We start from the raw sequence: 288,358 nt of genomic DNA on the forward strand, positions 1-288,358 counted from the left end.
AGGAAATACTGTGCTGCAAGAGGCCCTTTTAACTAAGAGAATTTCCAGCACAGAAACAGACTCTTCAGCCCCTTATGTCCACACTGATTATCAAACATCCATCTTTTCTGTAGCACTTGGCCCATACGCCTTCTGGATATTTTCGAATCAACCTGTTCAGACATGTTATGACACTCCTGTGGAGCAGGTGGGTCTTGAGACCCAGGGCAGGAGAAGGGACACTATCACTGTGCCACAAGAGCAGGTTGAGCGACTGATATGTGTCGGCAGACGGCAATGTGGCCTGTGCCTTTAAGGCAGGAAGGGGCGTGGCTTAGCGGCAGCGGCGGCGGCGGCGGGGTAACCAGGGAGACGGCGGGAGCGCTGGGCCCAGGCGCTAACGGCACGGGCTCGAGCCCAGCAGGCAGGATGAGCACCTCCCCGGTACGGTGACCCGCGCGCTCCCCCGCCCCCCCACCCACATTCATCCTTTATATCGCCCGTTGGGGCCTCGGGCAAACCCTGGCGTTTGGGTTGGAAGGTTAGCAGGAAGGGATTTGGGGATAAGAGAGAACGGGGAGGGAGGAAAGAACTGAGAACAGGGATAGGGTTGGAGGAGAGGGGTGAGAGGGCGATGGGGTGGAGGGATAAGGGATGGAGGGAAGAGATGGGGCAGTGGAAGAGATGAGGGATGGAGGGAAGAGGGCTAGAGGTGACGGATAGGTGTGGAGGGAAGAGGGAAAGGGGGTCTGGGTGGGTATATGAATAGAAAGGGTTTGGAGGGATATGGGCCAAGTGCTGGCAGGTGGGATATCTGGTCGGGCATGGACAGGTTGGACTGAAGGGTCTGTTTCCATGCTGTACATCTCTGTGACTAAGACTCTGTGATCGGGGTGTGGAGGGGTGGGGGTGTGTGTGTGGATGGTAGCAGGTAATGGGGGGGGAGGTGTGGATGGTAGGGGTAATAGGGCGGCTGTGGAGGGTAGGCAGTGTAATGGGGTGCGTGGAGGGTAGTGGATGTAATGGGGAGGCGTGGAGGTAATGGGGGGTGTGGAGGGTGGGGATGTATGGGGTGCGTGGAGGGTGGGGTGGGGTTGTGGGGTGCGTGGATGGTAGGGGAGGAACGGGGTGCGTGGAGGGTAGGGGAGGAACAGGGTGCGTGGAGGGTGGGGGGAGAACGGGGTGCGTGCAGGGTGGGGTGGGGGTATGGGGTGCGTGGAGGATGGGGTGCGTGGAGGGTGGGGTAGGGGTATGGGGTGCGTGTGGGGTGGGGTTGTGGGGTGCGTGAAGGGTGGGGTGGGGTTGTGGGGTGCGTGGAGGGTAGGGGAGGAATGGAGTGCGTGGAGGGTGGGGGGAGGAACGGGGTGCGTGGAGGGTGGGGGGAGGAACGGGGTGCGTGGAGGGTGGGATGGGGGTAGGGGGTGCGTGGAGGATGGGGTGGGGGTATGGGGTGCGTGGAGGGTGGGGTGGGGGTATGGGGTGCGTGGAGGGTGGGGTAGGGGTATGGGGTGCGTGTGGGGTGGGGTTGTGGGGGGCGTGGAGGTTGGGGTGGGGTTGTGGGGTGCGTGGAGGGTAGGGGAGGAAAGGGGTGCGTGCAGGGTGGGGGGGGAACGGGGTGCGTGCAGGGTGGGGGGGGAACGGGGTGCGTGGAGGGTGGGGGGGTATGGGGTGCGTGGAGGGTGGGGTGGGGTTGTGGGGTGCGTGGAGGGTGGGGTGGGGTGGGGGGTAATGGGGTGCGTGGAGGGTGGGGGGTAATGGGGTGCGTGGAGGGTGGGGGGTAATGGGGTGCGTAGGGGATAATGGGGTGCGTAGGGGGTAATGGGGTGCGTGGAGGTTAGGGGTAATGGGGTGCGTGGAGGGTAGGGGTAATGGGGAGGCGTGGAGGGTAGTGGATGTAATGGGGAAGTGTGGAGGTAATGGAGGGGTGTGGAGGGTAGGGGGTGAATGGTGTGCGTGGAGGGTAGGGGGGGTAATGGGGTGTGTGGAGGGTGGGGGGTAATGGGGTGCGTGGAGGGTGGGGATTAATGGGGTGCGTAGGGGGTAATGGGGTGCGTAGGGGGTAATGGGGTGCGTAGGGGGTAATGGGGTGCGTGGAGGGTAGGGGTAATGGGGAGGCGTGGAGGGTAGTGGATGTAATGGGGAAGTGTGGAGGTAATGGAGGGGTGTGGAGGGTAGGGGGTGAATGGAGTGCGTGGAGGGTAGGGGGGGTAATGGGGTGCGTGGAGGGTGGGGGGTAATGGGGTGCGTGGAGGGTGGGGGGTAATGGGGTGGGTGGGGGGTAATGGGGTGCGTAGGGGGTAACGGGGTGCGTGGAGGTTAGGGGTAATGGGGTGCGTGGAGGGTGGGGGGTAATGGGGAGGCGTGGAGGGTAGTGGATGTAATGGGGAAGTGTGGAGGTAATGGAGGGGTGTGGAGGGTAGGGGGGGTAATGGGGTGCGTGGAGGGTAGGGGGTGAATGGGGTGCGTGGAGGGTAGGGGGGTAATGGGGTGCGTGGAGGGTAGGGGGGGTAATGGGGTGCGTGGAGGGTAGGGGGGGTAATGGGGTGCGTGGAGGGTAGGGGGGTAATGGGGTGCGTGGAGGGTAGGGGGGTAATGGGGTGCGTGGAGGGTGGGGGGGTAATGGGGAGGGTGGGGGGGTAATGGGGTGCGTGGAGGGTAGGGGGGGTAATGGGGTGCATGGAGGGTGGGGGGGTAATGGGGTGCGTGGAGGGTGGGGGGGGTAATGGGGTGCGTGGAGGGTGGGGGTAATGGGGAGGCGTGGAGGGTAGGGGGGTAATGGGGAAGTGTGGAGGTAATGGAGGGGTGTGGAGGGTGGGGGGGTAATGGGGTGCGTGGAGGTTAGGGGTAATGGGGAGGCGTGGAGGGTAGTGGATGTAATGGGGAAGTGTGGAGGTAATGGAGGGGTGTGGAGGGTAGGGGGGGTAATGGGGTGCGTGGAGGGTAGGGGGGTAATGGGGTGCGTGGAGGGTAGGGGGGTAATGGGGTGCGTGGAGGGTGGGGGGGTAATGGGGAGGGTGGGGGGGTAATGGGGTGCGTGGAGGGTAGGGGGGGTAATGGGGTGCATGGAGGGTGGGGGGGTAATGGGGTGCGTGGAGGGTGGGGGGGGTAATGGGGTGCGTGGAGGGTGGGGGGTAATGGGGAGGCGTGGAGGGTAGGGGGGTAATGGGGAAGTGTGGAGGTAATGGAGGGGTGTGGAGGGTGGGGGGGTAATGGGGTGCGTGGAGGTTAGGGGTAATGGGGAGGCGTGGAGGGTAGTGGATGTAATGGGGAAGTGTGGAGGTAATGGAGGGGTGTGGAGGGTAGGGGGGGTAATGGGGTGCGTGGAGGGTAGGGGGGTAATGGGGTGCGTGGAGGGTAGGGGGGTAATGGGGTGCGTGGAGGGTAGGGGGGTAATGGGGTGCGTGGAGGGTGGGGGGTAATGGGGTGCGTGGAGGGTGGGGGGTAATGGGGTGCGTGGAGGGTGGGGGGTAATGGGGTGCGTGGAGGGTGGGGGGTAATGGGGTGCGTAGGGGGTAATGGGGTGCGTAGGGGGTAATGGGGTGCGTGGAGGGTAGGGGTAATGGGGAGGCGTGGAGGGTAGTGGATGTAATGGGGAAGTGTGGAGGTAATGGAGGGGTGTGGAGGGTAGGGGGTGAATGGGGTGCGTGGAGGGTAGGGGGGTAATGGGGTGCGTGGAGGGTAGGGGGGGTAATGGGGTGCGTGGAGGGTAGGGGGGTAATGGGGTGCGTGGAAGGTAGGGGGTAATGGGGTGAGTGGAGGGTAAGCGGGTAATGGGGTGCGTGGAGGGTAGGGGGTAATGGGGTGCGTGGAGGGTGGGGGGTAATGGGATGCGTAGGGGTAATGGGGTGCGTGGAGGTTAGGGGTAATGGGGTGCGTGGAGGGTAGGGGTAATGGGGAGGCGTGGAGGGTAGTGGATGTAATGGGGAAGTGTGGAGGTAATGGAGGGGTGTGGAGGGTAGGGGGTGAATGGGGTGCGTGGAGGGTAGGGGGTAATGGGGTGCGTGGAGGGTAGGGGGGGTAATGGGGTGCGTGGAAGGTAGGGGGTAATGGGGTGCGTGGAGGGTCAGGGGGTAATGGGGTGAGTGGAGGGTAGGGGGTAATGGGGTGGGTGGAGGGTATGGGGGTAATGGGGTGAGTGGAGGGTAGGGGGGGTAATGGGGTGCGTGGAGGGTAAGCGGGTAATGGGGTGAGTGGAGGGTAGGGGGTAATGGGGTGAGTGGAGGGTAGGGGGGGTAATGGGGTGAGTGGAGGGTAGGGGGGGTAATGGGGTGCGTGGAGGGTAGGGGGGTAATGGGGTGCGTGGAGGGTAGGGGGTAATGGGGTGCGTGGAGGGTGGGGGGGTAATGGGGTGCGTGGAGGGTAGGGGTAATGGGGAGGCGTGGAGGGTAGTGGATGTAATGGGGAAGTGTGGAGGTAATGGAGGGGTGTGGAGGGTAGGGGGTGAATGGGGTGCGTGGAGGGTTGGGGGTAATGGGGTGCGTGGAGGGTAGGGGGGTAATGGGGTGCGTGGAGGGTAGGGGGGTAATGGGGTGCGTGGAGGGTGGGGGGTAATGGGGTGCGTGGAGGGTGGGGGGTAATGGGGTGCGTGGAGGGTGGGGGGTAATGGGGTGCGTAGGGGGTAATGGGGTGCGTAGGGGGTAATGGGGTGCGTGGAGGGTAGGGGTAATGGGGAGGCGTGGAGGGTAGTGGATGTAATGGGGAAGTGTGGAGGTAATGGAGGGGTGTGGAGGGTAGGGGGTGAATGGGGTGCGTGGAGGGTAGGGGGGTAATGGGGTGCGTGGAGGGTAGGGGGGTAATGGGGTGCGTGGAGGGTAGGGGGGGTAATGGGGTGCGTGGAGGGTAGGGGGGGTAATGGGGTGCGTGGAGGGTAGGGGGGGTAATGGGGTGCGTGGAAGGTAGGGGGTAATGGGGTGAGTGGAGGGTAAGCGGGTAATGGGGTGCGTGGAGGGTAGGGGGTAATGGGGTGCGTGGAGGGTGGGGGGTAATGGGATGCGTAGGGGGTAATGGGGTGCGTGGAGGGTAGGGGGGTAATGGGGTGCGTGGAGGGTAGGGGGGGTAATGGGGTGCGTGGAGGGTAGGGGGGGTAATGGGGTGCGTGGAGGGTAGGGGGGGTAATGGGGTGCGTGGAAGGTAGGGGGTAATGGGGTGCGTGGAGGGTGGGGGGTAATGGGATGCGTAGGGGGTAATGGGGTGCGTGGAGGTTAGGGGTAATGGGGTGCGTGGAGGGTAGGGGTAATGGGGAGGCGTGGAGGGTAGTGGATGTAATGGGGAAGTGTGGAGGTAATGGAGGGGTGTGGAGGGTAGGGGGTGAATGGGGTGCGTGGAGGGTAGGGGGGTAATGGGGTGCGTGGAGGGTAGGGGTGGTAATGGGGTGCGTGGAAGGTAGGGGGTAATGGGGTGCGTGGAGGGTCAGGGGGTAATGGGGTGGGTGGAGGGTATGGGGGTAATGGGGTGAGTGGAGGGTAGGGGGGGTAATGGGGTGCGTGGAGGGTAAGCGGGTAATGGGGTGAGTGGAGGGTAGGGGGTAATGGGGTGAGTGGAGGGTAGGGGGGGTAATGGGGTGAGTGGAGGGTAGGGGGGGTAATGGGGTGCGTGGAGGGTAGGGGGGTAATGGGGTGCGTGGAGGGTAGGGGGTAATGGGGTGCGTGGAGGGTGGGGGGTAATGGGATGCGTAGGGGGTAATGGGGTGCGTGGAGGGTAGGGGTAATGGGGAGGCGTGGAGGGTAGTGGATGTAATGGGGAAGTGTGGAGGTAATGGAGGGGTGTGGAGGGTAGGGGGTGAATGGGGTGCGTGGAGGGTTGGGGGGTAATGGGGTGCATGGAGGGTAGGGGGGTAATGGGGTGCGTGGAGGGTAGGGGGGTAATGGGGTGCGTGGAGGGTAGGGGGGTAATGGGGTGCGTGGAAGGTAGGGGGTAATGGGGTGCGTGGAGGGTAGGGGGGTAATGGGGTGGGTGGAGGGTATGGGGGGTAATGGGGTGAGTGGAGGGTAGGGGGGTAATGGGGTGAGTGGAGGGTAGGGGGGTAATGGGGTGAGTGGAAGGTAGGGGGGTATTGGGGTGAGTGGAAGGTGAGGGGGGTATTGGGGTGAGTGGAAGGTGAGGGGGGTAATGGGGTGAGTGGAAGGTGGGGGGTAATGGGGTGAGTGGAAGGTGGGGGGTAATGGGGTGAGTGGAGGGGGGTAATGGGGTGAGTGGAGGGTAGGGGGTAATGGGGTGAGTGGAGGGTAGGGGGGTAATGGGGTACTTTGGGGGTAATGGGGTGCGTGGAGGGTAGGGGTAATGGGGTGCGTGGAGGGTAGGGGTAATGGGGAGGCGTGGAGGGTAGTGGATGTAATGGGGAAGCGTGGAGGTAATGGAGGGGTGTGGAGGGTAGGGGTGAATGGGGTGCGTGGAGGGTAGGGGGGTAATGGGGTGCGTGGAGGGTAGGGGGGTAATGGGGTGCGTGGAGGGTGGGGGGTAATGGGGTGCGTGGAGGGTGGGGGTAATGGGGTGAGTGGAAGGTGGGGGGTAATGGGGTGAGTGGAAGGTGGGGGGTAATGGGGTGAGTGGAAGGTGGGGGGTAATGGGGTGAGTGGAGGGGGGTAATGGGGTGAGTGGAGGGTAGGGGGTAATGGGGTACTTTGGGGGTAATGGGGTGCGTGGAGGGTAGGGGTAATGGGGTGCGTGGAGGGTAGGGGTAATGGGGAGGCGTGGAGGGTAGTGGATGTAATGGGGAAGCGTGGAGGTAATGGAGGGGTGTGGAGGGTAGGGGGTGAATGGGGTGCGTGGAGGGTAGGGGGGTAATGGGGTGAGTGGAAGGTAGGGGGGTAATGGGGTGAGTGGAAGGTGAGGGGGGTAATGGGGTGAGTGGAAGGTGAGGGGGGTAATGGGGTGAGTGGAAGGTGGGGGGTAATGGGGTGCGTGGAGGGTGGGGGGTAATGGGGAGGCGTGGAGGGTAGTGGATGTAATGGGGAAGTGTGGACGTAATGGAGGGGTGTGGAGGGTGGGGGGGTAATGGGGTGCGTGGAGGGTAGGGGGGTAATGGGGTGCGTGGAGGGTAGGGGGGTAATGGGGTGCGTGGAGGGTAGGGGGGTAATGGGGTGCGTGGAGGGTAGGGGGTAATGGGGTGCGTGGAGGGTGGGGGGTAATGGGGTGCGTGGAGGGTGGGGGGTAATGGGGTGCGTGGAGGGTGGGGGTAATGGTGTGCATGGAGGGTGGGGGGTAATGGGGTGCGTAGGGGGTAATGGGGTGCGTGGAGGGTAATGGGGTGCGTAGGGGGTAATGGGGTGCGTGGAGGGTAGGGGTAATGGGGAGGCGTGGAGGGTAGTGGATGTAATGGGGAAGTGTGGAGGTAATGGAGGGGTGTGGAGGGTAGGGGGTGAATGTGGTGCGTGGAGGGTAGGGGGGTAATGGGGTGCGTGGAGGGTAGGGGGGTAATGGGGTGCGTGGAGGGTAGGGGGGTAATGGGGTGCGTGGAAGGTAGGGGGTAATGGGGTGCGTGGAGGGTAAGCGGGTAATGGGGTGAGTGGAGGGTAGGGGGTAATGGGGTGAGTGGAGGGTAGGGGGGGTAATGGGGTGAGTGGAGGGTAGGGGGGGTAATGGGGTGAGTGGAGGGTAGGGGGGGTAATGGGGTGAGTGGAGGGTAGGGGGGGTAATGGGGTGCGTGGAGGGTAGGGGGTAATGGGGTGCGTGGAGGGTAGGGGGTAATGGGGTGCGTGGAGGGTGGGGGGTAATGGGATGCGTAGGGGGTAATGGGGTGCGTGGAGGTTAGAGGTAATGGGGAGGCGTGGAGGGTACGGGGTAATGCGGTGCGTGGAGGGTAGGGGGTAATGGGGTGCGTGGAGGGTGGGGGGTAATGGGATGCGTAGGGGGTAATGGGGTGCGTGGAGGGTAGGGGTAATGGGGAGGCGTGGAGGGTAGTGGATGTAATGGGGAAGTGTGGAGGTAATGGAGGGGTGTGGAGGGTAGGGGGTGAATGGGGTGCGTGGAGGGTAGGGGGTAATGGGGTGAGTGGAGGGTAGGGGGTAATGGGGTGGGTGGAGGGTATGGGGGGTAATGGGGTGAGTGGAGGGTAGGGGGGGTAATGGGGTGAGTGGTGGGTAGGGGGGGTAATGGGGTGAGTGGAGGGTAGGGGGGGTAATGGGGTGAGTGGAGGGTAGGGGGGGAATGGGGTGAGTGGAGGGTAGGGGGGGAATGGGGTGAGTGGAAGGTGAGGGGGGTAATGGGGTGAGTGGAAGGTGACGGGTAATGGGGTGAGTGGAAGGTGACGGGTAATGGGGTGAGTGGAAGGTGACGGGTAATGGGGTGAGTGGAGGGTAGGGGGGTAATGGGGTACTTTGGGGGTAATGGGGTGCGTGGAGGGTAGGGGTAATGGGTTGCGTGGAGGGTAGGGGTAATGGGGAGGCGTGGAGGGTAGTGGATGTAATGGGGAAGCGTGGAGGTAATGGAGGGGTGTGGAGGGTAGGGGGTGAATGGGGTGCGTGGAGGGTAGGGGGGTAATGGGGTGCGTGGAAGGTAGGGGGGTATTGGGGTGAGTGGAAGGTGAGGGGGGTATTGGGGTGAGTGGAAGGTGAGGGGGTATTGGGGTGAGTGGAAGGTGAGGGGGGTAATGGGGTGAGTGGAAGGTGGGGGGTAATGGGGTGAGTGGAGGGGGGTAATGGGGTGAGTGGAGGGTAGGGGGTAATGGGGTGAGTGGAGGGTAGGGGGTAATGGGGTGAGTGGAGGGTAGGGGGTAATGGGGTACTTTGGGGGTAATGGGGTGCGTGGAGGGTAGGGGTAATGGGGTGCGTGGAGGGTAGGGGTAATGGGGAGGCGTGGAGGGTAGTGGATGTAATGGGGAAGCGTGGAGGTAATGGAGGGGTGTGGAGGGTAGGGGTGAATGGGGTGCGTGGAGGGTAGGGGGGTAATGGGGTGAGTGGAGGGTAGGGGGGTAATGGGGTGAGTGGAAGGTGACGGGGTAATGGGGTGAGTGGAAGGTGACGGGGTAATGGGGTGAGTGGAAGGTGACGGGTAATGGGGTGAGTGGAAGGTGGGGGGTAATGGGGTGAGTGGAGGGTAGGGGGGTAATGGGGTACTTTGGGGGTGAATGGGGTGCGTGGAGGGTAGGGGGGTAATGGGGTGCGTGGAAGGTAGGGGGTATTGGGGTGAGTGGAAGGTGAGGGGGGTATTGGGGTGAGTGGAAGGTGAGGGGGGTAATGGGGTGAGTGGAAGGTGGGGGGTAATGGGGTGAGTGGAGGGGGGTAATGGGGTGAGTGGAGGGTAGGGGGTAATGGAGTGAGTGGAGGGTAGGGGGGTAATGGGGTACTTTGGGGGTAATGGGGTGCGTGGAGGGTAGGGGTAATGGGGAGGCGTGGAGGTAGGGGGGTATTGGGGTGAGTGGAAGGTGAGGGGGGTAATGGGGTGAGTGGAAGGTGAGGGGGGTAATGGGGTGAGTGGAAGGTGAGGGGGGTAATGGGGTGAGTGGAAGGTGAGGGGGGTAATGGGGTGAGTGGAAGGTGGGGGGTAATGGGGTGAGTGGAGGGGGGTAATGGGGTGAGTGGAAGGTGGGGGGTAATGGGGTGAGTGGAGGGGGGTAATGGGGTGGAGGGTAGGGGTAATGGGGTGAGTGGAGGGTAGGGGGGTAATGGGGTACTTTGGGGGTAATGGGGTGCGTGGAGGGTAGGGGTAATGGGGTGCGTGGAGGGTAGGGGTAATGGGGTGCGTGGAGGGTTGGGGTAATGGGGAGGTGTGGAGGGTAGTGGATGTAATGGGGAAGCGTGGAGGTAATGGAGCGGTGTGGAGGGTAGGGGGTGAATGGGGTGCGTGGAGGGTAGGGGGGTAATGGGGTGCGTGGAGGGTAGGGGGGGTAATGGGGTGCGTGGAGGGTGGTGGGGTAATGGGGTGCGTGGAGGGTGGGGGGTAATGGGGTGCGTGGAGGGTGGGGGGTAATGGGGTGCGTGGAGGGTGGGGGGTAATGGGGTGCATGGAGGGTAGGGGGGTAATGGGGTGAGTGGAGTGTAGGGGGGTAATGGGGTGAGTGGAGGGTGGGGGGGTAATGGGGTGCGTGGCGGGTGGGGGGGTAATGGGGTGGGTGGGTGGGGTTAATGGGGTGCGTAGGGGGTAATGAGGTGCGTAGGGGGTAATGGGGTGCGTGGAGGGTAGGGGTAATGGGGTGCGTGGAGGGTGGGGGGTAATGGGGTGCGTGGAGGGTAGGGGGGGTAATGGGGTGCATGGAGGGTAGGGGGGTAATGGGGTGCATGGAGGGTAGGGGGGTAATGGGGTGAGTGGAGGGTGGGGGGGGTAATGGGGTGCGTGGCGGGTGGGGGGGGTTAATGGGGTGCGTAGGGGGTAATGAGGTGCGTGGGGGTAATGGGGTGCGTGGAGGGTAGGGGTAATGGGGTGCGTGGAGGGTAGGGGTAATGGGGAGGCGTGGAGGGTAGTGGATGTAATGGGGAAGCGTGGAGGTAATGGAGGGGTGTGGAGGGTAGGGGGTGAATGGGGTGCGTGGAGGGTAGGGGGTAATGGGGTGAGTGGAGGGTAGGGGGGTAATGGGGTGCGTGGAGGGTAGGGGGGGTAATGGGGTGCGTGGAAGGTGGGGGGGTAATGGGGTGAGTGGAGGGTAGGGGGGGTAATGGGGTGCGTGGAGTGTGGGGGGTAATGGGGTGCGTAGGGGGTAATGGGGTGCGTGGAGGGTAGGGGTAATGGGGTACGTGGAGGGTAGGGGTATTGGGGTACGTGGAGGGTAGGGGTAATGGGGTGCGTGGAGGGTAGGGGTAATGGGGTGCGTGGAGGGTAGGCGTAATGGGGACCGTGGAGGGTAGGGGGTGAATGGGGTGCGTGGAGGGTAGGGGGGGTAATGGGGTGCGTGGAGGGTAGGGGGGTAATGGGGTGCGTGGAGGGTAGGGGGGGGTAATGGGCTGAGTGGAGGGTAGGGGGGTAATGGGGTGAGTGGAGGGTAGGGGGGGTAATGGGGTGAGTGGAGGGTAGGGGGGGTAATGGGGTGCGTGGAGTGTGGGGGGTAATGGGGTGCGTAGGGGTAATGGGGTGCGTGGAGGGTAGGGGTAATGGGGTGCGTGGAGGGTAGGTGTAATGGGGACCGTGGAGGGTAGGCGTAATGGGGAGGTGTGGAGTGTAGTGGATGTAATGGGGAAGCGTGGAGGTAATGGAGGGGTGTGGAGGGTAGGGGGGTAATGGGGTGCGTGGAGGGTAGGGGGGTGAATGGGGTGCGTGGAGGGTAGGGGGGGTAATGGGGTGCGTGGAGGGTAGGGGGGTAATGGGGTGCGTGGAGGGTGGGGGGGTAATGGGGTGCGTGGAGGGTAGGGGGGTAATGGGGTGCGTGGAGCGTACGGGGGTAATGGGGTACGTAGTGGGTAGGGGGTAATGGGAGGATGTGGAGGGTAGGCAGTGTAATGGGTGCGTGGAGGGTGGGGGGGGTAATGGGGTGCGTAGGGGGTAATGGGGTGCGTAGGGGGTAAAGGGGTGCGTGGAGGGTAGTGGATGTAATGGGGAAGCGTGGAGGTAATGGAGGGGTGTGGCGGGTAGGGGGTGAATGGGGTGCGTGGAGGGTAGGGGGGGAATGGGGTGCGTGGAGGGTAGGCAGTGTAATGGGTATGTGGAGGGTGGGGGGGGTAATGGGGTGTCTGGAGGGTAGGGGTAATGGGGAGCGTGGAGGGTAGTGGATGTAATGGGAGATGGAGGAATGGGGGTGCATGGAAGGTAGGGGGTAATGGGGTGCATGGAAGGTAGGGGGTAATGGGGTGCATGGAGGGTAGGGGGTAATGGGGTGCGTGGAGGGTAGGGGGGTAATGGGGTGCGTGGAGGGTAGGGGGGTAATGGGGTGCGTGGAGGGTAGGGGGGTAATGGGGTGCGTGGAGGGTAGGGGGGTAATGGGGTGCGTGGAGGGTAAGGGGGTAATGGGGTGCGTGGAGGGTATGGGGTAATGGGGTGCATAGGGGGTAATGGGGTGCGTAGAGGTTAGGGGTAATGGGGAGGCGTGAAGGGTAGTGGATGTAATGGGGAAGCGTGGAGGTAATGGGGGTGTGGAGGGTAGTGGGGGAATGGGGTGTGTGGAGGGTAGGGGAGTAATGGGGTGCGTGGAGGGTAGGAGGGTAGGGGTAATGGGGTGAGTGGAGGGTAGGGGGGGTAATGGGGTGCATGGAAGGTAGGGGGTAATGGGGTGCATGGAGGGTAGGGGGTAATGGGGTGCGTGGAGGGTAGGGGGGTAATGGGGTGCGTGGAGGGTAGGGGGGTAATGGGGTGCGTGGAGGGTAGGGGGGTAATGGGGTGCGTGGAGGGTAGGGGGGTAATGGGGTGCGTGGAGGGTAGGGGGGTAATGGGGTGCGTGGAGGGTAAGGGGGTAATGGGGTGCGTGGAGGGTATGGGGTAATGGGGTGCATAGGGGGTAATGGGGTGCGTAGAGGTTAGGGGTAATGGGGAGGCGTGAAGGGTAGTGGATGTAATGGGGAAGCGTGGAGGTAATGGGGGTGTGGAGGGTAGTGGGGGAATGGGGTGTGTGGAGGGTAGGGGAGTAATGGGGTGCGTGGAGGGTAGGAGGGTAGGGGTAATGGGGTGCGTGGAGGGTATGGGGTAATGGGGTGCGTAGAGGTTGGGGTAATGGGGAGGCGTGAAGGGTAGTGGATGTAATGGGGAAGCGTGGAGGTAATGGGGGGTGTGGAGGGTAGTGGGGAATGGGGTGCGTGGAGGGTAGGGGGTAATGGGGTGCATGGAGGGTAGGGGGTAATGGGGTGCGTGGAGGGTAGGGAGGTAATGGGGTGCGTGGAGGGTAGGGGGGGTAATGGGGTGCGTGGAGGGTAGGGGGGTAATGGGGTGCGTGGAGGGAAGGGGGTAATGGGGTGCGTGGAGGGTAGGGGGTAATGGGGTGCGTGGAGGGTAGGGGGGTAATGGGGTGCGTGGAGGGTAGGGGGGGTAATGGGGTGCGTGGAGGGTAGGGGGGTAATGGGGTGCGTGGAGGGTAGGAGGGTAGGGGGGTAATGGGGTGCGTGGAGGGTAGGGGGTAATGGGGTGCGTGGAGGGTAGGGGGTAATGGGGTGCATAGGGGGTAATGGGGTGCGTAGAGGTTAGGGGTAATGGGGAGGCTTGAAGGGTAGTGGATGTAATGGGGAAGCGTGCAGGTAATGGGGGGTGTGGAGGGTAGTGGGGGAATGGGGTGCGTGGAGGGTCGGGAGGTAATGGGGTGCGTGGAGGGTAGGGGGGTAATGGGGTGCGTGGAGGGTAGGGGGGTAACGGGGTGCGTGGAGGGTAGGGGGGGTAATGGGGTGCGTGGAGGGTAGGGGTGTAACGGGGTGCGTGGAGGGTAGGGGGGGTAATGGGGTGCGTGGAGGGTAGGGGGGTAATGGGGTGCGTGGAGGGTAGGGGGGTAATGGGGTGCGTGGAGGGTATGGGGTAATGGGGTGCGTAGAGGTTAGGGGTAATGGGGAGGCGTGAAGGGTAGTGGATGTAATGGGGGGTGTGGAGGGTAGTGGGGGAATGGGGTGCGTGGAGGGTAGGGGGGTAATGGGGTGCGTGGAGGGTGGGGGGGGTAATGGGGTGCGTGGAGGGTAGGGGGGGTAATGGGGTGCGTGGAGGGTAGGGGTGTAACGGGGTGCGTGGAGGGTATGGGTGTAACGGGGTGCGTGGAGGGTGGGGGGGGTATCGGGGTGCGTGGAGGGTAGGGGGGGTAACGGCGTGCGTGGAGGGTAGGAGGGTAGGGGGGTAATGGGGTGCGTGGAGGGTAGGGGGGTAATGGGGTGCGTGGAGGGTAGGGGGGTAATGGGGTGCATAGGGGGTAATGGGTTGCGTAGAGGTTAGGGGTAATGGGGAGGTGTGACGGGTAGTGGATGTAATGGGGAAGCGTGGAGGTAATGGGGGGTGTGGAGGGTAGTGGGGGAATGGGGTGCGTGGAGGGTAGGGGGTAATGGGGTGAGTGGAGGGTAGGGGGGTAATGGGGTGAGTGGTGGGTAGGGGGGTAATGGGGTGAGTGGTGGGTAGGGGGGTAATGGAGTGAGTGGAGGGTAGGGGGGGTAATGGGGTGAGTGGAGGGTAGGGGGGTAATGGGGTGCGTGGAGGGTAGTGGGGCAATGGGGTGCGTGGAGGGTAGTGGGGCAATGGGGTGCGTGGAGGGTAGTGGGGCAATGGGGTGCGTGGAGGGTAGTGGGGCAATGGGGTGCGTGGAGGGTAGTGGGGGAATGGGGTGCGTGGAGGGTAGGGGATAATGGGCGCATGTGGAGGGTAGTGGGGGAATGGGGTGCGTGGAGGGTAGTGGGGGAATGGGGTGCGTGGTGGGTAGTGGGGGAATGGGGTGCGTGGAGGGTAGGGGGTAATGGGGTGCGTGGAGGGTAGGGGGTAATGGGTGGATGTGGAAGGTAGGCAGTGTAATGGGTGCGTGGAGGCTGGGGGGGTAATTGGGTGCGTGGAGGGGAGGTGGGTAATGGTGTGTCTGGAGGGTAGGTGTAATGGGGAGCGTGGAGGGTAGTGGATGTAATGGGGAGGGGTGGAGGAATGGGGTGCGTGGAGGTTAGGGGGTAATGGGGTGCGTGGAGGGTAGGGGGTAATGGGGTGCGTGGAGGGTAGGGGGGTAATGGGGTGCGTGGAGGGTAGGGGGGTAATGGGGTGCGTGGAGGGTAGGGGGTAATGGGGTGCGTGGAGGGTAGGGGGATAATGGGGTGCGTGGAGGGTAGGGGGATAATGGGGTGCGTGGAGGGTAGGGGGATAATGGGCGGATGTGGAGGGTAGGCAGTGTAATGGGTGCCTGGAGGGTGGGGGGGTAATTGGGTGCGTGGAGGGTAGGTGGGTAATGGGGTGTCTGGAGGGTAGGGGTAATGGGGAGCGTGGAGGGTAGTGGATGTAATGGGGAGGGGTGGAGGAATGGGGTGCGTGGAGGGTATGGGGTAATGGGGTGCATAGGGGGTAATGGGGTGCGTAGAGGTTAGGGGTAATGGGGAGGCGTGAAGGGTAGTGGATGTAATGGGGAAGCGTGGAGGTAATGGGGGGTGTGGAGGGTAGTGGGGGTATGGGGTGCGTGGAGGGTAGGGGGTAATGGGGTGCGTGGAGGGTAGGGGGGTAATGGGGTGCGTGGAGGGTAGGGGGTAATGGGGTGCGTGGAGGGTAGGGGGTAATGGGGTGCATAGGGGGTAATGGGGTGCGTGGAGGGTAGGGGGTAATGGGGTGCGTGGAGGGTAGGGGGTACTGGGGTGCGTGGAGGGTAGGGGGATAATGGGGTGCGTGGAGGGTAGGGGGATAATGGGGTGCGTGGAGGGTAGGGGGATAATGGGCGGATGTGGAGGGTAGGCAGTGTAATGGGTGCCTGGAGGGTGGGGGGGTAATTGGGTGCGTGGAGGGTAGGTGGGTAATGGGGTGTCTGGAGGGTAGGGGTAATGGGGAGCGTGGAGGGTAGTGGATGTAATGGGGAGGGGTGGAGGAATGGGGTGCGTGGAGGGTAGGGGGTAATGGGGTGCGTGGAGGGTATGGGGTAATGGGGTGCATAGGGGGTAATGGGGTGCGTAGAGGTTAGGGGTAATGGGGAGGCGTGAAGGGTAGTGGATGTAATGGGGAAGCGTGGAGGTAATGGGGGGTGTGGAGGGTAGTGGGGGTATGGGGTGCGTGGAGGGTAGGGGAGTAATGGGGTGCGTGGAGGGTAGGGGGGTAATGGGGTGCGTGGAGGGTAGGGGGGTAATGGGGTGCGTGGAGGGTAGGGGGTAATGGGGTGCGTGGAGGGTAGGGGGTAATGGGGTGCATAGGGGGTAATGGGGTGCGTGGAGGGTAGGGGGTAATGGGGTGCGTGGAGGGTAGGGGGTAATGGGGTGCGTGGAGGGTAGGGGGTAATGGGGTGCGTGGAGGGTAGGGGGGTAATGGGGTGCGTGGAGGGTAGGGGGGTAATGGGGTGCGTGGAGGGTAGGGGGGGTAATGGGGTGCGTGGAGGTTAGGGGTAATGGGGAGGCGTGAAGGGTAGTGGATGTAATGGGGAAGCGTGGAGGTAATGGGGGTGTGGAGGGTAGTGGGGGAATGGGGTGCGTGGAGGGTAGGGGGTAATGGGGTGCGTGGAGGGTAGTGGGGGAATGGGGTGCGTGGAGGGTAGTGGGGGAATGGGGTGCGTGGAGAGTAGTGGGGGAATGGGGTGCGTGGTGGGTAGTGGGGGAATGGGGTGCGTGGTGGGTAGTGGGGGAATGGGGTGCGTGGTGGGTAGTGGGGGAATGGGGTGCGTGGAGGGTAGTGGGGGAATGGGGTGCGTGGAGGGTAGTGGGGGAATGGGGTGCGTGGAGGGTAGTGGGGGAATGGGGTGCGTGGAGGGTAGGGGGTAATGGGCGCATGTGGAGGGTAGTGGGGGAATGGGGTGCGTGGAGGGTAGTGGGGGAATGGGGTGGGTAGTGGGGGAATGGGGTGCGTGGAGGGTAGGGGGTAATGGGGTATCTGGAGGGTAGAGGTAATGGGGAGCGTGGAGGGTAGTGGATGTAATGTGGAGGGGTGAAGGAATGGGGGGTATGGAGGGTAGGGGGTAATGGGGTGCGTGGAGGGTAGGGGGGTAATGGGGTGCGTGGAGGGTAGGGGGTAATGGGTGGATGTGGAGGGTAGGCAGTGTAATGGGTGCGTGGAGGCTGGGGGGGTAATTGGGTGCGTGGAGGGGAGGTGGGTAATGGGGTGTCTGGAGGGTAGGTGTAATGGGAAGCGTGGAGGGTAGTGGATGTAATGGGGAGGGGTGGAGGAATGGGGGTGCATGGAGGGTAGGGGGATAATGGGGTGCGTGGAGGGTAGGGGGTAATGGGGTGCGTGGAGGGTAGGGGGTAATGGGGTGCGTGGAGGGTAGGGGGTAATGGGATGCGTGGAGGGTAGGGGGATAATGGGGTGCGTGGAGGGTAGGGGGTAATGGGGTGCATAGGGGGTAATGGGGTGCGTGGAGGTTAGGGGTAATGGGGAGGTGTGAAGGGTAGTGGATGTAATGGGGAAGCGTGGAGGTAATGTGGGGTGTGGAGGGTAATGGGGGAATGGGGTGCGTGGAGGGTAGTGGGGGAATGGGGTGCGTGGAGGGTAGTGGGGGAATGGGGTGCGTGGAGGGTAGTGGGGGAATGGGGTGCGTGGTGGGTAGTGGGGGAATGGGGTGCGTGGTGGGTAGTGGGGGAATGGGGTGCGTGGAGGGTAGGGGGTAATGGGCGGATGTTGAGGGTAGGCAGTGTAATGGGTGCGTGGAGGGTGGGGGGGTAATTGGGTGAGTGGAGGGGAGGTGGGTAATGGGGTGTCTGGAGGGTAGGGGTAATGGGGAGCGTGGAGGGTAGTGGATGTAATGGGGAGGGGTGAAGGAATGGGGGGGTATGGAGGGTAGTGGGGGAATGGGGTGCGTGGAGGGTAGTGGGGGAATGGGGTGCGTGGAGGGTAGTGGGGGAATGGGGTGCGTGGTGGGTAGTGGGGGAATGGGGTGCGTGGTGGGTAGGGGGTAATGGGCGGATGTGGAGGGTAGGCAGTGTAATGGGTGCGTGGAGGGTGGGGGGTAATTGGGTGCGTGGAGGGGAGGTGGGTAATGGGGTGTCTGGAGGGTAGGGGTAATGGGGAGCGTGGAGGGTAGTGGATGTAATGGGGAGGGGTGAAGGAATGGGGGGTATGGAGGGTAGGGGGTAATGGGGTGCGTGGAGGGTAGGGGGTAATGGGGTGCGTGGCGGGTAGGGGGTAATGGGGTGCGTGGCGGGTAGTGGGGGAACGGGGTGCGTGGAGGGTAGTGGGGGAACGGGGTGCGTGGAGGGTAGTGGGGGAACGGGGTGCGTGGAGGGTAGTGGGGGAACGGGGTGCGTGGAGGGTAGTGGGGGAATGGGGTGCGTGGAGGGTAGGGGGTAATGGGCGGATGTGGAGAGTAGGCAGTGTAATGAGTGCGTGGAGGGTGGGGGGGTAATGGGGTGTCTGGAGGGTAGGGGTAATGGGGAGCGTGGAGGGTAGTGAATGTAATGGGGAGGGGTGGAGGAATGGGGTGCATGGAGGGTAGGGGGTAATGGGGTGCATGGAGGGTAGGGGGTAATGGGGTGCGTGGAGGGTAGGGGGTAATGGGCGGATGTGGAGGGTAGGCAGTGTAATGGGTGCGTGGAGGGTAGGGGAGGTAATTGGGTGCGTGGAGGGTAGGTGGGTAATGGGCTGTCTGGAGGGTAGGGGTAATGGGGAGCGTGGAGGGAAGGGGGGGTAATGGGGTGCGTGGAGGGTAGGGGGTAATGGGCGGATGTGGAGGGTAGGCAGTGTAATGGGTGCGTGGAGGGTGGGGGGGGTAATTGGGTGCGTGGAGGGTGGGGGTGTAATGGGGTGCGTAGTGGGTAATGGGGTGCGTGGAGGGTAGGGGTAATGGGGTGCGTGGATGGTAGGGGTAATGGGGAGGCGTGGAGTGTAGTGGATGTAATGGGGAAGCGTGGATGTAATGGAGGGGTGTGGAGGGTAGGGGGTGAATGGGGTGCGTGGAGGGTGGGGGGTAATGGGGTGCGTGGAGGGTAGTGGGGGAATGGGGTGCGTGGAGGGTAGTGGGGGAATGGGGTGCGTGGAGGGTAGGCAATGTAATGGGTGCGTGGAGGGTGGGGTGGGTAATGGGGTGTCTGGAGGGTAGGGGTAATGGGGAGCGTGGATGGTAGTGGATGTAATGGGGAGGGGTGGAGGAATTGGGGTATGGAGGGTAGGGGGTAATGGGGTGCGTGGAGGGTAGGGGGTAATGGGGTGCGTGGAGGGTAGGGGGTAATGGGGTGCGTGGAGGGTAGGGGGTAATGGGGTGCGTGGAGGGTAGGGGTGGTAATGGGGTGCGTGGAGGGTAGGGGGTAATGGGGTGCGTGGAGGGTAGGGGGTATTGGGGTGCTAAGGGGGTAATGGGGTGCGTAGAGGTAATGGGGTGCGTGGAGGTTAGGGGTAATGGGGAGGCGTGAAGGGTAGTGGATGTAATGGGGAAGCATGGAGGTAATGTGGGGAGTGGAGGGTAATGGGGGAATGGGGTGCGTGGAGGGTAGTGGGGGAATGGGGTGCGTGGAGGGTAGGGGGTAATGGGCGAATGTGGAGGGTAGTGGGGGAATGGGGTGCGTGGTGGGTAGTGGGGGAATGGGGTGCGTGGTGGGTAGTGGGGGAATGGGGTGCGTGGTGGGTAGTGGGGGAATGGGGTGCGTGGTGGGTAGTGGGGGAATGGGGTGCGTGGTGGGTAGTGGGGGAATGGGGTGCGTGGTGGGTAGTGGGGGAATGGGGTGCGTGGAGGGTAGGGGGTAATGGGCGGATGTGGAGGGTAGGCAGTGTAATGGGTGCGTGGAGGGTGGGGGGGGTAATTGGGTGCGTGGAGGGGAGGTGGGTAATGGGGTGTCTGGAGGGTAGGGGTAATGGGGAGCCTGGAGGGTAGTGGATGTAATGGGGAGGGGTGAAGGAATGGGGGGTATGGAGGGTAGGGGGTAATGAGGTGCGTGGAGGGTAGGGGGTAATGGGGTGCGTGGAGGGTAGGGGGTAATGGGGTGCATGGAGGGTAGTGGGGTAATGGGGTGCATGGAGGGTAGGGGTGTAATGGGGTGCGTGGAGGGTAGGGGTGTAATGGGGTGCGTGGAGGGTAGGGGTGTAATGGGGTGCGTGGAGGGTAGTGGGGCAATGGGGTGCGTGGACGGTAGTGGGGGAATGGGGTGCGTGGAGGGTAGGGGGTAATGGGCGGATGTGGAGGGTAGGCAGTGTAATGGGTGCATGGAGGGTGGGGGGGTAATGGGGTGCGTGGAGGCTGGGGGGGTAATGGGGTGCGTAGGGGGTAATGGGGTGCGTGGAGGGTAGGGGTAATGGGGTGCGTGGATGGTAGGGGTAATGGGGAGGCTTGGAGTGTAGTGGATGTAATGGGGAAGCGTGGAGGTAATGGAGGGGTGTGGAGGGTAGGGGGTGAATGGGGTGCGTGGAGGGTGGGGGGGTAATGGGGTGCGTGGAGCGTAGTGGGGGAATGTGGTGCGTGGAGGGTAGTGGGGGAATGGGGTGCGTGGAGGGTAGGCAATGTAATGGGTGCGTGGAGGGTGGGGGGGGTAATGGGGTGTCTGGAGGGTAGGGGTAATGGGGAGCGTGGATGGTAGTGGATGTAATGGGGAGGGGTGGAGGAATGGGGTGCGTGGAGGGTAGGGGGTAATGGGGTGCATGGAGGGTAGGGGGTAATGGGGTGCGTGGAGGGTAGGGGGGTAATGGGGTGCGTGGAGGGTAGGGGTAATGGGGTGCGTGGAGGGTAGGGGGTAATGGGGTGCGTGGAGGGTAGGGGGTAATGGGGTGCGTGGAGGGTAGGGGGTAATGGGGTGCGTGGAGGGTAGGGGGGTAATGGGGTGCGTGGAGGGTAGTGGGGTAATTGGGTGCGTGGAGGGTGGGGGGGTAATTGGGTGCGTGGAGGGTAGGTGGGTAATGGGCTGTCTGGAGGGTAGGGGTAATGGGGAGCATGGAGGGTAGGGGTAATGGGGAGCATGGAGGGTAGTGGATGTAATGGGGAGGGGTGGAGGAATGGGGGGGTATGGAGTGTAGGGGGTAATGGGGTGCGTGGAGGGTAGGGGGTAATGGGGTGCGTGGAGGGTAGGGGGTAATGGGGTGCGTGGAGGGTAGGGGGTAATGGGGTGCGTGGAGGGTAGGGGGTAATGGGGTGCGTGGAGGGTAGGGGGTAATGGGGTGCGTGGAGGCTCGGGGGGGTAATGGGGTGCGTGGAGGGTAGGCAGTGTAATGGGTGCGTGGAGGCTCGGGGGGGTAATTGGGTGCGTGGAGGGTAGGTGGGTAATGGGCTGTCTGGAGGGTAGGGGTAATGGGGAGCGTGGAGGGTAGTGGATGTAATGGGGAGGGGTGGAGGAATGGGGGGGTATGGAGGGTAGGGGGTAATGGGGTGCGTGGAGGGTAGGGGGTTAATGGGGTGCGTGGAGGGTAGGGGGTAATGGGCGGATGTGGAGGGTAGGCAGTGTAATGGGTGCGTGGAGGGTAGGGGAGGTAATTGGGTGCGTGGAGGGTAGGTGGGTAATGGGCTGTCTGGAGGGTAGGGGTAATGGGGAGCGTGGATGGTAGTGGATGTAATGGGGAGGGGTGGAGGAATGGGGTGCGTGGAGGGTAGGGGGTAATGGGGTGCATGGAGGGTAGGGGGTAATGGGGTGCGTGGAGGGTAGGGGGTAATGGGGTGCGTGGAGGGTAGGGGGGTAATGGGGTGCGTGGAGGGTAGGGGGTAATGGGGTGCGTGGAGGGTAGGGGGTAATGGGGTGCGTGGAGGGTAGGGGGTAATGGGGTGCGTGGAGGGTAGGGGGTAATGGGGTGCGTGGAGGGTAGGGGGGGTAATGGGGTGCGTGGAGGGTAGGGGGTATTGGGGTGCGTGGAGGGTGGGGGGGTAATGGGGTGCGTGGAGGGTAGGGGGTAATGGGGTGCGTGGAGGGTAGGGGTAATGGGGTGCGTGGAGGGTAGGGGGGGTAATGGGGTGCGTGGAGGGTGGGGGGGTAATGGGGTGCGTGGAGGGTGGGGGGGGTAATGGGGTGCGTGGAGGGTAGTGGGGGAATGGGGTGCGTGGAGGGTAGTGGGGGAATGGGGTGCGTGGAGGGTAGGCAATGTAATGGGTGCGTGGAGGGTGGGGGGGGTAATGGGGTGTCTGGAGGGTAGGGGTAATGGGGAGCGTGGATGGTAGTGGATGTAATGGGGAGGGGTGGAGGAATGGGGTGCGTGGAGGGTAGGGGGTAATGGGGTGCGTGGAGGGTAGGGGTAATGGGGTGCGTGGAGGGTAGGGGGTAATGGGGTGCGTGGAGGGTAGGGGGTAATGGGGTGCGTGGAGGGTAGGGGGTAATGGGGTGCGTGGAGGGTAGGGGGGTAATGGGGTGCGTGGAGGGTAGGGGGTAATGGGGTGCGTGGAGGGTAGGGGGTAATGGGGTGCGTGGAGGGTAGGGGGTAATGGGGTGCGTGGAGGGTAGGGGGGTAATGGGGTGCGTGGAGGGTAGTGGGGTAATTGGGTGCGTGGAGGGTGGGGGGGTAATTGGGTGCGTGGAGGGTAGGTGGGTAATGGGCTGTCTGGAGGGTAGGGGTAATGGGGAGCATGGAGGGTAGGGGTAATGGGGAGCATGGAGGGTAGTGGATGTAATGGGGAGGGGTGGAGGAATGGGGGGGTATGGAGTGTAGGGGGTAATGGGGTGCGTGGAGGGTAGGGGGTAATGGGGTGCGTGGAGGGTAGGGGGTAATGGGGTGCGTGGAGGGTAGGGGTAATGGGGTGCGTGGAGAGTAGGGGGTAATGGGGTGCGTGGAGGCTCGGGGGGGTAATGGGGTGCGTGGAGGGTAGGCAGTGTAATGGGTGCGTGGAGGCTCGGGGGGGTAATTGGGTGCGTGGAGGGTAGGTGGGTAATGGGCTGTCTGGAGGGTAGGGGTAATGGGGAGCGTGGAGGGTAGTGGATGTAATGGGGAGGGGTGGAGGAATGGGGGGGTATGGAGGGTAGGGGGTAATGGGGTGCGTGGAGGGTAGGGGGTTAATGGGGTGCGTGGAGGGTAGGGGGGTGATGGGTTGCGTGGAGGGTAGGGGGGTGATGGGGTGCGTGGAGGGTAGGGGGGGTAATGGGGTGCGTGGAGGGTAGGGGGTTAATGGGGTGCGTGGAGGGTAGGGGGGTGATGGGTTGCGTGGAGGGTAGGGGGGGTAATGGGGTGCGTGGAGGGTAGGGGGGTGATGGGGTGCGTGGAGGGTAGGGGGTGTAATGGGGTGCGTGGAGGGTAGGGGGTGATGGGGTGCGTGGAGGGTAGTGGGGGAATGGGGTGCATGGTGTTTAGGGGGTAATGGGGTGCTTAGGGGTAATGGGGTGCGTGGAGGGTAGGGGGGTAATGGGGCGGCGTGGAGGTAATGGGGTGCGTGTAGGGTAGGGGGGTAATGGGGAAGCGTGGAGGGTAGTGGGTAATGGGGTGCGTGGAGGGTAGTGGGTAATGGGGTGCGTGGAGGGTAGTGGGTAATGGGGTGCGTGGAGGGTAGGGGGGTTAATGGGGTGCGTGGAGGGTAGGGGGGTAATGGGGTGCGTGGAGGGTAGGGGGGGTAATGGGGTGCGTGGAGGGTAGGGGGGGTAATGGGGTGCGTGGAGGGTAGGGGGGTAATGGGGTGCGTGGAGGGTAGGGGGGGTAATGGGGTGCGTGGAGGGTGGGGGGTAATGGGGTGCGTGGAGGGTAGGGGGTAATGGGGTGCGTGGAGGGTAGGGGGGGTAATGGGGTGCGTGGAGGGTGGGGGGGGTAATGGGGTGCGTGGAGTGTGGGGGGGTAATGGGGTGCGTGGTGGGTAGCGGGGGTAATGGGGTGCGTGGTGGGTAGCGGGGGTAATGGGGTGCGTGGAGGGTAGGGGGGGTAATGGGGTGCGTGGAGGGTAGGGAGGGTAATGGGGTGCGTGGAGAGTTGTGGGGGAATGGGGTGCTTAGGGGTAATGGGGTGCGTGGAGTGTAGGGGTAATGGGGAGGCGTGGAGGGTAGTGGATGTAATGGGGAGGCGTGGAGGGTGGGGGTAATGGGGTGCATGGAGGGTAGTGGGGGAATGGGGTGCGTGGAGGGTAGTGGGGGAATGGGGTGCGTGGAGGGTAGTGGGGGAATGGGGTGCGTGGGGTGAGTGGAGGGTAGTGGGGGAATGGGGTGAGTGGAGGGGAGGGGGAATGGGGTGCGTGGAGGGTAGTGGGGGAATGGGGTGCGTGGAGGGTAGTGGGGGAATGGGGTGAGTGGAGGGTAGTGGGGGAATGGGGTGCGTGAAGGGTAGGGGGTAATGGGGTGTGTAGGTTGTAATGGGGTGCATAGGGGTAATGGGGATGCGTGGAGGGTAGTGGATGTAATGGGGAGGCGTGGAGGTAATGGGGGTGTGGAGGGTAGGGGGGAATGGGGTGCGTGGAGGGTAGTGGGGGAATGGGGTGCGTGGAGGGTAGGGGGGAAATGGGGTGCTTGGAGGGTAGTGGGGGAATGGGGTGCGTGGAGGGTAGTGGGGGAATGGGGTGCGTGGAGGGTAGTGGGGGAATGGGGTGCGTGGAGGGTAGGGGGGGAAATGGGGTGCTTGGAGGGTAGTGGATGTAATGGGGAGGGGTGGAGGAATGGGGGTATGGAGAGTAGGGGGGAATAGGGTGCATGGAGGGTAGCGGTTAATGGGGGGGCGTGGAGGGAAGTGGGGTGGGGGTAATGGGGGGGTGTGGAGGGAAGTGGGGTGGGGGTAATGGGGGGGTGTGGAGGGAAGTGGAGTGGGGGTAATGGGGCACATGTGGTGAGGAAAGAGGGGTAATTTGGGGGGGAAGTGGGGGTGTGGAGAGGAAAGAGGGATGGGAGGCATGGAGAGGAAAGAGAGGTGGGGGGGTTGGTGGGTGGTATGGAGAGAAAGAGGGGTGGGGGGGTGGGGGTTGTGTGGAGAGGAAAGAGGGGTGGGGGGGTTGGGGGCAAGTGTGGAGAGGAAAGAGGGTTGGGGGGAGGTGTGGAGAGGAAAGAGGGTTTGGGGGTTGTGGAGAGGTGTGGAGAGGAAAGCGGGTTGGGGGGGTGTGGAGAGGAAAGCGGGTTGGGGGGGTGTGGAGAGGAAAGCGGGGTGGGGGTGTGTGGAGAGGAAAGAGGGTTAGTGGGGTTGGGGAATTGTGGAGAGAAAACAGGGGTGGGGTGTTGGGGGTGTGTGGAGAGGAAAGAGGGCTGGGGGGTTGTGGAGAGGAAAGGGGGGTGGAAGGTGGCGTGGAGAGGGAAGAGGGGTTTGTGGTGGGTTGGCTTGGAGAGCAGCAGTGTATGTCAGTGGGGAGCAGGTTGCTGGTTGGATTGACTTCTTTACTGTGCTTGCTATTCTGATGTTTACATTCTTGGTTTTAACTCTTTACGTGGACCTCTGCTAAAACAGTGGAGAGTTGCCAGGAGTACAAAATCTTTTGGTTTGCTTCTGCTCACCTTCACATTGTAATTTAGTGAAGTATTCTCCAAGGACTTATGCAAGTAAATAGATTCTAATCATAAGTAAATGATTAAGAACTATAAGTATAAATTCACTCTACTAGTTAGAATTCTAACCATCTTCTAAAACCCACTGTACACACATACAGGCATGCAATAAAACAAACACTGGTGTTGTATGAATAGTAGAGAAAAAAATATCTGGGAAAACAGTTCAATGTTTGTAGTCCACAGGTTTTGTTGAGATTGTTTTGCTGACAAAGACTATTTGTTTCTTGAAGTTTCTCCCCCTCACAGAAAGCACAGGCAAATATTCAAAGAACCTATCAAATTTCTTTGTTGCTGGTTAAAGTTCACAGCAGCTGGTGAGGGAAATAAACTTTTGTTACAATGTAGAGGTGCCAGTGTTGGACTGGGGTGGACAAAGTTAAAATCACACAGCACCAGGTTATAGTCCACCAATTTTATTTGGAAGTACAAGCTTTTGGACCGCTCCTCCTCCATCAGGTAGCTAGCGAGGCAGGATTATATGACACTGAATTTATAGTAAAAGATCAAAGTGTCATACAACTGATTCAATACATTGAACAAACCTAGATTGCTGTTAAATCTTTAATCACTTTGAATGGGTTGCAGATTTCGATTCATCAATATGTAAATCCCAGAACTTCTTTCAAGTCACATTCCTGAGATAATTTAAGGTTTTATATTTTAAAAAAAGTGACATCTCGGCTCAGACCAATGGTTGAAATACAAAAAGACTCTCACCTCACATCTTTCATGCATTGTCTGAGCTGAGATGCCACTTTTTTTTAATATGTTACCTCAGGAATTTGACTTGAAAGAAATTCTGGGATTTATATATTGATGAATCAAAACCTGCAACCTATTCAAAGTGTTTAAAGACTTATTAGCAATCTAGGTTTGTTCAATGCATTGCATAAATTATATGATGCTTTGATCTTTTACTATAAATTCTGTCTTATGATCCTGTCCCCCACTACCTATCTGAAGAAGGAGCAACGCACCGAAAGCTTGTACTTCCAAATACACCTGTTGGACTATAACCTGGTGTTGTGCGATTTTTAACTTTTTTTTAATCAAGAGAAAGGCATGCCATTTACCTTTTGCAGGAGTCTGTTCAGCTACCTAGGAAGCATTTAGATAATTTTTGTTCGCCTTTGGTTGTAACTGGTTAAGACTCCACAAATGAATCAGCAACCTGATTGGATCTTACATCCTTGGAACCACCTTGTGTACAATGAATTCCCTCATTGATTGAGTATAACAGCAGTGTAAAGATGACAGACAATATGTTTCAGTAGCTTGCTTTTTCAGTAGCAACAATTCCTTCCACTGTCCTTGGTTTTAAACAGTCCTTTTTGCATTTCACTTCACATTCACCAATAAAGTATAATAAAATGATACTGTTTTTACAATGTAAATGCTTTAATCAAAGTAACAAGTGATGCATTCTTCTCTTCCCTATTGCAGCCTTTGACTCAGCTGATCAAGTCACCTTTGACAAGGCATCTTCTCCATTGTCCGGGTCCAAAAGGCTGTTAAGCATAATCAGTTGTCATCCTGCTGAAACTTTATTCAATGGTTTTGTCTGAAACTTCTGAAGGCTCTATCTTTGAGCCGCTTCTGTTTTTCATCTACATGATGTCCTTCGGTGATATAATTCAAAGTCGTGACACCAGTTCTCACAAGTACACTGATGATACTCAGCACTACTTCATCATGACTTCCTTTATCTCTGCTATCAGACCACACATCTGACATCCACTTTTGGATGAACCACAATTTTCTGCAGTTTGAGGTGGCAAGATCAAAGCATTTTCTTCTGTCCTGCTACAAATTCTTTGCATCATTAGACCATAAGATATAGGAGTGGAAAGGAAGGCCAATCGGCCCATCAAGTCCACTCTGCCGTTTAATCATGGCTGATGGGCATTTCAACACCACTTAGTCATAATCTCCCCATAGCCCTTAAATTCTTGATCTCGCAAGGAATTATCAATCTCTGCCTTGAAGGCATTTAATGTCCCAGCCTCCACTGCACTCTGTGGCAATGAATTCCACAGGCCCACCACTCTCTGGCTGAAGGAATGTCACCTCATTATCATTCTAAATTGATCCCCTCTAATTCTAAGGCTGTGCCCATGGGTCTTAGTCTCTCTGCTTAACGGAAACAAATTCCCAGTGTTCACCCTTTCTAAGCCATGCATTATCTTGTAAGTTTCTATTAGATCTCCTCTCAACCTTCTAAACTCTAATGAATACATTCCCAGGTTTCTCAACTGTTCATCGTATGTTAGGCCTACCATTCCAGGGATCCTCCATGTGAATCTCTGCTGGACACGCTTCAGTGCCTGTATGTCCTTCTTAAGTTGTGGGGCCAAATATTGGACACAGTATTCTAAATGGAGCGAATTAGAGCTTTATAAAGTCTCAGAAACACATTGCTGCTTTTATATTCCAACCCACTTGAGATAAATGACAACATTACATTCGCTTTCTTAATCACGGACTCAAGCTGCAAGTTAACTTTTAGAGAATCCTGGACGAGCACTCCTAGATCCCTTTGTACTTTGGCTTTATGGATTTTCTCACCATTTAGAAAATAGTCCATGCCTGTATTCTTTTTCCCATAGTGCAAGACCTTGTATTTGCTCACATCGAATTTCATCAGCCATTTCCTAGACCACTCTCCTAAACTGTCTAAATCTTTCTGCAAGTAAAAAGTGAGGTCTGCAGAAGCTGGAGATCAGAGCTGAAAATGTGTTGCTGGTTAAAGCGCAGCAGGTCAGGCAGCATCTAAGGAACAGGAAATTCGACGTTTCGGGCAAAAGCCAAGGCTTTTTCTCGAAACGTCGAATTTCCCGTTCCTTGGATGCTGCCTGACCTGCTGCACTTTAACCAGCAACACATTTTCAGCTGTAAATCTTTCTGCACCCTCCCCACCTCCTGTCTGCCCACTTAACTTCTTATCATCGGCAAACTTTGCCAGAATGCCGCCAGTCCCTTCATCCAGGTCATTAATATACAAAGTGAACAGCTGTGGTCCCAAAACTGAACTCTGCGGAATACCACTTGTCACAGGTTGCCATTCTGAAAAGTAACCTTTTTTCCCAACTCTCTGCCTTTTGTCAGTCAGCTAATCCTCAGTATGTGCAAGTAGCTGACCTTGAATACCATGGGCCCTCACCTTACTCAGCAGCCTCCTGTGAGGCACCTTATCAAAGGCATCAATGTTCTGTTCCCTGGTTATTGTCTCAGGCTGATACAGTATTAGCATCATTCATGGACCTTGAGTTCTGCTTCACAGTCATATCTCCTCTGGCAAACCAAATGGTAATATTTCTATTCTATGGTCTTAGCTTCTTTGCTCATGTAACTTTTCGTTCGTGTCTTGTTGTTTTGGGACTGAACTGTTTCTTTTCGCTGCTCTCAATTAATGCTTATGTGTGTTTTCCTACCCTTGGTGATTATTTATTTAGGACAATCACAGAAGCAAGGTTTATGAGAGTTTTAAAACAGTTATTCATTCTCATACAAGTACCCAAATGTTTAAAATCTAAAGTCTTATTTATATATCACACATGCTTTTACAAACAAAGGTAAACAATGCAATAGCAATTTAGGATTATCTCAGCCTCTTTCATGGCTGGCCAGGAGTTTCTTAGATGAGCTAATAGTTCAGTACTTAAACTTTTATCTCAGGTGACTCAATTTTCAAGCCTTAGACATTGAGAGACTTTGACAGGTTGTGGGGAAACAAGAATTGTTGAGTATGGCAGGGATGTAAGACCTGAGTTGGGGGGATCTTTTGAGTTGTTGACTGAAGGGTCAGTTGGGCCTTCAGTTGTAGCAGCGGGAGGAAATGGGTTTAGCATGTCACCCATCTGCAGTGCCCTTTACACATTCCCACCCCAATTTCCAACTTCCTTCACATACATTCCACCCCATCCCATCTCCCTTCCCACGCACATCCCCCACTATCTCCACCACCTCCCTTCCCACGCACATCCCCCACTATCTCCACCACCTCCCTTCCCACGCACATCCCCCACTATCTCCACCACCTCCCTTCCCACGCACATCCCCCACTATCTCCACCACCTCCCTTCCCACGCACATCCCCCACTATCTCCACCACCTCCCTTCCCACGCACATCCCCCACTATCTCCACCACCTCCCTTCCCACGCACATCCCCCACTATCTCCACCACCTCCCTTCCCACGCACATCCCCCACTATCTCCACCACCTCCCTTCCCACGCACATCCCCCACTATCCCCACCACCTCACTTCCCACGCACATCCCCCCACTATCTCCACCACCTCCCTTCCCACATCTCAACCTCCTTCATACACATCCCCACCACCTCCCTTCCCACATCTCAACCTTCTTCATACACATCCCCACCCATCTCAACCTCCATACACATCCCCACCCTCTCCCATCTCAACCTCCTTCATACACATCCCCCCTCCATATCCACCTCCTTTAGAGTTATCCTGCTCCCCATCTCCAGCTCTCTTCACACATCCCCTCCCATTGCCATCTCCCTTCGCAAGCGCATGCCCTCCATCTTCACCTCCCTTCACATACCCCCGTCCTAACATTTCCCTTCTGTGTCATTTGATAAAATGAGAGGTGAAATGGAGACCTGCATTTTCAAAGGCTCTGTCACTGCTGGTCAGCAATCGTTTAGGTTGCAACTATCAGTTGAAATAAAGCAAGCTTTTTAAAGGGGCCACAGACCGGTCAGGAATCAGTTTAAGTTCGACAACTGCTCTTTGGAGTTCACAACCTCCCCATTTGGGATCCACAATTTGATAAGCCCGATTTAGCTGGGAAACAAAGTTTTTTTTGTTTCAATTGGCTGAATGGCTTCTTCTGGACAAATTTCCAGGAAGTTGGTTCTTAGATAAACTCAAAGTTGGAAAGATTGAGGAGAGTCCTCCTCCACCTTTTGATGTGTTATTGTATATTACTTTGGATGTTTCGGTATTTGCAACTAATTTGATGGCTTTCTGAAGGAACATTATTGCAGAATTACTTCTTTTGCTTTTGGTTTAGAAGCAGACAACAAAATAGCTTCTTCATCATGTGACTTGTACAAGTTCAAAGTCCTTTTTCCAAGCATCATCTATTGTACGCCCCCAGTTGTGGCTTTACTTGAGATTTTAACCAGCTGAGTTTGGATGAGTGAAGCCATCATAGCACAGTTAATGATCAGTCAGAGTCATTATTAACATATGTGTAACACATGTTGAGTTTTGATGTTTCTTTTCTCAGTGGTGAAATTGGCAAAGATGCCGGCTGGAAAGGTATCTTTTTTTACTGTTGTTCCATCCTTAATTAAAATGGGTACGCATTGCTCGAGACTTGCACAGTTCTGGAGCCTTTTTTTTGTTCCTAAAATTGAAAAGTATTGACTGGAAGTTCAGAGCTTACTGCAGAGTGATATAGTTCTCCTGATTGGCCTTCCACCTACACGAAACTGGCTGAAAGGTAAGACTTGAGGAAGTAGGGGAATTTATTTGTGTATGATTCTTTTGTGTGAAACTACTTTCTTTTTTACAGATTTAATTCATAATCATTTCAAAAACTATAATAGCAAGAATTAATGACTCATGCAATTGAGGTTTGTGGCACAGTGTATGCAAACATTTAATGTTTCACTTTTTTAAATTTTGTAGGAAGATCCCACATTAGAACGGCACTTTAAAGGTCATCGTGATACTGTCACAAGTATTGACTTCAATACTAACATGAAGCAGTTAGGTAGGTTGCATTTCTTGAATAAATATCAATTTATAATCTTTTGGCAGATCCATAAAGTCAGGGGACCAAACGGGTGACACTGTCTCTCCATGGAGAAGGCATTGAGTAGTTTGAGAGCTCATGCTGCCTTGAAGAAAAGATTGACATTCTGTAGTACCTTTCATCACCTTAGGCTGTCCAAAGTGTTTCTTGGCTGGTGAAATTCTTTTGAAGTGTCAGATTGCACTGTAGGAAAAGTACTTCAGCATCCGATAACATAATACTTTTTACCAGGTCTGAGTTCAAACAAAATCTTCACTATTGAGTACAAAAACGTCCCAGAATAGTTGTAAATAGGAACTGAGATGATGGGAAAGAAGTCAAGAAAATAATTACATTCACCTGACAAGTTTCACTGAGTCCACTGTGAATACATTCTGTGCCTTTGCTGCCCTCAGTACTTCTGTTTAATACAGAGGAGATGGTTCATTCTTACCTGCCTGTTGAAATGGCCTAGCAATCGCTTGTAACAGTTGTTAGATAGTCTTAAAAAAAATTAAACTGCACAGGCCACCCGGCATTGAGCTACACATCAGAAGCAAAACACAGATTTATTATCTCTGCAAAGTCCTCTGTACTGACATCTGGGGTTTAGTACCAAATTGAGAGAGCTGCCTCACAGATTAGTCAAGTGATATTCTGTTGGAGTCATACACGTGGAATTATACAGGCTGACGATGTCCAGGACGTTGTCAAGCATTTTCAGTCTCACCAGCAGGACAGGCCCAGCAGAAATGGTGGCTCAGTGGTATACATTGGGAAGGAGTTGCTGTAGAAGTCCTGACATTAACTGCAGATCCCATGAAGTCTCAAGGCATCAGATCAAACAAAGGAAAGGAAATATTCTGTAGATTACCACAACATTTGCTTCGGGTCTTGCTCCACCCTAATCCAATCTGTTCCAGTGCAGCAATGTGGAAAATTGCCCACGCATATCCTGTACACAAAGAAAAGGGACAACTTAAAACTAGCCAATCATTGCTCTTCAGCCTATGCTTGTTCTTCAGGAGGGTGTCATTAGCAGTATCATTCAGCAACACTTACTTAGCAATAACCTGTTCACTGATGCCTGGTATGGTTTCCACCAGACCCACTCAGCTCCTGATCTAATTATAGTCTTGGTTCAATAAAAGAGCTGAATTCATGAACTTAGATGAGTGACTGTCCTTGAGTTCAAGGCCACATTTTTCTGAATGTGGTATCAAGGAGCCCTAGTATTAAGTCAGTGGGAATTGTGAAAACATTTGACTGTTTGGAGTCAAAGCTGACAGAAAGGAAGACGGTTGTGGTGTTGGACATTGTTCATCTCAGTTGCAGGACACCTATGCAGAGTTTTTTAAGGTCGAATTGTAAACTGAACAATCTTCAGCTGCTTTATCAATGATGTACTATCCAACATAAGGTCAAAGATGGGGATGTTCACTGATGACTCCACAGTTCAATGCTGTTCACGACGCCTCATACCGAAGCAGTGTATGTCCAAATACATCAAAACCTGGACAATATTCAGGCGTAGGTTGACAAGTAGTAACTGTCATTCCATCACACAAGTTCTAGTCAATGATGAGCTCCAACAAGGGAGGATCTAACTATTGTTTCTTCATGTTGAATAACCTTACCATGACTGAATTCCCCTCTACACTGGAGATACAGGATGCCAACTTGCGGATCATCTCAGAGAATATCTCTGGAACATCCACACCAACCAACTCCACTGCCCCATGGCTTAACCTTAAACTTCCCCTTCCACTCTGCCAAGGATATTCAGGTCTTAGGCCTCCTCCATCACCAAACCATTACCACCTGAGACCTGGAAGAAGAACACCTCATATTCCATCTTGAGACCCTGCAACCACACGGGATCAATTTGGATTTCACCAGTTTCCTCATTTTCCCCTCCCACACATTATCCTAGTCCCAAGTGTCCAACTGCCCTCCTGACCTGTCCATCACCTTTCCCATCTATCCATTCCAACCTCCTCTCCAACTTCATCTACTTATTGCATTCTCAGCTACCTTCCTCCCAAACCCACTCCCATCCCATTTATCTCTCAGCCCCCTGGTCCACAAGCCTCATTTCTGATGAAGGACTTATGCCCGAAATGTCAATGCTCCTGCTCAACGGATGCTGTCTGCATGCTGTGCTTTTCCAGCATCATACTCTCAACTCTGATCTCTGGTATCTGCAGTCCTCACTTTCTCCTAGTTGAATTCTCCACTGTCAATATTCTGGGGGTTTCTATTGACCAGAAACTGAACTGGACTAGCCATACAAGTACAGTGGCCACAAGAACATATACAGGGATGGTGATGGAGGCCATTGGCTATAATGTATGCTTTGGTGAGGAAAATAAGTCAAGCTGTTTCTTGGCTAATCTGTGGGGACAGCTTTTACAATTTGGCACAGGTCCCCAGATGTTTGAGAGGAGGACATGGTAACATTGAATGAGAGAATATGCTGCTGTTGTTTCTACTTCCTGTACTGACATGGTGGCATAACCTTCCTGTGTAAAGGCGCATTCAAAATACAGAGGAACCTTGATTAACTGAATGAGATCTATTTCGTTATGGTAATTGATTATTCGGTTAATTGATTTAATGCCTGTCTTCTGTGGCTTGGAGTTTTCGGAAGTTTCCTTTTTCCTCACTCCCTCTCTCTGTCTCAGGGTTTGTTTCTGAGCAGACACATTCTAGTGTATAAGGGATCTGCAGGATTGCTCAAGCCTCCACCCCCCCCCCATCACCACCATCAGCTCAATGGGATTGACAGTGGCTAAAGTCTGCTCCCTGTTCAGAAGACTGGGTAACAGCACACTGCGTGCTCGAACCTCCAACCCTGCCTCCCGTCTTGCCCCCCCCCCCGCTCAAACTCTGCCCTCCCCTCCGCAGGCGGCAGCCAGACTGGATACCAACAGTAAGACAGCCGATGCCTTTGAGGGGGGTGTGGGTCTCCAAATAGTGTGTGCACGCGCGCACGTGAAATGTTTTACCGTAACATTTTGTTAAGTTCCACCTTATCCCAGTACAGGACAGTTTTGGAGAGATTATCTCGGGAAGCAGGGTTTAGGGTATACCCTTGTGTTGAACTCCAGGAAAAGTATGGGGAGAGAGAGGGAGGTCGGGAAGTCAGCCATTTGGAGTCGGTGCCTGGGCTCCCATCGATGTCCAAGACTGTTCTCGACAGCATTTCAGTAAGCCGAGTTTGTTTTAATCATTGTAAGCAAAAGACACGATCAAGGTTGGAAACACTTCTTTGATGTAATGTTTCAATCGGGACCTCGAGATCGCCTTTGGATAATCCGATATTTGGATAATCGAGGTTCCTCTGTTATCCTTCAGTCTTTGCAACGTGCCATTCTGCCTCCAAGATGAATTTCGATTTGCTTCAGAATTGTTTCCGTCCTCCCTTTCATCAACATTTTTTAAAAGCATTCACAAAAGCTGCGGTTATCCCTTTTACGTTGCTTGCTATGTTTTCATTCTTCACTCTATTTTCTCCTCTCATTTCCTGTCTCAATTCTCCTCTGCAATTTCTGCATTCTGACTGATTTCCTACTGTATTTTGAACTTGACATTTATCAATGACTGACCCTGCCAACCCCTGCCTCAGTTTCTGTGCTCATGTCACCTACTCTAACCCGTCCCCTTCTGAACTTGCTGCACTTCACTCTCTCAGGTCCAACCCTAACTTTGTTACTTAACCTGCTGACAAAGGTGTTGCTGTTGTATCCTGGTGCATTTTTTTTTACCTTACAGAGGATCAATGCCAATTCTTGGACACTTTATCCTATCTTCCCCTGGGCCGTGACCACTTCTGAATATCAAGCCGTTGTTGCTAGGACTGTCACTAACTTCATTACCTCTGGAGATCTTCCACTCACTGCCTCCCAACCTGGGACAGTCCGCTTCTACATCCTATCCAAAATCCACAAACCAGACTGCCCCAGTAGGCACATTGTGTCAGCCTGTTCCTGCCTCACTGACCTCATTACCTCCTACCTTGACTCCATCCTGTCTCCACTTGTCCACACCTTGCCCCCTACATCCACGATTCTTCTTCGCCTTATTGACAATTTCCAATTCCTTGTCCCTAACTTCCCCCTGGTCACCATGGATGTCCAATCCTTCTATCCCTCTGTTCACCAACAGGACGGTTTGCGAGCTCTCAGCTTCTTCCTCAACCAGAAGCCTGAACACTCCCCACCCATCGCTAATCTCCTCTGCCTGGCTGAAACTGTTCTCTCATGGGTCTCAGTTACGCCTGTTTCCTTTGGAGATATGTGGAACAATCCTTATTCCAGTCCTACACTGGTCTCCTCCCACAACTTTCTTATCAGTATATCAACGACTGCTGCTGCGGTGTCGCTTCATGCTTCTGTCAGGACCTTGAAAAAATTTGTTTATTTTGACTCCGCTAAAAAGCCACAGATTCCCATAGCTACCTTCACTACCCCATGTTCCATCCTGCAATTATTCCATTCCAATTCCTTTGCCTCTGTCGCCTCTGATCAGACGATGCCACCTTCCAAAACAGTGCTGCTGACCTGGCTTGCTTCTTCCATAAATGTGGTTTTGCATTCACTGTGGTTGACAGGGATCTCAACTGCATCCGACTTCTGCCCTTGCCCTCCCCATCACTCAAAAGGGTGACTGGGTTCCCCTTGTCCTCATTGTTCATCCCACCAGCCTCTGCATTCAAAGGATTATTCTCAGCCATTTCTGACAACTGCAGAATAATGCCACCTCAAAACATATCTTCTCTTCAAATCCCCTGTAGCAGGGACTGTTGCCTCAAGGACATCCTAGTCCATTCATCAATCACTAACACCATCTCCCCCCCCCCCCCCCCCCCCCCCCCCCCCCCCCGCCCCCCGCCGCCCCCCCCACCCCGCCGCCCCCCACCCCACACACACACACACACACTGGCACCTTCCCACGTAACCATAGAAGGTGTGATACCTGCCCCTTTACCTCCTGCTTGTTCACCGTCAAAGTGCCTAAACAATCTTTCCAGGTGAAGCAGCATTTCAGCCGTACATCCTCCATTATTGTGTATTGTATTCATTGCACACTCAATGCCGAACACCTCCATGACCCTGTCCTTCCCGTAGCTGGTTATTTTAACACAATGTCCTGCTTGCATGCCAACTTGTCTGTCTTCAAAATGTTGCAGTGCTCCAGTGAATTTCAGTGCAAACTGGAGGAACAACATCTCCTCTTCAGACTAGGCACTTTATAGCTTCCTAGACACAATATTGAGTCCAACACCTTCAAATTGTGAATCAACTCCCATTCCTCCCTTTTCTTTTAGCTTTACTTGTTACATTCTCAGTCACCATGTCCTGTCTCCTGCACCCCTGCCCCTTTCCCAAGTCTGACGTTTAGACACACCATTGTTCTGCCAGTCTTACATTCCATTCTGAATTTAATCTGAACTATTAACACCTTTTCTCCCTCCGCACTCAACGTCCTACCACCTGGTGGTGTCATCTTTTGTTGTTTGGCAGTTTTTGACATTGACCATTTTGATGAATACTTGCACCTTTAAATACAAAACCGTTGAAAAGAGTTGTTTCTATACAGATCCTTCAAGTTTGCATAGCACAAAGGTTGACCATCAAGGAACCAATATGATTTTGTCTGATTTTTTAAAAACTTTAATGGATTGCAATTTATAAATAATTATTTGCAAAATAGAACGAAACCTTGCTCATCTATTTGTCAGTGCCATTTATTTGTGTCTTGAAGGTTTCAACACCTTTTATAAAATCATAGGATGGTCCTACTTTGAATGTGTTATTTCATGCTAATAATGCAAAAGCAAGAGTGGCGTTTATATAGCAAAAGTTCCAAAGCGCTGCGGATACTGGAAATCAGAAACTTAGATTTGGCAGCATCTATGGAGAGAAATAATTAACATTTTGGGCCCAGTGACCCTTCTGCAGAATGCTGCCTTCAGAATTCTGAAGAAAGGTCACTGGACCTGAAACATTAATTCTGCTTTCTGTCCATAGATGCTGCCAGGATCTGCTGGTTTTTTTTATAGCAATTGCAGTTTGTGTTTATATAGTGTCTTTGAACACCATGTGTGCCAAAATGTTTTACAGCCATTGAAGTATTTTTTTTGTTGAGAATTCGCTATAATGTAAATAGCACTACAACCAAACTTTGCAGAGCAAATCCCACAAACAGCAATGTCCAGATATTCTGGTTTTGTGATGTTCTACGAGGGGTGACATTGACTGATAGTTTTGGAGAAATATTAGAAATTTCTCCTCTGCTTTTCTTCTGAAATTGTACTATGGGAGACAGACTGGGTCTTAGTTTGACCCCTCAGCCAAGGTCAAACAATTACCTGTTATTCTCATTGGCTTATCTATTAGTTTATAGCTGATCTATTGACTAGATTGAACATCATAATGCAGGAAAGCTAAAGTGGTCTCCAATCTCAGTCAGGATTATGATGAAGGCGCAATTGGTCTCTGCCTCCACCATTAAATAGAACAAAATCAGCAAGAAATCCTGCTCCAGTCTGTGTCCAGTGATTCCCTTGGTTCTTGTTGGGTCACTGTTTGTGAATTGGGTTTGGCTGTGATACTTACACAAATAAACAGTTTGCTAACAGTGTTTGATAAGGTTTATACATTTGTAATGTTCGAAGTATCTCAAATGAATCAATGATCTAAAATTATGAAAGCTCAGGAGGTAAGAAAGTTGGAGAGTGACAAGTTCTGTCAACTATGGGGCTTTTGGGCAGTCCTATTACTAAACAGAGTGAAGATATCCTGACCCAAAATCTGGGTATAAGACCAACTCCTGTTACACTGTTGTTTCTTTCACTGATCAAAATTGACAGATTTGAGACTGATAAGGCAAAGTTTTCCAGCGTAATAGAAATTAAATCTACAGAGGATTATGGAATTTGGTAGTTACATACACAGTTTCTAAATATGGGAGTTGAGTGAAACAGCTTTTTAATCCCTAATGTAAATAAGGCAAAGTGGAAATTATAGGTTGCATCCCAATTTGAAACAAACATTAAAATGTCGTTTTGTTCTAACAGCAACTGGATCAATGGATTGCTGCGTTATGATCTGGAATTTGAAACCACAGATGCGAGCATATCGATTTGTAGGTCACAAAGATGCAGTCCTGTCAGTTCAGTTCTCTCCTTCTGGTCACTTACTGGCTTCTGCATCTCGAGACAAAACAGTCCGCCTCTGGGTTCCCAGTGTGTAAGAACTTTTATTTTGTACTTGTGATGTAAGATGGGTCATGACTATGTTGATATCTATTACTGCAGTAGAACCGTGGATTTTAATTTGTCTTAGTCTCCCTTTCTTATTGTATCTGTCAGTTTTTATATTCTTGGAAGTAAGCAGGAAAGATTCTGACAGCATCTCCCTTTGTTTTTCTTAAGTGGAAATATTTTAGTTTGTCAAAGCGCCTCATAATTTTGAACATCTCTATCTTTTGATTCTTAGTCATAGAGTCACAAAGATGTAGAGCACTCTACAGAAACAGAAACGTTGGTCCAACTCGTCCATGCTGACCAGATATCCCAACCTAATCTAGTCCCATTTGCCAGCAGTTGGCCCATTTCCCTTAAAACCCTTCCTAGTCGTATACCCATCCAGATTCTTTTAAGTATTACAATTGCATCAGCCTCCACCACTTCCTCTGGCAGTTCATTCCATACATTCACCACTGTCTGCATGAAAAAGTTGCCTCTATGGTCCCTTTTATATCTTACCCCTCTCACCCTAAACCTATGCCCTTTAGTTCTGGACTCCCCCACTCCAGGGAAAAGTCTATTTACTCTACCCATGCCTCCCATGATTTTATAAGCCTCTATAGGTCACCCCTCAGCCTCTGAAACAGCCCTAGCCTCTCACTATAGCTCAAATCCTCCAACCAGGGCAACATCCTTGTAAATCTTTTCTGAACCCTTTCAAGTTTCACAACATCCTTCCGATAGGAAGGAGACCAGAATTGCATGAAATGTTCCAAATTGGCCTATCCAACATCCTGTATAGCTGCAACATGCCCTTCCAACTCCTAAACTCAGTAAAGGAAAGCATACCAAATGCTGCCACCTTTGTTCTAATAGTACCATTTTCTTGAAAGTTTCCTTTTGACTTGAACTTTACATTCTTGGTAAAATTTCACTGAACCTTCGCTACATTCTCTTCACACCCTTGACCTTGACATCTTAAGGTCAGTCAAAAAAGTCATTTACTTTAATTTTGGCCAAATGAGCTAACTACAAGATAACCTTCATTAACTGCTCCCTTTTGAACAGGACAGGACACAAAGCATACTGTAACTCTCACTTTATTTCAGCCTGCCTCCTTAAACTTTTTATAAAGCCATTCACACTGCATCAGTGGCCTTTCAAGGTGCAAATACAAAGAAGCAGAGTGTACTCTATTTCTGTAATCAGTTACTCAAAAGGTTTGTTGAGGAAATGATTTTTGAGAAGACCTTTTTAAGGTTTTGGAGTCAGAGGGATTTAGAAGAGGGAATCCCGTGCACTACAACCTGTGCAGTTGTTTACTTTGCTGCCAGAACTAGAATGGAGGAGGAAGTAAATGGACATCAATGAGACCAGAATGAAAGATCAAAGCACAAAATAATGAAGAAAAATTCTGATCCATAAGTCAGATCTCTGTCAGCTCTAGCATGCCAATTCATTCATACACCTTATGGTTGTGAATGTTGATGATCCTGCTTATAAAAGAGAGAACATTTTATGTTGAAATCATGCATGAAGTGGTGATATATGGCTAGCTGATGAGGTTCAGGAGGGAAATGGTTAAAAAGGGATGACAGGAACCAAAGGAAGAATTTCATTCTCCTAATCTCCTTCAGCACTCTCTCCAATGCCTTTACATCCTCCTCTAAAGTGTGCCATCCAGTAGTGGATGCAATTACCCCAGTTGAGCTTAAACTGATGTCTTCTACAAAAATAGAATTACAGTTTGATTTATTGTCATGTACCCTTGGGAGTAAAATTGGTTTAGCCACCACAATGTTTGGATTAGACCACAAAGCACTTACAAAATTGCTTGACCTCTTCAATGTCCAGTAGCAGCAAACACATATTGAAGCTACTGAAACAATATCTAATCCAACCCAGAGTTACATAAATACAGGTTGTTCTGCACGTATTTTGTTAACGCGAATTTGCTGTAATGTGCTTGACAAATTGGGGACACTGTTTCTAAAATGTGAACTTTTAAAACGTGTGTTGGCTGTAATGTGATTACATTACCAACACTTTAAGTGCTGTTTCTAAAATGTAATTTTTCCATAATGCGGGATTGCACAAGAATACAACTACCATGTTATAGAACAACCACCTGTATATTCAGTATTGCTGCTTCAGTTATCACTCCATCTGTCTACTTTTGATTATCAGTAAAATGATGTAAGCAGTCATCAATAGTGCTATTACACAGTTAACAACAAATGTTTGATAGTACTTAGTTGGGTTCTGCCAGTGCCTCTATGATCCTGATGCGATTACAGAATCGGTGCAAGCATGGACAAAAAAAGCTGAATTCCAGAGGTGAGATGAGTGCAATTGCCTTTGACATCAAAGCTGCCTTTGAGTGTGGCATCAAGGAGCCCTTGCAAAACTGATTCCATGAGAATCAGGAGGAAAACTCTTCATTTGTAGACCCATTCTTGTAAACCATAAGCTTCTACACTCTATCCAATGCATTCTCATTTTTTTCTATAATGTAGCACACACTATATATTCACTATATATTGTAGCTGAGGTCTAGTGAGTGTCTTGTACAAATTCAACATCTTCTCTATCCTCTTACACTCTTTGCCACAATTAATAAAGCTGAGGACAGTGGAGGCTTTAACTGCTCTCTCTGGCTGTCCTGTCATCATCAATGATCTGTGCAGATGTGCAGCCCTTTAGGATTGTTCCCCCTATTGTCTGTTATCTTTCAATGTTTTGCTGCCATAGTGCATCATCTCATATTTTTCTGCATTAAATGTCATCTGCTGCTTACCCAAACACTCCATCGAAAGTGTTCCTTTTGAGTTCCAAACTATCAATTCTTACAATTCTTCCAAGTTTGATGTTATGTGCAAACTTAGAAATTGTCCCCTGTGCACAAAGATTGAGATCATTAAATTTCACTGCAAACCTTTCTCTAACCTGAAAAATATCTACTGACCATTACTGTCTGTTTCCTATCACTCAGGTAACATTGTATCAACATTGCTACTATCCCTTTAATACCATGACCAAGAATTTCATCAAGTCTGTTGCTATTAATAAAACTGCTTCCTTCTTTGGCCTATATAAAGTTGGGCAGTCATTATCCAGTTTCACGTAATCATGGGACCACAGCAGAAAACTGGAAAAATATAATATGTACCGTGAGAAGCTCACTTAACCCATAGGTTAGTTGGAGTGGGAAGTTTAAAAATGCCACCTTGGTGTCTATGGTGGCGGTCCTCTAAGATGCACGATTGGAGCAAAGTATTGGGGGCTACAGTCTTCCTTCAATTGGTCTGCATCTAACAAAGGGCATGATTCTATCACTGATTATTGAAATGGCAAGTTCTTAATAACAATTCAGTGCTTTGCCTTGAACAGATGAACACATTTGATTAGCCAAAAATTACTAAGATATTAATTTTGGCTGTTTAATGTCAAATAACTCAAAATTGATATTGAACTCCATTTTAATTCTAATATTGTTAGAATATTTCAGAAGAGTAATCTCTAGTATGCTTGGATGTGTGGCAATTCATTTATCAAAGCTGCAATATGGTTATCTATTTAAAGTTAATTTAGTGGAAAGCACTCTTAAAATGTGAGCACAACAGAATGCATTGGTGATGGTGTGTGTATATAGCTTTTTTGTTAGTTGGATAGGTTTATGGGTAACTTGTTCTTTAAGTAACAATTTAAATTTCTTTTTACCTGAACATTTATAGATTTTATTGCACTATTTGAAGATGTCCAAGGACTTCTCCATAATTCTTCCCTCAACCAAAATTTATCTAATTTAACTAGTTAAAGCACATTAACTAATTATGAATTTAATTGATATTTAAAAACAGTCACTACATCTTAGAATAGTTTCCTAGATGTTAAGCAGGATAGGACACTACTGAAAATGTGATTGCTTGATTGTATAAAAGGAAGCTTTTTTTGTTCTGACATATTTCTAAATGGTCACTAGGTGGTGCTATTGATATTGTTCTTTGAAAACCGAAGATACTTTTCAGATACAATTTTGCTGAGGCTGTGAAAGTTCCTGTAGTTCTGTAGCACTCAGGAGGATACTCATCAGATAATACACAATGTAATATATTAAAATGATAACCGAAGAGGCACTTACTCTGTATATCTTCTTTGTGTAAAACATTTCATCTCAATCCCTTTGAGTGTATGATGAAAGTATTTCAACAAGCTGAAAGAGCTTCATTAAGTCATTTTGACATTCATTTCTTATCTGGTTTGCATCTAACAACTGTTAGGATGTAATAACATAAACATGTATTGTACTCAGTAGAAGTTGTTTGTGTCTTTAGTGAATATCTTTTTCCCATGATATTGAGGTGCTAGTGTTGGACTTGGGTGGACAAAGTCAGAAGTCACATGACACCAGGTTATAGTCCAACAGGTTTATTTGAAATCACAAGCTTTCAGAGTGCTGCTCCTTCATCAGGTGAAGTCAATTTCACCTCAGCTGAAGAAGGAGCAGCTCCAAAAGCTTGTGATTTCAAATAAACCTGTTGGATTACTGCCTGGTATCATGTGGCTTCTGACTTAATCTGTTTCCCAGCCAAGGCAACTACAAGCCCTAATTTATAATTAGAAGGGAAGTACAACTTAGTGGAATCTTCCCTTTTGAAGTTAAAGTATTGTAACAAGTATGTCAGGTGTCGTCATATCTACCAGTGCCTAGGGTAGATTATCTCATGTGACATGTGTTTCTCAACTTGTAATCTATGCAAACAAGATATTGCGCGCAAGTTTGTTGATGAATTGTGTGGTGAGTGAGCTAGAAGTTCTCACCACTGGCAGATCCTTCCAGTTTGAAAGGGTCTGGTGCCAAATATAAGCCAGATAGCTCCCCCCGCCGCCTCCATTCTGCAAACATAAATAGTGCCATCTTCTCTCAGCTACCTTTCCACTTGAACAAACAGCAAGCCCGTCTCCCAGTGCCTCATAGCCTGCAAATTTTAGTATCACATGTATCTTTTCCTGTCAAGGACTTGCACTACCTCTGAAACGACCAACCCTTTCTGCACCCGGAATGTCCTATTCGCTTACTGGGGACAGTTCACCATCTCAAACATTATGCATGCTTGCAAGCTGCTACTGCAACCATTCCCATTGCATTGATTTTTATCTCCTTGCAAGAAAAGCCATTTCATAACTGAGTCAAGAGCCAAGGCTGGTGGATGTCAAGTTCCTCACCCCATTTGAGGAAAAACTGGTTGGCAAAGCCCTGGTTCTTGGGATGACAGTGAGATACTAATGGACCAACATTGCACTTTGCTCTTCTCACATCAGCATTTGTGCAAACACATGAATTACATGAGCTTCTCGACATCTTCAGCAAATAACCCTCTCTTCTCTCCCACTAGCACAAGCAGTAATCTGCAATCTCTATAAGTAAGAGTCCACAGCCTGAGCACTGCTGTGTTGGCCCCACCTCTGAAGATAAAGATTGAGAAACGTTGGAGGATGCATTGATGAGCAGTTCATTTGGACCTTCCACTAGCAAAGATATTGTCACCTCACTTGGTCCCTTAGGTAGAAGAACTACAGTGCTGTTAGAAAGGGAGATCCAGGATTTTGACCCAGTGACATTAAAAGAATGGTCATATACTTCTAAGTCAGAGTAGTTTGTGGTTTGGAGAGGAGCTTGCAGGCGATGGTGTTCCCATTCATCAGCTGCCCATTTGGTAGAGGTTGTGCATTTGGAAGGAGGAGCCTAAGTGAATTGCAACCATACATCGTGGAAATAGTACACACTGCTGTCACTGTGCATCATTGATGAAGGGAAAGACTGTTGATTGGGGTGCAAATCAAGAGGACTGTGTTGTCATGGACAGAGTTAAGCTTCGTGAATGTTATTTCAGCTGAACGTAACCAGGCAAGTGGAGAATATTCCATCAGACTTCTGACTTGTGTCTTGTAGATAGATAGTAGACAGGTACTGAGATGCTACTTCTTCATCCACTGAAGTAGTGCCCTGCCCCTTCACCTCAACCCTAGCCTGTGACTCTAACATCATCCTCACCTTGAGCTGTTGGAGATGAACCTACATCTGTGCAGGAAAATTTCAGCAGGTTTGAGATACATACCCAAGTTTTCAAAGTCAGAGCAGGTTCCCCCCACCTGGACTACGGAGGTCAGCCCTGTGCCCAGACATAGTGGGAGGGAGAAAAATGAAAAATCATTTTGTCAGCACATCAGTATAGGTTCTCAACAATGATTGCACTTTGTACTTTTCTAAATATATATTCAGATGCTTTCTTATAGCATCTGCTGTAGATGTAGTGTGCCAATATTAGTGGGCAAAGTGAAATAATGTGAAAGATGTGAAGCAACTTTAAACAAAAACATTTTGCTGCATTGCAATTGCCATACCTTAGTATTATCTCATAATCGATAAAGTGAATGAATGCAGATAGCCTAACCCAACGTGAAGCATTTACGCCTTTACATTAGAGATTATAGCCAAGATACTACAAATGGGGACACTGAGATTAATAATAAGGTCGTGGGAAGAATCCAGGCCTGGGTTGTGCGCTCATTATTGGGAGAGATGGTGATGTCTGTCATGGCTTCACATTGCAGAAGACCGAGGCTTTCTCCTGCCTGGGGTTCTTCCAATATTTGTGCAGGCAACACAGAAAGCTAGCACACAGGTGCAGCAAGTAATCAGGAAGGCTAATGCAATGTTGGCCCTTATTTCAAGGGTGTTGGAGTGTAAGAGTAGGGAAGCCCTATGTGATGATACAATGGTTTAAGAGCTGTATTTTGTCCTGTTTTTCTTTGAAGAAAGATTTTCAGCCAGAGGTGCAGAGTTATACCTTCTAAGCCAATAAATCAAACTGCTTGTGAGGCCCTAAACTTTTTTAAAAATTAGATGAATAGAAGCAGCATGAATGGGTGGAGACAGGCTCCTATAGAACCAGGATTTTAGTTTAGCTTTCAGTAGTTCTTGGGGTTTTGAAATGAATGTTAGAAGCTTTCATACATCTCTCTTGGCCACACAAAAAGATGGAATTCCCTCTCTGCTAGAATTTTCTCTTGGTGTTGTTTTCTCCTGGACTGGAGGAACATTGCATGTGAGAATTTATTTTGCTGAATTTGCCTTTACCAAGAATTGTTTGTGAGATGTTACGAGATTTTGACATTTGCTGCTTAGTAGTTAATTAATATATTAATCTTGTAAGTTTTACAATAGAGCTAAAATTAGACCAATTATTCTTCATTTTATTCGTATTTTAACTGCAGTCTAAGAATTAAGTGCGTTTTGCTAGTAGTATGACCAACTGCTTCACATCTGGAGTGCATCAGCTTACACTTGACTGTACAGAAGAGAAAAGTTAGGGTATTGGCTAACTCCTTGAAATATTTTGAGGGGTTTTGGTCTGGTCCATAACAAATTTGCATGATGCAAGACCACATCTAGACTACTATGAGCAGTTTCAGTCCCCTTGTTTAAGAAAAGATATCATTCCATTGGAGACAATTCAGAGAAGGTTCACTAGAAAGGTCCCTGGTATGAAGGGATTGTGTTATGAGCAAAAGCTAAACAGATTAGAATGGTACTTGCTGGAGTTTAGAAGAATGGAGATGATCTGATTGAAATATATAGGGTTCTTATGGGGATGAACAGGGTCAATGCTGAGAGGATGTTTCTCCTCATGGGAGAATCTTGGACCATAGGCATTGTCGCAGAATTAAGAGATACAATTTAAAGCTGAGATGAACAGGAATTTCTTCTCTGTTGTCTCTTTGGAACTCCTAGCTACAGAAAACTATGGAGGCTTTGTGTATTTAAGGCTGACATAGATTCTTCTTTATTAGGGGAATCGAGGGTTAAAGGAAAAGGGTACGAAAAGGTGCATGAATGTTGGTGAACCCATGATTCCACTGAAAGGTCGAGCAAGCTTGAAGAGCCAAATGGCCAACTCCTGTTGCTCTTTCTTATTCTGCAATGTCTAAGCCAATGGGCAACTTGCATGTTCAGTTTCTATTATAGCACAGCACTATAGAGGAAGCAATTGCAGTAAATTGAGCCCATTGTAGTGGAAATGTTGTTATTGCAGGTGCTCAGGCATTACCCAGGTACGGGAAATCCTCTTGCACTGTGGAACACTAGCATTCGTGATGGGTAGACACTTGAGGCATATTCTCAGGATGAGGGACAACAGTCTACTTTATTAGGGAATGGACTCCCTGATGTCGCTGGAGCAAGGACCATTTTAGCACTTTTATCCAAGAAAGATAGGTATTGGGAATGCTCACAGCAGCTTTCGCACTAGGATTGCTCTCATGGAAGCTTTGAGCAGGCATTTTAACTTTTGCCAAGTTGAGGATATCAGTGGCATAATTGAAACCAAAATTGAACACCTTATTGTATTCATCAATCAAATAGTGAAGCAAGTTCCTTGCTGAAGAATGAGTACAGCAGCAGCAGAGAGAAGGCTTTCCCCAAGCTGGACAGATACATCATTATTATTTGCAATTTGAAAGTGCTAGTTCAGCTCAGTTATCCTGGAAGTGGGTAACTATTTGTTTGTCTCTGGCCTCATGTGTTTGGCAGACCATTACTTTGTCTTCCTCTCTCTGATACTTTGGCCCATCTTGAATTCCTCACCTTTGTCTTCCTCCTCAGAGGTTTCCTTTTGTTTCTGCATCTCTTTCTCAGCCAACACATTAATCCCTTTGGCAATTGACATTACACAGGCTGCAACACACTGCTATGATGTGGAACAGTCTATCCTGAGTTTACTGCAAGACACCATCTATCCTGTCCAGGCATTGTCTTCAGGAGTTGTATGGTCTGTTGAACAATGGACCTGGTTGAATTGTGGGTCCTGTTGCATATCTCTGAAGGTCTGAGGATTTCTTCGAGGTGTCATGAGCCAGATGTAGAGGGGCTACCCCTTGTCACCCAAGGCCTTTAAAAGATGCTCATATTTGTGAGTGTCCAATATGTGAGACTCGTGGCAGATCCCTGGATGTCTAGCACAGACCTGCAATATCTGACTGCCATGAAAATAAGCCATTTGAACTTTAAGGGAGTGGCATTCTTTTCTGCTGTTTGAGACTGTTTGTGATTAGGGTACTCTCTGAGCTATATGGGTGCAAATGATTCCGTCTTGCACTATAGGAAGCTGGTGGTGGTGGAGAATAAGTCTAGCTGCTTGAGCAGCCATATCAAGAAGATTGATATGAATAGGTGTTGTCAATGAAGCAAGCATCAGTAACTTCCTGTATGTGCTTATAATTCAAGGATTATAAAATGCACCAGAGGTCCCAATTCCTTAGTTAAGTGACTAATTTCCAAATTCATTAAGAGCAGTCGTAACATTTAGGAGTAACAGGATGTGATTTGCCACCCAATCCTTGTGACTGCAAATCCTTATCTGGCAGCTGGCATTGGTGTTACATGATATGGGGCATTCTGTTATCTTCTGCACTGGTCTCAGATATTTGCACACAGCTGCAACTTTGTCTGCAGGTTTGGCTCTGCACCTTAATTCTCTTCCTTCATGATGGATCTTGTCCTGTTGCTTCATCCTCTGGAATCTGCACAACAGCTAGCAACAGTTTCTCACCTTGTTGGGTTTGTAGAACCTTTTGTCTTATCCAGTTTCTTTGCAATCACAACACAACACTGAAGTATTTTCGGTCAAAGCTCTATCTGCTTTTCTTTGTGTTTCTTTTTTCTCAGCTCTTTATTTTTCTTTTTTTCTCTTTTATTTTACTTACCACTTGTTGAAGAGCCTGGTTGCAGTGATGGCATCGATTGCTGCCAGTGGTGGATTCAGAGGTGAGTCTGGGTTCCTCGTGGCTTCTGCATTGAGGTGGTCCTAGCGATGACTTGTGGCTGTTGCAGCCAATTTCTGGTGCCGTCTTGTGTCCAGCACAGATTCATGGAGGCAGTGGTGGAGGCAAGTTTGAGCCCAGCATGTGACCTGGCACCACTGGCAGCAGCTGTGTTGGTAAGGTGGGCCTGCAGCGGAATCATGGCGATGGGGTCAAGTTTGGATTGGTGCAGTATCCAGTGGCATCTGCATTGGCAAAGTCCAGTTAGGACTCAATGGTGAGGTCATCGGTGGAGGTGACATAGCACCAAAGAGTGGTGACTTTCATTCTGTTGGTGGCATGGTGGTAACAAGAAGACTGTAAAATTAAGTTTTTCTTTATTTTGGTTTGGTTTGTTTTTCTATGTTTTAAGATGGCGCCAAATAGTGGTGACACTATACAATATCCTTCACTGCTTTTTGTAACAAGATATATGAGACCATAATAAATCAAATTAAAGAACTGCTGTATTGTCCTTTCCTTTGCGCTTTCAGTTTTAGATTAGATTAGATTCGCTACAGTGTGGAAACAGGCCCTTCGGTCCAACAAGTCCACACCGACCCTCCAAAGAGTAACCCACCCAGACCCATTTCCCTCTGGGTGCACCAAACACAATGGGCAATTTAGCATGGCCAATTCACCTGACCTGCCCATCTTTGGACCGTGGGAGGAAACTGGAGCACCTGGAGGAAACCCACGCGAGCATGGAAAGAACATGCAAACTCCACACAGAGAGTTGCCAGAGGTTGGAATCGAACTTGGGACCTTGGTGCTGTGAGGCAGCAGTGCTAACCACTGAGCCATCGTTGCAGCAGATCTGTGAGAGCATTAAGAAAAATTACACCGTCTTGATAAAGGATGCTTCAGCCCTGGTGTGCTTCCTCATGAAACCTCAAGGTTGCATCTCACCTGTGCAGGAACCCAATAGAATGTGTTGTTACCAAGTGAGCACTGCTGCTTACATATAGAGGAGAACTTCTTGTCTTGAACCTCCAAAAGCTTGGATGCATTTATGACTTCCAAGTTTCCTAATCTCTGACAACAACATTTCCTTGCTCTTCAATCATCTCTAATTCATATAAGAGAGTCCAGTGAAGTATCTGTATTTCCTTAGCATGAAATAACTGCCAGAAAGACCCTTCTGTAGCCGAATTTCAGTAGCCCTGTCCAAGTAGGCTTTGTTCTGAAGAAGGGCCACTGGACCCAAATGTCAGCATTGATTTCTCTCCACAGATACTGAGATTTTCCATCAATTGTTGCAGTTCATTCGGCTGTTTTGTCAAGTAGATTTTGTCTTGTGTGTGAGTACAATGTTATATTATGTTGGCTTGCACTTTTTGAGGCTGTGTGCCTTGGCTAGAGGGGTAGACAAAGTATTGAATGCATAAGCTCTGGTCCAGTTGAGTCTTGTTAACCTCTGACATCACAAGATTGCAATTAAGGCGCAATGTACTTTTAATGATTCTTTCATGATGGCAGGTCAGAATTGGATACAGTGAAGAATGTTGAGATTCTACTTAGTAGCAGTGTAACAAAACTGGACTCCTGTTGACTGTAGTAGCCCCTTAGAAGGCCTCACGTTCCAGTGCTGAATGCTGAACCCTTTAAAAAAAAATTACTTAGTTCTCTCACTGGATGCTGTATTATCAACATTGAAGCCTTACTATGGAATTGATTTTTGAATCAATATGATGAGGGTTCAGGTTTGCATTTGTGTCAGTGACTTGCAGGCTTTGCATAGCAGCCACAATTTGCTTCTCATTTTTCATTCTGCAGTTCCTATGATCCTAATGATCCTTCACATTTCCCTGTTCTGGTTGAGTCCCCTCACGTGACTGCTAATGTGCCAGCGTTACCCTGAGTCACTGACTCGAGGTCTCTATGCCCATTCTTGCTCTGCATTCTCTCCATACAAAGGAACCTCGATTATCTGAAGGACTCAGGCAGGCAGTATTTCATTCAGTTAATCGAATGCTGGAGAACATAGTTTAGTTGAGCATCGGGACCTTGCGATCTTGCTGGATAATTGAATGTCAGATAATTGAGTAAAAAATGAGGTCTGCAGATGCTGGAGATCACAGCTGCAAATGTGTTGCTGGTCAAAGCACAGCAGGTTAGGCAGCATCTCAGGAATAGAGAATTCGACGTTTCGAGCATAAGCCTCGAAACGTCGAATTCTCTATTCCTGAGATGCTGCCTAACCTGCTGTGCTTTGACCAGCAACACATTTGCAGCTGTCAGATAATTGAGGTCAGAGTAACTACACCTTGCCTTGACCTCTACCTCCACCCTTCATGACTGTACAGCCCCCCCCCCCAATAAATAACGCTGTCCCATCCTGGTGTCTACAATTGCTCTTCTACAACTGCAACTATTCCCTTCACCACTCAATACAATGAGGCCAAAACTCAGATGTGAACTGCCTGCATTCTTGACACTGACATGGAATGACTATAAAAACCACCCAGCCACCCCATCTACCCAAGTTTCTTTGGATTATGTGGAAACCATCTCCCAGCCCTCGTTTTTCTCCACTTCCCCCTTCTCAACTGGCCTTGGCCTATCTCTAGGTGTATTGGCAGGACAGCCTAGTCCCTGAACTGATTTTGCAAACCACCCCATTGAATGACCAGCAAAGCTCATTGGTTTGAATTGACTGACCGTGGCCCAATACAGCATGTGGATTGCAGCAGTTTAAGAAGGCAACCTCACCACTGCCTTCTCAAGAGCAATTAAGGAGGAACAATAAATGCAGGCCAGCCAATGACACCTGTCTCCCACAAGTGAATTTAAAATAAAATCCCTTAACTGCCTTAGAGCAGATCTCCTGACTTTGATGAAATCAGTTGCCTGACTGACTGCCTGCCCCCAGCCCAGAATAGGCAAAGGTTGCTTAAAGACTGTGGTCCCTCTGACTGACTGGTGTCACCTCTCACCCCTTGTAAACAAAAACACCTCCCTTTTGCCATTCTCTTCAAGATGAAATGTTAATCGTGTAAGCTGCATGCACAATGTTTGTGAAGTTGAGGCAGCGCTATGTGGAAGTACCACCATGCCTCCTTCTCCCCTCATCCCTCACCTCCATCTCTACAATTATTCTTTATTGCTTGCTAAACATACGTTGCTTGCTTTTCCTTTTATACTAAAAGGGAACCTTTCTCTCAAGCTGGTCTACTTTACCTTCTGCGATAAAGCTTTCAGCTGCCTGTACCTGCTTATCTGCTATCTCTGAAGGAAAAACTGCTACCAAAACCCGCCTACAAATGTGCAAGCTGATACTATGATGCTTGGTGCATTTACATTGTAAAGTTCGAAGTTTGGAGGGTCCAGAGTGACATTGTGCGGAATGATAACAGAGGGAGTTGTTGCAGTTTCATCCAAAGCGAAGAGAAGGAAGATGGCCGGTGCAACTGGTACTTGCCCAGACTGAAGGCGGAGGACCCACCTCAACATGGATGCGCTTAGTTTTTATTGTGGTTTGAAGTATTAAGTCTCCTGATTGGGAAGAAATTAATTGGGAATGGGAAGTCCATCCAGCAAGTTGAGTAATTAATGAGATACAAATGCATGTATATAGGTTTAAGTCATCACAGTTGCCATTATTCTCACCATTTCAGATAGGAGGAAATTGTGTCCTGTGTATTGAGAAGAGCATTTTGTGATGGAATTGTTTAGGGGCATTACATTTTCTGGGACTTTAGGTGTTTTGAATCTGTTTTTTTCCATTGAAGCTACAATATACTGTGCCTATTGCAATAGGTAATGAAATGAGAGAAACCATTTTATGCAGTTTAAATCATGAAAGTTTGCCATGGCAATGCAAGCCAGTGTGACATTTGTGCTGATCACATTTCAAATAAGGCACCAAAAATAGATTTAAAACATTGCCAATGATAGTTTATTTCTCCAGGCACCACCTGAGAGCAATTCTTAGCGCAGTGAGTATAGAACAGAGAGTTGATTTGGATTTTGAGCATTCATCACTAGATATATTACCTTAGGTTATCTTGGTCTCAAAAACTTCACCAATATTAGGAGCTTTGCAATTAGCTTGGTATGTGACATTTCTGCACAGCAGGCTTGCACTCTTTACGACAAAAAGCTATTTGTACCTGTACGTTTTTTTAAAATGTTTCCTCATGTAATGTGGGTGTCACTGGTAAGACCAATGTTAACTGCTTTTCACGAGGTACTTTTGGAAAAGTGTTGCTGAACCGTAGTCTTGAACTATAAACCAGAAACTTTGTACAAAATAATGGTGAAGAATTGAACAGTTGAAATTGTGATATTCAACTTTAATTGGATTGCTTTCTAATTTGAAACATGAACACACTTTCAAACTTGCTCAGGCAGACTGTTTGAAAAATATCTTTGAGCGCAGGCTATATTTTGAGAAGCCATCTGCCTTTGTAATTGTTTGATTGGCAGAAATGATTGTGAATGTAGTTTGTGAAAAAGTATAGCAATATTTAGATTCAAAACAATATTTGTTGATAGTTTTGACCCTTGAGTGCAAACGAAAAGATGATGTTTGTTTGCTGCGCACTCACTCAGCTTAGAGGGTTTAATTGTTCTTAAGATCTATTTTGTTTATATTGATATATTGTGCCGGTGCTGAAGGTAGTACAATGGTGTTGGTGTGTTGTATCCTGGTGAAGGCACCTTAATCCATATATAGAATAATTCAAGACCGTGAGAGCTGATGAATAAAAGGTCTGAAAGTACTTCTAGATTGTTGCTGGGCAACATAAGAGTAATCAAATTGATGTTTCAAAAATAAACTTAACATTAATGGCCTGTGATAAAGAGATGTAGTCACTATTTTTAGCAGAGTAGACTTAACAGCAGTTTGTTTTCACATGCATGTCTTGAGGTAATGCTCCTTGATTAAAATGTGGGTTTGGATTTATTATTCAAGAGTGTGTCCTGATTTAAAATATGTCATTGTATTCTGAGTTCTTAGTTGAATATAAAAATGGAACAAAAGCATTAAAGGTCTGTTAGGGTTCTATGCAATTTCAGTAAATAGACAGTTGTGTTCTTGAATAATTTGTCTAATTCTTCAACTATAAATAGAGCTTTGGAGTTCTGATAAAAAGACATTTTGTGGAAGCTTTCATTATGCACTCAGTGCAATTTTCAAGAAATACTAATGTAAAGGAAAGGCATCATTTATACTTTTGAGCAGAGAGTGCCGATTAGGTGATAGTCACTAACAAGGTGCAGCCATCAAGCCAAAAAGACTGTTTGCCTTTCTAGCAATTAGGTAATTTAGATGTTTTTTATCAGTGCTGAAATGATGCTAGGTATGTCGGCTGCACACTCAAAAGATTGGTAGAATGTATCTCTTTGGCTGTTCACAACAAGCAAGGTATTGACCATCTCAAACCAACCTGTGCTTCCAAAACACACTACACTCCACGCCATTGGACGTCATTCTGCAATTGGACAACATTTGCCAAATGATCCTGAGTGTGTGAAGAATTACACTAACTAGCAATGTTGATCACATAAAATAACAATGCCTTTGTAATCCGGATCAGGGCTCTCCTCTTATCTCATAAATATTGTTTTCCCTTTATTGGTATTTGTACGTTATCCTGATAGTGTGAGATAAGCAACTTTTGACAAAATTCAGAGTTTCAGTGGTACTCCAGATCTTTCTTACTAAATGTATATTAATCTGAAATCTATTGAAAACTAGATTTGTTGTGGTATTGCTCATTGGTTGTAAGTTGTGCCATTTTATTGCAGAATTGTTGTATCTTGTAACCCAGAATTTGTTTTTAATAACATATGATTAAAGATGGCTTGTGTCATTGATCTTGGATCAAAATATCAACCTTGTTTTCTGTGATGCAATATGTACAATGACAATTAATTTGCAGAGCTGAGACAAGGTTTGCACTGTTTATCAGAGCCATTGAGCTGAGGCATTTCCTGTGGCTTAGGTGAATGGTAAAATTCCTATGGCATTACTTGAAAGTAAACTCACCACACTCATGGTCAGACTTCTCTCGAAACTAGTATCATCAAAAAGTCTTCAAGTTACAAGTCAATGTAGAAATCTAACCGTAAAATTAAACGTAAGTTATGGAATAATTGTTGAGCATGAATCTTATTCAAGGATCAGTACAAATAACTGTAAATCTTAGCCCTTTACAGAAAATTAAAACACATTTCTGATCTCTTAGCAATAGTCTTCATTATATTTCTAAGAGAGGACTTTATTCATTAATCCTGTGTAATTTTGAATAGCAGGGCTGTTGAGCATAGCTTTGAGCGAATGCAGAGGGGATTTTCCAGAGTGGTGCCAGGCATGAGGGACTTCAGTTATGTATAGAGACTAGAAAAATTAGCAAAATCAATACACCTGTGGGTGTTGGATATCTGAAATAAAAAGTGAAAATGCTGGGAAGTATAAAGCTTTCAGATTTGTGATCTTTTATTAGAGCTGGAGGGATTGGGATTGTTCTGATTAAAACAAAGTATTAAGAAAAAATGTAATCATTTCAAAATCACAAAGCATTCTGATGATATAAATGAGGAGAAATTGTCTCCAGTTGTACAGTAGTCAGTAATCAGAGGACACAGATTTAAGAGTGAGTAAAAATATCCAGAGAGCATATTTTAAAAGAAAAATGCATTGAGTTCTTACAGCATACAAACACTGACAGAAAAGATCCAACAGGAAGAGTATTGCTTTTTAGTCTGATGATGGGATCATATCAAGGTCATCTGGCTGCACTGTTAAGGTGCAGAATGTCCCTGTTGAACTTGCTATCCAGAACCCATTTAACAACTGGCTGCAGACACTGGGTCCATTGAAATGTATGCTGAAGTTGGGAAGCTACCGAGGAATGGCTGCAGTTCAAGGATCAGAACGAGGTACTATTTCCAACCAAAAGGAGGAGGTGGCCGCAAGTACTTTGGCTCAGTTACAGAAGAGATTCAGTGAACTGGTGCAACTTGAGATTGGCAATTCAATAAATGTAGGAATTTGGCTCATGAATGGTGTATGACCAGGCTTCCGGATTTTGTGCACCCAAACCCCATGGTGAGTCTAAGGTGACCAGTGTTTTAAGATGGTGATTGCCAGATTGCCACTGTTGTCCCAGTCTTAATTTGCTGCATGTTAACAGCATCTCAGGGAGTAGCATACTTGAGATTCAGGCTGTGACACTATATATGTGCAAGTTTGCAGCAGAGGTGTGCTATCAATGATAGGGAGCCTAACTGGATGGCGGTTTGAGTGCAGTTCATTGCTGTGGTGACACAATTGCAGGAGGCAGTCTGCTGCTCAGGTTGAATAGAAATGGAGTACTGACTCCTGTTAAAAAAAAAAATTCTCCTGGGCTGTAGGATTTCCTAGAGATTTCCTCTAAACAAGTGTTTTAAAACCAGTTGACCAATGATGGGAAATGTCTCTGCAAAAATACTGATCGGTTGATAGTGAGGAAAACTAAAGTGTTCACAAACTGACAGAAATCATTTTCAATATGTCTGCCTTCATACCACTTCATCCATCGCCATAGGATTGAAAGTATTGCCTTCAAGTATATAAATAGCATGTGCATATATTGCATTACTGTTTAAAGGTTGGATCAGTGGGTTACGGGATTTAATTTGCATTTTTAGTTGTATAATGAGTCTTTTTATCATGTTGAATCATAGTATGTAGGTTGTTATCTATAGAAATATTTCATGTTCTGAAAAAATACTTTGCAATTGCATCACACTTGTTAAAATTCCACAAAGGTGTTTGGTGACCATGTCCTGAATCACTGCTGAAATCTACGGCACGTAACAAAAATAATTCAACAAGAGGAATTTTAAAGAACTATAAAACTAAGTGGTAAAGTATCTCTTTTGACTGAGTGACTGATTCATTCTGATTTTCTGGCTACAGGCATTTAATTATTCTTCAGTGTGTCAACTTGTATGAAACACTTGGAATATGAAGCATAAACCATTATTTCAGTGACCAATAATGTGAAATTGGTGTTTCTGAATTGAAATTTGATCCCTTAGACTCGATTCAAGGAGTAAACTTAAGCCAATTAACCCTTCATTGGAGAAGGTGCTTAGGTCCTAAATTATTGAAATCGATATGGAGTCCAGAAGATTGCAGGTTCCCAAGTGGAAAATGAGGTGCTGTTCTTCCAACTTGCACTGGATTTCCCTGGAGCACAGTAGCAAGCCTGAGGCTGAGATGTTGACCAGGGAACAGAGTGGTGTGTTGAACTGGAAGTCAACCAGAAGCTCAGGGTCATTTTTGGGGACAGAACTTAGGTGTTCTGCTAAGGGGTCACCCAGTCTATCCTGTGTCCTCCCAGTTGGAGGATGCCACATTGTGAGCAATGAATACAGTAGACTAGCTTGAGTGAAGTGCAAGTAAATCTCTGTATCACCTGGCAGATATGTCTGGGGCCTTGGATCGTGACCATGGACGATGTAAACAAACAGGAAAGGTGTCACATGTACAAAAAAGAACAAAAAACAAAGAAAATTTACAGCCCAGGAACAGGCCCTTCAGCCCTCCAAGCCTGAGCCGATCCAAGTCTACTGTCTAAACCTGTCGCCCAATTCCTAAGCATCTGTATCCCTCTGCTCCCCACCTAATCATGCATCTGTCCAGATGCATCTTAAATGAATCTACCTGCCTGCCTCTACCACCTCTGCTGGCAACGCGTTCCAGACACCCACCAACCTCTGTATAAAGTACTTGCCGCGTGTATCCCCCTTAAACCTTTCCTCTCTCACTTTAAAGCGTGACCTCTCGTTATTGAATCCTTCACCCCGGGAAAAAGCTTATCTCTATCTACCCTGTCTATACCCTTCATGATTTTGTAAACCTCAATCAAGTCCCTCCTTAATCTTTTTTTCTAATAAAAACAAACCTAACCTACTCAACCTCTCTTAATAGCTAGCACCTTCTATACCAGGCAACATCCTTGTAAGGAGTGTGCAGTGGCAGAGGAGATGACCTGAGGTGTGCAGTGGCAGAGGAGATGACCTGGGGTGTGCAGTAAGCCTTCTCGTAAGCCTTCTCTGCACCCTCTCCAAACCTTCCATGTCCTTTTGGTAATGTTGGAGCCAGAACTGTGCACAGTATTCTAGGTGCGGCCGAACCAATGTCCTGTACAATTTTAACATGATGTGCCAGCTCTTTTACTCAATACTCTGTCCAATGAAGACAAGCATACCATATGCCTTCTTGGCCACTCAATCCACCTGTGCAGCAACCTTCAGGGTACTTGCTCATCAACTTTTCCCAATGCTCTTCCGTTCATTGTATAATTCACATTAGAATTAGATTTACCTAAATGCATTACCTCACATTTGTCTGGATTGAACTCCATCTGCCACTTTTCCACCCAACTCCCCAATCTATCTATATTCTCCTTTATTCTTTGACAGTCCCTTATGCTTTCTGCTACTCTACCAATCTTCATGTCATCAGCAAACTTGCTGATCATACCAAAAATGCCCCCTTCCAGATCATTTATGTATATTACAAACAACACTTGCCCTAACACCGATCCCTGTGGAACACCACTGGTCACCTTTCTCCATTTTGAGAAACACCCTTCAACTACTACTCTGTCTCCTGTTGCTCAACCAGTTCTTTATCCACCTAGCTAGAACATCCTGCACACCATGCGACTTCATTTTCTCTATTAGTTTACCATAGGGAACCTTGTCAGACGCCGTACTAAAATCCATGTATATGACATCAACAGCCCTTCCTTCATCTATCAACTTCGTCACTTCCTCAAAGAACTCTCTTAAGTTGGTAAGGCACGATCTCCCCTGCGCAAAGCCATGTTGCCTATTACTGATGAGCCCGTTATTTTCTTAACATAAATAGATCCTATCCATCAGTACCTTCTCCAGCAACTTTCCCACCACTGATGTCAGGCTCACTGGTCTGCAGTTATCCAGAATATCCCTACTACCCTTCTTGTATAGGGGGACAACATGAGCAACCTTGCAGTCATAGAGATGTACAGCATGGAAACAGACCCTTTGGTCCAACTCATCCATGCCGACTAGATATCCCAACCCAATCTAGTCCCACCTGCCAGCACCCGGCCCATATCCTTCCAAACCCTTCCTATTCATATACCCATCCAAATGCCTCTTAAATGTTGCAATTGTACCAGCCTCCACCACATCCTCTTGCAGCTCATTCCATACACATACCACCCTCTGCGTGAAAAAGTTGCCCCTTAGGTCTCTTTTATAGCTTTCCTCTCTCACCTTAAACCTATGCCCTCTAGTTCTGGACTCCCCATATCCAGGGAAAAAACTTTGCCTATTTATCCTATCCATGCCCCTCGTAATTTTGTAAACCTCTATAAGGTCACCCCTCAGCCTCCGACACTCCAGGAAAAACAGCCCCAGCCTGTTCAGCTTCTCACTGTAGCTCAGATACTCCAACCCTGGCAACATCCATGTAAATCTTATCTGAACCCTTTCAAGTTTCACAACGTCATCTTTCCGATAGGAAGGAGACCAGAATTGCACACAATATTCCAACAGTGGCCTAACCAATGTCCTGTACAGCCACATCATGACCTCCCAACTCCTGTACTCAATACTCTGACCAATAAAGGAAAGCATACCAAACACCGCCTTCGCTATCCTATCTACCTGCGACTCCACTTTCAAGGAGCTATGAACCTGCACTCCAAGGTCTCTTTGTTCAGCAACACTGCCTAGGACCTTACCATTAAGTGCATAAGTTCTAAGATTTGCTTTCCCAAAATGCAGCATCTCGCATTTATCTAAATTAAACTCCATCTGCCACTTCTCAGCCCATTAGCCCATCTGGTCCAGATCCTGTTGTAATCTGAGGTAACCCTATTTGCTGTCCACTACACCTCCAATTTTGGTGTAATCTGCAAACTTACTAACTGTTCCTCTTATGCTCACATCCAAATCATTTATGTAAATGACAAAAAGTAGAGGGCCCAGCACCGATCCTTGTGGCACTCCACTGGTCACAGGCCTCCAATCTGAAAAACAACCCTCCACCACCACCCTCTGTCTTCTACCTTTGAGCCAGTTCTGTATCCAAATGGCTAGTTCTCCTTGTATTCCATGAGATCTAACTTTGCTAATCAATCTCCCATGGGGAACCTTGTCGAACGCCCTACTGAAGTCCATATAGATCACATCTACTGCTCTGCCCTCATCAATCTTCTTTTTTTACTTCATCAAAAAACTCAATCAAGTTTGTGAGACATGATTTCCCACACACAAAGCCATGTTGACTATCCTGACCTGTGTTTTAAGGATGCCACAAAGATATCTGTCAGGGCCCCAGCTATTTCCTTTCTCGCCTCCCTCAGCAACCTGGGATAGATTCCATCTGGTCCTGAGGATGTGTCCACCTTAATAACCTCTAGCATACCCAACACTTCTTCCCTACTTAGATCAACATGATCCAGACTAATCAAACTTCTATCCCTAATCTCAACATTCTTCATGTTCCTCTCCTCAGTGAGCACTGATGCTAAGTAATCATTCAGAATCTCACTCATTCTCTCAGGTTTGACACACAGCCTTCCTTCATTATTGTTTAGAGGACCAATCCTTTCTCTAGTTAACCACTTGCTTCTTATATAAGAACAAAATGCTTTGGGATTCTCCTTAATTCTGCTCGCTAAAACTGTTTCATGACCCCTTTTGGCACACTTCATTCCTTGTTTAAGACTGCTCCTGCTCTTCCGCTATTCACCCAGGGCCCATTCTGTTCTTAGCTGCCTGGACCTTATGTACACTTCCCTTTTCCTCTTAGCTAGTCGTACGATTTCTCCTGTCATCCACGTTCATGAATCTTGTTTTTTCTGTCCTTTGCCTTCAATGGGACATGCCTATCCTGCACTATCTTTAACCTATCTTTGAAAGCCTCCTGCGTACCAAATGTGGACTTCCTTCAAATAGCTGTGTCCAATCCACATTTCCCAGCTCCTGCCTAATTTTGATATAATTTGCCTTGGCCCAGTTTAGTACTCTTCCTTTAAGACCACTCATCTTTGTCTACGAGTATTCTAAAACTTACAGAATTGTAGTCACTGTTCCCAAAGGAATCCCCCACCGCAACTTGTACCACCTGTCCTGGTACATTCCCCAATACGGCCCCTTCTGTTGTTGGACTATTGACATACTGCTCTGGAAAACTTTCCTGGACGCTTCTTACAAATTCTACCCCATCCAGACCTCTGATGCTATGTGTATCCTAGTCAATGTTGGGAAAATTAAAATCTCCCATCACCACTACTCTATTGCCTCTACTTCTTTCCATAATCTGTTTACCTATTTGTTCTTCTACCTCACGCTCACTGTTGGGAGGCCTGTAATACAGCCCCGACAATGTAACTGCACCCTTCTTATTTCTCAGCTCCACCCATAATGTCTCATTACCCAAGCCTTCCATATTGTCCTCCTTTAACACAGCTGTCATATCATCCCTGACCAGCAATGCAACTCCCTTTTGCTTCCCTCCCCTCCCTGTCCATATGTGTGTGGGAAGATGTGAGGAGTAGATGACGAATGGACCAAGGTATACTGGAGTGAATGGTCTCTGTGGAAGACTGAAAAGGGAGTAGAGGGGACTGTGTCACTGGTGGTGGCATCCCACTGGAGGTAGTGGAAATGGCAGCAAATAATCCTTGGAATATGGATGCTATTGGGTTAATAGGTGAGATCAAGGGGGACCCTGTCTGTGTTGTGGGAAGGAAAAGGGGGTGAGGGCTGAAGAGGAAGTTAGAGTCATCACTGATTGATGTTGGAAGGAAAGCTGCCTTTAAAGAGATGGATAAAATCAATGGCTGAACAACTAATCGGTGAAGCATTTGGTTTTTAATGCATAATGTTGGTTTTCATGGGCTCACTGGATTTTTTTCTCCTATTTATCCACAGAAAGGGTGAATCAACAGTGTTAAAGGCTCATACAGGAACCATTCGAAGTGTTCAGTTCTCCAGAGATGGACAGTCATTGGTTACAGCTTCGGATGACAAAACCATCAAAGTTTGGACAGTTCATCGGCAGAAGTTTCTTTTTTCTCTCACCCAGCATATAAATTGGGTTCGCTGTGCAAAGTAAATTGCTAAACAGTGGTTGTTATATTTTATAGAGGAAACAGAAAATGATTAATTTCATATTCCGCTATATGGTTCCGTGTTATAATCCCAGCTGATGATATTAGTCAAATCAGACATCAGTATGAAACTAAGCTTGATAGATATAAGTTTTAGTTTTGCAGTTTATTTAACATGGTCAGTTCCTTCACATAACCACAAGAAGAACATCAAAAGAAAGACAGAGGCATAAACTATGTTAGAAATATTTAAAATGGTCCAATTATAAATATCACAAAGATTCAATTTTTTTCACCTCGATCACAACCTTAACAAATACTCAAACCTTGGTGAAGTGTCACCCTGTATGCACTTTAAAGTTCCTTGTCAGTGGGCAGGGCTTTAATTGTTCCCCATTTATGCAGTTCTGTTTCTTTAGCTCATGTCTCTTCCAGAGATACTCAAACAAAATGCTGACAGAACTCACTTTATTTCATGAAAAGGAGGTTTTAACCATTTAATCCCTTTTTCGGATGAAATCAGACCAGTTTCTCTGTTTAAACTTTTATTCATGTATGCATGGAAGGTGGACCCATCAAATATGGCACACAGCTTAAACTTTGCTACTAAAACAATGGTTTTACACTGTTTATGCTGATGACAAGTTTCCAATCAAAAGGTTACACATTCACTCACCCATATCTCCAAACAACAGTGTTCCCACAGTTTACATTCCAGAGGAGTACACATGACTGTAATATCTAATCACACCATAACATGTTCATGTTTTCTTGCTGTAAATACGTACTTATGACTGTCAGAAAACATTTTTTCCCCCTTTCATTTCTTGACATGGGTTCATTAAATTCATTTTTCACAGCTTTCTGTTTCTGTAGCTTTTCTGTTATTGACATTAAACTATTCAGGATGACTTATATTCTGCATAACTGTTCTAGAGACTGCTAACCTGCACTGCTGGTACGAGCCATTTCTGAGTGATCTGCTTCACTCTCTCAAACAGATCTGCACACTGAAACAGACCTGCGCACCCCTTGCCCCTAAACTCTGTCTAAAAGGATTGTTTCTGTCTGTGTCTCCCAGTATCCTAGCACACCATGTAGGAGACATCAGCCCAATTTTCTTCTCTCTCTGCCGTGGGCACTGGATTGTTTTTCTCTAAAGTTTTAAAACTTTAAGTGCACGTAAATACTTTTCCAGATATGTTCATACTCTTATTAACATTTAGACATACTTTATGAAACATTATTGTTTAAAGTGGGTTTGTGTAGATTCTATTTAGTGATTGGTCCGTTAGAAAGATCCCACCCTTTGAGCTACTTGCTGTTTCAATACACAGTCTTGCTCTCCTGATAACATTTCTGTCCAGGGCCACCAGCAAAACTCAATATAAGCTAGAAAAATAGCACCTCCTTATCTATTTTAGCACTTTACAGCTTCAGGGCTCTTAATAGATTTCAGCAACTTCAGAGCATGAATAGTGTCCTGCTTTGGATTACATCCAGCTCCGCAAGTGGATGTTATACATGGGTTTCCTCTCTTCAAAGCTGATCTATTTTCTACTATATACCCCTAATATTATGACTTATTTTGCATCTGTAAGTTTCCTATACTACCATCAACGCTCCTTTGTCTGGGCACCTTCATCTTCCACTCACTTTCCCTTCTCCTTTTGATAGCAGTATCACTTATCCAGCCCCTTTCAATTCTGACGAAGAATCAACTTTAACTTTCTTTCTTTTTCTGTCAATGCTGCCAGACCTGTTGAGTTTTTTTTTACAGCACATTGCTTTTATTTTAGCTCTCCAGCATCTGCAGTACTTTTATTTAAATTTTCAGGCATCTGGCATCTCTTGCAACTCAAGTGAGACTAAATCTTTGTCTTCCCCTCTTATCATACAAAAGAAAAATACAAATTAAACTTAAAGCTATAAATACATAAAAAGATTCGTAAAACTCACTTTAGAACCCAAGCTTCCTAATAACAGTGAAATATCACGAACCTTCCCAGTAGGATAGATTTTGATGCATTAGTTGGCCTTTTTTGTGACTAAAAAGAATATAAGAAACTATAATGTTAAACTTATGTTTGAAGCATTTTGATTAAAATGACAGCTTTTGTCTGCTGCTACTGAGGATTGATATGAATTTTCTCATTTAAATTAGGAATATACTATTGTTAGTATTGTATGCTAGCTTATATATAACTTGCTCGTATTATGTACTGGTACATTTGTAATTAGTTCTGGTTGCCATTCCTTACTTGGGAATTTAAATTTTCATTGACTGTCTGAGGAGTTGATAGCTAGTAACCGTAAACTAAATATGGGGCAAGATGAAAGCTTTTAGAATATGCCAAACGAAAGCAGTTATTTTCCAGTTCCATATGGTTACTTTTGTGTAATATTGGATGAGTCCTGTACCTGTTTTATTTATGCACATACTTAAGTTTCCTGAAAACTAGAAAGTGCAATCAGAAATAACTTTTAAAATCAGTTGAGAATTTCTGTTTTTCTATGACTGGTAGAATTGTTTATTTTCTTTCTTTCTGGGTTGTTCTTTTTAAAGTTGGCGTTGTTTGTGTTCTTAATAGATTAGACTAAATCCTGCAAATGGCTATTTTTGTGGGATCTCCAAGTCAGTGGACAAAGTATAATTGAACTTCTGCAAATATTGTACAAGATATATTTTTGTACAGTGTAAATTGGATTACAAATCTGATCATGTTGATAAAAGAACTTACAGAAGAATTGAAAGTTAATTCAAAAGTCATTTACTACCTTTTTCACATCACATAAATCTTGCACATTTAATTAGTTTTTTTAGTTACCAGAGAAGAAACATTGCTATGACTCCATAATCCTTAGACTTACCACCAGAATTTCTATTGGCATTTGCATTACAAGTTGCATTGATAAAAAAAATCTAAAATAATGTGTATAGTTCAAAATTTTATCCTCATTTTATCAGTTCTCTGTAATTTTTGTTTTTAAATTCTAGATTTTCACCAGATGGGCGACTCATTGTTTCTGCCAGTGATGATAAAACAATTAAAATTTGGGATAAAGCTACTAGAGAATGTATTCATTCATTTTATGAACATGGAGGGTAAGGTGTTTAATTGTGTGTGTTTGTATATAAATTTTTAGTGTATTGATAATTTGATAGTGCATTGGTGCAAGCAATGCAGATAACAACTATGTGCTGGAGTAATAGCAGAGGATTGCAATGATGATTTTCCTGTGTGCCAAATTCTTGATGTCATTTGCAGATTTTTTTTGATTGGAATAACCTGGATGAAGGTACTTTCTGTACATTTTAGCAAATTTCTGGAGTTAACAAGATTTACATGAACTAGTCTAGAGATTGAGGGTTTCGGTACACCACCGCTAGGGGTAAATGAACAGGTGTGACATTTTAGATTTTGTGTGCTGATAATGTTCATTACAAAAGCATTTGGATAGATATCATTTAAAATTTACTATGTAATTAGCAGATGGTCTGTTAAAATTAATTATACAATTGGATGATAAGTGAATTTAGGTCTGAATTTTATTAATGGTGTACTGCCATTTGTATTTAACTTTTGATTTCCTTTGGCTGACCACAGGTTAGACAAGAGATTATATTTATTTTCTTTATTTTGCACAGATAATGTTTTTACTCAACCACAGTTATGTTTTTGCCTTTATATTAATGATTCCAAGATGGACACCTCAGCTGGAGTTCATGCGCTCTGTCTTTTTCTTTTTTTTCTCTTTTCGTTCTTTTTCTCCTCCTCTCTTCTTACCTCCTATCCTTGAGCCTCGAATGAAGTCATCATGGACTTATGGCTACAGTGTGGGCTCCTAGCAGAGTGGACTCTCAGCTTAGGGAGCCTCAAGGTGAAGCTAGGTGTGGGCATGGACTGTGTGGGAAGGACTGTTATTCTGAACTTTTTATTTCTTTATTTTTCTAATTTGTTCCAATGATTTTGTACTTTCGTACTTAAGATGGCACAAGGTCAGTAATGCTGGACCTCTTATTTCTTTATTTTTCTTGAGAATTTAAACTTAAGAATCTGTACCGAGGTACATTTGTACCTAAATGGCGCTATAAGTGGTGACTTGTAAAGTTTTTATTGTACTCGTGTACTATATGTGACAATAAAGCTAATTCTAATGATACTACTAACCTTGTTAATGAATTTGCCTAATTTGTAATTTACAATACTACTGTCCCAAATAAAACTGAAGGAGAATGATTTATGCTATATTTGGTAAACTAACATTAGACGTAGATTTTCTTTGTGAAATGGAGGAACAGGAATAGGCCATTCAGTGCATCAAACTTGCACTGCTATTAACAATTGATCAATAATAGTTGATCAAACACTGCAAAGCGTTTTACCCAAGCTTTCCCCTTAATTCTTTATGCTATTGACAATTAAAAATTGATTAGCCTCTACTTTAAATATACTGAAAGACTGAACTTCCCTAGCCTGTTGGAGTAGAGTATTCAAATATTCGCCAACTTATATGTAAGAAAAGTTCTCATCTCAGACCTAAATGGCATCCCTGTGTTTTTTAAAATTCTGGCCTCCTCAACCAGGGAAACATCTTACCTGCATCTACCTTGTCTTTTCCTTTAAGTATTTTGTAAGTTTCAATCAGATTACCCCTCATTCTTCAAGACTCTAGAGAATACAGGCCCCATTTGTTCAGTCACTCTTCATAGGATAGATAAAGAGTAAAGCTGTGATGCCATATATTTGGATTTTCGAAATGTGTTTGATAAGTTATAAGCTAAAAGTTGAGCTGAGGAAGATGCAAAGATGTTGGAGTGTGATTTGGGCAGGTTGAGTGGGCAATGCATTGCAGTTGCAAAACAGTGTGGGTAAATGTGAGGTTGTCCACTTTAGTAGCAAATGTAGGAGGGGAGATTATTATTTGGTTAGCTGTAAATTGAGAGAGGGGAATGTTCAACAAGACCTGAATGTCATCGTGCACCAGTTGCTGAAAATAGACTTGTAGGTACAGCAGACAATAAAAAGGCAAATTGTGTATTGACATTCATAGTGAGAGGATTTGAGTACAGGAATGAGAATGCCCTGCTGAATTTATACAGGGCATTTGGTGAGGCCACACTTGGGATATTGTGCACCGTTTTGGTCTCCTTATCTAAGAGAAGGATGTTCAGGTTGTAAATTTGCTTGCTGAGCTGGAAGATTTGTTCTCAGACGTTTGTCACCATGCTAGGCAACATCATCATTGAGCCTTTGTTGAAGTGCTGATATTCCTGCTTTCTATTTATGTGCCTTAATTTGTTGTAATGGGTGATACCACTTCTGGTTCTTTTACTGAGAAGTGGGTAAATGGGGTCCAAATCAATGTTGTTGATGGAGTTTCGGTTTGAATGCCAGGCCTCTAGGGATTCCCGTATGTGTCTTTGTTTAGCCTGTCTAGGATGTATGTATTGTCCCAGTCAAAGGATGTTCTTATTATATAGACAGAGTGCAGCAGAGATTCCTAGGATGATGGGCTGTCTTGCAGGGAGAAATTGATTTGGTTAGGATTATATTCACTGGAGTTTATAAGAATGAGAGAGGATCTCGAAGAATCTTGTAAAATTCTAACAGGACTAGACAAATTGGTCATTCAAGTAGATAGAATGGCATCAAAAGCATATGGCATACTTGCCTTTATTAGTCGGGGAATTGAGTACAGGAGTCAGGACATGTTGCAACTTTATAAGCCTTTGGTTAGGCCACATTTAGAGTATTACGTTCAATTCTGGTTGTCACGTTACAGGAATGATGTAGAAGCTCTGGAGAGGGTGCAGAAGATGTTTATCAGGATGCTGTCTAGATTAGGGAGTATGAGTTATACGGAGGGGATAGAAAATCTTGGGTTGTTTTCTCTGGAGCTGTGGAGGCTGAAGGGGGTGACTTGATCAAAGTCTCTAAAATTGAGATGGCAGGGTTGACTGTCAGAATCTTTTTCCCAGAGTTGAAATATCTAATAATAAGGCATATGCATTTCAGGTGAGGGGGTTGGGGGGGGGAGTTCAAAGGAAACATGAGGGGCAAGTGTTTTTAACACAGAGTGAGTGATTGGAGTCTGGAATGCACTGCCAGGGGTGGTACTGGAGGCAAGTATGATAGGATCATTTAATGGACTTTTATATAAACACATGAATATGGATCAAGGGCAGGCAGAACAGATCAGTTTAATTTGGCATCATGTTTGGTACAGCGTTATGGGCTGAAGAGTCCATTCCTGTGCTGCACTGTTTTATGTTCAAAGTTGTAGATGCAGGAAGGATGCTCCCCTAATGTGGGATCCCAGAACAAGCGGTCACTGTTTAAGGATAAAAGATAGACCTTTCAGGACTGAGGAGAATTTTTTTCACCCAGACAGTGGTGAGCTTATGAAATTCACTACCATTGGTCTGCAATATGGGCATGGAGTGGAATGTGGTCCTACAGTCAGAATTTGGGAACTTTGGTAGAAAGTTAACAAGTCAGGCCTCAAAGTAGTATTCTCTGGATTATTTCTTGTGTCACTTGCAACTGAGTACAAAAATAGTGGTTGGAAAGAATGCAAGAGGGAAGATTTTCAATTCCTGAGACATTAGGATTGGTTTTGGAGGGGATAATGTTTGTACAAACAGGACCGATTGCATCCAAATAGAACTCAAAGTGAATGCCTTTGGGGCACTTGGCTAGTGCTGTTCAAGAAGCTTTAAATTAAACTAACAGGGGTGTGGAAACCAGGACAGAATATCAGGGTGTGCAAAATACTTGGAGACAGCTGAATTAATTTTGTGTTGTGACAAAAGCACTTCCTGGAGGTGCGGTGGAGTTGGATTCAGTTGAGGCATTTCAAGAGGGCAGTTGTTGATTTTGTTTTATTTAATGTGCAGTGTTATGGGGAAAAGGGAGGGGAATGACACTAATCTCCAATGTTCATTTGGAGAGATGGTATGGACCAAAAGACCACCTCATATACTGCAATGCTTCTGTGACTGTGATTTTGCAAATGTATTTAAGATACAACACATTCATATTCCCAAGGACAAAAGTTAACCTACTCTTAAGCTTACCCCATGCTTACAATACAAATCCAGAAACTCCACACCTTTCAATGCATTTGACAGAGGAGATGATAACCATTTTCTTACAGAGGAGGGACAGGGCACCTTGAGACAGTGGATTTTTGGATCTGGATTTTTGTGTTTAATTGTACTGTGGTACTCTTCTGTAACTGCTGCCTTGTTTGCATATTTTTTTTAAAAAGTGACCATCGTTAGCCTTATCATTATGTTCACACTAAATTTTGTCCCATTATTTGCTCTACTTATGCGATTCTTTTAATTTTATCCAGCAACCATCCTCATTGCCTTTGTGTGTAATTACCAGTGTGTGATGACATTCAACATTTTGTTCTATAAACTTTTATTGACATGTTGATAGAGGTAACTTAAATTTGTTTCATTTGGAAAACATTGGAAAGAGGAAATATCATCTCATTATTAGGTGTTAAATGTAAAAGGGTATTGTGCAGGATTTTCTCACTAGGTTTGGGGTGATAACTTTGGTACTAAATGAGTCTACACCGCTGAAGAGAGGTTAGCACAGCGATTTGTGGTGGCAGTTTCCAAATTGACATCTTTAGGATGGCAGGCAAGCATCTGGCGCTGCACACCCAATTAGAGGTCTGGGTGCTGCTGAGCGAGATAAATAGACGCATTCTCAAAGTGATAAAATTAAATACACAGTGGGCAAAGTTGTTCGGCCTCTTAGAGGAGAAATAACCTTCACCTGGCTTAATGGTGAGGTCGTGGAGTCATTTTTTTTTCTGCAACAAAAAAGCCACCCTGCAGTAGGGAGGCCCCTGAACGTGAGGAAGGCCTGTCTCCCACAAACATTAGTTATTTCAATTAGCTACCCACTTCCATTGCTTGGAAACCATACAGAAACACTGATTTAACTCTAATTCCTCAAATTCCTGCCAACTGTCATGAGTGTTTTTACAGTTTGGCTCAATTGTTAAGTTACCCACTGTACACTTAAAATAAAATTTGCTATCGGCCTGTCACTTTCCTTTTGAGTACGATGTGAGAAGTCAATAGACTAAACACGTTTTCTTTCTTTCCGAAAAGATTTGTGAATTATGTAGATTTTCATCCCAATGGAACATGTATTGCAGCAGCAGGAGCAGATAGCACTGTTAAGCTTTGGGACATACGTACAAACAAGCTTCTTCAGCATTATCGAGGTAAGTAGATAACATTCTCTGTGTTATGCATGACAAATGGAATGAAATAATGAGTACCTTAATTAGGTTTATGATATTTAACTGAACCATGAGACAAGGCATCTTTAAATTATTTTTCAATACCTGTTCTTGTGTATTTTAATTATTCTAAGGAATTGTGAGTTGAAAGTTAGTTTACAGTTGTATTGTGTACATGCACATTATCTTTTATGAATATCTAGCAGAGGTTTTTCCATAGACGTTACTCTGTATACCTTCTTCACACTAAGGAGAGAAAGTCCAAAATCAAACATTGAACTGTGACAAATGATTCTTGGAAAAAATGGTACAACTGAGTGGCAAATCAAAATGAACAAGTTTACTGAAGACCGTCATATGAAGAGAATACAGACAAGATTCTATACTTTGTAGCTTTATACACTAATTGGAACAAATGCAAATGACACATTTTAATAAGCAAATGATACTTCAAAAAAAAGGTAAATTGCACTTTAGATGATCAATGTAATTCTGATATCACAAGCATTCATGCCACTCATTACTCAGCATTATGTAGCTACAGATATCCACAAAATGCTGTTTTTTACTTGATATGTTAAGTCAGAAGGCCTATGTGATTACTTTCAACTTTGGGTTTCATGGCTATACTTATCATTGCACTCCTACATGTCATATCAGTTTTGACAGTGTCTTTTCAGATTTCCTTCACAAATGACAAACAGTAACAGCCCATTCATGGTTTGTTCAATATTTTGAAAATATCCAGCTCTTTAGCATATCTGAGCTATTTGCAAAGCTTTCTAGGTTTTAGGCTTTTTTTTGCGAGTTCACACTGTATTCCCAAGAATGCATGTGTCTTTTTCTGTTAAACAAGGAAATGGATAACTTCTTGAGAGTGATTTGCATGTTTTCATGAGAATTCTAAGCTCCTCTTCCTACTTTCTATTTGTGTTTGCAATTTTGTGCTATTGCCTTCTCCCTCCAGCTTCTCAGTTTATAACTATCCTTTGTATCTGTATTTCTTGTTTGTGTTTGCTAGCTCATTGCTTATTCAACTTACCCCAAGGTGGTATTGCTTCCAGGTTAAGAGTTGCTGGATCACAGGGCTGGTATGTCTTCTTACCCTTGAACATGAAAGTCAAAAAATTTCCAATTGATGCAACTAAAACTAACATTCACAAATTCATAAAAACAGTTACAAATTGCATAGATCTTTTAAAGAAATGACATTTTTGTTTCCTGTGTTGCTTCTGGTCAAAGGTTTTCATACACATTGCATTGGGTCTTTGGTGCATACCCAGTTTGTTTGTTTGGGTGTGTGCACATGCGCGCAGAAAAGAGAGCTGCTGTATAAAGAAATTTTTATGCCAAGTGTTGATCAAAGTGGCTGATGCAGTTATTTTAAAATGCATTTTAAATATAATTGTAATTAATTGCCATTAAAATTATTGTCTGTTACTTGAAAATAGGTTATGTGGGTTATTTTTGTTTTGAAGTGCCATTTTAATGTGAAATGTGAACATTCTGAAAATGAAAAGCTTTTGTTAAGCTATAATGTCAGTGGGCATCTCCCATGCTGGCCATTTTGTTGTTGCACAAGAGAGAGATGGCATGCTATGCCCATACAGTGCCAATTAGTTTATATGTGAACTTGTCCATGATTGTTAATATTTCCCTTTTAACCTTTTCAACTGTGCAATTTAGTTTTAATCTGCCTTAGGAAAGTAGCTTCCATGCTACTAATAGAAATGGTTGTCCATTTTTAGGAAAGGTGTGGTTTTGAAAAAAATGAGGTAGAATTATGGAGACAATAAATTAGAATGGATGAGAATGATATTTTTCCTGCACTGGATTTCACTTGTAGTTCTGGTAACTTACAATTCAAAGGAATAATGTCATTGATTGTTAGTATAAAGTAAAATTTGTGGAAGTGATGTTGTGCATTCTAAGTAGATAGCTCTTAGTTGTCCAGAAACTTTGGGTTTAGTGAAGATCTTAGAACTAATTTAAGACATGTTTACAATGCAGTACGTTGCACTGAAGTAACTTGCATATCTTTGTGATGTGTTATTATTACTACAAAGGTGTTATCTATTTTGAAAGTTTCCCTATCCACCAGACCTTATGCTCTTCACAGCTCATTCTGTTTTTGCTCCTCTGTTAGTATTTGTGATTGTGAAGGATGGCAACTGAACAAGTGAAGATTATCCATCTTGTAGAATTGTTCCATTAATTTAGATGTAAGCATTAATCACATATTAAGCTCACATCTGTAATCCCATAATTTATTTGAGGTTATTTTAAATTATATATTGACATTTGCTTTATTTTTGTAGGGTTGTGCCAAATTCTAAATTTCAAGGGGGAGAAAGCCCTCCTTTACTCTAGGGGAGGAATTGGGGAATTTGGTGTCATTTGAGGTTATTATTTTAAAATGCTTTTCTATTTGGACAACATGTTGGTTTGTGGGGTACTTAATTTAAAGAATGAAGAGCATTATTAAGGAATTTTTTGTTTTCTTGCAGTGCACAGTGCTGTGGTAAACAGCCTCTCTTTCCATCCAAATGGAAACTATCTCATCACTGCCTCTAATGATTCAACACTGAAGATACTTGATTTACTGGAAGGGAAATTACTTTATACACTCCATGGCCATCAGGTGAGCTGATTAAATGAGATTTTTTATTTTGGTAGGAATCTTTTTATTTTGACCATGAGGGCTTTTTATGTTTTGCATTGTGTAACTGTCGATACAACATATATTTAGACTTTTTGTCACTATGATTCAGTTATAAATTGGGCTGCTTTTCATATCCTGTGAAAAGTATGCATTTTATAATGAGGGCTTTTAAGACTTGAGGTGAACAATTCATTTATTAAAAATTTCACTGGTTTGTTTTGATTATTAAAGAATCTTAGCTGGAATGCAGGAAAGAGCACTTTGTTGTGCATGGCTACTAATCTTAAGGTATCTTTGAAAATTACATCTGTGCAGCAAGTCACTTCAGAGCAGTGCGCCTTTTTACAAACAGAAAAATTAATCTCCAAGCCTTGGATCCAGTCTTCTTTCTTCTGTTAGGACTAGATAGGAAATTTGGTTTTCCATTGTTAGCATCCGGGCCCTTCATCAACAATATTGGTAATTAAAACTGCAAAACGTAAGAGCAGAGTTCGGCCATTTGGTTCATCAAGTCTGCTCTGCCATTCACATGAGATTATGGCTGCTTTGATAATCCTGGCTGATGTGTGAATCTGCTGTACATGTGACTGAAGACCTATGAGTTGTTCACCCTGACAGCATTCAGACAAATAAACTCATTGTATAAGAGTTCTGAAGTAGTCATACCAGATTCAAACTATTAACTCTCTCTTTCTTCACAGATGCTAACAAACCTGCTGAGCTTCTCCAGCGTTCTGTGTTGTTTCATCTGTCCAGCATCAGCTGTACTTTTATTGAAAAACACCTCTGTAGTTATGTGTTAGGTGGTAATGTGGATTTGAGGCCACAATCAGGTTTGTGGGCGGCACGGTGGCACAGTGGTTAGCACTGCTGCCTCACAGCGCCAGAGACCCGGGTTCAGTTCCCGCCTCAGGTGACTGACTGACTGTGTGGAGTTTGCATGTCCTCCCCGTGTCTGCGTGGGTTTCCTCCGGTTTCTTCCCACAAGAAGAAATTGGCCATGGTGAATTGTCCGTAGTGTTAGGGAAGGGGCAAATGTAGGGGAATGGGTCTGGGTGGGTGTGCTTTGGCAGGTCGGTGTGGACTTGTTGGGCCGAAGGGCCTGTTTCCACACTGTAAGTAATCTAATCTAATCATAACTGTAAGTAATCTAATCTATTAAATTGCAGATCAGGTTAGATGGGCTAACTGGCCTACTCTTGCTCATAAATCACAAGGATCCCGTATTGTTGAAAGGGTTCAATTTACAGACTTGCAGTTTTCCCCAGCTATAACGTTGTTATTGTCTGTATGGAGACTAAGTAACTTATTTGTTATGAAGTGTGATTCCAAGCACCATTCCAAATACAGTATTTAAATCTTAACACTGATGGTAACTTGCAGTTCATAATATTGATCATCATTTACGTTTCCAAATTTTGGCTCCTAGTTTTGTTTCTTTTTGGAACCAGAGTCAAGCTTACTGTCACTATTATTGGTGAGCATATATATTTAAGCTGTTGTCTAAATTTTCTAGCTATATCAAGAAAACCTGATTGTGGTAATTAGCATTGAATGTTATCTTAAATTACAATCAACTACTCCAGAAAGATCTTTTTAAACCTGCACCTAAATTTTTGGTAATGTGGAATCTATCAATTATAGAAAAATCCTGATTTTCTGTTGTTTTTCATTGCATTTTGTCTTAAATAACCAGCTGTCCTTTTTTGTAGTTTACGCATAACTTCATAAAGGGTAAGGAGCTTTTCTATTACTGCAAAATCTCTTGTAACAAGTAGCTTGTGTTGTCTTTACTATAACTATGTTAAAGTTGAGCAAGAGGCTGAACAAAAGCAAAATACTGTAGATGTTGAAAATCTGAAATTTAGAAAAAACAAAATGCTGGAAATTCTGAATGCCATTTTTGGAAGGAGAAACCGAGTTAATAGGCTCAAATTTATATTCAGGTATGTTGAGCTAGGGTTTTAGATCAAATCAGTGAGTAAAAAATGAGGTCTGCAGATGCTGGAGATCACAGCTGCAAATGTGTTGCTGGTCAAAGCACAGCAGGCCAGGCAGCATCTCAGGAATAGAGAATTCGACGTTTCGAGCATAAGCCCTTCATCAGGAATAAGAGAGAGAGAGCCAAGCAGGCTAAGATAAAAGGTAGGGAGGAGGGACTAGGGGGAGGGGCGATGGAGGTGGGATAGGTGGAAGGAGGTCAAGGTGAGCGTGATAGGCCGGAGTGGGGTGGGGGCGGAGAGGTCAGGAAGAGGATTGCAGGTTAGGAGGGCGGTGCTGAGTTGAGGGAACCGACTGAGACAAGGTGGGGGGAGGGGAAATGAGGAAGCTGGAGAAATCTGAATTCATACCTTGTGGTTGGAGGGTTCCCAGGCGGAAGATGAGGCGCTCCTCCTCCAGCCGTCGTGTAGTTGTGTTCTGCCGGTGGAGGAGTCCAAGGACCTGCATGTCCTCGGTGGAGTGGGAGGGGGAGTTAAAGTGTTGAGCCACGGGGTGATTGTCTGCCTATTCTTAAGCAATTCAGCTGGAATCTGTCAATAAGAATCTGTTTGCCTTTGATGCTACAATGTGACAGTTCAATTGTCATGCAGAAGGACAATCTTCAATCTGTGGAGTACAGTTATGTCTGTCCTCCAAAGGTGACTGTCCACAGCTTAATTTGCTTTCTCCTCACTGCTGATGTGCAGCTTACCTTGTGCTCCCCGTTCTAAGCTAGATTTTTGCCCCTCCAAGGTGACTTTGTCTGCACTTGTGGATGGTGTGGAGGTATGATATGACTTTGCAGGTTTTGTGGAATTTGGCAACGTTTGTGCTGTTCCACTTTATCAGCTGCCATTCTCATAGGGTACAGAAGAAGAAGATATTGTTGAGAATTGGTAACTCGGGGGTGGGGGGTCCATCGCAATCAACTTTATAAATGACAATGGTCAACATGGTCCATATTAACAAATCACTGAGTACATTTGGCAGGACTCTGCTGAATGACATTCATGTGAAAATAGAGCAGTCACCTGAGCCTGTTCTCCTGGCTGATTAGTCTTGCCATGGCAGATGTTAAAACAACCTCCTTGCTTGTTTAGAGTAGGTGCAAACTTGGCACCCCACTTCTGATGCATGACATCTCCCAAAAATTGTCAGATAGATCCTGCAGAATGCAGAGTGAATAAATCATACGTAGGCTGCCCTCTCTCAGTTCTCAAAGCATGACATCATCCTCAAAGTTGTTGTCCTCCTTAATGGTACCCCTTTATTATTTCCAACCTAAATATGATACTGACTAATGCCTCAAAGTTATTAGTCTTTAAAATTCTGCACCCCAGAGACAAATGGGAGCTGCGTTATTTGATACATTCAAGGTTGAGTTTGTTGGATTTTAATCTACAGGACAGTTGTGGCTTAGGGGAGGTAGCCAGAAAATTGTCCCTGACGCCCCAATCAGATCAGCTGTGATCTTATTGAATGGCAAAGCAACCTCAAGAAGCAAAATGGCCATTCGTAGAGTCATAGAGATGTACAGCATGGAAACAGACCCTTCAGTCCAACCTGTCCATGCCGACCAGATATCTAAACCCAATCTAGTCCCACTTGCCAGCACCCAGCCCATATCCCTCCAAACCCTTCCTATTCATATACCCATCCAAATGCCGCTTAAATGTTGCAATTGTACCAGCCTCCTCCACATCCTCTGGCGGCTCATTCCATACACTTACCACCCTCTGCATGAAAAAATTGCCCCTTAGGTCTCTTTTATATCTTTCCCCTCTCACCCTAAACCTATTCCGTCTAGTTCTGGACTCCCCGCCCCCAGGGAAAAAACTTTGCCTATTTATCCTATCCATGCCCCTCATAATTTTGTAAACCTCTATAAGGTCACCCCTCAGCCTCCGACGCTCCAGGGAAAACAGTCCCATAGCTCAAATCCTCCAACCCTGGCAACATCCTTGTAAATCTTTTCTGAACCCTTTCAAGTTTCACAACATCTTTCCGAAGGAGACCAGAATTGCACGCAATATTCCAACAGTGGCCTAACCAATGTCTTGTACAGCTGCACCATGATCTCCCAACTCCTGTACTCAATACTCTGACTGATAAAGGAAAGCCTTTTTCACTATCCTATCTACCTGCAACTCTACTTTCAAGGAGCTATGAACCTGCAGTCTAAGGTCTCTTTGTTTAGCAACACTCCCCAGGACCTTACCATTAAGTGTATAAGTCCTGCTAAGATTTGCTTTCTCAAAATTTATCTGAATTAAACTCCATCTGCCACTTCTTAGCCCATTGGCCCATCTGGAGATCCTGTTGTAATCTGACCCTCCTATTTTTTCTTGTCTTGTGTTCAGTGATGCAATGGGTACATGTCTGACAACATAAGAGATTTCTAAGAGCACACGGCCTTCCGAGCTTTTGTGTACTGTACATTACTGTATACAGTTAGAGGCCTTACAATGCTACTGATTGGACATGAAACTCAATCCAGAGCCTACTACAAACACTGAAAGCCCTGGAGAAACTCTGGCAGCATTGGTGGAGAGAAAACAGATTTCAGTCGAGTCCAGTGACCCTTCTTCAGAAATCCTTTTCCTTGCTACTAGTGACAGTAAACAACAATCTGTCTTGGACCTTGCGCATAAATGCAACTGTTACAAAAGCACATCAACAACTTAGGAGGCTGAGGCAATTTGACATATCCATAAGGACCCTCACCAACTTTTATAGAATGCCATCTATGTTGCATCTACCTGGGTGCATAAAAGCTTGGTACGGCAACGGCTGTGCCTCGGACCAGAAGAAACTACAAAAGGTTGTGTACGCAGCCCAGACCATCACAAAAACCGACCATGGACTCCATCTACACTTCTCATTGTAGCGGGAAGGCTGCCAACATCATCAAAGACCCCACTCACCCCATTAGTAATCTCTTCAGTCAGGCAGAAAATACAGAAGCTTGAGCACTCATGCCAACAGGTGTAAAAGGACAGCTTCTTCCCTGCTGTTATTAGGCTGCTGAATGGGCCTCCTAATTTCAAATGTAATAGTGACCTTGCTTTAGTGCACCTTCCTGTGCAGCCATAACTCTGTATGCCTTGCTTTGTCTTAATCACCCACTGTCTGTCCCTGTACGTTCTGATCTGCCTGTACTGTTCGCAAAACAAAGCTTTTCACTGTACTCCGGTATATGTGACAACAACAATTCAATTCAAATATCAGTTTTCAAGAAGGATTATTGGACCCTTCACAGAATGTTTTCTATTGACAGATGCTGCCAGATCTGCTGAGTTTCTCCAGCACTTTTTTGTGATTGCAGATGCCAGAAATCAGAAACAATTTTCTGTTTTATTTCTATTGGCTCATTTACATTTGAAAATTGTGTTGGGGTCCATGTAGAGTCAGATCTCAGAACTGCAGCAACAGGCAGTTTCCTGATTCAGAATTCTAGCCTAAGACTTTGACCTCAATGAATAAAAGTAGTGAACCTTCAGAAGACTATCACAATACTAGCAAATGGATTTGTTTTAATATCTTGTTCCAGACTTGTGTAATTTCTATGTTTGTTATGAAACATTTCTACCTATATTTTTTGATGAAGGAAGAATATTAGCAGAAAATAATTTTTAAAAATAAATTTTGTTTTTATAGTTATTAATTCCAGATTCCTAGGTTTAAGGATAGAAATTCCATTCTTCTGTTAATGGTCTAATGGCTAAGGTTTTCGTTTCTCATTTTAGATTCCTTCATGCTTGTGTATCAACTGAATATTTAAAGTAATCCGTATAATCATTTAAGGTGTACTTCTATACATGCTCGGTTTACTATCTGATTTTCAACTTGTGGTTTTTATGTTAGCATTTGTAAAGATAAAGCATTATCAATATTTTATTTAGTTGTCAACCAGCCTGGCATGTAGGTTTCCTGCCATCAGTCTGGAAGGCTGTTTAAAGTATTTGCAGTCAGCAGACTTTGCCCACGGTTTCCAGCTGGCAATAGTATTTAACATTTTAATTGGTCATTAATCTGCTGCTTCCCCACAGGAAATCGTGTTTAATCCTGGCCTCCCAGGTTTCCGACCATCAGCTGGGAATAGCATTTAATCACTTTCTTTGGTGATCATCTGCCTTTGACATTTTTGTGCTAATACAATCTGAGTTAATCTTGGACCTAGTGTTTATAGCTTTTAATCGCATACAGGGAGTTTCGTATGAGCTAAAATTATAAAAGTTCACAGCACAGGAAGTTCACAGCACAGAAAGAGGCTATTTGAATCCTTATGTCTGTGCTGTCTGCTTGCTAGAGCAATCCAAAATTACCTTGACCTCCACATAAAATATTTTATCATTCACCATCACAATTCCCTTCAAGGATGCCTCAGATACAATACATAAGGAAATTTCTCTCGAACCTTGTCCTTACATTGTTAATAATAACCAGAAATTGGCAATCTTTACTTATTAAATCTTCAGCCAAAGTAGTATTTTCTAATTCACTATTAAAACGCTTGAGAATTATAAATATTTCTATTGATATTTTGACCTTTTTGGCTAGAAATAGCACAGCATCCAAATCTCTCCTCAAAGATTTAGTTTCTAATTTTTCTATAGTATCCAGAAGAATATAAGCTTTTCATATATTTTACGTTCTTTCTTTTTTTTGAGTCTTTAAGTCCCTTCAGCATCCTTTGAAATATCACCTGATGAACTTACTCTTCTTTTCTAAAAATTAAAACAGTGATAACAAATCGTTAAAACTGATGTTTATCAGCATGGAAGATGACAAAGGTTAACTAAGGAGCCCATGGGGAAAAAAGAAAATTTGGGCACATTACAGTTTTAAACCTAATTTTAATGTCCAAAATAATAGTTTATTTTCTTTAAAAAGGTGGCTGTTCATAATCATACTGCGTCTACATCCTTTTTTAAAATTATATATCTAATGATGTAACAAACGTTAGTAAAAAACATATCGGATAGAACAATGATCAGCAACAAAAGTGGGAAACGTGAACTGTTTCAGAGTAGTTTTCTGTGTACTTACAGAACAGCTTGTTCTGAGAAATCTTCCAGCTGTATTTATTTGTGTGGGTGAATGTGCCTGTTCCAGATTTGACATATGTTTTTGTCTGGCAACTCGCTAGCATTCTGGGAGGGAACTGAGGAAGTGATAGATTAGTAGGGGAAGTGATGGTGATCCAGAAATATGCTTTGACGTAATAAGACCTCTGTTTCAGGCGCCTGGTATGTAAGATACCAGCTGATCATTGCTAGCTTACCCAAGGAACAGGGCCAAGTTTACATTCCTATACATAATTATATCTTAGTTTGCCCTTCCTTTCCAAGCTTGGTGTTAAGTGAGACCTTTTCAATTTCTCACTGGTGACATTTTACAGCTGCTTTTCCATATATGTACTTTTTGAATGAAGATTGTATGGGTTAATTCAGTGAGAGAAACTTGAAGGTTTTATCTGTATTTAACACTTAATCTTTTTATTTTTTCTTCAAGCTATTGGTTCATAGTTTGTTTCATTTCAGTAACTATTTGGTGACATGCATTAACATTATTATTAATCTAACATATAAGTTGGATGCTCCTATTACTAATCTATAAAGGATCTGACAGAAGTATGAATTTGTTTAGAGATTTGTTTTTACATATGAAAGTGGAACAGAAGTAGGCTATTCGGCCCGTCTCCCCCATTCAGTATGATCCTGGCTGATCAGTTTGTGTTTCAAATTCCACATCCTTTTCCACCCAATAACATTTGACTCCCTTGCCTAACAATAATCTATCTAATTCTGCCTTAAATGTGTTCAATGACATATGTTCAATGATCCAAAGTCACTCACCCTCAGAGAGAAAAAAAAATGAATGAAACAATTCTTACTATTTCGTCGTTAATGTGATAGACTGTTTATTCACTTGGTTTTTCTTGATGGTGGGACATTGTTTCCTTGTATTCGTTTTCTGTCCTTAAAAACACTAGTATGAAGTTTTTGATTATAAATCAGACACACTTTTGATCTACAATTTAACCTTATTAGTTTCTATTACTTAGTTTTTTTTTCATTTAACTGTCCAGATGGATCTCCTTAACATAGTATAGTTATTACATAGTTGCAAGGCAAATGCTATAATTGTTTGATACATCTGTCACATGCTACTGTCAAGTAATTCTGAAACATTTTATATAGCGCACTTGGAGCAAATAAACTGCTATTTGTCACATCAGACGTATTTTGAAACTGTTCTAAAGCTTAATGGATGCCAAAACAAGCGAGTGAAAGGTTTAACTGATCAAGACATTTGACAATGAATTCAAGTTTTATTGTACAGTTACTATGATTTATAATATTGATGCAGTTCTCAATTTTGCCAGTAACCTGTGAACTGCCTTGCTTGTACAGATGCTAACAATGTAATCCTACTTTACCTGGTCTGTTCAGAGTATTGTGATGTAAGGTCATGCTGTTTTTTCGACTGAAAAGTTTCAGAGGTGTACATAAAGTTTAAGGCTTACTTATAGGGTTGTCTTCCAGCTTCACATGCATGAAAATTGCAGGAAAACCAAATGTATGGAAGTGATTTTATAGCCATTAATTTTAATGGATGAAGTAGGTCTGGGAGCACATCTCCTGTTGAGCAATGTTAGTAACATAAATTCAAAAACTAACCTCATGGCCATTTTAATAAGACTTAGGAGTTTTTTCACTCATACCTCACACTACAAGAGCAATATATGCTGTGTGACAGGAAAATTGAGGTTACAGCTTTCAGTTTCTCCTGACTGGCTTGTCTATGCATTGGCATAGTTAAATTGAATGACAGTTGGCAGAGAATAGATGTCACAACTTACTCTAGAGCACAGCAATTTTTTTATATTCCTGCACTGATCCAGATTCTCTTGGGAGGCTGAATGGCACTGACCTGTAACCTTGGTCCAGATGCCTTGAAATCCGAACCTCTCCCAAGCAAAAATGATGACCACTTTACATGAAGGCAACATGTCTTGCTAATGTGTTTGTCTTTTACTTGCTCTTGCTAGGATGACGCAGGAGTACTAGTTCCTTAATTGACTATCTAGAGGAGAGATCAACTAGGAGAAAGTGATGACTGCAGATGCTGGAGACCAGAGTTGAAAAATGTGGTGCTGGAAAAACACAGCAGGCCAGACAGCATCCGAGGAGCAGGAGAATTGACGTTTCGGGCATAAGCCCTTCTTCAGGAATCTAGGGGGGAGTTATTAGACTGGCAATGTTGTGGTATTGGGCGTTCTTGGTGGACAGGGAAGTTGAGAATGAATGTGAAGTCATTGGAGGAGGACACAAGTTTACTATTTTTCCAATGCATGTTTGCTCAAAGTAGTTGCATGGGCGGATGAAGAGAAATGTTGCTTTGTTTTTGACTCAGAAGAGGGCCAGATGGATTTGTCCAAAAGTAGTCAAGAACTTGTAGTTATTTATCATTTATCTCCCATAAGCCAGATTTCAAAGAGTTGGGTAAATTGGTAAAGTGCTGAATTTAAACTCCATCTCTATGTAAAAGATAAGTGCAAAGCCACTTCTTATTCTAAACATTAATATCATCCTTTCCCTTAAGATAGCACCAAAACAGCAGATTGCAAAGCATTAGCACCCAATATTTACAGAGCTAGTTTATCTCAAAACCGCACCTGTGCAACTGGAAACTGTGTACAAAATTTTCTGTCGATGAATTTTACACTCGCATTACAACACCCTGTTTGCCTGTAGTTGAATTTGGGCACCTAAATTATACATTTGAGTGACAGTCGTGTTTCTAATTCTGTTTAGGAGCAAGGTTGGGCATTATGTAAGCTATTTCAGTGTTAAGTGTTTACCAAATAAACACTTTGGTCAAATATATTTTCTGTAATGCAGTATGGATTTAAAAAAAACACTCATGTTTAGTTTCTTGCCTTCTGTTTATAGGGTCCAGCTTCATGTGTAGTTTTCTCTGGTGCTGGAGACTTCTTTGCTTCGGGTGGCTCAGATGAACAGGTGGGTATCCTTTACATTTCTTTGTAATTTGTGTACAGAGAGCTCTTGTGGTATAGTGGTAGTGTTCCTATTGTGCTATGTGCCAGTAGTAATCAGAGATTTGTCAGTCTCTACCTTGAATATGCTCAAAGACTAAGCTTCTACAGCCCTTAAAAAAGGCTCACAACCTTGAATAAAAGAAAATTCTCCTCAGCTTAGACCTCTGTGTCATCCTCATTGTTAACCATCTTACTTACATCTGCCCTGTCTATCTCTTTGAGTATTTTGTAAGTTTCAATGAGGTTATGTCTCATTCTTCAAAACTCTAGAGAATACTGCACCAGTTCATGGAATCTCTTTTTAACTCTTTGGACAGTTGCAACATCCCACAGCATTGTACTTTTTCTTGGCCGTAATATTTTTCCTGAGATAAGGAGAATGGAACTGAACACAGTCCAGATGCGGTCTAACCAAATTCCTAGGCAAGTTAAGCAAGGCTTCACTATTCCTGTTCTTTTTTACAATAATGGCAAACATTTCGTCAGCCTTTTGATACTTTGCTGCATCTGCATGTTAACCTTCATTAACTTATTGACCTAGCTCCCTTTGTACATCTACCTCTTACCATGTTTTAAAAAATACTCTGCACTTTTGTTTCTCATACCAAAATGGATAATTTCACGTTTTCTATTTTTCCATTCCAACTGCCATATCTACGAGTAAAAAATGAGGTCTGCAGATGCTGGAGATCACAGCTGCAAATGTGTTGCTGGTCAAAGCACAGCAGGTTAGGCAGCATCTCAGGAATAGAGAATTCGACGTTTCGAGCATAAGCCCTTCATCAGGATCTAGCCCATTCACTAAGCCTGTTCAGATCCTTCTGAAGCTGCTTTACATATTTCTGTCAATATACATTCCCACATAGCTTTGCATCATCCACAAATTTGGTAACCTTACATTTCATCACAAATTCCAAATCATTGATAAATATTGTGAACAGCTGGGTCCAAGGACTGACCTTTGTGGTGTCCCTCTAGTCACCGTTTACCAACAAAAGAATGGTACAATTATTCCTACTCTCTTTTCTGTCTGTAAGCTAATCATTGATCCATGCCAGCACATTACCTCCTAACCCATGTACTTAAACTTTTCTAACCAGGCTCGTGGGGGACTTTATCAAAAGTCTACTTAAAATCAGTTTATCTCCTTTATCAACTTTGCCAGTAACATCTTAAAAAAAACTCCAAGGTTCGTCAAGCACTATTTCCAGTTTATTATTGGCCATTCGTTATCAACAAAGTGTCTTATTTGTCCCATCTTTAATAACATACTCTATTGTTTTCCCAACAATTGATGCAACACTAATTGGTCTGTAGCTGCTTGTTTTCTCTTTCACTCCGTGCTAAAATAATGTGTGATTTTTGCTTCCACCTTCCAATCCATTCTGTATTCTCTGTTTCAAATTGTCTTTATTCTGCATGTAATGGATCCCATTTGTTTTAACCAAACATTTCCTCTATGTACCTTTAGAAGCTTTTCCTAGATTGTGTTCATATTCTATTCTTCTGTATCAATTGTTTTCTCCTCCTTTACTGTATTCTATAAACCTCTCAATCCTCAGAATTATTGCTGTTTCTAGCAACTTTAAAGGCCTTTACTTTTAATCTAAAACAATCTCGATCTTCATTTGTTAGCCACATTTGATTACCCTTTTTTTCAGTTTTTGTATAATGAAGGAATGTTGTGAAGGATATAAGTCATACAACAGTTCTCACAAAACCATCAATTGCCTTTGTACCATAATAAATTGTTGAATACATTGTCCCAATCACTTCAGCCAAATTACGTGTCATGCCTTCATAGTTTCCATTATTTAAATTTAAAATCCTTGCTTCAAAATGAACTACCACCCTTTCAAGCATAATGTAAAATTTTATTGTGTTGCAGTCATTCCTCCCTGAAGGGTTTTTTTAACAAAAAGATTGTTAATTTGCCTTTTTTGTTGTCTCATGCTAGATCTAACATTGAGATGCCTTGTTGGGACCTCAACATAAAAAGCCATCCCAAGCACATTCAATAAACTCAACTTTCATGCCTTCAGTGCTCAATTGGTTTATCTATTCCAAATGCAGATTGAATCATCTTTGGTAACTGTTGCTTGCATTAGATGCATCTCTGATCTCTTAATAAATACCACGTCCTTCACTGCCACAGATCTTTGTGGTCTATAAATGACTGCAATCAATGTTTGCTGCCACCTTACTGTTTCTTAGTTTTGCCCCAACAGATTCCACACAATGTTCTTCTAATCTGAGATCTTCTTTTACTGATGTTCTGATCATATCACTTATTATCAGGACAACTTCACCTTCTTTTATGTCCTTCCTAAACATCAAATATCCTTGAATATTCAGTTCCCAATCCTGTTCACCATGCAACCATCTTTCTGTAAAGATGCTTAAATCATGCTCCTGTACCTTATGTCTTTAAATGATTTGTATGTCTTGTTGTGAATGCGACACCTCTCCAATGCCTTTTGATTCTTCCTGAAGTGTAATGCCCAGGATTTTACTCCCATTGAGGTAGAACTAATATTTTATAATGCTTCACCTAATTTGTACTCTACTTATAAAGCTCAGGTTCCTATACTGCTTTATAAAGTATTTTCCCAACTACTGTGCTCATTTCATTGATCGATTGTTCATCTAAGCTCCCAAGTTCCTCCTCATCTGCACAGTTTTTAGGATTGATTTTTCTTGATTTTCTGTTGCCTTTCTTTGTTCTAGCTGTTAAAATATGTAATGCCTCATTTCTCTACATTATATTCCATCTGTCACATACACATTCCATCAGCTACTCCATGTTTCCTTGAAGTCTGTCACTGTCCACCTCTCAGTTTCCGATGCTTCCAAGTTTTGAGCCATGTGCAGATTTTGAAATTGTGCCCTGCATATTCAAGTCTAGATCATGAATATAGATTTAGAAAAGTAATGATCTTAATAGCAACTCTTGAGGAACTCTGCAATGTGCCTTCATCCAGTTTCAAAACTGTTCACCACTACTGTTTACTTCACTCAGCCAACTTTTTAGATGTTTTCAAATCAACCTGTTCAGGATGTCATTCCACCCCTCTAGAGCAGGTGGGACTGAGCAAGCCTCCTAGGTCAGTGGTTAGGGCACTACAACTGTACTGTAGGAACCCCCTCAGCCAACTTTAGAGTCATGGTCCCACAGACCTCAACTATACTGACAAGCCTATTATGTGACTCTTCAAACATCTCTGGTGGTCCAGGTGCACCAACTGCATGACCTTTAATTACTGTCCAGATGCTTCATTAAGAAGCTTAATCAATTTAATATAAAAAAAAATTAAAAAACAAAGATGCTGGACATCTGAAGCAGAAACAGAATGTGCTGGGGAAACAAGGCAGGTCTGACACCACCTATAGAGAGAAAAACAGTGAACATTTCAGGTCCAGTGACCCCCCTTCACAACTGGGAATTCCAAACTTGTTTCCCTTTATTAATCTATGTTTGTCCGACTGACTGTTAGTTTTGTATTGGTGCATTATTTCTAAAAACATTTCCATTAGGGAGAACAGAGAAACAGAGCAGCTTATACTTATTGGTTTACACTTATATCTTCCTGATAAGTGTTGCAATTCTCTATACTCTGGATGTAGGGAAAGTTGGAAGATTATGATCAGTGGCTTTGCACTTTCAACTCTTCGTCAGTACCCTTGAATGCATTTGACCCTGTACTGGTAACTTAGCAATTTTAACTACAGCCAAAATTTCTAATACATTCTTTTCGTCAACTTTTAGCCAATTCAGAGACTCAGCTACCTGGTGCTTCACTATAACTTGATCTATAACGTATTCTTTGGTAAAGACAGATGCAAAACATTGCTTTAGTTCCTTAACGTGACCTTTGTTTTCTATGCATAAATTCCCATTTTGGTCCATAATAAGCCTTTTGCGTTGGTTGCCAACACCTTCTCTCCTATCGTTGCTGCTCTTATTTTATTGTTTTACTTCCAATCTGGGCTTTCTGTATTCAGTCTGATTTTCATTCGTTTTATCAATCTTGTCATCTCTCGTGTAACCTTTAAATGCATCACCTTATGATCACATTCATCATCTCGGGAGCTCTGGCCTTGATGTCTTACCTCGCTCCCTCATGGAAATGTAAATTTTAAAGTTAGGACAGTTTTGTCTGCCATTCTTGAATTCCATTTTACCTGTGCTAGTTCCACCATGTTACAGAAAACTGGAGCAGGTAGACATATTTGGCTGGTTGAGCCTACCGCACTTTTCAGTAAGAACTCTGACTGACCTGATTGTGGTCTTTGCTTTCCTCCCCTTGCTAGCTTTGACTCTCTGTGGACCAAAAATCTGTCTAACTAGAACTCGGACCTTTTTAAAGCCTCCTTGTTGGACTGGAAACACTGTTGTAGAATATTGTCTCGAACCCACTCTCAGAATTCTGCTCACTTTGTTAAGTGTTGAAAAATGTGATACTGGAAAAGCACAACAGGTCAGGCAGCATCTGACGAGCAAGAGAATCGACATTTCATCAGGAATACTCATTTGTTATCCTGTTCCTTTTCTCGTCAATGGTAGGATTATTAAGTCACCCATTTTAACTATTCTGTAACTTTCTCCATGAACTTATTTCTTTCCCACTAGTTGGTGACCTGTTAGCATACACCCAGAATTGTCATGCTAACTTTATTGTTTTCTTTCTTTCCAATTGTCTATATCACCAGGTAGGTGCCAGTGTTGCAGCTGTATTGGAACAGTTTGACTAGGGGTGTGGCAAGTTTGGCTGAGGTACTAAATTAGTAGTTTGCATCCCTCTTTACCAAAGATGTGCGATGTTTACCATTCTGACAGAGAAATTAACTGTCACTCGAGGCATTGAAAATTTATTAAGTAAGTGTTGCTTAGACTGTTAAATTTAAATACTGACAAGATGTTAGGACTGGCTGAGATGTATCCAAAAATGTTGAAAAACTGGTAGTGCAAATTGCAGGGGCACTGATCATAAACTTTCAGTCTTCGGAGGAGGTGCCAAAGTACTGAGGAATTGTAAGAATTATGACGTTGTTCAGTTAGGGTTATAAGGATAAGCTTAGCCATTACAGATTAATCAGTTTAACTCCGAGGTAGGGAAGCTTCGAGAAATATTTCTGTGGGGTAGAATTAGTAGTCAGGTGAAAAACGCCAGTTTTCGAGGAGCCTATATGACTTTTGAAAGGGGACGTGGTGTTTACTGTCTTGCTGGAAATCCTTTGAAGAGGTAACTGAAATTGTTGATCAAGATGATGATGTTAATGTGGTTAACCTGGACTTTCAAAAGTCTTTGATTCGATGCCACACAACAAACTTGAGAAAAGTTATAGGTAATAGAATAGAAAAGACAGTGACAACAGGGGTACAAAATTGACTGAGTAATAAGAAACCGATTAAAGGTTAATGTGTGTTTTCCAGGCTGGTGGAAAGTTTTTAATGGCGTTCCCTAGGGTTTGGTTTTGGGAGCCAGGTTTTTCCTGATATATATGAAGGCTACATATACTTCAAATATCACCACCATGTGGTACAAAGAACATGTACATGCAAAGAGGTACTCTGTCATTCTTAAACAACCAAAAGCATCAACTAGTTGCAAAGTGATGGTGTTATAAATTCTGAATAAAAAGTGTTTTGACCAAAGGTTGCGTGTTGTCCAAGACATGGAAACACTAAGCAATCATCCTGGTATTTATACTGTATCACACCAGGAGTTAAAATTGCCAGAATATACATTCCAACACATTGCTGTTCTCCTACCTTACGTGTCCTGATATGAATATTAATATGGAACACGTGGTACTGACAGTTTGGTGCTCCACCAAGAACCTAGCCCTTCCTCACCTCTCGAGAAGAAAACTGGGAGGCAATTTTCCCTGGGCCTCCTTGATGCTTCCTCATCCAGGCTCCAAGTTCAGAGCAGCACCCCTCTCAGAATCAGGAGGAAATTTCAAAGTTGCAAATGATACAAAACTTGAAAGTATTGTAAACTGTGAGGAAGACAATGTAGGACTCCAAAAGAAGATAGACAAATGTTAGAGTGCCAAAAAGATATTAGATGAAGTTTAAGATGATAGCCTAGTGGTATTATCACTGGATTGTTAATCCAGACACCCAGGAAATATTCTGGAGACCCAGGTTTGAATCCTACTATGGCACATGGTGAAATTTGAATTCAGTAAAAAGATCTAGAATTAAGGATCCAATGATGACTATGAAATAGTTGTCATCTAAATGCTCTTTCGGGAACAAAACTGCCATCCTTACTTGGTCTGGTCTACTTGTGACTCCAGATCCACAGCAATGTGGTTGACTCCTAATTGCTCTATGGGTAATTAAAGATGCACCCACACCCAGTAAATGAATTTTAAAAAATGAAGTGATGCATTATGATAGGAAGAACACGGAGAACCAATAGAAAATTAAGTTCTTAAATGGGAGTAGGAGGAACGGGACCTGAGTGCATATGTGCATTGGTCATTGAAGATGACAGGACCAGTTTAGAAAGCAGTTAATAAATCATAGTGTCTGAAGCTTTATTAACAGGGACATAAAGTCTGAGAGCAAACAGGTTGTACTGAACAAGATACATATTAGACGTCAGCTGAATTATTGTGTGCAGTTCTCAGTGTCACACTATAAGAAAGATGCGAATGTATTGGAGATAGTGCCAAAGAGGTTTACAGGAATGGGCCAGGCATGAGGACTATTTCCACTTAAAAAAAACAATTGAGGTGTAAGAGAGCACAGATTTGAAGTGATTTGCAAATGCAGAAGCAATGATGTGATGGTTTTTCCTACAACAAATTCCACTCCCTGGAAGTGTACTGGAGGCATTTAAGAAGGTATTGGATGATTGATCCTATTCAAATAATATTCAAGGTAACAAGGAAAAGATTGTAACACCAGAAAAAAAATACGAACAGGAATAATCATTCAAGCCTGCTCTGCCATTCAATAGGATAATGGCTAATCCGACATTCCTTACGTCTACTTTCTATGCCTTTTCTGCTTAACCCTTGAATCTCTTACTGACAGGAGAATAGCAGTAAGTCCTCATGCTCATTTGGAGAGCTAGTGTAGATGTGATGTACTAAATGGTCTCCTCCTACTCTGTAACATTTGTGATATTCACATACATGCATAATAAATCTAATTTTATTTCCATATAACCTAGCTATTCAACCCAGGAGTTTTTGGTCTATGGAGCTCAATCTCCAATAATATTATATGTAGATCCACTGAACTATCACAAGCCTAGTTTTGAATTTTGTAGCAAAACTCATGTTGAATATTCTTCTCTTTGAAATGCATAAACAATTCTATAACACCTCATATTCTAACCTATAAAGACTGATGTTTTCACAAATCATACATTTTCTCTTTCATTGGAGTTTTACCAGTGTGGAAAAGATGCAAAGTTAGTAACTTTAGGAAAGATTAGAATAACATTGCACTCAAAATAGATTAAGGTTTTTTTTCTGGAAAAGTGAGCTGGAATATTTGACATTAACAACCAATTTGATTCTGGACCAAAAACCATCTGTTGCTAAAACGAGTTATTTATCATGTTCTTTCAGCCATAATTCCAACATTCTTTGGAAATTACTCAGCTGTTTTTACTGCATGTATACTAGCCCAATATGAATAAGCAGCAGTATTCCAGTAAATAAGTTTGCTTCGGCTCAAAAAGCCCACCCTGAAAGAATTTTGAGTGTAGCAGTTGAACGTAACATTCTGTGTCACACTTAAAAATTGTGTTGTTATTAATAAATGTAAATTCCTTCATTTAAAGAGTTTTGTAATGTGGAATTCTATCCTTTTAAGATTGTGACTCATTCACAATTCCAAGACTTTGGCAAAATTATTTGGTGAAAGGTCTGTCTTCCATGGCGAGGTGAGACAAAACAAAGTGCAGTCTTCAACTTAAGTTGATTTTGAAATGGTGAATAATTTGATCAGTATTCAGCAGTCTAGAGTATGGTGCTGGAAAAGCACAGCAAGTCAGGCAGCATCCGAGGAGCAGGCCTGACCTGTACCTTTCCAACACCATACTCTCGACTCTGATCTCCAGCATCTTATTTCTGTGGGAGCTTGTCGCCACTGCCACTTCCACCAACCCATCCACCCCCCCCACCCCCCAACCAAACAAAGTTCAGACAACTTCTATTGTTCCAACGTTTTATATTAAAAAAACACCAATTACTCACAAACTGTTTATTCTAGGGGCTATCAATAGACAGCTTGGGACCTCTCTTCAAAAAAAACACTAGGACAAAATACATCTCTTAATGCTATAGTACTGTTGCATTGGGGTGAAGAAGGTTAAGGCCTTATTTTAACATCTTGCTTAACAGCTGAATGTAAAGTTCTCTTAGGATGGGTGAGATTATCTACCTCAGTCCCTGGTGGACATCTTGTATCAAAGATGTTCCGATTTAGAGGAAAGAGTGTTCCTATTGAGAGAGGCTACCTTAAGGGCAAGATGATCTGATTGAGGGGATATCATAAAGGTCAAAATAGAATGGCAGCAAGGATGAATTCTTAAAGGACACCAGGGATAATATTGTAGCACTCCTTGACTAAGGAGTGTTATTCTTGCCAATAGTTAGAAACTATTGCAGACTCTCTGGCTATAATTAGATGGATAATAATAGAATCAGGTGAGTCCCGTCTCACCCAGCTGGGTTAGAGTAGTGTGGCTTTGGAAGAAGATGATGGTAGGTTAATCATGTCAAAGGCTATAAACAAAATGAAAATGACAGGGCAGGACAATTTACCTCTTGTCACAGTAATGTGAGATGAAATTTATGACCTTTATAAAAGCTATTTCAGTACTGTGACATGGCAGAAACCTGATTGGGGGAATCAAGCTCCATAATAGTTGGGCATGGATTGGGCAAAGTCAGGATGTTTGTTTTAGTTTCCACCTTCGTAGTGTGTTTAATTCTTTGTTATTGCTCTGCTATACTATCCTTAATGATTGCTACTTTTCAAGAGTAATTCCCTGGCAATCATGTTCAAGGCCCCACCTGACCACAGTTGAGGCGCTGGAGAACTGCTAACATGTTCCCCTTATTTTTAAAAAATGGAGCAACGATGGACCAAGAAAGTGTGGGTTAGTAAGTCTAACCTTAGTGGTGGGGAAGTTATTAAAAATTATTTGAGGAATAGATGTATCTGCACTTGGAGATATGGAGTAATTAGTGACAGCTTTGATTTGTTAAAGGAAAATCATTGTTTGTGAAATGTGATCAAATGTTTGGGCAAGTAACCAGGTGTGTTGATGAAGATAATGCATTTCATGTAGTTTACATTGGCTTTAGCATGGCTTTTGATAAGGTCTATAATGACAGACAGGTGAAGAAGGTAGGAGCCTGTGGGGTCCAAGGCAAGGCTACACATAGGATTCAAAATTGGCTAAAAGGTAGAAAGCAGAGAGTTATGGTAAGGGAGTGTTCTTGTGACTAGAAATCAAGTCAGCAAGATTCTGCAGTGCTCGTTGTGTTATGGACCAGAGCAGACCACCTCAAAATATTTTCAGAAGGTAGCAGAGACCCTAATACTTTCTTATTGTAAAGGTATACATGAAGTGCTGTATTCCAGATGTGATGCAGCTGATCAAACTATTCAAAGTTAAGCCAACCGCAATTTATTTAAACGCTATAGTTAAAATGTAAACAAAAATAACTGCTGAAAAACAAAACCAAATAATAGATACAGTAACTATTATTAATTAACTCTTCCAATGTAGTAATATCCCATAAATACACCCCTTGGCAAAATGGCAAGTTCAGACACAAGTTCTCACATGCGCTTCTCCAATCCAGGAGGAACAAACATTGAGAAGACTCAGAGTGTAGCAGCTAGAAGACATTCAGTAAAGCTTCAAATTCTTTTGAGACCCCAGTAGCTTCTGCTTTAAACTAAACCTAAAATCTAAATCAAAACTAAAAAGCCTGGCCTGAGAGAGGTGGCCCACACCCAGACTGCTTCCATTGTTCCAACTTAAAGAAAACCAAGGCCTCACAAATTGTTTACTTTCTTAGAGACAGTTCAGAACCTCTGCCTTACAACATCTCTTTTAAAAAAAAAGGACAAAATAACCTCTTAAAGTGACAACATCATCACAGCTGCTCGGACCTTCGCTGTTTGTGATGTCCATTAATGATTTGGACTTAAATGTAAGAGGCATGACCAAAACGTACACAGCATGAAAATTGGTATGGTGGTAAATACTGAGGAACATGGTTGTAAACTGCAGGAGGATATTAGCAAACAATCAGCTGGATGGTGCAGTAGCAAATGGAATTCAACTTGGAAAAATGAGAGAATGCATTGGGGAGGGCTAAAAAGACAAAGAATTACATGATGACTGGTTGGATCCTGACAAGTACTGAAGATCAGAGGGATCTCTAGTGTGCACATTTACAGGTCCCTGAAAATAGAAAGGCAACTAGATAATGTGGTTAGAAGGCATAGGGAACATTTGCCTTTATTAGTTGAGGCATAGAACAAAAGAGCAAGATGACTGTGCTGGAACTGTATAACATATTGGTTAAGTCACCACTGGAGTTCTGAATGCAGTGTGGTCACCATATTGTGGGAAGGATGTGATTTCTCAAGAGATGGTACAGAGGAAATTTATCAGAATGCTGCCTGGGTGGAGGGTGTGAATTATGAGAAAGGATTGGATAGGTTAGTGTTTTCCTTGGAGCAGTGAAGGTTGAGAGTGGATGTGATCAAAGTATATACGATTATGAGGGACATGAGATGGATCGGACGGCACATTTTCCATTAGTAAAGAGACCAATACCAGGGGCCAGAGGTTGAAGTTGAAAAGTAGACTGTTAAGAGGAGAGTGAGGAGAAATGTTTTCACTGAGAGATGGGAATCTGGAGCTCTCATAACATTTCAGCAATATTAAGATGTTTTCGTGAGTTGTTATAGCCTCCAGGGATGTGGACAAAAACTGAAAAACGGGATTCTTGTAGTCAGATTATTTTTGACTGATGTGGGCATGGTGAGTCAAATGCCCTCCTGCAGTTTGATGTGAATAAGTCTGAACCTAAGAGTGTCTTTGCTTTAGACTGGAAAGCAGATTGAAATTTCCTGATACAATGAAAATTTAATATAAATACAAGCTCCTTTCTTTCTCATTCAGTTTTGAATCCTATTGGCTCACTGGAAAAGTAAATATACTTGCTTTAAATCGAACTGCTTCGTTTATGAACTTATGCATTAATGTTTTTCGTAATAACTAAATATGTAGAATTATGTCCTTGATTTTTATGTACATGACAACATACTACTCAACTTCTTCAATATGTGTTTCAGGTTATGGTATGGAAGACTAATTTTGATGCTGCAGATTATGGGGAAATGTTGAAAAATCAATCCCAACCAATGACTGTTAATTGTAGGCTGAAGACTAGTGATGGTCCTTCTTGGTTACCAGATGATACTACAAAATCACTTGCTGTAGAGGTAGATACTGTTTTTATGGTACTTCATATCTTCCTAACAAAACACCATGTAAAAATTTGACTATTGAAAAGCTTGCTTTTCTATTCTTTTGAGCTAAACAGGTATTCATTTTAGACACAAACATTGACTTGAAAATATACTGACATGAAACATTGAAACATAGAAAATAGGAGCAGGAGTCATTTATTCAGCCCCTTGAACCTGCTCCATCAATAAGTATGATCATGATGGATCACCCAACACAGTACCCTGTTCCTGGTTTCTCTCCAGGTCCATTGGATCCCTTTAGTTTTAAGAACCATGTCTAACTTGTTGGCTTTAATGAGGTACAGGGACCACTTACTACCACCATCTTGTAATCTGGCAGCAATTCTAAAGCAAGTTTGCAAAATGTGCTAAAGCGAGGCATTAAGAAACTTGGTGAAAATCAAATAAATTCACTTTGGGGTTGCCCTGGCTGTATGGTAGGAATTTGCAAGGTTAGTACTTCACTGCAACACAACATGGAAGCTCCTGAAAGTCCCAGTGTGGCATCTTGCATTATTGCATCACCATTATTCATGTCAAGGAGAAGAAAAGAAAGAAAAGTCCTTCTGTGGCTGGAGTGACATGTGATTTTGGATGTCAGAGACCAACAATTCCAGCTTAGAACATTACTGCAGGAATTCCCAGCAATGCTCTTGTGATCTTCAATAACCATTTCTCCATTTTAAAATGAGGTATTTGACAATTTAGCCACAGTTTTAAGATGTTTTTCTCCATGGGTACTACCTGATTCCCTGAGTATTTCTAGAGTGGAAAAGGATATGGAATGTAGGGAAATAGATGGTGACATCTTGAAAAATGTCCATATCACAGAGAAGGAAGTGCTGGATTTCTTGAAATGCATAAAAGTGGACAAATCCCCATGACCTGATCAGGTGTACCCTGGAACTCTTTGGGAAGCTAGGGAAGTGATTGGTGGGCCTTTTGCTGAGATATTTGTATCATGGGTGGTCACGGATGAGGTGGCAGAAGACTGGAGGTTGGCTAACGTGGTGCCACTCTTTAAGAAAGGTGAGAAGGAAACTATAGACCAGTGAGCCTGACGTCGGTGGTAGGCAAGTTGTTGGAGGGAATCCTGAGGGACCGGATGTACATGTATTTGGAAAGGCAAGGACTGATTAGAGATAGTCAGCGTGGCTTTGTGCGTGAGAAATCATGCCTCACAAACTTTAAGTTTTTTGAAGAAGTACTGAAGAAGATTGATGAGGGCAGAGAGATAGATGTGATCTTCAGTAAGGCATTTGACAAAATTCCCTATGGTAGACTGATTAGCAAGGTTAGATCTAATGAAATACAGGGAGAACTAGCCATTTGGTTACAGAACTGGCTCAAAAGGTAGAAGACAGAGGGTGGTGGTGGAGGAGGAGTGTTTCTCAGACTGGAGGCCTGTGACCAGTGGAGTGCCACAAGGATTGGTGCTGGGTCCAGTACTTTTTATCATTTATAAATGATTTGGATGTGAACATAAGAAATATAGTTAGTAAGTTTGCAAATGACACCAAAATTGGAGGTGTAGTGAACAGTGAAGAAGGTTACCTCAGATTACAACAGGATTTGAACCAGATGGACCAATGGGCTGAAGAGTGGCATATGGAGTTTAATTTGGATAAACGCGAGGTGCTGCATTTTGGGAAAGCAAATCTTAGCAGGACTTATACACGTAAGGTCCTAGGCAGTGTTGCTGAACAAAGAGACCTTGGAGTGCAGGTTCATAACTCCTTGAAAGTGGAGTCACAGGTAGATAGGATAGTGAAGAAGGGGTTTGGTATGTTTTCCTTTATTGGTCAGAGTATTGAGAACAGGAGTTGGGAGGTCATGTTGCATAGGTCATTGCTTAGGCCACTTCTGGAATATGCCGTGCATTCCTGGTCTATCAGAAAGATGTTGTGAAACTTGAAAGGGTTCAGAAAAGATTTATAAGGATGTTGCCAGGGATGGAGAATCTGAGCTATAGGGAGAGGCTGAACAGGCTGGGGCTGTTTTCCCTGGAGTTTCTGAGGCTGAGATGTGACCTTGTAGAGATTTATAAAATTATGAGGGGCATGGATCGGGTAAATAGCCAAGGTCTTTTCCCTGGGGTTGGGGAGTCCAGAACTAGGAGACATAGGTTTAGCATGAGAGGGAAAAGATATAAAAGAGACCTCAGGGACAACTGTTACACTCAGAGGGTGGTGTTTGTGTGGAATGGGCTGCCAGAGGAAGTGTTGGAGGCTAGTACAATTGCAACATTTAAAAGGCATTTGGATGGGTATATGAATAGGAAGGGTTTGAAGGGATATGGACAGGGCGCTGGTTGGGGGGACTCTATTGGGTTTGGATATCTAGGTGGCATGGACAGGTTGGACCAAAGGATCTGTGTCTATGCTCTACATCTCTATGATTCTATTATTCTAATTAGAATATCCTTTATTATCACACAGTCAGGCACAGGAGTACTGTGAAAAGTTTTACGGTGTCGCCTCTTAAAGCACCATTTTAGATGCAAAGTACTACGTACGAATTTTAGATACAAAAAGAGGAATAGAAAAGTAGCTATATTACTTTCGAGCATTTTGTTTGAATTTTGGGTTACCAGCATGTGAAGTTTTTTTTTGTGTTCATGTCACATTTCTTTGTTTTATTGGAACTGGTTTAAATGCTTTCATCTGTACATCATTACTGTTCAATGCTTTAATGCTTTCAGTACTTATCATTCAGTTAGAGTATGGAGTTTTACTTAGTGTGTCTTATTCATTACAAATTGTATATAGTTTGTCGTCTTTACGGGTGCCCATTCATTCACTTTCAAGTTTGGACAAGCAAACAACATCAGGTCAGCTTTTTTAAGACACAACTTCTTCATCTGCAATCTTTTGGGAAACCTGGTATGACTTCTGGGTTTACTGAATCTATGAGATTGAGGGGACTATTTTATCATGTGTAAGAGGTTGGGTAGTTAAATGAGTTTAAATTCCTCTTGTGTTGAGACACCAGTGGTGGCCCACTAACTTATTGGGTTTTAGTGAGGTGAGACAAGTGACAGGCAGCCAACCTGCTCCCAGAAGGCTAATTGGCATTTTAAATATTATAATTTTTGAAGACTTGGATTAACCCTATTTCTCAGGTTTAACTGTTGACAGCTGGGTTTCCCAGCCTTCAGAGCTTTAAGCCAGGCTTCAAGTGCTTGCATGACCCCTACCTTACTTCAGGATGGTCTCACCATCTAGGGTTAATGCTTCTTGATTATGCAGTCTCCTTGCCTACCGCTCAGCCTGACTCCAGACAAAAAGCATGCCAGCTTCCAGGCAAATAGCATGCTTTCTGGAGGTGAGCTCCACCGGAACTACTCAGGACAGTAGATGTTCATTTTGAGAGTGTTGAATGTAAGAAATTGAATTCAGCACGTAGTAGCAAATAATAACATGGCCCAGAAATTTCTCACTTTATGATTGCATCTTATGTTGCTTTGAAGCCCTTCATTTTGTTCAACAAAGTTTTGTGCATTGTCATCACTGTTAAACATCGCCTAGCAAGGTTCAGGGGTCCCACTCAGACCAGTTATCTCTCCTGCAAATGAAGGCATTGAGCTGATAGGATACAAGATTTGCTGACCTCTGATTTTTTTTTTCCATCCCCTGGCTTTCTTTGCATCCAATGAGCTTTTCATTTTTGCTTGCCTCTTCCAGTGACTATTCAAACATTCGGTTTCCCGAGGTCACAACCATCAGTGACTGTTGCCCGGGTTGAACTTGAACCTGGACTTCCTTGTCTGGAGAAAGGGGCATTACCACTGCATGACAAGACCCAAACCTCCTTTCTATACTTTGTGTAAGATCCTGCCTGATTATCAGTAGTCGAGAATAGACCATTAGAAATCTAAGACACTTGTCTTACATAACAAGGTATAATTCATTGTGTGATGTCTATAGCTGCAATTAATATTTACTACTTAGGCATTATTACAATTTTCAGGAACCAAGAACATTGCATCTGTCTCCATCGAGATGCCACACAAAACTAACTTTTTCTCCCAAATACCATAGACATCATTAGGTTGGGTTAAGCTAATTTTAACTGTTTTCAAATCATTATCTTGTACAAGAAATGTCAGTGCTAGAACAGAAACCTCTTTAACCCCACTGCAAATTTCATAGGGATGCCTTGTTACCATGTAATAGCTAATCTTACGTTTTGTGTGAGAAAAGAGATCAGCCTGAGCAACTTGATGGGTTGCCAGTTATCTTCTTCAACTTCAATAAACTGGCACTTTGCATATTGTTGAATACCTTGCTGAAGTTACTGAAGACACAAGATAGTAATTTTCCATGTTCATGGCGTTTCTTGTGCAATGTCACAATGTTGAGGTCATGACTATTGTCCAACACCCAGTTCTCAAACCACTTTGGGATTTGTAATAGGTGTGTTCAGCTAAGGTTTGCTGTCTGACAAGGGGAACAGGGTTAAGTATATTTTTGAACAAGTTCAGCAGGAAGATTCTTCAATATTTGTTAGAATCAGTGTATGTGCATTTGTTCACTTCTACAGGATCGCATTCTTTGCATCACAAACATTTTTAGGCATTGCCCTCTCTCTGCAGCAGAGTCAGAGCTTTGTGTGGATGCAGCAGGTGTGCCTGTTTGCCATTGTTCAATAAATTTAGATAGTATAACACCATCAACTAGAAATTTGTTGTTGGCAAACAAGTCAGACGCTTTGTTAAGCTTGAACACCATGGCTTTGACATCCTACTTTTCCATGATGGTCCCTGTGATCATGTTCTCCCTGGAATACAACTAAAGTTAGTGTTTCATCCATCGTTCCAACTGTTTATTGCAGTCAATGACCCACTCCTCTGTCTTTGTTTTCATTTGTGTTGTTTTCTTTGTTGTTGTCTTTTTTGATTTCATCATATGTACTTCAAGTGTTCCGTATATAGAAAAACATCTGGATATTCTGGCAAAGTCAAAGCCAGTAGTCATTGGCGATATGCCTGTTGGACTTTACTTTGAGCAACTCTTCATGCACTCAGTGTCTTCTTGTCCAGAACTCCACTGTAGTTAATGAGGACAGATCACTTGACTTCAATGACAAGTTCTAATATAGTAGTGGTCATGTATTGCAGTCAGTGTTTTTCCAGTTTTGGTTCCCATGAGAGTGCAGTGTTGTAAATGGTATCTCAAAATTTTTTTCTTCTGCACTCGAGAATACTGGAGAGAATCAGTTTAATTTAGTTGAATTGAGGAGCTGTTGATTCTCACCCAGATAGGTGGTATGACTAGGAAGACATTTTTGTTTTGAATGAAAAAAAATTTAAAGTTTGCATCCTACCAATGATGCACATCAGGGAATAGTCTGAAATACAGTCAGTGCTATGGTACTTGTGTGTGCTGAGAGTGCTATTGGGGAGTCACATCTGGTGATGATTAGGCTCAGCTGTTACCAATATTGTGATCTTGAATGTCTTTGGGGCAGGGGGCTCTGGCAGCTCAGTAGTAGTGACCCTACCTCTGGACTAAGAGTACCAGGGTTAAGACCCACCTGGTCTAGAGGCAGATAATAATATTACTGAACAGGTTAGCTTACGGCATGATTTGTTCTAAAACAGTATTATGTACACATGGTTTATGGTAGCAGCAACGCTCAGTAACCTATCTAGTATTTTCATTCATTTTCCCATGATTCATGAGGCAGCATTGCTCTGAATTATGGTCTGCAATCTCTTGCATTGAGATTCCCCTGTAGGTAAACATGTTGTGTCTTAGGAACTCTTAATTAAATACCTTGTAGAAACGATCTTTTCTCTCTGTCGTCGAGCACACTTTTCTCTCTGTCGTCGAGCACAGCATTGGAGCATACATATGTTTTTGTGAGGTTAACCAGCATTACTAGTGAGAGCTGAATAGAGAGAAAGCAATTTTAACCATTTGTATTGGGGAGGGAGGTGGGGTAGTGATGTGGGTATTCTATCATCAAGAGCAGCAAGTTCCTGGTAGTGTGCTTGCCATGCATGTCCTGTTAACTCCTCTTCTGCCAAGTGATTGAATAATGTTCTCCCTTCAATGATCCTCTCTTGGCAGGCCTGTCTCTTTTTCAGCATTGTCAACAATATCAATCACAACTGTCTTGTGCATGTTCCTGACCAACTACAATTTATTTGCCAGTCTAATGCACATGGTTCTGGCATTCCAGGTTACCTGTTGAAGAGTTAACATCTTTTTCTGTTGTTTGCCTGGTGCAATTATTTGGTCCACTTGTTGAGGAGAGATTCTCAGCTCCAAGCATCCATCAAAGCAGCTGGACCATGGTAGGTCAGCATCTTGTACTCGACTGTCCAATTTAAGGTTGACGAGAGCTGATCAGTGGGATGCAATGATCCCTCCCACTATGGACTATTCATAGTACATATTACTTATGACAATCAAGTTGGGCTTACCAGTTGTGACTCCTGTCTCCTACAATGTATTAACAGTCTTCGTCGAAACTAGAGTGCCTTCTCTAGGGCACAAGCCTCGAGACTTCGGGCTGCCCAAACATCAGGCTGTTGCTTGACTTCCCTGGGTGGGTGTTCAAAGGATATATGGAGCACTACGTTTGGCACCAGCTTGAAGGAGTTACTGGTAAGTTGACATATTTAGTTATCAAACTGCCTTTGGACTCCACTCCAGAGTTTTTTGCCATCCTCAACCGATAACTCTTCTACAAGGCAATGGAGTTAGTCACCCACAGCTGGGACTCTGTTTCATGAGTGCTGGGTATATTCATACACTGCTGGGTCTGCACGTTTGAGAACCAAACCTCCTTCAATTTCTTGACAAGCCTTAGCCTGGAGCCATGAGAGATCCAATTTTCATGTAAATTCATGTGGAGGTGCTGCAGGCAACTTGCTGTTGGAGAGTTTATATATTAACAGGAGAGGCTTGAGCAGTTAGCTAGCTAGAAACAACACAAAAAGGAGAGCGATGTTGGTTGAAAATGAGAATTTGATTAATACAAAACTGGAACCATGTTAACTCTCATCACTTACATTAGACCTATTATACTGGTCTGTTTAGACAAATATTGTACCAACAGTTACCCTAAAACTGCACATCATTCACCCCTTAAACTGACTGTGCTGGTATTTGAAGAGGCTTGGCAAGGGGACACTTCATCTCTGTGTGTCCTATGGATGCAAGTACAATTTGGGGTTCGCCCAAGCACTTTTCTTACCCAACTAATTGCTCTAATTTGTTGCTATGCAGCATTTTAAAATTTCAGTTCAAGCATGGCACTGCTAAGGGAGCCCTTCATTTCTCATTACGGATGCCACATACTTGGTACTGTCTCTGCCGTTATCATACATATTACTTAATTTAATTTCATTCCTGTTTGGGAAATCCATGCCCTTTGTCATCAGATAACAGGAATTGGAAACCCTCAGTATTTTTTTTTCTCGGACCTTTTTTGTGCAGAAGAGTGTTTGCATTGAAGAGAGTGCTAAAGCAATTTGCAAGAATGGATCCAGGGATGAAGAACTTCAGCTAAGAGAATAGATTGAAGAAGTTGGAACTGTTCTCCTTGGAGAGAGGAAGGGTGAGAGGAGATCTGAAAGTCATTTTGCAAATCATAATTGTGCTGGATAGAGAAGATAGAATAGAAATTGTCCCCATTCTTAAAAGGAACAAGAGGGCATAGATTTTAAATGTTATGCACAGGAGGCATGGATGAAGTGAGAAGAAAAACCTTTTCACGGAGTGAATAGTTAGTGTATGGAATGCACTGCTTAATAGTGTGATAGAGACAGGTTCAGTTGAGACATTCAAGAAGAGATGATTATTTGAATAAAATAATATGGAACAGTATGGGAAGCAATAGAATGTTGGCACTAGATTAAATGCTTGTTTAGTGGGCTGGTGGGGGAACAATTGGCGAAATAGCTAACTTCTGCACATAAGTTCTGTGATTCTATTGCTAAGATTGGTGGAACCTCTGGAATTTCAGAACAACAGTCTCTTGATAGCAATCCTTAAGAATAAACTGTAAGATATCAGTTGTAATCTGAAAGCCACTTTTGAGATGTTTAGAGAAGAATTATGACAAATTCGACTAATTTGCCATTGTACGCCCTCACGTTCCAATAAAAATCTCTCAACCTCTGGTGCAGCACAAGGGCATTTTTAGGAATTCCACACTTCTGAACCAGCAGTGTGAGCACAACATCAACTTTTTCCTCTCATATTTGCTTATTTTAATTTAGACCTCAATATATGAAGAGTCACTATCCGTGAACAGTATCATATCATTTAAATAACCTATACCTTTAGCATCTTATTTCTGATCTTTTAAAGGAAGAAATCTTTTGCAGTATTTAAAAACAAAAAGAACATGGATGTGAATTGTCCATATTTCCTGTGCTCATGCCTAACTTTGGTTGCTTAAAGTCTTAACTGGGTCTTCCTGTAATCAGTCTTTGGCTTCCTACGAAAGTATACGTAGTAGACTAGTGTCTGCACATCTGCAAAAACTTTTCCGGCAATACAATTGAGTAACCATAGCGAAACGGAATGATGTAACATTTGTATTGACTGCTAATAAAAGAGGATTACTGGTGGCTTAAACAGTTTACTTAATTTTGACAGAAATTAATGTTTACAGATAAAGTTAGTGAATGTGGATCTTCTAATTACGCAATTACATGATGTGGTGGTTCATTGATTTGTAACTAGGGTAGAATTCAACTAACATTATGTGACTATAATGTTTGCAATCCTATCTTCCTATTCCAACACCATCATTAGTTGCCAGTACAGTAAGTTAAAACTGACAGTGTCTTGTAAGTGAACATTAGCAGGCTTTATTAAACATTACTAAATGCAAAGGATTTTAATGGAGGAGATCTTTTGGGACCTGACAGACTCAGGCACCAATTCCATTCAGGGATAAGATACTGTCAACCAAATCACTGTGAATATAGTTAAACTCTTTTGGTCACTATTTTGAAGTTGAATTTAAAAATAGCATAATGGAAGTATGTTTTGTGAACTGAGTGCTCAAACTTGCGCTGATAAAGTAATTCTGCATTTTAATTGTGTACAGGTATATTTTCTATCGCGGAAATGGATGTGTTGTGGGGTGGGTATGTCCTTTGAGTAATGTAGAACATTTATTTGTGTTTTCCTAGAGTTATCATTTCACTAGCTGCAGACACAGCAACAAAGTAGAACTCGATGCTTTTAAGGGTGGAATTTGGGGTTTGGACCATAACAGCCACCTCTCTGTTCTTAAGCCCTCTGATGTCCTGCAAGGTGGAGAGCCCCAGGTAGGGGAGAGGGCGAAGGAGAAGGAAGGCTTGAATTTTTTTTTTAAAAATGAATAACTGGGGTGAGAGGGTGGGTAAAATGAGTGACTGAGTAGGACATTGAGGGGTTGAATGAACAGTAAATCCTTTATTTCACGCATCCCCTAAATCAATATTATGGGTACCCCTTTAAATCATATAACCATGAATATTTAACTCCAAACTTTGACCACTCTGTTCTCCCTCCCTCCCCCTCCCGCCCCTCCCAACAAGCCTGTTTCACTTGAGCCATGAATCTCCAGTAGAATTCTCAGCTCTCTTGGATGATATGTGTGCTATGTTATCTTCTAGGAAGGTGAGTGCAGATATATAGTGGGATGGCAGCTTGACTGCAAACAAGAACAGTTCCAAAGCTCCATTAGAAAGTACAATTGCATTATTGTTGACAAGAAAATTGACTTCTGGATCAAAATCCAAAAGAAGATTTTCTGTCGTGCTGTAGGCTGGTTGGCAAATTAGTTTACTTTGTCATGTCGTTCTAACCTTGCTCTTGGAAAGATCATCCTCCTTCTACTGCTGATCTCCATCATTTAAAAGGCCTGCTTCTCCATGATTCTCTTTTGTAAGTTTAAAAATAGCTCTTTTTTTCTTTCTCCCTTTTTGGAGTTTCTTATGTACACAAAAGATCATCACTCATTAATTGTAGCAGTATCATTTTCTCAACAAAGTGTTTCCAGTGATCTTGAAGCTCTGGATATTTTCATAAAAAAGAAACGTTTTTCTCCACTGATTTATCACTTTTGAATGACGATGTTAGCTATCTCTGGAAAGGAATTTCAGAAGTCATTTGTAATTGTTCATTTTCAGTTTTCTAGTCTTTAAGTTGTTTGAGTGGCATAGCTAAGGGTTTAGATCAGTCTCTATGATATTGCTAGACTGATTGAAATTTTTTTCTTTGAACTGTTTGAGTTCCTTTTGACATTGATAGAATCATACAGTACAGAAAATGCCCTTTGGTCTATTAAGTTTGTACTACTGTCTAGTTCCACTTTCCTGCACTAGGACCATATCTTTGAATGTTACGACACTTCAGTGTTCATTTGAGTACTTTTAAAAAGTTGCAAGGTTTCCCAACTACCCTCCAAGAGAGTGCATTCCAGACCCCAACCACCCTCAGGCTCAGTGGTTAGCACTGTTGCCTCACAGCGCCAAGAACCCAGGTTTGATTCCTGCGTTGGGCACTTGTCTGTGTAGAGTTTGCATATTTTCTCTGTGTCTGAGTGAGTTTCCTCCGGGTGCTCCAGTTTCCTCCCACAATCAAAGATATGCAGTGTAGGTGAATTGGCCATGTTAAATTGCCCATAGTGTTCAGGGATCTGAAGCGTAGGTGCATTAATCTGGGGTAAATGTAGAGTAGTAGCGGAATGGGTCTAGGTGATGTAAATTTCGGAGGGTCGGTGTGGACTTGTTGGGCTGAAAGGTCTGTTTCCACACTGTAGGGTTACTATGATTCTATGAATCAAATTCTGTTTAACCGTAAAGAAAAACTGAAAGAACTATGTATGGTGGAAGTCAGGAACAAAAACAAACTGGTGGAAAAGTTCAGTGGGTCTGGCAGCACCTGTGGAGAAAAATCAGAGTTAACCTTTCAGATCAAGGACCCTTCCTCAGAGTTGTCCATCAGTTTGTTTTTCTCCCCTTTAAACCTCCTGACTTTCACTTTTTATCCCCTCTTGCTACTGACCCTTCAATTCAACTAATTTTTATTTACCCTGGCAGAACCTTTTACAAATCGATCAGGTCCTTCTTTCCTCCAAAAAAAATTCCAAACTTATTCAGCTTCACAGCTGAAATACCCGTGCTAGGAAACATCCGGGGAAGCAGTTTGGTATCCGAGAAAATGAAAGAACAATGTACCATCAAACTACAGAAACCAGAGAACCTAATTGAAACCTACTTCCAGGATGAGTGAGCTGGGTTTTACTTCCTTCGATTGTATAATCTTGTCAGTTATGTGGCAGGCAGCCTCTGGTTAGTGCAAGGTACCTGTGATCCTTGTTATTTTTGCACTCTTTGAACTATTTGGTGACTGATTTGATAGATGCCATTCATCATGCTACAAGTTAGCTGAGTCTATGTTTCCTCAGCCAAATGTTAGTATTTTTGGCAACTTCAAGTGATCCCACTTTCAAATAATACCCTTTCTCAGGTCCTACTTACTTGTAGGTCGAAAGTAGCAGTCAGATCAGTCAGAGCATTGACATTGCACACTGGTGTTAAATAGTTTTTAATGCTTCAGTTAGCATGTGACATCCAAATGTTGTGTTTTGAAATCTCTTGTGATAGGCAGCACATTAGGAGGAATCCTGAGACACCTTTTTCTCACTTTTCCCTCATCAGTTAGCTTTGTGTTTCAGAGTTCACATAGACTGTTACATTGCCCTAAAATGCTTGACCATCTTGTGGGACAGCATTTAACCTGAGTGGGCTAATGCTTTGTGCAGCTTCTCTTGGCAGACTATTGTGTTATGAGTGAGAGTGAGTAATTAATCTGCCCATTGGATACCTTCCAACCTTGAATGCCAGTGCATCCCATTGAGCAGATGATGGATAGAATGATTCTTTGCCTCTATTGATCACTGATTCTGTGCACTCATACTCATCCCCTCCCCACGTTGTGATTAATTGTAGATAATGTGTGCAAGCCAGGCCTGACCTCAGTCCAGAACATTGCATATGACCTCAGTGCTTTTTGCATTAAAGTGCATTAATCAGCATCACTCTTCAAGAATTGATATCATTTACTGTCAAAGAGTCAGTTGATTTTGAGAAGTGAGCAATACTTGGCCATTATAACTTCTTTCATCCTTCAAATGTCTGAAGCAGCTGTTCATATCTCAAGTGGGTGTGACATTACGAGATCCAACAAAGACATTAGAGCAGATGTTTTGAGAATGCAAGTGTGTATATAGTTGTAAAGTAGAAGAAATTTTACTATGACAAATCACCCATGCTACCTGACAGCCCGCAGTAAGTTTTTTTTCTTCCTTTCCTGCCTTTCATTTAAATAGAGTCCTAATATCTTCAGCAGGAGTGGATGAAACTTGCTTTGTAGTTACTATTGGCCTGGAAGATTTACTGTTTCTATGGCCATTTGGACCTAAAAGGCCCATGTCTCCAGAGAGAATCATGGAATCCATAGACTTCCTACATTGTGGAAACAGACCATTCAGCCCATTGAGTCCACACCGACCCTCTGAAAAGCATCTCATATGCCACAACAGGATTCAAATCCAGGGCACCAGAACATTACCTGTTCATTGGATTAACAGTCTATCGATAATACCACTAGACTATCACTTTTCCTTAAGAGGGTCATCCTCAGATGAAGGCTGTTTGACTTGGACTTGGACTTGGACAGACTCTGACATCATAGGCAGAGGGCAGGTGAAAGGTCCAGGCATATCTGGGGTATCCTGTGAAGAAACTTCTGAGTGTTCTACTCTCTATGGGTAAATGCTGAAACTACTGAGAGAAGGGAGCACACATGTGGTGTCAAGGTCCCTCATACCCTTCATCTCACATTATAATTGATGTTCATCATGTATAGCCACAGAGATAGTTTGTCAATCCATATAACTAAATAGCAGGTTAATGACTATGCTGGATATATAGGTCTCCATGAAGGAAGCTAGATGAATACAGACCAAAGCCAGCAAAGTACAGTTAATGTTGGTAAGCTACCTCTGACAAACCTGCCTGCTGTTCCTGTGTCTGCCTGTGTACTTTGACAGAACCATTAATGGCGAAGACCAAAGGATCATCTGCTGACTTGGACTGAGCAGGTGCCTGATCTCTGCCAGTCCTCTGAGTGTCATAGATCTGAGGCATTTGTTCCTTGGCCAGCTGTGGAGACATGCCAGTAATGTGTTCACCAGATTGTATTCCCAAATTTAGTCTAGAAAGTGCGTCTACTCAGGTGAAAGTTATTAAGGTGGTGTAAGGTGCAGCAGAAAGCCTTGCTGGTGCACCTCTGAAGGTTGAGTTGTTTCTTTTGTGGAGGTGAAGCCAAGGATCTCTGATACCAACGTTTGGGTGAAGGTTTACTGGGTGCCACTTGTCCCTGCATAAAAGAACAGAGCAAATTAGCTATGTAAGAGGGATAAAAACTTATCCAGGTTAACAATAAGTTAGCGTTGGTCATAATGAGAGACCAGCGCAGCGCAGCACAGCACAATGAAGGTTACTAGATTAGTTGCCCATGGGGTTCTTCATTTCCTCACATGAGCAGTTGCATTCATCTCTGGCCAAATCCAAAGCCTTCTCCTGGCAAAAGGAGCTTTATGTCCACCAACTCTTGCTGGACTCTGCTCTCTTAGCTGGGTTGAGTCATTTTCTCCTGCAGTGGGGCAAAAGGAGTGATTGAATATGATGGAAGTAAATGGGAGAGCTAGGAGTGATGATGCAGGAGCAATGTGGTGAGGTTTCCTCATAGAATGAGTCGGAAGCATAAGAGGCAAGCAGGATTAGTAGTTTGGAAGGATGGGGTGGGTGAAGCTAGTTGAATGGATGATATGGTGCCGGCAATAATGAGTTTGTAGTCCATGAGACTTAGTGAGATGTGTACCATAGCAGTGCTAGTGTGAGTGATGACCCTGTGAGTGCAAGGTCGCACAAAGGTGATGATGATCATCACCCTTGTGGAGTACAGAACTTCATTAACCTCCTTCCTGTTCTGCTGTGCATTGCTTTTCACCTGGGATTTTGCACTGAGCCAGACTGCTGTAAGTTAGGTGATGTGGTCTTTTTGTTCCAGTTAGCAGAAAAGGGCACTGTCCTTCTTTACACCACCCTGTCCTCTGACAACTCGAGGCCCCAGCTGGCAGACCAGTGATCTAACCTGCTTTTCTGGGTCATTTCCTTTGAGATAACATTGCCATATCACTGTTTGAAGTGCATTTCCTGACTTATAGCATCTGAGTTGATGCACAGCTGGGAATTAAGCATGGTGACATCAGTATGAACATCACCAAGTCCCGACAGTGGCAAGCACTTCCACTCCTTCTGTCATGTAATTCCATGAGATGGGTGCTGAATGAGATTAAAAGTGGAAAATTGCTTGAGAAAAGTCACCATGGGCCATGGCAGTCTGGGTGCCTCAAGAAATTATTGCTAAAACTAGGAAAATTCAGCTTGTACCATTTGCAGGTTTGGCTTTGTAATGGTGTACATTCTTGGATTTTAACTCTGAACAACTTCTGTAAAATAATGTTGAAGCTTCCTGTGCTGAATTTGTGATCATATACATTAGGAGGTTTTATGTTTGTTTTGAATTGATGTGGGAAATTTAGCTTTCAGGAAGTACAGTTTCTGTACTTTATGCAAAATCAAGTAATCTGAAACTAATTGGATTTTAAGTAGGAATAGGAAAAGGGAGAAGTTTATCAATAGAATTTGACTTCACAATCACAAAGCCTATTCAAGCCTGAGATAAGCTATCTCCCTCCCACAGTCTTTTTGTTGAAGACAATCTCCTATAGTAAAAGTAGGTTGCTTTATTACATTCGATTTGTGACAGGAACACACTCTGCAAGTGCTTGAACCATCTGTTATGTTTCAAATGGAAGGATTAGCTCTTCAATGTGCTTGTTTGGTTAAGAATGAATATCCGGTTGTGAGTAATTTAGTGTTACTGATAATGCTTTCCCAGAATTAATTTTTGACAGTGTCATAATGAAAACTTCTTCATGACTGACAATATCCTGTTTTCATTTTAGTATCCCCAGATACAAATCTGAAACAACAAATAGCACATGACAACAAAAGATTTTTTTAAAAACTGTCCTGTTGTTTTTTTAATAACATGATTAAACTCTTTAGATTGCAATGGAACCACCTTCATGCCAATTTGGCAAAGGCAAATTTTTATTATAATTTTAGCCTTGTGGAATCAATTTTGCTTTTGCTGTAATAAAGTATTCATTTGATGTTGCCTATTATTGTATTGCATCACCATGCCATACCAGATTAGTTCATTATGTTTCGTACTAAGTTATTTTCCTTCAAAAAGTCCTCTTTAGATAAAGTTTTAAAAGATTTGAAAGTTGTAACCTGCAAAAGCTGGGCATTTAAATCACAGTTAATGGGGCACAAAAGTTATCTGATATATTAGTACTTGATCTTAAACTATATTATATATACATATTTTATGCTCTGTTCTTTGTTTTATTTCATTTGTAGTGCTATGTCCTTAATTATTGCATCTAGAAAGTTTTATTTGGAGCATTATATCCTGAAATAGATGAATTAGTGTTCCTGTTTCTACTTTTGTCTTCATTACCTCTATTCAGGCACAAATTGCACAGTAGTTGTGTTTCTTTGTAAACCTGTTGAATCTTCCCAGTGCCAGGCTGCTGTTTCTTTGCTGTGTCCATTCTGTGCCATATGTTGCCGTCTTCATACTTGGTTTTCCAAGAGGGATTTATGTTGTACACTGAAGTACTGGCAGGGTTGGTTGTCAGCAACCACTGACCAAAAATGTCTTTGCTCTTACTACATGCCATGGGTATTTTGGAAGGATAGCAGATCAATTACCAACCTCTTTGGCCACTTTATGAACGTGTGTTCCATGCATGAAGACATGGGGAAGGACTTGAGCCCAAAGTTTCTGCCTTCAAGCTTCACACCGACCCAGGAAAGCTTTAAGTTTTGCTTTCAGTTGGTTGGGAAAGTTTTTGCTGGCTTCTGGAGCCAGCTTGAGTTCTCTGCTGCTAGAGTGAAGTCTTACACAGCAGTGCTTCCTCTAAGATCAAAAGAGGCAACTTTATTCTTCTGGAGTGGAGAGAGGCATCACTTGAGAATACTAACTTATAACTGTGTTGCTGAATTGCCTTTGTTGAAAAGTGTGGTGCTGGAAAAGCACAGCAGGTCAGGCAGCATCTGAGGAGCAGGAGAGTCAATATTTTGGGCATAAATCCTTCATCAGGAATGTGGGGGGGGAAGGGGGCTGAGATAAATTGGGGGTGGAGGTGGGACTGTGGGGAAGGTAGCTTGGAAAGCGATAGTTAGGGGGTGATTGTGATAGGTCGATGGGTAGGGTGGAGTGGATAGGTGATCAGGAAGATCGACAAGTAGAACAGATCAAGAGGGCAGTGCCAAGTTGGGGGGTTGAATCTGGAATGAGGTGGGGGGAGGATTGATTTGGAAACTAGTGAAGTCGATTTTGATGTTGTGTGGTTGAAGGGTGCCAAGGTGGAAGATGAGGCATTCTTCCTCCAGTTGTCGGGTGGCTTGGATTTGGCAGTGGAGGCGGCCCAGGACTTGCAGGAGTGGGAGTTGACGTTGTCGGCCACAGGGCAGTGGGGTTGTTTGGTGTGTCAGCCACAGGGTGGTGGGGTAGTTGCTGAATTGCTTTTGCCAAGGGTGTATTTATGGGTTGCCTCCTATATCGACGCAGTTGATGATTAGGAGTTAAATAGTTCATTATCTTGTTAAGTATTTTCAAGGAGTAACTTTATGCCAATTCTTCCTCTTGTTGTATTTTAACTGTTCAAAGAATAATTGTTTTGATTAAAACTTAGTGGTGGACCAATCAAATCATATTTGGAACACAGTGCCTTACCTTACACTTCTCTTTACAAAATAAGAAAGTTAGGGTCTAGGCTATCTTTAAAATATAGTTTGGGGTGGGGGGTGGGGGCATGGAGGGATCTGATCTGGTCTATAACACTTGCTAAATTATATCAACTAGAAGATACATAGTAGGTTTGCTGAATTGTCCTAGATTCTAGAGTCCCTGTGAATTGCTGAACTTGTTGTGAACAGAAAAGCTACAAACATATCAACAATTTTGCTTATGGAAGTCATTTCGCAACTTCACATGGACATCAGAGAAAAAGTATATGTTTTTCAGTTTTTGTTTTAAAAAGCTATTCATTTCATTTCAAGTAAATGCTGGAGATAAGATGAACATAATGCTGCTTGGCATTGAGGCAGCCTTTGAGTGACTGTCATCAAGGAGCCCAAGCAAAACTAGTGTCAAGGAAAATAAAGTTTGTGGTTGAAATTGCTTCCCTCAGGAAAGTTGATATAGCTGTTGGAGACCAATAACTGCACCCCCAGGTTATCTTACAAGATCTCTTAAGGGAAGCATGACAAAAGTTTGACAAAACCATTTTCAAATATTTCACTATAATGCTCAGGATTGGGAATTTATCTGATGATTTTGAAGTCTGCCCCTTCACTCATAATAACTTGTATGTTTGTCATGCCTTTAATTAATGAAATCACCAAGGCATTGCACATGAGTATTTTAACACAAAATTGGCATGGAGAGCTAAATGTAGAGATCTTAGGATAGATGACCAAAAGGCTTTATCAATAAGCTAAGTATTTAGGAGTTTCTTGAAAGAGAGCTAGACAAATAAGTTGATGGAAGGAGTTCCAGATCTTAGCACCCACACAGCTGAAGTACAACTAGCAGTGTTGGAGTGATTTGGGATTAAACTGGGGGATGCTGAAAAGGCCAAAATAATACAAACACCTCAAAGATTGTTGGTTTGAAATAATTTACAACAATAGACTGATTAAAGCCACGATAAATTTGAAAACAAAGATGAGAATTTTTAAAATCAGTGTGATGTTTGACCAAGTTCTGCAATAATGATGCAGCATTTATACTGCCAAGTGATACATAACATTCATATGATATACTGTTGGCAAGTGCCAGCAAATAATTTTATGCAGATATAGTTTGACATGTGTTAAAGTATTGTTGTAAGTAATTCATGGTGTTTATAATTGAATTGCTGGATAGATGGTTCCATTCTAATGAGTTAAATCCTACAAAACTTAACTCCCAAGGCAGAGGATCCAATCACATGTTTGGAATCCTGTTCATGCAATTAGCACAATACCTTGCAATATGTCCTAATTCTCAGATCACTTCATTTTCTATAGTGAACTACATATCATATATGCAATTCACATTTTCAGTTCCTATGAAATATTCCTTGGTAATCTGTGAAGATAAAGATTGTGGCTTCAAGCCCCAATCTACAATTTAAGCACATAAGTCAGACTGATACCCCAATGATGGAGTGATGGATTTTATGGTCTTTGGTTGGCAAGAATGGTAACAGGGTCAGGATGACTCTCCATCTTTGTCCCAATGAAGAGGTATTGCAGTGGTAAGTAGAAGTCAGGCTGCTAATTTGCAAAATTAAGACCCAATTTGGAGCCATTTGAGTTGCTGGCATTTTGCCAATGGCAGAATGGTCCCTATTCCTTGGGGAGGCCATCAGCTTCCTGCTGCAGTCTGGGGCAATCTAAGCCAGAGACCCTTTGGCCCAATAAGGGGACACAGGCAGGAAAGGCTGTCTGGAGGAGCTTCCTCTCTGTCCTGTGGAGCTATTGCCCTTGATCCCTGAAATGTTATTTGTTATGTTGTCTAAAGGTGCCTCTACTTTAAGGTCTAACCAAAATTCTATACAGGTTCAATGTAACTTCTTGCTTTTCAGTTTTATGCCTCGAGAAATGAACTGCTGTATTCTGTGTTTTTAAGGACTTTGTTAACCTGTCTTGTTACTTGGTCTATTTGTAACCCTAGATCATTCTGTTCTTGTACAAAAGAAAATTACTGCAGATGCTAGAGATCTGAAATAAAAATGCAATATGCTGGAGAAACTCAGCATTTATAAAGAGCAAAATAGAGTTAACACTTCAAGTCCAATATGACTCAGAATCCCCTCTGCTCTTCATCCTCATTTTGACATAAGACCATAAGAAGTAGGAACAGAAGTTGACTGTCCCAGCACCTCCAGACGGCTCTGCCCTTCCAAACTTCTCTACCACTCAGTAGGATTGTGACTAATCTGACATTCCTCATGTCCACTTTTCTGCTCTTTCCTAGAACACTTGATTTCCCTGCTGATCAAGGTTCTATCTATCTCAGCACAAAATATGCACAAAGACTCAATAACAATATCTCTGTCAACTGTTTGTTTATCTTCCACAATGTGCCTTTCCACTATTATTATCATTTGCAAATTTGGCTACGTTTGCTTCCTTCCTCCAGGTCATTAATATATATTGTAAAAGATTGCATTGCCAGTACTTGTCCCTGTGGAACCCCATTGGTCACAGATTGCTAAACTGAAAAAAAAACTTTATTTCCACTCGCTGTTTCCTGCCCATTAGCCACTTCTCTATCCATGCTAATATTCTATGTCTAGCACTGTGTGCTCTTACCTTACCTTACAATTTAACCTTTTGTGTGGTACTTTGAAGAACCCCTTCTGGAAGACTTCAGTGGCGAAATCTTCTTCAACTGTGCAAGGTGCTGGTGAGACAACATCTGGAGTACTGAGAGCAATTTTGGTTCTGCTTTATCCCATCTGGTTGAGACTTCCTCAAAAAACTCTAATAAATTAATCAGACATGATTTCCCTTTCCAGAAGCCATGCTGACTCTGCTTGATTAGATTATGATTTTCCAAATGTTCTGCTATTACTTCCTTAATTGATTCCAGTACATTTTCAACAATGAATGTTAGGCCAATTCGCTATAATTGCCCACTTTTTGCTCCCCTACCTTTTTGGATAGAGGAGTCACATTGGTAGTTTTCCAATCTTTTGGTACTTATCCAGAATACAAGATTTTGGAAAAGTACAAACATTACATCCCTATCTCTAAAGCTATCTTTTTTAAGATCCTGGGATGAAAGCCATCAGTGCCTGAAGATGTATCTGCCTTCAGCCCATTAATTTTTCTAATACTATTTCTCTAATGATGCTGATGATACTTAATTCCTCCCCCATTTTTCTTTAGTATTAATTGAATGTTCACAGCATTTTCTATTGTAAAGATTGATGTAAAATATCTGTTTTAAGTCCTCTGCCTTTTCCTTGTTCCCCTTTGCTGTCTCCCCAGATTCATTTTCTAAGGACCTGGTGTTCACTTTGACCTCTCTTCTTTTTTATGTATTTGAAGAAGCGCTTGTCCATTTTTATATTCCTTGTGAGTTTGCCCTCATAGTTTATTTTTTCTCTCTTTATTAACTTTCTTGTCCTCCTTTGCTGGATTCTGAATTTATCCCAGTCTTTGGGGCTGGTACAGAGATGTACAGCTGTTACTGATTTTTGTCTCCTTATAACCCCTATCTTTCAACTTCATACTCTCCTTAACTTCCTTAGTTAGTCATGTTTGGTTAATCTCTCTCAGAAGTTTTCCTTCTCACTGGGATTTTTGCTGAGAGTCATGAATTACCTCCTTAAATGTATGCTCTCATATCAGCTTGGAGGTAGAGAGAATTCAGGTGTTCTGTGGTCTGGAAACCCCAGAAACATCAACGTCCCTCGGGTCCTACCGAATTTGACAGGAGAAACTGATCACAAGTATTCGTCCTCATTTTCTAACCGTAGCCAACCAGAGTAGTGATTGGAATCGTTGGGGAGATGTGGCAGGGATGAAAGCCATGGGGCTGTGGAGATCATAAACTTTGAAGGAAGGAGAGCAAAGTTAGAAAATTAATGTAATCACTAAGGAGTTAAACTGCATCTTGGAATTGGGGTGGTAGTGCTGGAGAGGTCAACCAGAGAATTGGTTCTGACAAGCAAGTGGAAATGAGCCAGCTAAATACAGCAGTCCTTGCCTTCTGTTAACTGTCTTTCTGTTAGGAAGGTAAATTCTCCATTTAAAAACTTACCAATGTGCAGAGGCTTTTGGGACTTCTTTCCCTGACAGGTATATAAGTTGAGTGTTTGCTACAGCCCAGACCCTACACCTGTAGGACCTCCTCTAACCTTACATTATGAGAGGGAAAACAGGTAAGCTTATTTTTTTCTCTTTCGTTTCTTTGTAAAGGATGTTAGCAGGGATGGCAGTGCAATGTTCCTCCTGTGGGATGTTTGAGATAAGGAACACCATTCGTGTCCCAGCTGAGAACACCTACAGGAATTGCACCCAATAGGGAACTGGAGCTGGAACTGGATGAACTCAGGATCATTCGGGAGGCCGAGACAATTATAGATAAAAGTTACAGGGAGGTAGTTACTCCTAGAAATTAAGATACTTGGGTGACTGTTAGAAGGGATAAGAAGCAGTCAGTGCAAGGATCCCCTGTGGCCATTCCCTTGTACAACAAGTATACCATTTTGGATACTGTTTGTGGGGGGTACGACACACCAAGGGTTAAGCCTTGCATACAGATCTGTGGCACAGAGTCTGTCCCTGATGCTCAGAAGGGAAGGGGGGAGAGGAGTAGAGCATTTGTCATAGGGAACTCCATAGTTATGGGGACAGATAGGAGATTCTTGTGGGAACGAGAGAGACTCACGATTGGTGTGTTACCTCCCAGGTGCCAGGCTCTGTGATGTCTCGGATTGTGTTTTTGGGATTCTTAAGGCTGGGGGGAGGGGGGAGCGGTGGAGCAACCCCAAGTCGTGGTCCACATAGACACCATTGACATAAGTAGGTAAAGCAATGGGGATGTAAGGCAGAAATTCAGGGAGCTAGGGTGGAAGCTTAGAGCTTGAACAAAGAGTTGTTATCTCTGGTTTGTTACCTGTGCCAATGCTCTTCGGGAGGGTTTAAACTAATTCAGCAGGGCGATGGGAACATGAATTGTAGCTCCAGTATACAGGAGGTTGAGAGTAGTGAGGTCATGAATAAAGTTTTAAGGTTGCAGGAGTGTACCAGAAGGCAGACAGGTGGTTTGAAGTGTGTCTACTTCAGCGCCAGGAGCATCCAGAATAAGGTGGGTGAACTTGCAGCATGGGTTGGACTTTGATGTTCTGGCCACTTTGGAGACATTGATAGAGCAAGGTCAGGACTGATGCTGTAGGTTCCGGGGTTTAGATTTTTCAGTGTAAGATCAAGAAAGGTGGTAGAAGAGGCAGAGGTGTGGCATCATTAGTCAAGGACAGTATTATGGTGTCAGAAAGGACGTTTGATGAGGACTCATCTACTGAAGTAGTAAGGGCTGAAGTCAGAAACAGGAAAGGAGAAGTCACCTTGTTGGGAGTTTGCTTTAGGCTTCCGAAAAATTTCAGAGATGTAGAGGAAAGGACTGCAAAGACGATTCTGGATGGAATTGACTGGAAATGCTATAGTTGGTGTACTTTACATGGGTCAATTTTTGTCCAATATGAGCAGGAGGATTTTCTGACACAGCATGTAGACAGGCCAACAAGAGGCGAAGCCACATTGGATTTGACACTGGGTAATGAACCAGGCCAGGTGTTAGATTTGGGGGTAGGTGAGCACTTTGGTGATAGTGACCACAGTTTGGTTACATTTACTTTAACAATGGAATGGGATAGGTTTATACCACAGGGCAGGAGTTATAGCTGGGAGAAAAGCAATTATGATGTGATTAGGTGAGATTTCGGATACATAGGATGGGGAAGGAAACTGCAGGGGATGGGGACAATTGAAATGTGGAGCTTGTTCAAGGAATAGCTACTGTGTATCCTTGATAAGTATGTACCTGTCAGGCAGGGAGGAAGTGGTCGAGCGAGGGAACCGCGGTTTACTAAAAAAGCTGGATCTCTTGTCAAGAGGAAGAAGAAGGCTTGTGTAAAGATGAGACTTGAAGGGTTTAGTTAGGGCGCTTGAGAGTTACAAGTTAGCCAGGAAGGACCTTAAGAGAGCTAAGAAGAGCCAGGAAGGGACATGAGAAGCCTTTAGCAGGTAGGAACAAGGAAAACTGTAAAACTTTCTACAGGTATGTCAAGAATAAAAGAATGGTGAGGGGAAAATCAGGCCAGTCGAAGACAGTAGTGGGAAGCTGTGCGTGGAGTCCGAGGAGATAGGAGAGGTGCCAAATGAATATTTTTCGTCACTGTCTTTTTCCTGTGTAAATAATGTTGTCAAGGAGAATACTGAGATACAGGCTATTAGATTAGATGGGATTGAGGTTCATATGGAGGATGTGTTAGCCGTTCTGTAAAGTGTGAAAATAGATATGAGAAATAAAAACTGAATAGACTTTAGTTACTAGTGGTGTACCGCAGACATCTGTTTTGGGGCCACTGCTGTTTGTCATTTTTATAAATGACATGGATGAGGGTGTAGAATTTGTGGATGACACGAAAGTCGGTGGAGTTGTGGACAGTGCCGAAGGATGTTGCAGTTTACAGAAGGACGTAGATAAGCTGCAGAGCTGGGCTAAGAGGTAGCAAATAGAGTTTAATGTGGAAAAGTGTGAGGTGATTCACTTTGGAAGGAGTAACAGGAATGGAGAATACTGGGCTAATGGTAAAATTCCTGGTTGTGTAGGCGAACAAAGAGATCTGTGTCCATGTGCGTAGATCCCTGAAAGTTGCCACCCAGATTGATAGGGTTGTAAAGGAGATGTACGGTGTGTTAGCTTTTATTGGTAGAGTGTTGCAGCTGTACAAAACTCTCTGGTGTGGCTGCACTTGGAATATTGCATACAGTTCCGGTCACATTATAGGAAGGATATGGGAGCATTGGAAAGGGTGCAGAGGAGATTTACCAGGATGTTGCCTGGTATGGAGGGAAGGTCTTATGAGCAAAGTCTTAGGGACATGATGCTGTTTTCGTTAGCGAGAAGAAGGTTAAGAGGTGACTTTAATGAGACATACAAGATGATCAGAGGTTTTAGGTAGGGTGGACAGTGATAGCCTTTTTCCTCAGATGGTGATGGCTATCATAAGGGAACATAGCTTTAAATTGAGAGGTGATGGATATAGGGCAGCTGTCAGGGGTAGTTTCTTTATTTGGAGAGTAGCAAGGGCACGGAATGCCCTGCCTGCAACAGTAGTGGGCTTGCCAGCAGTAAGGGCATTTAAATGGTGATTGGATAAACATATGGATGATAATGGAATAATGTAGGTTAGGTCGGCTTTAGATTGGTTTTACAGGTCGGTGCAACATCGAAGCTGGAGGGCCTGTACTGTGGTTTAGTTTTCTGAAGCTTCAAAAGACCTGTTTGCAAGATTAACTCTAAAATGGAGATTAAATTTGAGGCATGCACCCTCATGATCATCTTTAAATCATCTACTCAGCTCCTGGGAGCAGGCTGGTTGTCTGTCTCTCTTGCTTCTTCCATTCCACCTCTGTTAAAACACATAGAGTGGGCAGATTTGGATAAGGTTTAAGATTTTTTAAAATGTTGACATTCCATTCAGCCTAGCTCACCTATTTTGGGGTTTGAACATCTCCCTCTATTTTTTAATATAATATGTGGTCTTGTTCTTTCTATCCCATTGTGTTACCCCACACGTATTGATATTAAAGATCGTTTTGCCACCTTATCCAGGATCCATGGACATGCACACTAAGGTGTCTCTGATCTTCTTTATTTCTTAGGGTCTAAACATTTAGCATATATTTCCCTGCCTTGTTTGTTCTCCCAAAATGCATTACCTCTCACTTTCAGGCTTAAATTCCATTTGCCACTGTTAAGGTTTGCTCTTTACTCCCCTAATTTCTTTTATAAGTAACTTCTTATACTTTCTGTACTCCTCAAGGACATCCACTATTTTGATTCTTCAGTGTGTGTCTTAAGTTCCTTTTTCTTACCTTATCCAATCTTGTACATCCATTGATGTCCAAGGTTCTCTGGATGTGTTTAACCTATCCTTTCACCTTCACTGGAACACATCAGCCTTGCACTCTCACTGCTCCCACTGCTTTGATGTGGATTTACTTGCAAGGACCTGCTCCCAGTTCACTTTGACTGCATTCTTATCAAAACAACCTTCCCTGAATTCAGAACTTATTATTTCCAGTCCATTTTTGACCTTATCCAAAATTGCCTGAAATCTTATTGAATTATTGTCACTACCACAAAAATGTTTTCCTACTGTCTTATCTACAAGTTGTCTGACTTTGTTCCCTGAACTTAGGTCCACCCTTGTTGAACTTCATATGTGCTGACTTAAAAGCTCTTCTGGACGCAGTTGAAGAATTCCATCCCCTCTAAGCCTTTTACAGTTTGTCTATCCCATTTAATATTTGGGTAATTGCGTAATCCAGAGATGAAAACTTTTAATCTTCTGCTTTTTAATTTGCCTCCTTCCCTAAATTCTTGTTGCTGTGGGACCTCATCCTTCTTTCTGCCGATGTCATTGGTCAAAATGTGAACCATTATCTCCCTCCTGAAGCTTGGGACTTAATCCCAAAATTGTTCCTTGGATAGAGCTACCACTGTGTCTCAATTTGGTGGACAGGCCCACCACTTGTGACATTAAATTCTGCCTCTTATAATCTATGTGCACAATATAAATTCCAGTTCAGCCTTAGAATTTGGACATCCTGCCAAATTTAAAAACTTCAAAAATAAGAGCTCTAGTTCTGCAGAGAGATATCTGTTACTCAGCCATGATGTGATGAATAATAACAAGGAAATATTGCATAGAATGTTATTGGGCAGTTTGCCTCCTAATCTTCATACCTACTAATACCTGGAATAGTGCCCTTGTGGCCTGATTAATTTTTGGGTTACTCAATCAGTCAACCTGGTGTTACGGATCAGACCAGAACTTCTCAAGGTATTGAAAGAAGGTAGCCTAGACCCTAAGTTTTTTTTTTATTTTAAAGGCAAATGTGTCTGTTCCCTATGCGATGCGACTGGTCAAACTGTTCGACATTAAGCAAAACATAATTTATTTAAACACTGGTTAAAATATAACTGAAGAAAGAGGAATTTAGAATAACTTAACTCTATTGGAAACTTAACAGAATAATAGATACAGTAACTATCATTAATTAACTGTTCCAATTTATTAACATCCCATAAAAAACACCCTTTGGCAAAAGGGAAAATTCAGACACAGATTTTCATATGTAGTTCTCCAATCCAAAAGGACAAAACATCAAGAGAAAATTCAGACCGAGTAGCAGCCTGGAGACATTCTCTGAAGCTTCCAACTCTTTTGAGACCCCACTAGCTTCTGCTTAAAGCTAAACCTGAAAACTGGGGGAAAAAAATTTTAAAGGCTGGTCTTTGAGAGCTGGCCACACCCAGGCTGCTTCTATTGTTCCAACCTTTTTATAAAAGAACAATGCAATGCCCTGTCAAGCTGGTTACTCAAATCGTCCTTAGCAGGTGGCTTGTCACCTCTGCCTTACCACCTTTCTTCAAAAATAAACTGGGACGAAATAACCTCTTGAAAGCTACAGTATCATCACACTGGTCTGGTTCCTGTATGTGATTTATTATTTACAGTAATCTCTTAACCTATGACATAATCAAGAATTTCACTGATGTCCTTTTTTATTTCAGGATACAAAGTACATAGTTTCAGAAATGGGTTAAAATATCACTATTTATGTGGTTAATAATATTTATCTGGGTTGGTTTGGAGCAAGAAATAAATGTGGAAATTACTTATTTAGGGAATTGTTTTTGCTTCCTGTAATTATATGTGAAACAACTTAATCTACGCCTTGAGACAAAATGCATTTTTATCTTTCTCACCTTGATGAAGCACTTAGCTACCGAACATAGTAGCTTTGCCTTTCCCTTATCAATTTGTGGACTAATTAAGATCCTGTCTTAAAGATGATATATAAATGCAAGCTATTGATGTATGAGTAGAGTGAAAAGCTTCACATTAATATGTTTAGAGATCTAAGGTTTAAATAAGACATATTGCAAAGTAGGAGGAACATGAGTTTGTATCTGCCAATATATACTAGGCGTTGGCTATCAAATTTGGAGATGCTGTTCCAGTCCACAACATGGTCATTCAACTTGATAAACGCACAATTTAAGAACAGTATTATTTTTTGAATGCCTTATTTTCATAGAATAGACATGTGTGTCGTACACATTGCATGTTGACTTTATTTATATAAAACAAAATTCAACACCGTTGATCTGATTATATATAATTAAGTTGTGACAAATGAATCACAGACTAATAAGTTGAAAAGCATCTTACAAAAACGTGATTTGTAAAACAATGTCTTCCAGAAAAACACTCTTATTGCGTTAATTAACTTCTCAAATTGTTTCATTGAAAATGCAGAAGCAACATATCAGATTTAATAAAAGAAGCATTGAATTTGGTCTGACGTAGAAGCTGGGCATATTTTCAGTCAGGGTGGACCCAGTGCTTTCCTACCCATTCTTGATTCAGACCTCCTACAATAGTACATGGGAGAGTATCAAAAGTGGAAATTCATCTGCCATTTTAAAAAGTAATCATGAGCAGTTGAAATTTTTTTAGCAAGCCAACAATATGCTGTTGCAAATAAAATACTAACCTGACTATTATATGGTTGACATGGGCAATCAAAACTCGCTAATCAGGCCGAAGTCTTTTTAATTACTTTGTAAAAAGTGAGGGGGAGGTGCTGTATGTTATGGCAAGATGGTACTACCCCCAAAATATTGGGCCATCTTCATTTGTTGTTGTCCACCTGGCCATAAAACCCTCCCACCAGGCTCCCCGATCCCTCCTCATCCAACATCTCAGAATTATCTTTGTCCAAGCCTGATGAATGTCTTCTTTTCAGCGGCTCTTTGTTGTGCTCACATTGTCCATTACTCAGTTACAGCTCTTTCTAGAGCTGCTACTTAACAAGAGGGCAGAACTTATTCCCATTAATGGGCACCAGTCCGATGCTTCCTCAGCGCTCTCCAGAGCCACCTTGTTGAACATTGGCTGGTGCAGCGCTGATGTTCCTAGGGTCTCTCTTTGTAAAATTCAGTCTGTAGTTTATAGTGTGTTGGGCTGTCAGCAGCAAAGAAATTAAAAGAAAATGAACTGTATTTGGTTTCTTAGTCCTTATTTCAGTTTACTTTAACAAATACAAATGTTATTTTTGTCGAACCAAGAACTGGCAGAATTTGCGAATGACACAATACATTAAAAAGGCATTCTGAGTTGATATCAGAAACTTAGCATAAACACATGTTTTATATTTGTTTGTTTGATGACTTCCAGGTACCCATTAGATAGGTTTATTTGCTATGGAATAATTTATACGTTGCAGGTGCACACTATTTCCTGTTACCTTTCCATAGGCTTTGAAATAGTTTAACATACCAGATATTTTTGTGAAGACAGGGGAGAAAATGCATCTTCAAACAGAGCAGACCATGACAGGAAAGACCAGAGGTCAATCCAGTGAAAAGCACACGTTTAGTTTGAAGCTAGAAAACTGATTTGAAGCCCTGATTGAACTCGGTCATCCTGTGATTTTTACTAATATAGGATCTACAAGAAGAAATTGAATGATATGAAATGATTTTTTAATGGGCTATGATTGGCGATTCAGATGTCCTGAATCAACCAAGATATCTGAATCAACCAAAATGTGACTAAATGTTTCAAATTTGAAACAAATATCAATATTGCTGCTTTCTGTAAATATTGATTATTTCCATCTTGGAATGTGACTTGCTTGCGTGTGCTTAAGCTCTCAGCTGGTCAACAGATGTGAAGATCATTGATTTAGAATGAGCAGAGCAACTAGCAGTTTTAATTAAAGTGGGGGAATAGTCTCATCTTACGGGGAATTTTAGTTTCGCAGTTTATCACATGCATTCTCAAATGAAAAGAAACTCATTTTTTTAAACTGTGTCCAAATAGGTAATTTCTTTCTGGAGGGAAACACAGCAATGGTAGGAATTTTCTACTGCAAATCCTTGATGACAACTGACTAACCTGCGATAGAATTGTGTACTGTGATCTGTCATCCATATATTTGTGTTTTTCTTGTAAAACACACCAGAGCTTTCAGTGACATTAATTTATTATAATTATTTTTGTGCCTCTGATACCTAAACGTTTCATTTAATAAATATAAATCCAATTAGTCTACTTTCCATATTTTTCAGACATTCTTTGAAATAGCAGGAATTTACATCATTGAAAGCAGTAAGGTTTGTGATGGTCTTGAAGTTTAATCTAAGTAAATTTTAAAAGTTGAGTTGTCCTTGATGTTGGTTGTGGGGTTTGTTGGCTGCTGAAAAGAATTGTTGGCAAAGAAGGAATTAGCGTATATCTATAGATTTTGACATATGCTTTTGCATATATCCAACAAATAAGTGAATCTCTGTTTTCAGCCATGATATTCCATAATCACAATAGTAGTCAGCCCCAATTTTCTATCCCATAATGGTATGTTTTACTGATCTTACAACTGGGCACAATGGATCAAATTGGTGATGCAGACTGTGCTGCAAAAATGCACCGGAGTTGAAAACATACCCACACTAGGGTACAAAATGGTTTCTTTTTTGAGGGCTCATCTTGATGACTGCTTTTTGATTTTGGGAGGCTGTTCCTTGGTTTTAAAGGGCTACTTTTTCATTCTCTCTGTCCCTTGTATCAGGTGATGCAGGAGAAAGTGAGGACTGCAGATGCTGGAGATCAGAGTCAAAAATGTGGCGCTGGAAAAGCACAGCAGGTTAGGCTGCATCCGAGAAGCGGGAGAGGCAACATTCTTTCTGATGAAAAGCTTATGCTCGAAATGTCGACTCTCCTGCTCCTTGGATGCTACTTGCCCAGCTGTACTTTTCCAGCTATCAGGTGATGCAGTCAAGTTGTAACAATAAATTATGTAACGTGCGTCCTTAATTAAAATCAGGGTTGTATTCCTGCAAATTGCCACTTATATGAAAAAACTTTTAGTGAAAACATTAACTCTCATTGGAATCATTGTTAAAACTTGAGATACAGTTTGTAGGGTTTTCCTTTGCAGAAACAAATTGAGATACCTGGCTTTAAATGGCTAAATTGCCCAATTAATTGAGTAAAACATGCTATGTTAATTTAGTGTGAATTACCTGTGTTATGCTTTATTTGCTATATCAAAATGGCAGCCAATCACATTTCGTACAGATGATTCACATTTTATATGTCGATGCCCATTTTTGGAATGATTTTTACGGCTTCAAAGGAACACTTCAAAATCGATATCTCAGATATCCCTTATCATTAGCAATACTTAGGACTCAGGTTCAGCATTTCACTTTTTGTGGAGGGAAATAAAATTCAATTTTAATAATATCTAAACAAAACAGTACACTGGTTTGACAGTCATTTGTTGAGAATATAAGTTGACAGTTTCAATGTCTGTTTCCAAAGACAGAAGTGAATTGGCAGAGTATTGGGGAAAATAAAATCATTAGTTGGGGCAAGTTGCTAAATTTCAGAGTTTTAATCAATCCATAAGATCCTATACACTTGAATCATTTAAGTTAGAAGAGATTAAAGCAACTTAGTTAGACAATCTCAAGGTTTCAAGGAAGAATCGTGATGGTTTTGACAGAGGAAAATTACATTTCAATAATTCATTTGAGAAGGTTGAACAAGTAGCTCACACTATGGATAAAAGAGAGCCTGTAGGCATACTATATTTGGATTTCTAAAGAGGGAGAATTTTGGTAATTGAGAAGGTAATTGTGAATATTGAAAGCTCATGGTGTACTGGCTAACATTTTGACATGGATATTGGCTGGCTGACAGAAAACTGTGTGTTTAAACTATCTGCCTAATTTAATAGAATGTGATGAATGAAGTCTTGCAGGGATATGAGCTCAAATATTTAGAATTTCCATCAGAGATATAGGATGAAGGAATGACAGTTAAATTTGCAGATAATCTGAAGATAGGTAGGAAAGTATTAAGAACATAGAAGGAAATTGCAGACAGATACAAATAGGTTGAGAAAATTATCTAACAGATGAAGTATAACATGGGAAAATGTGAAGTTGTTCATTTTGGAAAAGAAGAATTAAAACAGTGTATTATTTAAGCAGAAAATGACTGCAGAATCACAAGATGTGGACGGATTAAGGTATTCTTGTCCATAAGTCTCAAAATGGAAGCATATAGGCACAATATGTAATCAAGAGGCTAATAGGATTTGATCCTTCATAATGAGAGGAACTAAACATAAAATAAGAGCTATGCTTAAATTATACAGGACATTGGTGAGATGACATCTCAAATATTGTGTGCAATTGTGGGTCTCCTTATTTTAAGAAGGATGTAAATGCATAGGAGGCAGTTCAGAGAAGGTTTACTAAATTGACACTGGGAATGAATAAGTTGTCTTATGAGGATAAGTTGGAGAGACTCAGTTTGTTTCCACTAGAGTTCAGAAGAATGTGATGAGTGACACAATTTTGAAAAATATATGATTCTGAATGTTCAAGATGGACGTGAACAGGATGTTGCCTCCTATGAGTTAAAACGGGGTATTGTTTTAAAATCAGATTTGCCCTTTCAGTACAGAGATGCAAAGAATTTTCTCTTTGGAACTCTACCTCAGTGGGTAGTGGAAGCAGAGTCATTGAACATTTTTAAGACACAGATGGAGAAGGCCACTTAGGACTGAGATATGAAATTTCCTCACCCTGAAGAGTGGTGAGCCTGTGAAATTATTTGCCACAGAAAGTGCTTGAGGCCATAACATTTAATGTTTTCCACAAAGGAGTTAGATGTCGTTCTTGAGGCTAAAGTGATCAAAGCATATGGGAGCAAGCAGGTAAAAGTAATGAGTTGATTGAGTAACCGTGATCATATTGAATGGCAAAGCAGGCTCAAACACAGAATGGCCTTCTGCTGTTCTTATTTTCTACATTTGTATGTTCCACGTTGTCTATGCTGCACTGGGAATTGTGCATGGTAATGCCTATTTGAGTAAAAATCAGAAATATGATCAATAGTCCTGGAAATTTCTGGCACACTGTTGTAATCTGTCTTATAGCAGTAGGAAATTATTAGTAGTAATTATCAACAACATTTCTTGATTTTGAAAAGATATCACATTTCAAAATTTTACTTTTAATTGCTAAACTGAAAAGTCTTCTGGGCTTTCTCTGATAGTAGAAATCTGGGCATTTTTTCTGTTTTTTCAAAGTTATGATCCGAATTGATTATTCTAGACAAGTCAGATCCCAAACTGAAATCCAGCTTGAGTGATCTTTTTAATTTAACAAGGTTGTCTTTCACAGAAATAAGTACACAATGCTGCAGATATTATCAATGAAAGCTTATTACTCAAAAGGAGAGGAAATAAAATATATTTTATCAAGCTATTAATGTTATTGTAAAATTAGCAAGATTGCAATACACACAGTAAAAATGCAAGATCGTCTATCCAAACATCATCAGTTTACAGGACTTGAACACCAGCGAGCTCTTCTATCATATCTATCGAGTTAACTGTTTCTTTCAGTTCCTGGTCTTGAGAGTTTGATAGCTGCTTCCTTGATTTGCTACATAACTGAACTTAGATTTTCTAAACTTTGAATGACCCTCAGATTTCTAACCAAGCATTTTTGATCTGGAACTTTTAAACTGAAATCCTTACACTGAGATGGTTGATTTCCTAACAGTTCTAAACTATCTCCTTCCTTCAGGAGGAACTGTTTCGCACATTTAACTTCCAGCAAAATCTTTGTAAACTGAACCCAAAGTTTTTCCCAAGTTACAGAATTTTCTCCAAATGATAAGAGCAATTCTGGCTATTTCTAAATGCAAAGCTCCTCGATATTTACTCTTACTGCTCTTAAATTCTCCCAATGCAAACAAATTCCTATCATCAACCTCATGAAGTCTTATTATAGTATTTTTTTTTAAAAATTGTGGCTCCGCAAATACTGACACAATCATTAAACTTCTCCATCCCACCCCATTCACAAATCAAAACTCATATGCCAGTAGTTTAAAATCCAAACTCTGAAATAAATGATCTTAAAATATGTAAACTACGCACCTTGTGTCACATAGTGCATGACTTACCATCACCAAGAGTTAAGGGTATCTTCAGACACTGAAAAAGAGCCACACTTTTCATTTTTAGGCAAAGCTTTGAAAATAGCTCAGTTCTTCACCAAGAATTATTCATTCAGGAAAAAAAGTTGAGCAGCAAATTTCATGATTGATTTTAAAAATCAGTTGACACAAATGTATCAATTGAAATAAATTCTAACAGTTTTGAATGAAATGTTTGGGATAATTAGACACTGGAAGGGATGAAGTGAAAAATTATTAATGCCCAATATATAATGTAACAATAAAAGGCTAGAAATTCCAAATGGTGAAGTTTATTAAACAGATGTACAGGACACTACTTCGTATGTTTTATGTTAATGCTAATCAGCTTGAGTACAAGGTAGACAGCACACACAGGACTATAATATGAGTAATATGTATTGAGTTTTTACAATTAAAATTTCCAACTGGCATTCACACTTTAAATCATTAAGTCTTTATTTAATGCCATATTAATAAATTGGTCCCTCAGCGCAACCTCCTGTATAGTAGAATATCCAAGTATATGTCAGATGAAATGTATGAAGGAAAATTTTGAAGTATTAGTTTGAGAGTCTGTCTTGCAAAGCTAGAACTGAACAATGAGGCCTATCTGAAGTCTTGCTTAGCACAATAAAACAAGAACTTCATATTTTGAGAATTATTCCTTGTAAAAACCAGCCTTTTAGATCTCCATGCAACAGTACAAGAAAGGAAAACACTGTGTTAGTGGGAGACATATGTAGTAATCTCTGAAATGGAGAAGTTTTAATTTAATATTTGTATGGAACAAATAGAGCATTAATCATAAACTGCAGAGTTTATTATACAGCTGTTTGCTTATGTGAACATACAACTTTACTAAAGAAATTGAAATATTGTAGGAACTCAATATGTCACTATTAATGACCTTGGACGATTCTGCAAAAAATCATTATGACTAAAGTTACCCTTGACCGACATGCTAGTTTTAAACTATCTTCTGTTTGTATTTTAGACTGTTTTGGAGGCAAATGTTTCAGACACTGGGTCAACTAACCTAAATCAACAAAAGAACGATTCAAGCAACATTTCGGCATCAGATGAAAAACCCATTCCTCACTTAAGCCAGTTTCATCAGCAAGAAGGGAATGGTATCCCCTCAGCTCTTGCAAGTACTCTGGAGCACATTGTAGGACAGCTGGATGTTCTCACTCAGGTAAGTAACATCAGCAGCAGCACTTTGTCACAAATGAAATATTGAGAAATATTTCCCATCTGGATCAAGTTGAAGCAGTGTTCCTGTGTGTGTATGCAGGTTCTTATGTGTGTATGTCTGTACATTTCAACCCTCCAAATGTTCACTGTATTCAGATGATCCCGTGCATTTGGGCTCGTATCCCAGAAAATCTTCTGTGTTAAAGATATAGAATTTATGCCAATTCACAAGAACTACTTGTGCATAATTCTTAAACAGATTTACGAAATTAAGATGGAATTGATAAAGATCATTGAAAAAACAGTCATCAAAGCAAGCAAGTCTAAGACCTGAGATATCCAGTTTTAGCACCTCTTTAACTGTAGTGCCACAGTATTGTATTTGTGGTTTACAGGAGGAGTAAGTACTGTAAATGTTTAAATTATAACAATATGCATTGTAGCAAACAGCTTTAGTTTTAAAATATTTAGCAATGATTCCCAACTATAACAACAGCAATGTATTAATTTATTGTGTTTCCAACACAATTAATTATCCCAAGTTGTTTTGAAAATGTGTAAGTAACAGGCACCAAACAGAATAAGGGAAGTACCCCAAGACTTAGTGGCAAAGGTTCACTTTGAGAAGGCTTTCTGAAAGTGCTGATCATGAAACAAGGCAGAACAATATAGGAAGAGAATTCCAGAGTTAAGACATAAGAATCATTCCAAGGTTAATGGTGTATTACGGATGAGCCTCGATTACTCAAAGTACATAGGCTGGGAGTATTTCGGTTGGTTAATTGAATTCCAGATAATCAAATGCTGGATAATATAGTTTAGCCAAGCATCAGGACCTTACGATCTTGCCAGGTAATCCGATGTTCAGATAATCAAGGTTCCTCTGTTTTAATACAATGGAGGAGTGATATAACCAACTTTGATGCAGAAGAGGGTGAATTCTAATACACCTGCTGGAGGAAATTACAGAGGTAGAGATAAGTGATAAAAAGAACCAAGTGTCCTTTAGAGTAATGGAGATATTTGCGGACTGACATGCCTTGGAAATCAAACTTAGAATGAGATTGGGTGGTGTGGGGGATGGTGGGTTCCACTGGTCTGAATCAGATGGAACTTCTGCAGTCGAATTTGGGAAACTGATCAAGATGACATTGGAAAACTGCAGCCTGCAGGTCACAAAGCCTCAACAAAAGAAACAAACAAATCTCAACAAAAATGAGATTTTATCTGGTGTGGCACCGAGGTAAAGATTTAGACTGGGGCTACCTTTGGGAATAGAGCTACCTAAATCAACTAAAGAGCCATTCAAGCGATGTGATCAAGTGAACTTTGTAAAAGATCTCATGTATGGTTTGAAATCCAGCTCAATTAATTGGGACAGGTTGTTTATGAATAGCTTTATTTTGCATTAGTTCGCTCAGGTAAAGAAATGGAATCAGGAGTAAGGCTACAAGGTGCCTGCTGAAATGATTTAGATCATACCAATGTTTAACTGGGCTTATTCTTTATCTATACTGCTTAGTATAATATAGATTTGGGTTTTTTTTAACCCAAGGACAACCTTCCATACAAAGTTCTTTTATTAGCAGTTTTCATCCTTGTTGCTTCAATATTGATGCTTCCCACATAAATCCAGTTCTTTTATTACCAGATAATTTTCTAAATTGATATTTGGTTGTGCTGGATCTAAGTTTGCCATTAATCACCAACTCTTCCTTAGCTAGTCAATGCCACATGTAATATAAATATCTGTTCACCCACAAGTGAAAACTACCTACAGATACTGTAATACATTGCAGAAGCTTTCCTCAGGAAATTAAATGGATTGGTTGGGGGAGAGTCCAAGCAATCCAATTGAATACCTAAAAACCTCTACAATTCAGCTTTGTTTTTTTTTGTTTTGTTATGTACTGTATCTGGAACTGCAAAAGTTAGTACAAAAGTTGTGCTCCTTGATCCAGACAACAGTTTGACTTTGGTTAGGAATAGATGAATTGGCCTTCCATTATGATTCATATTTTTTGCCTTCAGTGTACATTAGTTTTCAATTTGATAATGAAATCAGTTTAGCATTTTCCAATATAACGTAAGTGTAATGTCATGCACTGAAACATAATTTTGTTGATTTTAGCAGCAGATGTATTTGCATAATGATAACCCATCCAGTGCGCTTGAAGCAAGTGTGCAGAAATAAGCTAAAACTAAATAGAAAATCAAAATACCCGCTTTTTACAGATTTATTGATGCAAATTGTTAGCTCACTAGTGCTGATTTAAATTACCACGTTTGATTTGGGCGAACAAATCTCTTTGAGGAATGTGTTCAATAATGTTTTTGAATAAGCTTTAGAGCATTGACACATCGCAATCCATTGCATGCTAAGTTACACGCATCAACACATTACCTGTGAGCAGACCTCACCCATAGAGAATTAAATTTGAAACTTGTGAGCAGTTCCTGTGTTATAGCCTAGCAATATTAAGTTATTTTTGTCAGTCAATTCTCCAAATCCTTTTCAGTGTCAGTAAAATAAGGTTGACTTTTCATTTAGTAGTTTTATGAGCTTTCCAATTAATTGATCCTATGGTTTCTTTTTCTTTAACGGACCATATTTCACATACAATGCTTTTAACCAGGTTATAAAATTAGTGGCAGTTCCAATAAATTCTCAGGCAAGCTTACTATCCTTTTCTGATTACTCAGAACACTTAGGCAGTGTCAGATCACTTATTTGATTTAATAGATCACTTATATTGTTTGTGGATTGCAGTGCACCAGCTACTGCCAGTTCAGGGTGCAATTGTTGTACCACTTTAATGCAAGTAATAATATTAACTAGCTTAATGAGAACAAAATTTTAAATTAATACACATATGCATACACTCTTCAGAATTGGGTTACACCAAGAGAACTATCCTGTGCACCAGCATCAAATGGGTTTTTCCCTCCCCTTGGATTTTCAGCCCTCCTGGATTTCTCATGAAACTCTTGGAATTGAGAGTTGGTCTTCTGACCAGTACTGGTTAACACCTGGAACAAAAGACAATTTTTTGCCAGGGCTTCTCGGACAGACTTGAGAAGGGAAAATCCATTGTATACTTCGACTGATAACCAGAAGGTGGAAAAGACTGAATGGGGTAAGGAGGAGCAGTGTTATGTTAAATGTTGGCTTAGTAGAACAAAGAAAGACAGTTGAAGAAGCCTTTGTGTTGCTCTTATCAGCAAAACATGCAAGAATGCTGAATTTCAACCAATTAGGACAATTTATACGGTGGGAGGAAAGGATGCTGAGTGGATGACAAATTGGCTCTAATTGGCTAAGATGTTGCCATGCAGAAAGCAATAGGGGTCTGAAATAGAAGTTACTGGAAAAGCTCAGCAGGTCTGGCTGCATGTGAAGAGAAATCAAAGTTAGCGTTTCTGGTCGACCCTTCCTCAGAACTGATGGTAGCTAGGAAAATGGCATTTTATATGCAGAAGACAGGGTCAGGGGAAGGGGTAAGGAGTAAGTGACAGGTAGAGATGTAGAGCAAAGAGAGAAAAGAACAGTTGGACAGACAAAGGAGTTGATAACGACCTGGCTGGGAGGGTGAATAGCTGTTAGTGGACACTGTTAGTGGGTAGATAGTGTGTAGTGACAGACTGTGAGATAACAAGGCCTAAAATGATTGAACTGGATATTGAATCCGGAGGGCTGCAGGGACCGCCATTGCAAAGTGAGGTAGTGTCCTGCCAGTTACACTGGAGCACTGAAGTAAGGGAACAGTGTAGTGTGTTAAAGTGGCAGACAACTGGAAGCTCAGACCTAGAACATATCCTGCAAAACGGTCACCCAGTCTATGCTTCACTTCAAAGAATCATAAGATCCCTACAGTCTGGAAACAGGCCCTTTGGATCAACAAGTCCACACTGATCCTCTGAAGAGTAATCCACCCAAACCCATTTCCCTATCCTATTACCCTACATCTACCCCTACCGAATGCACCTCACCACATCCCTGAATACTATGGACAATTTAGCATGGCCAATTTACCTGACCTGCACATCTTTGGATTGATGGAGGAAACTGGAGCACCAGGAGGAAACCCATGCAGACATTGGGTGAATATGCAAACTCCACACAGTCACTTGAGGCTGGAATTGAATCTGGGTCCATGATTCTGCAAGGCAGCAATGCTAACCACTAGCCATCATTTTCTCAATGTAAAAGAGATAATACTGTGAGCAGTAAATGCAATAGACTATATGTGAGAAGTGTTGCTTCAACTTGGAATGTATGTTTGGGCCCTTGGACATTGAGGGGGGAGGAGATAAATGGGTAAGTGTTACACTCATGGTGGTTGCAGGGGAAGTGCCGTGGGGCTGTGGGGAAGTGTTGAGAGTGAAGGAAGAGTGGACTAGGGTGTCCTGGAGAGAACAGTCCCTGCAGAAGGTGGACAAGGGAGGGAAGGGAAGATATGTCTAGTGGTGGCGAAGGGTGGAAATGGCAGCTGATGGTCTTCTGGATGGAGATGTGACATTACCAGTTCAGCTAAGTATTTTAAATTAGTTGATCACATTTGGCAATTTACAAATTGAAAATTGCCTGCTTAATCTCCCCAGTCCATTAACAAGTTCTTCAAGGACTTTTTTAAAGGACCTTAATTGGAGACAGCCTTGAATATGCTTAACAACCCAGTTATAACAGTTCTCGCAGCAAAGAATTCCATACATTAATTAGAGCCTTGTGTAGCTTTTGTGAAACCTCCTACTTGTATATGCCATTCCCTTTGAAATAAAAGTCAACATTCCATTTGCTTTCCTTATTACCTGCTGAACTTGATGTTACCTCTTTGTGATTCATGAACTGAGGACCTCCCAAGTCCCTGCTTTCTGCATTTGTCCATTTAAATAATTTTCACCTCCTCTATTAATCCTGCCAAAGTGCTTAATTTCACTTTTTTTCGCACATTTCATCTGCCATGTTTTTGCCCTCTCACTTAACCTTCCATTGGCCTCCGGAACCGCTCGGGTGCCATTACCCACACGGCCGCTGCAGCAAACGCCACCATGAACCATGACATCACTTCCACCCCCACCGACCATGCAGCGTCCGCGATTGCCGCCCAGACAACCGCCTCCACGATTGCCAGGAAGACCATCTCCGGCAGATTCGCTGGAACAACACCGTTTCTGCTGTCGCCGCAGCCACTTCCGCCCCCGGAGTTGCCGTCGCCGCATCCACTTCCGCCCACAGTGACGTCACTCACCTGCACAACGATCAGGCCACATACGTGTCCGCCCCCACACCGATCTCCATCTCCGTGCTGATCTCTGCCCCCACGCTGATCTCCATCCCCAACTCCGCCCCCATGCCTAACCCCGCCCCCACTCCCAGCTCCAGCCCCACACCAGGTCCTAGCTCCCAGCACTGCTGTATTTTCACCATCCCCCCCAGACCTCCCTCTCTCTGAGGATGAAAGATCAGTCCTCAGCAGAGGCCTCACCTTCATCCCCCTATGCTCCAGGATTAATGAATTCAACACGCGGCGAGACATCGAACAATTCTTCCGCCACCTTCGTCTCTGCACCTACTTCTTCAACCAGGATTCTCAGCCACCCTCTGATGACCCCTTCTCCTGCCTCCAGCACACCCCATCCACCTGGACACCCCGTGCTGGCCTCTTACCCGCCCTCGATCTTTTCATAGCCAACTGCCGCCGTGACATTAACTCCCTCAACCTGTCCATCCCACTTACCCGCTCCAACCTCTCACCCATGCAACGTACAGTCCGCCACTCCCTCCGCTCCAACCCCAACCTCACTATCAAACCAGCAGACAAGGGAGGCGCGGTGATAGTTTGGCGCACCGATCTTTACATTGCTGAGGCTAAACGCCAGCTCGTGGACACCACCTCCTACTGCCCCCCTTGACTATGACCCCACTTCCCACCACCAAACCACCATCTTCCAGACCATCCATAACCTCATCACCTCAGGGGATCTCCCATCTATGTTCGGGACACCACCCACGCCCTCCACCACCTCCATGATTTTCGCTTCCCCGGCCTCCAATGCCTTATCTTCACCATGGACATCCAATTCCTATGCATCTCCATCCCCCATCACAAAGTCCTCAAAGCCCTCCGCTTCTTCCTTTCCCGCCGACCCAACCAGTACCCTTCCACTGACACCCTCCTTCGACGGACTGAACTGGTCTTCACTCTGAACAACTTCTCTTTCCAATCCTCCCACTTCCTCCAAACCAAAGGAGTAGCCATGGGCACCCACATGGTCCCCAGCTATGCCTGCCTCTTCCTTGGATATGTGGAACAGTCCATCTTCCGCAGCTACACTGGCACCACCCCCCACCTTTTTCCTCCGCTACATCGATGACCGTATCGGCGCTACCTCGTGCTCCCGCGAGGAGGTTGAACAGTTCATCAACTTTACTAACACCTTCCATCCCAACCTCAAATTTACCTGGACCGTCTCAGACTCCTCCCTCGCCTTCCTAGACCTCTCCACTTCTATCTCGGGCAACCGGCTCGACACGGACATTTACTATAAACCGACCAACTCCCACAGCTACCTAGATTACACCTCCTCCCACCCTGCCCCCTTTAAAAATGCCATCCCACATTCTCAATTCCTTCGCCTCTGCCGCATTTGCTCCCAGGAGGACCAATTCCAATACCGAACAACCCAGATGGTCTCCTTCTTCAAAGACCGCAATTTTCCCTCAGACGTGATTGATGATGCTCTCTATCGCATCTCCTCCACTTCCCGCTTCTCCGCCCTTGAACCCTGCCCCTCCAATCGTCACCAGGATAGAACCCCACTGGTCCTCACCTACCACCCCACTAACCTCCAGATACACCGTATCATCCTTAGTCATTTCCACCACCTCCAAACAGACCCCACCACCAAGGATATATTTCCCTCCCCTCCTCTATCAGCGTTCTGGAAATACCACTCCCTCCGCAACTCCCTCTTCAGGTCCACACTCCCCACCAACACAACCTCCACTCCCGGCACCTTCCCCTGCAAATGCAAGAAATGCAAAACTTGCGCACATATCTCCCCCCTCACTTCCCTCCAAGACCCCAAGGGATCCTTCCATATCTGTCACAAATTCACCTGCACCTCCACACACATCATTTACTGCATCCGCTGCACCCGATGTGGCCCCCTCTACATTGGGGAGACAGGCTGCCTACTGGCGGAACGTTTCAGAAAACGCCTCTGGGACACCCGCGCCAACCAACACAACCATCCTGTGGCTGAACACTTTAACCCCCCTCCCACTCCGCCAAGGACATGCAGGTCCTTGGCCTCCTCTATCACCAGACCATGGCAACACGACGCCTGGAGGAAGAGTGCCTCATCTTCTGCTTAGGAACCCTCCAACCACAAGGGATGAATGCAGATTTCTCCAGCTTCCTCATTTTTCCTCCCCCCACCTTATCTCAGTCCCAACCCTTGGACTTAGCACCGCCTTCTTAACCTGCAATCTTCTTCCTGACCTCTCCGCCCCACCCCCTTTCAGGCCTATCACCCTCACCTTAACCTCCTTCCACCTATCGCATTCCCAACACCCCTCCCCCAAGTCCCTCCTCCCTACCTTTTATCTTAGCCTGCTTGGCACACCCTCCTCATTCCTGAAGAAGAGCTTATGCCTGAAATGTCGATTCTCCTGCTCCTTGGATGCTGCCTGACTTGCTGCACTTTTCCAACAACACATTTTTCAGCTCTCACTTAACCTGTCTATATCCACATGCAGACTATCTGTGTCTTCTCCACCACTTACCTTCCCATCTTAATTTTGTGCCTGCAAACTTGGAAATAGTACATTTGCTTCCCTCATACACGTCACGATTATATATTGTAAATAATTGTGGTCCCAACACTGGCACACCACCAGGTTCAGGTTGCCATCTGAACATGTCCTCCTTATCACAACTCTCGTCTATTCCAGAAATAGAAATTGCTCATGAAACTCAGCAGGTCTGTTAACAGCTGTAGGAAGAAAGTAGAGTTAACAGTTTGAGTCTGGTGACTGTTCATCAGAACAGATGTTACCAGACCTGCAGAGTGTTGCCTTCGATTTCTGTTTTTGTTTCAGATCTCCAGCACCTGCAGTCCTTTCTTCTGTTTTTGTCTTAGAGTCATAGAGAGGTACAGCAGGGAAACAGACTCTTTAGTCTGACTCGTCCATGCCCACCAGATATCCTAAATTAATTTAGTCACGTTTGCCTATATTTGACCCATATCCCTCTTAAACATTTGATATTCATCAACTCATCCTGAGGCCTTTTAAATGTTGTAATTGTACCAATCTCTACCACTTTTCTGGCAGCTCATTCTAATAAATTAGTCAGGCATGATTTTCCTTTCTTGAAGCCACTTCTGATTCTGCTTGACCATATTACATATTTCTAAATGCTCTGCTATTTCATTCTTTATTTTAGACTGTAACTTCTTTCCATTAACAATAAACAGTAAGTGTGTTGTGAAGGACATGTCCACAAATGTCGCTATGTAGTTACGAATTAATTTTGCCCGATTTGCAATGAATGACCATAAGACACAGAAGCAGATTTAGGCCATTCGGTCCATTGGGTCTGCTCCACCATTCAATTGTGGCTGATATGTTTCTCAACCCCACTCTCCTGCCTTCTGGTAACCTTGAACGCCTTACTAATCAAGAATCTAGTTTTTCTGTGTCTTAAATACAGTCAATGACTTGGCCTCTACAGTCTTCTGCAGCAATTAATTCCACAGACTCACCATTCTCTGGCTGAAGAAATTTCTCATTTCGAAAGGGTCACCCTTCATTCTGAGGCAGTCCTTCTCAGTATTCAGTAAGTTACAATCAGATCCCCCTTCACCTTTATAAACTCCTTCGAGTACTCAACTGCTCCTCATATGATAGTCCCTTCATCCTGGGATCATTGTTTTAAGCCTCCTGTTGAATTCTTCCAAGGCCAGCACATCCATCTTTAGGTAGGGGGCCCAAAACCACACGTTATTCCAAATGCAGTCTGCCCCAAAATCTTATACATCTTCAGCAATGCGTCCCTGCTCTAATCCTCTTAAAATGAATGCTCACATTGCATGTGCCTTCCCGACTGCCAACTAAACCTGCATACTAACCTTAAGAAAATCCTGAACTTGGTCTCCTAAGTCCCTTTGTACGTCAGACTTACGAAGCTTTTCCCCATTTAGAAAATAGTCTACGCCTCTATTCTTGCTATCAAAATGCAAAACCTTGCACTTTCCCACATTGTATTCCATCTTCCACTTCTTTGCCCACAATCCTAGTTTGTCCAAGTTCTCCTGCAGCTTCCCCAGCTCTTCAATACTACCTCTCCCTCGATCTATCTTGGTGTCAACTGCAAATTAAGCAGCAATGTCCTCAGTTCAGGATGTTTTAAAACTTAAAATCACTCTAGTAGTGTACTGAATTTCAGGATTTTACACAGGTTTCCATAATTTAAATTGTTCTTACTATTTTTTAGAAAAAAAAGAGACAGTTGATAAAATGAACTGGCTTTAAATTAAGTCTAATTACTGAACATATACAATTCAGAAGTTTAAAGAAACACATTGCTGTAACGTATAATATCCCAAAGTGTCTTATTCTCTTACTAAGATTGATTATTCATGTCAAAATTTATTATTTCTGACTCAGCTCAAAAGTTCCAAAAATCTATTGGCCAAATGTTTCCAATAGAAAGATAGTCAGAGCAGCTGTGCAGATGGAAGTTGCATGTCAGACTTTTCCAGAAGACCAAATGCAGCTGACTCTCCAGGAATTGCCCAGAAGTTGAAATTTCCTTAGGAGTCTAGAATCTTCCGCAAACAACCCCTGCTTCAAGTTAGAACTTCCACCACCCATCCCAATTGGATTTGTCCTACCTGCCACCCTGTCCCTACACTGCATTGCACACTTACTCTCTCAATATCTTTCAAAGTGGTGACAGGACCTTTAAATCGCAGTATATGGCCTTTATTACTCAAAAAAAACATGTAGTTTACACACTTCTCCCTCTCTGCTCCTGTCTTCCTGGATTAGTTTGATGTGCTTTGGGTAAGAAGGCTGCTGACCTGCAAGCAGAAAGGATTCCTGTAGATGCAAGTCTTTTTTTTGTCCAATCTTGAAAATCTAGGCCATTGTATAGGTAAGATTAGAGTTGTGCTGTAAAAGCACAGCAGGTCAAGCAGCATCCGAGGAGCCGGAATGTCTACGTTTCAGGAATGAGGTTAGGAGCCTCGAGGGTGGAGAGAAGAATGGGAGGGGGGTGGGACTGGGAGAAGGTAGCTGAGAGTGCAGTAGGTGGATGGAGGGGGTAAAAGTGATAGGTTGGAGAGGAGTGTGGGAAGGAAGATTGACAGGTGGGACAGGTCATGGGGATGGTGCTGAGCTGGAAGGTTGGAACTGGGGTAAGGTGGGGGAGGAGAAATGAGGAAACTGGTGAAGTCCACATAGATGCCATGAGGTTGAAGGGTTCCTAGGCGGAAGATAAGGCATTCTTCCTCCAGGTGTGGGGTGGTGAGGGAGTGGTGGTGAAGGAGGCCTATAATCTGTATGTTCTCAGCAGAGTTGGAGGGGGATTTGAAATGTTCGGCCGCGTGGTGGCGTGGCTGATTGGTGCAGGTGTTCTGGAGATGTTCTCTGAAGCGCTCTGCAAGTAGGAATCTGGTGTCCCCAGTGTAGAGGGGACTGCATCAGGAGCAACGGATACAATAAATGACATGTGGAAGTGCAGGTGAAACTGTGATGGATATGGAAGACCCCTTTGGGGCCTTGGACGGAGGTGAGGGGGGAGGTGTGGGTGCAGGTTTTGCAATTGTTTGCGGGGGAGGGGAGGTGTGGACTTGACCAGGTAGTTGCGGAGGGGACGGTCTTTCTGGTAAACGGATAGGGTGGGGTGGGAAATCTATCCCTGGTGGGATATTTGTAGGTGGTGGAAAAGTTGGCAGATGATGCGATTTATGTGGAAGTTGGTGGGATGAAATGTGAGGACCGGGGGGGGGGGGAAGGAGGGAGGGAGGAGGAGGGGGAGGGAGGGAGAAGGGGGGGGAGGGGGGGTGGGTCCTGTCCTTGTTATGGTTGGAGGGGTGGAGTTCGAGGGCAGAGGTGCAGGACATGGATGAGATGCATTGGAGGGCATCTTCAACCATATGGGAGGGGAGGTTACGGTCTTTAAAGAAGGAGGCCATCTGGTGTGTTCTGTGGTGGAACTAGTCCTCCTGGGAGCAGATACGGCGAAGGTGAAGGAATTAGGAATATGAGATAGCATTTTTTCAGAAGGTAGCTGTGGGAGTCAGTGGGTTTGTTAAAAATGTCAGTGTTAGAACATAGAACATAGAACATAGAAAGATACAGCGCAGTACAGGCCCTTCGGCCCTCGATGTTGCGCCAACTGAATCCTACCTAACCTACACTAGCCCAATAACTTCCAAATGCCTATCCAATGCCCGCTTAAATGACCATAAAGAAGGAGAGTTCACCACTGCTACTGGCAGGGCATTCCATGAACTCTCAACCCGCTGTGTAAAGAATCTACCCCTAACATCTGTCCTATACCTACCACCCCTTAATTTAAAGCTGTGTCCCCTAGTAACACCTGACTCCATTAGCGGTAAAAGGTTCTCAGTGTCGACCCTATCTAAACCCCTAATCATCTTATACACCTCTATCAAATCTCCCCTAAACCTTCTCTTCTCCAATGAGAACAGCCCCAAGTGCCTCAGCCTTTCCTCATAAGATTTTCCTACCATTCCAGGCAACATCCTGGTAAACCTCCTCTGCACTCTTTCCAATGCCTCCACATCCTTCCTATAGTATGGCGACCAAAACTGCACACAATACTCCAGATGAGGCCGCACCAGAGTCTTATACAGTTGCAACATGACCTCAGGACTCCGGAACTCAATTCCTCTACCAATAAAGCCCAGTACACCATATGCCTTCCTCACAGCACTATTTACCTGGGTGGCAACTTTCAGAGATCTGTGTACATGGACACCAAGATCCCTCTGCTCATCCACACTACCAAGTAGCCTATCATTAGCCCAGTAATCCATCATCTTGTTACTCCTACCAAAGTGAATGACTTCACACTTAGCTACATTGAATTCCATTTGCCACCTTTCTGCCCAGCTCTGCAACTTATCTATATCCCGCTGTAACCTACCACTTCCTTCCTCACTATCCACAACTCCACCGACTTTTGTGTCATCCGCAAACTTGCTTACCCAGCTTTCAAGCCCTTCCTCTAGATCATTTATAAAGATAACAAAAAGCAATGGTCCCAAAACAGATCCTTGTGGTACACCGCTAGTAACTGCACTCCAAGATGAACTTAGTCCATCAACTACTACCCTCTGTCTCCTTCCAGCCAGCCAATTCCTAATCCAAACCTCTAATGTATCCTCAATGCCATACCTCCGTAGTTTTAGCATTAGCCTACCATGGGGAACCTTATCGAACGCCTTACTAAAATCCATATACACAACATCTACTGCTTTACCCTCGTCCACTTCCTTAGTCACCTTCTCAAAGAACTCAATAAGGTTTGTGAGGCACGACCTGCCCTTCACAAAACCATGCTGGCTATCCTTGATCACGTTATTCCTATCCAGATGTTCATAAATCTTATCCCTTACCATTCTCTCTAAAAATGCAGTGTTGAGTCAGTCATTGTTGATGAAGAGGTTCAGGAACGGGAGGGAGGTATCAGATATAGTCCAAGTGAATTTAAGGTCGGGGTGGAATGTGTTGGTGAAGTTGATGAACAGATCAACCTCCTTGTGGGAGCACGAGGTGGCACCAATGCAGTCATCGATATAGCGGAGGAAAAGGTGGGGAGTAGCGCTGGTGTAACTCCGGAAGATGGACTGTTCTACATAACCAATGAAGAGACAGACATAGCTGGGGCCCATGCAGGAGCCTATGGCTACCCCTTTTGTCTGAAGGAAGTGGAGGATTCGAAGGAGAAATTGTTGAGGGTGAGGACCAATTCAGCCAAACGAATAGAAGTGTCAGCGGAAGGGTACTGGTAGGGATGTCAGGAGAGGAAGAAACGGAGGACTTGGAGGTCCTGGAGATGTAGAGGGACTAGATGTCCATGGTGAAGATGAGGCTTTTGGGGGTCAGGGGAACATGAGTCCTGGAGGAGGTGGAGGGCGTGGATGGTGTCTTGAATGTATGTGGGGAGTTCCTGGACAGTATTGAGGTAGGTGGTGATGAATTTGGTGGGATAGGAGCAGGCTGAGACAATGGGTCGGCCAAATTATGAGGTTGGAAGCTGTGGGCGGGAGATCCCCTGAGGTGATGAGATTGTGTTTGATCTGGCAGATGATTGGTTTGGTGATAGTGGGGGTTGGTGGGGGTGGGGTTGGAAGGTGAGGTCATGGTCGAGGGGGCTGTAGGAGGAGGTGTCTTCGAGTTGGCACGCTGAACTACCACTGCACCCCCTTTGTCCACTGGTTTGATGGTGATGTCAGGGTTGGAGTGGAAGGAATTGAGGGCTGCGCATTGCAAGGGAGAGAGGTTGGAATGGGGGAGGAGGTGGACAGGTTGAGGCGGTCAGTGTCTCCGTGATAGTTGGAAATAAAGAGGTTGAGGGCAGGTAATAGACTGGCACGTAGTGTCCAGGTGGATGGGGTGTGTTGGAGGTGGGTGAAGGGGTCCTCGGAGGGTGGACGGGAGTCTTGATGAAAAAGTAAGCTTGGAGGCGGAGGTGGCAGAAGAAATGTTCAATGTCACGATGTGTATTGAGGTAGTTGATGCGGGGTGAAGGTAAGGCTTCGTTGATGCGTGGACGGGGTTGGGGGGTGACTAGTTGATGTGTGGACGGAGGGGAATGATTCGTTGATGCATGGATGGAAGGGGTTTATTCTCATTGTACAGGTAGTTATCCTATAATACAATGGTTGCATTCTTGTGCAATCCCACACTGTTGAAAAATTGCATTTTACAAACAGTGCTTAAAGTGTTGGCGCTGCAATTGCATTACAGTGAACACATGTTTTAGAAGTTTGCGCTTTAGAAAATGTCTCCATTTCATCAATTTTGTTACAGTGAATTTGTGTTAACAAAACATATGTTATTGTAGAACAATCTGTATATTATAATTTTTAAATATTTTTGTGATAGTTTCAAAAAGCACATAATGTTATCTACAGCTCTTTAAAGGTATCTGTCAAACAGGATGTCTGGATACAGAAAACAACAAATGCTGGCAGTCATACCAGGTCAGACAGCATCCATGGAGAGAGAGGAAGCTAACGTTTTTATTCTAGAGACTGTCCATCAGATGAAGAGTCATCTACACTCGGAACATTGCTTTCTCCATGGATGCTGCCTGACCCATTGTGATGGCCAGCATTTGTTGTTTTCAGTACAGATTCCAGCATCTACAGTAATGTGCTCCTGCCTGATAAAGAATCTGTTTTCAGAGGCTGTTCTCCTGATTGAAACAAGGAAAATCTTTCTGAAATCAAATATCCATATCCTTTTTCAAAATGTTTTGTAAACTCTGAGGAATTCATTTAATGCCATGTGTTTCTAATATTTGACTTGAAAGCTACCATTTTGTGTACTTGAGAGAGAAGACATATGGTTTATATTGCTGGAGGAAGTAGGTTTGTAAACTGCCGTGTTTCTCTTGTGGCATGTGGTAAATAGCACAAGTCTAACAGAAAAGAAGGCTTCCAGGCATATTGGACAATTTATTGACATTCCATACTCTCAACCATTTGCTTAGACTATTGCCCTCTGACCTAGCAGTCTGGTTCTCTTGGGTTTCTGTCACACTTTCAAAGATTTGTAAAGTAGTTCCCCTGGTTAATCTGGGTCATTCATGATTAACAGCAAGACCATAAGGCAAAAGGCATAGCTGGTTGAATCAGATATAAAAGGTTTCTTGATTGGTAATACTTTAAAAAGATGAACATATTGGGTTCAGGAGAATATCTTGAACTTTAAAAACAATTTAAATTTTTGCATATAGTCTTATATGCAGTATGTCACTTTGAACAGAAAATACATCTCTGGAATTACTTTAATAACTATGCTCTAAATAATATTTAATATTCTGTCTGTAATCTTTCACTTAGATACCTTAATTAAGATTACATTAGTCTGAAATTCTGTCAAGTTATTTCAGTGCAGCTAATACTATTTATAATAGTTCCTCACAGTCCTGGTGATGTGGAGACAATTCTGCTGAAATTGAGTTAAAACAATTATGCCTGCAAAACCAGGGTAATCTTTAAGTTATTGGTAGTTTTGTTTCTAATTGCCAGTGGCTAGTAGTACGCATATAGGAAAATGAGTGTAAAACTGTTCTGTTGGCTTTTAACAGTGGAGCTAACATTAAACTATTCATTTTGCTGCGTATAAAAGAAAATGAATCAGCTTATTTCAAGCCTTCCAAAGCAGGTTCTAACAAATGATTACTTTTAAAACTAAATGGCTTATTTTTGTTTTAAAATTCATTCATGGGATCGGGCTATCACTGCTGAGGTCAGCATTTTATTGCCCAAAGGCATATTGGTCTGGAGTCATATCTAGGCCAGATGAGGAAGGAATGCTGGATTTCCTTCCCTAATGGACATTAATGAAACAGAATCTTTTAGAACAATTTCCAGTGGTTGCATGATGCCATTAGGCCAGCTTTTCAATTCCTTCGGGTGGTGGGAGCAGAGAGTGGAAGAAGTGGAGCCTGCTGGGAAGGTAAATGATTGTTTTTTAAGTGGGTGCGATCTTAATTTTGTGGTTAGGAATGGGACTCCCAGAAGGTATGTTGCCTCCCAGGTGCTAAGGTTTACAATATTCTGAAGGGGGAGGGTGAACAGCCAGAAATTTTGGTACATATTGGCACCAACGACATAGCAAGGAAATGGATTGAAGATCTGAAAAGTGACTACACAGAGCTAGGATGGAAGCTGAAGAGCAGAACAAGTAGAGTAGTGCTCTCAGATTTGCTACCGGTGCCATGAGACAGTGAAGTGAGGAATAGTCAGGGAGTGCAGCTGAACATGTGGCTGCGCGACTGGTGCAGGAAGGAAGGTTTCAGATCTTTAGACCATTGGTATGCTTTCTGGGGAAGGTGGGACCTGTACATGAAGGATGGGTTGCACCAGAACTGGAGGGCACAAATGTCTTGGGTGGGAGATTTGCTTGAGTGTTTCAGGAGGTTTGGCGGGGGGTTGGGAAGCCAGAGCTTACACATCTGATGGAGGATGGCGGGGTGGTGGGTGGTTGGTTAAAGATGAGGCAGAGATTGGATATAGTGAATCTATCGGGAAGGTTTTTCGTGTAATAGAACAAAGGGATTAGTTAAACTGTGTCTGCTTTAACACAAGGAGTGTCAGAAATAAGAGTGACAATCTTAGAGCATGGATCAGTACTTGGGACTATGATGTTGTGGCCATAACAGAGACGTGGGTTTCAGAAGGGCAGGAATGTTTGCTCAATGTTCCAGGGTTTGCAACATTTAAAAAGAATAGGGAGGGGGGAAAAGAGGAGAGGTTGTAGCATTGCTAATTAGTGCATCATAGCTACAGAAATGAAGGTTGTCGAGGAAGGTTTGTCTACTGAGTCATTAATGGTAAAATTTAGGAACAGCAAGAGAGCAGTCACTTCACTGGGGATCTTCTACAGAACCTCTAATACAGTAGGGAGATCGAAGAACTCGTGGGCCAGCAGATTTTGGAAAAGTGCAGACGTAGCAGGGTTGTTACGATGGGTGACTTCAACTTTCCCAATATTGATTGGAACCTCCTTAGTGCAGGTGGTTTGGAAGGAGCCATTTTTGTCAGGTGTGTTCAGGAGGGTTTTCGTACCATGTGTGTAGACAGGCCGACAAGGGGAGAGGCCATTTTGGATTTGGTGTACGGCAATGAGCCAGGACAAGTGTCAGATCTCGCGGTGGAAGAACACTTTGATGATAGTGACTACAACTGCCTCACATTTACTGTAGCCATGGAGAGGGAAAGGAGCAGTTACCATGGGAAAATATTTGACTAGGGAAAAGGATTTGGGATGTACAGATTGGGAGCAATTGTTCCACAGAAAAGGCACAGCAGACATGTGGAGATAGTTTAAAGAGCAGTTGTTGCGAATTATGTAAGCATTTGTTCTTCTGAGACGGGTAACCGCCTTGGATGACGAGAATAGAGGAGTTTCTCATCAAAAGGAAGAGGGAACAAGGGTCTAGCTTTATGGGATTACAGGCTTATTGGAAGGAGCTCAAAAAAGGACTCAGGAGAGGGCACAAAAAAGGTTTGCCAGGAAAGATTAGGGAGAACCCAAAGGCATTTTACTCGTACATGAGGAGTAAGAGAATGATCAGGGAGAAGGTCGGGCCGATCAGGAATAACGTAGGGAACTTGTGTGTGGAGTCTGAGCAGATAGGGGAAGCACTAATTGTGTTTTTTGCTTCGGTTTTCACTAAGGAAAGGGACCTTGTTGTGAATGAGAACACTGAGGAATGGGGAAACAAGCTTGAACACATCAACTTCATCAAACTTGATGTGCTGGAAATTTTGGCAAACATTAAGATTGATAAGACCCCAGGGCCAGACCAGATTTATTCTAGGTTGCCCTGAGAAGCGAGAAAGGAGGTTGCTAAGCCACTGGCAAAGATCTTTGCTTCCTCACTCTCCACAGGAGTCATACTGGAGGATCGGAGGAAAGTGAATGTTGTTCCCCTTTTCAAGAAGGGGAATGGGGAAATCCCTGGTAATTACACACAAGTCAGTCTTATGCATGTGGTCAGCAAGATTTTGGAAAGAATTCTGAGGGATAGGAGTTATGACTATTTAGAAAAGCAAAGTGTGATGAAAGGCAGTCAGCATGGCTTTGTGAGGGGCAGGTCATGCCTCACAAGTCTTATTGAGTTCTTTGAGGAGGTGACAAGATAGTTTGACAAAGGTTGAGCAGTGGATTTGGGGTACATGGACTTCAGCAGGGCATTTGATAAGGTTTCCATGGTAGGCCCATTCATAAAGCCAGGAGATATGGGATGCGGGGAGATTTGGCTGTGTGGATTCAGAATTGGTTGGCTGACCGAAGGCAGAGAGTAGTTTTAGATGGAAAGTGGTGAGTGGCATCCTGCAAGGCTCTGTTCTTGGGCCTTTGCTTTTTGTAGTTTTTATAAATGACTTGGATGAGGAGGTTGAGGGATGCGTTAGTAAGTTTGCCAATGGCACAATTGGAGATGCCGTTGATAGTATCAAAGGCAATTGCAGGCTGCAGCGCGACATTGGCAGTATGCAGAACTGGGCTGAGAAATGGCAGATGGAGTTCAACCTGGATAAATGCAAAGTGATGCATTTTGGAAGGTTGAACTTGAATACTGAATATAGGATTAAAAACCGGATTCTTGGCAGTGTGGAGGAGCAGCGAGATCTTGGTGTTCAAGTGCATAGATCTCTCAAAGCCACCACCCAAGTGGATAGGTTTGTTAAGAAAGCATATGGTGTTTTGGCTTTCATTAACAGGGGAATTGAGTTTAAGAGCTGTGAGGCTTTACTGCAGCTCTACAAGTCTCTGGTGAGACCACACTTGGAATACTGTGTGCAGTTCTGGTCGCTCTATTCTAGGAAAGATGTTGAGGCTTTGGAGAGGGTGCAGAGGAGGTTTACCAGCATGCTGCCTATTTTAGAATAGGATTAACCCTTGGCACAATATCGTGGTCCAAAGGGCCTATACTGTGATGTACGTTTTTATGTTCTGTGTTCTTGTGCAACAATGGGGTTTGAACACATGTTCCCAGCAGGTTAAACATGAGGCTCCAGGTTACAAGTTCAGTGATATTACCGCTATACCACTGTCCCCTTCTGTTACACACTGAAATTTGGTGACCAATTTGTGTATGGTAAGTTATCAACAATATAATTACTACCTGTCTTCCTGATTCTGAAATCATCAATGCAATATTCTTCAAATAATACCATGCAGTATTTGCCTTTGTTTAATGTTGCATTTATGAAATAGTTTGCTGGAAACATGGTACTTTTTCAGTGCTGCACTGAAGCATAGATTGATTACTATTTTTGCACACTCAGAAAATTTAGGAATATGGTGTTAAGGCCAGAAAGTGGAGCTGAGGTGGAAGCCTGCTCACAATGTTAGATGGCCTATTTCATTTTCTGCTTTCTTACGTTCTTATGCTCTCAACATAGTTAAAATGACTCAGTGCCTCCAACAGCAGAATCCTTCGCAATAATATTTCTGTTGAGCTGCCATTACCTCTGAAGATAACTGCAGTAACAATGTCTTATGTTTAAGTATTGGATGCTCAGAAGCCAGTAACTCCTTCCATTTATTTTATTGCTGTGTTTCTGAAATCAGAGCTGCTAATATTCCTTGTGAAGAGTGTTTTAAACGATGTCCTGTTTTCTGTTTAGTTTCTGCTCAGGGAATGAATTAGTAATAGACTTAAAAGTAGAAGTACATTAATTGCTTTGCAAACAATGTAACTACAAGGTATTCTAACAAGTGGATGTACTCATAAGAGTTCATCTGCTTCCCATCATCTTCCAGCATAGTTTTGAAAATCTCTTAGCTGTTCAGAGTTTATATATTGCTGTGCATTTATCAATTCAATATAATCTTAAACAAAAAGAAATTGCTGGAGAAACTCAGCAAGTCTGACAGCATTTGTGGAGAGAAAGCAAAGTTTATGTTTCGGGGCCAGTGACTCTTCCTCAGAGGCTTTTCTAAATATAATCTTGTCTGCCCCAAGTGTGAAATTTTATTTTTGCATATCAGTGCTATACCATGTTTTTGGCAAGTGTAATTTGCAGCACAAATATTGTGCAATGTGAATGATGAGCATAAAGATCAAACCAACATTGTTTTCATCAAATCCATTGCAGCAATTTCAGATCAAAAATGCATTTACTTATTCAACCAATATTGCTGATGACCACCTAACTATTGCCAACTGGTATACCTTCCATTCTGTCTTGTTCTGCTAAAAAGAAAGTAAGGGGGAAAAATTAAATGCTCAGTTGAAGAAATGGATTATTTTAAATGTTTATTAGTGAATTTGGATGTGTGATTCTATTCAATTTAATTTCCTTTGTACCTCATTGAAAGGTTCATATCAAAGGCTTTTGAACACCTTGTCTCCTTCTGCTTTAAGTTCCTGCTTTTTCCAAGCAGGGATTTTAAACCATTGTGATGTATGATTCAGGTGGAACTACTTTTAGTTTAGATATTAATGGTCCAACGTTATACTTTTCTTCAATTAATCATTTAAATTAATTATGTATCAGTTAAACAATGGAAGCATTTTATTTTATGACATTTGAAATATGAAAATTCCAAAGACTTTGTTTCTTACAAATTAATTGATCCTTGGAATATTATTGTAGTTAGAGTGGTGTGAAATCATGGTTACAACATTGTTGTGAGGAAATTGAAGCCTGTTATATACTGTGATCTGAATGTTTTGTCCTATATGGGCCCCAGCCCCAAGGGAATATCAAGGAAACTGCTTTACTGTGATCCATTTAGTAGAACCTCACTATAACAGATGTCAGATTTTAAAGTTTAGAGTTGTGTATCTGAATTGCAAGCAGTTAAAGAGCAGCAAAACTATTGTCAGCCTAGCCAATGGTTATATTGGAGGCGACAGTAAAACGAAAGTGGGACGTACAGAGAAGTTTTTCATCTTTTTTTCTTGTGTATGGGATGGTATGAACAAAAGCTAAACATACAAATTCTGTTACTGATGCAACATCAATCAAATTGTGACAAGAAAGATGATTTGCTTATCTGAGGCCATAAGATTCATGTATAATTTTATTTGTGATTTCTCTAGTCCTGGAAGTTTTTTTGTTTCATATATATTGTCTGGGGCTGTTCCTTTCAACTCATTGCTTATGTATGACAAAACCAGTATCACAACCCTAATGCTGTCACGTGAAAAAGGCTGCACTCCCCTTTATTTCCAATGAACAGCACTTTTTAATTTTACTCTTCAGACAGTGACGATTCTTGAACAGCGACTTACATTAACAGAAGACAAGCTGCGGGAATATCTTGACAAGCAACAGACGTCATGATTACAGTAAGATCTAATGTTTGAAAAGAGGAGTGAAACACCAGTGGAATTAAAAGATTAATCATCTTTTTTGACAGATATGCTTAATAGGCATTAATTCACACAAGTCACTAATCAAAGCATTGTTAACTTGTTGGTCCTCCTTGAGTTGATGTTGCCTGAATATATCTGCCCTGACTGTTTCAGCAGTGATGTGTATGCTATTGTTTTTGTACTTTTTATGTACTCATGCCCTCTGTGAGAGAGAATCTCCAATGCAATAAATTGTTTTATTTCATACAGAAATAGACCCATATGTATTAATATTTTATACATTGAAATAAAATTATGATATTGAAGTTTGCAACTAAAATGTGTCAATTGCATTAGATGTGGTTTAATTGTTTACAATGGTTGAAAATAAAGGGCTGAACTTTGTAGGGGGAGCAATGGTCCTGACTACTGACCAGAAAGCCAAGCAATGCAACAGCATCAGTCATTTTGGGCATTCCCCAATTGGAATCTATGGCAACTCGGCAGCTAATGGATTTCCATTTGTGTTTCCTCATTTAAAAGGTGAAATCCTGATTCCAAGAGCTTCCAATAATAATATCCCAATGCATTAGGATATTTTTCTGTTAGCTTGTATACACTAGGATCAATGAATGCTACTGGGGATTTATAAGCAGAAAGAAAAGCAGATATAACTTCTGTATAAAAACAGAAAATGCTGGAATTACTCAGGTGTGGCAGCATCTGTGGAGTATGTTAATGGACTAGATTATTTTCCTGTTTGCATTACAGGTGGAGAGACAAGGAAAATACTCAGGGTGTCGCTCAAAGCATTCTTGTAGCCACTAACCTTTTTCCCTGGAACAGGTTAGGAATGGTTTGGCTGTCCATTATATCACAGCAGATGGCCATTTAAGGTGGTTAAGGTCCTTATTAAGGAAGATTTCTGCACGCTTTCCAGCACTTTTTTTGTTGTCAGAGCACCACTCTAACATTACCAACCAAATGGAGGCAGCCTCCTGGCATCAGGCCATTTGGCCATCAGAAGCAGAGGCTTCATTCCCCAAAAACAGAACCACTAGCTAGAAAGGGCCTACCTGGCAGTCCAAATATTTCTTTTGGAGGGATTTCTCAGTGCCTCAGCCCTTGCTAATTTATAGAGTCGTAGAGATGTACAGCATGGAAACAGACTCTTCAATCAAACTCGTCCATGCTGACCAGGTATCCCAACTTAATCTAATGCCATTTGCCAGCATTTGGCCTATGTCCCTCTAAACCCTTGCTAATCATGGACCAATCCAGATGATGCTTTAAAATGCTGTAATAGTACCAGCCTCCACCTTCTCCTCTGGCAGTTCATTCCATACATGCACCACCTTTTGTGTGAAAAAGTTAGCCCTTAGGTACCTTTCATATCTTTGCCTTCTCATCCTAAACCTGTGCCCTCTAGTTCTGGACTCCCCCATTCCAGGAAAAGACCTATCCAATGCCCTTCATGATATTATAAACCTCTACAAGGTCACCCCTTAGCCTCCGACACTCCAGGGAAAACAGCCCTAGCCTATTCAGCCTCTCCCTATAGCTCAAATCCTCCAAACCTGGCAACATTCTAGTAAATCTTTTCCGAACCCTTTCACATTTCATAACATCCTTCCAATAGGAAGGAGACCAGAATTGCATGCAATATTCCAAAAGTGGCCTAACCAATGTCCTGTACAGCTGCAACTTGACCACCTAACTCCTGTACTCAATGCTCTGACCAATAAAGCAAAGCATAACAAACGCCTTCTTCAATATCCTATCTACCTGCGACTCAACTTTCAAGGGACTGTGAACCTGCACTGCAAGGTCTCTTTGTTCAGCAACGGTCCCCAGGACCTTACCATTAAGTGTATAAGTCCTGCTCTGATTTTTCCAAACTCAGCATCTCCTATTTATCTAAATTATACTCCATCTGCCACTCTTCAGCCCATTGGCCCATCTGATCAAGATCCAATTGTACTCTGATGTAACCTTCTTTGCTGTCCACTACACGTCCAATTTTGGTGTCATCTGAAAACTTACTAACTATACCTCTTATGGTCACCTCCAAATCATTTATATTAATAACTAAAAACAGTGGACCCAGCACTGATTCTTGTTGCACTCCACTGGTCACAGGCCTTCAGTCTGAAATGCAACCCTCCACTATCACCCTCTCTTTTCTACCTTTTGAGCCAGTTCTGTATCCAAATGGCTAGTTCTCCCTAGATTCCATGAGACCTAACCTTGCTCACCAGTTTCCCATGAGGAACCTTGTCGAAAGCCTTACTGAAGTCCACGTAGATCATGTCTACCACTTGACCCTCATCATTCCTTTTTGTTACTTCTTCAGAAAACTCAATCAGGTTCATGAGACATGATTTCCCATGCACAAAGCCATGTTGACTATCCCTAATTAGTCCTTGCCTTTCCAAATACATTAAAATCCTGTCCCTCAGTATTCCTACCAACAATTTGCCCACCGCCGATCTCAGGCTCACCTGTCTATAGTTCTCTGGCTTGTCCTTGCCACCTTTCTGAAATTGTGGCACCCCATTAGCCAACCATCAGTCTTCCGGCAGCTCACCTGTGACTATTGATGATACAAATATCTCAGCAAGAGGCCCAGCAATCACTTCCCTCGCTCCCCACAGCGTTCTAGGGTACCTCACCTGTGACTATCGATGATGCAAATATCTCAGCAACGGGTTCAGCAATCACTTCCTGAGCTTTTCACACAGTTTTCGTGTGCTCCTGATCCTGGAGATTTATCCATTTTTATGTGTTTCAAGACATCCAGTACCATGTGTAATATGGACATTTTTCAAGATGTTACCATCTATTTCATCACATTCTATATCTTCCATGTCTTGCTCCAGTGTTAACACTGATGCAAAATACTGTTGTAAAATACTCATTTAGTATTTCCCCCATCTCCACACAAAGGCCGCCTTGCTGATCTTTGACGGGCCCTATTCTTTCCCTCATCACCCGTTTGTCCTTAATGTATTATAAAATCCCTTTGGATTTTCCTTAAACCAATTTGCCAAAGCTATCTCATGTCCACCTGCCCTCCTGATTTCCCTCTTAAGTCTAATCCTGCTGCCTTTATACTCTTCTAAATATCCATCTTGTCTATACCTGACATATGCTTCCTTCTTTTTCTTAACCAAAACCTCAAATTTTCTAGTCATCCAGCTTTCATTACAGCTACCAATCTTTCCTTTCACCCTAGCGAGAATATACTGTCTCTAGACTTCCGTTATCTCATTTCTGAAGGCTTCCCATTTTCCAGTCATCCCTTTACCTGTGAACATCCGCTCCCAATCAAGCTTTTGAAAGTTCCTCCCGTGGGCGGCACGGTGGCACAGTGGTTAGCACTGCTGCCTCACAGCGCCAGAGACCTGGGTTCAATTCCCGCCTCAGGCGACTGACTGTGTGGAGTTTGCACGTTCTCCCCGTGTCTGCGTGGGTTTCCTCTGGGTGCTCCGGTTTCCTCCCACAATCCAAAGATGTGCGGGTCAGGTGAATTGGCCATGCTAAAAAATTGCCCGTAGTGTTAGGTAAGGGATAAATGTAGGGGTATGGGTGGGTTGCGCTTCGGCGGGTCAGTGTGGACTTGTTGGGCCGAAGGGCCTGTTTCCATACTGTAAGTAATCTGATCTAATACCGTCAAAGTTAGCTTTCCTCCAATTTAGAACTTCAACCTATAGATCCATTTAATCCTTTTCCATCACTATTTTAAAACTAATAGAATTATGATCGCTGAATTCTCAGTCACTTGCCCTGCCTTATTTCCCAAGAGTAGGTCAAGTTTTGCAGTACATGTACTGAATCAGAAAATTTTCTTGTACATCTTAACAAAATCGTCTAATTTCTGTGAATGTCTCCAAGAGCAACTCCATGTTGAGGCAACCTCACAGTACCTCAACTGTCTGAGTGGCACAGCTTGCAGGAAAATCTAGCCTGGTGTTTCAGATCAATCACCATTTTTCAGAACTGCAATAGGTTATGAGTGTGAGGGTTTTAAAGCAAATACAAAGGCACAAATATAGAGAGGGAAGGCACAAGAAAATGAGCTATGACAGGACAGAAGGAAAATTAAATGAAAAAACGTTAGTGGCCTTGTAAGGCAAAATGACGTGATAAAGGGATAAATAAACAAAAGATGTGCCTTGAGGAACAACAATATAAACAGCTGGAAAAACTCAGCATTTATGGAAAGAAATTCTGGATTAGTGGTGCTGGAAGAGCACAGTAGTTCGGACAGCATCCAAGGAGCAGTGAAATCGACATTTCGGGCAAAAGCCTTTCATCAGGAATAAAGGGAGTGAGCCTGAAGCGTGGAGAGATAAGCTAGAGGAGGGTGGGGGTGGGGAGAAAGTAGCATAGAGTACAATAGGTGAGTGGGGGAGGGGATGAAGGTGATAGGTCAGGGAGGAGAGGGTGGAGTAGATAGGCGGAAAAGGAGATAGGCAAGTCGGACAAGTCATGGGGGCAGTGCTGAGCTGGAAGTTTGGAACTAGGGTGAGGTAGGGGAAGGGGAAATGAGGAAACTGTTGAAGTCCACATTGATTCCCTAGGGTTGAAGTGTTCTGAGGTGGAAGATGAGGCATTCTTTCTCCAGGCGTCTGGTGGTGAGGGAGCAGCGGTGAAGGAGGCCCAGGATCTCCTGTCCTCGGCAGAGTGGGAGGGGGGAGTTGAAATGTTGGGCCATGGGGTGGTGTGGTTGATTTGTGCGGGTGCCTCGGAGATGTTCCCTAAAGCGCTCTGCTAGGAGGCGCCTAGTCTCCCCAATGTAGAGGAGACTGCATCAGTGGATGTGCAGGTAAAACTTTGGATGTGGAACGCTCCTTTAGGGCCTTGGATAGAGGTGAGGGAGGAGGTGTGGACGCAGATTTTACAGTTCCTGCGGTGGCAGGGGAAAGTGCCAGGATGGGAGGGTGGGTTGTAGGGGGGCGTGGACCTGACCAGGTAGTCACGGAGGGAACGGTCTTTGCGGAAGGCGGAAAGGGGTGGGGAGGGAAATATATCCCTGGTGGTGGGGGCTTTTTGGAGGTGGCGGAAATGTCGGCGGATGATTTGGTTTATGCGAAGGTTGGTAGGATGGAAGGTGAGCACCGGGGCGTTCTGTCCTTGTTATGGTTGGAGAGGTGGGTTATGGAAAGAAAACTGAGTTCACATGTGTTCTGAAGAAGAGTCACTGGACCTGAAACATTAACTGTGCTTTCTCTCCGTAATTGCTGTCAGGCCTGCTGAGTTTTTCCAGAAACTTCTGTTTTTGTTTCTGATTTCTAACATCTGCAATGCTTTGTTTTGTTATGTGCTTTGAGGAGCTATTAATGGAAATTAACCATTACAAACCGCTATCTTCCAAAAGAAAATCTCAAGGTAAAATGGATAGGAAGAGCTTATAATCTAAAATCTAATATTGAGTCCAAATGACTATTAAGTGCCTAATCAAAAAATGAAGTGCAGTTCCTCAAGTTTACTTTAAGGTTTGTTGGAAAGTATAGAAGTTCAGAGTGGGAATGGTGCGAAAATTAAAATGACAGGTGATTGGAAGCTTGGCATCATGCTTGCAAGTCGAATGGAGGTGCTTCTCAAAAGGGATCCCAGTGAAAAGGAGACTGCATCAGTTGTAGTAAATACTGAATACTAAATTGAAAGAAGTATGAGCAAATTGTTAGTCCAGTTGGTAGTATTTAGGATCTTGAGAAAGAAAGAAAGAGATAAAAGGATAGGTGATCTAAACTTATAAATACTACAAGTAATTCTGTAGACATATGCTGGGACTTTAACCTATTTCTATCACCACATGGTATTGGGGTGCCTGTATGTGTTCTAGTTTTGTTGGTGTAATACATTTTGGCTGAATTCCAAGATGTTAAATGTATATTTCATGTGCGAAACTTTTTCTCCTACACTGCTCATCTATGAGAAATTTGATAAAGATTGTTTTCCTTCTTCTGATAAATTATCTGAAATCTACTGCAAACCACAGACACAACATATGTAACTCCTTGGAAAAGATTTAAATTGCAATGGCAAAAATGTATTGTAAGAACCTCTTCAAAGGAGATATATGCTGCAGTCATTTCTGTATTTTCAGAAAAAGGTGCTGCATCAATGCATTTACAAAATGAAGTCTAGGAAATTTCCATCAAACATCAATTTTAAGGTTCTAAAATTATATCTCCTCACTGCTACACCTACCTCTGACTTGGTATATTTTGCCTACCATCTAGCTGTGTTTTCAAAAACGGTCAGGATATAAAAGGACGTGCAGAGAAACATCAAATAATAAAGCTACTGATTTTTTATTTGAGTTATGCAGTATCATCTACTTTTATACCACCAAATCTGCTTTATAAAAAAGAGACACAAGACATGATATTAGAATTAATTTTATATTGCGTAGTCTGGAAGCTAGTGACCCTATTCATGTAGAATTAGAAGATATAAAAGTGGAGGAATAAAACTTCACTTGAAATGAAAACTGTTCACTATATGTCCATTGTGTTACAGTCTACTTCACACATCCACTGAATTAAATCTTGGACATTTCTATATAGGGGATTGGCTACCATATAGATAATATCCAATGAGGATCACTTAGTAAGGACATAATTGTGGACCATGAATCTTAGGATAAAAAAAAGTAAAGCTTGATCTCTTGTTACAGTATCAATCAGTGATTTCATCTTACAAATGTCATTGATTATTTTATTTTTAAATCAGGATAGGAGTCTTTAGATTGTTAGATTAGATTAGATTTACAGTGTGGAAACAGGCCCTTCGGCCCAACAAGTCCACACCGACCCGCCGAAGCGAAACCCACCCATACCCCTACATTTACCCCTTACCTAACACTACGGGCAATTTAGCATGGCCAATTCACCTGACCCGCACATCTTTGGACTGTGGGAGGAAACCGGAGCACCCGGAGGAAACCCACGCTGACACGGGGAGAACGTGCAAACTCCACACAGTCAGTCGCCTGAGTCGGGAATTGAACCCGGGTCTTCAAGCGCTGTGAGGCAGCAGTGCTAACCACTGTGCCACCGTTTTACGACCACATAATGTCACCAAATTGTTGTAAAATGTTTGTAGAAAAAATGCAATCCGGTGTGTCAATTTGTTTATCATCTAGTGATGATGCCAACAAAAGCTAATATTTCTTGTTACTTTTTGTGAATATTTTGCAAAGTATCACTGTTATATTGAGAAGCAATTCATGACAGTGAAAACTTCAAAATCAAAAACTATGCAACTGCTGATCAGTGTCTAATGTACCATACTAAATAATTGTTATAAATCAGCAAAATCAAGCATTTCATAAGTTTATGAAACAAGGCACTGAACGTAAATTCAATTTTGCTGTGGAATTGCTATGTTAGGCCAGACAGTAAAGGCACTGCATGATTTATTGGTACTTTTAAGAGTAAATTACACATAAGAGCATTTTTTGTTTCAGTCCTCCACTGTATGCAGTGGGGAAGAGAATCTGAAGAAAATGCTTTCAGTAAATACCTGGTGAATCAAATTTAGTGAAAGTAAAATTTGGATGCGAGTCTGAAAAGCCATGCTAGTTATGGTTTATTTTCTCATCTCTCTTCTTTGTTTACAGAATTCCACATTAAATGATAAATTAATATTTTGGTGTGCACATGTAGTATTTTACTCAACACATTAAAAACCACATGCCTTACAATTTGCCATAAAGAGTTAAACTGTGTGATCGCTGAAAAAATTGCAAAATATTTGCTTTGGTGGATTGTCAAGCAAATGTGTACTGCTGCTGTAAACAGTGCTAATATCGTATGGACCATCACTTAATTCAGGTGATGGACTGTATATCAATCATTTGAATTCTTAGGTCAGCCAAATTCAGGGTTAAAATTCAATATTATGTAAATGTTTACAAAACTGAATTCTTCTGCTTTTTGATTCCAAAGATTGCAACAAATGCCTCAGTAATTTTTTTGTTATTTTGTCATTTTTGTTGGTCCTCTATTTGATGATTCAGATACAAGAGCTGTCAGTTTCAAGTAACTGCAAGTTAACAGGGTATATAAAGCTGTAATTGTCCTGATATACAATTGCTTTTATGCTCAAGAGCACAGCTGTGATGAAATCAGACAGTATTGTTCCAATTTTCATACAAGACATTCAACTCCCACAATTAAAATCATCTTGATTAGCAAAATACATTGTAACAAGTGAAAAGAAAAAAGTGATTACTGGATGGTATATCTGTACATTTCATTCCTCTATTAATAATCTGTGTCAAAAAAGAAATAATGAGTAATTTGGATAGTTTTCAGAAGTTTGTGCACTATAAACATCTTACATTTTCTGTCTTTCAGACCATACTCTGTTTCCTTCCATGACTTCCTGCATCTTTAGACGTAAACATACTTCTACGCTTACTCCTTTGGCAGAAACCAACAAATAGTGTGAAATTTTGGGTTTGGAAAAGAGGATGACATGTAACAGTTTCCTCTTGAATTATAAACTTGTAAGAGTAGTTGTAAGAAAGAGCATTTGCTGTTATTAATGATGTGATGTGAGAATTATTCCAAGCTTAAAATTTCCAGCAAGCTTTTGCTCAAATAACAACGAATAATTTGGCTTTTTTAAATGACAGAGGTGATCTCATGGGTTCTAACGTGGGTTGAAGACAATTAACTGTGAAACTTTAGTAGCAGAACTTTGTGCCTTCTCCCAATAATCTTTTGTGACTAGTCTTAATTAAAGTATAAGTACTAAAATACCAGAACCACAGGAGTTTTGCAAAATTCTTTCTGTTCAAGTTGACCTGAGACTCTGGAAATGAGCCTTAAACTGTTCTCAACAATCTCTGTACAGGTATACTTTCTGGCAGTATTGTTGAATAGTCACATGGACTGAGAACTCTGGCTGATTTCTCCACGCCTCTTCTCCATGTCCTTCCCAGCTCTAGATCCCAACCAAGAAAATCTGCTTCTTTGTCACCAAACTGAATTTTACCTTCATAACAAAAGCAAGAAATCCAGATTAGCCAGTAAATGTAAAAGGCACTTTAAGATTAAGAAAATTGCTCCAGTAAAATATAATGACTCTGTACCTGGCCTACCTTTGAATGTGCTAAATGCTTTTGATATGAATACTTCTTTAAAAGGCCATCTGTAATGGATTATTATTGATCTACAGTTTTTTTAGGACTACTTTCACATTGATTCCCCATTCTTTTCAGATAAAAGATAAATTAGAACAATAGAATTTTAGTTGCAGTACTTAATAGATTATTATAACTTAAGCTGTATATAGTACAATAGTAAATTATCTTCTCACAAAACCTGATTTTTGTCTAATGTAATTGCTTACAGAAACGTGATGGACAGAACTCCTGTCTGTTGAGCTGCATTACTGCTAACCCAGTGAGGATTCTGTTGTCAGCCTATTTAATATATTTTAGATGCATTGAAAATCTGTTTTGAAGATCTGGATCTTTGTCCATTTAGGAGTGGAAGATGGTGGGTTATTACACTCTTTAACAGTATTTCAGCAGCCAAGCACCTAGGGGTCCTCAAATGTTTAACATAGAATGTTACTGTGCAGTACAGGCCTTTCGGCCCTCGATGTTGCACCGTCCTGCGAAATTACTTTGATCTAACCTACATCGTTCCATTATTATTCATGTATATGTCCAATGCCCATTTAAATGCCCTTAATGTTGACAAGGCTACTACTATTGTGGGCAGGCTGTTCCACTCCCCTACTACAGTCTGAGTAAAGAAACTCCCCTTTAATACCTGGCCTAAATCTATCATCCCTCAGTTTAAAGCTATGTCCCCTTGTGTTAGCCTTCACCATCCGAGGAAAAATTCCTCTCACTGTACATCCTATCTAACCTTCTGATAGTGTAGGTCGTATCTCACAAATCTTATTGAGTTCTCGTAAGATCTTCCTTCTATGCGAGGCAACATCCTAATAAATTTCCTCTGAACCCTTTCCAGTCTCAATCTCTCTTCCCCCCAAAACAATAAACGGCAACATGCCTTGTGCCTTCTTGGTGGCGGCACGGTGGCACAGTGGTTAGCACTGCTGCCTCGCGACACCAGAGACCTGGGTTCAATTCCAGTCAGGCAACTGTCTGTGCGGAGTTTGCACATTCTACCTGTGTCTGCATGGGTTTCCTCTGGGTGCTCCGGTTTCCTCCCACAGTCCAAGAATGTGCAAGTAAGGTGAATTGGCCATGCTAAATTGCCCGTAGTGTTAGGTGAAGGGATAAATGTAGGGGAATGGGTCTGGGTGGGTTGCTGTTCGGAGGGTCAGTGTGGACGTGTTGGGCCTGTTTCCACACTGTAAGTAATCTAATCTAATCAAAACTTCCACATCCTTCTTATAATGTGGTGACCATAATTGCATGCAATACTCCAGGTGCGGCCTTACCAGTGTCTTGTACAGCTGAAGCATGACCTCGTGGGTCTGAAACTTATTCCCCCAACCAATAAATGCCAACACACCTTGTGCCTTCTTGACAACCCTATCAACTTGGGTGGCAACTTTCAGGGATTTATGCACCTGTTCATCTACACTATCAAGAATTTTACCGTTAGCCCAGTACTCTGCATTCCTGTTACTTCTTCCGAAGTGAACTACCTCACACTTTTCCATATTAAACTCCATTTGCCACTTCTCAGCCCAGCTCTGCATCTTACCTGTGTCCCTCTGTAACCTACAACATCGTTCGGCACTATCCACAACTCTGCTTTCCTTAGTGTCATCTGCAAATTTATTAACCTGTTCTTCTACGCTCACCTCCAGATCATTTCTAAAAATGACAAACAGCAGTGGCCCCAAAACCAACCCTTGAGGCACACCACCGGTAACCGAGCTCCAGGATGAACATTTCCCACCAACCTCCACCCTCTGTCTTCTTTCAGCGAGCCAATGTCTGATCCAAACCGCAAAATCACCTTCAATCCCAAAACACCTTACTTTGTGCAATAGCCTATCGTGTGGAACCTTATCAAATGCCTTACTGAAGTCCATACACACCACATCAACCGCCTTAACTTCATCCACCTGTTTGGTCACCTTCTCAAAGAACTCAATAAGATTTGTGAGGTACGACCTACACTTCACAAAACCACATTGACTATCCGTAATTAAGTTATTCCTTTTCAGATGATTATAAATCCTATCTCTTATAACCTTTTCCGACACCTTACCCACAACTGAAGTAAGGCTCACTGGCCTGCAATTACCAGGGTTGTCCCGACTCCCCTTCTTAAACAAGGGAACAATATTTGCTATCCTCCAGTCTCTAGCACTACCCCTGTTGACAATATTAACATAAAGATCAAAGCCCTCTCTTCAGATCTTTTCTGGCTAACTTATAACTCTCAAGCCCCATAACTGTGCCTTCACACCTCATCCTAACATAATCCTTCCTCTTCCTCTTGTCAAGGGCTTCAACTTCTTTAGTAAACCATGGCTCCCTCTCTCGGTAACTACCTCCCTGCCTAATAGGTATAAACTTATTAAGGACCTGCAGTAGCTGTTCCCTGAATAAGCTCCACATTTCAAGAGTGTACATCCCCTGCAGTTTCCTTCCCCATCCTATGCATTCTAAATCTTGCCTAATCGCATCATAATTGTCTTTCCCCCAATTATACATCTTTCCATGCAGTATATACCTATCCCTGCCCATTGCCATTGATACTGTAAACATAACTGAATTTGGCCACTGCCACCAAAGTGTTCACCTACCTCCAGCTAGGTGAATCTAACGCCTGGCCAGGTTCATTCACCAATACCAAATCCAGTATGGCATCGCCACTTGTTGGCCTGTCTACATACTGTGTCAGAAAACCCTCCTGCACATATTGAACAAAAACTGACCCATCTAAGCTAGTTGAACTATAGTATTCCCAGTCAATATTGGGGAAGTTGAAGTCCCCCATAACAACTACCCCGGTCACTTTCGCTCCTACCGAGAATCTTCTTTGCTATGCTTTCCTCTACATCCCTGGAACAATTTAGAGACCTACAGAAAACTCCAACAGGATGACCTCAGCTTTCCTGTTTCTCACCTCAGCCCAAATTACCTCAGTGGATGAGTCCTCAAACGTTATCTCAACTGCTGTAATACTACCCTTGATTAACAACGCCACTTTTACCATCTTCTCTGTTCTTGCTGAAACATCTAAATCCAGGAATCTGCAACAACCATTCCTGTCCCTCTTCCAGCCATATCTTTGAAGTGGCCACAACATCGAAATCCCAGGTACCAATTCATGCTGCAAGTTCACCTTATTCTGGATGCTCCTGGCATTGAAGCTTTCAAATCCATTTCAAACCGACATCTTGATTGCCAGTACCCTCCTGCGACCTTGTAAACCTATCTCTGACCGTAATCCCCTGAACCTCCTGTGCACTGGATCTACAAGTCAGGTTCCCATCCTCCTGCTGCAGGTGAAGAGCATCCTGTTTGTAGGGGCCCCATCTTCCCCAGAAAGAGCTCCAATTATCCAAGTTTCTTTTTAAAGTAAATTTTAAGTTAATCATACAGTTATGCTGCATGGTACAGAGATTTCAAAGACAAAACTTTTGGGACCAATAAAGCATAGAAAGAAGACCGATGACAAAAATGGAAGTAAAAAGTCAGGAGAGTTTGATACGAGTGAAAATGCAAATAAATTTGTTAAAATTTTGATGATTTTAACAGATAAGGCAAAATAACTAGAACTAACAATCTGGATGTAGGTTTGCTTACTGAGCTGGAAGGTTTACTTACAGATGTTTCGTCACCATTCTAGGTTACATGTTCAGTGAATCTCTGAATGAAGCACTGGAGGAGTAGCCCACTTTCTATTTATATGTTTGAGTGTCCCTGAGTTGCTGATGTCATTTCCTGTGGTGACATCATTTCCAGTTCTTTTTCTCAGGAGGTGGTAAATGGGATCCCAGTCAATGTGTTTGTTGGTAGAGTTCCGGTTGGAATGCCATCCTTCTTGGAATTCTCATGTGCATCTCTGGTTGGCTAGTCCTAGATTGGATGTGTTGTCCCAATCAAAGTGGTGTCCTTCCTCATTTTTTGTAAGGATACGAGTGAGGAGTGGGTCATGTCATTTTGTGACTAGTTGATGTTCATGTATCCTGATGGCTAGTTTTCTGTCTGTTTGTCCAATGTAGTGTTTGTTACAGTCCTTGCACGGTATTTTGTAGATGACATTAGTGTTGCTTGTTGTCTCTGTAGGGTCTTTCAAGTTCATTAGCTGCTGATTTAGTGTGCTGGTGGGTTTGTGGGTGACCATGATGCCAAGGGGTCTGAGTAGTCTGGCAGTCATTTCTGAGATGTCTTTGATATAGGATAGAGTGGCTAGGGTTTCAGGACGTGTTTTGTCTGCTTGTTTGGGTTTGTTGCTCAGAAATCGGCAGACTGTGTTCATTAGGTACCTATTCTTTTTGAGTTTAGGTGATTTTCCTCTGCTCTGCGTAGTTCCTCTGTGCTGCAGTGTTTGGTGGCTTGTTGAAATAATGTTCTCATGCAGCTTTGTTTGTGGTTGTTGGGATGATTGCTTCTGTAGTTCAATATTTGGTCTGTATGTGTTGTTTCCCTGTAGATACCCTTGGCATCATGGTAGCCCACAAACCCACCGACACACTAAAACAACAGCTAATGAACTTGAAAGACCCTATACAGACAACAAGCAAAACCAACGTCATCCAGAAAATACCTTGCAAGAACTGTAACAAACACTACATTGGACAAACAGGCAGAAAACTAGCCACCAGGATACATGAACATCAACTAACCACACTTTCTCTAGTGTCCTGATATACGGACGAGGAAGGACTTCATTTTGACTGGGATAACACATCCATCCTAGGACAACTGAAAATGTGTTGCTGGTTAAAGCACAGCAGGTTAGACAGCATTCAAGGAACAGGAAATTCGACGTTTCGGGCATAAGCCCTTCATCTTTCCTGATGAAGGGCTTATGCCCGAAACGTCGAATTTCCTGTTCCTTGGATGCTGCCTAACCTGCTGTGCTTTAACCAGCAACACATTTTCAGCTGTGATCTCCAGCATCTGCAGACCTCATTTTTCATCCTAGGACAAGCCAAAGAGAGAGACACGCGAGAATTCCTAGAAGCAAGGCATTCCAACTAGAACTCTATCAACAAACACATTGACTTGGATTTCACTTACCACCCTCTGAGAAAAAGAACAGGAAATGACATCACCATAGGAAATGATATCATCACAGGAAATGACATCGCCAACCCAAGGAAACTCAAGCATATAAATAGAAAGTGGGCTACACCACAGTGCTTCATTCAGAGGCTCACTGAAGATCTTACCTAATATGGTGATGAAACATCTGAAAATGAACCTTCCAGCTCAGTGAGCAAACCTACATCCAGAACCTCAACCTGAACTACAAATCTTTTCAAAACTCTCTAAGAGCGGGCAATGTTTTACATTAATTCATTGCAGCAAGCAAGTCTGCATCTTGAAAACATCTTGCATTGTGTTAAAATGTATCAAATATTTACAGTTAATATTCAGAATGAATGTGGGCCTTTTACTTCCATAGCATTCATTTCTAAGTATTCCTTCATTGAAAACCTTGACTGGCATGTAATTGCTCGGTTCATGCATTTGTCATCTCTAGTATCATGATGTTCTTGATGAAACCTAGGTTGGACTCCATCTCATGGCATTCGAAGGTATTTTCACTTCTTACATCTTACATAAAGAACAATACTGCCCATAACACAAGAAATAGATTAGCCATGAATGATAACACTCCACAAATCAATCTTCTCGTGGTTGACTTAAAGGGGTTTCTGGGGCTACTGCGGAAACAATCAACAGGAGAGTAGATATTAATATCAGATTCATTGACTTCTGGTTTCTCTATTCTCATGCTCCTGCATTCTGCATTATTTATCAGCAAATTCAGAAACACTAGGTTTGTGTCCTTCACAGCAGAGAAGAGTAAGGAGGGGTTATGCAGAGATGTTCAAAATTGAGAGATTTCATAAGAAGAAGTTAAGGTTCCACTCAGAACCCATTTAGTAATTGCCAAGTGAATAGAGGACATTTCTATACACCCTCACATTATGATTTGCAATATGCTGCCAGAAGGATTGATGGAATCAGATTCAATAGTAATTTTAATTTAAATTGACTGCAAAGAAAGTGATGTCGGGCTATGGGGTTGGGAGAAATGAGTTTAATTGGATTGCTGTTAAAGAGCCGGCACAAGCACAACAGGTCGCATAGATCACTCAGCACTTTCCATTATTTCAAACCAACTGACTGCGGCTGCAATGCAGTTAGCAACTTATATTTGATACAATATATGTAATGTGCACAATTGCCTCAAAATACCTTGGAAGAATATCTTCTAAGCTTTGACTGATCAGATTGTTATATTGGCTTTCCTCGAAATCAGTGTCAACACAAAGTCAGTTCATGGAAACAATGCAATCAGAGGTTTCCAGGTATGACAGAAAGGAGACTGGTTGAAGCTGTTCATAAATCAGCACACGACCTGTGGCCTTGTAGAAGGTTGAACACAACACAGCCATAAAACAATTGTCATCTCAATTGCATTGGGCTCATCTTAGAAATGAAGAGTCACTGTATGCACCTCTACTACTCAGTATCTTAATGAAGTATGACATAAAATTCAGCTGACTTATAAGACATTTCAGTGTAAACACAGTGGAAGGAGGCATTAGACCCAAATGCTAAATGGGCTTTCGTTAAACTTATGGCTTGCAATGGTGTGTATGCAGACATTATTTTTGGCAAGTTTTGGATGTGTCTTTGATGAGATGGCATCAATGAGAACATTGTGAGCTGCTGCACACAGAATAGTGTCTGTATGTGAAGACATTTTTGTGGTGGAAGAAAAGATGTAGACAAGACTTAATGAGTGGTCAAATAGGGTAGTCAAGAGAAGGTTTCCTGTATCAGATTGACATTGGCAGTAGGTTGTCTTTCAGAGCTGTTTCAGGATGTTGTTACTCATCAGGCAGCTCCCACACACTCCTTCACTGCCCACATATAACTAAATGCAAGATGAAACCATGACGCCTGAGATGATATTGTGGAGTACTATTCTCTAACAAACCATCCTCACCCCAGTCCACCCAGTACACCTCCATGCAATTTTGAGCAATTGAAGCACCCTTTAATATTATAACTGTGCTTTGAAGGAAAAATGGATCTTGGTGAAGGATTATTGAGCTAACGTTCTGGAAAACACCTATCATCAGCCATGGCTCCACAGAGAAATCTTGAGTGCAACAGAGTCACCCAAAGATTTTCTTAAGTAGGATCAAGTGGGCTGCCTTGTAACATGAATAATGAGGTGTTCCTTGTCACAAATGACTCACACATTAAAATGAAGGATAGGGTGTCTGACAGAAATAAGCCATTCAGCCTAAAAATGTTCCCGCTAGTATTTATGGTCTACTGAAGTCACTTCCCTTTTTTTCTCATCTAATCCTTTCAACATAACCATCTACTCCATTCTCCCTCATATGTTTGTCCAGTTTGCCTTTAGATGCATCTATACTATGCATTTCAAGTAATTAGTTGTTTGCAAGTTCCATATTCTTACCATTCTCAGGCACAGAATTTTATTTTGAATTCCTTTTAGGATTTATTTGTGATTATCTTATGGTGATGATAATGGTTCCTCGTGGCCAAATTATGACTTTGAATAGTGTAGAGCACAAGTATTCACAACTGTGAGCCTCGCTATTGCATTGTTCTGCCCAATTTCAGATCGAAACATTGAGAAAACCTCATTTAGAATGTCCACATCTAAAGAAACAACTTGTGTGGGGCCAAAGTGAAAAAATTGAATTGCATCTAGATCAAACCAAAGTTTATAGTAGCTGACTAATACTATACTGAGTTAAGCTGTTACTATTACTAACAGTTGAGCTCAGTAAGGCCAAATGTGGGATATTTGACAACCACTTGACCTTAAGACATAGGAGCAGAAATTAGGCCATTTGGCTTATTGAGTTTGTTCTGCCATTCAACCATGGTTGGTAGATTTTTCAATCCCATTTTCCCTCTTTCTCCCTGTAATCTTTGATCCCCTTGACAATCAAGAACTCATCTATCTCTGTTTTAAATATACTCAGTGATCTGGCCTCCACAGCCTTCTGTGGAAGTGAATTCCACAAATTCATCACACTCTGGCTAAAGCAGTTTCTCCTCATCTCTGTGCTAAAGGGTCTTCCCTTGACTCTTAAGGCTGTGCCCTTGGGTCCTCATTTCTCCTGCCAATGGAACCATCTTCCCAATGTTCACTCTGCCCAGCCAGTTCGGTACTCTGTAAGTTTCAGTCAGAAATCTGCTAACCTCCATCGAGTATAGTCCCAGAATCCTCAAATGTTCCTCATACGTTAAGCCTTTCATTCCTGGGATTATTCTTGTGAACCTCCTCTACACCCACTCCAGGGCCAATACTTCCTTCCTGAGGTATGGAATCCAAAATTGCTCACAATACTCTTAAGTGTGGTCCAACAGAGGTTTGTAAAGCCTCAGAGGTCCATCCCTGCTTTTTATATTCTAGTCCTCTTGAGATGAACAACAGCATTGTATTTTCCTTCCTAACTACTGACTTAACCTGAAAGTTTACCTTCAGAGAAACCTGGACTAGGACTCCTTTTGTACTTCAGATTTAAGAATTTTCTCCCCATTTAGAAAATAGTCCATGCCTCTATTATTCCTACCCAAAGCACACGACCTAATATTTTGCAATGTTATATTTCATCTCCCATATGGGCGATGAAATGGGCGGCACAGTGGCACAGTGGTTAGCACTGCTGCCTTGCAGCGTCAGAGACCCGGGTTCAATTCCCACCTCAAGTGACTGACCTTGTGGAGTTTGCACGTTTTCCCCTTGTCTGCGTGGGTTTACTCTGGGTGCTACGGTTTCCTCCCACAGTCCAAAAAATGTGCAGGTTAGGTGAGTTGGCCATGCTAAATTGCCCATAGTGTTAGGTTAAGGGGTAAATGTAGAGGAATGGGTCTGGGTGGCTTGCGCTTCGGCGGGTCGGTATGGACTTGTTGGGCCGAAGGGCCTGTTTCCACACTGTAAGTAATCTAATCTAAGAAAATATCTTTGCTCACTCTCCTAACCTATCTAAGTCTTCCTGCAGTATCTGCACGTCCTCAATACTATCTGACTCTCCACCTATCTTTGTATCATCTGCAAACTGAGCCAGAATGCCCTCAGTTCCTTCATCCAGATCGTTAGTGTATGAAATGCAAAGTTGTGGTCCCAACACTAACCCATGTGGAACACCACTAGTCACTGGCTTCCATCCTAAGGTGGACCCTTTCATCCCCACCCTCTGTCTTCTACCAGACAGCCAGTCTTCTATCCATGCTAGTACCTTGCCTCTAATACCATGGGCCGTTATCTAACTCAGTAGCCTCCTGTGTGGCACCTTATCAAAGGCCTTCTGAAAGTCCTGGTAGGTAACATCCATTGGCTCTCCATGGTCTAACCTGGACAGGGTTACTTCCTCAAAGAATTCTATCAGATGAAACCATCTGACTTTGCTCTTTTTTGCCATACATTTCCAAGTATTCAGGGATCTCTTCCTTCACAACGGAAGGAAGAAATTAGGCCTATAATTTCCCGTCTTTTTCCTTACTCCCTTCTAATGTTCCAGTCCTCTGGAACCCTGACTGACTCCAGTGATTCCTGAAAGGTCACTCCTAAAGTGTCCACTATCTCTTCAGCTATCCTAGTTCAGAAGTCATCTCGTCCAGGTGAATAATCCTCTTTCAGACCTTTCAGTTTTTCTAGCCCATTTTCCTTGGTGATGGCCACCATACTCCACTCTGCCACCACCCACCCCGACTCTCTTGAACTTTTGAGACATTACTCATGTTTTCCACTTGTTTAGTACTTGTTCAATTCCTCAGCCATTTCTTTGTTCCCCATTACTACTTCTCCAGCATCATTTTCCAACAACCCAATGTCTACTTTTGCCCTTTATATATCTAAAACTCTTGCAATCTTCTTTAATATTACTGGCTAGTTTAACCTTATATTTAATCTTCTCCCTCCTTAGTTCTTTCTTTGTTGTCCTCTGTTGGCCTTCGTAGGCTTCCAAATCCTCAGTTTCCCACTGTCCTTCACAACATTATAGGCTTTCTTTTTTGCTCTCCCAGACTTTCCTGATCATCCTACCTGTACCATGCTTCTTTTTCTTCAGGATGAATTTTTGCTGTGTCTCATAAATTACGCTTAGAAACTCCTGCCATTGCTGTTTGTCCTTCCTGTTAGGCTGCTCTCCCACTCAGTTCTGGTCAACTCCTCCCTCATGTCTCTGGAGTTGCCTTTATTCAACTGTAATACTGTTACGTCTGATTCCACTTTCTGTCTCTGATTTTGCAGAGTAAATTCTATCATATCATGGTCACTGCCTCCTAAAGGTTCCTTCACTTTAAGCTCCCTTATCAAGTCTGCCTCATTGCACAACACTAAATCCAGAATAGCTTGTTCTCTAGTGGGCTCCACCACAACCTGCTCCAAAAAGCCATCTTGTAGACATTCCACAATTTTTTTTTCTTGCAGTCCACTGTCAACCTGATTCCTGATGAAGCGCTCCGGCCTGAAATGTCAACTCTCCTGCTCCTCGGATGCTGTCTGATCTGCTGTGCTTTTCCAGCAACACACTTTCGACTCTGGTCTCCAGCATCTGCAGACCTCCCTTTTCCAACCTGATTTTCCCAGTCCACCTCCATGTTGAAATCCCTCATTATCACTGGAACCTTGCCTTTCTTACATGCCTTTTCTATTTCTCAGTGTATCTTGTGACGCAAATTCTGACTACTGTTTGGAGGCCTGTAGATAACTCCCATTTTTTTTTACCTTTGCAGTTCTTCAACTCTACCAACACGGATTCAACATCTCCTGGCTCTATTTTGTTTATTGCTTTTGATTAAATTTCATTTCTTACTAACAAGGCAACCCCCACCCGCTCTGCCCACCTGCCTGTCTTTTTGCTAGGATGTATATATCCTTGGATATTTAGCTTCCGGTCTTGACTCCCTTGCAGCCATGCCTCCATGATGTCCACCACATCATATCTGCCAATTTCGATCTGCGCCACAAGCTCGTTTACTTTATTTTGTATACTGTGCGCATTCAGAAGCAACACCTTCAGGTCTATATTGACTGTCCCTCTTCTCATTATCACTTGTTTATCCAGTGTGTTTGTAGTTTGATTCCCAGCACTGTCCTATTTTGTGTGCTGGAGACTTTAATAACTTCTCCTGAGTTCACCTTTCTTTCATTTTTTTTTCATATTTTTCCATGCAGTTGAATCCATCCCTAGTTGCTTCCAATTGGTCATTCTGCTTCTTGGAGTTTTACCCTTCCCTTCCCCCAGCTTCCTAGTTTGAAGTTCTGTTGAACACCCTATTTACCTTCTTTGCTCGAACACTGGTCCCAGTTCAGTTCAGGTTGAGACTGTCCCAATGGTACAGATCCCTCCTGTTCCAATACTGGTGCCAGTGCCCCATGAAATCCCTCTTTCCCACACCACTCTTTTACTTCCCTTTTTCTCACATCCCTATGCCAATTTGCACATGGCTCAGGCAGTAATCCAGAGATTATAATCCTTGAGGACCGATTCTTTAACTTAATTCCTAGTTCCTGATAATCACTAAACAGGTCCTCTTTCCAAGCCTTGCCTATGTTGTTTATCCCAACATGGACCACAACAACTGGATCCTCCCCCTCCCTCTCCAATATCCTTTCAAGCTGGCCAGACATGTCCCGCACCTTGGCATCGGGCAGGCAATATACCATGTAATTGTGAGATCTCTATTTTCCAGCTTTAACTGCAAATCGTGTTTTAGCTTAGCTTGTGAACAAAAAGTGTACTTGTTAAAAGATGATTACATTACATCTGACCCTCATTTCATTTATAAAAGCAAAATACTGTATATAGTGGAAAAAATAGGAAATTATAGAAATACTCAGCATATCAGGCAACATTTTTAAAGAGATCAAAAGAGTTAACATTTCAATTAAAGATTATTCATCAAAACTCAGAATTCTTTTCTACTTAATTAAATCTATTTCATTTTATCTCATTCCTATAATGATGTTAATGTCAACTTTAAAATATCTGAAAATGACATTTTGTCAAAGTTTGTCATCTTGGACTCATCAGGAAAATTTTCAAGAATACCAATTTACCAATACAGTTGTAACAGAAGTGGTGTTTGCTTTTAACAGGATGTTGTCAGCCAGTCCAAAAGATGTTTTGCCTACCCCACATATAAGGAATATGATTCATGAATTTGAGCACTGATATGATGCCAGATAGAGGCTGTGTGTCCAAATGACTGATGGATCATATCGCTTTGGCTGTTAATAACAACCAGCTTACTAACTGTACTCAACCAGCCAGCACTCACAAAATGAAAACACAACATCATTAGATGTGATTCAGTAATTGGATAACATTTGCTGGATAATCCCAAGTGTCAAAGATTTATGTTAGCACTGAACTTAGGATTGTCTGACAACTTTGTCGTGTGCTGCACTTGCATGTAGATGCAGGGCCTTGTTGTTTGCAGACAGAAAGAACACAGTATGCTTATTTCAATTCAAACAAAAAGATAACAGCCACATGTTTAATTCTCAGAGCCATACTCTGACCAATCAAAACAATGCTGCCTGGTTTAAAATTTATACAAATCTGGCAGTTAACTGTCAACTATCAATAACTGGTGCATTGTCCATGACAATATCTAAATTGGTATCTTTGGAATTGTCTTGATACATGCAAGATGAATAGCTTTGACAATAGATGTCTTTTTATCAGCATTAATTACGTTGTGTACTTCAAATTAACTAGTTAAAGTCAAACTCAAACTTCCTAATACCATGCCATCATACTCTTAATCCCTGTATTTAATTAGATACAGGATATTGGTTCTGGGTAGATAGGCTAAATCATGCTACCATTTACATCAAAAGACTCAGATCCACTTCCCTGCACTCTCACCATTTCCCTTAATTCCTTTATTGTTCACTGGGCAAAGAATTCCGTAGGAGAAAATGAGGACTGCAGATGCTGGAGATCAGAGCTGAAAAATGTGTTGCTGGAAACGCGCAGCAGGTGAGGCAGCATCTAAGGAGCAGGAGAATCAATGTTTCGGGCATAAGCCCTTCTTCAGGAATAAGGAAGGAATCAGAAAGAATTCCATAAATTAACAACCATTTTGGTGAAGAAGTTCCTTCTTAATTCAGTCCTAAATCTGCTCCCTCTAATCTTGAGGCTATGCCCTCTTGTCCTACTTGTTATATCTGTAGACCAACCTTATGTGATTCATGCACAAGGACACTTGGTCCCTCTGCACAGCAGCACACCGCAACTTTTTAACCATTCAAGCAATAATCCTTTTTACTGTTACTCCTACCAAAATGGATAACTTCACATTTATTAACATTGTTTTTCTTGTATTCCATCTGCCACACCTTTGCCCACTCACTCACTCACTCAAAGCATCCATGTTCCTCTGCAAAGTTTACAGTCCTCTGCACACTTTGCTCTGCCACTCATCTTAGTGTCATGTGCAAACTTCAACACTCTACACATGGTCCCCAACTCAAAATCATCTGTAGAAATTGTAAATAATTGCAGAGGCAACACTGATTCCTAAGGCGCATCACTAGTCACTGATTGCCAGCCAGAATAGCAGTCATTTATCCCCACTCTTTGCTTCCTGTTAGTCAACCAATCCTCTATCCATGCTAATACTTTACCCATAACACCATGCATCCTTATCTTATGCAAAAGCCTCTTGTGCGGCAACTTGTCGAAGGCCTTTTGGAAATCTAGGTACATCACATCCACTGGGTCCCCATTGTCTGCTTTGCTCATAATGTCTTCATGGAATTCCAAAAGATTTGTTAAGCATTACCTGCCCTTCATGAAACCATGCTGCGTCTGTATAATGGGACAATTTCTATCAAGATGCCCTACTATTTATTCCTTGATAATACATTCAACCATCTTCCCCACTACAGAGATAAAGCTAAATCTATAATTTCCCATCCTTTGTCTACCTCCATTTTGAAACAGTGGCATCACATTTGCTGTTTTCCAATCTGGTGGGACTGCCCCAGAGTCCAGTGAAGTTTGGAAAATTAACGCTGGTGCACTTGCTATTTCTCACGCCATCTCTTTTAGTACCCTGGGATGCATTCCATCAGGGCCAGGAAACTTATCTGTCCTTAGCTCTATTATCTTGCCCACCACTACCTCTTCTGTAATAGTAATTGTTTCCAGGACCTCACCTACCTTTGTCTCTTTGTTACTGGCATGTTATTTGTGTCCTCCACTGTGAAAATTGATACAAAATACCTATTCAGTGCCCTCAGCCATTTCATCATATCCCACAACTAAATGCTCCTTCTCATCCTCTAAAGGGCCAATGTTAACTTTAGCCACTCTTTTTTATTTTATATATTTATAGAAACTTTTGCTATCTGTCTTTGTATTCTGTACTTGTTTTATTTTCTCATGTTCTATCTTATTTTTCTTTCTAGCTCTTTTTGTGGCTTTCTGTTGATCTTTAAAGTTTTCCCAATCTTCTAGTTTCATGCTGTTTTTGGCCACTTTGCATGCCTTCTCTTTCAATTTGATATCCTCCCTTATTTCCTAAGACACCCATAGCAGATTACCCCTTTTTTTACAGTCCTTCCTTTTCACTAGAATATACTTCTGCTGAGCACTTTGAGCAATTGCTTTGAATGTCCCCCACTGCTCATCAACTATCAACCATAAAATCTTTGTTTCCAGTCTACATTAGCCAAGTCCTCCTTCATTCTATCATTGTTTCCCATGTTGAGACACAGGATCCCGGTATTAGATTTTATCTTCACACTCTGCATCTGTATTTTAAATTCAACCATACTGTGATCACTCCTTCCAAGAGGATCCCTGACTATGAGGTCATTAATTATTCCTGTCTCATTACACAGGACCAGATCTCAGATAGTTTGCTCCCTTGTCGCTTCCATTACATACTGTTCAAGAAAACTTTCACGGATACACTCAACAAACTCCTCCTCAAGAGTACCCTGACCGAGCTGGTTCGACCAATCTACATATAGATTAAAATCCCCTATGATAATTGCCGTACCATTTTCACAGGCATTAGTTATTTCTTTGTTTATTGGCCACCTTAATGCAGTTATTATTTGGTAGCCTATAAACTATGCCTATCAATAACATTTACTTCTTAGAATTTCTAATTTCCACACAAATGGATTCAACCTTATTCTCCATGGAACCTAGATCATCTCTCAGCACCGCCCTGATATTGTCCTTGAATATCAAAGCTACACCACCTTTCTTACCCTCCTGCCTGTCTTTCCAAATAGTCTGATACCCCTGGACATTTAACTCCCAGTTGTGACCATCCTGTAACTATGTCTCCGTAATGGCTACTAAATCATATTCATTCACGATGATTTATGCCATTAACTCATTGATCTTGTTACGAATGCTACGAGCATTCAGGTAAAGTGCCTTTATGCTAGCTTTCTTACCCTCATGATTTCCAACATCTCTAATAATATCTCCTGAGTTATTCTTCCTTTTTACTTCTTTCATAGTCTGTCTTGAACTTAAAATCTGCACAAATGCTAACTTGCTGCTCACCTTTTTATTTACCATCACACATCCTTTTGTTTTCCCTTTCCCTTCCTCACGACTCACTACTTTAATTTCCTAGTTCCTACCAGCTCTGAGTTTCTCATTACGATGCTAAAGTTTCAGTCTTAAATCATATGCTCAAGTCCTGGAATAGATCATACTAAGAGGACAATTTTTATTTGTGCTGAAATAACTGGGTGACAAATTGATTCCACAGCCCATGTCCATGTCCATAACAAACATAACAAAGGGCAGCACAGTGGCTCAGTGATTTACATCACTGCCTCACAGCACAAGCAATCCAGGTTCATTTCCAGCCAATGATGACTGTGTGGAGTTTGCACATTCTCCCCATGTCTGTGTGGGTTTCCTCCCACAACTCGAAGATGTGTAGGCTAGATGGGTTAACCATGGGAAATGCAGGGTTACATGGATAAGATAGAGGAATGGATCTGGGAGGCATGTTCTTTGGAGGATCGGTGGCTTGCCTCCATGCTATAGGGATTATTATGCTGTAAATTTCCTTTTTTTAAGGAAAGTTATCCTTTTGGAGATTTGAAGAATTACATGAACCTGATGGCATTTTTGCACATTGGAGTTACATGTGTGTAAATCCAAAACTTATTTTCTTGTGAAGTAGGGTCTGGTTTGAATATGAAATTCACTGATTCTTCTTTGAAGATAGCGGAATCTAATTTGACTTCATTAAGAATATTGCTGCATGTGTACGTTCTGGAGTACTGCATTGCCTTGGACTATATGCATTGCAATTTGGAGGCACAGGTCATTTTTAAACAGAAACTTACTCTATTCATAACATGAAGAAATGTCTTTAAAGGTTGCTGTTGATAAGCTTTTATAATGTAGATTTCATTTAGTGCTTGGGAGCATTGAATTGCCATATTACAGAGTATGGACATATTTACAAAACCTCAATACTATTTTGCGTTAAATTTAGTTTTTTGCTACAACAATGGTATTAAATACAGTATGTAAGTAAAAGGCTTCCAAAATTAAACCACATCCTCATTATATTGTTGATTATTGCACATTTGTTGAAACAGAAATATTTGCTTCTTTTTAAAAACAAAATTCTGCACAAATTGTGTGATTATTGAATATTCAGCTCCCCTACCCAATGATCCATTGGTTCACACTTTTGGGGTAATTTATTATTGGATGTTAAACTGTAATGCACCATGAATTAACAATTACAATTTGGATTTATTATCTGTATACCTGTTTTATAAACATCACAGTGTTCAGAATGTTTACAAAAACACAGAAATGATCTTAAAATATTGTGAAAGAAACAATATTTTTCAATGGACAATGTAGCTCTGGAGCACATTCCCTCAATCGTTCCGAACATTTGAGTATTGAGGCTAATCATGTACAAACCAGATGACATTGCCGAATTCTCAGTTGTACAAGCTCTGAGTTGCTAAAGTTTATATTTTAGTAACGGAAAATGATTGGACATAGTATTTCAAAGAATTATTGATTCTTGACCTCTTTCCCAAAACAAATCAGAAATTACAGTAAGAGAAACTTTACCTGAGCTTGTAGCTCAGTTTAACATGTGTTTTATTGAGTATCTAGAACATAGAACAGTCCAGCACAATAACAGGCCCTTCGGCCCACGATGTTGGGCTGAACATAATTACAAATTAAATTAATCCTTTCTGCCTGCCCTTGGTCCATGTCCCTGCATTTCTTTCATATTCATGTGCTGACCTAAAAGTCTCTTAAACACCCCCATCGTATCTGCCTCTACCACCACCCTGGAACTGCCTTCCAGGCTTCTATTACTCTCTATGTAAAATACTTGTCCTCACATCTCCTTTGAACTTTCTCCCTCTCACCTTAAATGCATGACCCTAGTTTTAGACATTTCAACTCTGGGAGAAAGATTCTGACTGTCAACCCTATCTATGCATCTCATACTCTTGTAGACTTCTATCAAGTCTGCCTTCAGCATCCACTGCTCCAGAGAAAACAACCTGAGTTTTTCTAGTCTCTCCTCATAGCTCAAACCCTCTAATCCAGGCAGCATCCTGGTAAATCTCTTCTGCACCCTCTTCAAAGCTTCTAATTCCTTCCTGTAATGTGGCAACCAGAATTGAACGCTATACTCTAAATGTGGACTAACCAAAGTCTGATAAAGTTGCAACATGACATCCTGACTCTAGTACTTAATTCCTTAACCAATAAAGGCAAGCATGCCTTCATTACCATTGTATCTACTTGCATGGGCACTTTCAGGGAGCTGCGGACTTGAACCCCAAGATTCTGCTTTACATCATTGCTGGTCAGGGTCCTGTATGCTTTTCCTTAACATTTGATCTCCCAAACTGCAGCACCTCTAATTTAGATGGATTAAACTCCATCTCCCATTTCTACATCCATATCTGCAACTGATTTGTATCCTGCTGTGTCCTTTGACAACCTTCTACACCATCCATAACTCCTTATTTATATCATCTGCAAACTTACTAACCCAACCAACTATGTTTTCTTCCAAGTCATTTGTATATATCACAAACAACAGAGGTCCCAGTACGGATCCATGCAGGACACCATTAATCACAGACTTCCAGCTTGAAAAACACCCTTCCACCATTACCCTCTGCCTTCTATGGGCAAGCCAATTCCCAATTCACATGGTCAAGTTATCATGGATCCAATGCATCTTAATCTTTTGGATGATCCTACCATGAGTGACCTTGTCGAAAGCTTTACTAAAATCCATGTAGATAACATCCACTGTTCTGCCCTTATTGATCACCATCACCTCAAAATATTCAAAATAATTAGCAAAACATGACCTGCCCTGCACAAAGCCATGCTGATTGTCCCTAATTAGGCCATGTTTTTCCAAATGCACATAAATCCTATCAAAGAATTCTCTCCAGTAGGTCCCCAACCATCGAGGTGAGGCTCACCAGTCTATAGTTTCCTGGATTGTCCCTATTTTAAACAGAGGAATAACATTAGCTACTCGCCAGTCCTCCAGAACCTCTCCAGTGGCTAATGAGGGTAAAAAGATCTTGGTCAAGGCCCCAGCAATCTCCTCTCTTGCCTCTCTCAATAACCTGGGGTAGATACCATCGGGCCCTGGAGACTTATCCACCTTAATACTCTTTAAGAGACCTAACACCATTTCTTTCTAGGTTGCAAAATGCCATGGCATATTAGCTCCACGCAAATCTCACAATCATCCATATTCTTCTCCAGTTTTTAATGTATGTATAGAATGCTCTTTAATTCTACTTGCCAAGGTCATTTCATGGCCCCTTCTTGCTCTCCTAATTCCCTGTTCTTTCCTCCTTTCTTCATATTTCTCACAGGCCCTGTCTGAATTTAGCTTCCTAAACCTTACATATGTTTCTTTTTTCCTTTTGACTAAACTCCAAACCTCCTTCATTATCCAAGGGTCCCTTACCTTGCCATCCTTGTCCTTTCTCCTTACTAGAACATGCAGGTCCTGAACTCTCATCAACAGGTCTTTAAACAATTCCCATATGTCAAAGGTTGACTTACCTGATAACAGCTCCTCCCAATTAACAGTCCCTAGTTCCTGCAAAATACTGACATAATTTGCCCTCACCCAATTTAGTCCCTTACCTCAAAAGTTCTTAACTTATCCTTATTCATAGCTATCTTAAAACTGAAGGAGTTGAGAACACTGAAAGGTCAGTCACCTGACCAGGCTCATTAGCCAATACAAGATCCAGTATGACCCCTTCACTAGTTGGACTATCCACATACTATTTCAAGAAACCATCTTGGATGCACTTAATAAATTCTGCTCCATCTAAGGCTCTTGCTGTCAGGGAGTCCCAGTCAATATCGGGGAAGTTAAAGTCACCTACTACAACAACTCTTTTTATTGCATCTTTATCTAATCTGCCTCCATATTTGTTCCTCAATGTCTTGGTGGCTGTTGGAGGGCCTATAGTATAATCCTATTAGAGTGACTGCACCCAATTTATTTTTGAACTCCACTCATATTGCCTCAACAGATGAGCCCTTCAGTATGTCCTTTCTGACTACAGATGTAACATTCTTCCTGATTCGCAATGCAGCTCCTCCACCTCTTTTACCTTCCTCTGTATCTCATCTAAAACAACGAAACCCTGTGAACAGCCAGTCCTGTCCCTCTTTCAATCAAGTCTCTGTAATAGCCACAACATCATAGTCCTATGTACTAATCCAGGCTTTAAACTATCCCAAGAATGCTCCTCAGCAAAGTTTCTATGCCATCCTCTATTGAATGCTCTTCCTCCTGCTTAACACCAGGTTGGGGGGGGTTCTTTCTCAGTCCGCTGATCGGTCGTGGTGAGTGAGCTAACTTCTCCCATAACCAGCTCCTCGGTGAAGTCTCTCTGCTGTCCTCTATTGGATGCCTCAGGTATAGTCCTACTCCACTAACTACCTGACAGAGCAGCGCTTCGAAAATCACAGATGTCTTAAACGATAACACACAGGTATCATCTCTGGACGAGCTGACCAAAGCCCAGGAGTCCCTAGAAAAGGAGAAAACTCCTGGAAGTGACCGCCTACTGGCCGAGTTGCATTCAGCTCTGTGGGACTTGACAGGCCAGGTCCTGCTGCGTGTGTACGACAGTATGCTTCGGCAGGTAGTATGTGCAAATCCATGTGGAAAGGTGTCATCACCTTCATCTGTGGAACGAGGAGAGGGAGGAAATTAAAAATGGTAACCAATTTAATTGCTAAATACAGACTGCAAATCTTGTCTAAGGTCATTGCCAAACAGGTCAGGTCTGCTCTGGGATTGGTGAATCACCTAGACCAAACCTGTGCTGTACCAGAGAGAATGATCTCTGACAGCCTCGTGTTCCTCAGGGATAGAACAAAGAAAATTTATAGCCCAGGAACAGGCCCTTCGGTCCTCCAAGCCTGAGTCGATCCAAATGTACTGTCTAAACCTGTTGGTCAATTCCTAAGCATCTGTATCCCTTTACTCTCCACCTACTCATGCATTTATCCAAACACATCTTAAATGAATCTACTGTGCCTGTCTCTACCACCTCTGCTGGCAACGCGTTCCAAACGCCCACCTCTGTGTGAAGTACTTGTCACGTGTATCCCCCTTAAACTTTCCACCTCTCACCTTGAAAGCATGACCTCTCGTTATTGAATCCTTCACCCTGGGAAAAACCTTGTCTCTATCCACCCAGTCTATACCCTTCATGATTGTATAAACCTCAATCTCCTTTTTTTCTCATGAAAACAAACCTAACCTACTCAACCTTTCTTCATAGCTAGCATCTTCCATACCAGGCAACATCCTCATAAACCTTCTCTGCACCCCCTCCTAAATGCACCACCTCATATTTGTCTGGATTGAAATCCATCTACCACTTTTCCTTCCAACTCTCCAGTCTATCTATGTCTTCCTATATTCTGTGACAGTCCCTTATTCCTTCTGCTACTCCACCATTCCTTGTGTCATCTGCAAACTTGCTGATCATACCAATAATGACTTCTTCCAGATCATTTATGTATATTACAAACAACAGTGGCTCCAACACTCATCCCTGTGGAATACCACTGGTCACCTTTCTCCATTTCGAGAAACTCCCTTCAACTACTACTCTCTGTCTCCTGTTGCTCAACCAGTTCTTTATCCACCTGGCTAGAACACCCTGCACACTATATGACTTCACTTTCTCCATGAGTATACCATGGAAAACCTTATCAAACTCCTTACTAAAGTCCATGTATATGACATCAAGAGCCCTTCCTTCATCTATCAATTTGATAGGATATGAGGGGTGGATGTCTGCCTCATCAGCCTGGACCAGAGGAAGGCCTGTAACAGGATATTGCAAACCTATGTGTGGGGCAAAGTCTCCTTCTGGAATTTGCCTTTGAACGGGAGCTCTGGAGAGAGATGCAGCAGTTTTCATTGGGGTTCATCCCAAGCAGCTCGATGACTCTGCTGTATGATGTGTTTCCTGGGATGTGCATCAAGGCAAACGTGGAATACCGGGAGAACTAGTCATTTGGATACAGAACTGGCTCAAAGGTAGAAGACAGAGGGTGGTGGCGGAGGGTTGTTTTTCAGACTGGTGGCCTGTGATCAGTGGAGTGCCACAAGGATCAGTGCTGGGACCTCTACTTTTTGTCATTTACATAAATGATTTGGATGTGAACATAAGAGGTGCAGTTAGTAAGTTTGCAGATGACACCAAAATTGGAGGTGTAGTGGACAGCAAAGAGGGTTACCTCAGATTACAAAAGGATCTGGACCAGATGGGCCAATGGGCTAAGTGGCAGATGGAGTTTAATTCAGATAAATGCGAAGTGCTGCATTTTGGGAAAGCAAATCTTAGCAGGACACATACACTTAATGGTAAGATCCTAGGGAGTGTTGCTGAACAAAGAGACCTTGGAGTGCAGGTTCATAGCTCCTTGAAAGTGGAGTCGCAGGTAGATAGAATAGTGAAGAAGGCATTTGATATGCTTTCCTTTATTGGTCAGAGGATTGAGTACAGGAGTTGGGAGGTCATGTTGCGGCTGTAAGGACATTGGTTAGGCCACTGTTGGAATATTGTGCACAATTCTGGTCTCCTTTTTATTGGAAAGATGTTGTGAAACTTGAAAGGGTTCAGAAAAGATTTACAAGGATGTTGCCAGGGTTGTAGGATTTGAGCTATAGGGAGAGACTGAACAGGCTGGGGCTGTTTTCCCTGGAGCGTTGGAGGCTGAGGGGTGACCTTATAGAGGTTTACAAAATTATGAGGGGCATGGATAGGATAAATAGACAAAGTCTTTTCCCTGAGATCGGGGAGACCACAACTAGAGGGCATAGGTTTAGGGGGAGAGGGGAAAGATATAAAAGAGACCTAAGGGGCAATGTTTTCACGCAGAGGGTGGTATGTGTATGGAATGAGCTGCCAGAGGATGTGGTGGAGGCTGGTACATTTGCAACATTTAAGAGGCATTTGGATGGGTATATGAATAGGAAGGGTTTGGAGGGATAGGGGCTGGGTGCAGGCAGGTGGGACTAGCTTGGGTTGGGATATCTGGTCGGCATGGACAGATTGGACTGAAGGGTCTGTTTCCATGCTGTACATCTCTTATGACACTATGACTATCGACTCGCTAAAAGATGCTCTTTCATCTGTCTGAAACTTGTCAGACTTCCAGAGCAAGGAGTTGACCTTCACAGGGTGTTAAAAAGTGTGGCGCTGGAAAAGCACAGCAGGTCAGGCAGCATCCCAGCAGCAGCAGAATCGATGTTTCGGGCATGAGCCCTTCATCATGTATGGGATGATGGAGGGCTTACACCAAAAACCTCAACTCTCCTGCTCCTAGAATGTGCCAGACCTGTTGTGCTCTTCCAGCGCTACACCTTTTACTCTGATCCCTAGCATCTGCAGTCCTCACTTTCTCCTTGACAGGATGTTGCAGACTGGCACATTCCAAGGTCCAGGACTTTGTGCTGAGGGACGCAGTAAAGCTTGGAGCAGGTGCTGCCAAAGTGCAACGGGGAAAGACCATCATATAAGGTCTTTCTGTCAAAGTTAAATGGCAATCTGTTCAGGCATTGGATCCTCCCGATGCCTCAAATATACGTAAATATTGTCTTGTACCAGTAAGAAATGCCTTGGTCTGTTGGCTGGATAGGGTCAAACTCCAAATTTTGTTTGTTTCCTCATCTGCTCCTGTACAGAACTGAAGTGCTTCAGTGACCATGCATATAAAGATATTTTTATGAATAAAGTAAATTTTTGTAATGAAAAAAAAGTTTTCCAACAGCTGACACTACAGAGAAATTATAAATAGGTTCCCCCTTTTAGAAGAACGAAACAAGAATGTCGCACTTCAGCAACTCGAATACAAAGCAAGAAGTTGCTAATCCTGTTATGGATGGTGTTTCAGATTGTTTTACAGGAAATCGCATTATAACCATCCGTTGCAGGAAATCGTTTTGAAACTTCCCTGGAGGCGGGCCAAAACCAAGTTGAGTGTTGACACCCGTTCCTTGAGCAGTATCATATTCAGGCACTGCATTAAATACATTTACTTTGCGCATATGCCCTTTGGGCTGCAAACATTTTATCTGCGCCTCACTACCATGACAGCCGCCTACTGATTCACTCTTTTACCCTTCACAACGATGAAATGTCAGAGGAACCCTTTGGGAACTTTAAGTGACTGTGCGATGAGCAATAATTAATGGCTTGTTAGTAAGATTAGTTAGTGTGTACACACGACCTGATTGATGTCCCCATCTTGTACTTTCATTAATAAGATCGCACAGGCAAGTTGCTCATTGACTCGCACCAATCCCGCGCTTTCTCCGCCCAAACAAAGAGATACAGTCGGATGGTTGCCATGGAGACGTGACTCTGCGGCTCTCCGATTGGTCCTTTCCCTTTTGGATACATTCGCTTGGGAATTCGAGGGCGGGGCCACCGCCTCCCACCTTGCTCGCTACCGATTGAGCGGCGCCGGAATCACGGCGGCTGGTGATTGGCGGAAGGGGAGGGCCGTGTTCGGGGAGGGGCGGGGGCTGGGCACGGTCCCACCCGCCGATCGCGATTGGTGGATGTGTCTGTCACTCAGGAAGCGTCATTGAGGCAGCGCTCCCTTAATTCGGGGAGTTGGGTGGAGAGAATGAACACACTCGGGCATCGGTGATACTGAGCTGGTTCTTTCAGCGTTAGCGTGAACTGCACAGGAGATGGTCAATGAAGAGCAGCCGGACCAGACGAGTACTTCCAGTTGCAAGGACTATCGCTTGATAATCTCTCCCGACCCTTTCAAAGAGGACTTGTTCCTGAATGTTCGCCCCTTTGGAGCAGCGTTTGTATTAACTCCTCTTTAAAGGAACACACGATTGCATTTAGTCTTTGCCTTTTTTTAAAAAAGGGGGTGGGGGGCGGGAGGGTTTGTGAGGGCACCGTTCCAGTTCAGAGCAAGACACTGGCCCATCGGCGATTCCCATAAAGGTTTTCCTCATGAAAAATCAGCTTTTCTGTACTACCTCGGCCATGGCGATGAACAAGAGTGTCGACTGGCTCCAGGAGCAACTGGAATCCGGGGAGGCGAGTCTGCTGCTGCTTGACTGCCGCTCTCACGAGCTGTACGAGTCCTCGCACATCGAGTCGGCCATCAATGTGGTCATCCCGGGGCTGATGCTCAGGAGGCTCAAGAAGGGCAACCTGCCCATCAAGTCGCTGATCCCTAACAACGAGGACAAGGAGAAATTCGTCAAACGGTGCAGGACTGATACCGTCATCCTGTACGATGAGGGCACGATTGATTGGCACGAAAACGGTGCGAGTTCTGTCCTGGGCTTGTTATTACAGAAATTAAGAGACGATGGCTGCAAGGCTTATTACCTAGAGGGTAAGACTAGAAACATCCTCCCAACTGTAACCAAACCAAAAAGAAACTCCTGCTAAAGGAAAGATCAACTTTTAAGTTGTTTTTCCTATCCACGACCATTCATTTCCCCTACTTATGAACAAATAAATTTAAAAATAACTTGTTTTCCAATTACGCTGTTCCTTTATTCAAACGTTGTGCGATAATAATGCCTCAAAAGGCACTCTGATGAACTTTAAACATAGACTGTTTGGGCAGAAGTCACCAGTTGCATGCCCCCGACCACTCTTGATTGTGTTTTGGATGGAGTGACACTGAGTAGTGAAACTTTATTTGGGGGGGTTAAAAAAAATCACTCGCGCCAGTTTACCAGACGTGCCTTAAACTTGGGAAATAATTTTAGGGCTTCCCCCCCTTAATGTGTTGGAGTTTGTGTATGTTTTATGTGTGCGTGCGCGCGCGCGCCTGTGTGTGCGCTGTATATTCATACAGTGTTCCGAGGCGAATACCAAGTCCGTGCGATTTTTGGGGAAAGAGAAACAAAATCTTTCCACTTAAATTCCAAAATGGCTCCGCCATGTTGTCTTGGTTGAGTAAAATCCGCGTTTTCATGAATGAAGGACTCTTTTGGTGGTTTGTTTTAAATCAACAGGAGCAGGGTTGTCACATAATACCCAAGTACAGGTTTATATCATCATAACCTTTTACATTTTAGAGAGTTGACTGTTTTAATAGGATGCTCTTGAAATGATCAGTAGTACAATGGTTAGCTTCTATTTACAACTCCTGGTCTCTCTCTCTCTCGCACACCACAGGGGGCTTTAATAAGTTTCAGACTGAATATCTAGAACATTGCGAGACCAACCTGGATTGTTCCTGCCCCAGCAGTTCGCCTCCCGTCTCGGTGCTTGGTCTGGGAGGACTTCGAATAAGTTCCGACTGCTCTGACGGGGAGTCTGACGCCGACCGAGAACCCAACAGCGCGACCGAGTCCGAAGGCAGTCCCTTGCCAAATAATCAGCCAGCTTTCCCCGTCCAAATTTTACCGTATTTGTACCTCGGGTGTGCCAAAGATTCGACCAACCTGGATGTCCTGGGAAAGTATGGTATCAAATACATTCTGAATGTAACCCCTAACCTTCCCAACATGTTTGAAAATGACGGGCAGTTTAAGTACAAGCAGATTCCAATCTCAGACCACTGGAGCCAGAATCTTTCTCAGTTCTTCCCAGAAGCAATTTCTTTCATAGGTGAGCATTCATTTTTTAAAAAAAATATAAGGTTTCTACATCATAGTCCGTGTGTTAGGAGGAGCTGAATTGATCTGCTCTTGAGCTCCTCCATCATCCTTCAAACTTGTACTTGTATGTGCGTATTTCCTCACCAGCTAAACAGTACATCTGTTAAGAAATAGAATTCAAAAGTAATGTATTATTGAGGCAACTGACGGTGTGTATTCTTAAGAATATACAAATTTACAAATTTGAATAGCATAATCTTAGATTTTTTTTAAAAAAAGGTACTGGAGCATTGAAGATGCCAATTTCTGAATAAATCTGGAAATTAGACTTGGTCTAATTGATCTGTTTCCTACTTTTTCATGCAATCAATCTTGTTCTATTTATTTTAGTTAATGTGAAATTACTCATGAGTTACTGTTGTAAAATAGCTATTTTATGTTTTTTGTTTGAGCATGTTGATGAATCTTCTTTATTCTAAGTAATAGTGCATAGACTAAGTCTTACTGTTTTAGTGTTAGTTGCACTTTTTACTGTTGTCTTTTTGGAATGATAACTTGTTTTCAAATATTGAACACTGTTGAAATCTGACGAAACTACTTGGGAAGGGGAAACTTTACAATTGGGTTCAAAGAAAACCAGAAAATATTTAAACAGCCATGTTTATATCTTGAGATGGCTTTCTTCTTAAACCTAAAATGGCTTAATTATGGTCTGCCCTTCCTTCATTTGTCTTTGTCTTCAGTTTTAACCTTGGTTTAAGCAGCCTACCTGAGTCAGTTTTGTGGCTTTAGATTGTAATCCTTATATGCAAGTTTATCTTGGTTCTCAGGCATTGGAAATCAACATGATTCATTTTAAGCAATGATCCATCCTATAATTTGAAGTAGCATTTTTATCCTTATCTGGATAATGTATTCTCTGCACATGGCTAAAAAGCCAGAATGTCAACCACTTAAAGGCCCAAGTGGAAGTATTCCCCTTTCCCTCGCTTTCTCTACACAATCAACTTGCTCATCCAAATATCTGCAGTTATACTTTAGAATTTTGGTAAAACTAATGATTATGTTTATATCTTTAATTCAGACAATTCATTTTTACAAAATTAATTCATATATTGAATTACAAAATGACATGTTTAAACTGGAAAATCCAAAGTCTCTCACACACACACACACACACACACACACACACACACACACACACACAATTGCTCCCACTTGTACAGGAGTGGGGACAGTAAACTGCTTTCTTTGGCTTTTGTTTCAGTTGAGTGCAGAACATTAGCTTTTAAATTGTTGTTGGACTTCTAAAATGTTGACTAACTGAATATTCAATAGCAAAATTAACATTATTGTGAATAGATTTTTCAATTGTTTGGAAGTGGCTGGAACATTTCTTGATGTTAAGTAATGCACTTTGGTTAATACACAATGTGGAAAAAAAATAATTATATAGGATACAAGATTTTTAGTTAGAATCAGTATCATTGTAATTAATTTTTTTTTATATTTATTTTGAGATAGATGAAGCCAGATCCAAGAAGTGTGGAATCCTAGTTCATTGCTTAGCTGGGATTAGCAGGTCAGTCACTGTGACTGTTGCATATCTAATGCAGAAATTGAACCTATCCCTGAATGACGCTTATGATTTTGTAAAAAGGAAAAAATCCAACATCTCTCCGAACTTCAACTTCATGGGGCAGCTTTTAGACTTTGAAAGGACTCTAGGACTTACCAGTCCTTGTGACAACAGGGCACCTAAAGAGCAGATGTATTTCACCACTCCTACCAACCACAACGTTTTCCAGCTGGAATCTCTCGAGTCAACATGAAGAACAGAACATGTGCAAGTCTTTATCCTAAGCATTTGAAAAGCTTGTCATCAGGCAATTATTTTGGGGTAAACTGGTCTGACCAGGTTGGTGTATCTGATCACTGTTTGGAGAGCTCGCTATCTCATGTCTTCCCGATTTAAAGTAATCGGGCGAAATGTACTGATGCTCATCAAAGAGTGGGTTTTCAGCCTCAAGGTATTAAAGTTTTGGGAGGAATAGATTTGAGTGCAGTTATTTGTGACAGCTCATTTAAGCACAAAAACTGGCAATGAAACCCACTACCTATTTGCTGGATAAATGTGATGAAAGACATGGGCACTTGGACATCTCCATGAAGGTGCCATCCCAGTACTCTTCTGATTTGCATTTTGAGTTAGTTTTACTCTACAAAATGTAGGGTTTCTGTTTCTTTCCCTCAAGTAACCAGACTGTTGTACAAGCAGTTATTGTTCAGTCACATTTTTATGATTGTTTTCTATGTTGTTTGTTGACCTAATGCAGTTTGCACAGTTGTGAAGCCTTCAAGTCACGGCACTTCACTGGTACTCCACAGAGAGAACGGACACTTCGTTGTAGTAGGCATCTAGCAAATGTGAATGGAGCAGACCTGGATCGTGCCTTGAGTTTTGTAGGAAGTTAGCAGTGCAAGAAGATAGTTTAATTTGTTTCCCTTAAACTCAAAGCTGAAGAAAATGGGCCTTTGTAGAAGCCCTGAACCAATTACTTTACGGCATGCTTGAGGTTGCCCTGGCTGTGCGCAGTCAACAGGCTGTGATTAATGCCAAACAGCTGGGCTAAATCAGATCCAGGTCAGTCTGTCAGTGGGAAGTAATTGTAGATGCCAGCACTTATCTTGCATATTACATACTGATTTTTTTTCCCTCTACTGTTGCTGCTACTCTTGAGGTCCCAGAGAGTTGAAATAGAAACATTATTGAGCTGCAAATAATAGAAACCAAGGTTACTGTAGTGTTATACCTGGGTGGAAAATTGTCTAAGGCTTCAGCTTTGGCTGACCTCGTAACCTATTTCAGCATTTTTTTTGTATGTTCTCTTTTAATGTATTGAAAATCCACTGAGATGCTTGGTATTAAAATGACTTTGAGGTAATTTGTATTGATGACCGAAGCTTTTGGGTCCAAATTTCTGCAATATTTTGTGCATTCTGTTTCCTTTTTATATATAAAAAAAAATCCAATTTTCTTGGCCTTTTTTTTGTGGAGGAATGTTAATGTGATCGTGTAAGATACAAAGAAAAGGTTTAGCAGTTCAAAGAACACAGGCATTATTTGGGGGAGGGGGTATCGGTTCATTACAAAATGGATCATTTTGCATCTTACCTCACTGAGGACATTCAGGGATTATGAAAATGCATCAATTATCGTGTTACAGCTGAGTGGATTTTGTAAAGCTTTCGTGCTGTACATGGTTGAGATGCATACATGTTTCAAAATGAGCTTGGTAGAGGGTAGTTTTTGCTTTCTGATTTATGAAGGAAAAACTCTATATTGTATAGTATTCTGAACCAATACAACACATGTTTATACTGCAAATAAAATATTGAATTATTTTTTCTTTAAAAGTTGTGTCAAATTTGTGTCCACTTCATTTCTTAAACTCATTGGGACATGAATTACATTGGTAAGGCGATATGTTTTGCCTCTCCATGGGTTTTCTTGAGGGCATGAAGAGTTAACTGTGTATATTTCAGGAATAAAAGTACATACAGCAGTTTCTGAAAGAGATTAGTAAATCAGTTTTGTTTTTACAGTCATTTACTGAATTCAGTTTCACAGCTTATGACCTCTGGGTTGTCAATATGGTACTGCAACCACTAGACTACTATCCTTTTGTTTTAACAATTTTTTTTTCTCTCTGGTAGTTCCTGTTTTTGTCGGGTTTTTTTTGATTTTGCTGCCTCTTCCTGTTCATTAAGTTAATGTCTTGTACTAAAGTTTCTCTTCAGGATTTCCTTTCTTTTGTTTTGAATCTCTGGCATATGCACTGTTTATTAGCATCTGATGTTAGCCAATTGAAAATGGTAGCTATCACTTTTTCAAGGTTGTGTAGTTTACATTAAATACTGATGTCCTTAGTAAGATGTAGCTTTTATCTTTAATCAGTCTGTTACTGACTTTTTTTTTGCAATGGCACTAAGCTTGGTCTTGACCATTTTAAGCTCCTTTACAATTTTGATGCCATGTATACTTGCTTTTAGGCACTTGGGCATTTAATAAAGTGTACTGTAATTGTTAAGTGTTTTTTTTGGAGGGCTGCACGTGCCTAAATTGGACCTAGCCCATTCTCCCTGGGGTGTCTCTTTTTAAATTTGACAATCCTGTGATTATTATCAAGGAGTTTGGCCTCCATGATGTCTCTTATTGTCAGACCCTCCATTTGGTTGAGTGAAAAGAAGGGAAGATAGAATCGCATGCAGAAAATAAATATCAAATATTTAATATTCAATGCATCCTAAATTCATATTTTTTAAAAATTGCTTGTTAGACTTTGGAAATTCTATTGTATGTTTTAATGTCAATGTAAAGCAGTTACATTTCATTTGTTGTGCATGAGCATGTTAAATTGGTGTACACAAATGCTTTCAGTTTGAAATTATGTTTAAATAAGCGTTTTAAGTTTTACATATGCATTACCAAGGGTGCAGTGGTTCTAACTGTATGGGTAATAATGATCAATGAACTGAAAAAGAAGATCTGCCATAAACACCCCAATAGAATGGGACTTCCTTAAATACATTTCTTTAGCAATAAACTGTTGAGCTCTTCATGCCTTTTAGTGGAAGATCAGGAACCAAGATTGGAATACAAGTGAATACCTATATTAACAAAGATTTTTATTTTCATATTTTTATATAAAAATATCGTGGCCACAATAATCTGATCGCCAGAAACTAAATCCAGCTGTTCATGGCTTGACTATTGGAGGATTTTGCAAATCATCCCTTAAAACATGACCTATATTTTGATGTAATGTGCTATCATAATGAAGTTTGATTTGTTGATTTCATGTGCCATATAATTGCCTTAAACATGCACTATATCAACTGTACAAGTAATTTTTAACCTTCACGTTTTCTGGGACACTGTGAACTGAATTGACTATAGTGATTTAATTTTTTTCTTGTCCATGACATAAGGGAATTGAACTCCATTTTGTAAATAGCCTGTAGTTGTACATTTCTGTTCAGAGCCACACTTAAGCACTGTTTTATGATCTATTTTGACTAATATCCCGAACTAAAATGCTGTGAATAGAAGCTCTGAGACATGGAGTGGCATCAGTATTGAAGTTTATAGTTAGAAGGAAATGGTCAGCATTCTGATGACTAATTCAATAGCATATCCCACCATTTACAAAAAAAAGTAATAAATTAATTTACAGTATTAACCAGGTATGCTATTGAAGCTAAAGCTGCCAAACAACAAACATTAAAGTTGAACACCAGCCATTTTCTAAAATGTTAACTCAGAAAGCTAATGGTGGTAACTAGAACTCCTGGAGTGCTGAATGCTTTTTGGTTCTGAAATATGAGGCTTTTATCCGCAATGAGACTGTGCCTGAAGGTCAGCTGTATTGCTGTTTTGCTTCCTGTGTCATTTGTGGTTTTCAAAGTACAGCATCATGTGATTGGCATGCTTCCTATATTTCTCACCACTAAAGTTTCCCTTCCTTTCTCAGCCTCAAAATGTCAGTGAGTCATGACCAGTGCAGATAAGGGTTGTCCTATAAGTGTACTGTGAAAACTTTTAGTTACTACTATTGTAAACATGCGTCAATGAATTGTATTTCCTGAGACAGTGTTACAGATCTGTTTTTTTTTCACTGTCCTTTAATATCCAGAATGAATTGTGAACTCCACTTTTTATGTGATAGCTTTTTATAAATTCACAAACCTGTTATTTTAATCAACCAGTGCTGTTGGAGATTTTTTGACCAATTAGCATGATTACTTGAGCTTGATAGTGAGCTATATCTTCTGTGCATTAACCATTCTCTCCCTTTTTTTTAATTGAGATCTTTGTTGCAATGCCAAGATAATTTAGAAATCTTTAAATGATCATACTGCAGCACCTTGATCAGTGGTGGTAGTAGTAGAAACATTTGTTCACTGAAATTATCTCTTTTCCTCTTGCCCTTCCCTATTCATATGAATAATGTAAAACAGCTTCCCTTAAATTTGTGAATTTCATAAAATCTTTGCAGATGGCTGCTATTTGTGCTCCCATTCTTGATCAACTTAACAGGCTACTCAGTCTCTTAAAACAAAATTTCTGGCTTGTTACCCAGAAACTCCAGACATTATTGCTTCCAAGTAAAACAGGCTACAAATCCAATTTACTGTCAGTTAAATTTAAGATATATATTTCAGGAGTTGTCTGTACTCAAACTCCAAACTTTGCTGAGGGTTTTCTTTTCCCTATTTATATTGAGTATATTTTAAGAATGAGATCAAATGCCCCCAGGCATGCTCAATATATTTTAGTGTTCCAGTCTCTCTTAAGCAATGACTGTGCTTTAAGGACTGACGTTGGAGCCAGTTACAATTTTATGTAAACCCCTTATAAATTGGGTCTGACATAAAAACATTCAGAGAACTCTTCTGTTGGCTTTTTCCCTCGACATTTAAATTGTAATTGGCTTGCTATTTAGAACTTCATTCTCCCTTGTACCAAGGAGAAGCTGTAGTGTATGCATGATTCAAAGAGGAATTGCCTTTTCAGATCATCGAAACAGGTACCCCTGTCAATCCTCATGGATTTGTTTGTGTTTAAAAATTCTGACTTTTTTTTGTTGCAAAATGACTCCTTACTGCCTTTGGATACTCCAAATAATCCTTTGTTTTAAATAGGAGACTGCTGATAAGAGAATGGCAATTAATGAAAAATGACTTGAGTATGGTTCTTCAAAATTAACCAGCAAAGATTTGATTTTTAAGTGGTGTTTGTTGAAATGTTTTGACTGTATGTGATAGATCTTTTTGCTAAATCATGGATATTCTTCAGTTTTCAATGTAATTCTGTACATTAGCAAGGTGGATGTGAAAGATAATACAAAAATCAATTGAAGAATGCTAAAGTTGTATAATTTTGTGAATGGCCATATTTGAAGCTTTTTATGATGTTGAAAATAGTTTTTTTTTAAACTTCATATGTGACTTTCAGGCAAGTTACTGATTTTCCAGCATTTTCTCTTTTGGTCTCTCTTAATTTTAAGGCAACTGGCATAGATTTTATGTAGAAAATAGTGCTCTTAATTAGAAGCTGTGAATGATTAAGGGATGAAAAATGTGTTGCTGGAAAAGCGCAGCAGGTCAGGCAGTATCCAAGGAGCAGGAGAATCGACGTTTCGGGCATAAGCCCTTCTTCAGGACTTCAGCTCTTCTTCAATGATTAGGGGATAAAAGTTTTGGGGATTCCAATGCTTTGCAAATCAGTGATCGTGTTTAGTGTTGATAATGGGCATGTTGAATTAACGTACCAACAAAAACTAACGTCCTTAACCTGTTGACGGAGTCGTGGATCTGGAAGTGCCTTGATTTGCAGTAGTAAGAATTAATGTTATATTTAGCTTTTTTGTTTCATTCAAATTTAATTTTTCTTCCATTCTAAAATTTGCCCATGGTTGATATTTGCATGTATGTAAAAACTTTTAATCAAAATTACTTTCAGATGTTTGGAGATCCAGTTGATGATTTGATGATGTTGCTGACAAAATTGTAAAGTTCTCAACAGGACTTTTCGGGCATATCAATTTTTTAAAAACTTGTGTTAACTGTGTACCATATTGTAGTAATTAACTTTGCACAGTATAATTGTGACCAACTGTTAGTATACCTTTTTTTTATGGGGATGAGCAAACTGAGGAAATAAAAAACCTTATTAAAGTATCTATAAAGTGAAAAACAAAGAACCAGTGCTTTGGTATAGATTCACCACCAGAACTGTGAACGACATGATAATTGAGCCTCTCTCAAATAACTGGTTATGGGGAAAAGGGTAAGAGTAGAGCAGTTTTAAAAAAATGTCCTCTGAATCCTGTTACAAATGAACTGCTAATAGATTTCACACTGTTTTTATTTTTAGGTTTATTTTTCCTCATGTACCCTATTTATATTGATACGTCTTGATGAAGTACTTTGGCAAAAGTGACCTGTGTTAAAATCCATCTGGGAGTCTGTAACAAAATTGCTTTTTCTGTTCACAGCAATGTACAAGGTGAATATATTCCACATTGATTCATACATTTGTATAGCTAAACTGCACTCTCAACAAAGGATATGATTCTTAGCTTTGTACAAGCTTTAGTGTTTTGTGCTGTTTTGGCTGTCATGATCTTCAAGAATATTTATAGTGTTACCAACATGGTATATGCAGAACTTGGAATAATAATAAAATTCAAAAAAAAAATGATATTTGGATAACCCAGTGGGGAAACAAAATTATTTAATCACTTGTTTCTGTCCTGCTTAACCCAGGTACTAATCCGATTCATTAACGGAGCAGCTTGTTAGTTCTATGTCCAGTATTTTTCATGTTGAATTTCTGAACTCAACCTAACTGTCCGGGGATCCACAAATTGTGGTGAAGCATCTTTCCACAGAGATGGGGGAAAAGATCAACAAGAAGATCATTCCTGGATGTTTCTATGCATTTCTTTGAAGTCAACAGAGGTCAGCAAGCAAATCAAATGCTGCTTGTGGTGTGCTGCCATTGGAAGGTGGAGGAGTGGTGTGAATTTAAGTGTGTAGGATGCATTATGTTAAGAATCAAAAACAACTAAGATAGAGAGGATTATTTTTATCTCCTGTTGATGCAGCAGCTGCATTTAGCATTGGCAGCGCTTATCTAGTGTAAGTAATACTTTTGCACCTAAATGTGTCTGAGCTTGGCAAAAGCACTGAGTCACTCCATATGATTAGTATCCATGATTTTCTCCATGTACCATGTTGTACTTATTTCTGCTTTAGCAATTAAAAGAAAAATTGTGCCCCAAAGGAAGTTTTCCAAAGTCAAGGTCTTCAAAATTTCTATTGCATTTATTACAGAAAAATCTGATACTAGCACTTTAGTTCAGACCAGGGTTCAGTCTACTGTTGAATTGTATAGAAGATAACAAATTCCAATTTAGAAATTGGCCCACATTGAGGATTTTAGCCAAGGAGGTTTTTGTCAATACCTCTGTGTGTGAATTCCATCTTTTAAGCAACTATAATTAAAGTTGGTAGATGTTGCAATCTCGTGCATTATTTGAAATTACTTTTACAGTAGGTGATAAGATTATGCACTTGTTTGTAGTTTTTCTTCTATGTTTAACAATTAATTTTACTTTAACACAAATAACTATCAGTCTTGAGTTATTTATGCCATTGCCACACCATTAAATAAACAGGACCTAATTGAAAATCTAGTAAGCAGTGTATTCCATCAGAACTGCTGGTAACACGAATCAGCTAGTGAGGTATGAACAGGAATGGACAACAGATGTGCTCCGAGCTCTATTCTTCTCTCTCAATGTGCTATCAGTTTATAATTGGTGTGCTGTTTTGTAGACCAGATTATACTGCTAGAAATATTCCAAATTAATGTTTATTTTCTGTTTTCTCTTGTGTTCCTTTTATACATATGTACATGTCCACCTTGCTTGGATTGTTTGCTTTGTTTTTCACTGGGTTCACCTGTAGCTTTATTATAGGATCATCAAAAGCCCACAGAATAGACAAACATTTTCACTATGTTCCCCAGAAGATACAACGGGAGATTGAGAGACATTTTTGCAGTAATTTTACATCATAATATTCAGCATTGCAAAACCTGGAACTTTGGGTTCGTGCCTCTCTGGGTTATTCTGCCAAAAAAGTGAAACTGACAATTTTAATCTCCTTAATTCAGGACATATGAAGAATGATACTGTAACCTTCAAACTTTTAAAGTATAGCACTTGGGAACTGATACAAAATGTTGATCTACTTTTGCAATTTGAACACTGCCTGCTGGTATGTAGGAGGCACAAAATTATCTAATTCTCTACCTGGCTCAGAGATATAATACTTGCCTCTGAAATCCAAGCCCTTCAGTGTGGGAGAGATAGTTTGTGCGTTGTGATTTTACAACAAAAGTATTTAAAGCTCAAACAGGCCGGCCAGTAAAACTGCTCTATTTATGCTCCAAATTCTATGTCAGATAACCATATAATCTGCATAACCTTCCATTTCTTACTGTTATTTCTTTATCTGTGTTCAGTTATCCCATGCTATTTTCCTGAGCCACTCCATATAGCTAAATCCACATGCTAATAAATCTGGATAAAGTTTCTCCTGAATTTCTTATTGAATGAGTGACAACCTTTTATTTATGACCATTTTAGTCTGTTCTCAACCAGACTATTTAGGAACAGAGTCGAATTTTACCTGAAATTAGATTTTCATCTGCCATTTTTGATGGGTTTCTCTGCGTAGGCCTGAGCGAGTTTCCTTGCACTATTCTGTGACTTCCCTCCATCGCCCTCTTGCCATATGCTCAAGTACTTGCCAGTGCCAGGGAATCCCTTTATATTTAGATGTTATTGTCACATGTACTCAAGTCACAGGGTGCAAGTGTACAATGAAAACTGTACATGTGTCACACAGTGCACCATCTTAGGTGCAAAATACCAAGGTACAAAATCTTCCTTACAGAAGTAGAAAAATAAAAACATAAGCTTCAAAAGGTTCAGCATCACCTTAGTATAAAAGATATTAAAAAGTCAAACATTATAGTTCTTTGAGCCATGTGCCTGCATATGCCCCAAGTTGGCCTTTCTCCAAGAGGAGAAGGTGAGCACTGCAGATGCTGGCGATCAGAGTCAGAGTGTGGTGCTGGAAAAGCACTACCGGTCAGGCAGCATCCAAAGAGCAGGAGAGTTGACGTTTCAGGCCTCGGATGCATGGTCCTCGGATGCTGCCTGACAGGCTGCGCTTTTCCAGCATCACGCTCTTCCTCCAAGAGTTAAAAATCACACAAACACCAGGTTATAGTCCAACAGGTTTAATTGGAAGCACTAGCTTTTGGAGCGCTGCTCCTTCATCAGGTGGTTGTCACAACCACCTGATGAAGGAGCAACGCTCCAAAAGCTAGCGCTTCCAAGCAAACCTGTTGGACTATAACCTGGTGTTGTAATTTTTAACTTTGTACACCCCAGTCCAACACCAGCATCTCCAAATCCATTGTCTCAAGATGGCATGCTTTCACCTGCACTGGGCTAAGACCCACCTGTGCTAGTCAGCCAACTTTGCCATCAACCACCACTGCTCACTTCTATTGGGCACACCAGGCTTTTCTGCTTGCAAGGCTTTGGGCCCAAGTGCCACTTTGTTGCTGCTGCCATCTGGGCTCGCGCTGGGCATCTGGTAACCTTAGAGGTTTATAAAATTGAGGGGCATTGATAGGATAAATAGGCAAAGTTTTTTTCCCTGGGGTAAAACAGTATAGAACTAGAGGGTGAGAGAGGAAAGATATAAAAGAGACCTAAGGGGCAACTTTTTTTATGCAGAGGGTGGTATGTGTATAGGATGAGCTGCCAGAGGAAGTGGTGGCGGTTAGTACAATTGCAAACATTTAAAAGGCATATGAATAGGAAGGGTTTGGAGGGAAATGTCTGGGTGTTTGTAGTTGGGGCTAGATTGGGTTGGGATATCTGGTCGGCATGGACAGGTTGGACCAAAGGGTCTGTTTCTGTGCTGTACATCTCTGACTATGATTCCTGTGCTCAAGTTTTTTTTAAACGTAAAGCATCCTTTGCTAATTTTGCGAAACTGGGTAACTATCTTTTTCCCTTACCCACTGTATTTTTAAGTAATTTTTGGAATGATCGACTAAGAAACAAAACTAATTCAGGCATAACAAATTAACCTGATACATATGTTGATTACAAATGGTTAAAAATTATTTTCTATTGTTTCACTGAGTAAATGTAGTCATATGCTTAGAACTGCAAACAAGAAAGGTCAACGGTTAAATGCCTATTCAATGCTGTGACTGAGTTTCAAATGGAATGATGAGGTATTATGGGTTTATTTTCCTGAGCTAGTCCCAGGTCCAACTTTTGTCAGCTGTCAGTGCTGCCCACTGGAAAGTGTGCATTTGTGGACAGTCGATTGCTACTATGGCCATCCAAGCCAAAACCGGTGAGGTTAGGTGAATTGACTGATCTAAATTGCCCATCGTGTCCAGGGATATGTAGGGTTAAGGAGTAAGGTAGGCAGCATGGTTATAGATGGGATGTTGTTTGGTGGGTTGATTAAGGCTCTGGCCGAATGGACTGTTTCTGCACTCTTAAAGGATTCTATGAAAATGTTATCTAAACCCTGTTGATCTCCTACGTTGAAGTATCAGAACCATTCTTACTGTCTCTACTGAAACCACTTACTTCAACATCAGGCTGTAGGTGCTTCCCCAGCAATAATGTACAATATCAGGCTTGAACTTTCCAATTCTTTACACTTTCACCTTTTCTGGTGAATTCTGACCTACTAAAGTGAAACTGTTTCAACTTCCACAGGAGTCGTATCAGAGGATTGGAAGGAGGCGAATGTTGTTCCTCTTTTCAAGAAGTGTAATAGGAAAATCCCTGGCAATTACAGATCGGTCAGTCTTACATCTGTGGTCAGCAAAGTTTTAGAAAGAATTCTGAGGGATAGGATTTATGACTATTTGGCAAAGCATAGCGTGATGAAAGGCAGTCAGCATGGCTTTGTGAGGGGCAGGTGATGCCTCACAAATCTTACTGTGTTCTTTTGAGGAAGTGTCAAGGTAGATCGATGACGATTGAGCAGTGGATGTGGTGTATATGGACTTCAGCACGGCATTTGATAAGGTTCCCCATGGTAGGCTCATCAATAAAGTCAGGAAGTATGGGGTACAGGGAGATTTGGCTATCTGGATTCAGAACTGGCTGGCTGACAGAAGGCAGAGACTGGTTGTAGATGGAAAGTATTCTGCCTGGATGTCCATGTTGAGTGGTGTCCTGCAGGGCTCTGTTCTTGGGCGTCTGCTCTTTGTAGTTTTTATAAATGACTTGGATGAGGAGGTTGAGGGGTGGGTTAGTAAATTTGCAGCTGACACAAAGGTTGGAGGTGTCATTGATAGTATAGAGGGCTACTGCAGGCTGCAGCATGACATAGACAGGATGCAGAGCTGGGCTGAGAAATGGCAGATGGAATTCAACTTGGATAAATACAAAGTGATGCATTTTGGAAGGTCGAACTCGAATGCTGAATATAGGATTAAAGACAGGATTCTTGGCAGTGTGGAGGAACAGAGGGATCTGGGTGTGCAAGTACATAGATCCCTCAAAGTTGCCACCCAAGTGGATAAGGTTGTTAAGAAAGCATGTGGTGTTTTGGCTTTCATTAACAGGGGGATCGAGTTTAAGAGCCACAAGGTTTTGCTGCAGCTCTATAAGTCCCTGGTGAGACCACACTTGGAATATTGTGTCCAGTTCTGGTTGCCCTACTATAGGAAAGATACAGAGGCTTTGAAGAGGGTGTAAAGAAGGCTTACCAGAATGCTGCCTGGACTGAATGGCTTGTCTTATGAAGAAAGGTTGAATAAGCTCGGATTTTTCTCTCTGGAGAGAAGGAGGAAGAAAGGAGACATGATCGAGGTGTACAAAATAATGAGTGGTATGGATAGAGTCAATAGCCAGAGACTTTTTCCCAGGGCAAGATTGACTGGTGCGAGAGGTCATAGTTTGAAGATATGAGGAGAAAGGTATAAAAGAGATGTCAAAGGTAGGTTCTTTATGCAGAGAGTCGTGAATGCATTGCCAGCTGTGGTGGTGGAAGCAGTGTCGTTGGGGATATTTAAGCGACTGCTGGACATGCACATGGATAGCAGTGAGTTAAGGGGTGCATAGGTTAAGTTACTATATTTTACATTAGGATTAAATCTTGGCAAAACATCGTGGGTCAAAGGGCCTGGTACTTTTCTATGTTCTACGTTTCAACTGTTTTGCCTCCGCTAACTAAAGTCTATTGACGTGTGTTATCTGGCATAATGTGATAGTAGGCTAATTTGGCAAGATATTTTGATTATTGACTGGTGGTGTGTGTCAAACATTATTCTAGCATTTGAGCAGTAGAGGAGAGAAAGTATTATTGTTCTCAAGACCACTTATTTAAAGTGATAACCTGACACTTCTATCTCCCACTTAGGAAAGAAAACTTCTAGCAATGGGAAAAATCATCCTCTGTTTTTCTGCTAAGAATCAAGCCAATATTCCTCATTCAATTAACTTCTGGGTTACCAGAAGATGAAGTAACTGGAAAGTTAACTACTTCATTGAAATGTGTTAACTACTCTGCGACTGCAGGTTTGCTTTTAAAAGGTTAGACATTGAGTAATTAATATTTTTCTCAATTTCCATGCAATTTGAATAGCTACTTGATGCAGTTGATTATCTGACAAAGATTTTATAGCCAAGTAATGAGTGAACAAGATTTCCTATTGCTACCAAATAAATTCTCAGTAACTATTTTATAAGCTATTACTATTATTAATAATAATATCTCAGACTGAACTTCTAATGAGAAATTTGAACTATCAATGCACTAAGAAAAAATGACATCAGGTTTTGAATCATTCCCTGTAAAAGAGGGGAAAAAAACACTAAATGCTATTTTCATACTATACTTGTACATTACTGAAAAGAGATTAGTCATTCAGCATTTAGTGCAACCAGAAATTAGACTCACTTAAGCGGATACTTCACCTTCCAAGAGCCAGTCCAAAGGTCTTGTTTGGCTTCTAGTGCTTTGCTGCTTTTTCACTTTTCTAGGCAGATAAATTCTGATGCCACTGGTCAGGATTAAACTGCAGATTTTTTTTTCCTTCTGTCTTGGTGAATCTTTGTTCAAGCTCTCACAAACAGACACCTCCATTTGAAAGCAAAATCCCACCTGCATCCTGCATGTTGAACAATATTCTGCATTTTCTCTGCTTCAGGTGCAGGACTAGCTGCCTCTTCTTCTGCTCTGCCTCTCAAATTGACTAAACAAAACAAAGTGCTGCCTGCGTGTGATGCTCATTGATTTGAGGTGAATCCTGCAATTTGATCTAACCAATGGCTATATTTGACAAGGTGAAACAAATTCACCTTGGATAGAAGTGATATTCTAATTAGCTATCTTTGATTCTAACTCTTTTTTCATCTTACTGCACAAGTTACAGTATAGATTTATGCAGAATAGATTGCAGGCTGTCTTTGTGATATATACTGAAACTGCTCCCAATGTCTTCAAGCATAAATATCTCATACCACATTCTCAGTGAAACAATATTCGCCTCTTGTGATCTCTATGCAGCTTATGAAGCAACACTAGTTTCATCACCACTTGCATACTGAAACTTTTAAACAATAAATTAACTGGTTTGCACAAGTGCAAATGTTCCAGTGGGAAAAAAAATCATTAATTATCATGCTGGCCAAAATCAGCATTTCTAATTTAGTCTTGTACAAATTATTCTGTATGTTGTAATATGAGATCTGAATTCTGTGAATGAACAGGAGTCAGCTTTATTGAACACAACTATTTGCTGAAGATGGTAAGAAAGAACGTTTCTGGAACCTTACAGACCCTAGCTCCAATTGCATACAATCTGATGCTACTAACCAAAGGCTCCTTGCACACATGCTCAGTATAGAGGTATAATTCCTTTTTTACTAACATGTCAAATATTATTCTAAACACACCTGGACAGTTATAGAACAAGCAAGGATTGTGAATGATAAGTGTTGTTACAGATTTGAATAACATTACTGCAAAGACATGACTCAACCTTAAAATTAGATTGCTGATTTGTAACAAGTCATTCTCTTTTCCCAACTGCAATGAGGAAGGATTTAAATAAAAATAAAATCGAAGTTAGTTTTGCATACTATTTATTCTTATATGGTGCACTTCATGTTTTTGGATTGTGCTCAGTGCTGATAATTAGCGAAATGCGTTAGCATTATCCCACATGGGTTTGGCAATTAAAATCACTTGATTCATATTTTGATGTGACTGATTTTAAGCAGGATGTTGGTCAGAACATCTGGAGAACGTCCTACTTGTTCAACAGTTGCAAAGGATCTTTAACACTGCTGAACTACTAAAGCCTTATTTAACATCAAAATCATTGTACCTATTCAGTACTGTCAGTAGCAATTTATTTTCAAAAAAATGTACTTGCGTTTATGTGGTGCCCACTACATTTTCACGCTTTTACAAAGCTTTTCACAGTGTATTAATTATTCTGAGGCATAATAACAACAATGGAGCCAATTTACATGCAGAAAGATGTGACAAATGCCAATGACGGAATAATTGATCATGGATGGTTTTGATTGTTTAGAGGTAAATGTTGACCATAACACATACTCTCTGATCTTATTTTCTTTTATTCGTTCATGGGATGTAGGCTTTGTGACTAGGCCAGTATTTATCATCTTGAACTCCTGCAGTCCTTGGGGTGTGGATGCTGTTAGGAAGGGAAGGCCCAGTTCCAAGTGCGAGAGGGTTAGATGGACCTTGGTTCAACTAAAAGACACCACTCACGTAAATGTAACATGCACTCACTAAGTATCTGAACAGTCCGCCTGGAGTTTATTCTCAAATACCCATTTGAACCCACAACCCACTGTTCTGTTGGGCTAGAATGCTATTAACTGATTATGATGTTGCAGTTGCTAGCTAGGCAGTTGCTATGCTTCACTTAGGAAGTAACTTGTAATGGTTTACAAGAAAATTTGATGATTAATATATATCAATCATTTTACTGACAGTGGGCTTTGGCTTTGGTAGTTGATGCATAATTGTGCAATTAGAGTCATAGAGATGGACAGCATGGAAACAGACCCTTCAGTCCAACTTGTCCATGCTGATGAAAAATCCCAACCCAATCTAGTCCCACCTACCAGCATCTGGCCCATGTCCTTCCAAACCTTTCCTGTTCATATACCCATCCAGATGCTTTTTAAATGTTGCAATTGTACCAGCCTCCACCACTTCTTCCTCTGGCAGCTCATTCCACACACATACCACCCTCTGCGGGAAAAAAGGTTGCCTCTTAGGTTTCTTTTATGTCTCTACCCTCTCACCCTAAACCTATGCCCTCTAGTTCTGGACTCCCCCACCCCAGGGAAGGGACTTTGTCTATTTATCCTATCCATGCCCCTCATGACCTTATAAACCACTATAAGGTCACCCCTCAGGTTCCAACTCTCCAGGGAAAACAGCCCCAGTGAATTCAAACTCTCCCTATACTCAAATCCTCCAACCCTGGCAACATCCTTGTAAATCTTTTTTGAACCCTTTCAAGTTTCACAACATCTTTCCGATAGGAAGGAGACCAGAATTACATGCAATGTTCCAAAAGTGGCCTAACCCCCTCTACTGTTGCAATGTGACCTCCTAACTCCTGTACTCCATACTCTGACCAATAAAGGAAAGCATGCCAAACACAGCCTTCACTCTCCTATCTACCTGCGACTCCACTTTCAAGGAGCTATGAACCTGCACTCCAAGGTCTCTTTGGTCAGCAACACTCCCTAGGACCTTACCATTAAGTGTATAAGTCCTGCTAAGATTTGCTTTCCCAAAATGCAGTACCTTGCATTTATCTAAATTAAACTCCATTTGTCACTTCTCAGCCTATTGGCCCATCTGATCAAGATCCCATTGTAATCTGAGGTGACCTTCTTCGCTGTCCACCACACCTCCAATTTTGGTGTCATTTGCAAACGTACTAACTATACCTCTTATGCTCACATCCAAATCATTTACATAAATGACGAAGAGCAGTGGACCCAGCACTGATCCTTGTGGCACATCACTAGTCACAGGCCTTCAGTCTGAAAAACCACCCTCTGTGTTTACCTTTGAGCTAGTTCTGTTTCCAAATGGCTGGTTCTCCCTGTATTCCATAAGATCTAAAGATCTAACCTTGCTAACCAGTCTTCCACGAGAAACCTTACTGAATGCCTTACTGAAGTCTATATAGATCACATCTATCGCTCTGCCCTCATCAATCCTCTTTGTTACTACTTCAAAAAACTCAATCAAGTCTGTGAGACATGATTTCCCACGCACAAAGCAATGTTGACTATCCCTATCAGTCCTTGCCTTTCCAAATACATGTACATCCTGTCTCTCAGGATTCCCTCCAACAACTTGCTCACCACCAACATCAGGCTCACTGTTCTATGGTTCCCTGGCTTGTCCTTACCACCATTCTTAAACAGTGGCACCACTTTAGCCAACCTCCAGTCTTCCAGCAGCTTACCTGTACTATTGATTATGCAAATAACTCCGCCAGGGGCCCAGAAATCACTTCCCTAGCTTCCCACAGAGTTCTAGGGTACACCTGATCAGGTCTTGGGGATTTATCCACTTTTATGTATTTCAAGACATCCAGCACTTCCTCCTCTGTAATATGGACATTTTTCAAGATGTCACCATCTATTTCCCTACATTCTATATCTTCCACATCCTTTTCCACAGTAAATACTGATGCAAAATACTTGTTTAGTATCTCCCCCCATCTCCTGCAGCTCCACACAAAGGCTGCCTTGCTGATCCTAGAGGGGCCCTATTCTCCCCCAAGTTGCCCTTCTGTCCTTCATGTATTTGTAAAAACCCTTTGGATTCTCTATTTGTCAAAGCTATCTCATATCCCTTTTTGCCCTCCTGATTTCCCTCTTAAGTATACTCCAACTGCCTTTATGCTCTTCTAAGGATTCATTTGATCTATCTTGTCTATAACTGACATATGCTTCCCTTTTCTTGATCAGATCCTCAATTTCTCTCGTCATCCAGCATTCCCTATCCCTACCAGCCTTCCCTTTCACCCTGACAAGAATATACTTTCTCTGGACTCTCGTTATCTCATTTCTGAAGGCTTTCCATTTTCCAGCCGTCCCTTTACCTATGAATATCTGCCCCCAGTCAGCTTTTGAAAGTTTTTGCCTAATACTGTCAAAATTAGCCTTCCTCCAAATTAAAACTTCAACTTTTTGATCTGGTCTATCCTTTTCCATCACTTTTTAAAAAACTAATAGAATCATGGTCGCTGGCCCCAAAGTGCTCCCCCACTGACAACTCCAGTCACCTGCCCTGCCTTATTTCCCAAGAGTAGGTCAAAGTTTGCACCTTCTCTAGTAGATACATCCACATATAAATCAGAAAATTTTCTTGTACGCACTTTACAAATTCCTCTCCACCTAAACCCTTAACACTATGGCAGTCCCAGTTTATGTTTGGAAAGTTAAAATCCCCTACCATAGCCACCCTATTATTCTTACAGTTAACTGAGATCTCCTTACAAATATTTGTTAAATCTGCATACAACTTTTATCACTAACCTGTATGTTTGTCAAGTTCAGGAAGGTGACTTTCTGATTTATTTTCTTCAGGGGATGTGGATACCATTGGCTGGCCCAACATTTATTGTGCATCCCAAGCTATCTTTAAGAAGGTGGTGGTGAGCTGCCTTCATGGATTGCTGCTCCCCCATTTGCTGCAAGTATATCCATATATTCTTAGGGAGGAAATTCTAGAACGTTGACTGAGTGAAACTGAAGGGATGGAAATATATTTCCAAGGTATGATGGTGAGTGTCTTGGAGGGGAACTTGCAGGTGGTGTTTTTCCCATATATCCATATTTGTTGGTCCTTGTCCTTCTATATGGCAATGGTCATGGATTTGGGAGGTGCAGCTGAAGGAGACTTGGTGACTTTCTGCAGTTGTTCTTATAGATGTGCAATGTTGCTACTGAGCCTTGGCAGTGGAAGGTATGGATGTTTGTGAATGAATCAAGCAGGTTGTTTTGGCTTGGATGGTGTCAAGCCCCTTGAGTGTGAGGAATATTCCTTCACACTCCTGAGTTGTGCCTTCTCGAAACTGGATAGACTTTGGGGAGTTTGGGGGTGACTTAGTCTCTTGTTGGAGATGATCATTGCCAGGCACTTGTGTGGTCTCTGTTACGTGTCACTTGTCAGCCCAAACCTGGATTTTGTGCAAGTCTTATTGTATTTGAACATGGACTGCTTCAGTATCTGAGGAGTTGTGAATGGTGCTGGACATTGTGCAATCATCTGCAAACGTCCCTACTTTTGACCTTACGATGAGGGAAGGTTGTTGATGAAGCAGCTGATGATGATTGAGCCTAGGGCACTACCCTGAGGAATGTCTGCAGAGATGACTGACTTCCTAACCACCATAACATGTTCCTTTGTACCCAGATATCACTACAACCAGCAGAGAATTTTCCCTAATTCCTATTGACTCTTTTTGCTCAGACTCCTTGACACCATACTCTGTCAAATGCAGACTTGGTGTCATGAGCAGTCACACTCTCACCTCCCTTCTGGTATCCGGCTCTTTTGTCTGTGTTTGTCTATGAAGCTCGGCTGCAATATGGTAATGTGCTATGAGACTCTGATGGAATCCAACCTGAATGTCAATGAACAGATTATTGCTGAGCAAATGGTGCTTTATAGCACTGTTGACACCTTCCATCACCTTGCTATTGACAGAGTGGACTGGGACAGTAATGGGCTGGATTTGTTCTGCACTTTGGGTACAGGACTTACTTGGGCAGATTCCATATGGTCGGGCAGGTGCCAGTGTTTTAACTGTATTGGAACACTTGACCAGAGGTGCAGCAATTTCTATGGCACAAGTCTTCGTTACTATTGCTGGAATGATGTCATGGCCAATGCCTTTTCAGTGTCCAATGCCTCCATCTATTTCTCAATATCATGTGGAATAAATTGGCTGAAAATGCACCTTAGTGATGCTTGTGATCTCTACAGAAAACCAAGCTGGATCATCCACTTGGCACTTGTAGCCAAAGATTAATGCAAAATCTTCAGCCTTATCTTTTTGCAATGATGTGCCGAGCATTCCCATTACTCAGAATGGGGATGTTTGCTGAGCTTCCTCCTCTGGCAAGTTGTTGAATTGTCCACAGCCATTCACGACTGGATGTGACAGTTCTGCAAGAGTTTAGATCTGATCAATTCATTACGGGATCTCTTGGCCATGTCTATAGTGTGCTGTTTATGTTGTTTGGCATGCAAGTAGCCCTGCTGTGTAGCTTCACCAGGTTGATACCTCACCTCACTTCAGGTATGCCTGGTGCTGCTCCTGGTGTGCCCTCCTGCACTCTCCATCGAACCGGGGTTGATCCCCTGGCTTGATGGTAATGGTCAAGTAGAGGATATGCCAGGCCACAAGGTTGCAAATTCTGTTGGAGTAAAATTCTGCTGCTACTGATAGCCATGCTGGGGTTGTGAGAACAGTTTGAAGTCTCTCCCGTTTAACATGGTGATATTGTCATACAAGACAATGGATGGTATCCTCAAATGCAGATGGGACTCTGCCTCCACAAGGACTGTCTGGTGATTACCCATAGCAATACTGTCATGGACACAACTTGTCCTTTTAGGACCCGACCAGCTTTGTCAGTATTGGTGCTGCCAAGCCACTGTTGGAGACAGGCATTGAAGTCCGCTCTTAAAATACATTCTGCACCCTTGCCACACTTAGTACTTCCTCCAAGTGGTGTTTAACATGAGGTACTGATTCATCAGCTGGGTGGAGCAGTATGTGATAATCAGCAGATTTCCTTGTTCAGGTTTGACCTGGAGTCATGAGACTTCAAGGGGTCCAGCGTCTATATTGAGGACTGACAAGGCCACTCTCTCCTCACTGAGTATATTGTGCCGGCAGCTCTGCTAGGTCTGTCCTGCTGTTAGGAGAGACAAATTCAGGGATTTTGTAGATGTGTATGACTGCCAGGCTGTCACTTGATTAGATTGTGAGTCAACTCTCCCAAAATTAGCATTATATCTAAAGATTTCTTAGGAGGACTTTACAGGATTGACACGGTTGAGTTTTCCATTGTTGTTTCTGGTGCCATAGCAAATGTGAAGTGGGTATGTCTACTTTCATTTCTTAAGTCTTTTTAGCAGCTGATCCAACTGGCTTGAGGGCAGATAAGAGTCAACCACATTGCTCTGCTCTGCATCTGGAGTCACATGTAGGCCATACCAGGTAAGGGCCGCCATGATGGAATTAAAATCCAGGTCCCTAGAATATTTTATTTATTTATTTACTTACTTATTGGATTTCTGAACTACACATTCAGTAACAGTACCATTATCTTCCCCCTAGTACTTTACACTAAGCCCTGTATGATTTATAATATCGTTTGCATCTGGAATGATTGATTCCTAATACTATCCTTTTATTGTGTTGTGTTTCAGAACTCATGGATTTATGTTGGTTAAGTCTATAAATACTGAAATGTGATAATGCTTGATTCTCAGTAACCTAAACATTTATGGTATAGTTGTATAGTAGTCTGGCTCACCCAGCAGTCAGAGGATTTGCACTTTCCCTGGTAATGTCTGTTTCCCAGCCTAGACTCCCTGGAATTCCATCAGAAGTTAACTCAAGTGGTTTAAGTCATTCAGCAAAAGACAATCATAGCAAGAAACTTGCAGATGTTTGATATTTTTCTTCATTCAGCAAGAACCTAGACCCTGGCGATGAATAATCTCTGTCCAATCAACCCTGCAAAAGAATGGATTGTGAAGATAAACCTTTTCATCACAAGGATTGGTGTTCAGGAAAGCACTCACCTCTTGAATTGTGGAAAGATTACAGAATTGCAGAAAGTTAGTACAAGGCAGCAACACTTTTTTTCATGGTGTTCTTAACAGGATTATAGCTGCCATTTCAGGGAGATTTGATTTTGTTTCAGGATTTTTATTTAGATGCAGTCAGCAAATTGTAAGTATGAACAGTACTCCTCAATCGGGAACTCACCAAACAAGCTGGGACATTAAACATGCCTGTGTTTTTTAAGAAAGCCCACAGCCCTCACTATTATGACAAGGAATTAACACATCGTACCAAAAACAATTCTTTATAAAAATGTCTGCATATCATTTTGTACTATCTACACAATTTTTAAATAGAACACCATTTGATATGTTTTGAATTTACCAATATATTTTATAAATTGTTGGAATAGTTGAAAATACAATAGAAACTAACCATTCTGATTTATACTTGCCAAATACTGCATTAATTTAACAGTGATTTGTGTGACATCTATGCCAGCAAGTACTTCCATTTGGAAATCTTTTCTGGCTCAACACCCACAATAACTACTATAGAAGCGTGTTCCAGTTATCCACCCAGATTACCCAGCCAATAACTTTGGGTCTCCTTAAATTATGATGATAATGGCTGCCTTCCAACTTGTGCCACTGACAGTTGGTGGGCAAAATCAATGTGGACAGAGATGCAGAGAGGAGTGCGGTTCCTGGTTCTGCCTTTGGGTCCTGTTTATGACATCCAGCTATTTCAGCCAGGATCTGGGTTTGAGGTCCACACAAAAATTGGGCTGGACTAAAACCTCAGTAGTTTATTATACTTCCATTCTGTACACTATTTTGGTATTGCAAATGGGGGATATGAACATTTTCCCCAGTGGGTCTTCATTCAGTTAATACTTCTCTGCAGAAGCATTAAATGTCAGAAACAAGTAATTTCTTTTGTGACGCTGAGTAGAATTTATTATGCTGTATTAAGCTGGAAATTTAGGTTGGCTGATGGAATTTTAATCTTCCCCCTACTGATTCTTGTTCAAGAGTGAAAAGAAATTATAGCTGCCTGGGGGTGCTGTAGGCTACTTTTGGTTGGACATATTGGGCTCTTGTACTGAATAGATAACTTGTTAAATCTCTCTGAAACTCTGCACTTGGCTTTAATGCACAATATAATTATAATCCAGCAGAATTAGAACATCTAACTGTACCCTATAATTAGTGAGTATTCTACAGAACAAGAAGATCTTGACAAACAAATACATCAAAATAATAAAAGAAATAGTTAGGCACTCTTTATCTACACAGGATGCAAACTTTTTTTTAAAACTAAAACATCTGCGCAACAGGATATTTCAACCTCTTTTAAAGAAAAAGAAGTCAGTGTTTGTTAGGCTATCGTTATTGTCTGTTACCTCCTGAAATTAATAGCCTGCCTTCAAAAAGGAATGGATGCCCTGAGTAAGTCTCAGTAACCTGTGACAGTTGGCTTAGACCTAGCTAGATTTTGGGTCTTGAATGAGGAAGAAAGAAGTGCTCAGTTCACATCCTTGTGAAGACACTTAATCAAGCTGCTTCTGCCAGAGAATCACCCTTATTGAGATAATGTCGCAAATACGCAGCAGCTCAGTAGCAGTGCTGAGCTATTGTGCTTGAGTTAGTTCTTCCTTTTGTAGAAGACTAGTATCTCTCTCTTCAATTCTGTTATGATTTGCCTACATGTAAGCTTGACATTGCTGAAATATTTTTTGGATTCATAAAATTCTTTTTTAAGGGTTGCCTTTTAGGATTTTAAACTGAAGTGATGCTATTGAAGATTTGTTGCCAATAGTTTGTACGAATGACAACCTTGTGTTTGCAAATCACAAGTAAATTCAGAATGCAATGAAAAGAGGTTGAAAACTTAAACTTGATTTCTTGTTGAAACAGAATTTGATGACTTGTGTTCACTAAGTTGACTGTTGTTGAATGCAACTTGTTCACACCTTATGTCAGTATCAAACACTTCCATTGTTGGGCAGGATGCAGATGCTGAGCAATGTTTGCTTTTTGCTGTCCTGAAAAGCACCTCATTGAAGTGATTCATTTTTTTAACTTTTAATTCCTCTAAGAATTTCAGTGAGGTAGTTGAAATCATAGCTGTTGCTGCAATAGTTGTGCTAGAGACAATAGTCTTCCCAACACATAGCTGGAGAAAGTAATGGTTAATCAAGATTGGATGTTGAATAACTACTCTGGTAGTACAGAGGCAGAAGGGGTTGGGTTAACACCAATTTGCTGGATGACTGGTATACAATACAGAATGGTGCCCACAGAGTTGGTTCATTCCGGCACTGGCTGAGTTTACCAAGAAGGACTCTCCTTCTCAACTTTCTTGAGGTGTGGTAACTGTCTGGACAAACCACCGCCAGTTGTTTCTCTAATGAGAGAGCAGTTCTACACTTTGGTAGGATTTTGGCAACTTTACAGAGGCAGTGGAAAGCCTGAAGGAGGTGTTGGAATGATGGTTGGATATTTTTATCCATCTCTGTGTAAGCTGGTACTCTGCCTGTTGACGATGTCTCTAAACAGCAGCATGCAACAGAGGAAGAGCACAAGGTTAGATCCTCTGCAGAGTCCAGAGATGGTAGGATTGGACAGAGAAACTATTGCTGGATGTACCCTGTATATCATTAGAAAGAAACAAGAAAACGTTACCTAAAAGTAAATGAAAGTAATCCCATTCAGCTGGATAACATTGAAAGAGCACGGTGAGGTTGATTACTCCTCCTCAATACCCTTACATTAATGTACCACAGTTACAGTCACTGAGGAGGTTGAGGATTTGGAAGGTAAGTGCAAGTAGAAGCCATTTGGAGAGGAACAAGAGGTTATAGATGCTGTAGTTGGTCAACAGAGATGCGGTCAGTTATTTTTTTAGGGTGACAGCCTTGAAAAGAAATCATTTACAAAATCAACCAATGTGTGTATGGGTTGGTTTGGAGTAGAGGGATGGGGGTGTACATCAGTGGTGGGGCATGCAGAAATTTGTGTGATCATTCGTTTATTAGTAAAAGGGGCAAGAGATCAGGAGGTTGGTTTGCTGGATAAGTTGAGCTTGTAGAGGCATAAATGATGACAAACTAACAAAGAAAGTAAGCATCTTCTGGTCAATTATTAGACAGAACCCTGGATTAGGCAAACTGGTTCTATAATTTAAAAGGATTATGCCTTCCTTGGGTGTAGTCATGCTTTGTGGGATCATAGAACATATCTGAGAGGCAGAGGAGAAACTCTGATCCATACCGGGCATTAATTATCAGTTTGGGCTGAGCAGCCAACCAGCAAATTCCACCCCTGAAGGCAGAAACCTTGCGTGCAAGGATGTTCTGCAGTGTTTACAAAGGTTGATGAAACTGACAAGCCAGGTAGATTCGCCAAGAAAGTATGTAAAACAGTCACAAATGAATGTGAATGCAATTGTTTAGCAGGATATGCTGGATCCAGATAACAACCTAATCTGATTCAACAAAACACTGCTGTGTTATCATTAGAATATCTGCCCTCTTGGAAATTCTCTCAAATGATTTCAGAACAAGCTCCCATATGGGATGAATTAGCATTTATTACTCTTGTTATTTTCAAGATTTGGATAAAAATCTAAAGGGAATTCAGGAGGGTATGTTGACTTTTAGTTTTAGCTTTGGATCAGCCTACAATGCAATGTAAATCAAATGCAGGATGAAGACATATTTCGGAAAATTTCTTTGCATCTTGTCATTATTTGACATTAATAAATTACTTTCCAAAATGGCCTCCAATGTCCCTGTCTCTGTAATCTCATCTATCCATATTTCAAGATGGTGCCAGAGCATGGCGACATTTTGTGATCTTATTCTTACATATCGTATAATCGTTCTGCTCTTCTAAACCTCAATTCTAAGTCTATCAGAATTGCTAACAATCTTCTCTTAAATCTGTTTTCAGGTTTTAAGAGTCTATGACCAATGAGGCTTACCTACTGATGCCAGAAATGCAAACCCAGGGGAACTAAGGCCTACCAGCTTCCCAGAAGCCTGACCTTCTAGTGGAAACCCAGAACTGAGGCCTGACCAGCGTGGGAACAAGACCTGACCCCATGAAGCCCAACATCAAGGAGGCCTGACCAGACCAACTGGAAGACCCCCTGCAGTGATTGTGAATGTACCTAGCGCCCAGGTGCAAATGCACCTATTTAACTTGCCAGTGCTGGAACTGCAAGCCCAGATATCTTCTGGTCTTTCACAGGCCTGACCTCCTCAACCACTTCTTGAACATTTTGCAATTCATTTACTGGTGCAATAGGTCCACAGCAAGTGCCATCTCCCTGGCCCTACATTCATCCTTGGAACATCTGGATAACAAGGATACCTGTCAGACTACGAATTATTGATGACATCATTCCAAACAAGCCCATCTCCAACCTAGGTCTCTGCTTCCCCTTGCCCAGTGTAAATGGATCCTTGACTTCCTGACCCATTGACCACAATCAGTAAAAATAGGTGATGACACGTCCACTATAGTCCTTATACATTCATGAATGTGTGGTCAAATTCCACCCCAGCTCCATTTACAAGTTTGCTGATGATACCAATACTGCCTTCCAGATCTCAAACAAGGATGAGACTGAATGCAGGAGAGAGTTGAGTGCTTAGTGGCAAGATGGAGAGATTGGTCTTTACACCAACATCAGGAAAATGAAGGAGTTGATCATTGAGTTCAGGAAGCAGAGTGGAGGGCAAGCCCCTGTCTGCATCAACGGTGATTAGGTGGAGATGGCTGAGTCAGTCAAGTTCCTGAGAGTGATGATCACCATCAATTTGTCCTGGTCCAGCCATGTTGACACTATAGTGAAGAAAGCACAATGATGCATCTACTTCCTCAGCAGGCTAAGGAAATGCAGCATGTCCACAAGACTCTTGTATCAATGCACTATAGAAAGTGCTCTATGTCATACCACAGCATGGTATGACATCTGCTCTTCCCTAGAACTCAAGAAACTGTAGTGTGTCATAAAGACAGCCCAGACCATCATGCAAACCAGCCTCCCATCTATTGATTTGATCTGTACTTCCTGCTGCATCGGGAAAGCAATCAACATAACCAACGATCACTCCCACTCCAGTTATACTCTCTTCCACCTTCTTCTGTCATGCATGAGATATAAAAGTTTGAATATATGTATGAAATGATCAAGAACAGCTGCTTCTCTGCTGTTATCAGACTTTTGAATAGGCCTCTCAAATGTTAATTTTGATCTTTACTGCACCTTTTCTGTGGAAGTAACATTGTTCTGCTATCCTGATGCACCTTGCATGGAAAATCAGCATGCAAAATAATGCTTCACGGTATTTTGCACCAATAAACCAGTCAGTCAGCTTGACAACCCTTCATGATGTCCATGTTCCTTGCATTCTGAGCTCTACATGTCCCCAGTCATAACTGCTTCAATGTTGGTGGCTGTGCCTTTTGTTACCCAGACCAAAGCTCTGGCATTCCCTCCTTGGGGCAGCACGGTGGCTGTGGTTAACACTGCTGCCTCACAGCGCCAGGGACCTGGGTTCAATTCCTGCCTTGGCTGACTGTCTGTGTGGAGTTTGCACATGCTCCCCATTTCCTCCCACAATCCAAAGATGTGCAGGTTAGGTGAATTGGCCATGCTAAATTGCCTGTAGTGTGAGGTGCATTAGTCAAGGGAAAATGTAAGGTAACGGGTCTGGGTGGGTTGCTCTTTGGAGGGTCGGTGTGGACTTGTTAGGCTGAAGGGCCTGTTTCCACACTGTAAGTAACCTAATCTTTAAATAAATCTCTCTAAACCACTTCCTTTCATTTAAAACACTTCTCTGATTGAGTTTTTGATCATCTGATCTACCATCTCTCTGTGGGGCTTGGTTGTATACTTGTGTAATGTTCTTATGAAGTCCCTGAATGTTTCATTTTGCTATATGAATGTTATTTTTAATATAAAACACTTGTTTAAAAAATCTGAGCAAGTCTGTGAAACTGCTTAAGAAAAGGCAAAAATAAATGAGCTATGTGCTAAAATAGTGAATTAGCATTTTATTTTTTAAAAAAATGATGTGCATTATTCTGTTCTTCTGGTTGAAATTAAACCTTGAGGAACGTAGGAGGGCCATTGCTGATCTTTTTGTTGGAGAGTAGGCTTGTGAATGTGGTTTCAATTCTGCGATCTCAAGGCCACTGTAGGTCAACTGAAAGTATTTAAGGGGTGGTATAGTGGTTAGCACTGCTGCCTCACAACTCCAGGGATCCAGCTTCAATTCCAGCCTCTGGTGACTATCTGTGTGGAATTTGCACATCCTCCCTGTGTCTGCATTGGTTTCCTCCATGTTCCTCCAAAGGTGTGCAGGCCAGGTAGATTGGCCATTTTAAATTGTCCATAGTGTCCAAGGATGTTTATGTTAGATGGATTAGTGATGGGAAATATGTCTGTAACAAGAGATGTTAAGGAAGCTGCAAAAACTTATTTTAATACAGCAACATTTATATAAATTAAGTAAATTAATTTAGATGGTTTTCTGTCCTTTTCACTGAAAATATTTCTGTCTGGCCTAATGCACTGGTTACTTCCTGCTCTTCCCCATTCCCACCAAAAACATCTGATATTTTAAAAGATTCTATCAAAGAAACTTTACGAAGGCTTGTATCTGAGCAAAAGGATCAAGTGATTCATGTTGATGGAAAATACAAATTACTTGCATTCTACCTGAATTGCTGTCTTGTGCAATACAAAAAAAAGAAGTACAATTTGATCAAATCTATCCCACAACAAAATTTACAATTGATTTTAGAAGGACATATTCAGTGGAGCAGGGCAGTGGAGTCTAATCGATGAAGAATAAACCAACCATTTGTAATGTCTTAAGTAATTAATCAAAAATACATCAGGTAATTTATCATGACTCATTCTATTTTCTTGACCACACAGATGGAAGCAACTTGTTTTTATTTGAGCTGTCTTGGCTATCTGTGACCATCATGTATATGCTTATTAACTAAATTTACAAATGATCAATATTAGTTTTCATATCATTGGTTTGTGTAAATTGCTCTAAATTATTCATCTTATTTTATAAGCATGGTTAAAATGCATTAGAAAGCTCTTGTCTAGAGTGGGGTGGGATGGAGGGGGAATTGCCAAATTGAAGTTAGGCAAATGTAATGTGCAAGCTCTCTTACTTTAGTAATTAATGTCTGAAAGCTGTGCAATAGGGGCACCAATGAAATACCTAATTCTCCCAAAAACCAATGTTTGCATGATGATTCTTTCTCCTGAGAGTAATAATCAAAGTAAGGTAATTATGGCTGCGATTTTTCATTTTGAGGTTAAAGTATGGCATCCTGTCAATGCCCAGGGTTAGATATCTCGCCTACTCATGCTTATTATCTTTGCAAGCTAGATGTTGTGCAAGTTGTTCAGTGAACTATTTGGTGAATAAGTAGAAGGTCCTGCCTGAAGATTCTAGCGTTGTATTTACAAACTACTGAAAGCCATTTCAGATGCTACAAACTAGGAACCTTCCCTCGGTCTGTAGTGACTGTCTCAAAAATGCTTCCTAAGAGTGCAAGCTGGCTCTCGGGATCACTATTTCCTTCTAGATGTTGGTGGGACAAAGTCACTGACAGAAGGGATATCCTGTTCCCAGATGACTGCACCAGGAATTCATCTCCTTAGATCTGTGTAGCCTGGGCTGAGATTACAGCACAGACCAACTCCATTGACCTGCGTCAAAGGGCAATTCAAAAGTAAATGATACAAGTCAATGATCCCCTGCACTGTAATACAAGTGGCACCATCTTCCCTTTGCTACCTCATACACTCGTTGATCAACTCTTCCATTGCACTTATCCCTGCAAGCTTCAGCATCCAACATCTAATGTACGTAAAACTCTTTCTCGTGCTTCTTAATCACTGGCATGCCTCACAACCATTAAGTTTTGGGCTCTTTATCTAAGGAAAGATATACTGGTATTTGAGGCACTCCAGAGCAGGATCACTTGCCTGATATCTGGTATGGAAAGATTACATTCTGAGGAGACATGTAGTAGGTTGAGCCTGTACTTGGAATTTAGAAGAATGAGAAGTGACCTGATTGGAAAAATTCTTAGGAGCTTGACATGGTAGATGTGTGGAGGACTTTTCCCCTTTTGGGAGAGGTTCTCTGAATAAAGAATTACACTTTTAAGACTAGTTTCTTAATGGAGGACAGTAAATCTGTGGATTTCTTTACAACAGAGGATTGCTGAGGTGGGGGTTCTGGCAATAGAAATCCTCACTCATTTTGATAGGGCCATTGAGCTGTCTGATGAAGACTCATTTGATGACCATGTAATGCCAATGGACCAGCAGCCCAGTGTATGGCATTACTTTCAGCTCTTCCAGATGTGTTCTGCAGAAGCTAGTCTGCATCTTCATTTTCCAGATCTTGTTTTCTCTTCTACAAGTACTGATGCAGTCCAAGACTCTGCACAGAGTGGAAGAGGCTGCAGTGACTTTCCGTCTGCACCAGCACTGCCTCTGCTCACTGTCCAAAGGTGCACTGTCACCTGTGCTCTCTACCTGCACAGAGGCAATCGCCTCAGTGGGACTGTATTCAGGTTAGATTCAAGAGCACAATCTGGTGATCACATCACTGCTGCATGCCCACAGTCAGTTGGTGTAGAAACTACCAATGTTTCTGTCACTGAGGTACCAGAGACCAGCCACCCGTTCAGCCAATACGTAGTAGAAATGCCCCTGTGCTCAGTCATTATTGATAGGCCTAAGGTACAGAGAGAGTTACATCAGGAAGTGTTCCAGAGGCACTTAGTAAGTTGGAAAAATGGCTGGAGTACGGCCATGATCTCTGCATTGTGCTGTCTCCAGCATATATGCACTTGGCTGCCACCATGGAATCGGTGGTAACAACTTGGAGACCCAATCTAGCAGAGTGCTCCATTCTATTCACTGAGTCGGAGTGGGTACTTGGTGACTTCAGTTTGCTGCTTGCTCAGATTTGCTCACTTACTCCCCTAGTTATCATTGATCCAGAACCTACCTGAAAGCTCACAGCATCTTTGCTTTGCTTATTCATGCTTCTCCTAGCTAGAGCTACCAGGTTGACAATACTTCTGACTTGCTTTGTTGTTGAGCAGAGACACAAGGCCAGGAAGCATCTCTTAGTTGTCAGCAGTCTTCAGTCAAGTTAAAGGAGACTGCCCTCAGTCAGAGGGTCTAAGTACAGGCAACAGTAGCTTCTGTTATTAGCCCAAGGCTTAGCCACTGTCAGCTGGCCATTCAGGCCAGTTAGGATCATCTCAATGTAAAGGGTGTGGAGGAAAATGCCAGGCAGCCCAGCACACACCTTGTTCTCTCCAATTTTTTGTCAGCTGCATTCTCCTGGAATGAGAACAAGGGAGCAATTGAGTAAAATGAAAGTTATTGGACATCTATTAGTCCTGCTGCTAGTGGGGGGGTGGGTGAATAGGGGAGGTGGTGATGTGTCCTAAGGGCATAGGTAGGTAGCCCAAAGGCCTCAAGGTTAGGAGGGTGGGGATGTTGGGATGGTTGAGATGTATGTAATAGAGTGGTAGAGCATAAGCCTTGGTGAGGTAGGTACAGCAGCAGAGAGACAGTGAGTATGCATTGCAAAGAGAAGATGTTGACACTTATCCTGATGGAACATTCTTCCAGTCGGGCAACCTCAATGACCCAGATATTAAACTCTGATTAGGCTGGCCAGGTCTGATGGTGTGGCCTTCTGTGCCAGACCCTTTGAGTAGAGTTGTCTCCTCTGTGTTACCCTGTCCACCAGGACCTCTGGGTACAAAGATTTTCACTGCTTTGCAAATTTTCTCCTTATTTACCAGATCCGGAACAAATATCAAGAATCATCGCTGGTGATTCCAGACTAACAGCTAGTCCGGCTGCACTGTGGTCTTTGAAAAATGGTGTAGGGACCAGGGATGCTGGTCTATCCCAACAGTGGCGAGTTCATTGGGAATGGTGTGTGGTAGAAGCGAACTAGTTTTGGATGGGAGGGTACTGCCATAGGGATGGTGCATGTAGTAAATTTGGGATGATAGCAGAAGAAAACTTGCAAGCTTACAGAGAGAGACCCTCCATGATACTTGACAAAATTGACACTTTGGCTTTTAGCAGTGTCAGCCTAGTGTGTGTGTGCTGCATAAAGTGCTGGCACGTGCACCACGTCTGAGCTTGTCACTGTGCAATACAGCGTCATGTATCTTCGCCCTTCACATTGACTCGGTGCAGTCATGTTTCTGAAGTGTCAAGTATTTGGGGCAGAAGTTAATTGTATTTTAAATTTCCCAAGTACCATGGTGGAATTTTAATTTTCGCTTCTACATCATTTGTACTGTCTTCTAGATTCAGGGTCCAGTCATGGAATTTTAGTATATCGTAAACTCTAATTGGAGGTAACTGTCTAAGGGTTCATATTTAGACCATTCTAAATATAGTGCTGGCAGTGTGTAGAGAAAGTAATGTAACATATTGTGCAAATTGCAAAATATATCTATGACTGGGATATAATGTGTCCATGAATATAGTAGTATATGAATAGCTTGTCTCTACTCTCTCTTTCTGCTGGAAAATGGCTTACTTGCTATTGTCAACTTTGTCCATTTTAAATTCCTGTGTCAAATTGAGAAATGATGCTTCCAATATAAATTTTGCATACTTAAATCAAACAGAGCATGGAAGAATCAACCTGCCTGCTAGCTAACTGTCAATCATCATCATTAATTAGTGCATTCTCCCTAGCAACAACTCTACCAATCAGAGGCCACTTTCCACTCTATCAGCACTCTCCTGTCATATAGTTTACATGTTAATTTTGTCCTTAAATTGGTTTTCTTGCAATTTGTCCTGATAAATGCAAGATTAAAAGCTTCAGCAAAATGTAAGTATACCTTCCTGGCAGTGGTAGCTTTGTAATACCCCAGTTTTGTATTTCACAAATACTTAGCCTCTTCTGTAGAGAAACATTTGAGCTCTTGCTTTATTATGCCATGCCATGTTTTTGAAAGACCTGTTGAATTTCGTTCCAATCTTCGTCCTTGTAATTCTGCAAATTACTTACTTTTTAAAGTATATGTTCATTTGTCTTTCAAAATCGCATATGGAATTTCCTTGGTCCATTCTTTTAGTACATTTAAAATTTGAATCCTTTGTGTGAAAAGATTGCTACTCATTATCCCCTCATTGGTTTGCATTTCCAATTATTTTTCATCATTTGCCTCTGGCTACTGATACATTTGCCAGTGGAAAACTGTTCTCCTTCTTCCCTCTATCAGAATACCAAAAGTAGGCCTCCCTTTAATCTTCTCCACCTTCAGATGTAACTTCTCCAATCTCTCTATAAAACTCTCATCCATGGCAATGCTCCTCTGTAACTTTCTCTGAAGCCTTGACAAGTTTCCGGAAATGTGATGCCTGAAATGTTATGCAATATCCCAACTACAGCCTGACCAATAATTTGTAAACTATTTGGCATGACTTCCTTCTTTTCATTTTCAGTGCCTATTTACAAAACCACAGTATCTCATGCTGTTTTCTGACTACTTTGTCAACTTGACTTCAAATTAAAAGAATTCTGAATATGCACCTTTTGGTCTATCTTTTTTTTGCACCAATTCAAAATGGCACCATTACAATTATGTTGTCACTTCTATGATGTTTTCTCTCAAAATGCATCACTTCAGGATCCTCTGCATTAAATTATATCGGCCAAAAATCTGCTGATGTTGCCAGTCCGTCTGTGATCCAATGGCTTCATCAACTCTCTTCACTATTTACTATATTACCAAGTGGCATACAGATGTAGAGATGTACAGCATGGAAACAGACCCTTTGGTCCAACTCGTATATCCAGCCAGATATCCTAATCTAATCTAGTTCCATTTGCCAGCATTTGGCCCATATCCTCTAAACCCTTTCTTTTCCTGTACCCATCCTGATGCCTTTCAGATGCTATAACTGTACCAGCCTCCACCACTTCCTCTGGCAGCTCAGTCCATATATGCACCACCCTCTGCCTGAAAAAGCAACCCTTAGATCCCATTTAAATCTTTCTCCTCTCACCTTAAGCCTATGCCCTCTAGTTTTGGACTCCCCTACACTGGGGAAAAGATCTTGTCTGTTCACCCTATCCATATCTCTCATGATTTTACGAACGTCTACAAGGTCACATAAGCCACAAACTTCAAACTTTTATTTCCTATCCAAGTCCAGGTTACATATAGACAATAAGGAAACCATTGGTCTTAATGCTGAACCTTGGGGGATCCTGCTGCATACTTCTCCACAGTAAGAAAAACAAAACATCTAATAATCACTATTGTCTGTCTATTCTCATTTACCCAATTGCATTACCATCAGTCTTTTAATCTCTTGTGGTTTTATTTGTTCCATACTTATGTCATACTTTAAAGATGCCTTGTTTTATTTTTAAAAAACTATATTGCTGTGTCCTGATATATTCTGAACTAATTTATACATTTTAGAACTGACTAAAGAAGCTGCAAAAATGGTTTAAGGATCACCTGTTTTATCTATTCTGTGCATTGGAACCACTCCTGTACATCAAGACAGTGCAAAATAAACCTTCCCAGACGAACGTTGACTCAATGCCTTTATTGAAACTAATTGAATGGGATAGGTTCTTATGGTGCAATGGTAGTGTCCCTTTTCCTGAACTAGGAGGCCTGTGTTTCACCTGCACCAGAGGTGGATAATAACATTATGAATAGGTATATAATTGCCTGGGTCAGTTGGAATATAAATTCACTGATTGTCAAATTCTCAATGTATGAAATCCTCAGTTTGGAATGTATAATCAACCTAATTATCTGCTTCATTTAAGACCAAAAGGAATGGGATTTCTGACATCCCATGATCACACAGGCATAATTGAGATAGGAGCAATGTGGATGCAGAATTGATGAGTGATAGGAGGCAGAGAGTAATGGTCAATGGATATTTTTGGGCTAAAATGAGATTTGCAGCGGAATACCTCAGGGGTTGGTAGTGGGACCCTGGCCTTTGCAAATATATAAATATTAATTTTCTTCTGCATGCTTTTGAAAACTGCAAGAAGCTGTTCTGTCATAAAGTCATTATGGCAAAAAACCAGCCATACCTTGAAAGTGGGAGAACTACTCCTGTGCTCCAACCTGTTCTAATTTAGTGTTCACTGAGAATTAGCTTGCTGGAAATTTGACTATAAGAAGACCTACAGTTCATGGAGAGCCGTTTGCTTTTCGAGACTGTCACTTAAACTACAATATAACTCATCTAAAAAAGTTTAGGTCTGCCACATAAGAGACTGAAAAAAAAACTAGAACTTATAATCATATTGTTTTACTGGCATCTTGTATGATAATGTGTATGAGATGAGTAAGCGAGATTTTAAATTTTCAGCATCCATGGTAAGTGTTAGATAGTAAGTAATAACACTTTGAAACAATTGCTGCTGAACACATTTTATTAGGACCAAAGAGTATCACCTCATACTTTGCATTAAACTTCACCTGTCATTTATCTAGCCACCCTACCAACTTGTTAATCTCTTTTAGAATTCCACACTATCCTCCTCCTGGATTATAATTTTTCCAAGTTTAGTAACCCTGCACATAAGGGTCCAAATCATTAATATATGTTAGCAAAGGCCAGGGTCCCACTACCAACCCCTGTCTAGCCCAAAACTTTATCCATTGACCATTACTCTCTGCTTCTTATCACTCATCAATTCTGCATCCAAATTGTTACTATCTCATTTATACCATGATCCATAACTTTCCTCACAGGCCTATTGTGTGGCTCTGTATTTGGCTCCTTCTGCAAGTTCATATAAATCACATCAACATCATTACCCTTATTGACCTTTCTGTTACTTGTTCAAAATAAAACTCCAAGTTAATTAAATACGATTTTCCACTTAGAAATCCATGCTGACTCTTCTTAATTATCATACCTTTTTCCATGTGATTGCTAATTCTATCCTAAGTAATTGTTTCTTGTTAACTTTGATCAATGCTAACGTGTCCTTGTTCTATCTATGTAACCTTATCTCATTTCTTATTGTCTTGTCTTTGACATCAATGTTATCTTCTTTTGTAAAGATAGAGAAAAAGTAAGCATTCAACACCTCACGTGTTCCTTTTGCCTTGATAAAATATTATTTTTTGATCATAATTAATCATTCCTTAACAGTGCCTTTTACTAATGCTACGATCTGTTCTCCTAATAAGGATATTTTTGGTCTGTACCTGAACTATCTCTGCATTGAAGATTCATTATTTCTTATTGACTGTGTTTTCTTTGCAAATCATTGTTTCCAGTTCATCCATATGAAATCCCTTCTCAAATAACTGAAAGTAGTTCTCTTCCAGTTTGGTACTTGCACCTTTTGATTTAAAAAATAATTTCTCTAACTACTTTAATTGTAATAATTGTAAAACTATATATTTTCTATTCATTCTTGGGACATGGACATCATTGGCTGGGCCAACCTTTATTACCCATCTCTAGTTGCCCTTGAGAGAGTATTGGTAATCTGCCTTCTTGAACTGCTGTAGTCCATGTGCAATATAGTTATCTAACTATCTTATGATCACTTTTATCAGCTGCTCTTCAACTGGAAGATGCACAGTTGCTCTACTGCATTCACCAAGCTTAGATCCAACACTATTTTCTTCCTGAGAAAGCTCTCTTTCATACTACTTAGGAATTCCTTATCCTCAATCTGTATAAGGGTAATTGAAGTGTCCTAAATTTACTGTTCTGTTAATTTCTACCAAAGTTTTCCTAATCATTTGAACTTTGTCTCACTATTTGGGATTCTGTAGAAAACGTTCAACAAAGTATAGTTGCATCCTTTTCTACAACTCTTAATTAAAAAGTTTCAGGCTTAGAACTTTCTAGCACACTATCATTCTGTAGGTCTGCAATATTATTCTTAATCAATATGGTCAAATTCCTTATTTCTTCTCTCCTTCCTCAACCCCTCTGAATACATTTTAACCAAAAATATTTAGTTCTCACTATCCTCTTATTTCATCCAAATCTCCCAATAGAGCCACTATACCATAACCCCATGTGACAACTTGCACTTGAAGCTCATTAACTTGACTTGTTTCACTTCTCCTACTAAAATGCATGCATTCCAATGCGATGTTAGTCACACAATAGTTGCAGCACATTTGATCTATTGTAGATCTCTAAAGAAGCAATTCATCTGTCACTATTCTCTAACTTTGCCCTCTTGGTCATGCAGATTCATTCTTTTCTGATATCCAAATCTGTCTTGAAAACTTTTGTTGATTCTACCTCTAACACATCCTTATATAGTGCATTCTAGATCCTAACCATTCCTTGCTTGAAGAAGTTTTACTACATGTCATCATTGGCAATTTTTTTAACTGATTACCTGAGTTGTGTGCCCTCTAATGCTTGATCCCTCTATCAATGGGAACAGTTTTTACTGTTCTATTCTATGAACGCTCTGTTCTATGAACACTCATGATTTGGAGTAGGTTTACTAAATCTCTTTGGAACCTTTTCTTCTCCCAGGGGAAAAGCCCCAGATTTCCAATATTTCTTCCTGAAAGTAGTGCCTCATCCCTAGAACCATCTTTATGAATCTTTTTGCATTCTGTCTAGCACCTGCACGTATTTCCTAAAATGTGGCACCGAAAGCAGGAAATAATTGAAGAGTTTTAGACAGATTCATTTCTTTTGTTCTTCCATCTAATTCTTGCTCTTTCTTATTCTTTATTTAATTAAAATTTATCTTTTTTTTCATACAGCTCTGTTTTCTATACAGCTCTAACTTTGCAGCTTAGTTCCCCTTCCACTACCAAAGGACTTAAGCCCAATGTCACAGCACCGGTTAACCTCCCTGTGAGGCTAAGGGCCTAGCCCTTTTCAGGTGCAATGCATCTTGCTTGTACAGCTGCCTCAGAACTGGTCCCAAAGCTGCATGAGTCTGAAATCATTCCCCTTAGAGCATTTCTCCAGCCATGCATTTATTTTTTTACATCCTTGCCAATAATTTTCTTTGCCAGCAATTCCCTTTCGCTGCACTTTGTAAATATCATGTACTGCATTTATCTTTCAACTCTTTAGAATTATACAGTTTCTTCTAGACTGGTCACATCACCCAAATAGTTAACACTATGCTCATGTTTGGAATGGCCTATTGCTAAACCTGATGCTTTCAGACTCATAGTGTCATACAGCATGGAAACAGACCCTTCAGTCCAACCAGTTCATGCCTAACATAATCTCAAACTAAACTAGTCCCACCTGCCTGCTCCTGGCCCATATCCCTCCAAACCTTTCCTATTCATGTCTCCATCCAAATGTCTTTGAACCGTTGTCGTTGTATCAGCACCGACCACTTCCTCAGAATGTTCATTCATATACGAAAAATCGTCTCTGTAAAACATTTGCCTCTTGTCTTTTTAAAATCTCTCTCCTCTCACCTTAAAAACGTGTCCCCTTATGTTGAATTCCCTCATCTTCAGGAAAACAAAACAACTCCAAATATACCTCTCGTTATTTTATAAACTTCTATCAGGCCACCTCTCAATGTCCTACATTCCAGTGAACAAAGTCCCAGCCTATCCAGCCTTCCTTTATAACTCAATGTTTCCATATCTGGCAACATCCTGGTAAATCTCTTCTGAACCCTCTCCAGCTTGAAAATATCCTTTGTTTAACTGAGCAACCAAAACTGGACACAGTATTCCAGAAGAGGTCTCATCGATGTCCTACATCACATCAACATAACTTCTAACTCCTATACTTAAAGGACTGAGCAATGAAGGCAAATGTGCCAAATGCCTTTTTAACTTTAACTTTAAAGATTTGTCAACCTGCACCCTGAGGTCCCTCTGTTCTACAACACTACCCAAGGACCTAACATTAATTTCATTAGCCCTACCCTTGGTTATTACACCAAAATGCAATACCTTGCATTTATCCAGATTGAACTCCATCTGCCATTTTTCAGACATTGCCCCATTTGATCAAGATCCCTTTGTAATCTTAGAAAACCTTCTTCACTGTCTACAGTATCACCCAATTTTGGTGTGGTCTGCAAAGTTACTAATCATACCTTCCACATTTTCATCCAAATCATTTATGTAAATAGCAAACAAGAGAGAACCCAGAACCAATTCCTGTGGAATGCTGCTGGTTACAGGCCTTCAGTCTGAAAAGCAGCCCTCCACCATTACACTCTGTTTCCTGCTGTTAAGCCAATTATGTATCTTTGGTTATCTCTCTTATCCAAAAACAACCTGCTCATTTTTCTAAATAACAGAGGTTACCCACGTCTGAAGGAAAGTGTTAATAAAACAAAGCCTTCCATTGCTGGCTGTACAAATATTGGCATTTTTACAATTATCAGCTTGTTAGTTTATTGAGCTCATTGTGCGGAATATAATATAAACTTTTTTGGGTTGCTTCTAAAATCACATTTTCAGGCATCAAATATTTTAGAGTTATGCATTTCTGCAATAATATTAGCAAGCTGTTAATTACACTCAGAAATAGGCAGCTTTGTCAATTTCATTAGAAGTGGGAAAAAGCCCCCTATTCACAGTTTCTGTTAAAATAAGTTTTGCTATTTTTAAAGTTGGCCAGCTTGATCTTCGGTATTCTCTTGCTCGCTTTGCTGCGACGTGATTTCACTTTGTGCTTACATAATTGCTTTAAGCAGAGTCCCTGCACAGCCCTGAATCAACAGTGTACTGCTGTGCTGGAGTTAGCAGTTTGATTGTGCATACTTCCTTGAGTCAGATTGTCAATTTATAAATGCTGCTGTATATTAATAGAAACCATATGTTTACAGAGAAGGATATCAACAGCATTTTTAAATTCAAATAGAAAATATCAGGTTTGAAGTTTGGAACTGATTCCGCGAATATTATAAATTTCAAATAATTATATGGTTACATGGGCAAGATTGTAGTATATTGGCAGAATTTTCTGGTTCTCAGCTAGGGTTTTGGAGTAGGAGAGAGTCCAAACCAGAATTGCATTGTCTACTGCTATTCCCCCTCCTCTTTTAGAGATATGAACAAGGAATAAAAATAGGCCACTCAGCCCTTTGAGCCTGCTTTGCTATTCACTAAGATAATGGCTAATTGGATATTTAACCTCAACTCTCCATTCCTGGATCACCTTTCATCCACGTGGTCATCAAGAATATCTATTCTGCCTTAAAAATATTTAAAGATCTTGCACCTTTTGTGGAGGGAAATTTCAAAACTCACAACTCTTCTCTCAACCTGTGAGAAAAAAAAGCTTCCTCATTTCTGAATTAAATGGGCAATCCCTTATTTTTAAACAATGATACCTCGTTCTAGATTCTCTGGCAAGAAACAACATACTTTTGACATCCACCCAGCTATGTACTCTCAGGATCTTATATTACAATAAAGTCACTTCTGACTCTTCTAAATGTTGGAGGATACAGGCCTTGTCTGTCTAGCTAATTTTCATAAAGGAATCTGCTCATTCTTGGTATCAGATCCAGTGTGGTCTCCCCTCTTGTCAGCCCTTCGACAAACTGTGCCAGGAAACTCTCCTGCACACATTGGAAAAACGGTGATCCATCCGACGTACTAGAATGAAAGCATTTCCGGTCAATGTTGGGGAAGTTAAAGTCCCCCATAATGATTACCCTGTTCCTTTTACTCCTACCCAGAATCGTGTTGCAAATCCTCTCCTCCACATCCCTGAAACTTTGTGGAAGCCAATTTAATAAAAAAAAACACTCCCTGCAGTGTGACCTTTCCTCTCCTCTCCTGTTTCTAACCTCAAACATAGCATTCTATTTGCTTTCCTGATTACTTGCTGTGCTGCATACTAACCTTCTGTGATCCACGCACTAGGATCCTTAGATATGTCTATATCTCAGAGCTCTGCGACCTCTCACCATTTCAATAATATGCTTAATTTTTAATCTATCTGCCAAAATAGACAACTTCACACTTTCCCACCATATACTTCATTTCCCAAATCTTTGCCCTCTCATGTAGCCTATTTATAGCTTGTCGTGAACTCCTAATATCCTTTGCCCCACTCACCTTTCTACCTACCTTTGTGTCATCAACAAATTTAGCTGCCATGCTTCTAATCTGTCCATCCAAGCCATTATGTAAATTATAAAGAATAGCGACCCCAGCATCGAAAGTTGTGACACATCACGTGACATCCTTACAGCTTGCAAAAGATCCATGTATTTATACCGTCTGCTTCCTGTCAGCCAACCAATCTTCTATTCATGCCAATATGTTACCCCAACACCGTGAGCTTTAACTTTCCACAATAGTTGTTGATACGGCTCCTTCCTGAAAGTCTTCTGGAAATCTGCACACAATGCATCCACTGGTCCTTTTTATCCACAGCACAAGGTACTAACTAGAAGAACACCAATAAATCAGTTAAACATGACTTCCTTTTGATAAAACCATATTGGTTCTACCTGATTATCTTGAACTTATCTAAGTGTTCTTCCATAACATCTTTAATAATATCTTCTAATATTTTCAGTCATGAAATACCAAAGTTAAGCTATGGCGAAAGCCTCTCATTTTCAACATGATGATCTAATGCTGATTGTAGCTAGATCCTTGTTTTGAAGCTGAATATGTACCTTTGCAAACCATCTGCATCCGATGTGAGCCCCTCATAGTTTTTTTCATGTGCTCCCACTGAAAAATGTCAAGGACGACGGAAAATATAAGTTTTAACAGCTTATTCAGTAGTTATGAAGGTGGGCTCCTCATTTCAGTGACCACTCCATGTCTGCATTATCAGAGACCTCTATGATGTTGAGTCAGCAACCCATCATCATCACATCACAATTTATATATATGTGGGAGTGCAGCAGTCCTGATTAAAAAATGTAAAATGCAAACTATGCAATAATATTACAGAATAATTTGTATTGTTCGAAAGTTGTTGTTTTGCCTTCATAACAGTCCCGTCCCATTTTAAATACTGGCCTTTGAAAGAGCCCATATTAATGCCTGTGATAATGCTTTTCTTTCTAGAGTAGAGGTTTTCGAGGTCAGGCTCACATCAGTTGTGTTTCCCTCTCTGTTGGAGTAGAATTGGAGAGTGCTACAAGCAGCCACTGATGAATAAGGGAAGAAACTGATGATTCCCATTCTCCATTGCTGTGTCCTGGATAGATATGGACTTTGGCTGTGAATACAATCTTACCCTGCTATGCAGATCTCTATTACTGGGCCAGCTTACAAGAAAAGAATGGTCACTTGAATGAGGTTTCCAGATTTCCAACATCTCTGGAACTATAACTGAGTAAGAGTCAGTGCTTTCCAGAGAAGCAATGAATGATAAGTGGGTGGAATTTTTAAAAAGACAATCCGCAGAGAGCTGTTTTGCTTACAGCTGAAGTTACTTAGTGCTGTAAAAATAATGGATAACATGGTGTGATGAATCCTTTGTGAACACAGAGGATCTGAAATAACACTTAAGCAATGTCGTATCTACAACTAAGACACTATTTAATGTTTGCAAAGCTTCCGCGCATTTTAAGTGCAGAAAAAGTAAACGTGTATAAATTGCAAGTAGCTGCTTGAATGATATATGCATTTGTTGTATGAATATGGTAATACATTACAACACATGGGGATTATTCCATGATTATCAACGTGCAATGAATTTTCAGAGCTTGCAGCATTAATAGCTATTGAGAATAAGGGAAAAGCACAGAAACTCTGCTGTGTAGGAGTGCAACATCTAATTTGTGGTCTATTTACTAACTGCATTGTTCTGCATATGTTGTTTATGCTATAGGAAAAGAATTTAAATGCACAAGTAGGTTAGGTGGTCGCTGCACGGTCTAATGTGACACAGGACAATCTGCTGTAGTATTAGTTATAAGTGCACTGATTTTTCTCATTATTCAGCTACACATTTTGTCGGCACTGTGAAGTACTAGGAAATGACAGGGAATACCCAGAGCATTAGCAACTCACGTTGTCAGTTCAGATCTCATTTTCTACAATTGTTGGAATAACACTCATTTTATGGATTTTCAGTTGCTTTTTGTATGATTCATGTAATCTTGAATAGGCATTTATTGGTTTATATCAGGCCAAAAGTAGTCCACTTTGATTTAAATAATTAAGTTAAATTAATTAATAATTTAAAATAAAATATATACTGAAAGATTATTGAAAATTGAAACAAGGTGATCTTGCAGGTAATTCAAAGTTACTGTGTTCTCTTTGACATCTGTACCAGTAGGGTTTGTTCACTTTATCCTGAATGGTGTTATTGACTATGGGTGTCCTTGGAGTTGTGTATGTCACTGATAAGATTAATAATTGCATTTATAAATTCATTAACTCTAATAGATTGATATCTTTGACATTCAGTAATATTTCTATATAGCTTCATGTCTGAATCACACAGCCAAACAATATAATAATATAAAACAAGGATATGATTTTGCTGGGAATGATTGAAATGATATTCACTCCCGTTATGCCATAAGAAAGTTCATTGTAGCCGGTACAAGTGTGTTTGTTGTATGATCTGAGACTCACTAAAACTTTTTATGAGATCATTGAATTCTTAGTCTGGTACCATCAATAAGCACTGTGCTTTATTAAAATGAACATCATTTATATATGTATGTTCTGACAGTGAATGTTTTCCTAATGCAAAGCCATTACTTTTGCTACAGCATCGTAACAAATGTTGCAACAAACTACCATTTCAACACCTTTTCATCACATCCTAGTTGCTGTTCCAAAATGAAATAACGTGATATTAGGCAGCACCCTCAGTTTGCACAAGTGTGGCTCTTTTTCCTCCTTTGACTATGTTTTCGGACTTTAATGTCTTTCTATTTACGTAACATACGTTGATGTATGAGGTAATGTTTCTGAAGGAATTAATGTTCATGTTACATTAGCTCAGCTCATTCTACTGATGTCACACACAGTATGTGAATGATGACAAGAAGTTCTACTGTAGCTTTTAGGAGGAGACAAACCCACACCAGCACCCTCAGGTCCTAGTAACTATTACCTGACCAAACAAATTGTATTTATTGCTATCAGCTCTTTATGATGGTGTATCCTCTACCATGAAGTACTAGATAGGTTCACGACAAAGGAGGAATAGTGGCAGCAAACTGCTTCAGACAATCCTCGTCCACACTGATAGAGGTATTAAATACCACAAGGGACCAGGAGTGGTCTCTAGGAAAGTATCACATGCAGCTAGTGTGTTTTTGTCAGCTATCTGCTTAGGCTTTCCGTTCAGCATTCAACGCAGTCCCCATTGCCTCTAATTATATTTTTAAAAACAGCAGCAAGTTGCTTTGTTTGAGGGTTTTTCTTGCAGCTAGAGTTTTGCATGATGTTTAAACTTGCACCATTCACCATTGATGCAACAGTAAAATTAAATTCGGCAGCAGGAAGACAGTGAGACATATGTAAATATAAGTACAAATTCCACTATTTACTGGTCAGCTCAAGCCTAATTGTGCTTAATCAGTTTGGTTTTGATTAATTGAAAAAGACTTTGAATACAATAAAAAAAACTGCACTGTGCTTATTTTGGAGGAGGAAAGCACACATTTCATTATCAGCAAATATAATTATAAACTGATTATCTTTGCTACTTCATCAATTAGGCCTCAACAGGCAAGCTCCATGCTGGAGGAGGGAGCAGAGCTGATTAAAGTATGATGTATTGCACTCAAATTGGAACTGAGGCAAGGCTGATTGAAATTCAGGGTAATGCACACATCCAGTATGATGGAATCAAATATAGAATTGATTGAAAGTAAAGATGAAACCCCTAAAGTTCTGAGTTGTGAAAGCTGTCGGGAGAGTCCTGACTGCTGCCCATGCCTCCCCAAAACCTGAACTCCCTTCTCTTCTCGACCAAAACATCTCGGGCCAGCACTTGAGAAACTTGGTCCAATAATTGGCTTGGAAAACGTATTTGGGAGGAGGTGGAGTGGGTGAAACAAATAGTCCTGAACGCATAACTGAAACATTAATGCTGGACTGCTGGTCAAGCTAAATCAAGTAAATGTCTCAAATAGTGATAAGAATGTTGTTCTGGCTGATATTAGAAGCAGGAATAATAGAAGCAGGTCACAGAAACCTGTAGACATAAGAGGCAGGAGCATGTGGATGGAAGTGGTCCAGATGGTTGCTGTAAGGCTCCCAGCTCTCCACTACATGAGTTGCTGCTCTTGTATTCTTCCCTCAGGGCTGGCAATGGAGGCCACAACACTAGTTCATGCCAGCTTGCACCAACGTTGCCAACTAACTCAGTGCACTTTCAGCCTTCCAGAGGAATGCAGGGCATTGCAGTGATTAAACATGTGGTCAGTGTTAAGTGCCACCATCTTCTCTCTACTACCACACACTCTATCTCTGCTACTGCACCCATCTCCCACCAAGAATCCGCCCTACCACTCTCACTGTTGTCTGCAACATCACTTGTCTTCACCCACAACCTCTAACACAACTAATTCTGCATATCCTCTGCACTCACTCACTCAGGACTCTTTGCCCCCAACTGTGTCACCCACTTGCACATCTCCTAATACCTGCCTCTCTCTCAAAGGAGAAAATCAACCCACAATAAGGCAAAAAGAATTAAGACAAGTGATGGCTTGCCACCATTTGGCTCCTCATCCCTTATGAGGAGATGATCTCGATTGTGGCCTCCTCAAAATGGTCAATTCCCCATGTTCAAGTCTCTGGGCAGGTATTGGAGGCTGACTTACAGTATCTCGACCCCTTCCCAAGCAATGGTTATTATACTTGATTTGACTGAGAACTGCTGATAGCCATGACAAGCTTCGAGTTTTGTGTTTGCACTAAATGACACAACAATATCGAAGCTCTATGATCATTATACCTCTGGTTGAGGAGGAAAACTGCAAAAAAGCCAAGGCAAAGCACGGATCTTGTGATGATCCAGGTAAGCGCCCAGTGAGAGGTTGCTTTGACAGCAAATGAACAATCAGCCTGGCCATGAGCTGGATGTGTGGTGTCCTTGCTGAAGCATCATATGATAGGTATCCTGAGATGCAATATTCAAGTACAGAACCATCCTTCAAGTGGATCAAAGATGAGTCATGAGAGTTCTTAGATGCTAATACATGGCTTAATCATATTAATGGTGGACCCAGGTAATGTTCTGGGTTTGAAGTGTGCCATAGTAAATGGTGGAATTTGAATTCAATTTTAAAAATCTGGAATTAAGAGTCTAATGATGATTATGAATACATTGTCAATGAGTCGTACAGCATGGAAACAGACCCTTTGGTCCAACCAGTCCATATCAACCATAAACGCAAACCAAACTATGCCCACCTGCCTTGCTTGGCCCATATCTTTCCAAACATTTCTTGTTCATGCAGTTGTCTAAACATCTTTTATTTTGTTAGAAAAAACCCATCTGGTTTGCTAATGTCCTTTAGGGAAAGGAACTGTCATCCTCACTTTGCCTGTGCTAGATGTGGCTGTTAGCATTGGTCTGATGTCACAGCCTTGCCTGACTTCTTGCATGATTCTGCCACGTTTTTCTCCCAAGCCCATGGGGCACTCACATTCCTTTCAGATCCTAAACTGTTGTCCCCACAAGTCCATAGGCCTTCATTATACTTGGTGGTCCTTATGGCATGCTTCAGTATTAACCTTTTCAGACCCACGTATAACAGAAATGAACGGTACTTCCTTTCTATCAATGATGAAAGATTGTTGGTGATTGTTACTTGTAGAATTATGTCATTCTCAGAGTGACTGCTTCTGCTATTATGCTACATTTCATAAATACTCGATTGGCTTAAAATGCTTTGACATTCGGATATTGTGAAAGTCATTACAAAGGCACAAGTCTTTCTCCTCACTGATTGACTAAGTTAACAAAGTCTGATGCAAATAAGCTACTATTTTTATGTAGTCAGAAGTCACATGACACCAAGTTATAGTCCAACATGATTATTTGAAATCGCAAGCTTATGGAGTGTGGTCCCTTTGTCAGGTGAAATGGACCCATGTAATGTTCTGGGTTTATCTGACGAAGGGACTATGCTCTGAAAGCTTGCGATTTCAAATAAACCTATTGTACTATAACCTGGTGTCGTATGATTTCTGACTTTGTCCACCCCACTCCAACAGCAGCACTTCCACATCATATTTTTATGTTGTGACAATGCTGCTTCTTCAACAAGGTTATGGTGTCCTTGGCTTTTTTGTCAGAAGGGTTGTAAAAGTGGAGGTTCTGATGTATCTGGGTTTATTTACTAGAAGAAGTTTTGAGTTAAAACAAAAATGCTTGTACAGTGAAAGGGAAGCAACCAGTTCTCCCAGCTCAGCTTTTCTCTGGTTTGTTTTGGTTATAGCAATCTGGATATTTTGCAGCTGCTTGTCAAGTTTTAGTTAGGAATCCAGAGGAGCTGCTGGACCCCAAGAAACTGCTCCATGCTGATTCTCTCTCTCTCTCTTTCTCTCTCTCTCTCTCTCTCTCTCTCTGACACTGTCCTGTAAGAACTCATGTTTGATTTTACCTTTTTGCCAAGGGGTGTATAATGGTATATTTCAAATATTTGGAATAGCATCATTAAGTTGCGATAGAGTCAATTGGGTTTTCAATAGTTATGTCATTCTAAATTCAGTTCTCTTCTGTGTAAGTAAATTCTGCAACCCTCCTGGCATATCCACTGTACACCTGCTGAAAACAGCTAGAAATGTTAGGGTCTGGTCTGCCTTTTTGAAATGGTTTGAGGAGGTCTGGCCTGGTCCATAGCAATACAAACAGGCTCCAAACAGCATTAACCATGCAATTTCAATAGTAAACTGTGAATCAAATGCAGTCTATTTCTTCCTTCCTGGGAAATTGCATTTCCTTTGAAGGATCATTTTCACTCTGAAAGCTTTGTAACAGAAATGGCATCCAGTAATCATGAAGCAAAGTGGTCTGTGTCCGAATGTTATTAACATTCTGTTCTCATGCAGAATGTAAAGGGTAGAGAATTTACAGGAACAGCAAGATACAGAAGGAGGCACCACAAACATTTTCCCATTAGCCTCACAGGAGCAGGAGGCAATTAAATTGCAAAGATCTCGCTCAACAAAGGTGCTCTGGGAAGAAGTCCTGGAACAACTGGCACTCTCATTTGGTAAGTTTAGAAAAATTGCTGATTGCATAATTAACACTGTTTGGAGCCTGTAAGGTTTAATACTGTGCACAGATTTTTTTTAAAAAGTTGCTTATTGCCATCATTCTGAAATGTGGTCCACCTCTATTTCGAGAGGTTTATAATGTTGAAAATCAGCTGCTGAAATATCAAAGCTTAGACCCTCAGGAGGTAAATAAAAGAATTGTTGGACAAAAATAAATCAACTGCAAAGGGCAAGTAACAGGTTGAGTTTTGAACAACTTAAAATTTGAGTGGACTGATTTTTGAGATAGTCATGATGGCATTCAAAGTATGAAATCTTGAGGTCACAAACATATGGTTAATGGGTCAGGTGAAGTTAGGAAATAGGAGCCTGCTCTGCCATTCGATCACATCATGGCAGATCATCTATCTCTACACTACATTTCTCCAATATCACCATATCCCTTGATGAGCTGAATCCAGGGTGCTGAGAGAACAAAACGTACAAAATATTGCCAGTTAAAGCACATAGCATGCAGCAATCTTTACAAATGCTTCATCATGTGGTTTGATGGAATAAGTGTTGTTTGTTAGGTAAAACTGTTTAATATAGCATTTGAAATCTATAATAATGAAGATCATGAATTGTATTTTAATTGCTGCAATTTTATGCTTCTTTTTGAATGACATCATGGCAATGTTTGGGGAAATATCATTAAAAATAAGATGCTGCAAGTAGTTCTAATTTGCACATTGCATGCATATAAAATAAAGTGTTATCAATCTCTTATGGTCTTGCATACAGTGAGTGAAGATAATTTGCTCAATTTAATTTCTGGAAGTTAGTGTCAAAAATGAAGTAATAATTCATCCACCTGGTAAATACTACTCCTGACTTTGATATTCCAAATGGGTAACAATGTTTATTGGATTGTGAATTGATATTGTGCATTTTACATTATTTTCCAAAGTCTCAAATTTCCACCCAAATGCGAAGAACCCAAATGAGAAGGAATTAGAGGACAGGAAATAATTGGGGCTGATCTATAGATATAATATACTTTCAATTTTAAAGTAATTAAGCATTTTGTCCATTTTTAAAATATTTCCATTATAACTCCTCATAGTCACGTTAATAATGGAAAATGCCTGTGTCAACTCATCATGTTGTAAGTGGTAACACCGATGTTGGCACTGCAGTACCTGGTTTGGGGAGAAACTGTGCACGCACCACGATAAGTTGACATAGACAGTTACCAGTACTAAAGGGATGAGGAAATCTATAACTTAAAAAAATGCCAGTATGCCTGTCCAGACCATAAAAATCTGGCACATGCTAGTTTCTAAATTTTAAGATGATTTTGTTTTCTAGTTTGAAGCTCAAAGACTGGATGATAGCCAAACATCATCAAATGATTACTGTGCAGAGTTTTGGCAAGACGAGAGTGCTGGAAACTGGGCACAAACAAGTTATGTTAAACTAATATTATGGGATTCTGAAGTTGTTCATTGTAAGATATGTTGATTCTAGAAATTGGTTTTTGTTGGTATTTTACATTCCTGTTAATACCAAAGGTATTGGCAAATTAGTGAAATAATTTGAAATCTGAGCCAAGTGAAACCCATCTTGACTTTCAATGTACCAAATCTCATATAAGGTCATTAGGGCATGTCTGCTTATGGAAGTTAAAGACATCTGAATACCAGTACTTTACTATAAATAAAACAACACCAATAACATACCTTAACTAGCAAAATGTCTCAAATTATGTTGAAGAACAGAATAATGCTCAAGTTGGTTTAGGAGGGATATCTAAAGTTTCAGACAAAAGGGTGGATTGTAAGAAGATCGCGAATGGAGGAAAGCAGTGGGCAGCTGTCAAAATACTTCAGTCATGTAGATAATTTTTCACGTTGGTTCTCTCAACATGCGATACAAGCCTACTTTGGTGGCTAAGTCCTTCAGGATGCAATGAGGTCTGGTCCTGATGGAATCAAAACTAATAATCAGTAAGTTCTATGGTATAGTTAGGACTTGGCCAGCTCAGTCAATAATGGTTCTACCAAGCCATACCTGATGATGAACATTGGTCTTCATCCAGCGACAGCACGTTATGTGCCCTTAGTACCCTCTATTTCTCTTTCAGCTGGTGTTCAAAATGGGGGAGTGTTGATTCATTAAATGAGTGAGGCCAGTCAATCATGTTCAACAGAAATCACAGAACCACATAATTGTTGCAGGCAATAACTCTTCAGTGTGTATAGTTGTCTCACAGCATTTCTCCAGCGCAGAAACAGATCATTCAGCCCATCGAGTCCACACCAACTCTCCAAAGAGCATCCCACCCAGACCCATCCCCTACTTTGTCCCTGTAACCCTCTATTTCCCATGGCTAATCCATCTAATCAGCATATCCCTAGACATTATATGGGCAATTTAGCATGGTCAATTCACATAACCTGTTAATCTTTATTCTGTGGGATGAAACTAGAGCACCTGGGGGAAATACACACAGACATGGAAAGTTTATGCAAACTCCACAGTTGCCCGATGGTGCAATTGAACTAGAGGCTCACCGCACAGGAAGATGGTTGCCATTGTTGAGGTCCATGCTGCCTGACCTGTTGTGCTTTTCCAGCACCATTCTAATCTAGACTCTGATCTCCAGCATCTGCAGTCCTCACTTCGGCCACTCATCAGAGTCCAACCATCTTCACTGCTTCATCAACAACCTTCCTTTCATCATAAAGTCAGGGTTGGGACTTAGGTTGTGTTCATATCAGGCAAAGCTTGGTCACCATCCAGGGGAAAACAGCCCATTGATAGAAATGTCATCCAACACATTAAATAGTAACTCCTCCATCTCTCTGCACCATGCTTCAAGGATGCATTGTAGCAGTCTGTCAAGGCCCCCTATCTGCAAATTTTGACCTCTATCATCTGGTTGTTATAACTGAGACCTTTTGTGGACTAAGTTGTCTTTAGAAAGTCAGAACATGGACTTAAAATGGCTACAGTGGTCAAACTATGTGAAATAAAGAAATCAGTCTACACTGAATTTCTTATTTTATCTAGAATTATTGAAACCAGGCAACCAAGTCAGCTTCAAGGAATTCATCCTTTCAGTTTTAATTCATATTTATATGATAATGTCATATATTAAGAGATGGAAGACTCACCTGTTAGTTAACCAGCTTGGAGAGACAATGGAGTTAGATTTAGAAGCATGCATTGAACTGTACTTCTATAACTACTTTTGAGCAGGAGAGCAAAAATAAAGAAAAATGTTTTTAAAGCACAAACTGGAAGACTCCCTGTTCTGGCCTGTTTCTCCCATCAACTTGGTATATGGTGCCCAGTGAAAAAGCAAACTGAGCTAGTCCAGGTGGCAAGGTGGCTCAGTGGTTAGCACCGCTGTCTCATATTGGGACTCAAGTTCACTTCCACCCTTGTGCGACCGTGGAGTTTGCATATTCTTCCCACATCTGTGTGTGTTTCCTGCAGGTGCTCTGGTTTTGTCCTACAGAATAAAGATTTACAGGTTATGTGAATTGACCATGCTAAATTGCCCATAGTGTCTAGGGATATGCAGATTAGGTGGATTAGCCATGGGAAATGTAGGGTTACAGGGACAAAGTAGGGGATGGGTCTGGGTGGGATGCTCTTTGGAGAGTTGGTGTGGAGTCGATGGGGTGAATGACCTGCTTCTGCGCTGGAGAAATGCTGTGAGACAACTATACACTTAGAACTCAAAGATACCTACAGCTTTCACCACTGTTGAGGTAGGCAATTAAACAACTATAGTCTCAGGTTTTTCCACCTGAATGACTCTAAGAACATTAAAACAACATGGCTTTTACTCTCTCTATCTGTACAAGATGCCTTCTTTTAAAATGTAATACCTGTTTTGGTATATATGTTTTAGATGTTGTAACTTAATAATTTTTTTCTTTGGGTTGCTAGCTGAAAGATTCCTCTTTCCCTGACACAAGATAACTTTTAGTAATTGACTCCTTCACTTTCTAGAGAACAATGGTTTAATTGAAATATGATGGCTGCATGCTAAAAAATATTGTTGCAATTAACCGAGAGGGAGTTAAGTCAACCTGATTTCCTCTCATCATCAGGTCATACCACCTATTACAGCATCTTCCAAACCAGTAACCTCTACCAACTAGAAGGGCAACTGAAGGGCAGCAGATGCATTGCAAATTTCTTTCAGTGTCTTGACGTGTTTCACTAATATTTAGTGAAAACCCTGACACTCCAGTCCTAATGGTTCTGTGAGTGTACCTATACAATACAGACTACAGTGTTTCAAGAATAACTCTCAAATGAAGTCAATGCTGGAAGTTACTGTAAATACTTGTGTAAAAGTCAAGTTTTTTAGATTACTTTTAAAGGTTTGATTTATAGGGTCAACTAATGCACAGGTACTAGTTTTGAGGGACTGAAATTCATGCTGCAGTTCAAAATGCCCTATTATTGGCAGAAATTGATTTGTTCACACAAGTATTCCCAAGGTAAAGAAGAAAAACACAATGAATTGCGATAAAGATAATTACTGGATGAAAGCAAGAGAAACAAGAATGAATTACTGGTAGGAAATTTTATTTCTACATAACAGTACGAAAATTTATTATGGCAAAGATTCATTGAAATCCTGCAAAATCACACTGTTCAACATCATCATGGTCTGGTATAATGGTACACTTAAAATGGAATATTTATTAAATTCTGAATGTGTAAGTATCTTGAAATTTCCTGCCAATGTCCGCTGTTTCCTTCACATTTACTCCTGTATGTTATGAATCTTTGCAACATTAACAAATTTGTTAAAGAATTAAAGATATATGGAGATAATATATCTCATTTTTATTCAGATATAATGGCAGAATTAAAATGATTAACGTTTTAACAATATTACCTTTTGTATGTATCGTGAATAAAGAGCGATAAGTACCGATAGCCTTAAAACCGGTCTGAATGAATGAAAATGGGCTGAGTAAACCAAGTGGGCTAAATAGAGTTATGATTGAATGAATAAGTGAATAGAGACGCAATATAGTAAACAAAGAGCGATGGGTAGAGTTACCGATATGAATGAATGCAATTTTGTTTAAATGGGTTAATGGGAACACGCAGTTTCCTTTGTAAGAGTTTCATAATACGATATAGTAGGATTGACTTTTACATGAGATAGATGGAAAATACAAGATTTTCTGGTCAAATATAAGGTGTCAACTTTGACATGAGATCGACTTTTACACGAGTATACATGGTAAATGCTGCTATTGCCAGCAATGCCTACATGCCAGGAATGAAGAAAAGAGAATGGGCCTTATCCACATTGATCTTGCGGTCCTCTTGCACCTTGCAGTCTTGACCTGATTCTGACTCCCTGTATTGCGCAATATCCCACTCCTGCCAGCCAGTTCCCAGTGTCTAACAGCAAGCCCTCAGCTCTTAGTTCGGGAAGAACACTGATGAGGGCTGTGCAGATAAGAATCAAAATTTTCCAAGCTTTATTCTGTTGTCTACCTCAGCCACTTCCTGAGCGAAGTAAGTCCTTGAAAACTAACTCTTTAGACTGAGAGCACAGGCACAGGCAGTGACAAATGTCAAGGAGGCAAATGATTAAATATCAACTGGAAGATTTTGAAATGATTGCATGAAAAGAAATAATGTTTTTGTAGAAACTTGGACAGAGTTGCAGAATTTGATCCCAGGAGTCTTGGCAAAAAATCCAGTAATAGCATTAGAAAGGAATTTCACTTAATCAACAATGTAAGACAGCAACATTGACATTCTGCCCACATGACACACTACTATTGTTACATAGGACAGCACGGTGGTCCAGTGTTCAGCATTGCTGCCTCACAACACAAGGGACCTGGATTTGAATCCATTCTGGGTGACTGTCTGTGTGGAGTTTGCACATTCTCTCTGTGTCTGCGTGGGTTTCCTCCCACAGTCCAAAGATGTGGGTGTATTGGCCATGCTAAATTGCCCAGACTGTCCAGAGATACAAAGGCTAAGTAGATTAGCCATGGGAACTGCAGGGTTATAGGGTAGGGGGGGTGGGGCAGGGTGGGCTGCTCTTTGGAGGGTTGATGTGGACATGATTGGATAAATCGTCCACTTCCACATGCTAGAGATTCTATGATTTTCTGATTCATTCATGAGTAGTGCCATTGGAGATCGAGAATATATTGCCTGCGCTTCCAAGCGGTGTAACATCTGTTTCTTGCAATATCATCAGGTCAAGCTTCTTCTATTCTATACTCTAAGGAGTTTTTGTTAAAATGTTTAAGAAATGGTATTCTGTTTTGACAAGAGAAAAGAATGGCATTGACTGAAAGTAGGCTTGACACCTGGACAGATATAGCTTCAGCTGTTGAGAGCGCTACTAAACTGAGCAACCTGATTGGCTACAGTCTTTCAAGCAAATTAAAACTGCTTACAAGCATGGATTATGCAATACATACTGAAAGGTAAGCGTTGCCTCAATACTGAAATGTTTGGCAATATTCACAAGATAAGGAGTTAGGAGTTCAAATATTGAAATGTAGCAATACTGCATGACTTTGTATATTATACAATCAATAGTGTTTCACAACTGTTCATATTCTGATACATACTAATATCCACATGAACCTTTCAAGTTTTGAAAATGGTTCAGTTGTTGAAAGAACTCCCCAACTGCACTATATTTGAAAACAATCTTGATTTGTTTTCCAATATCTGGCTTCACCTGGGGATTTTGCAGTTGGAAATGCCATGTCCTTTGGGATCTTCAATCTAGTGTAAAAGGCCATTGAAGACCTGTTAGAATGTAAGTTTTTTTTCCCTGGTATAATGCATAAGAAGTGAGTGACACTATCACAGATGGATCCCCTGTTGGTATCTATTAAATTGCTTTGTCTGCCTGCTCATCTAGCTAATCTTAAGTCTTTCTGACATATTTTAAGAATAAAAGGAATTTGCTGTTATAAAGCATCTTAGCATCCTCATACTGTCCCAAAATGTTTCACAGTCAATGAATTAATTTTGAAAAGTACTTGTTATTATTCCGACATAGTTTGCAACCAATTTGCAAACAACAAGGTCACATAAACAATATGAGCTAAATGGCCGACCAATCCCTTCTTGGTGATGTTCGCCAGCACAGCAGGAGGACTTTCTTCTTTGAATATTGACAGTAGATCTTTTATGTTCAACAGAGATGGGCTTTATCATATTAATGGTACACAGTCCCTTACCACAGTATTAAAGCTTCAGGTTAGATTGTGTACCTTGTTGGAGGGATCTTGAACATATTCTTCCATCTTTCTAGCCTGAGGTGAGAATGTTACCACTGAGTAATTTTAATAGTCCTTGCTGTCTCTGCCCACTTTTGTGCTAGCTGTACGTTTCCCTATTCACAATTTCAAACCACCTATATATATCATGAACCAAAGCATACCCAAAATTGACCCTTGTGTTCACCATATCCTTGACTTCTCCAATCTGAACATTATTCATTTGCTCTTCATCTCCTGTGGTTGACCCAGCATTCTATCCATGCCATTGCAGTTTCTCTTGTACCTGAAGTTGTAAGATGTGCTATCCAGTGCCTCCTGAAAATTCATCTACTACCCCAGTCCTCCTTTGGCATATACAATCTGTCACTTCTTCACTCAGGCTAAATTTATTAAACAGGACCTGCTTTTAACAAATCCATATAGCCTGAGCTTGAAAAATCAATATTCATCTAATGCTCACTAACTTCATTACAACTTATGATTTTTAGGGTTGGTCGTAGCTGGTCTTAGATCGAATACTTTCTAATATATGACACCATTTGTCACATCAAGTCCATCCTGCCTCCCAGCATAGCAATCCAGCCCAGTCCACTCCCAGCTTATTCTTTACTGCCTTTGGCAAGATGTTCAAACCTATAATATATTTTGTATATCAAGCAAATTAAGAATAAATATTGACTGCTTCAAAGACTGTAATGTTGTGATCGTTGCCTCCCATTTGCTCTCACACTGACCCTGCATTGCTAACGTTTATAATTCTACAGCCAGGATAGCAATTCAAACTATCTTATCTTTTTAATCATTTATCTTTTTTTTTAACTGACATCCTTTGTTTAGGAACATAATATCTTCAGAATTTCTTAAGCCTTATTCAAACACTCCAGCCGACTAAGTTATAAAAGAGTATTTATTCAAGAAGGTTTCAAGGGAAATCTAGTGGGAGCTGAGGAGCAGGCTGGGTACAAAACCAACAGCCAGCCATTTATTTGCATCTAGTCTGTGCCGTGTTGAACATAGAGACCTTCTAATGTTGTTTCCTCTCCGAATTGGCAGCAGTTGCCTGTCAAAGTTTTTCATATCTTCCGGAAGGCAAGCCAAGTTAGAACTGAACTTAATTTCTTTAAAGCTGGCCTTCTTTTTTTATTTAAAAGCAAGCCATTTATTTCAATGTGTTGTTTCATTTTAACCTCTGTAATTATAAAACCTGATTCAACACTGAGCATTCTTTTCTACAGAGTTATACACTTTTGACAGCATATTTCCCAGTCTTTTCATGACAGTAGTGTATTTGTAATCTTGGATTCTTTGTATCCTAGCCCTCCCTTCCAGTCCCCAGAGTTTGGTGAAATCTAATTCAATGTCTTATTTTATTGAGGCACTGCTATCTTCAACTTTACACAGGAACTGAGCATCCCTTGTTGGTACAGTTGTTGACAATATAATAGGTGCACAAGTAATTACAACGAAATAGATTTTTTTAAAAGTAAAATTAAAGAAGTACACCATCGATGTGAATTATTAACATTCTCTGCAAACAATTTGTTTTTAAAAAAGGAAAATTGCAGCCTGCAAAGTTCTCCAAGGTCAGAATATTTCCACAGCAGACAGCAAGATAGAGTTATCCCCCGATAAACCTTTAGCCTGTCTCAATATGCTTTGAAATGGAAAATTGTGTAAAAGGACAAGCTCCACAGCAGATAAGACTTGGCACATCCGGTGATAAGTTACACAGTAATAGGTTGTTACACAATTTTGGTGATGTTGACTGAAGTACTGGCCAAGGTCTGCTGATAAGTAATGCAATGTATTCCAATTCTATCACCATACCCTGTTTGGCTAAAATATTAATAAGAAAGCACTGCTCTGTTTTATTTCTTTTTAATAAAGCATTAATATATTTGTGTCAGTGGCTTATGTTTTGGTTGTTGCAGAAGTCATCACGATGTTACAATATTAACAGCTTAGCAACTCATAAGAGATAGTGAAACGAGCAATGTTCATGTCTTGATTCATTCTGTCTGTTTTGGTTTGTGACTTGGGAATGCTTTCAGTGTCTGTTGTTTGTTAATTGTAAAAAAGGAAATAGGAGACTTGCCCATGTTAAAACACTCTTCAGTTTGTGTATGGAGAGAATATTAGGTTAATGTCAGCACCAATAAGTGACTTGTATTTATATAGTGCTCTTAGTGTGAGAAAACATAGAACAGAGAACATAGCAAAGTACAGCAAAGAACAGGCCCTTCGGCCACAATGTTGCGCTGATGATAATTCCTAATCTAAAATTAAATAACCTAACCTACGCACTTCTCAATTCACTGCTGTCCATGTGCATGTCCACCAGTCACTTAAATGTCCCTAATGACTCTAACATCCCTAAATGTCCCTAACATCCAGGGAATTTCATAAGCGCATTATCAAACAAAACGGGAGGAGAAGTTTAAAATGAACCAAATGGCAAATTGTCAGATTAAATAGGAGCAATGGATTATACCATTGGAATAGGAAGCACAGGATACTTGGGCTGAATCTCCAAAAGCCGGCTAAGTATCATTCAAGGCTGGGTGGGGAGGATGGAGGATGGGAGGATTTCTCACCAACAGCCCCAGTAGGTTGCCTCATGAACTTCTCCGCTACTCACCATATGAGGTGTGCACCGTTCCTCTCTAGTCCTTCTGCCATTGTGCATTCACCAGTGACTGCAGTACTCCCTGCTGTCAGGGCCATCTGTGATTTCTGCTGCTGGTGCCAGTTTAAAATCCAGCTGTGTAGCAAGTCAGTCATTGCCTTCACAGGGCATGTCATGGGAGAGAAAGGAGAAAGCGCACCCCTCTGAGGATGACTCATTGACTCTTCATTGCAAATAGAATCTCGCATTCATAAGTGCTTTGCCTTTTTAAATTATTGCCTGTCTTATGGACTGACACTGTAACTGCAGAGTCAAGAATCAAGCTACTCCAGTTACCCATTCTTCATGTCACACCATGCCAGAACCCTGTCTGAAGGAGAGTTGCTCTCTCCCGAACACCCAGCAGTGTGTAACATCTTGTCATTGTACAATATGCACATATTAACTATTGGAAACCCTTCATACTGTTGTAAATGTTCACTTTTCTTGAACAACAGCAAAAGTGAAGATTGCACAAATAAAAGAAAACTGCATTTGCTTCTGGGAACAAACAGGGACCTGCTATTTTTCAAGCAACAACAAATCTGCAGTTAATGAATGATCATTTCATCCAACTCACATCCATTGGAACTCAGAGTCAGTTAAGTCCTGTCTGGCTTGTAGCAGCCGATACTGTACCACTGCAGTGTGCATCTGATCACTTCCATGCCTGCTCTGATTGTACAGAGTGCAAGGATTATATAGCATTATATCTACATTCAGCCCCAGTCAGGGGGTTATGTAAGAATCATGAGCTGTGGTTGAAGCAGATCATCCTTATCTCCCAGTGACCATCTTGTAATGAAGTAGGAATATGGCAGTTCTCAAGGATATAAGCATCATGGGCAGCTTCAAGGGAAGCTAGCATGGATTGCTAAACTGATGATCATTGATGACTTGTGCATTGATGGAATGAAATATTTTCTGTTGATGAACTTAGTCATGATGTGATGTGGTCCTCTCACATGATGTGTGGATAGTCCACAGCATTTGGCAGCTGGGGGATGCCAGCGATGTTGGCATTGCCTCCTGCCTGGGTTGCAGCACTGGTCTTGTCTGGTGGAAACGAGATGAAGTGGTATGATCCAGCACAGGTTACTTGATGCATTTGTGAGTTGAGGATTAGGAGATCCCACACAGATTCCCAGTGTATCCTGGGAAACAGCCAGTCACATGCCAATTTAGTGCAGCCATCTTCTTGATATCCACACCTTCAGGTTACAGGCGCCAGCAGTTGGCATAGTTCTGTGATACATCCTCAGTCTGTGTCTCACTCACCTGGGGGAAATGGCAGAGAAGAGAGTAGACTCAGGACCTCTTGTACAACCGATATATACTGAAGTTACGACAACTTCATGTGGAAGCTGTTCAGCAGCTGCTGGAACTTGCTGTTGCTCCTTCTTTGCTGAAGCATTTCTTCCTCCACAATTTCCCTGCATTTTCATTGTCCAGCCGTGGCTGGGTCCATTGGTCACGGTTCCAGTGTGAAGGGGGAGATCTGAAATAGAACAGGTCCTCAGTAATGTGAGCAGTCAGCATGGGCATCATACACCATCTGGATCTGGAGTTGCCAGAGACACACCAGGGACCCACTCGAAGCTCATTCAGGAATGGCCTCCATATTGTTTCTCTTCGCTGTGTTCGAGAATAACGAACTGCATATAAATCAGGCAGGAAGAGATAACAAAGTGATGTAAATACATTCAAACTAACATTCTGACTGTTAAAAACATGGGTAGAAAATTGGACTCAGTGTTGAGAATCTTATTTTTCAATCTCACCACATTTTCCCAACTCAATTGCCATTGCTCATGTTGCCTAGGGTCTAGAAAGATCCTGGCCTTTGGTTTCAAATAGCTGATTCACCCTGTGGCAGCGAGAAGGATTACAGTCTGGAAATAGTTAAATATTCCCAAGGTTTTAATCCTTCTCATTTCCAAACCAGATGAGACATAATCTCCTCTCAGAAAAAGGTTAAGAAATGTGGTGCTCTGATTTATGCATGACTTGAAAAGTTCTTTTCCTGAAGCATTTCTGTCTTCGTGTACAGCAACTATAACTGATGCAGCTTCATAGACAATAGTTAAAATACTCCAATGAATACAATGTAAAATACAAAATGATACAGGGGTTGTACAATACTGACTTGCTAGGTATTCGAGATAAACATGTTGTATTGGTGTCACATCATTCAGCCTACTTTGGTGCCATTGCAAAAATATATGTGCTGCGACCATAATTCTATTAGATTTAAAATAGTGATGAAAAAGGATAGACCAGATCTAAAAGTTGAAGTTCTAAATTGGAGAAAGGCTAATTTTGACGGTATTAGGCAAGCACTTTCAAAAGCTAATTGGGGACAAATGTTCGCAGGTAAAGGGACGGCTGGAAAATGGGAAGCCTTCAGAAATGAGATAATGAGAATCCAGAGAAAGTATATTCCTGGTAGGGTGAAAGGAAAGGCTGGGAGGTATAGGGAATGCTGGATGACTAAAGAATTTGAGGGTTTGGTTAAGAAAAAGAAGGAAGCATATGTCAGGTATAGACAGGAGAGATTGAGTGAATCCTTAGAAGAGTATAAAGGCAGTAGGAGTATACTTAAGAAGGAAATCAGGAGGGTAAAAAGGGGATATGAGATAGCTTTGGCAAATAAAATTAAGGAGAATCCAAAGGGTTTTTACAAATACATTAAGGACAAAAGGGTAACTAGGGAGAGAATAGAGCCCCTCAAAGATCAGCAAGGCGGCCTTTGTGTGGAGCCGCAGAAAATGGGGGGGATACTAAATGAGTACTTTACATCGGTATTTACAAGGAAAAGAATATGGAAGATATAGAAAGTAGCAAAATAAATGGTGACACCTTGCAAAATGTCCATATTACAGAGGAGGAAGTGCTGGATATCTTGAAGGTGGTTAAATCCCCAGGACATGATCAGGTGTACCCTAGAAGGCTCTGTTCCCAAGCTGTACATCTCTATGACCCTACGACTCCATGTTGGTAATCTAAGTAGATCCAAAATTGAGTTACCCTAGAATTCTGTGGGAAGTGATTGTTGGGCCTCTTGCTAAGATATTTGTATCATCGGTAGTCAAAGGTGAGGTGCCGGAAGACTGGAGGTTGGCTAACGTGGTGCCAGTCTCGAAGAAGAGTAGTAAGGACAAGTCAGGGAACTATAGACCAGTATGCCTGACCTCGGTGGTGAGCAAGTTATTGGAGGGAATCCTGAGGGACAGCATGTACATGTTTTTGGAAGGGCAAGGGCTGATTAGGGATACTCAACAAGGCTTTGTGCGTGGGAAATCATGTCTTACAAACTTGATTGAGTTTTTTGAAGAATAACAAAGAGGATTGATGAGGGTAGAGTGGTAGATGTGATCTATATGGACTTCAGCAAGGCGTTCAACAAGGTTTCCCATGGGAGACTGGTTTGCAAGGTTAGACGTCATGAAATAAAGGGAGAACTAGCCATTTGGATACAGAACTGGCTCAAAGGTAGAAGACAGAGGGTGGTGGTGGAGGGTTGTTTTTCAGACTGGAGGCCTGTGACCAGTGGAGTGCCACAAGGATCAGTGCTGGGTCCTCTACTTTTTGTCATCCATATAAATGATTTGGATGCGAGCATAAGAGGTACAGTTAGTAAATTTGTAGATGACACCAAACTTGGAGGTGTAGTGTACAACGAAGAAGGTTACCTCAGATTACAGCAGAATCTTGATCAGATGGGCCAGTGGACCAAGAAGTGGCAGATGGAGTTTAATTCAGATAACTATGAGGTGCTGCATTTTGGGAAAGCAAATCTTAGCAGGACTTATACAGTTAATGATAAGGTCCTAGGGAGTGTTGCTGAACAAAGAGGCCTTGGAGTGCAGGTTCATAGCTCCTTGAAAGTGGGGTCGCATGTAGATAGGATAGCGAAGAAGGCGTTTGGTATGATTTCCTTTATTGGTCAGAGTATTGAGTACAGGAGTTGGGAGGTCATGTTGTGGCTGTACAAGACATTGGTTAGGCCACTGTTGGAATATTACTTGCAATTCTGGTCTCCTTCCTATTGTAAAGATGTTGTGAAACTTGAAAGGGTTCAGAAAAGATTTGCAAGAATGTTGCCAGGGTTGGAGGTTTTGAGCTATAGGGAGGCGCTGAACAGGCTGGGGCTGTTTTCCCTGGAGTGTCGGAGGCTGAGGGGTGACCTTATAGAGGTTTACAAAATTATGAGGGGCATGGATAGGATAAATAGACAAAGTATTTTCCCTGGGGTGGGTGAGTCCAGAACTAGAGGGCATAGATTTAAGGTGAGAGTGGAAAGATATAAAAGAGACCTTAGGGGCAACGTTTTCACACAGAGGGTGATACATGTATGGAATGAGCTGCCAGAGGAAGTGGTGGATGGGTATATGAATAGGAAGGGTTTGGAGGGATATGGGCCGGGTGCTGGCAGGTGGGACTAGATTGGTTGGGATATCTGGTCGGTATGGACAGGTTCGACCGAAGGGTCTGTTCCCAAGCTGTACATCTCTATGACCCTATGAGTCTATGTTGGAAATCTAAGTAGATCCAAAATTGAGCTAAACAGTACCAATCGATATGTGGTAAATTCAAGTATTATAGATGTTGATCTTCATGTGACAATTATGGTGTCTGAAACCATTAGTTAATCTATGACTTAGTATGTCCACTATTTAATGTTGATCCATGTATTAAGCTGGGGAAATAATGAATGTAACGTAATGTCAAAATAAAAAGAAACAAAGTTTAATTGAAGTGATATTGCATTCTAGCATGTTGTACCATGCAGTGACTAGTCTTAAGTTCAAAACAGAAATCTAATCTTAACCTGAGTGGAGCAGAGATGAATTCAAGATGCTATCAAACTTTGAGCAACTACTAAAACTCTACTCTGCATCTTAGTAATGATATCAATATGTAGTCACTTTTGCTTTACTTTCAAGTGTTGTGTTTGATACTTCATTATCCATGTTCCTGACCTTTGCCTTCCATAAAGGTTTGGAAGGAATGTGCCTGCTACTAAGTAAGATGGCTGATTCTGTGATCAATCCAGACTGAAAATGGAGATAAATAAAGCAGTTACCACCTTTGGCCAACCCATGAAATGCATGGAATAACATTAAGCTTACTCTTGGAACTAAAGTGTTGGTTTATGAGGCAAGCATTCTCAGCGTGACATTGTACAGCCATGCTGTTTGGATAACCCATCACAAAGCTGGTTTACTTATTCTAACAGGTTTCCTTTACTCAAGGATACTATGTGCTTGTTTTTTTTTCAGAGGGGTAATAAACCGCTTTTAGTATCGATTAGTCTGGTTTGGTACAGAGATTAAAGAGTTTTGAGAGGCCTTTTTGTTTATATGTAAACAGATTAGACTTCAGACCACAGTGGTCATGTTTAAGAAGTGACCTGTATAATGAAAGGGGAATAGTCAGCTCTCTGGCTGAGCAGTTCAGTTCAGAGCAGTTGGGAGTTCAATAGTGAGCTGTGTGGAAACAAGCTCTCTCCCTTTCTCTCTCTCTCTCTCTGCCCTTCTAAATTCAACCTGTAGGCATCTATTCCATTCATTTATATTGATTTCTGAGGGGATTTGCTTATTGGGACTGTTGTGTGTAATCGGAACAGCATAATTAAGTCTAGATTGGATAGACTTGTTCTGTAAGGGTTCTTTATTCTGCTCTTTGTGTTTCATTGTGTAATTTTGTGAATAAAGTTTTGTGGGTTGTGGGTTTGCTCGCTGAGCTGTAGGTTTGATATCCAGATGTTTCATTATCTGGCCAGGTAACATCATCAGTGGCGACCTCCAAGTGAAACAAATCTGTTGTCTCCTGCTTTTTATTTATATGTTTGTCCTGGATGGGGTTCCTGGGGTTTGTGGTGATGTCATTTCCTGTTTGTTTTCTGAGGGGTTGATGGATGATATCTAGATCTATGTGTTTGTTTATGGCGTTGTGGTCAGGAGATAAGCAGGAGACAACAGCTTCGCTTCACTTGGAGATTGCCACTGATAATGTTACCTAGCCAGGATATCAAACCTACAGCTCAGAGAGCAAACCTACACCCTAAACCTCAACCTGAGCTACAAACCTTGTAAAAAGTTTCGTCTGTTTTTATCATAGTATTTTGAGTGGAGTTACTTCACTTAAAATTACTCCACTTTTAAAAAGAAGTAAGCAATTTGGAGAAAAATGCAGCTGAAGATATTCAGTTCATAACTGTTTTCTTTAATTTATTTTACCTGACAAGATTAAATTAATCATGTTCATTGAAACACATTACAGCAAAAGGGAAGGTGATTTATTTGGTATGAGATTAATTCAAGGGAATACAATGCCTGATCAGATGTCAAGTGAGTGGTGCTTGGAAAGCACAGCAGGTCAGCCAGCATCCGAGGAGTAGGGGAATCGGGCATCAGCCCTTCACCAGGACATCCCGGACACACACTCCATCCACCTGGACATCTCCATACACACACCCCATCCACCTGGACATCCTGTACACACACCCATCCACCTTGACATCCTGTACGCACACCCCATCCAACTGGACATCTCCATACACACACCCAATCCACCTGGACATTTCCATGCACACACCCCATCCACCTAGACATCTCCATACAGACATCCAATCCACCTGAACACCCCGTACGCACATCCCATCCATCAGGACACCCCATACACACACTCCATCCACCTGAATACTCCGTACACACACTCCATCCACCTGGACACCCCGTACACACACTCCATCCACCAGGACACCCCGTACACACACTCCATCCACCTGGACACCCCGTACACACACTCCATCCACCTGAATACTCCGTACACACACTCCATCCACCTGGACACCCCGTACACACACTCCATCCACCTGAATACTCCGTACACACACTCCATCCACCTGAATACTCCGTACACACACTCCATCCACCTGGACACCCCATACACACACTCCATCCACCAGGACACCCGGTACACACACTCCATCCACCTGAACACTCCGTACACACACTCCATCCACCTGAACACCCCGTACACACACCCCATCCACCTGGACACCCCGCTCACACACCCAATCCACGTGGACACTCCGTACACACACTCCATCCACCTGAACACCCCGTACACACACCCCATCCACCTGGACATCCCGTACACACACCCATCCACCTGGACACCCCGCTCACACACCCAATCCACCTGAACACTCCGTACACACACTCCATCCACCTGGACACCCCGTACACACACCCCATCCACCTGAACACCCCGCTCACACACCCAATCCACGTGGACACTCCGTACACACACTCCATCCACCTGAACACCCCGTACACACACCCCATCCACCTGGACATCCCGTACACACACCCATCCACCTGGACACCCTGTACACACACTCCATCTACCAGGACACCCCGTACACACGCCCCATCCACAGGACACTCTGTATACACACCCCATCCACCAGGACACCCCATACACATACCCCATCCACCTGGGCACCCTGTACACACACCCCATCCACTAGGATACCCCGTACATACACCCCGTACATACACCCCGTACACACACCCAATACACACACCTCATTCACCTGGAAACCCCATACACACACCCCATCTGCATTGACACCCCGTACACACACTCCATCCACCAGGACACCCCGTACACACACCCCATCCACTAGGATACCCCATCCACACACCTCATCCATCTGGGCACCCCATCCATACACCCTGTACACACACTCAATACACACACCTCATTCACCTGGACATCCCGTACACACACCCCGTCCACCTGGACACCTCATACACACGCCCCATCCACCTGGGCACCCCGTACACACACCCTATCCACCAGGACACCCTGTACACACACTCCATTCACCTGAACACCCTGTACACACACCCCATCCACCTGAACACTCCATCCATATGGACACCTTCTATTGGTCTGTTACCCACCCTCAATCTCTTCATTTCTAACTGCTGCCCTGATCTCCAGTATCTGCAGTCCTCACTTTCTCCCAATACATGATCAATTCACCTATTAAAGAGATATAACTGTATGTTTAATTTAATATACATTTAAAAGATAGGTTTAAACTCAGCTTACAGAACCTACATTTATCAAAATCATTATTGTAAAATGAAGAACAAAATGTCAATCAAATGAGGAAAATGTTTCTTTATTAAGAGAAGGATCACACTAAAAGCTTGACAGGAAATTCTAAAGTGTTCATTTTAATGTAAGGCTCCTCAGGTCACTGGCCTGGTAGCAAGCTTTTCCAACTGATCCATGGTGTTAATATATAACCGCTCATATCATACATGAATGTAACCATTACTGCTTTGCCAGCTAAAAGTGCAGAATGCATTCCCAACAAATGGTGTTACTCAGTACTATAATTAGTCATCACACCATTCTGTTGTAGATTCACCAAATAGCTCTTTTTAAACTGACAAGAATTGATTCATTTACAAAACTACTTCCTCTGGTTTATGGGAAATAGTTGAGAAAAAAAAGGCCAGAGAAAAATCATTTACCAGAACTAAGTAAATCAATGGATTCTCAACATTACGAATTTATTTCAAGTACTGACATTTCGCGAGGAAATTAATTGATGTTCTAACTAAATACTGAAATCCATTGCATACATGTGAATTAAGAGCAATATGAGACCAAATTATCCATATACTTGTTTTTAACTGTAGCAACGATACATCATTTAGTCATATAAATTTTGTTCTTTAATGTGTTTAAAGTTTTGGTTTGGAGCAGAGTAAGCTCATATTTTGCCAGATTGAACTTGGTTGGTTCCAGCTTACTGTTCTAATATGGTCCATGGATTGTTCCGTCTTGCACCACTATGTTTTTATATGAAATTTGCCACTTCTTCAAAACAACCATGTACTTAGTCATTTTTTGGCATTGGATTTATAGTACTTCAGTGTGATTTGGATAAAAGATTTAGTCACAAGTATGAATGGCATGGTTTATGGCCATGAGCAAATTCCATGCTCCAGAAGCTGGCATTATTTTGTTTGGCTGGTTGATTTCAGGGGAAAAAAGGCATCCTTTCATTTGGGATATTTTCCAGCTGCGCACTCAAATAATTTGCAGGTATTATAGGTGCTTATGTTATGCAATCATTATGAGAAACGAACAGTGTTTTTGTAACTCCTTTGGCAGGTAATTATTTTATCGTGGGCAGGCAAACTGAAGTCATCATTCCAGTAAAGTCAGATTCAGAAACACTGGACAAATTTGTAACTTATAACACCCCCTAAAAAATAACATTCTATCGGGTCTCCTTCCATCTTGTTAAAGTCTTCCTTTTATAATATTTCAAGAGAAAATGTATGATGACAAACAATTCACTAGGTTTTGGGATGGAGTAAATTTGTTTTATCTTTAATCGTTAGTCTTCCAATTGTCTTCTGATTTTTGTGTTTTACTGGCATAAAGGTTTCTGATATCCAGGCTCCACAGGTAGAATATGTGTCATTTTCTCAATGCTTTTGGTTGAATGTATTTCTTTGGATTATCCTTATTTTCTGCTGATTTAATATGCCTGTTCTATCGGTGCTAAAGTTGAGTTGTGGCTACTGCCTGACTGTATAGGAGGCAATACTAACTTGTGTCAGCACTGCTACATAAGCTATTAATGAATGACTGAAGGCTTTATATAAACTGAATACTGATACATAGAAATGTTGGAATATCTTGATATTGTTTCCAAAAATTAGTAAATGTACTGAAGACTTTTTTTAACCTTCGTTAATTTATCCATAAATGACACCACCTTCACATTTATTCCTTTTTTTTCTGTCAGGAGACAAAAAGATATTTCTTTACAGATTAACTTAAGTTAGAGCTGTTAATGTAAATCCAGTTGATTTGCATCATCTAAAATTAAAGTGACATGCCAGTAATGCACCCTTACAGGATTCTGTTCCGTGCTTGACATCGATTTCCTGGACTCCCTTGAAGAGAAACTTTTATTTCTTTTCTCAGTTTAACTCATAGTTTTAAGATGACTGCTGCCAACTTTGACAGATTGAGGAAATGTGCACTCCAGTTCTCTTGAGACACTGTAAAGAAAAGAAGTCACTCACCAGTTGGTGACAAAGGAGTTTGATCACCTCAACTAAATTCAGCTTTCACTCACCAAAGAAATCATGAGGTGAATGTTAACCAAAGCAAGCAAATCACACACAAAAAAACAATCAAATCGATCGATTATGCAAATGAGAAGTTGTTAAGTAAGTAGTAATAGCTGCAAAAAGTCACTACCCAGAGGGAAAATTGAGTGAAAGTGAACAGCAACACTTTGAAATGAATGTAGTGGTCGTACAGGAGTTCCATTTTGAAGTATACATAATGAGTTGTGCCAGGCCATTTGTGTAATTGGCAAGATTTACTGGTTTTCCCTTTTGGGAAAGTCCTGGATGAAACAGGAAGTGCTGAGACTGGAGTAACTAATGGGACTTTCCAACCTACTTCTGGTGCAGTCTCAACTGAACTATGGGTGAACGTTTTCATTTATGAGAGATTTTGCAGCACGAGGATCTCTTTGCTTAGTTAAAAGCATACATTAATGTGACACTCTGTGTAAACTTTTTTGTTCTTTGTTCTTATATAAGATACTGGGAGGGCTAGCATTTGTTCCCCATCTTTCATTGCCCTTGAACTAAGAGGCTGTCTTGACCATCTCATTAAGCAGTTAAGAGCCAACCACGCTGTTGTGCATCTGGAGTCACATGTAGGCCAGACTGTGTAGGGATGATAGGTTTCATTGTGGTTTTGCAATGAGACTGCAGTTACAGTATACATATTGCTTGGATTTCCCATTAGGTCTGATTTGCCACCAGATCAGAGGAGGGCAAAACTCCCTCAGGGATAAAGTTTCAATCCACTCCCACTTAGCAATTAATTTTGATCTGAATAATACGACTCCAGATGTCAGCTGAAAACACGAGGGTACTGTTGGAGGCTGCTGTGCCCATTACCTCCGTGTTAGTTCTACTGAGAGCTGAGAATTATGTATGTTCTGTCCTGAATCTTCCAGAACATTTGAGTATGCTTCCCAGCAAAGGCAAATCATCCGAAAAGTGTCAATTACTTAGAGAAGGCAAATCTTTCCTTTTCTGTGATACAAAGATGATGAGCAATAATTCTGGTGAGTCATCCCAGCTTCACTGCTTTACTGATTTACTTCCAATGACAAGACAGGCACCTCAGAATTTTGAGCTCTATACTTCCCCTGATTTGGGATTGTTAGAAGGTTGGATGGAGTAGACTGGATGGGTTGAATGGCCTAATTCCTGCTTCTATTACTTATGGAATCTGCACAAGATGAAATCCTGTTCTTAGCAAAATCAAGCGTTCCTTCCTATTACTGTTCATAAGATCAAAAAAAGACAAATGATATTCTAGGTCTGGACCTGGTTCTCTTTAGAAATCAGCATTGTTGGAGTAATTGGCATTCACTCAGGGACATATATTTTAGCCCAGGGGGTGAATTCTGCACAGGGTGTGTTGTTTTGAAGTCAGGAAATGTGTGAGAAGGTGTTTCCTGAGAGTCCTACTGCACGGCCTCTTCACATTTGTTTCAGTTGACTTCCTGCCTTAGAGCAGCCTGACGGATAGGCCGGAGGCCAGACAGGAGGGGAATACTGCAGCAACCAAGGAGCACAGCTGCACCTTGAATTGGCAAAAGGCTATGGTGAAAGAGATTGTAGAGAGCTTGGTAGGGTTTTGGGGGCTTTTGGAAGGAGAGATGCAGGGAAAATAGTCCCAAAAGGAAGGGGAAGCCCCAACCATTGGGTGTTGGGTGCACTCAGGAGGTGAGGGAGGAGCATATTTATTGCAGGGTGAGGAAGGAGCAGTGTTTATTGGGCAGCTGCTTGTGCCCATTTTCAGGAGAGGGATAGCAACGCTCATCTCTCCCTGGCCCAAAAGCAGATCGAACAAAGCTTTTTTAAAAATGGCAAGTTTTTAAATGGACTGCTGACAGTACCAGCTTTTGATTCATATCCTTCATTGCCCTTGAGAAGGTGGTGGTGACCTGCAGCTATAGTCTGTTCTATGGAGGTACTGCCAGAGGTGCTGTTAGGAGGGCACTTCCTGGAATTTGATCCAATGATAGTGAAGTTCAAAGTGTGTCAGAGATGATCTTGTAGGTAGCTGTGTTCCTATGTGCCTGCTGCCCTTGCCTTTCCAGGTGGTAGAGTTATAGAGTCATAGAGTCATAGAGATGTACAGCATGGAAACAGACCCTTCAGTCCAACTTGTCCATGCCGACCAGATATCCCAATCCAATCTATTCCCACCTGCTAGCACTTGGCCCATATCCCTCCAAACCCTTCCTATTCATATACCCATCCAGACTCCTTTTAAGTGTTGCAATTGTACCAGCCTCCACCACATCCTCTGGCAGCTCATTCCATACAGGCACCACCCTCTGCATGAAAAAGTTTCCCCTTAGGTCTCATTCATATCTTTCCACTCTCACCCTAAATATATGCCCTCTAGTTCTGGAATCCCCCATCCCAGGGAAGATACTTTGTCTATTTATCCTATCCATGCACCTCATGATTTTATAAACCTCTATCATGTCATCCCTCAGCCTCCGACGCTCCAGGGAAAACAGCCCCAGCCTGTTCAGCCTCTCCCTAATAGCTCAAATCCTCCAACCCTGGCAACGTCCTTGTAAATTTTTTCTGAACCCTTTCAAGTTTCACAACATCCATCCGATAGGAAGGAGACCAAAATTGCACGCAATATTCCAACAGTGGCCTTACCAATGTCCTGCACAGCTGCAACATGACCTCCCAACTCCTGTACTCAATACTCTGACCAATAAAGGAAATCATACCAAATGCCTTCTTCACTATCCTATCTACCTGCGACTACATTTTCAAGGAGCTATGAACCTGCACTCCAAGGTCTCTTTGTTCAGCAACACTCCCTAGGACCTTACAATTAAGTGTATAAGCCCTACTAAGATTTGCTTTCCCAAAGTGCAGCATCTCGCATTTATCTAAATTAAACTGCATTTGTCACTTCATAGCCCATTGGCCCATCTGATCAAAATCCCATTGTAATTTGAGGTAACCTTCTTCGCTGTCCACTACACCTCCAATTTTGGTGTCATCCGCAAACTAACTATACCTCTTATGCTCACATCCAAATCATTTATATAAATGATGAAAAGTGGTGGACCCAGCACCAATCCTTGTAGCACTCCACTGGTCACAGGCCTCCAGTCTGAACAACATCCCTCCACCACCACCCTCTGTCTTCTACCTTTGAGCCAGTTCTGTATCCAAATGGCTAATTCTCCCTGTTTTCCATGAGATCTAACCTTGCTAATCAGTCTCCCATGGGGAACCTTGATGAATGTCTTATTAAAGTCCATATAGATCATGCCCACGCTCTGCCTTTATCAATCTTCTTTGTTACTTCTACAAAAAACTCTATCAGGTTTGTGAGACATGATTTCCCACATACAAAGAGTTTGAGGGTTTGAAATTTGCAACTGCTGTATTGAACCTGATCATTGTACACACTGCTGCCACTTCTGTTGGTGCTGGAGGGAGAAAATATTTACTTTGGTGGATGCGTTGTTGATCAAGTGGTATTGTGCTTTGTGAGTGTTGTAACCACACTCATCCTGGCAAATAGAGAGTGTTTTATCACTCTCCTGTTTGTGCCTGGTCAATGGTAGACAAGCATTGAAGAGTTAAAAGGAGAGTCTCTTGTTGTTTTACTCACAGCCTCTGACCTGCTCCTGGAATCTAGAATGCACTGAGCTGTTCTAGTTCAGTTTCTGGTCAATGGTAATGTGAGTGGTGTTGTTGGTGGGGGATCGAACAATGTACGGCCATTGAATGTTAATGCTTTTGCTCTTGGAGGAGAAGGTCATTGCCTTACACCTGTTTGGTGTGAATGTCACTTTTACTTGTCAGCCCGAGCCTGAATGTTGTTGAGTTGAAAAGTGTGGTGCTGGAAAAGTACAGCAGGTTAGGTAGCATCTGAGGAGCAGGAGAGTTGATGTTTCAGGCATAAGCCCTTGTTGTTGAGGCCTGCCTGCACATGGAATGCTTCAATTTCTGAGGAGTTACAAATGATGCTGAATACTGCGCAACCAGTGAACATTTGCACTTCTGATCTTACAACAGAGGGAAGGAAACTGGTGAAGCAACAGAAGATGGTTGGGCCTATGACACTGCACTATCATTAGTTTCATTTATTAGCTGTGATTAGCCCATTTTTTCTGTTGTATTTTTTGCACCAGAAAGGAATATGTAACTGTTGTTATGCACGTTTTAATTCCTTAGATACCAGCTATTGCCTATCCTTGTCAATTTAATGAAGTTATCAAATCTCTCACAGCCAATGTGTGCCACATAGCTTTGTAGTTTCTTTTACTTTGACTTAAGATTCTAACTTCAGATTGGATCACTTCACTTGCTGTACTATGAAGAACATAGTCATGTAATGGTTACTCTTCCCTCAAGACCTTGCACAAAAGCATTATTAATTAACCTCTTCTCATTGCACAATGCCAAACGTAGGATTTCCCCAGTTAGTTTTTGACCAGTACCAGAAGGAACTATCTTATACAAACTCCGGGAATTCATATACCACTGCATTATTGCACATGTGGTTTGCATATAGATAACGATCACTCCCTTGTTACATGCGTCTTTAATTTCCTGTTTAATGCCATTGCCTATCTACCACAACTGTTTAGAGGCCTATAGAGAATTCTCACTAATGGTATTCACTGTTGTTGCTTCATTGCTCTACATAGACTGATTCTGCATTGAGATTTTCCTAGGAAATATCCTTTCTCACTGCTGGACTGATTTTACTGGAAGTAGTCTTGGGATTACTACTGTTGAGGTTCTTCTTTTTAACTTATTTCTTTCTTAGCTCACCACATTCCACTTGCAGAACCTCATCCCTCTTTTTACCGGTGTCATTTGTTCTGACATGGACCACATGTTTGGTTGTTCCCTCTCCCCCTTCAGAATGTCTTGAAGCCTCCTTGGTGATGTCTTTGACCTCAGTATCAGGGAGGCAACATGCTAGCCTGGTATCATGTCTGCAGCTGCAGAAACATCTATCTGTATGATAGATCCCTTATTACCTTCGCTTTTGCACTTCTTTTTGCTCACTCCCTGTACAGTTGAGCCACTGGTGGTTCTTGTTACATTGACTTGAGAAAACATCTTTCCCAGCCATATCCAAAATAAGCATTCCGTGAGAGAGGGAGGCGGACCCAGGGGACTCCAGCCCTACCTGCCCAGCTCTTCAACTCTGTCTGATGGTAAGGACCCACCCTCCCATCCTGGCACCTTCCCCTGCCACCGCAGGAACTGCAAAACCTGCACCCACACCTCCTCCCTCACCTCTATCCAAGGCCCTAAAGGAGCCTTCCACATCCATCAAAGTTTTACCTGCACATTCACTAATATCATTTATTGCATCCGTTGCTTCCGATGTGGTCTCCTCTACATTGGGGAGACTGGACGCCTCCTAGCAGAGTGCTTTAGGGAACATCTCCGGGACACCCGCACCAATCAACCACACTGCCCTGTGGCCCAACATTTCAACTCCCTCTCCCACTCTGCCGAGGATATGGAGGTCCTGGCCTCCTTCACCGCCGCTCCCTCACCACCAGACGCCTGGAGGAAGAACGCCTCATTTTCTGCCTCGGAACACTTCAACCCCAGGGCATCAATGTGGACTTCAACAGTTTCCTCATTTCCCCTTCCCCCACCTCACCCTAGTTCCAAACTTCCAGCTCAGCACTGCCCCCATGACTTGTCCGGAATTGTCCTATCTGCCTATCTTCTTTTCCACCTATCCACTCCACCCTCCTCCCTGACCTATCACCTTCGTCCCCTCCCCCACTCACCTATTGTACTCTATGCTACTTTCTCCCCACCCCCAACCCCCTCTAGCTTATCGCTCCAAGCTTCAGGCTCTCTGCCTTTATTCCTGAAGAAGGGGTTTTGCCCTAAACATCGATTTTGCTGATCCTCGGATGCTGCCTGAACTGCTGTGCTCTTCCAGCATCACTAATCCAGAATCTGTCTGATGGTTACCAGTTCCTTTACTCTCTTTGCACTATCTACCTGCAGTGTGACCACTTTATGTGCTAGCCATGAAGATCTCACCCTGTAGATGCTCCAGCTGCTGTTCCATATCCAAAATGCAAATTTTGACTAGCTACAGCTTAGAATCCTTCCTGCACACATAGGCTCCCTGGGCACTGGAAGTGTCCCTGAATTCCTGGGGCCAAAGGACCTGTTTCAACACTGTAGGGTATCTAATCTAATCTAATTCTCACATCATAGAGGGAGGACATTCTTCCTTGCCAAACTGCTCTGCCATGATGTATCCTTATATCACTCCTTTTATGTTTACTTCATCTAGTTTAATGACTATTGAATGGGCTTTGCCTTACTTCTGATACCTTAAATGTTGCTTAATCTAAACTAAAGACCAATTATTACTCTAAAGACTGTATAGTAGAAGTACTCACTCACCTTAATATTAACCTGAACATTACAGGCTTGAAAGAAAATTATTACAACAGTTATGATATTTAGCAAAAACATCCCACCTCAAGTATGCAGTCCAAGGGTAAGATACTTCAAATTAACATAGTGCAATTGATGTAAAGCTCTCTACGTAACACACTTCCCACACACAGAATGAAGGGCTATTGCAGTTTCCTGTCCATAGTATACAATGGCTGAAAGAGCATAGGCAGTGACCTTTTCACATTGCACCTCAGCAAAAGCTTGTGTAAGCATTAGTGCGTCTATTAGCATGTGGTCCTGGACCTTGGAATGTTCTAGTCTGCAACGGAGGACAACTGTTCGCAGACCAAGTTTTGGGTAGATTAAGCAGCATCTAACACCAAGTTGATTGCCTTCCAGCCACAATCGATGTTCATCTCATTGTGCATCCCTCAGAACAGCCAGTAAGGCACAAAGTCCTACATTGTTGTGTTGCCATTGTCTTACCAGATCATAGGAGCTACTCTTTCATTCAAGAGAGAAGCGACTGGTAATGATTTAACCTGAGGGCCATCAGACCTCAGGTGAAGGAAGAGATTGAGAAAGAGAGTCCTTTATGGTAACCTCAAGCCGGTGACCGGAATTGGAACCCATGCTGTTGGCATCACACTGCTCTGCAAACCAACAATCCAGTCAACCTAGCTAAACCTATTCCTCCCTATGTTATTGAGCTGCTCAGTGTCAATCTTGACAAAAAACACTCAAGCTAACATGATACTTACTCTCTCTAGATGGTCCTTTTGTCAGCTTTTCGAGATGCTGCTGACTCTTTTTCATCCTTTGGTGTACAGCAAAAATAGTGGATCATAACTCTGGAATACTTCTGGACATACTGAACTTTTAATTACAAAGTGTTTTTTTTAAAAGGGGAACACACAATAAAAAAAATGACTGCAGATTTAAATTCAGTGGTTGTCTGGCAAATTCTTGTGTGAAGCCATGAAAGTACTTGAAGACTGCAAGGGAAACTTCAAACAGAGAGACGTAAAAAGAAGAGATAACAAAGGCTGATTAATCCTCAGCAGAAAGTCATCCCTCATTGATTATTTCCCAAAAAGTTGAAATGTTTTTGTTTTACCCTTCCATGAGTATACAAACTCAAGGGGTTATTCAACCACATGCAGCCCCTGGTCTGTGTGAATTATTTGGCTGCTGTGCTTGTGTGTACTAGAGTGTTATGGAGGCTGCAGGTTGAGGATGGCTATTAGATATATCTGCATTTCAAGGCAAAAAAAGTCTCCCACTTGGTCTGAGTGTTGGAAGCCAGACAAACCAGCATAGTCACTGTCAAGAGGGCAACGGGGTAAAAGCTTGTCAGCTAACATGCAGAGGAAGGAATCTTAAAATCAACTGCTTCACAACCAGCAGCAGTGTAATCGCTTAACATCCACTACATTTCCCCATCTACTCTTCACAGAACTGAGACTGATTCATATACCTTTTTTACTTTTGTTTGTACTCAATTCACATTTTTAATCTATGTATAAGTGGTCATGTTTTATAATCTATTGTCATATTTTGTAGCGAATAAACTCACCCTTTCTTTAACTGAAGAAAGTCTGACTCATTTGGCTCCCTTTAAGAAATTTGGATTTGGGAAAGGAATCCACAAAGGAAGAGATTCTTATTAAACTAACCTTGTTGCAAACAATTGAGAGAAGTTGAATTATGGAGAGGAGATAGTTCATTCCTTTCAAGACCGGGAGCTATGTTTTTAAGGTGAGAAGAGAAAGGTTTAATAAAGACATAAGGAGCAAATTCTTTTACACACGGATGGTTCACATGTGGAATGAACTGCCTGAGGAAATGGTGGATGTGGGTATAATTGCAACATTGAAACAACATTTGGATAAGTACATGGATGAGGAAGGTTTGGAGGGATATGGGCCAGGAGCAGGCAGGTGGAACTAGTTAACCTTGTGATTATGTTCAGCATAGACTGGTTGGACCAATGGGCCTGTTTTCGTGCTGTATGACTCTATAACTTTATAACCAGGGAATATAACCTTTTGGGGAATGCCATCTAGAACCGTGATGAATTCAGGAACCTTGCACAGAGACTGGTCATAACCATGACAAAAGGGTGTTTTGAACAATGCTTTTCAGATATTTGTTTTTGACAGTGCCTCTGCTTTTGTCTGAAGTTGCTATCCGGTAAATAAATGAATGCCACCACTATTATGACAGTAATTTTTGGCTTGCTAACACTGTTTTAATCTCCGCAGATGTTAGCTGACCTGTTAAGTATTTACAGCTTTTCCTGTTTTCATATCATAATGATTATTTCCTGTTTATGTGTGACACCATGCTATAAAGTGGTTCAGTTGTGCATAAAGATAAAAAAAACTCTTAAATTTATTATATTGACTTGTTCCGCATTGAAATGATGACTATGCAAGTTCAATCAACTTAACTAGCTACGTGACATTTATAGCATTTCTTTTATTCCAGTGGTAGATAGTAATTTACGTAATCCAGCATGTGACTTGCCTTGCTGGTGATGGCTTCTTTCCTCACCTGTTATCTATTTAATTCTTAATTAAAACAATTTTATTTACTGTTCAAAGTTTGCCAAGTTATGAGTCATTGACAAAAATCATGATCGTATCAAAGTTATAAATCATATGATTGGATTACCAGTTTCCCAGCATTGAAAGAGCTGTTTTTAGTAGCATTGACAGCTCTATTGCTTGTTGATATTCTTGGCAAAAGATATTGTTGGATTTTGAGAAATAATGAGCGGACTTTCCTCATGGTGGTGATGCTCCAGTTGTCAGATTTCTGTTTTGGGACTCCAGGCACAGTTTAAATTGCCCCCAAAATATGTATGTTTCTTTCACTCACATTTCACCTGAAAATCATTTGCACATTGCTGGATGATGCAAAACCCATCATGAACCAGTGCAGTTAGGCAGTGTTGTAAAATGCAATGTTAGATGTAATTGCTTAAAAAATATTCTTTGATATATTCAAGGGAGCTGAAAATTAATTTATCATTTAAAAATAAGGATGGTTAAGCATGGTGTCAATCCACAAGCGTGACTCACCCAGTTCTAAATTGATGAAAATTACTTTTAAAAAATATGCAGAGTGATATAGGAATATTGGAACAGTGACATTAACAAGCTTGTACCAGAAGCTGAAGGAACACTTGAAACTGAGCCTTGGCCTAGTTATCATAATATCCATAAAATGCCAACTGCTTGACGTGACAGCTCTTCTTAGTGGGTAATTATATTTGTCCGTGCTGCTGCGCAGTCAGTAGCCTCAGGAAAATCCAAAGTATTCTTTTCATTCACTGGGCTCCGCTTATTTGGCCCATCTCAGCCACTGTGACAGTACCAGATGTATAAGTGGTCTTTGACTTGATGATGGTTTGATTTGATTTATTATTGTCATGTGTACTGAGATACAGTGAAAAGTACTGTTTTGCATGCTATCCAGACTGGTCACCGAAGTACCTCAGGGTAATAGAACAGAATGCAGAGTATAGTGTTACAGCCACAGAGAATGTGCAGAGAAACAATCAATTTAATAATGAGAGGTCCATTCAAAACATCTGATAACAGCGGGGAAGAAGCTGTTCTTGAACCTGTTGGTAGAGATCTTTCTGCTATAACACGCATTTCCTTAACACACATTCGCTGTAGCACGAATTGGGTACACTGTTTCTAAAGTGTGAACTTTTAAAGCATGTATTCGTTAAAACATGTTTCCGGCCTCATTAGTTTAAATGATGCAGCTGTTTAACAATTTTCTTAAAGCCCGGCAATGCATGACAATGGAACTACTGCCTTACAGCAGGACTGACCCTGTACGTGTTTTCAAACTTTTGTATCTTCAGCCCATCAGTAAAAAGATGAAAGAGAGTATAACAGGGGCGGGAGGACCTTTGATGATGATGGCAAGTTCTTTGTAGGCAGAGGTTGTCTCTATGGAAGCTGACATAACGTTTGGAGACTGAAGAAAGCAAAGTTTTGGTCTACATGTTTTCAGTAATCCGGCCAGAGGAACTTCTGGTTTGTAAAGAGTCTGATAATAGGCAGACTCTATTTCCTGTCAATGTCAATCTTCAGTGGATTCACTGCTTCGAGACTGTAGGTTATTTTCCTGGTTGTTATGTGGCAGCTGCCTCTGTTGCTGGCCTTCTGCTTCCAAACCGACTGGACTATCTCAGGGCTGTCTTGGAAGTATTCGCAAAGTGCCCCAAGTTTGTACTTACCAGAGCACAGTTCACTATATACCACTGCTTTCACTATCTGGAATAATCTGCGCAATGCCCAGGCAGCTTGATTTTGTTGAGGACTTCATTGTTTTTGATGTGGTTCCTTTGTCCTCAGGATATTCATGATGAGTTGAAGGCAGTGCTGATTGAAGCACACTTGTTTCCTGCACTAAATGAGATTCTGATCTGTACAATTGGTAATAATGACACCTGTTCTCTATACTTCATGCAGGGAAGTAAAAACTGTTCATGGATTTGCCTCTAATTCATCATGGCTGGGTTTGAGGTTGAACATAGCATGTGATCCACACCTCAGTTGTGTTAGAACTTAGCTCATTGGGAAAGGATTGCACAATAAAATTCATATTATCCAATAGCCTACTGACCTGAAAGCTCCACCATCAAGAATCTCCAACAGTAGCAGTTCTCCCCTCATCCCAGCATCACTGTTTCTATATAAAATGCTGGTGTTGCAAGTCTGAATTGATTGTACAATGTCATGGTGCTTGGTCAGAACCCCAAAGTACTTACTGATGTATTGAACTTTTAATTCCAATGATATGTTTTTTTTAAAAAAGTGAGATCTGCTGCAGCTAAACAATGACTGGAAATTCAGTGCCAGAGTCCTGCGTCGATCCAAGTGTCCCAACAAGCCATACACAATAAAGGAGATTTCAAATGGAAAAACTAGCCAGCAGAAGTTACTGATAAGCTGATTACCCAACACTTTCTCAGTAAGACGCTATCTCCTGTAGATACATTTGGGTTTTACCTTTCAAGGGATATGCAAAAAGCAAGAGTTAAAGCAAACTTTGCCTTGGTCATCCACCTGACATCGAAATGCATATGGCCGAATGTACTGTGAAAGGTACACCTTTGAGAATAGTCATCAAGCACCCCAGTACATCAGGTAACAAAGGGGAAAAGGCTTTTTCTCAGAAGCTAGTCACTCTTAAAAGGAAGCAAGGCCAGCAAATTTCCATCAAGCTAAGAATGGTTCAAAATGAATGGTTCAACTACCAATGCTCATGCTACAGGTAATATCCACTGTCAAGGCCTCAAATTTTAAATTTCTGGAATTATAATGAAATGTGAAACCTTGACTGGAATTGTAACAAACATTGGTTGACAGTTGAACGATATTTTCTTCCATGTTTAACAGTGAAAAGAGTCAAAAGCTGTTCAGGCTGTAAGCTGTGCAGGTTGTAATATATATCAAAGCATGTTTTCACTTATTTCCTGCCATTACTACTGACTGTCGTAAGTCAAAGGGGTGTACAATTGTACAGCATGGAAACCGAGCCTTCAGTCTAATTTGTCCATGCTGACCAGATACCCAAAATTAATTTCGCCCTTTTTACTAGCATTTGTCCCATATCCCTCCAAATCTTTCCTATTCATATATCCATCCAGAGGCTTTTTAATTGCTGCAATGGGTTAATCAGCAGCATTTCAGATTTTCTTGAACCCTCTGATTCCATTGTATGGTGGGGAGCACAATTTTTTAACATACCCACCAAAAATGACTCATGTCACGTAAATTTGGACATTACACCATGTGACACTTGTCATATTCTGTATAATTTTGCCTCTTATGAGATTGGCTACCAAAGATGTCCTTACAACATAGGATACAATGTTGTTATAACACTGGAGTCAGTTAAAATTTAAAAAAAGCACACTCCCTCTTGCACAATTAATTGTTCCTTCTTTGGGCTTGTCTGTTGACCCCTTGGGAAAGCTTTGCTGCTAATTTCTTTCCCCAGGCATATTCCAGTTGCACTGTAACTGGAGCAGCTTGCAGCTGACAATGTATAAAGTCCCTTAGCCTCATCATCAGGAATAGAATCCATAGAAAGTAGGGCTTTACCAGCTTGAAATCTGTCCCAAAGGGCATGTGGAACTCTTGGCCCATGGTCTTTGAGTGTGGGTACAATCAGCTTCAGGTGGGACTGTTTCTCCAGTCAAACACAATGCTGACCAAGATCAAATGTAAAGGTTAGCCATGAATACTGGCAATTTTTGTCAAGTTGAACTCAACCCATCTCCAGAGATTGGTGGAAAGATTAAAAGTAATGTGGGTAGTGAGAGATTTCAGGTTACTTCAAATCTGTGGCTTTAAAGTTCAGTAAAATCTTCATCTGCTCAGAGATAGAATGAGATAGAGAAACCGCAGACTAAAGAAATATGGTACTTTGCATAGTCTAGTGTTGTTAGGAGCAGTACAATTAAGAAGATTAGTTGCTTCACATTGAGACAGGGGAGAAATATGGCCACCTGGTCAGTCTCAGCAGGAGTTTGTTAATACTTTACATGATGGTTGCCAGAGCAGTGTCAGAAGAATCACAGTGCTTAAGTCAGACCTCAAGGTTCATCTGAAACATAAGTGCTATTGTAGTTATGGCTGTAAGTCAACAATTTGAACCACTATAAAAAGTCTGCACTGAAGGTCAGTGGTTGTGGATCTCTCTCTGCCTTGCGCAATTTCATCACTTAGACTTTGCTCCTATCACAAATTTTTTTGAAAGAGAAGCATTGAGCTACGTAGAGACTTTTCCACTTATTGTTACTTTTCCAGATTTTTGTCAGTACTTTAATTTAAGGAAAAGAATCTGTATGATCAGTGCATTTGATGTAATGGATTTAGGTTCATAGCTAAAACAAAGTGTGATAGTCTCTCTGAAATGGAGTTAAACTGAAAGATAAGTTAATTGTCCTCATTATAATACGCAACCTTCTATATGGGAATTCAAATACTGAGAAGCTAGTAGCCCAATCTCTTCATGTAGTAATTAGCATAGATGGTCATTAAACAGGATAAGAAGATTTCAAATCTGCCTAAATATGTGTAAGTGAAGTTGGAAAAATAAGGCAAAAGTATTTGGTATAATTTGGAAATTCAGCATAACTTTTGAAATGTAACATTTTGCTGAGCACACTGAAAGACTCCCTAAAAGGAGCTTGTTTCCAAATGATCTCCAGTCCGATGTTAGAGATAACTATTTGAAATGCCATCATCACAAGTGGTATCAAGTAGCAAAGTGATATCATTGGGTTAGGCCCAACATTGAATTAGTCAATGGTGACTGTCCCTTGAACCCAACATGAATTAGATTAAGGCAGCTCAGGCTTGGCTGACACTCTGATGAAAATATAGATTGTGTTACCTTCCGCTCCCTTTGAGACAGGCAGAAAATTGTTCATCCTTAAAGTGATATTACACTTTATTTTATTCTAATCCTCACTGAAATGATTTAACATTTGGACTTGCCTTTGTCCAAACAATATAAAAGATCTGACAAAGATAATGTATATTTATGACACAATATCTTGTCTTAAGGTATCACTTTCCTTGCACTCACCAGTAATTTTTACTCACTTTGGTATTTTATGTGATATTGCCTTATTGATAAAATGCACTTTTTAATTGAACACGGGGATCTTATTAATTAAAACTTCAGTGAGGTGAACGGGTAAAATTCATGTCTTCCAGAGTGAAAAAAGAGGTGAATCATGTTGCCATAGTGACTGCTACTGTTTTTCTTGTCATCTTAGCAACTTTGGCATTTTGTAGGACAGGGCTGTGCATAGCAATGAAAATCTTCTGACTATAGATCATGTCATTAAGAGGAAAACATTGACTGATTAATTAGGGAATGAATTTATAAAATGATTAATGTATATGCTTCCTTAGCTGCTAACTACACTATTAGTCACATTGGAAACCTATGCCAGATGTCATTCATTAAACCTGTAAATGTGTAAATTTGTCTAAATCAGATTTATCCCTGACTAATGATTTCATCGAAACACCAATTTGTGGAGTGTTTGGGAAACAGTTTCTCATTTGTTTTTTGTGAAATAATGTTAACATTAACTGAAATAAATTTATCAAATGTGCATCGAATAATGTACTCATTGAATAAAACTCATATCTAGTCTTTATTCTTGGTATCTATCTCACAGTGAAATAAAAACATCAATCTGATTTATTTCAATGATACTTGTAATTTAAGAATTTCATATTTTATTCATAACATGCACTTTTCTATCCCTTGTTCTATTCATAAAATGACCCCTATTAATCCACTCAACACGAGTGTTCATACATTGAACAACCTTATGTAGAATTCTGGAAATGTAGATCTGTGGCCAGAACTGAATCAATATTGCTGAAAATGTGTTGCTGGTTAAAGCACAGCAGGTTAGGCAGCATCCAAGGAACAGGAAATACGACGTTTCGGGCCAGAGCCCTTCATCAGGAATGAGGAGAGCTCCTCATTCCTGATGAGGGGCTCTGGCCCGAAATGTCGAATTTCCTGTTCCTTGGATGCTGCCTAACCTGCTGTGCTTTAACCAGCAACACATTTTCAGCTGTGATCTCCAGCATCTGCAGACCTCACTTTTTACCCGAATCAATATTGAGCAATCTTCATTCTCCTTTTCACAATGCATAAACAAGGTTGGCTGTGCCTCAGTTTGGGAATGATGTCCAGTCAAGAATGTTGGTTTCTGCCATACGTCTTCATGTAACTGTCAAAAATCACATGACACTAGGTTATAGTCCAACAGGTTTATTTGAAAACACAGGCTTTTGGAGCTCTGCTCCTTCTTCAGACGCTAGCGCAGAGGCCCATATTTGGATACATGGGACAGGACCTCACATAATGTAGTGACATTTGAAATGCAGGCTTTGCTTCCTTTGCTTTCCCTTCTCTGCTGGTAATCATTTGGTCCCAAAGCATGATGAGACTTTAAGGACAAGCTGATGAAATTTTAAACAATTTGTGGCAATCTTCTCCTTGTCTTAATCTCAATAATGCTGTGCTTCAAAGAGATTTTCAGAGAGTCTTTACAGAAATTCCTTTGTCCATCCCTGGAACATTGAATGTTGAGAGTTGAGAAACAGGTCCTGATGGGAGAGACACTTATTGACCATCTGGACAGTGCCCAGGCCATCATTCTTGATTTTGCAGCAGTTTGTGGAGACAGTGAGGTGTTGGTAATGCTGCTGGATTAGTAATCCAGAGGCCCAGGCAATGCTTTGGGGAAATGACTTCAAATCCCATCACAGCAGCTCTGGAATTTAAATTCAAAGAATAAATTTCAATTTGAAAACTGGAGCGTATTAGATCATCAGACTATAAAACATTGGAGAGAATTAGGTCACTTAGCCCATCGAGTCTGCTCTGCCATTCAATCAAAGCTGATAACTTTCTCACCCTATTCTCCTGCCTTCTCCCTGCAATCTTTGATCCCCTAATCAAGAACCTTAATTGCATTAATTGACGTGGCCTTCCCAAACTTCTGTGTCAATGATTTTGACGGATTCACCACCCTCTGGCTGAAGAAATTGCTCCTCATCTCAGTTCTAAAAGGTCATCCCTATTCTGAGGCTGGTCTCTCCTACTAGTCAGAACCTCTCCATGTCCACTCTATCCAGGCCTCTCGGTATTCTGTATGTTTCAACAAGATTCCTCCCCATCCTTCTAAACGCCATCAAGTTCAGACCCAGAATCCTTAACTGCTCCTCGTATGACAATCCCATCATCTTAGGATCATTCCTGTAAAACTCCTCTGGACCCCCTACAAGATCAGCAAATTCTTCCTCAGATACAGTGCCCAAACCTATTCACTTTATTTCAAATGCAGACTGACCAGAGCCTTATACAACCTCAGAAGTACATTTCTGCTATTGTATTCTAGCCCTCTTGAAATGAAGGTTAGCATTGCATTTACTTTCCTAACTGCGAAGTCGGCATGTTAACCTCCAGAAAATTCTGAACTAGGATTCCTAAGTCCCTTTGATCATCAGATTTAGAAAGTCCTTCCCTGTTTAGAAAATAATCTACACCTCTATTCTTCCTATCAAAGTCAATAACCTCACACTTTCTAACATTGTATCCCATCTGCCATTTTATGCCTACTCTCCTAGCATGTCCAAGTCTTTCTACAGCCTCCCCACTTCTTCAACACTGCCTATCCTTCCACCTATCTTTGTGTTACCTGCAAACTTACCAACAATGCCCTCAGTTCCTTTGTATAATGTGAATAGTTGTGGTCCAAACACAGACCCTTGAAGAACTCTACTAGTCACCAGCTGCTATCCTGAAAAAGCCTCCTTTTTCCTACTTTCTGTAGGATCAGTCAGCCAATCCTCTGTCAATGCAAGTACTGAACACAATGAACCTTTTTCGTGACTAGCAGCAAGCAGTTTCCTGTACAGCACCTTGCTATAGGCCTTCTGAAAATCCAAATAGATAACGTCCACTGGCTCTCCTCTGTCTAAATTGCTCACTTAAAGGATTAGCAATCATTGCAAAAGCGCATCTGGTTCACTAACATCCTTTACGGAAGGGAACCTGCTAGCCTTCCTTTGACTGGCCTATATGTGACATCAGACTCATAATGCTGTGGTCACCTCTTAATCTGCCCTTTGAAGTGGTCCAGCAATCACTTAGTTTCAGGACAATTAGGGATGAGCAACAAATGTTGACCTTGCCAGTGATACCCATATCTCATGAAAAATTTAAAATAAATATTTTGCTTGAACGGCCCAAATCTCACTGCAGTACAGGAGTGTGGGGGCAACAAATGCTCTCAACAACAGGACAGTTAGAGTCATAGAGTTGTATAGCACAGAAACAGACCCTTCAGTCCAACTCATCCATGCTGACCAGATATCCTAAATTATTTCAGTTCCATTTGGCAGCATTTGGCCCCTATCCTTCTAAACCCTTCCTATTCATGTACCCATCCGGATGCCTTTTAGATGTTGCAATTGTACCAGCCTCCACCACCTCCTCTGGCAACTCACTCCACACTTCCATACTTCAGTTCTTATTGACTCACAGATATTTTATGTCAGCAATTTCTGCTACAGAAGGCTACCTATCAATATCTGTTTATGTATCAAAATGCTAAAATAACTAAAGGGGGATGACAGAATTATATTCTGACAATATGAAGCTTTCTTGTAGTAACAAATTTCATGTACAGAGGAACCTCAATTATCCGAAGGACACGGATGGGAGTATTTCGTTTGGTTAATCAAATGCTGAATAATCAGCTGGTGAATAACATAGTGTAGAAAATGTGTTGCTGGAAAAGCGCAGCAGGTCAGGCAGCATCCAAGGAGCAGGAGAATCGACGTTTCGGGCATGAGCCCTTCTTCAGGAATGAGGAAGGTGTGCCAATCCGGCTAAGAGTAAAGGTAGGGAGGAGGGACTTGGGGGAGGGGCGTTGGGAATGCGATAGGTGGAAGGAGGTAAAGGTGAGGGTGATAGGCCGGAGTGGGGGTGGGGACGGAGAGGTCAGGAAGAAGATTGCAGGATAGGAAGGTGGTGCTGAGTTCAATAGCTCCTGACCTCCCTGCCCCCACCCCCACTCCGGCCTATCACCCTCACCTTTACCTCCGTCCACCTATCGCATTCCCAACGCCCCTCCCCCAAGTCCTTCCTCCCTACCTTTTATCTGAGCCTGCTTGGCACACCTTCCTCATTCCTGAAGAAAGGCTCATGCCCGAAACGTCGATTCTCCTGCTCCTCGGGTGCTGCCTGACCTGCTGCGCTTTTCCAGCAACACATTTTCAGCTCTGATCTCTAGCATCTGCAGTCCTCACTTTCTCCAATAACATAGTGTAGCCAAGCATCTTGCTGGATAATCTGAAATTCGAATAATCAAATGCCAGACAAGTGTGTTTCCTCTGTATACAGTCTTACTGCTAAATAAATGGTCAATGAGCTGTGAACTCTACAAATCTCTGGAATATCATGTGCACTTCCATTCAAATTTTGGTTAATCAAGGTGTAAAACAAATATTCAGTATAAACTATGAAGCAAATTCAAACACAATTATGTGTCTATAATGTATTATTGTAAGCTTCCTTGCTCCTTTAAACTGACTATTCCCCCTGCTCTGAATGAATCTTGGTTCATTATAATCATTCTAACATTTTAAGCTAAAGATCAGATTTTTTTTACTTTACACAGGGATTTGACCACTGAAATTAGAGGAACGAAACATTGAGAACTTAAAGGAAATCATATTTGTGGGAGAATTCCAATGGAATTTCAGTAACCCTTCAGATTTACTTAGACGAGATTCAAGTATCAAATATTAGAGAAGGTGCAGTTCTGGTCTATGATATTTCACACAGACAGTTTACACATGGGGAAATGATCAGATGGGGAAGCAATAAAGAAACAAAGAATAGAAAATTGGGGTCGGAAAAAGTATTAGTTTATGGAACAAACAGAAGTATGTCTAAATAATAAAGGAGAAAGGCAAGAATCTAAAATATGTAGAAAATAATATGCCCCTATTGCGATGCGTTGGGACATACTAAAGCAAATTGGTGGAAGTGGACACCGATTGCAACAAAAGGAACATTAAAGAAGCACTCAGGAAAAGGTAGATCAGGAAAGGAAGTGTGTCATAAAATCGTCACAGTGTTACAGGTGAAGCATGTTCCCTTGGGACAAACAAGGAAGGGACAGGGGATTTAAGACAGTCAAAACCATTCTTCCTTAAACATTGGTTCAGAGAATGAGACCATTGGAGGTTCTGAAGAATTTTTTTTAAAAGGAGAGATATTTCCATACTTTTTTTCTAAATAAGGAGGTAAACTGATTTTATCTGATGAGGTAGGTTTTCATCCCGAGAGGCTAATGCAGGAGAAAATATTAATTGAAAATATACATGAAATTTAAAAATTCGCTCCATTATGGAGAGTTGGATAAAAGTGAGTTGGTGAAAGGAGTTGATGAAGTAGTGCAACAAATCCATCCAGAAGAATTGGTTAACTTTTGCAGAATGGCCTGGCTGGTTCAAAATTATTGGTATCTCTGAGAGTTTTGGAACAACTAGTAGAAGGAAAAGGATCTGAGGTGTTAGTGGAGGAATATTCCGGATTGTTTCCTGGCAGTTTTGTGACTACATCGCCGGTTCATCAAATTAAACATAGAGAGCAGGAGCCTCTGAAAAATAGAAATAGCTTGCAAATTCTGTTATTTGACACGACTTTCAAAAACTCGAGTCAATGAGTTGAACGTAAAATGAATGAGACTGACATGTTTAGCCATCTTCTTTTGGAGAAGCACAACATACAGATGCTAAATTGAGAGAGCTGCATCAAACAGCCTACTCAGAAATTTAACCAGAACTAATTAACTGAGTGTTATTATTTAAAGGATACACTATTTATAAGGGAATGGGGACCACCTTATATACTAGCCATTAAGGAATGAGTAGTGGTCCATTCAATGGAAGGTCTCTCCGAGTACATTATAATATTTTCTGAGTGGCTTAGGAACCTCCAATGGCAGGTCATTTAGATATTACGAAAACCAGGCTAAAATATTTTATTAGGCAGAATGAGAATAGTAGAATATAAGTATAATAATTTATTGTCACTTTTATTTTTACAAAAATACAGTGAAAAGTATTTAAGTCGCTGTAATCTGGTACCTATATAAACAGAAATCATACATATGGATAGGATAAATAGACAAAGTCTTTTCCCTGGGATCAGGAACTCCAGAACTAGACGTCATAGGTTTAGGGTGAGAGGGGAAAGATATAAAAGAGACCTAAGGAGCAACTTTTTCACACAGAGGGTGGTACGTGTATGGAATGAGCTGCCAGAGGAAGTGGTGGAGGCTGGTACAATTGCAACATTTAAGAGGCATTTGGATGGGTATATGAATAGGAACGGTTTGGAGGGATATGGGCCGGGTGCTGGCAGGTGGGACTAGATTGGGTTGGGATATCTGATCAGCATGGACAGGTTGGACCGAAGGGTCTGTTTCCATGCTGTACATCTCTATGACTCTATGACTCTGCATAAAATTTAAACAAAGTCCATCTTTGTTCAATTCACAGCTCATGGGTTCCCAAGGTCAAGGAAAAGACAAGAACCACATTCTCAACCGCTAAGGTAAAATTTGGTTTTTTTTTTGCCAGTCATGCCATATTTGTCAGTTAATGAAGAACCCATCAATTAAACCTGCGTCTTTAATTCCTTTCTTCACCATTGAAGAACTGTTTATCAGGGTCATCATAGATTGTGTAACATTTGTTCCTAAAGCAATAAATGCAAAATGGTGGGAAGACCTTTATAGGGGCATGTAAGATGTGAGCTATGGTGCGATCTCTGGCAAAATCACTTGAGAAGTTTACTGAGACCTATCTCAAGTTTTGGAACAATTTACTGTATTTTATAAGCATATTTTTGGGATTGAGTTGAGATTATTTCTAGACAATGCTGACTTACCTATTAAGGCAGATTATTAACAAACTTATTACTGTGCAGCTTGCCTCATTGATATACCGCTTTCCAGCTCGAAACATCGAGAATTCTTGTCATCGAAGACAGGGCGGGTACTGGACAATTTCAGTGCATGCAGGCTATGAAAAGCCTCCATGTTGGTCATCACGCATCTTCAGATCAGGGCATGAACCCTGGGACCAGCTGCATGCACCTCTTATTCATGGACATTGGCATCCAAGATTTGCCAACACTTCAGGATTCATACATTACCTCCCCAGTTTACTTAGGAAGCACAGGCCTAGATTTCAGGGCATACCAGTAACTAGCAATGAAAGGCTCTTCCAAGAAGAAGCACCAAGCTCAGGGATTGGACCATGCTGCATCTCAGGTCTGATTGCCTGCTCCCTTAGAGCTTGTTTACTTAGTATCTATCTGCATGCTCACAGCAGCCTTGCCATCCTTTGCCTTGCCTTGTCTTGCCATGTCTAACAGAGAGTCAAAAGGTGCTGCTACATCAATGTGCTTTTCCAGCACCACAGTCTTCACTCTGGTGTCCAAGGTGGAGGGAGTCATCTAACTAGATGGCACATTGAGACATCAATCTAGCATCCTACAGAATGTGTCAGCTGCCTGTTCAACATGCGCTCTTCATGTCATACTGCCAAGTGGTTACATCAGAAAGTGGGTGAGGGATTACTCTTCATTTCAGTCAAGGGTTAGGGTGGAGGTCACTGCCCATCAGGAAGGCCTGGTCATGTGAGTTATAGGCATGGTCCACACACATAGTCCAGGGGCTTGGCCATAGTCAGTTGCTGGACACAATCAGGAGATATGTCTGATTGTATGTAGGCAATAGTCATGGCTTTCGGCCCATTACAAGCTGTCAGTGGAATTGTGTTTCACCAGTCAGGGAGCTGCAAAGGTAGCAGTCAAGGCTCTGGTCAATCATGCCAAAGAGAAGACCATCAACATTAGTCAGATCTGGGGTGGATACAGCCCTGGGAGTCTGTGGATTTTTGATGACAAGGGTGCAAGGGTAGGGGTAGACCATGCATGGATCATTGCCAAAAGCCTAAGCTTCAACCTCTGAAATTGAAAAAAGAACAAGGATGATTCAAGTTTAAGTGGGGTTAGTAGGCAGCGGGTAGTGGGGGCATGCACCGTTATAGTCTTGTCAGAGTGTACTGGTACACCATAACATACTGCACAACTGGGGCCACAAGGCAACATGTTGCATGCTGAAGAACTTGGAGAACAGAAACAGTCTTCCAAGGAGGAGGAGGTTCACCCTGTGTGTGATAGAGCTCAACTGCCATTGGGTGCTGGAAAGCAGACTGGACTTGATTGATGTTGAGAGTGTGGAGCAGGAGAATCAAATTGAATAAGCCCGAAACATTGATTCTCCAGCTCCTCAGATGCTGCCTGACCTGCTCTGCTTTTCCAGCGCCACAGTCTTGACTCTGATCTCCAGAATCTGCAGTCCTCACTTTCCCTCTTGGACTTGATTGATGCCTGGTTCCTAGAGGTAAGAGCTGGGTGCAGCAAACCATCATGGAATGTTTAATATTCATTGGACATCAATGTCAGCATTGATGGTGAGCTTCAGTCTCTGTTTGCATTTGCGTCTGCTGTCTGTAAATTAAAGCTCATGTTTGGAACTGCCTGATAACATGCCTGTAAGTGATGTCCTGGACAATGACAAAATGCAGATCTACAGTGGGCATGGGGTCAGAGTAGCAGTAACTTTGAGAGGGTGTTTAGACAGAGTGTAGTTAAGGTAAACGGTGTGGCCTGGTGTTAAACAGCAACTACGGTGAGAGAATGGGGTTGTTGGTATGGGGGAGTGTCAGCTGTGCTGGCAATGTGCAGTAGGCAGTGTGGCTGCTGTGCCACTATGTTGCCAGTGAGGGCCATCACCTTGTCCGGGTGCACAGTGGTCTTTTAAAGATGGTGTGAGAGGCAGAGATGCTGTTTTTTTGACAACCTTCTGTGGAGTAGCTAGAATCGGGTGAGAGGGCTGATGATAGTTAGTTAATGAGGTGAGTTTGGCAAGATATGAAGAGATCTCTTTCGAGGCCTCATAGCAAGAAACTCTCCAACCAAGAAATCTGATGCTTGATAAAAAGAATGATACTCAGCCCAGTGTCTTTCAGCAATGTGGATGATTCAAAGAGAATTTTAAAGTGATTCCTATTAAGGGAAATTTACAGCAGAAATAGTAGTGGAAAAGTTAGACCAATTTTCTTATAAGATATGAATTGTCCCAACAAATATAATCAACTTAAAGTCTTATGTGACAAGTATATAAAGAAATAATGAATAGCTTGGAAATAAAACAATTTATGTCAGCTTATCATCCACAATCTCAAGGAGCATTTGAAAAATAGCAAACAAATATCATAAGAGTTTATTGCGAGAATATCTTGATGTTTGGGATAAAAGGATTCCCTTGCTACTATTTGCTAATAAGGATGCTGCTGATGATTCCATAGGATTCAGTCCTTTTGAGCAGATATATGGTCAATAGTATCAAATTAATTAAACAAATACTTAGAAACCAAAGCTGAGAGATTACACCTCTGACCTATTGCCAAGTTGCTGAGAAGAAAATTAATCAAAGTGTATGAGTTGGCCAAAGGGCATTTACAAAGTGCTCAACCCCCAGTGAAAATTAGAGCATATAAAAAGGCTAAAGCTTGAAAGTTTGTTGGTGGAGACAGATCTTATGTACTGTTTCCTCTCTCTGGGAAATCATCAAGGGAGCTTATCAAATTAAGAAGAAACCCAATTATGCAAATTAGGTAATGAATATTTCAGGTAAGAAGAAGAAAGAGTGAGTGTGACATGTTAAAATATTAATGAGAAATTATGATAGGGAGGATAGTCAGAATAGACGTGTACTTATACTGTTGAAAATAGGGAGTGAAATAGAAATATTAGAAAGATTCTGAGAATGAAATTGAAACCTAGAAGTCATCCCCAAGTAATTGAATCACATAATATGGAGGTGCTTAAAAATTAAATAGATATTATACTTTCATCCAAAAAAAACCCAAAATGACTTACAATATCTATTAATGAGTCATAGGTTTATTTTTGTCACTTGGCTAGTAAAACTTCTTTGGGTATACAATATAGTAATATAAGGGATGTGTTAACCATAAAACAACTGAGTCACCAAAACTGGAGCTCACCTTTGTGATATTGTCAAAACCATAAAGATTATATGTAGATTATCAAAAATTTTATATGGTAACAAAAGTGGATTCATTTCCGCTTCCATTATTAGAGGCTTGTATTGAGAGGTTTGGGCTAGTTTGTTACAAAAATTGGCTTCTTAGAAAGATATTAGCAAGTTTCATTGACTGATATAGCAAAAGAAATATTAGCATTTTGTAGCATTGGATGGACTAGTTCATTGTAACTTTATGTCATTTTGAATTAAAAATGCACTAGCAACTCTGCAACAATTAACCAGCTAGATCCTTGAACAATATACAACTTTGCAGTATACATGAATGACTTTGCCGTCTATAGCCAAATATAGGAAGAACATTTACTATTGTTTAAATTATTTAATCAGTCATAAAGAGCTAATTTGGTCATGTATTTGGCTAAAAGTGAATTTGCCAAAGCAAAGGTGACTTATTGTGCCACACTATGGGTCAAGGCCATGCAAAGCAAAAATGTGTTGTGGTATGAGGTGAAAATGTGCTGCTGGAAAAGCGCAGCAGGTCAGGCAGCATCCGAAGAGCAGGAGAATTGACGTTTCGGGCACGAGCCCTTCTTCAGGAATGAGGAAAGTGTGTCCAGCAGGTTGTGTTGTGGTATATCAAGATGAGTAGATCTTATCACCAGTTTATTCCAACTATCAGCACCACGGTGGCTCTGTTGACCAGTTCACGAAAGAAAGACAAGCAAATCAAATGTCAGAGGAACAATGCATGTATTTAACAACTTGAAAGATGGTGTTGACGACTGCAGCAATTTTAGCAGAATCACCTTGCGATAAAGGAAGCGGTGACATAGTGGTAATGTCTCTACGTTAGGATATTCAGAGGCCTTGGATTAATGATCTGGAGCATAGATTCAAATCCCACCATAGCACAGTGTCCAAGGGCTGTTCTATCAAAGCTTAACACAAGCTGGACTAACAACACCTCACCTTCTGCTGAGGCACCTTTCAGCCTTTAGGACTCAGTGTTGAATTTAATAATTTTAGGGCATGAACACCCCCTTCCTTTTCTGTTACTCTCTCTCAATGCCTCACATCCTACTTGGTTGGCAAGTAGATTTTATTTTGACTATGTGTTGCCATGAAGAACACACAAGGGAAGAGTTATTGGCCACGTTTTTGTTTAAATTCAAAACCAGGCAAATTGACTGTGATTAGTCAAGATGTTGAGATGGGAAATGCAGTGGAGAGTGACAGCTCTAAACCTTTTGATAAGTTGAAAGGGTACAATATATGGACACATTTGTTCTGTTTGCAAAGAACAGGGCCCTGCATGTAAATATACGTAGTTTCAAGTGAGAGTAAGTGAATCATACTGTGAGCCCAACTTCTAATCTTAAATGGTGCCATAGAACCTTTTCTGTCCAGTTGAGAAAGCAGATGGATAAACAGCTCACTGGAAAGACACCACCTTCAGCAAAGCAGCTCTCCATCATTATGATCTGTGGTAGCAAAATGCAAGAAAACACTAACACTTCTGACATAGAGGTAAAAGTGCGATAGGTGGTTTAAGAAAAGAAAACACAAATGAAACAAAATAATGGGTGGTTGAGTTGAAATTATGCTTCAGGTTATATAAGCAAAAGCTTTTGGAGTGTTTTGATGCTGTAACATGAGTGCCAATGAGCAGCCCCAGCTTTTGACATATTATTTCTATTTTATTTGAATGTCACATGCTTTGTTCCAATGGACTGACTGCTCAATTCCTGATTTCTTCTTTGACTAACAGCTTCTTTCAGCTAGTCTAGCCTCAGGCATTGACAAGATTAATAAAGTCAGATTTGTCTCCAGTCATAAGACAAACTGCTTTAACAATAAATTGGTTGTATAATCAGATAGAAAAACAGCACAGGACAAATTGGTGCTATTTCACCAGCAAAGTTTATAGATGTGCTATGTAAATGTATAATGTGCCCAATTTATACTTTTGATTGTGTTGACAGCAGACAGCCAGAATCAAGTAGCTGTCAAATTAAGTGTTAAAAACGCTTTACCTCTGATGGTGAGGGGGGAGGAGGAAAAGATCATTGTAACTTCATTCTTCTGGCTTGAGTTGACATTATTATTATATTATTTGACAAATATTATATTATTTGACAGTCAAATACTCTTCCTGTAACACAGAAGCCAAGACAATTTGACTATAGCCACCTGACTGCCATTTAATTTCAATGCAGTTGCCCCCGATACAATATGTCAATTTTCCACTTCAGATTTAATATTAACCATTTATTTTCTGAACTAATTAGCAATTTAAAATGAAGTTTCAGAAAAGATAATTTCATTCTGTAATATGGGAGCGATCTGTTAGGCAGTCAAACCTGTGTTTAGAAGTTATCATTTTCCGCTGTTGGGTGGAATATAAACGGGACATTCACTGAAGTGATAGACTTATATGCAATCACATTGTGGCTCAGCGTACCCAATGTCTTCTCAAGATCCAAGAAATCGCACCAGGTTTCTTGGAATCAGCAATTGAACAGATTTGATTAGTAAGTTCAGAAAGGACGATAGCTGTTGACTGGAACAATTGAACATCAGATTGATTAGTGTCCAGAAGCCAGTTACTTTATAGATAATTGTAGAGCTTTTGATATTACTTTGAAAATGAAATTGAATGGTAATTGTAAGCAAGAGTGCTTGGTCCATTCTTATGAATCGGATTAATTTAAGCACATTTCTACTTTGTACTTTGGTCAAAGGATAAATTGATTATATGCCTAAACAGCTCTGTTTGAGCATCAGCAACAAACACAAGTAACTTTTGTAACAATCCAATCCAGACCTGTGACGTTAAGAGGGTGAGAGAGCCTTAAACTTCTTCTGCAGATCTGTGAGTGAGATGTTCAGCGATAAGTTATGAAATGGCTGGATTGTTGATGAGAGGAAATCAGACTTACTTTGCAATCTGATGATGCAGAAAAAACACCCAATGATTTACAAAATCATGCAATATTCTGGATGATAGTAGTCAGTGTATTCTGCCAGCTGGAAAATTTGAATAAAGGATGCCTTCAGTATATTTAAAATTGGTTTTAAGAGAGCAAAATACTATAAATAAGAAACATTGCTTTTCTAATTTTATGGAGCATGATTTGTCAAAGCTTTGACAAAGGGTCAGTTAGACTCGAAACGTCAGCTCTTTTCTCTCCTTACAGATGCTGCCAGACCTGCTGAGATTTTCCAGCATTTTCTCTTTTGGTTTCAGATTCCAGCATCCACAATAATTTGCTTTTATCCTTATGCCCTATGACTACTGATTCACTGACCAGCATTCCCTAATTACCTTTTCTCAGGATTTTGAACATTTTTATCAGATTATCTTTTGCCACTTACTGTTGTACAAAAAGGCTCCAGGTTTGTCAGCTTTTCCCCGGTCTCTGCTGAATTGATTCAGCAGCAGGAGTGCTGTTACAATTGACCATTATGCAGAATAGGAACAATGGGGTTCCCACACCTGACTGTCCTTTTGAACTTTAGCATCGAAGACAGTGTTCAAAAAGAATTAGGTAGTTGTAGGAGGTAGGATATTAATGAGTATAGGAAGATAGCAGTGACCTAGCATTGTTAGTCATGTGGAGAAAGGCTTGATGGGACAAAAGTTCTATTTCTGCACTGAACACCATGAGGCTGTGGTGCTGGAAAAGCACAGCAGATCAGGTAGCATCCAAGGAACAGGAAAATCGATGTTTCAGGCAAAAGCCCTTCATCAGGATGTGCTTTTCCCCGAAATGTCAATTTTCCTGCTCCTTGGATGCTGTCTGACCTGCTATGCTTTTCCAGCACCACTCTGATCCAGCATCTGCAGTCCTCACTTTTGCTTACCATGAGGCTTTGGGATGAGGCTGCACCCCACAGTCAAACAGCAAGCACACAATGTCAAGTTCCCTCTGTCAGAGTGACCACTTATACCAAGTAGAAGCAACCATTCCCTAGTTAAGGTTATCCGGAGAGGAGAGTTTTGAAAGAGAGAGAAGAATGTAAGTATATATAACAAGATATCCTATTTAAAAAGGTGACAAATGATTCTATCATAAAGTAATAAACAAATAAATTGCATCCCTGTTATTTTCATGTCCAGCAAAACAATAGATATGTTTAAAACAGCATTCTTGCAAAAGTCTGGGAAATAATCTTGAAGATTTAATATTTGCTAAGAATATTGTGTGTAAGTATCCATCTAGTCTTAGTTCTTTTCATTTCCTGCTGTGTAAGGATTATAGTTAATCCTATGAATCATTGCTAAAGCCATTAGCACTGCTAGGCCATCTTAATAATGGATTTCCAGGCATTGACAATAGAGGATTAACATTAATTCACAAATGTAAAATGAGGAGAAGCAGGAGAACTTTGTATGTAACAATTTTGGCTTGATGAATACAAGGAGAAAGTGAGGACTGCAGATGCTGGAGTACCAGAGTTGAAAAATGTGGTGCTGGAAAAACACAGGCCAGGCAGCATCCGAGGAGTAGGAGAATCGACGTTTCGGGTATAAGCCCTTCTTCCGGAAGAGGGGCTTATGCCCGAAACATCAATTCTCGATGAATACAATCCAAAGTAAACCATGCTTTATTTTTTAGTAGCTGCACATTTTATAAAAATAACATCAGAATAAAAAAGATATTTGAATTGTCAGAAGAATGCTGTATGTTGTATAGGACTGTGATGAAGAAATAAGGGTTCAGCAATCCTATTTGGGAGTAATTTTTTTCTTCCCCATCTTTATTTTTCTTCGTTGCTGTTAGAGACATTTTTCTGCAATGTATCATTTGTGGATTATCACTGATTCTTGGGGCGCTGCTGAAACTATTCCTGAATTCATTTCTGAGTTTCATATTCTTTATTCCTACTCCCTCAGGGGAAGTAGATCAGCTCTATTCATCAGCTCCTTACCAGCCATGAAAACAGTTTGAGCCGAGACATCAAAGGGAAGAACTGAAAACCTCCCATTCTGTTGTAACAAGGGGTGTATCATACCTTTCTTGTGTGAGTTCCATTGGAACAACAATGAAAATCTCAGTTTTCCAACTGAGATGATGGGCTTCATGTTTTAGTTTACCTTTTCATTTCTGTAGGTTTGTGCCTTTACTAACAATGTTGCACTTCCAACTGCATCCACTTTTTCTTCTTTTAGAAATGCATTGACTGAAAAATCTAAATGGTTTATGATAATCCTGAACTATTGTGAATGACGTGTACTTTGCATTAATGCCAAGAATTGATCAAATTGGGCCAAAAATTATTCTTGGTTGTTTTGATGTAATCCTAAAAAGTTAATGCTGATTTGCAAGTTCAAAGAGTTGTGTTGCTGGCTTTATCTGGATTAGCGCTACTTTATGAGGTGAACAGTGACAAAGTAAAATGAAAATATATTGACCCATTCTGTTTGTATACATTTTTCTGGTATGTCTCACCAACACAAGAGCAGGACTAGTTATGTCAAATACCTTAAAACCAGGATACTCTGATCAGCAATTTCCAGTAAAAGTTATCAAAGGCAAAATGTACAATGGAAGATCTATAATTCTTCTGGAGTGGACCATAAGCATTATCATGTCTCCTTGAGTTTTCATCCTGTGACACTTGTTAAAGTGATTGCTCCACTAACTGTGACCAGAATGAACAGTGGTTTTGAAGTGTAGTCTTATTTTAATCCTCATTATATTAGTCCTTGGATTTTTTTTTGAATGATCCCATTTATGAGACTGCATGTTGCTGTTTGCTTATGGAATATTTTGAAAAATCTATTCAGTTCAATTTTCATTTATGAAAGCAGGTATTTTTCTTAATAGTCATTGCGTGTGGGGAATTGAAAAGACAGGGTTGGTTGCATAAACAATTTTCTACAAGTATGGACATCATAAACATATTACAATAGTAAATGGCATTTGCATTTATGGGCTTCTACTCAGGTCAAAGTCTAAGCACAATAACACAAATTTAAATTAAGAAGGTCACAACTCACAAGCCTAAGAACACACAATTAGGAACAGGAATAAGCCAATCAGCTTGAACCTGCTCCACAATTCATGGCTGATCTGATTATTCCACAGTCCCAGCTACCTCAACTAACCTTTCGCCCTCTTATCAAGAATCTATCTAACCCTACTCTAAACATATTTAGCCTTTTCTCCTTATGCCTTTTGAGGGTGGGACTCAAAAAGCTCACAAAACTCTGATTGAAAAAAAAACTCTGCTTTAACTCGGTGATCCTTTATTTTTAAACAGTGACCCCAAGCTCTAGATTTTCCCACAAGAGTAAAATCTTTTCCATATCCATCTTGTCAAAACCCCTTAGGATTTTATACGATTCAATCAAGTCTGCTCTTATTTCTCTAAACACCAATGGATACAAACTAGCCAGTTCAATCTTTCTTCAGAAATCAAACCAGCCCTTCTACTGAACCTTCTCTGAACTGTATCCAGTGTATTTACATCCCTGTTTAAATATGGAGAGTGATACTATACACAGTTCTCTAAATGTGGTCTCACCAATGTTCTATATAGTAAAAACATAGCCCTCATCATTTTATTAACTTTCCCAATAACTTGATGTAATTGCACACTACCCTTTTGTGATTTATGCACTAGGGCAGCTTTGCAATACCTCATCATGTAGACGATGCACTTCTTTTTTGTTCTTCCTGCCAAAATGGACCCTTTCATATTTTCCCACATTGTCCTCTGTTTGCCCACTCACTGAATCTATTGATGGCCTTATGTCCTCTTCATCTGTTATTTTCCTACCTATACTGCAGTTATCAGCAAATTTAGCAACTATGCCTTTAGTCCCTTCAGACAAATGATTTTTATAAATTGTAAGAAGTTGAGGCCTTGACACTGATTCCTTTGGTATAATACTTGTTACATCTGGCCAATTAGAAAATTGCCCATTTATAATTATTCTCCTTTTCCTGTTAGCTTGCCAATCATCTATAACACTAAGAATTTTCAGATTCTGTTGTATTAGAATTAAAATCTATTAGAATTCTTAGAGGAGGTGGCTGAGTAAAAGGTAAGTGATGAATATTTTACTTAAGAAAACATGTAGTAAGGTGTCTCAAAGAATACTTATTGCTAAAATAAAATGATGGGTATACAAACTAAAGTTGTGAACAGTACTTTTAATTGCATTGTAGAAAATTGAGTTATAATCAATTAGTCCCATAATGGAATAGTTGTAACTGATGGTATCTCTCAAGGAAGATTTATGGGAATCCTGCATTATAGTGGTACTTAACTGTCTCAAATGAAGATAATGTGGTGTAATACCTTCTGATGAGAGGAACTGGTTTTGGGAGGAAAATATTACCTATTGGTGCAAAGACATTTAAAACTTTGAGTTGATACACTGAATACAAAACTAATGCAAACCCATTGATAGGCTAATTAATCTTGTGTTTTTAAAGTAGGTTCTGAGGTGAGAGGATTGAGGGAATTCTTATACAATGCTAGGTTTGATAGCCATGATGCTAGGTTTGATAGCCATGGTGTTCGGTTTGATAGCCATGGTGCTAGGTTTGATAGCCATGATGCTAGGTTTGATAAGCCATGGTGCTCGGTTTGATAGCCATGATGCTCGGTTTGATAGCCATGGTGCTTGGTTTGATAGCCATGATGCTAGGTTTGATAGCCATGGTGCTCGGTTTGATAGCCATGGTGCTCGGTTTGATAGCCATGATGCTCGGTTTGATAGCCATGGTGCTCGGTTTGATAGCCATGATGCTAGGTTTGATAGCCATGGTGCTAGGTTTGATAGCCATGGTGCTGTGGTGATAGGGTTTTTGGATTGGGATTTATTTGGAGAAACATATTAAGGTCAGTTTTGAAAGAAACATTTTCAGACAGCAAGCTTCCCTTGATCTCTTGAATTCCAGCATATGGGTACCATTGGCCTTAGTAATTCTTGGCCTTATTCTTACCTGAAAGAAAAGAATATCAATAATGGAGGTGCGCTTTCCTTGCATTCATGAAAGTATTAAAAGTTTCCTTTGAATCAATAGGTCATGCCATTGCCATAAAGATCTTTTATTTCACTAGCACTGGCTTTACACCACATCTTTCCTCTCTGATGAGGAAAATCAGAGGAGGCACATAGAAATCGTTAGCTCCCAGCCTTTGTTACCTCATCTCGGTGACAGTTTGTCACAAACTTGATTAACTTTTGGATAAATATTTGAAATGGGTTAATCTTCTGGGTTTTAGTAATGGCCTAAGCTCATTGGAAAGCTCTTCAAAGAACTGGCGCAGGTTTTGATAGATTGAATAGCCTCATTTGGTGCTGTAATTCACTGATTTGAATCAAAAGTTTATGAGGGCAAGTGTACAATTGTAGAAAGCATTACAGCTCTGTTTCTGTCCTCATCCAAAATTCATGACACTCATTATCAGCAAGAACATCCTCATTGTCTCTCTGTTCACCCACTCTCTTCCTATTGACATCCACATCATCTCAGGAGCACTAAGAATGGATGTAGCATAGAATTACAGAATTATAGAATCTTAGAATCCCCATGTTCAGCCCATCGAGTCCACACCAACTCTCCAAAGAGCATCTCACCCAGATTGACTCCCCAACCCTATCACTGTAACCCTGTATTTCCCAATGCTGATTCACCTGAGCTTATACATCACTGAACACTATGGGCAAATTAGGCAGGCCAATCCACATAACCTGCACATCCCTGAACACTATGGGCAAATTAGTCTGGACAATCCACATAGCCTGCACATCCCTGAACACTATGGGCAAATTAGTCTGGACAATCCACATAACCTGTACACCCCTGAACACTATAAGCTAATTAGCCAGGTCAATCCACATAACCTGCACATTCCTGAACACTATGAGCAAATTAGCCAGGCCAATCCACATAATCTGCACATCCCTGAACACTATGGGCAAATTAGACAGGCCAATCCACATAACCTGCACATCCCTGGGCACTATGGGTAATTTAGCCTGGCCAATCCACCTAACCTGCACATTTTTGGACTTAAAGGAAACAGGAGCATAGAGTCATAGAGATGTACAGCATGGAAACAGACCCTTCGGTCCAACCTGTCCACACCGACCAGATATCCCAACCCAATTTCGTCCAACCTGCCAGCACCCGGCCCATATCCCACCAAACCCTTCCTATATACCCATCCAAATGCCTCTTAAATGTTGCAATTGTACCAGCCTCCACCACTTTCTCTGGCAGCTCATTCCATACACGTACCACCCTCTGTGTGAAAAAGTTGCCCCTTAGGCCTCTCTTATATCTTTTCCCTCTCACCCTAAACCTATGCCCTCTAGTTCTGGACTCTCTGACCCGAGGGAAAAGACTTTGTCTATTTACCCTATCCATGCCCCTCATAATTTTTTAAACCTCTACAAGGTCACCCCTCAGCCTCTGACACTCCAGGAAAAACAGCCCCAGCCTGTTCAGCCTCTCCCTATAGCTCAGATCCTCCGACCCTGACAACATCCTTGTAACTTGGGAGAAACCCACGTGGACACGGAGAGAATGTGCAGACTCCACACAGACAGTTGCCCGAGGCTGGAATTGAACCTGGGTTCCTGATACTGTGAGGCAGCAGTGCTAAGGTCATGTTGGGCTAGCAAAGACTGGAGATTGATCTAAGGAGCTTCTGGTTTGATTTGATAATTCATGAAGAATATTATGTTCCGGTGAACCCAGAGGAACAAACAAAATGACATATCCAAATTCCTGCTGATGGAAATATGTTTGATACCCAAGCTGGAAAGAGATGGAGGAATTTTAAACCTCAGGCCCAAACAATAGGACAAGCAAACTTAACTAAATGACATTTACTTTCTCAAAAACAAACTTATCATCTTCATATCACATCTTCAACATTTTAAAACATCTCAAGTTGTTTTATAGGAGTATTATTGAACAGTATTCCAGTGTTGTGAAACTTGAAAGGGTTCAGAAAAGATTTACAAGGATGTTGCCAGGCTTGGAGGATCTGAGCTACAGGGAGAGGCTGAACAGGCTGGAGCTGTTTTCCCTGGAGCTTTGGAGGCTGGGGGGGTGTGACCTGATAGACGTTTACAAAATTATGAGGGACATGGATAGGATAAATAGACAAAGTATTTTCCCGGGGGTTGGGGAGTCCAGAACTAGAGGGCATATGTTTAGGGTGAGAAGGTAAAGATATAAAAGAGACCTAAAGGGCAACTTTTTCATGCAGAGAGTGATACGTGTATGGAATGAGCTGCCAGAGGATGTGGTGGAGGCTGGTACAATTGCAATATTTAAGCTGCATTTGGATGGGTATATGAATAGGCAGGATTTGGAGGGATATGGGCCGGGTGCTGGCAGGTGGGACTAGATTGGGTTGGGATATCTGGATGGCATGGATGGGTTGGACTGAAGGGTCTGTTTCCATGCTGTACATCTCTATGACTCTATGACTGTATGACATAGGAGCCATTCTCTTGGATTATAAAATTGCACATGGTTACTCAGTTTTGTAAGAAGAACAAAAGAAGAAGACTAGGGAATTACATATTGGTTAGCCTCACATTCATGATGGGGAAATTGTTGCAGTTTATAATCAAAGATGGAGTAACCAAATACCTTGAAATGTTTCAGTTAATCAGGGAGAGCCAGCATGGATTCATGACAAGTAGGTCGTGCCTGATGAACCTCATTATATGTTTTGAAGAATTAACTAAAGTAGTGGATAGATGCAGTTGTTTATGTGGACTTCCAGAAGATATTTGATAAAATCCTGCAAGATAGTTAAATAAGATAGAAATGCACAGAATTGAGGACAAATTCCAGGTCCGACTGGGAAAGAGGTTGAGCAGCAGGACAGAGAAAGTAGAGATAATGGTAAGGTGCACAAATTAGCAGGATGTGAACAGTGGTTCCCACAAGAATCTGTGCTAAAGCCTCAATTATTCATATTATTTAATAATCGCTTGGATAATGGCATAGCAAGTCATTTATACCAATTTGCATTTTAAGCAGCATTGTGGATGATAGCATAAATTACAAAGAGATGTTCATTGACTGAGAATATGGACAAAACTGTGGCAGATGGAGTTCAATGTAAGCATTTTGTATCGAAAAAGGATAGATTAGGGCAGTTTTTAGATAGTGTGAAGTTAAATACTGTGATGTCCAAAAAAACTTTGCCGCACTGTTGTCTAGGTCTTTGAAATGGCATGGACGGGTGCAGTAAATAATCAAGAAACTAAAGGAATACTAGCCTTTACATCTAGAGGACTGGATATAAGGAGGCTGAAGTTATGCTGCAGCTAAACAAAACCCTGTTTGGACCCGACTTGGAGTACTGAGAGCAGATCTGGACATCACAGCTTAGGAAGGATATATTGATGTGAGAGGGAGTAAAATGTAACTTCAC

General features: G+C 42.2%; 2 protein-coding genes and 1 long non-coding RNA gene across 4 annotated transcripts; 2 read left to right on the top strand and 1 right to left on the bottom strand.

The window, feature by feature from the left end:
• Positions 1 to 341: 341 nt before the first annotated feature.
• LOC132822106 (POC1 centriolar protein homolog A-like) lies at positions 342 to 148,948 on the top strand. The gene is made up of 11 exons (XM_060835142.1): positions 342 to 423; positions 30,475 to 30,559; positions 37,662 to 37,833; positions 60,624 to 60,803; positions 63,801 to 63,908; positions 68,943 to 69,058; positions 71,584 to 71,717; positions 81,677 to 81,745; positions 93,134 to 93,283; positions 127,326 to 127,526; positions 148,517 to 148,948. The coding sequence occupies exons 1-11, from the start codon at positions 409 to 411 to the stop codon at positions 148,595 to 148,597; spliced, it is 1,311 nt and encodes a 436-aa protein (XP_060691125.1). The 5' UTR covers positions 342 to 408; the 3' UTR covers positions 148,598 to 148,948.
• LOC132822107 (uncharacterized) lies at positions 30,495 to 78,826 on the bottom strand. Its single transcript, XR_009645398.1, has 3 exons — positions 78,768 to 78,826; positions 70,119 to 70,182; positions 30,495 to 31,535 (listed from the first exon to the last, which is right to left on the bottom strand). It is a non-coding gene; the product is annotated as an uncharacterized LOC132822107 (long non-coding RNA).
• A 33,000-nt stretch (positions 148,949 to 181,948) lies between the features above and the next one.
• On the top strand, positions 181,949 to 187,357 carry LOC132822302 (dual specificity protein phosphatase 7-like). Of its 2 annotated transcripts, none has more exons than XM_060835505.1 (3): positions 181,949 to 182,721; positions 183,516 to 183,950; positions 185,465 to 187,357. In XM_060835505.1, exons 1-3 carry the CDS (start codon positions 182,331 to 182,333, stop codon positions 185,770 to 185,772), a joined length of 1,134 nt encoding a protein of 377 aa, XP_060691488.1. In that variant the 5' UTR covers positions 181,949 to 182,330; the 3' UTR covers positions 185,773 to 187,357. The 2 variants fall into 2 exon arrangements, with proteins under 2 accessions (XP_060691488.1, XP_060691489.1); XM_060835506.1 differs by having other exon boundaries at positions 185,461 to 185,529.
• The last annotated feature ends 101,001 nt before the right edge of the window (positions 187,358 to 288,358 follow it).

This window comes from Hemiscyllium ocellatum, chromosome 14 (genome assembly GCF_020745735.1).
Source record: "Hemiscyllium ocellatum isolate sHemOce1 chromosome 14, sHemOce1.pat.X.cur, whole genome shotgun sequence".
Lineage (NCBI taxonomy): Eukaryota > Metazoa > Chordata > Chondrichthyes > Orectolobiformes > Hemiscylliidae > Hemiscyllium > Hemiscyllium ocellatum.

Coding starts and splice junctions, on each gene's coding strand:
- LOC132822106 (XM_060835142.1), top strand. Junction 71,718..81,676: donor ATACACTCCATGGCCATCAG/GTGAGCTGATTA, acceptor TTCTGTTTATAG/GGTCCAGCTTCATGTGTAGT. Junction 127,527..148,516: donor AGCTGGATGTTCTCACTCAG/GTAAGTAACATC, acceptor TTTACTCTTCAG/ACAGTGACGATTCTTGAACA.
- LOC132822302 (XM_060835505.1), top strand. CDS start 182,331: ATGAAAAATCAGCTTTTCTGTACTACCTCGGCCATGGCGATGAACAAG. Junction 182,722..183,515: donor CAAGGCTTATTACCTAGAGG/GTAAGACTAGAA, acceptor CGCACACCACAG/GGGGCTTTAATAAGTTTCAG. Junction 183,951..185,464: donor AGAAGCAATTTCTTTCATAG/GTGAGCATTCAT, acceptor ATTTTGAGATAG/ATGAAGCCAGATCCAAGAAG.